General features: G+C 48.9%; 5 protein-coding genes and 2 pseudogenes across 5 annotated transcripts in view; 4 read left to right on the top strand and 3 right to left on the bottom strand.

The window, feature by feature from the left end:
• Nucleotides 1-22,832: 22,832 nt before the first annotated feature.
• On the bottom strand, nucleotides 22,833-56,094 carry TGM2 (transglutaminase 2). Its single transcript, XM_044263050.1, has 13 exons — nucleotides 55,988-56,094; nucleotides 52,840-53,019; nucleotides 48,026-48,268; nucleotides 44,345-44,463; nucleotides 41,547-41,675; nucleotides 40,298-40,475; nucleotides 36,185-36,320; nucleotides 35,402-35,505; nucleotides 33,115-33,357; nucleotides 31,276-31,548; nucleotides 26,661-26,821; nucleotides 25,463-25,599; nucleotides 22,833-24,662 (listed from the first exon to the last, which is right to left on the bottom strand). Exons 1-13 carry the CDS (start codon nucleotides 55,995-55,997, stop codon nucleotides 24,512-24,514), a joined length of 2,064 nt encoding a protein of 687 aa, XP_044118985.1. The 5' UTR covers nucleotides 55,998-56,094; the 3' UTR covers nucleotides 22,833-24,511.
• A 41,082-nt stretch (nucleotides 56,095-97,176) lies between these two features.
• Nucleotides 97,177-135,032, bottom strand: KIAA1755 (KIAA1755 ortholog). Its single transcript, XM_044262319.1, is given in 15 exon segments — nucleotides 97,177-97,941; nucleotides 97,943-98,184; nucleotides 102,133-102,354; nucleotides 102,984-103,106; nucleotides 104,548-104,686; nucleotides 106,702-106,850; nucleotides 107,787-107,885; nucleotides 109,622-109,738; nucleotides 111,034-111,120; nucleotides 111,959-112,052; nucleotides 114,057-114,180; nucleotides 118,014-118,202; nucleotides 118,797-120,141; nucleotides 124,055-124,252; nucleotides 134,974-135,032. Coding segments are annotated over 15 exon segments (3,582 nt in total). The 5' UTR covers nucleotides 134,977-135,032; the 3' UTR covers nucleotides 97,177-97,490.
• A 26,787-nt stretch (nucleotides 135,033-161,819) lies between these two features.
• Nucleotides 161,820-187,465, top strand: BPI (bactericidal permeability increasing protein). The gene is made up of 15 exons (XM_044262318.1): nucleotides 161,820-162,028; nucleotides 164,594-164,708; nucleotides 165,947-166,075; nucleotides 167,458-167,619; nucleotides 168,887-168,950; nucleotides 171,079-171,142; nucleotides 172,467-172,558; nucleotides 175,288-175,464; nucleotides 176,505-176,564; nucleotides 177,966-178,133; nucleotides 179,184-179,251; nucleotides 181,677-181,719; nucleotides 184,613-184,676; nucleotides 185,729-185,805; nucleotides 187,247-187,465. The coding sequence occupies exons 1-15, from the start codon at nucleotides 161,899-161,901 to the stop codon at nucleotides 187,283-187,285; spliced, it is 1,452 nt and encodes a 483-aa protein (XP_044118253.1). The 5' UTR covers nucleotides 161,820-161,898; the 3' UTR covers nucleotides 187,286-187,465.
• Nucleotides 187,466-197,215: 9,750 nt separating this feature from the next.
• Nucleotides 197,216-220,448, top strand: LOC122915569 (lipopolysaccharide-binding protein-like). The gene is made up of 15 exons (XM_044262317.1): nucleotides 197,216-197,339; nucleotides 199,056-199,170; nucleotides 200,371-200,499; nucleotides 203,689-203,844; nucleotides 204,447-204,510; nucleotides 207,848-207,911; nucleotides 210,091-210,182; nucleotides 210,692-210,868; nucleotides 212,183-212,242; nucleotides 213,488-213,655; nucleotides 215,106-215,173; nucleotides 215,678-215,720; nucleotides 217,497-217,560; nucleotides 218,389-218,465; nucleotides 220,077-220,448. Exons 1-15 carry the CDS (start codon nucleotides 197,216-197,218, stop codon nucleotides 220,119-220,121), a joined length of 1,446 nt encoding a protein of 481 aa, XP_044118252.1. The 3' UTR covers nucleotides 220,122-220,448.
• Nucleotides 220,449-244,096: 23,648 nt separating this feature from the next.
• Nucleotides 244,097-245,120, top strand: LOC122915568 (annotated as a pseudogene).
• A 19,548-nt stretch (nucleotides 245,121-264,668) lies between these two features.
• LOC122915360 lies at nucleotides 264,669-265,179 on the bottom strand (annotated as a pseudogene).
• Nucleotides 265,180-270,601: 5,422 nt separating this feature from the next.
• The window catches only part of LOC122915567 (lipopolysaccharide-binding protein-like), a 22,408-nt gene continuing 7,902 nt past the window's right edge, over nucleotides 270,602-285,107 (top strand). The window contains exons 1-10 of the mRNA XM_044262316.1: nucleotides 270,602-270,770; nucleotides 271,458-271,572; nucleotides 272,857-272,985; nucleotides 273,538-273,693; nucleotides 277,848-277,911; nucleotides 280,355-280,418; nucleotides 281,553-281,644; nucleotides 282,361-282,537; nucleotides 284,622-284,681; nucleotides 285,037-285,107. The exon at nucleotides 285,037-285,107 is cut by the window's right edge and continues 100 nt beyond it. Coding sequence (XP_044118251.1) covers nucleotides 270,647-270,770; nucleotides 271,458-271,572; nucleotides 272,857-272,985; nucleotides 273,538-273,693; nucleotides 277,848-277,911; nucleotides 280,355-280,418; nucleotides 281,553-281,644; nucleotides 282,361-282,537; nucleotides 284,622-284,681; nucleotides 285,037-285,107 — 1,052 coding nt within the window. The 5' untranslated portion in view covers nucleotides 270,602-270,646. The remainder of the gene's footprint in view (nucleotides 270,771-271,457; nucleotides 271,573-272,856; nucleotides 272,986-273,537; nucleotides 273,694-277,847; nucleotides 277,912-280,354; nucleotides 280,419-281,552; nucleotides 281,645-282,360; nucleotides 282,538-284,621; nucleotides 284,682-285,036) is intronic.

The following is a 285,107-nucleotide window of genomic DNA, read 5'->3' as shown; positions in this document are numbered from 1 at the left end:
TCTCAGATCCTAACCAAGAGCGACAGTCCTCGCTCAGGTGTAGTGCTGAGAAGGAGAAAGCTGAGGGCTGGGGGTGTGCCTATAGAGAGAAAGAAATGTTAAGGAATGGGTACATGCATTGTGGGGCTTGGTAAGTCCCAAATCTGTAGGGCAGGCCAGCAACTGGAGACCCAAGAAAGATTGGCATATGAGTCCAAAGGCTGTCTGCACTTGATCTTAGCCAAAAGGCCGAAAAGGCTGTCTGCTGGCAGCACTTCTTGCTCAAGGGGAATGTCTGTCTGTTTTATTTATTAAGTCATGCAACTGATTGGATGAGGCCCACCCGTATAGAGGATCCTCCGATCCTTCCATTTAAGTGTTAATCTCATCCTAAACGCACCTTCATGAAAATACCCAGGATAATGCTTGACCAAAGAGCTGGGCTTTGTGGCCTAGCCCAGTTAATACATAAAATTAACCATCACCCTTGCCGACACTTTATTTTCCATTTTAAAAATTATACCTATGTATCTGTCCTGGGGCTCCACAAGAAAGTAACAGAAACCAGGTGGCTTAAAACAACAAATTTATTGTCCAACAGTTGTGAGATGTTTGCAGGCCCGTGCTCCTTCCAAATCCTCTGGGAGAGGCTCCTTCCTTGCCTCTTCCAGCTTCTGGTAGCTCCAGGCATTCCTTGGCTTGTGGCAACATAACTCTTATCCCTGCTTCTGTCTTCACATGGCCATATTCCCCCTATGTCTTTGTCCAAATTTACCTCTTTTTAGGGCCCACCCTGATGACCTCAACTTGATTAAACCTAAAAGCCTTTATTTTTAAATGAGGTCACAGTCACAGATCCTGGGACTTAGGCTTTCAACCTATCTTTTTAAGGAGGGAACATAATTCAACCCATAATAGTAGCCATCCTGGTGGGTATGAAGTGATTTGCATTTTCCATTGGCTAATGGCAGTGAGCGTCTTTTCTGTGCTTGTTGTCTTCTTTGGAGAAGTGTCTATTCACGTCCTTTGCCCATTTTTTTTTTTTTTTAAGATTTTACTTACTTATTTGACAGCACAAGCAGGCAGAGTGGCAAGCAGAGGGAGAAGGAGAAGCAGTCTTCCAGCTGAGCCTAATCCTAACCCTAACCCTAACCCTAAACCTAACCCTAACCCTAACCCTAACCCTCATGTGGGACTTGATCCCAGGACCCAGGGATCATAACCTGAGCCAAAGGCAGATGCCTAACCAACCGAGCCACCCAGATACCCCCCAGCTCAACCTTTCATAAAGTCCTGACAGAGCCCGGCTTCCTGGTAGAGTTGTAAAACTCAAGAATACTCAGGAATTCCAAACACAATGTTGTTAAAGTTCTCTAGCGACCTTTAATGAAGTCACCGTCTATTCGTTAAATGATATTTTGGAGTTCAACCCCAAATGAAAACAACTAGGGTAGAGATTTTCATTCCACCTATGAAGAGTAAGTGCTATGGGAATTGCCCTCATGGTAACTACTGGAAAACCATTCAAATATGTAAAACAAATGTTTTCAGACATCAGCTATCAGGAAGCACAGAACTGTGAGTTCCCGAGACAAGGGAAACAGATAAGCAGAGGTGATTGCCCCCATCTTATGGAGGGTGTTCCCAGTCTGCTGAGAGCCAGAGGCCCCCTGTATCACTGAGATGAGGAGGCACACATCAGAGTTCAGGAAGGTTGCGGTGCCTAGAATCTGGGGGGAGGACTAACAGGAGTTAGCTGTACAGACACTGTGCTCCGAAAATCTGCAGAGGGTTTCCTGGACCCCTTGGGGAGTTCTGAGCAGGATGTGTGGGATGAAAGTTGGTGTGACCAAGGGAAGAACAAACAGAAAGCAATGGCCCAGCTAGTTCCTGCCACTCACAGGGGTCTGGGAATAGTTGAAGTTTCTGCAAGCCAGAGCAGAGAGGCCTCATCATAACCCAGAGCACTGGCCAGAATCTGCAGAAAGGTCATGCCTTTGTAGTTGGACTAAATTAGTACTAGAGTAAAAGCTGCTTTCAGCCAGTCATAAATAAAGCTTGGTAGTGAGCTTCAAGCTGGTCTGTAACTGAACGGCTTGGCAAAAACGAAGTCCAGCTCTGTTTAAAGAAATACAACAAAACCTAGCACGCCACAGTGTAAAATTCACTCTTTGGCATCCAAAAAAAAAAAAGAAAAAAAAAAATCAGCACACATGCAAAGAAGCAGAAGAAATATGACCGGAGTCCGAAGAGAAATAAACCAATAGATCCAGAATGGCACAGATGATGGAATTGGTTGACAAAGAGCTGAAACAGCTGTTGTTAACATGATAAATGCTCAAGGATATAAAGGAGAATATGAACATAATGAGGAAAGACAGAGGACATATATATATATATATATATATATTTTTTTTTTTTTAATTTATTTGACAGAGAGAGATCACAAGTAGGCAGAGAGGCAGGCAGAGAGAGAGAGGAGGAAGCAGGCTCCCCGCCGAGCAGAGAGCCTGATGCGGGACTCGATCCCAGGAACTCGAGATCATGACCTGAGCCGAAGGCAGCGGCCCAACCCACTGAGCCACCCAGGTGCCCCTCATATATATATATTTTTTATTTTAAAGATTTTATTTACTTTTTTGAGAGAGAGAGCATGAGAGGGGAGAGGTCAGAGGGAGAAGTGGACTCCCCTGCCGAGCTGAGAGCCTGATGTGGGTGGGACTCGATCCCCGGACTCCGGGAGCATGACCTGAGCCAAAGACAGTCGCTTAACCAACTGAGCCACCCAGGCACCCGACATAGATTTTTAAAATCCAAATCAAATTTCCAGAGATGAAAAATACAGTATCTGAAATTCAACTGACCAAAGTGGCAATAACCTCAGATGGGACACTGCAGAAGAAAAATGTGGAGTTGAAGAGTGAAATTAAAGAAATTAAGAAATTAATTAAGAAATTTAAAAAGTGGGGTGCCTGGGTGGCTCATGGGTTAAGTCACTGCCTTTGCCTCAGGTCGTGATCTCAGGGTCCTGGGATCAAGTCCCACCGATCCAGGGTCCATGGTCCAGGGTCCATGTGGGGCTCTCTGCTCAGCAGGGAGCCTGCTTCCCCACCTCTCTCTGCCTGCCTCTCTGCCTACTCGTGATCTCTCTCTGTGTGTCAAATAAATAAGATTTAAAAAAAAAAGAAATTTAAAAAGTGAAATTAAAGGCACAGGAATGGAAATTATTCAGAATGAAGCACAGAGAGAAAACACCAGAAAAAGAAAGAAACAGAGCTGCCTGTGGGACAACACTGACTGCCCAAGATACGTACCAGAAGGAAAGGAAAGAGGGAAAGAGGAAAGAACTAATGGCCATTCCCCAACTATGATGAAAATTGTAAAGCCGTTGTTCTATGGAGCTCAGCACCTCGAGAAAAACAACCCTGAACGAGCTGCACAGGCTAACACACATCATAGTCAAGGTGCCGGGCCAGTGATTAAAAAAAAAAAGAAGAAGAAGAAAGACAGACACACAGAGTAACAAAGATCAGAGTGACAGTGACTCCTCAGCCCGCAAGCCATAAGAGAACTCCCACGCCATCCCACAGGTGTTGGGGGGTGGGGGGGCCTGCTATCGACCTAGCAAATACGTCCCTCAAAATAATAAACAATAAATAAATAAACAAAAATAAAAGCTAGATAAAAAACGTTTTCAGTGCAACAAAAGGTGAAAGAATTAATCACCGCGAGACCTGGGCAACGTCAGACAGAAGACAAATGATAACCGATGGAAATCCAGGTCCCCAGAAAGGAGGGAAGAACCCTGAAAACCGCCTGGGGAAGTAGATCATGTTTTCTTTTTGTTTAAATATCTCCAAAAGAGAATTTTTGAAACAGAGATAAGAATGTATTTGGGGTTCATAACGTACAACAAAGCAAAACATCTGATGATAGTGACCATCAGTCCCCCCCCTCCCCAGCCTGCGGTTCTCACCCCAGAGCCAACACAGGGACAGTCTGTAGGGCAGGCAGAGGGCTCTCTTGTGCAGCAGGCAGGGGACCCTCCTCCCTCCCAGGGTGCACTGCCCAGCACTGGCGATGAGGGCTCTTCATGCCACGTCGGGACTGGTGTAACGTACACGCGATAGAGTGTGATGACTTCTGGGTTGCTGGGTTATGAATTCATGAAGTCTCCATCTAGTTCCTGAAATGTGCTCGTTCAGAATATCAGCTGCCTGCGTTAGGTACTCCTCCTCCTGTCCCTGGCCCAGGGGCTCGTTGGGGAGATCTATGTGGACTCAAAGCCAGGTTAGAACGCATTTCACTTCCCTCGACAGGTTCTTTGTACTATTGTTACCCTGGCGGATTCTTTTTACTTTTTTATAAATTTTTAATTTTTTTAAAGATTTTATCTATTTATTTGACAGACAGAAATCACAAGTAGGCAGGGAGGCAGGCAGAGAGAGAGAGATGAAGGGAAACAGGCTCCCTGCTGAGCAGAGAGCCCGATGCAGGGCTTGATCCCAGGACCCTGAGATCAGGACCCAAGCTGAAGGCAGAGGCTTAACCCACTGAGCCACCCAGGTGCCCCGACCCTGGCAGATTCCACTTGGGTTAAACCTGATGAGTCCATCCAGCATCCAGCATCGGCTGGAGCCAAGAGCCCCGAATTCCAAACCCGGTTAAAGCCCCAACTGCATCACTGCAGAGCGGAATGACCTGAGACAAGTCACTTCGCATCTCGGGATGAGTCTGACTGATCAGGAAGACAGTATTTCCGGTTCTCCCCGGAGGCCTTCACCCCAAAGCTCAACATGACAGCCTCAAGGAAGGAAGGCAGCACGGGGTGGCAGCGAGCCCTAGCTCCAGGCTCCGGCGGCCTGAGTTCGAGGCCCAGGCTCCAGTCTCCCCCCACCTCACTGGCACCCTGAGCAAAGACTCCACTTCCCTATGTCTTGATCTCTTGATGTCATCATCTGTATCGTATAGACGATAACAGACTCCATCTCAGATGTTTAGGGCGGTTTAATGAATCAATATTGCTGAAGTCAGCTGAGCGACATGAGTATGTGCTAAATAAACAAAAGCTGTGTGCTGATATGAAACCATCTGGACAAACTCTGGGCGGGCGAGCCTGGGATATGGCACAGCTGGACTTGGCCTTTCTTCTCCCCAGAGGTCCTGGGGCGAGAACTGCACCCTCTTAAAGCCAAAGCTGTTGTGAAAAGATGCTAAGGGTTGGCAGGCAGGGTTGGGGGGCGGCCCTGGTAACTGCAGGAGGGCGGGCAGAGCCCCAGCTCCCAGGGAGGAGTCGGTGACCTGGGACAATTTAGCTTGCAGATGGGGGAGGGCAAGTGTGGTGGTCCTTGACGGCTGTGGATGGATACAGGCTTATAAATGGTTCTTACTCTGGGGATAAAACTGGCGACAAGAGAAGGATGTTTCAGTGGAGAGAACTTCTGACCCATCATCAGGAAGACCGGTGGCCCCGCCAAGGCTGGCTGACCCTGCCTGTCTGGGGTCCTGTCAGGCCCTTCTCAGCGAAAGGTTAGAGAGTGGTTAGAGATGATCCGTGCATGGCCCCTCCCCGAGCGAGTCGTCCCGGACTCTAGTATTTCTGTTGGCTTTGAGATTTGACGGCTGATAAGTGGTGCTATTCTAAAGGTCCAACATCTGAAGCTTGCCAAGAACTCTCCAAAGAGCGTCTGCCCAGATTCGCCGGGCTGCCTCCTGATGAAGTGTTCGGGGTGCTGACATTGCTGTAGGAAGCCCCCCTCTGCCTCCGTGGATTGTGAAACATGGGGGTGGTGGTTTCAGCCCCTGGCGAGGTCATGGAAAGGCACTTTGTCTGAGAGCTGTCGTTGCTCAAGAACCCAAGGATGGACCTTCAAACCCTCTTTTGATATTGCCGGTGGCTGCCCTTGAAACGTCAAAAGAGACATCCAGACCTGGCCCCGCATTTGCCCATAATCCCGTGGCATCTGGACTTCATTTCAGTGGCCTGGAAGTCTGTGAAGTCATTCCGAAGAGCCGCTTTCGTATGTGCCTTGGCCAAAACAAGCATGGAGAAGCCTGGTTAGCAGGTGCTTCAAAGTTTATTAAATCATAGCGCGACCTGTTAAACATGGATTCAAATAAGCCAAGGTTCGTTCCCACTAGGGCTCTTTGACCAGCTGTGCAACAGACCGGTAGTGACCCCTCCGTCCCTGGAGGCATCCAACAGTGACTATGTGACCACTTACTTGGGCCATGCTCACAGAAGGGGTTCTCCAAACCAGCAGCAGAAAGGCAGTAAACTTGAATGCCTTCAAGGCCGGGGAGGGCCGTGGAAGGGAAGAAATGTGGCCAGCCACGGCCAGACGTGTGTGTGAAAACCGGCTGGCCGCTGAGCCGAGCGTCAGCAGGCTGGGGTGAGGGGGGGCAGCACCACGATGGCCAGATTGTCTGATTTTTCTAAGAGAAGGTGGAAACCTGGATTTGCTTGTAAAAATCTCTCCATGTTTAAAGGTTGGCAATTAATTTGAATACCAGTGGGAGGGTTTTGTTTGTTTGTTTTCTGTTTTTTTGTTCTTTGTTTTTTTTCCAATGCCGGCGTGTTTCGTGTTTGCCATACAGGTTTGCAACATCTCTTGTTTTAGAATGTTTGTTTCAGAACGCCAGTGTGTTTTCCGCTTTGGCAAGTAGAGAGTTCTTCTCTGCTAACGAGCGGTGACAGGACTGCAGAGCCGACCACAGGCCGAGAAAGAATCCTTGTTCTAAGAGGCATCTGTAGGCGTTAGATCCAAGCCTGCAGGCGCCGCCACCTTGATCCTGCTCTGGAGATGGAAGCGAGGGCCTGACTGTGAGGAGGCCCAAGTTCTGGTCCCAGCCCTGCTGCTGTCCTGTGTGACCTTGGGAAAGTCTTGGGCCTTCTCTGGCCTCAGTTTCCCCTTCTGGAATAGACCCAGAACATCTCGGGTCCCTGATAGTTCACATGGTCTCAGGTTCCTGGGAGGAACCAGAAGGAGAATATTTAAAAGTAGGGCTTGCGGTTCATTTGGGGTGAAATGGTTATCCTCGGGCCTGGGTGTGCATCTCGGAGGAGAGGAGTTCCAAAGCTAAGAAAAGAGTTTACCGGAAAGAGGCTTTGCCAGCGCATTCCTGAGTCTTTGTGCCAAGGGCTTAGGGCTGATGGGGATGATGGGTTGGCACTCCTGAGGCACCAGTGGTGAATTTAGGTGGTGATAGAAGGCAAGGGGCGTTTCCATGACAGACGGAGAACGGCAGGTGGAGGGTGACACCAGAGGCCTGGCTTCTGTTCTCTGCTCTCACCCACTCTGACCTGAGAAGACGTCCCTGCCTCTGAGCCTCAGTTTCCTCTTCCAAAATGGTTGGCTGGCCGGTTTCTGAGCCCAATTGAGCCTTGGGGTTCTATGATTCTAGTGAATTATGTCCAAAGTTGTAGTTTTATCATTAACACAAATACTTTAATTTTTTCTTTTAATTCAACAGCTTTTTCTTAAGCATCCAGTGGTGACAGGCACAAGGGAGGGAGACAGCAAAGCCTGCCCTCGCGCTGCCTCCCATGTTGGGGGCCAGACAACGACCAGTCGGGGAAGGGGACAGTGTGCCCAGCAGAGCTCCTTGAGAAGGGCACAAGTTTTCAGAAGGAGACCAGAACCCAGTCAGGGTGGGATGGGGACAGCTTCTTCAGGGAAGTGACTCGAGCCAAGACCCAAAGGGTGCTGAGGGGCGAACATGGTGAAGGAGACAGGAAAAGCACTGCCGGGAGGGGAACAGCATGAGCAAAGCCTGTGACCAGAGGCCCTAAAAGGAGCCAGTACTGCTTGGAGCTGAGGCTCTCGAGGCTCGGAGCGAGCCAGACCCCACAGAGTCTTGTCCTCCTTCAAGAAGACTTGGATCCCGGTGCCGAGCATGTGGGAAGCCTCTGGAGGATTTCCAGCAAGGAAACACAGGGTCCGATCTGCTTTCTGAAAAGACTTCTCTGAGTACTGTTGGGAAGAGACAGGGGAGGGTGGAAGGGATGGGTGGGGACTGAGGGGAGCGGAAGAGATTCAAGGGACCAGCGAGGAGGCAGTGACGAGCAACAACAGCCTGGAGAGACATGCTGGGGACCCGCCTGGAACCATGAAAGCCGAGAGAGAAGAAGAGGTCAGGCTTGAGAGTGCTTTAGGGTTTTGAGTCCTCCAGGCTTGGTGTAAGAAGGAAGAAGGATTTGGGGGTCCAAGCAGGTGCACCTGAAGGAGAGCGGGCCTCGGACCTACGTGCACGTCCCAGCAGCAGCCCCTGACATAGGCGGCCTAGGAGACGGCTCCCACTGCCCCCTCTCCCCGCTTCTGGGTTTTCACAACTTTGTACTTTTCCCTCTTGACTGGGGATTACACTTGGTGACTTTCAGCTAAAAGACTATGTCAGAGGTAGCAGGCGAAGAGGCTGGGTTATCAAAGTACGGTGACCTCTGTTGGGCGTGCTCTCTCGGCGTCTCCATGGCTGGAGCTGGGGAGAGAGGCCCAGGCAACGAGGGTCTTGGGAGGCCTGCCAGCAGCTGCTGAAGTCAGTTTGGAATCTGATCCCCGCCGCAGTCAACGCTTGAGATGACCACCACCGAGGCCGATGGCAGCCTCACGGGGAACCTTGAGTCAGATCCACGTGTGCAGCCTCTTGTGGATTCCTGACCCACAGAAGCTGAGACTTAATAATCGGGTGTTATTTCCAGCTGCTGAATCACGGGGTCATTTGTTAGGCGGCCGTGGGTAATCCATACAGCTCTTCCTGACCCAGGCTTCGCCCTCGGCTTCCCTAGGGCTGGGAAGGGAAGGGTTAACGGCAGAGCCCGGGCGTCCAGGCCAGCAGCAAGGTTAATGCCTCCAGCATGAGGGACAGGTCATTACAGACTTATCTAGTGGCTCAGCCAACATTTGGGTCTGCAGGCAGCTGGGCCTCAGGCCTCCTGCGGAGCTCCTGTCAGAGCAGGGGCCCCTGGCGGGGACAAATTTATTAACAGCCTTGCTTTCCTGCCTCTGTCCGTGACCTGCCAGCTGTAGGTAGGGCCAATGGGAACTTAGGAGTCCAGACAGAGGTGCTGAGGGGCTCCCCCAGACCCCAGAGACTGCCAATAACCACACAGGTGCATGGAGCACCCCCCTGGGTGATGAACCCTTATATTCATTGCCTCGTTTCACCCTTTGCTGAAGGGGGAATGCCTATGAGCTCCGCCCCTTTGCAAGGGGGAGAACCCAGGTCCAAGGTCACAGAGCTGGAAAGCACAAGTCTGTCTGATTCCAAGTGTGTGCTTACCCACTGTCTCCTCGGGGTGAGGGGGTGCGGGGCTCTGTGGTGAGGAGGGATCTGGTGCCTCAGTGGCTGGGGGAGCTGCTTCAGGGAATAAGGCGGGAGGGCCAAGGAGGCAGGGCCCCATCGGACTCCCCCCAGAGCAGCTCTCCTCTCCCAGGTTGTGCCAATTAAGGGACCATGTAAAATTCCGTTTCACAAACCAGGGAGCGAGGTGTTTTCAGAATGTGTGATCTGAACGGAGAACTTGAAGTAGGAAGATAAGTCTGGTATGGCAGGGGCAAGGGGAAGAGGACAAGATGTAGCTGTTGTGGGTTTTCTCTGAAAGTGGAGCCTAGGAAGGGGGGAGTGGACAGTGATAAGATTAGAAACTGCCGAGCATATATTTCCCGGAGCTGTAAATCCTGGCTCATTTTACTGGGTTTACCAAAGGGATTAAGCTGACAGAGGGAGGAACCAAAAGAAAGAAGACAGGCTGTTTTCTAGGACTGTTTAGACAGCTGAGGCTCAGCCTGGCAGGGGACAAATCTCTCACCCTGAGCCCAGGTTCTTTCCCCAGCCCCCCTGGACACAGCCCTTCCTGTTCCTGCTTGAACCCTTCCAGTAACAGGGAGCTCACGCCCATACAGTGTACCCTGTTCGCACAGGGTCAGCTCTTAATGCTCAGAAGAGCTTCCTGCCCCCAACAACTTCATTCAGTAATTCAGTGGGTTGTTATATAAAAACATACTTTTAATGTATTTATTTTGACTCCAATAAAAATGCTCAATTTTCTTATCAATTTAAATGACATAGTTGCATATTTTGAGGTTTCTTTTATACATACTTATGTTACTTTGGAAAGATGATGGTTTTGTTTTTTCTCCAAATCTTAACTTCTTTCATTCCTTTTTCTTGCCTTACTCCATTGGCTAAGACCACCAGTAAATGTTGAGTAAATGGGTATCCTTGAGTATCCTTGACTTGTCTCTGACCTCTAAAGGGAACACTTGCAATGTTTTACCATGTTAGCTGTAGGCATATCTTCATCAAATTATGGAAATTCCCTTCTGTTCATAATGTCCTAGATTATTTTTTATTAGTTTTAAATCATGAATAAGTGTCAAGTTTTTATCAAATGGTTTTCGGCATGCAGGTTTTGTCCTTTAGTCAGTTGATGTGCTGAATTAACCTGAATTCCATTTCATTTAATGGGTTTTCTTGTTCTTTTTTTCTTTTCTTTTCTTTTCTAAGAGAGAGAGCGAGCACAAATGGGAAGGGGAGGGGCAGAGGTAGAGGAAGAGAGAATCTCACCACCCTGAGATCATGACTTGAGCTGAAATCAAGAGTCAACCACCTAACCGACTGAGCCATCCAAGTGCCCCAACTTTAACGGATTTTCTAATGTTAAACCAACCTTGTATTCCTGGGATTAGTCCATTTCAATTGTGATATTCTTTTGTGTATTGATGGATTTTTGTGGCTAACACTTTATCCATGATTTTTCATTTTTTTTTTTAAGATTTTATTTATTTATTCGACAGAGAGAGAGAGATCGCAAGTAGGCAGAGAGGCAGGCAGAGAGAGAGAGGGGGAAGCAGGCTCCCTGCTGAGCAGAGAGTCCGATGCAGGGCTCAATCCCAGGACCCTGGGATCATGACCTGAGCCAAAGGCAGAGCCACTGAGCCATGCAGGTGTCCCGATTTTTCATTTCTATTTACAAGTAAAATTGGCCTGTAATTTTCCTTTCTTGCCATATCTTTGTCCTGTTGTGGTATGCAGATTATTTTAGCCTCATAAAGTGAACTGGAGATTACTCACTCCCTTTATCTACTTTCTGGAAGAGATTGTCAAAGGCAGAAATAGTTTCTTTGAATGTCGAGTAGAACTTGTCAGTGAAGCCATCTAGAGCTGAAGTTTTCTGTATGGAAAAGGGTTTGAACAACTGATTCAATATCCTTAATTGTTAAAGGATTATGTAGGTTTTCTATTTTGTCTCAAGTCAAAATTGGTATATTTTGCCTTTCCAGGATGTTGTCCATTTCATTTACATTTCCAAACATATTGACTCAGTTGCTGAAAACATCCTCTTTTTTCCTTTAATGGTGGCAGTATCTGTAGTGATGTCTCACTTTTTACTCCTAATATTGGGGTTTTGGGGCACCATTTATGTCTTTCTCTAGACCAGTTTCATTCAGGGGTTCATCAATTTGTCTGTCTTTTCAAAGAAACAACTTTATCTTTGTTGGATTAGCTCTGTTTTAATCTTTGCTTTCTTATTTTATTTATTTCTGTTCTTGCCTTTAACATTTACTTTTTCCTACTTTTATTAGATTTCTTTCAATATTCTTTCTCCAGTATCTTGGTGTGAGTGTTTCTCAGTCTTCAGCTTCCTTTCTGACATATGCACTTAAGACTATACATTTCCCTCTACATACTGATTTACCCACACCTACAAATTTTGATATGAATTTTCTTCATTATCACTTGATATAAATATTTTCTAGCTTCCTTGATCAGTTCTTTTTTTAACCCATGGGTTATTTAGAAGTATATTTTTTAAATTTCTTAGTCTATGGAAAATTTCTAATTATCTCATTATTGATTTATAACTTCATTGTAAGAAACAGCAGTTTAGATAATATGCTCTGTGTAGTTTTGGTTCTTTGAAATTTGGTGAGACTGGCTGTATAGCTTAGGTCATGGTCAAATTTTGTAAATTGTCTTATATGTTTGAAAATAAGGTGTTGGATACAGTTATCTGTATGTATCATTTATTTAAGTCCTATGAGTAAAGATTATTCATGCTCATCCCTATCTGATTCTTATCTTTTGGGGATGGATGTAAGCATACTACACTTTTCCATACCCTTGGAGACAAGAGAGTCCATGTGACCAGTTCTAGCTAAAGAGAAGTGAATGGAAGTGATATGTTTAACCTATGGGCCAAGGCACTTAAGAACCACTGTGCTGTCTCCACATTTTTTTCTTCTTTAGAAGCACACTGAGATGACAGAGGCATGTGGTGAGAGATGTTCAGATCCCTAGGTCACTTCATGGGGGAAAACTGCCCTAAGAATTACCTGACCACCACACTTTGTGTAAGAATTAAACCTTTGTTGTATTAATTTTTTTTTCTGTCACCATTGCATAAACTGTCCCTACACTGACTTTTTGCCACCATGTCTGGCCAAATTCTGAAAGAGAGATATTGAATCTTCCATTCTGATTTGAATGTGAATATTTCTAGTAGGTCTGTCCATTTCTCTTTCGTCCATTTTGAACTATGTCATTAGGTGTTTATAAAATTAAAATAGTTTACTAGAACATTTGTCATACGGTGCCCTTCGTATCTCGCAAGACTTTCAATGACAAAGCTTCTTTTATTTTATATGACTATAGTCACGGCACAATTGCAAGCTATATTTTATTCCATCCTTTTACTTTCCACCATTTTATATCCTTATGTTTCCTAGTGGAAGAGGTAACAGGAAGAAAAGGAAATTTAGAATGAATTCCACATACTTCCATGTGTGCCAGTCACATGGCTGAGTGCTGAGTTCATAGAAGGGAACCAGACACAGTCTCTTCTCTCCGAAAGGTTACAGAATAATAGCGGGATGACATGGGTACTTAAATAATCACGTGAAATGTAATAAATGCCAGACACCAGATACATGCCTTTGTAAATCATTGCTGAGTGAATGATGTGAATTGTCACAAGAGTTCCGAGGAGAGAGAAATTACGTCTGATGGGAATGGATCCAGGCAATCTTTGGAATGGCACTGAACTGGACCTTGGAAACTAGTTATTTTTGGACATTCAGAGAAACAGAAGAAGGTAAGAAAAATTCAGGCACGGGAGCAGCATGAATAAAGGCATGGAATATCTTTTTATATTTGAACAACTTTATCGAGATATAATTTATATACCAGAAAGTTCATCCACTTAAAGTGTGGTTTGAAAGTCTATCTAAGACTTGGGCAACCATCCCCATCACCTAATTTTAGAACATTTTCATCATCTCCAAAAAGAAAGTACTCATTACCAGTCACTCCCTATCCTCTTGACCCCATCCCCTCCCTGGCCCACCCTGTGACCCTAGACAACCACTGATCTACTTTCTGTCTATTTGTCTATTCTGGACATTTCGTATAATGGGATTATCCAATATATAATCTCTTATGACTGGCTTCTTTCATGTAGGCATAAAGTTTTCCAGGTTCATCCACGTCATAGCGTGTATCAGCACCATTTTCCCTTTGGTTGCTGAATAATATTCCATTATATGAACGCCCGACATTTTATTATCCATTCATCAGTTGATGGACATTTAGGTTATTTCTACTTTTGAGCTACTGTGAATAGTGTTGCCATGAGTATCTGTGTTCAACTTTTGCATGCAGGTATGTTTTTATTTTCTGATCCCTAGGAGTGGAATGGTTGAGTCAAAGAGCAGCTATGTTTAACCTTTGGAGGAGCTGTCAAACTGTTTTCTAAGGTAGCTGCACCACCTCATTTCCAGCAGCCGCCTACGAGAGCTCCAATTTCTCTGCATCCTCTCTCATACCCGTCTTGTTGATCCCAGTCCTCTGGTGGGTGTGAGATGGGCCTCTCCGTGATTTCAGTTTGCGATTCCCAGTGGCTGATGGTTTCGAGCCTCTCTCCATGTGCTTATTGGCCGTTTGTAGATCTTCTGAGAAATGCCTATTTAAATCCTTTACCTATTCTTACATTGGGTTCTTTGACTTTTTATTGGTGAGTTATAAGAGTTCTTTATATATTCTGGCTACGAGACTCTCGTGAATTATATGATTTTAAATATTTCCCCCAACTTACGTGTTATCTTTTCACCTTCTTGCTGGTATCCTTTGAAACCCAAAAGTCTTACATATTTTTGAAGTCCAATTTATCGGTTTTCTTTTAGCACTTGTGTTTTCGGTGTTGTATCTGTATCTCTTGTTCTATTTTGTTCACCTAGGTACTGGTCTCCTGGGTGGTTCATTTTGTGGAAACCCATCGGGCTGTTAGGATTTGTGTACTTTTCTGCACCCATATGCAAGAATTCCATAAACAGGTTTTTTAAGGGGCTGATCATAATTGCAGTTTCCTTCACTGTGTCATTGTGAGGACTGGAGGAGTAAATGTAGGCATGGTGCTTGGCAGAGGCCTGGCCCCTCTTAGCGCCAAGAGATAGCAGCTGCTGTTGGCATCATTGTAAAATCTAGCTCTGCTCCTTTTTGGGTAGGTGATCTTGGCCCCAAGTCATTTCACCTCATTAAGCCTCACTGTCCTCATCCATAAAATGGGTTAGGGCCACCCACTTCACCAGGGCCAGCAGAGGCCTCAATGACACGAGCTACAGTACCGTCAAGCTTGAGGTCTGCCCCGAGAAGGCCCTCGTGAAGGCTTGGATCAATAAAACAGGAAAAAAGAAAAAAAATAGGAAAACCCAGAGTCATAACGGAAGAGAGACTAACTGTCAGGACTCGGTGGGGTTGGGAGGTGCAGGTGGTCTCAGTGGCTGCCAAGAGCTGGCTCTTGTGTGATCAGGGCTGGCCAGGCCTGGGAAGGAATGAAGGGGGAGTTGGCTTCCAGGTGGAGCCTGGCCTGGCGGTGCCAGGATACCCCGTTCTTTGTGAAATCATCGGAGCCCAGACCTCCTTCTACCCCTCAGCCCCTCACAACGGTTGTTCTTGTTCCAGTCCAGTTTCCTCTTCGCCCCAACAATCCCTCCACCCACCTCCACCTCCCCGATGCCTGCCTTGCCCTGGAAGTCCCACCAAGCAAGACTCCTCCACCCTTCCACCTGCCCTGAGCCACTCCGCATCCCCGATTACGTCTCTACCCTGGTGCTCCCGCTCCCTGCCGGGTGGCTGGAGGGAGCTTCCTGAAACACTGAGGAGGTCACTGTCACCCGCTGCTCACAGCCCTGCAGGGCCAGTGGCTGCTAGAGGATAAATTCCTTCTCTGGTCACAAAGGCGGATACAAGTTTTAAGGGCCTTGAAGCTTTTGCCATTGTGTCATTAAATATAACGTACACATAGGAAAGTTACACATATCAGCGTATAACTCGATGAATTCCCCCAAGCTGAACACATCCGTGTACGTGGACACCAAACTCAAGAATCAGACCGTTACCGGCACCCAGACACTTGCCTCCCGGGCCCCTTCTAGTTTACCCCCCACCTGCTAATGGCAACCACTTCTTATATTATAGCAGAGTTTTGCCCAGCATTGCGCTTCAGATGAATGAAATCATTCAGTGCGTACATTGTGTCTGGCATCTTTGGCTTAACACGTCTACGAGAGTCAACGAAGCTATTGCCTGTGGCCAGACATTGTCTTTTCTCATCCCTCTGCGAGGGCTCAGAGCCCCTAAGCCGCCTTTTAGATGTCTGTGCCACCGGGGCTGGGCCTTTAGGTTGTTTTCGGCTTTGGGATCTGATGACAAAAAGCCATTCTTGCACATGTCTTTTGGAGGACGTGTGGACTGATTTCTGTTGGGTAAACATCCGTCAGAAAAATTGCCACCTCACTGGGACAAATGAAATGTTTGGCTTCAGGAGACTCTGTGAATTGTTTTCCGAAGTGGTCCTACCAATTTACATCCCTCTCCCGGCCACACAGCAGAGTTCTTATTCCAGATCTTCATGGACACTTTGTGTGTGCATGTGTGTGTGTGTAATATAGACAGAAGGAGAGATTGTGTATCTGTAACTTCTTTCATTTTAGCCATTCTGGTGAGTAGACTGTATTATCACATTGTGGTCTTAATTTTGATTTGAGGGGACTATCTTTTTTTTTCTTTAAGATTTTTATTTATTGGGGTGCCTGGATGGCTTGGTGGGTTAAGACTATGCCTTCAGCTCAGGTCATGATCTCAGGGTCCTGGGATCGAGCCCCTCATCGGGCTCTCTGCTAGGCGGGGAGCCTGCTTTCTCCTCTCCCTCTGCCTGCCTCTCTGCCTACTTGTGATCTCTCTCTCTCTCTCTCTGTCAAATAAATAAATAAAAATCTTTAAAAAAAAAAAGGTTTTTATTTATTTATTTGAGAGAGAGGGAGAGTGAGAGAGGGCAGGAACAGAGCCGAGGGAGAGGGGGAAGCAGGCTCCCCGCTGAGCAGGAAGCCTGACCTGGGGTTTCATCCCAGGACCCTGGGACCATGACCTGAGCCGAAGGCAGACACCTAACTGACTGAGCCACCCAGGCGCCCCTAGGGGACTATCTTTAAGAGAAAAAAGTATAAAATAGAATTTTGAATATAATACGCAGTACAAAAGTGAATATTTACTAAGAACGTGAAAAGAAATCATAACATATTTCTGGAGAATTTCAAGCTTCAGATTCCTTTCTTGTGAGATTTTTTTTTGAAGCTGTTTCCCAGAAATGCTTACACTGAAGGGCTTCCTGATAGCGACCTGGCTTCTCTCTCTGCCTGGAGTGCTTAACAGCTACATGAGAGAGAACAGGCCCCCCGTGAGCGAAGGGCCCAGAGCTCAGGAGTCACCAGCTTCCCAGGAAAGGACTTCTGGCCCCCGACCATCTCCTCCGCTCTGCTGGCCTGACTCCTTCTCTTTTGGGTCTCAGCTTCCATGTCAGCTTCTCAGAAGGCCTTTTCTGCCCTCATTCTGTAAGGCCCCGTCCTGAGACAGATGACGACAGAGCAGCCATTGCAGACCCAGCCTGCCTGGTTAACCTCGTGATTCCATCATCTCTTAGCTGTGTGACCTTGGACACCTCTCACAGCCTCTCTGGGCTTCCATTTTCTCACATGCAGAGTGAAGTAGGCCATGCTAGCTCCCATGTGGCAGGGTGTCGTGAGGACCCTGCTAGTTAACACACTCGAAAGGGCGCGTGGCACCCATGTTTGTGAGATTGTCACAAGGGCTGCCATTATCATGAGCCTTGGTTCTCTCCTTCCGGCACATCTCCCTCACATGCATGATCAGCTTGAGTGCTGTCTGCTGTGGGGCCTGCTGTGTCCCCCAGGTTAAATGCAGCACCTGGCACACAGCAGGAGCAGAGAAGACATTGAGTGACTGACTCTCGTCAATGGAGCTCACATCCATCCGGGTATCCCCAAGCCACAGCCGTACCGTGGTCTGTCTCCCTCATTCCCCACAGGCAGCAGCCCCCTTGCTCCCCTGCAGCAGGTACGACTGAAAACACGAGCCTTGGCCGCCTACCTTGATCTCAGCTTTCTCAGACTTGGGGCCAGAGCTGGCTTCTGTGTCTCCAGGCCTTTACAGTTGACAAGGCCTCTTCCCTTCCATAACCGCATCTCTGGAGTCAGTGACAGGGCAGTGATTGGGAGCCCCAGTGCAATGGAGGTCTGGAAAGGGTGAGTGGCTCCCTCAAAGTCACACGGCATGAGAAAGGGGAGAGAGAGGACACAAGCCCAGGACTCCCGGGTGGGCTGCCTACCCTTGGTCCCAGGGCACCTGTCATCCTTCCAGTGAGAGCCACAGGATGAGCACATAGTAGGCACTTAGGCTTGTTCGGAAAGAACGGAAACAGGCTGGGCTTCAGTCATTGGCTCTTGGACCATGGTCATGGCCTTGGCCCACCTGTGCCTCCGTTTTCCCATCTGTAAGAGGGGTTCAAGTGAAGGCAGATTTGTCTCAACTGACCTAGGTGGTATTTCTCCTTGGTCCTTTTGTCTGTCTGTCTGTCTACTCCAGGATGACTTTGGAAGGAGCTGGGGTGGAATCAGGACTGACTAATGGCACAGAGAGAAGCTGGGATTTCCCTCCAAGCCTCTGGTGTCCGACTTGACCCAGAGCAGTGGCCAGCAGCCATGTTTGGAGAAATCTCTTCTCTGCCATCTTTAAAGGATATTGCTGACACGCCTGCCTTTGGTGAGGCCAGATGATCTGCAAAGATAACGGTGAACGGTTAGGGGTGGAAGCCCCTGGAGGACCCTTCAGACCCCACCCCACCACTGCCACCTCAGAGGGCAGACAACAAGCAGACATGATCTTAGACAGCTGTTGTGAACAGTGTGATAACATGTCCAAATCAATGGCACTTCACAACTCCTCTGCTCCAACTCCCTCCTCTCCCCGGTGACAGCAGGGACAACGAAGGCCCAGAGAGGGAAGACATTTACCCAACGTCGCCCAGCACATCCAGGCAGACCTCTCAAATCAGAATCAAGTCTGTGATTCTGGGTCTGAGCCTTCTTTTTTTGACCCCCTGCTCATGATTAATTTTTTTTAAAGATTTTATTTATTTATCAGAGAGGGGGGGGAGCGAGCGAGCACAGGCAGACAGAATGGCAGGCAGAGGCAGAGGGAGAAGCAGGCTCCCTGCTGAGCAAGGAGCCTGATGTGGGACTCGATCCCAGGATGCTGGGATCATGACCTGAGCCGAAGGCAGCTGCTTAACCAACTGAGCCACCCAGGCCTCCCATGATTAATTTTTTTAAATAGTTTTATTAAGATATAATGCACATATCTTGCAATTCACTTTTTTAAAGCAGATAATCCAATGGCTTTGAGCACAGAGTTGTTCATCCATCACCACAGTTAATTTGAGAACATTTCTCCACTCCAGAAAGAAACCCCGTACCCTTCAGGTGTCAACCCCCTTCCCCCTCCCCCAGGATCCCTCCATCCCCTCAGCCCCAGGCCATCACCGATCTATTTTCTGTCTCCGTATATGGTCTATTCTGCACATTTCACATACAACATGTGGTCTTTTGTGACCGGCTTCTTGCACAAGGTATAGTGTCTTCAAGTTTCCTCTGTGGTGTAGCTTGTACCAGTTCTTTGTTCCTTTTTATGGCCGAGTGATAGTCCATTGTGCGGGTGGACGGCACTTTATTCATCCAGGGATCAGCTGATGGACACTTGGGTTGATTCTCCTCTTTGGCTGTTGTGAATAATGCTGCTATAAACGCTCATGTCGTGTTTGTTGCATGGGCATGTCTTCAGCTCTCTTGGGTGTATACAAAGGAGTGGAATTACTGCTCCTAAGTTTGTGAGCCCCGACTCCTGGCTCTGCCTTTCTCAGACCTGCAGGGCGCTGACGGCAGGGAGGCTTGCTACTCCCGGTGCCCAGGGTCTAGGGACCCAGTCCTCCCTTCCACTTTGCAGAGTCTCCTGCAGGACGTGTGGGAGAGTCAGCTGGATTCTAATCCCTGCTCTCTGCCATCAACCGGCTGAGCTATGTTATGTTTCTGAACCTCAGTCTTTCCACCTGGGAAATGGGACGGCAATCCCTATGGTCCCTGCTGAGGGTGAGCTGAGATCATAAAAACACAACTTGTGTCTGATGTGCCAGCAGAGGAGACACACAAAATCCCTCGTATTTACATAGGAAGCATCTTACTGAAGCCTCACAATAGCCCTGGAAGGAACACCTCCCCGGAGAAGAAAAAGAGAGAGCTCTGGAAGCCAAGTCCCTTTTCTCTATCCCCCTTTGGACGTAACTTTAGAACTCTGGAGTACTCTATCTTTTGAACTTTCATCGCAGAAAGCCCTACAGGCAAAAAGAGCACCATTGAATGTACCTATACTGAGATCCAAGATGAAGAAAATCAAAACCCATCCCCATCCCCCCGAAACCCCTTGCACTCCAGCCCTGTCTTCCCTGCCAGGGAGAACACAGGTGAGTTCTGCCGATCATGAACTTCACATGAGTGAAGTTCCATAGTTCACAGTCTTTTGTGTTTGTCTCTTGCTTGACGTCAGGCCTGTGAGATTCATCATGCTGTCGTGTATCGTTGTAGCTCCCCTGTATTCAAGGCCACGCAAACCATCGTTGTTTTCACTGCCTCTGTTTTTAATGGGTCTCATTGGGCTTTTCTTCTTGAAACAGAATACAGGGTCTCACACTCTCCCGGGCGTGTGTGTCTGTGCATCTGTCCAGGCCTGTGCAGGAGAGAAGCGGGGAAGCCGGGACGGCGTATGTGCTGACCCAGGCCTGGCCCCAAGGTGCACGGGCTTCGAGGAGGCCGCCACCTGGCCCTCCTCCCGAGGCCCCTCCCTTTTGGACTCTGTCAATATTCTGTTATTCTAGGCTTGGCTTGGGGCCGAGGGGTGAGCTGGCAGGCATCCTAGGTAAGCAAGAGCACTGAAAGAAGAGAGGGAATTTTAGGGGTGGGAAGATGGACCTAACAGGTCCCCACTGAGGCCTGTCGGGGCTTGTGTGGAGGGCTCTGCGCATGTGTCCTGGAGCATGGTCGCCAGGACTAGCCTCTGTGCTGGGGAGGGCAGGCTGCCTGGAGGCCAGTCCCAGCTCTGTGACTATAGAATCTGTAAAATGGGGGCAACAAGTGGATAAAGTTGTCCAAGGAGGAAGGAGCTCAGTGCACGGAGAGTTTCCTGAGCCTGGAGTGAAGTTGGCTCTTAGGATTATAATGTGTAAGACTCAGGTAGTTTCTGTCCATCATTGCACTGAACCTGCGTACTGGTCATGGAAGGAGACACCAAATCATTCCCATTCAACAGATGAGAAAGCAGAGGTACAGAGAGGTTGAGAACCTGCCTGCAGCCACATTGTGAATCTTTGGCAGGCTCGGATCCTGGGTCTGTTTGGCTCCAGGCCTCTGAGCCGCCGAGGAGCCAGGCACAGTGGCCCTGCCCTGTAGGGACCCGGATTCAGCCCTGCCCTGGTTTGGGGAACCGGAGCTCAGGATCATTTTCTTTGTCTGGGCCTCTGGGAGCAGCAGGGCCTTTATCCTTCCTGGGTTCCTGGCGAGGGGGCTCCTGGGGTTGGGACAGACATAGGCGCTGGCCAGGAGAGGCCTCTGGATCTGCTCAGCATTGGGGAGGCAGTCAGGCCTGCAGGCAGAGTCAGCAGTCCTGAGTCCCTCTGGGGGCCCCCTTGTAGAGCGCGCACCCTGACTCTGCTCTTGGGGTGCTGCGCCGGTCAGGCACACAAGCAGCTACCTATGATAGACCCGGGAGCACCAGAGGTGGAAGCCATTGGCTGCGGTCCAGAGGCGGCCTCCTTGGAACAGGGTCTTAAAGGCTGATTAAGTGTTGCTTAGGTAGAGAGGACAGGAAGCTGTTCTTAGCAGAGGGAACAGCGATAAGCATCAGCTACTCGACTCCATCCCCACGCCGCACCCTTGCTTAGCCATCTGTTTTTCTTGGGGTGGCTGGAAGCCTGAAAACGATGTTTTCCAGAGCCCCTTGCCAGCTTGTTTCTGGTTAGGCTCTGCCAGTGGGGAGGAGGCAGGAGGGGAAGAGCTGCCAACCGGCCTCCAGCTCCCACCATGGCCTGGGTCCGCCGACTTGGGCAGACCTCAGCCATTCCAGCGGCCCTGCTGGTTCCAGCAAGTAGGTTGTGAGCACCGGCTCGGCTGGGGGCTCCCAGCTATTCTGGGCAGCAGCTGCTTTGTCACCTTCCGTCTCCCTTCTACTCTTCTTGCACATTGGATGCATTTGGAACCCATGTCCCTCGTCTTCTCAGCCTGAAATGGCCCATGGGTTTTTTTTCCAGCCGGTCACTATTGATAAAATGTTCAGTCCACATAGACCAGGACAAGCTACAGTTTTCAGGGGACAGAAGGCTTCAGTCCCCAGAAAATGCAATGTCATGCTTTCATTGTGGTTTATCTTCTTAAGTGCATGTCATGTGTTTCAACAAGAGTTCCCTGAGGGCAGAGGCTGTCCTCCATCACTTATTCAATCAACAAATATTTACTTGATGGCTACAGTGGGGAAAGAGGTGAATAACAAGTTCCCCTACTTTTATAATCCCAGTCTAGAAGGCTCCTATGGCTGTTGAGAACCTGAAACGCAGCTAGTCCAAATCGAGACAGGCTGTCGGTATAAAACAAAGGCCACATTTCACAGACGTAGTATGAAAAAAATGTAAAAGATCTCATTTCTTATCTTGATCACATATTGACATAATGCTTCACACATACTAGGTTAACTAAAATACGCCATCAGAACATAATTTACCCATTTCTTTTTACTCTTTTTAACACGGCCATTAGAAAAACTTAAGTTCCTATGGTTTTGCATGTGTGGCTCGCGTGCTACCTCTCTTGGACAGCCCTGGGCTTAGGGCAGCTGACCTGAAACATCAGTGTATCATTTCAGCATTTGTTGCAGTATATTTAAGAGACAGAATTCAGATAGGATGTTCTTGGGGACTTCAGACAGGATGAGAAAGGGGACAGATACAGCAACATGGAAATAAAATTCACAGTGATCAGTGTTTGAGTTGGTCCGTGTTCCAGCGGTCTGGGGGGAGCTGAGAAGAAATCTAGAAAGGCTTCACAGAAGAAGTGACTTTGGTGTTAAGCGTAGGATGAGTAGGAGTTTGCCAGATGGATAAGGAAGAGGAAGAGCACTCCAGGCTCAGGGCAATACCGAGGCAAAAGCTAAGAGGTTGACAGGTGCACAGGGCATTTGAGGGATTCAGGAATTTGACTGTGATCTAAACATGACTCATTGGAGGAAGGGGCTAGAGATGGAGCTGGACTGGGTAAAAGCTTGGATGCCAGTTAAGTCTGGACCCGGGGAGGGGGAAACTGAGGCTGTGGACTCTCAGGCAGGAGGAGGTGGCTGGTTCCAATGTGAGCACGTTCACCCACACACCCTCCTCCAAAGCGGAAAAAGGACTAGACCAGACTTTGTTTGAATGTGCAAAGCAAACGCTTTTATTTCGGTGCTCACTCTGTGGCTCGAAAATGCATCTACTGTCTGCTTGGAATCCAAAAATGTTTGCAGAATCATAGAGAACTACTGCAACCTTCGTAAGAACATACACAAGTCGGCTTGTTTGGGGATCCTTCCCAGTGCAAATCAGAAAGTTCTATGTGTGTCTGCATGGCTTTCCCCAAGTCCCCCTCGGAGATTTTGGGGGCCCTGGAGGCTGTGACCCCGCCCCAGATATAGCATTCTCCCTCATCCCTCTTCCAGCCCAGTCATGTGGACAGAGAGGGGGATAGAGTCAGAGATGACAGCCCTTAGGCTCTCGGAGCTTAGTCAAGGCTGGGGCTGGTGTTTCTGGGCCCTAGTCCTGCAGAGAGGGGGCGGCTGAGGTGCTAACCTAGTTAGTGACCAACACAGGCAGCTAAGGCTCTCGTGAAGTCTAGGCATCGCAGCGGGCAAGTTCATGGGTAGGACAGGGGCCTGTGGAGCTCTCCTCCCTAGAACTGTGGTCTGAAGGAAGGTGACTGGGCATGGACAGGGGACACAGTTGGGACTGGGGGTGGGAAGGTGGTCATGGTCAGAGTCTCGCACTCAGAAGCTGGACCCGTGGCCTCAGGCTGTGGGAGCCAGGGATGAGGACTTGCTGTCATTTGCAAGGCGGGGTCCTATAAGCATTGGAAGAGCAGAGCTGAGAGGGCCTTACTCGTGGCTGGGTCAACACCCCATCACCCAATGAAGAACCTGAGGCCCAGGGAGAGGAAGGCAGTGACCGACTGGACTTGGGGCTCAAACCCAGGCCTCTGACCCCTCTAATCTCCTCCCCACCTCATCCCAACTGCCTCCTTTCTGCTCAGGTCCCGAATGGCCTCTTTAATATTCTCAGGTCGGGGCTGGGGCCATGACCGAGGAGCTGGACTCGGAGTCAGAAGTCCTGGGTTATGTTTCTAGAGCTTTCCTACTACCCAGCCTTGCAAATATCCTGCTGTTTTAGAAAGAGCCTCCCTGCCCTCCTCCAAGCCCCAGAGTCTTCATCCAGAAAGCAGTTCCTTCCCTGCCATTTCCCACAGTGACTTAACTGGGCTGTAGTCGTGTGAGCACCAGCAAAGGCAGGGAAAGTGCCCCGCACATGGCCGGTGCCTCACAGTGGTGGCAATGGGATGCCTGGGCTAGGGCTGCTGGGATATGAGAGGACCTTGGGTCTGGCCCTTCCTGGGTCTCCACCTGCCCTGGCTCTCGTTCTCCCAAGGGCTCCTGGGGCCTGTGTATTGTCTAGGATCTGGTTAAGGGGCATACCGTCTCTCCTTTGCTGGCTTCAAGGGGCTCTGGAGTAAATCAAACAATATGGTGGGTGGTCCGTGGTTTCCAAAAGCATCTAGGTTGTAAAGGGAGGCCTGGGTCCCTCCTCCCCCACCCCAGACCCAATCAGCCAAGGGCAGTGCTCCCAATGGGGAAGCACAGAACATTCTTCACAGTTAAAGGGAGATAGGAATCCAAGTTCAGGGGCACAAGATAGGCTAGGAGTACATTCCATCCCAAAGAGCCCCCACAGGCTCTGAGGTCTGGGGCCAACAGGGGGCAAATTGGCACATTAACTTGGAACAAAAATTGGGATCAGGTTAGGGGCTCTGAGCTGGCTGAGGCGTGGCTGGGCACGTGGCCTTTAGGCGGGACCAATGATGACATTCCTGAAGCCTTTCACAGACTTCAGCTTGTCGCTGTCAAAGTTCACCACCAGCTTATGGCGGCCCACGTGGCGTGGCATCAGATCCACCCTCACCTTGACCTCCTCCCCCTCTGCCACGGCGTCTGGGCTGCGGAGAGAAAGAGCAAGAGGGTAAGGGGAGGGGCCCAGCCCCGTCCCTGCGGTGGGGTCAGGCCAGGATGACCAGGGACCCTGGTACAGAGCTGCTGTGCATGCACAACGTCATGTGACAAGAACAAAATGGGCCGCACTCACCGATCTCCAAGGGCCTGGGGCAATGTGCCCTCCCTCGTGCAGAGAGAGAGAGAGAGTGTGTGTGTGTGTGTGTGTGTGCGTGCATGCATGCACGTGCACGTGCGAGTGGACACTGTGCTTGGGGATAAGAGTGGGTATGCTCAGGGGACTACATGTGTGACAATGAACTGAGCCCCATATACACCATTTCTGTTATTCACCGGATGTAAGTTACAATAAAAAAGTTTTAAAAAGTATCTATGCTTGTACTTGTGTGTGTAGATGTGTCTCTCTGAGGATACAGCCACAGGTGCCCCTCCCACACGCTCCAGATGCTGGTACTTGTGTTTACACGAGGATTCCTGTGTCCAGAGGCAGGTGCTTAGGGACTGAAATGTGTCAACTGTTCAGGTTTGGGAAGGCAGGTGCACGCCGCGCTAGCTGCGCGGTGCGGGTGCTCACGGAGGATGCAGGGGTGGGAACCGTGCCTAAGGGGGCGGACGAAGGGTCACAGCCTTCAATTAAGGCAGGCGTGTGGGTGCGTGGGTGGGAGGCGATGGGAGGGAGCTGCCAGCCAGGGTTTGGTGCCCGCGGGCAGCCCCTCCCTCCATCCGCCCGGCTCTGTGCTCCCAGCTCCCCCCCACCCCGCCCCCTGCTGGAGGGAACGGCACTTACACGTCCACGATCTTCTGCTCATCCATCAGGCCGGCCCCCTCCATGGTGAAGGTGCAGCCTAACAGCGGCGTGGTGAGAGGGTTCCGCAGGGACGCCTCCGCCACCAGCTTGCGGTTCTGCTTGGGCTCTCCCAGGATCTGGAAGACAAGACGACAAGAGGGGCAGATGTCGGGGCACCCTGAGGGAGAGGAGCCTAGAGCCCCTTGAGGGCAGGCAGGAGCCCCGCGAAGGCGGGGGGGGGGGGGGGGGGGGCTGTGCGCGGTGGGAGGCATCTCTGTATCTGTTGCAATTTGGCCCAACTGGGCATGATTGCTCCCCACCTCTGCACCTGTTTCCTCATCTAGGAAACACGGTCGTTCACAGACCTACAGTGAGGTTCCACGTGACTAGGAGGATGCAGAAAGTGCCTCCCTTCTTTTAGGGTTTGGATGGAAAGATCACAGGCTTTCCGGTCAGGCTGATCTCTACTGCTTCCTCACTGTGTGACCTTGGGAAAGTAATGACCCCCTCCGAGCCTCAGTTTCTTCTTAGGAGAGAAATGCCTTGCTGCAGGGCTCTCATGAGGATTAACGGAGCTAACAGGGGGGTGCCTACTCCCGCCCCCTCTGCTCTTTGCCATTTATTTCTAACTGCTGCATTTGGGATTCTGGGGCTGAGGCTCACTAGGATGCCAATGATGATGGTGGTAAGAACAGTCAGCTACTGTGAGCCCTTATAAGGCACTTCCTTGGATGTACATTTCATTCTTACAACACGTCTAGGTGCTAGGTATGTTAACTCCACCTTGCAGATAATAAACTGATGCCCAGAGGGGCAGAGTGACCTGCCCAGGGCTACCCGCACACAAACTCAGGGAGTCAGACTGCAGAGTCTGTGCCCTTAACTCCTTCTCTTCTTCCTGCCTCACCAGGGCCCCAGGGCCTGGATAGAATCCAGGCAGTCAAGGGTCCATGATTCTGAGATCCCTAAACTCCACCTCCCGACCACTCTGGAATTCTAGGATTCATTCCTAGAAGTAGGAGTCCCCAATCCTTCCAGCTTTACGATGCTTTCCTTCGATGAAGTTAGGATTTGAGGAAGCCCGGGGCTTCAAAGATCTGGAGGGGGCCGGGCTGCTGGTCTGTACATGGGCGGGGCGGGGGCGGGCTGTTCTGGGAACCCGTCCCTGCCACCATCCCTCGCCCAGCCCATCCCTTACCCGGATCTTGATTTCTGGATTCTCCAGGTAGATGTCCCTCTCCGCCAGCAGGTAGCTGTTGGCAGCCGGCTCTATGAGAAGGCCCCGCACCTTGATAAGGTTCGACTCGGTCAGACACTCACAGTACTTGTCATAGAGGATTCGGAGGGGAATGCTTTTCTCTGCAAGAGGCGAAAGGGAAGAAAACTGTGATCGCTGAGTCATGGCCCCCACTTCTCCCACGGCATTGCCCCGAAGCAACGAGAGGGGAAAGACTGTGCTTAAGGTCGCATAGTGAATGAACGGCAGATCCCAGGCCTCGTCCCTGCCCCCATTTCCCCCTGGCTTGGGGGTTCCCAGGGAGGATCTTGGTCAGGGAAGTGCTGGAGCTCCAACAGGCCTGGATTCTGATCCTGCCTCTCTGCCCTTTGCCAGCTGGTGATGCTGAGCAAGTCACTCCACCTCTCAGGGCCTCAGTTTCCCCACATGAAGCTGGTGGGATTGTGCCCATTTTACAGATGAAGAAATACTTCTACCAGTAAGTGCTCAGATTGGGAGACCTGGTGTGGCTCGGCCACTGACTGACCGGCTCTGTGAGCCTGGGAAGGTCAGCTCCCCTCTCTGTTTCTCTTTTGTACCCTGGGAATCTTGCACCTGCTGGGAGGAGCTAAGACCAGGGGTCACTTCAGAGCAAAAGCCATAGTGATGAAGAGACGAGAAGGGCCAACCCCTCCCAACGCAGAGAAGCAAAGTGTGGTTTCTAGCCCCATTTTTCTGACAACACTGTGGCACAAGGGCACCAGGGGTCAGCTTGCAGGAGGCAGGAAAGAGCACAGGCCTGAGAATTAGCAGGCTGGGCCGTGGAGTGCTTGTCCACACCATCGCAGAGACCCTCGGACGAACCCCATCTGGAAGGTTCCTCGGACCTCCCCTGTCAAACGGGAGTGCTGGACGGCCAGTCTTGGGGCTCGACGGGGCTCAGCCATCCCCGGACCACGATGGGAGAAGCCTCTTTTCCCACCATCTGTCCCCTCCGTCTCCCATCAGACTCCAGCCACTCACCGGACTTTTCACAAATCTTATTTGCTCATTGTTTTGCTCTCCACCTACTCGCTTTATACTTCTTAACCTTTTCTGCCTGGGCACACTTTTCGATATTTGCACCAAACCAGTCTCATTTACTATAAATAGAAGGTAAGTGGCAAAAAGAAATACAAAGCTAAGTAAGTCTCGCTCAGTTCCAGCTTGATATTCTTGTCTGCCGAGGGCTCCGGGCTGAGATCCGCGAGGGATAAGGGTGCTGGGCCTGTAATTGCCCCCGAGATGCTCCTTGCGGGGCCCATCTATAGGACGGTGAGGGCCTGGGGGACAGCCAGCTTCTCTCTGCCGGTCAAGGTCTAAGCCCCAGCCTGCCCCGCGTCCCAGCGGCTCATCCCCAGGATGGCTCCGCCCCAACCTCTGAGCAGATGACATTGGGGAAGAAAACCCAACCTTCTGCCAATAAAGACAGCAAGGAGTGAAAATTCCCAGGTCAGGGCCTGGTGGAACCAAGTGGAAACTGGCCAGCTACACGGGAAAGGACAACACTGCCCTCCAGGAGCTTAGAGGAGGTGGCCCCAACTGTTGACTTTTCCAGAAGGCTGAAGCGAGGGTGGGGCAGGACCTCTGAGAACCGCGGTCCAAGGGCCAGGGACGACAGCCTTGGTTGAGAGAATAGAACGTGTGTGGTCAGTCTCAGTCGTTCCTTAGGTGACTAGTCCTGTTCTAGAAGGTGCCATGGGTGTGACCACAGAGGACATAGTGGCTGCAGTCCCAGTGACCCACCTGGAGGGGTGAGGGGAGGTGAGAGAGGACGGGCGGGGCAGGAAGGGGAAGGGAGAGAAGCAAGGAGGCAAGGGTGGGGATGGCTCCCTGTCCTTGGCCTGGTTTCCTGTCCATTAGCACATTCTGGAAATTCCCCAGATCTTATCATCAGAGAATAACAAGCAAGCCAGCCAAAGTCTGGGGTCTCGGGGCAGGGCGGGGGGGGGGGCGGGGATCATCTATCTGAGGCTGAGCTTGGCATTGGAGGTGCCGGATGGCATCCTAGACCAGCCCTACCTTGCAGCCCGAAGGCAGCACACAGGACCTCTGCCCTCCCCTGCCCTCTCCCTGCAGGCTGTGCCCTTCATGGGTCTCTGAGGCAGGAGGGACCGCTCTGTGGTGAACATGTCCCCGGGATGATGGGAAACACCGACAGGCTTGGCTGAGCCTCGGCAGAACAACGCTCCAAGGGCCCAGATGGTAGCCGGCCGGCAAAGGGTGACTCAAGAGGAAGTTCTTCTGGCATCGCTGGCCAGGGCTGGAGTTCACCTCATGCCACACATTCCAGGAAAGACAGTTCCTCCCTTTGAAGCGTGGTTCTGAATATGAGAAGAACCTGCTGGTACACAGTCACACGCAGGGGCTGGCGGACTCTTCAATCATGAACCAGCCTTCCTGCAAGGGAGGAACCTGAGGCCTGGAAAGGAGAGGACCAATCCCCAGGAGCCCACAACCCGTCGACAGCATCGTAGGAACTAGAACTTGGGTATCCTGGCCGTGGCACATACCCGTAGGAATGGACCCCTGCCCCTGACACCCGGGGCCTGGATGTGGAGGTGACGGCTGGGTCCTCTGCACGCCATCGAGGTTGGCAGGGGGCTCAGGAACCCCTGGGCCCAGCACCGAGACCACCATCTGGCACCCCAGGTGTTCAGGACAGATTCTCCTGGATTCTCTCCCTTCCTATGACCAGGCCCCATTTTATACTTTCCAGATATTTCCTGAGCGCACGGTCTCCTCCAGTCCTCCCAGAGGCCCATCAGGAGGGTGTGCTGTTGCCCCACTGAATGATGGGTGTGATTCGAGGATCTGAGTGCAAGGTCATGCCGCCCAAGTTTGTACATTCAGAAGTGGGGGAGGGGCAGCGGCAAAGCCATGTCTGGATGGACTCAGAACATGTGTTCTCGCAGCCCTGAGTGTTGGGGCCCTGTCCTGGTGCCACTGGCTTTGCTCCTGAGGGGCAAAGGGTGAGCATGCAGCCCCAGGAATACCCATGGGGGGCCCAAGATAACGAAACCAAGAGGGAGGCCGTCTATACCACAGACTCCAGGCCTGAAACCCAGACAGGCCTTCTGATGAACTCCAAGGCCGTGGCCCTCCCACCCAACACAGGGGCCAAGGGCAGAGGCAATAAAGGGGAGGAAACATGGGTTTGACAGGCAAGAGTAGGGAGGTCAGGGGAAGGCACACAGACTCCACAAACAAGAGCCCTCCCCGCCCTGGGCCTTCCCACCAGCTCGGTACGTGAGCATGCTGGCTTCTGGATAAGGGGCACCTACAGTGGGCACAGCCCCTCCCCACTCCCCCCTGCTGGAGAGTCCTAGGCTGCCGGGTCCTGACTGTCACGGGCCTCACAGGCGACACTGAGGTTCAGGGAGGCAGCCACTGGCCCAGGTGACCCAGCAAGTGGGACGCACCTCTCTGAGGCCCCAGGGCCGAAGAGTGTCCACACTGCCCCTCAGAGGACGACCAGAAGGCTCCATTACCAAGACCCCTTTGCCTCCTCAGGCCTGAAGGCTGCCACTGCACCAGCCAGGATCAGGTGACTGGGGGTCGGGGTAGAGGGCAAGACACCAGGCTCTGTGCTGCCTCACTGAATTACCTGAGGGGCCACAACGCCCCTCAGGGCCTCAGGCTTATTTTCAGGAAGATAATTGGGTGCAGTGACCAAGCTAGGCAGGGAAAGAGACCAAGGAGGCGGGCGTGCAGGTTTCTGACCACGAGGCTCGAGTGACAGATGCTCTTCCCCAGGGCTGCAGAGTCGGCCGTCTACTGACATCATTTTGCCCCAGAACAGGGCAGGGGATCTGCCTCACAGGGAGGCCAGGCCAGGCGCCAGAGCCAGGTCAGAGAAGAAGGTTGGGGGTGGGAGGAAACACTTCCTCCCTGCGGGCCCAGCCATTCTCCTCTCCTGTTGCCCTCAGAGCTACTATGGCCAATAGGGCAGCTTCTGGTCACATGTGACTGGTTAACTTTAAGTGGAATTAAAACTAGAATTCCACAGTTGTGCTCACTTCATTTCAAGTGCTCAATGGCCACAGGGAGCTGGCCGCCAGCGACTGGACAGCGCAGACGCAGGAGAGCTCCCGCATGCCGAAAGTTCTATGAGCAGCACTGGCCTAGAACCCCTTCTCTCTGAGGCCGAGTTCTCGCAGGGGCTGTGGGTGGAGGCAGAGGGAAGGAATGAGCTAGGAGCAAGCAGTAACACACCCCAGGAAGCGGTCATGGAAGAAAGCAGTATAGCTGCTAAGAGCATTAAGTTCAGGTCTCAGTCCTGTCCCTTCCTAACCATGTGGTCTTGGGAAAGTTGCTTAAACTCTCTGCGCTCCGTCTTCTCATCTGAAAAATGGGGCAATAAAAGAATCCGCCTCCCACTTTTGTTACAAGAATTAAATGGGTGGCTTGTTTATAAAGGCCGTGGGAAGGGTGTGACCCAGAGAAAGTGTCACAGAAACATCCGTGAGGTCAATCACATGTGTCAAGTGCTCATGACACTTAACGACTGTGCCGCTGGTTGGTGGTCAGCAACGGCTCTGGGACCACAGGGCCTTACCAGATGAGGGCTCCAGGGAAAGGTTGAGCAGGTCTTTGCTGCCACACTCGGGCCCCAGGATCCCGTTGTAGCTGACGGTGCGGGCATGGAGCATGAGGCGGCAGGTGTGGGTCTCAGCCGTGTTGTTGGTGATGTAGGCGAAGACATCAAAGTCACTGCCCATGTTCATGCTCTGGGCCACGCGGATCCGCATGGCCACCCCCGTCTCCTCTTTCTTAGTCAGCTTATTCAGGTGGTTGGCCCTTTTGAAGGCTTCTCTCTCCTCTGGGGACCCTGTGGGAATGGGGAAGAGAGCTCCAGTATGGCTGAAATAGGGACCAAGGACAACGAGGCCGAGGCAGGGCGAGCTGGCTCTTCAGAGTCCTGGGAACTCAGATCAGGTCTAGAGGAGCCCCTTGTCTACACTCCTGTGTCAGGAGGATGATAGGAGATTATATTTACTTTCCACAAGTAAACTCCTATACATCCCTCAAAACCCAGTCCCAAATGATGCCCCCTCCTCCAGGAAGCCTTCTCTGAACACTCATGCCCCAGGATGAATGAGTCTCCATGTCTTCTCAAGTTTCACCAGTGCCTGTTGCCTATCATGCTTTTTATTTAACCAAGTTGTTTTCTGTTTATGTACTTACCCTCTTAAGCTGCTCAAAGACTAAGACTGTATTTTACTCATCTCTAGTCATACCCGAAGCCTCTAACAGTGCTTGGTGGATAGTAAACTCCAGTAGGATGCAAACTTTCTCACCTCCCAGTGATTGCGCAGGGATTCCATCTACCTGAAATCTTTTCCTCTCCCTCCCTACCTGTAGCGCTCCCCCCCTCTGTGTCCCATCTACCTCTCTCCTCTGCTCCTGTTTCTTTTCCGGTGCTGCTAGGTGCATATCTACGTCTCCCATCAGACCATCAGCTCTAGACCTTTCAGAGAGCAACGGAAGCTCCTTTTCCTTCTGTTAGAGTATGGCGGCTTGTTTCCTAACCCCCAGCCAGCACAAGTAAGTCAGCGGGAGTCAGAGGAGGGGAGGAGTGATGGTTCCTTACTCACCTCTGTGAGCCACCTCCCCCCCGACCCCCAGGTTCACCAAGGATGCTTAGAAAACAGCTACTGTATTGAATTGGCTGCTGGTTGTGTTCCAAAACAATTTTAAAAATAAGCCGTGTCCCTTCTTCCCTCTCCTGATTGAACAAAGAGAGTGGCTTCATCTTTGGATCAGATTACAGCTCTCTCATTAAGTCGCTCTTACGATCTTTCTCTCCTTCCCTCTCCATCTGCCCGCTCACCTCCCCAGCTGTGTGTGAAACACAGCACAAATAAACACTACGGAGTTCCTGGAATCTCTCTTCCAGGACGCGCCCCTCTGGACTTCCAAGCCGCTCTAGTCCAAACATGTTGCAATTTTAAAAAGGGAGGCGGGGGGAGTGTGGGATTGCACGTCTTCGGTTGCAGGTACCATGATGACAAATACTGTCACGAAACGACACAGACATCATTCATTTTTCTGTTCGGAGGCAGGCAGCTCCTCCATAACGAGTATCCTCCAGTTGTATTTAAGTCCAAACAGCGAAAAAGCAAGGCTTAAAAACCCCCCATTGAACCCTTTTGTGAAATATAGAATTCTTAAGTGAATACTCTTCTACTACTGTGTCCCAGTGTGTTTTTTTCTAAGAAAAGGTGTAAAATGGAGAGTAACCTACAGGTCCTTATTGTATGCAGGCTGTCAAAGAAAACACATCCGTGTGTGTGCGCACACACACAAACACACACACACACAAACCCACTGGCTGGTAAAACAGGCTGCTTCCCTGCAAGGCATTGGCAAAGGCTCTGGGGAGCCCAGCACCTACCCTCCGGGTACTTGTAGTTATGGGTGATGTCCTCCCGCTCATCACGGCCCACCCTCTTTGTGCTGATCTTCATCCCCACGGTCAGGGCGGTGTTGGTGGACTCGTGCATGGACCCATCCTTCTGCTGGATCCAGTTCACCACGTCAGCATTGACCTCAGCAAAGACAAAAGGTGCATCGTACTTGGTGCTCAGGTCACCCTCCTTGATGGCACGAACCGGAACCGGGCCACAGCAGTACGTCCCTGGTTGGGGGTAAGAGGCGAGATGGGCTTGGGCTGAGGGGAGAGTGACACCCTCTCCCACTTTCCACATTTCAGCCACATTGTTGCTGGGAATCTCAAGACTGTCCAGCCATTTGACTCAGGGATTCTACTGGTGGGAAGGTAGCAGAGAGTAAGAATTAAAAATGCAGGCTCTAGAGCCTGCCCAGCTTCTGGGGTTCAAATCTCATCTGGCCTCATTAACTGGGGGACTTCTTATTCCTTGGTAAAGTGACTTAACTTCTCTAAGCCCTTTTTGTGTGGTGGGGATATTTACGACCCACCTAATGAGGATTTGAGTATATTAAATACTATGTAAATGAAATGTTTCTTTTTTTCTTTTTTTTTTAAGTGTCTGAAATATTAGCAGAAGGGTATCCCCAGGCATCCCGAGGAAGGGAGAGATCCATGCTGTAGAAGACAGTTGGTCTGTCCTTCCGGCTTCCTGCCCACACAGAGAGCCACAGCCGCCCCCATCAATGTACTCAGGGGGTGCATGTTGACTGAATGACCATGAGAGCTGGATGTTTCTCTCTCTGGGGTTCACAGCTGCTTCAAACTGGCCACAGAGTTAACTGTGGAGGGCTAGAGGCTGAGTAGCTCACTACCTTGTATCCATTTGATGCAACAAGCCTGGTAACATTGATTTAAAATTAAAATCAGGGGAAACTATGAGATAAAGAAATGTCAATGACACATGGAGACATGACAGGACCAAGACAAAAGGTCACATGCAGCTGGAGATTTTAACTGAGGGACCAAAGACCCCCAAAGCACTGCCGGGAGAGTTTGGAAGTCCGTGAACTTGGATGGCAAAAAATGACATCTTTGTCTGCACTGAATTTTGCTAACACTTCTTTCGATTGTGAAAGCAGACAAACCATCGTCTTAGGTGCACTTATGACTTCTCACCCCTAAGGAGCGCAGACACTGAGGCATCACTTTTTAGTTGTCGTAGACAACTGGAAATACCGCGTATATGCACCTGTAACAGTGCATCATGGAACTTATTATCTTTACCACTAGACCTTGTTCTGTAAAGCAGATATTACCATATCATAAATTTATTTTTAAAAAAAATTTTGATAACCATGCTTTGGTGTAATTGTTTTTCTTTGTTCCCCTAGGTAATATATTCTATGCATTTAAAAATATTATTCTGGGGGCGCCTGGGTGGCTCAGTGGGTTAGGCCGCTGCCTTCGGCTCAGGTCATGATCTCAGGGTCCTGGGATCGAGTCCCACATCGGGCTCTCTGCTCGGCGGGGAGCCTGCTTCCTCCTCTCTCTCTCTGCCTGCCTCGCTGCCTACTTGTGATCTCTCTCTGTCAAATAAATAAATAAAAATCTTTAAAAAATATATATATTATTCTGTTGGGAAGACAGGGTAACTGGGTGATGGGCATTAAGGAGGGAGGGCACGTGATGTCGTGAGTGCGAGGTGTTACACGTAGCTAGTGAATCACTGATTCCTACAGCAAAAACTAATGTTGGCTGATTGAAATTAAATAAACAATAATAAAATAAAATAAAGAAATAAATAGAAATACAAATATTATTCTGAGAAAGGATCCATTTGGTTTCACCCAGTTTTGCCTTGGTGTTCTCTCTCTCTCGTTCTCCCTCTCTGTCTTTTTCTCTCTGTCTCTGCCTCTCTGTCTTTCACACACACACACCTACCAACAAATATATAATGGGAAATTACTGGAAGCTGTGTGTGAATATGAATGATATTTCTTTTGAGGGGGAGAGGACAAAGATGTTATTTGATCTCTTTCTTTGTGCTTCTCCATATTTGCTGTTTTCCACAATGCATGTGAATACCTTTTCGAATGATAAAAGAAGCTGATCGTATGCTCTGAGTGAGGACCCCCACATGTGTGCAGACCAGTCAGTGGTCTCTGGAGTCAGCCAGACTGGGGTTAGAACCTGGCTCTGCCACTACAGGCTGAGGGACTTGGCGGTGGGGAAAGCAGTTCTCACCAAGCCTCAGTTTGCCGGCCCAGGGAAGGGGGCCACGCCCACCCACCTTCACTCTTCTCCTGGGGCGTGGGGTCGAGGGCCTGCCACCCCCCGTAGCCCGGCTGCAGGTCTGGCCTGCTCATCCATGACTCCGTCCAGCAGTGGTAGTTCCTGTTGGAGAAATGAAGAGAAGACTTACACTTCTCCTATGGGCAGTACACACCCACCTGTCCTATGCTCAGCCCAGAGCATCCCCAACACACCTGCTTGCTCTTCCTCCCTTGGGCCCTAGCCAGGTGCTCACTCCTGCCCGGAGAGTCATTGTCAGCACCTCTCCCACAGCCCTCCTCTTTCAGTGGCCCCTTGAGTCCACCGGATGGGACCTCCTCGCTTCTCGGCTGTCCCTTCTTTTCCAGCTCATGGGCTCTGCCCCATTTCAGGCTTGCCTGGGCCACACCCCAGGCCCCTGCCTACAATCTCTCCCCTTCAGATCTCCTGCTGCAGTGTCATCAGAGTCCCTCTCCCGGTTTGAAGCCTTTGGTGACAACCTGTTGGTTTTGGAGTCAAGCCCAGACCCTCTCACCTGGCATTCCAGACTCCTGAAAAACCAACACCCTGACACATTTTCATGCATTATTGACTTCGTGTGTTGACTTTCCCTCCTTTGCTCATGCTGGGGCCCCTACCTGGAAGGCCCTCCCTGGCCCCGTTCCCCCTTGTCTGAATACTGTTCAACTTTTAATCCCAATTCAGATGTGACCTCCTCTGAGAAGTCTTCCTAAGTTTCCCTTCCAGGGAACCCTCCCCCCACCGCATTGGGGTTTACCCTTGACTCTGGGCTCCAGCTCACCAGATCATCTCACTTTTGTCCCTCTGCATCTCTCCAAACTCGTTGTAGACATACTCGATGAGCAGGTTGCTGTTCTGGTCATGGGCCGAGTTAAAGTTGGTCACCACTCGGGTGGGGATGCCAAGGCACCGCAGCACTGGGGGTGGGGGAGGGGACAGGATGGAAAGCGGGATTCAGGGAGAGGTGAGAGCTGAGGATCTGGAGCCATCTGCCCTGCTCTGAGCACCCATGCTCCCATCTGTACCCCGGCAACACTGTACCCATTATCCAGGTGTTGAGGGCGGGCACCTTCCCCTTACCTGGATGATAGTGCCCACCTCACTGGTCACCCCAGGTCCACTCTGCCTCCTCACTTCACTGCTAACAGAAGGAAACCCCAAAATGCAAATCTGACATCAACAATCCTCTGCTAAACCTTCAATGTCTCCCCATGGCCCTGAAGGTCAAGGCCAGACCTCTCAAAGCTTGGCCCCTGACCACCTCCTGGGCACTTTTCCCCAGCCACGCTCGCTGTTCCTCCAGCACTCTACACTCCTGGCAGCCACAGGACATTGGCCTATGCTATTCCCTCAGCCTGGAAGGCCACCCACCAGGTTTAGATGGCTCCATCGTTTGCATTCATAGCAAGACTGGGGATTCATCATCATTCGCAGGGGACAGGCACAGGAGGGATCCTTTCATTTGTCCTCTGAAGGCAGTGAGTGATCTGTCTTATTTCATGTGCCCAGAGCCCAGCAAAGGCCTGGCACGGACAATTTTGTCAAATGGATGAAGGGGTGAATGAAGAAGAGAGAGGAGGAGGAAGAAGGGGAAAAGGGAAGAAGGGAAGGACTGGTAGAGATTCAGGGCAAGGAGCACACAGTGGAGCAGGGAGAAGAGGGAACGAGGGTCAAGGGGCCTTCCCTGCAATGCTGGCTGCTTTGGGCTGTGTGAGCCGGGGCCAGTCCCTCCACCTCTCTGGGCCTTGTTTCCTCCTCTACCACACAAGGTCATGGTACACACGCAGGGCTGGCACTGTGCCCACAGTGATGGGTGTGTGGGGTCAAGGAGGCAGGACAGCAGGTGGCACCTACAGACCTCCAAGGCCAGAGGGAAACCCAGGGCATAATTCATGCCTGAATGGAGGGGTGCTCCAGACAGGCAGTGTTTTTGGTGCCTTTTCACTCCCTCATTTTTCAATGAGCTTTTTTGTGAAAGTAACATGTTCTTGGGGTGGGATAAAGGAAATAAGTATCTTTTCTTAAAAAGTGAGAAAAGGGGGCACCTGGGTGGCTCAGTGGGTTAAGCCTCTGCCTTTGGCCCAGGTCATGATCCCAGGGTCCTGGGATCGAGCCCCGCTTCGGGCTCTCTGCTCAGCAGGGAGCCTGCTTCCCTTCCTCTCTCTCTGCCTGCCTCTCTGCCTACTTGTGATCTCTCTCTGTCAAATAAATAAATAAAATCTTTAAAAAAAAAAAAAGTGAGAAAAGCCCTATTGAATATAACCTGTGGGACTTTGGCCTTTTAGTTTTTATTGAGATTGAGTCTTGGAGATGGTGGGCACAGTGTGTGTGTGTGTGTGTGTGTGACCTTTGCCCTATTGCCCTGGGCCCTCTGTCAAGCAGGGTAAGAGGTCCCAGGCAGGCCCTAGATTCTGGCCCGGATCAGGGCCTCTGGGAAGGGGGGAGGAAGGGCAGCTCTTGCCTGGTTGTCCGCCCTGAGGCACCGGCAGGAGACTCCAGCACCAGCAAACCAACCCCAGGCCTTGCCCCAGGACAGGCCTCAGGACACAGACCAGGCAGGAGGAGGCCTGTCCCCGCCACCTGAGGAGCAAGGCATCACCTCTGTCCTAGAGCTGGTGTCCCAAGAGGCCTCCTCATCCCAGGCTCAGGCCAGAAGTCTGCCCCAGAGCTGGGGATGCCTGAGTTCAAGCTTGGCCTCGCTGCTCCCCAGCTGTGTGACCTCGGGCAACCACTTCCTGTCTCTGAGATTCCATTTCCTCTTCTAAGAGGGGCTAATAATAGCCACTTTCGGGGATGTGGCGGTGATTCAGAGAGGTAGTGGGTGTGGGCAGTCTCGTCTGCCCCGTGCCCAGGGTAGAAGGGCAGGGTGCCACGGGTGCCCGTCACTGCAAATGTCACGGCAAATGCCCAACCAGTCACCGCCCATCCAGTCAAATGACTCTCAGACATTTTGAAATGCTCCAGGATCCGGCTGAGGAATCCCAGCTTCCCCCGGAAGTCCACAAACTCAAGTCTAAGCTGAACCAGACCCTGGGTGAAGTGACATCTCCCTGGGAATTATTTCTGTCACTGCTCTGTCCACTTCATAGCTGAGGAGAAAGGCTTGGAGACCCCAGTTCTCTTGCCCAAGTCCACCCAGGGGCTGGCGAAAGCGCTGGGATTCAAAACAGGCAGCAGGAGGATATCAGAGTCCCTGGGCTAGTCCAGCAGGACGCTCCCTGCAGAAGCCCCTGGGGGGCTGCTCCTCGGGGCCATTTCTCCCTGACTCCATCCAGCACCAGGCCTGAGAGAAGGCTGCAGGGAGCCAGACTCAGCCCTGGCCTTGGGAAAAGAGGGGTCTCGAGCAAGACCTCTGGAGGTCACATCCCCGGGGGAGGGAGGCGCCTGCAGGTAAGCTCAGGGACCCAGGCCACAGATGGTAGTCTGGGTCTCCAGAAAATCTGTGGGGTTCTCAGGAGGCATTTAAGACCCCTCAGAGGAAGAGGTCTGGGACAAGGGAATTTGCCCAAGAAAAGGGAACGCTCAAGTCCCAGAAGCAGGCAGGCATGGCTGGTTCGGCCATGGGGAAGGGGGAGCAGAGACAGCCCTGTGGGGAGCCCAGGCAGCACGGCCCCTACCCAGACTGCTGGGGTGGACGACAGCTCCGGAACCCCCCAAGGCCCTTCCCTGGGCCTGGATCCTGGTCCCGGAGTCAGAGAAGCTGCGATTCAGGACCAACCTCTTAGATTTCCCGAGCCTAATAAATGATAATAGCAGGGGCTCCTGGGTGGCTCAGTGGGCTAAAGCCTCTGCCTTCGGCTTGGGTCCTGGGATCAAGCCCCACATTGGGCTCTCTGTTTAGCGGGGAGTCTGTTTCCCCCTCTCTCTCTGCCTGCCTCTCTGCCTACTTATGATCTTTGTCTGTCAAAAAAATAAATAAAATCTTTAAAAAAAATCAAATAAATGATAATAGCAGTGATAGTCTCTTAATAAGAATAATCTAGCAGCAGGAGGTAAGTATTCGCTGTTATGCACCTGAAATCATTTCCAGCCCTTCATACGTCACAACCGCCCCAAGGTAAAGGCACTGTTGTTAGGTCTGGATCCCATGTAACAGAGCTGAGCCTCAGAGAGGCTCAGTGATGACCTGAGACACGGTGGTAAGGAGCAGAGATGGGACTGGGAATCGGTCCTTGACTCTGGAGTCTGTGTTTTTAACTGGTACAGGATATTGACTCATTCTCATATGTGCCATCCCAGCCCAGAACAATTTTTGCCATTTTCTGGGCTCGAATTTTTAAGATTTTTTAAAAAGATTTATTTTCCATTTTGGTTTTATATTGCTTTCTCTTGCCTCATCTGTATTTCAGAAAGTGTTTTCCCTTTCTTGACATTGATATGACTGTTACTATTAAATTAGTAAGAGCTAATATTTACTGAGAGCTGCACTGGGCTCAATTCTGAGCTGAGCAGTTTTCTACCAACCCACCCCGGGAGGGAGGTCCTCTTGCCTCCATTTTACAGACGAGGAAACTGAGGTTCAGAAGGAAATCATCTGCTCAAGGTCACAGAGCAGGTGAATGTTACCGGGGATTTTAAATTCAGGGGTGCCTGGCCCCAAAGCCCATCTTCTCAATCCTGAGCCCAGGCTGCCTCCCACATGACATCCCTTGATCCTAATAACCACCTGCAGGGTAGTTGTTGGAAACAGGACCAGAGAGGGGTAGCTGCCGACTCCAGGCCTCATAGTACGTTGGTGGTATTGGAGGCAGAGGCAGGACCAGAACTGGGGTCTCCTGATTCCCACTTGAGTGCTCTGTCTGCACTCCCCCAGGACTCAGGAGGCTGTGAGCAGATTCCAGCATCCCCCCTCACCCCGCCCCCACCAACCACCCCTGCCCAGCATGCCACTCACCTGTGCAGGCCACAGCCGCGAACACCCAGCACTGGCCATATTTGACACGCTGGCAGCCCGAGGTCTTCCAGCGCCGTAGGATGTCCACACTGCCGATCCAGAACATGGGGCTGACACCATCTTTGTAATCGTTGTCCCAGCGTCCCAGCAGCACACCCTGGTCATCATTGCAGTTGACCTACAACCAGCAGGGCATCAGAGGGACTGAGCCTGGGGAGCAGGTGCTGTGAGTTCAGTACGTGGTGAAAGGCAGGGAAAGGAATTTAGGAGAGGGAACAGCCCATGCAAAGATACCAAGGTGTGACGGGCTGGTATGTGGGAGATGGTTGGGGCTGGAGCCCGGCATGTGGGAGAGAGAAGGAGAAGAAGGGAGGAGGTGGCGAGGGGTCAAGGTCATGAAGGTGATACTGGTGGTGTGATTTTGGCCATGGGGTGGCAGGAGGGTGACAAGATGTGATCTGAGTTTTACGAAGACCCCCTCCAGCCCCTGCCTGGATTGTGTCCTTTCCCTCACCCTCCCATTGCCTTGAGAATAAAATCGAACCTCCTGACTGTGGCCCATGAGGCCTGCATGGTCTCACCTCTGCCCACCTCCTGTACCCCTACTCCTTCCTGCTCCCTCCACTCCGGCCCACCAGCCTCCTTTCTGCTCCTCGAACCTGACAAAGTCATTCCCGCCTCAGGGCCTTTGTACATACTGTGCCCTCTCCCTGGAATACTCTTTTTCCACTTACCATATCAGCTTAGGGATCATCAATTACAAAGGTTCCCGCCCCCACCCCCAGCCTCTCCCTGAGGCTGGATTCTGCAATCAGACACTCTCACATCTCTGGCTTCCTTCAGTGCCTGCATCATCATTTCTGATTATGACACATTCCCGCAGTGTTTCTATAAATGTCTGTTTCTTCTTACCCACGAGAATATAAGCTCTATGAAGTTAGAAACCATACATGCCTTACACCTACCTGTTTCTCCAGTGCCTAGGACACAGGTGGCATCTAATAAATATTTGCTGAATGAATGAATGAATAGATGAATTGCTTTTAGGGACCACAGGACATTACCCTTATTTGTATAAATCTTTTCTTTCCAAATACAGGGTCTCTCAGCTGAGACTTCCCCATCTCCTGGGTCCCCCCCAACCAAGCCCAGTGTGGAGTGTGGCCTCCATCATCACGGGAAGGTGGAAGGCCCTACTGGGATCCACGATGGGCCACGACCCTGGGGTGGGGCGTAGCCCCTCACTCACCATGGCACTGACCACCCGGCCCATGTAGACAGGACTGCTCCGGCGGGAGCAGTCACGGCCGGCATCCTTCAGGAACTTGGGGTTCGTGTCCAGGAGTGCCAAGCAAATGTCCAGGATCCCATCTTCAAACTGTGTTGGGAAAAACAAGAGAAAGATGCAGGAAATGAGAAGCCACCTCCTCCAGGAAGCCTGCCTTGCAGCCCTGCAGCTATAGGTCCGCTCTGTTTCGTTGGGGGTTTTTTTGTTTGTTTTTTGTTTTTTTAAGATTTTATTTATTTATTTGACAGACAGAAATGACAAGTAGGCAGAGAGGCAGGCACAGAGAGAGGGGGAGGCAGGCTCCCTGCCGAGCAGAAAGCCCTATGTGGGGGTTGATCCCAGGACCCTGGGATCATGACCCTAGATGAAGGCAGAGGCTTTAACCCGCTGAGCCACCCAAGTGCCCCTAGGTCCTCTCTGTTTCATGTTATACATTAGGGAAGTCTGGGCTGGGTCTGCCCTGTCTTTGTGAGGCCAGATCTTCCTGGCCCAGGATGGGGTGGGGGAGGGGGAACAACAATGACTGAGTTTGTGAGAAAGAGGAATGGATATGCCTGCATTCAGGGCCTAGCTGGGGGTGGGGGAGTCCTGGGAACGTGGATTAGAACCCACAGTGTCCCTGGGGCTTCCCTCTCCTCAGAGTCACCTCAGGCCCTGCCACTGCCCCTTTCCCATCTCCGCTGTGCCAAATATCTCATTTCCCCTAAGGCCTGACTCACCCTGCAGAGCTGATGAGAATCCTCTCTACCCCCCAACCCCTTCCACCCCAATACACTATTCTGATTGGAACAGAGGTAAATTATCTCCTCTGTTTCCACTGCACCTAGAATAAAATCTAGTCTTTTCCCTGTGACCTGCAAGAAAGGCCCTTCACGATCTGTGTTCCACCCCATCTCTGACCTCATTATCACTACTCATTGCCCCATGGCCTTTGCACTTACTGTTTCCTTTGCTTGGAATGCTCTTCCTGCCACTCTCTGTGTGGCTCACGCCTTCTTATCCTTGCAACTCAAATGTTATCATTATCAAAAGTAGGGCCCTCCCTCCTTGTCCCATTACACTGGACTATGTCTCTGATCACTTTGACCAGTAACAGTGACCTGTTACTCACCTCTGCCATCTTGTCCCAAACCAGGCTTCAATGGCTTTGAGCCATTTTGTGGCTCTCTATTGCCATATGCCTGACATTCACAACCTGGACATTGGTGACTTCCCCCACTTCATCTCTTGGGACTCCTTCAGACATAAAGTGCTCCCTGAGCTACAGAATTCTTCTTAAGCACAGCATAAACTCCCACCTCTGAGCTTTCACTCAGACAGATCCTTCTGCCTTGTATACCATGTTTCCACCTCCTCCATTGCCCAGCTCAGATCTTGCCTAGACAGGAATCGCCCTGATTCCCATCCACAGTTATTCACTTCCTTCCTCTCGGTCTTATCACTCTGGATTGTGACGGCTTCCTGAAGATTTGCAAGGGCTGCGTTCAATGGCTTAACACAAGCCTGGACACAGAACAGGAACTCGGGGAACGAAAGGAAGGATTTGGTTTTGTTCTGTTTCTCAGAGGGGAATACAGATCGCTGGGAAATAAGAGCCAATTGACTTTATGATGTATTTTTTGTACCCCCCCCCACACCACCATTTCATGTACATCCCAGAGTGGGCGATAGGTTCTTGGGCAGATATTCTTGCAATTAGTATCCCCAGTACTCAGGAGGGGAAATTGAGGTCAGAGCCCCATACCACACAGGGAAGACTTCCCTGTGGTCCCAGGACAGGCAGGACTCTGGGGGCCTGTATATGGAAATCCTACCCCAGGGGCCGTTGGGAAAAAGTCTCATGGTGAACCTTGACCCAAAAGGCCAATGCTCCCAACACACCAGCAGCAGGAAGAAGTGTGATGACTCTTGATTTATGAGTTTTCTCAGCACTGTCTCAAGAACTGTCATGGGAGGCTGGATGGCAGAGGAAATAAGAGCCCTACTTTGAACGACCAGCCTGGGCTGACTTGCTGGGGGATGAGGAACCACATGGAACAGAGATGTGCCATCTGGCAGAGTTCAGCCAAGCCCAGCCTAGGCAGCCTCGCCCCAGCTGACCCATAGATTTGTAAGTAATAATAGACAGGTGTTGTTTTAAGCCTGTACATTTTGGGCTTGTTTGTTATTCAGCAGTAGCTAACCGATACAGGTAGTGGTTCGCAGACTACCACCACTGATTAGCAGCATCAGCACTGCCTGGGAACTTGTCAAAATGCAAATTCTCAGCCCACACCCAGACCTACTAAGCCAGAAACTAGGGGCGGGACTCCCTGATCTGCATTTTAACACACGTTTTTGGTGATTATAGATACATTCAAGTTTGAAAGCCACTGATCTAGGTAATAGCATAAAACCTCCTCTCAGCACACATAATAGCATTTCTATCATTTTGGTATATGGCCTGGAATATTCTCTTTCTCCCTCCTGGAGCACCTGCCAGTCCCACAATTCCCAAAGGCTCTCCCGATTCTTGTTCCACTTTGAATCTGGGGCTGCTGTTCTCACAATGGGTAGGGTAACCCTTTGCTTTAGGAAGTCAGGTTTGACCTGGACCCCTCCCCTGATCCTCCAGCCACTCCAGGGCCCTTGAATCCCTGACAGCATGGGGAGGGCAGCTCAGAGACCAGCACACACATTTGCAGCTTTGACCTCCTCGGACCCAGGGCCCCATACCCAGGGGGCCTGCAGCAGTTGGGAAGGGCAGGATGTGGCCCTACCTGACCAAAGTTCCAAGGAATGCTTTTGATGCACTTGACCGAGCCCTGGTAGATGAAGCCTTGTTGGGTGAGCACATACTCCTCCCGCTCCTCCTCTGAGTCCAGGTATACAGCATCCGCTGGGGGCAGGAAGGAGGGGACCTCAGCTCTGGGTCTGGCAGGTTGCAGGGTCCCCAAAGACACGGCAGCCAGGGGGCCAAGACCCAGGGCCAGGTCAGAGTCTCGGAGGTCCTTCTATCTTTGAATCAGAAAAGCTAATCATTCATTAATAATCCCATACCCATGAGATGAGGTGTTTTTGGCTCGTGTTACCAGTGGCTGCCATTTCTCCAACACTTACCCATGACAAGCATATGACGTATATTACATTTAATTCCGCAAGAGTGTGATGAGAAAGGGAACTTGAAAGACCATTTTACAGGTAGGAAAACTGATGCCCACCCAAGAGATAGAGGAGCACAGGGATCAGGAATCTCCTAGTTGATCCTCACTTGTTGTATGACCTTGGGGAGATCACTTCTCCTTCTTCGTCCCCCTCTCTGTCTTCCCTGAGTGTGACATGGGATGCAGACCTGCAAAGGGGCTTTGCAAGCTAAAGTGTGAGAAGTGTGAGAAGTGTGAGAAGGAGCTTGATTCAAGGTAGAGAGAAAGCCTACTAGGGTCACTGGGGCTCAGGGGAAGTGGGGTCCTGCCCAGTGGTGGGGGAGGTGATCAGGGAGGGCACTCTAGAGGCGGTGGCTCGTGATTGCTACCTTGAGAAATGACTAAGATTTAGACACTCGGAGTCTGGCGGAAAGACTTGCTAAGCAGAGGATCAGAGACAGGACAAGGACAACTGCTGGGATGGCACTTAGCTCCCCATGGCTGGCAACCACAGAAAAGAGGATTGGGACCAGCGGGGTCAGATGGCAGAGGGTCAAAGGTCAAGCTGGCCTTTACCATCCCCCACTTCACAGGTGAAGAAACTGAGGCTGGGACGAGAAAATTCAGAGCCACTTGGTGATTTTGGTGGGCCCTAGGCATTTTTACTTCAGTGGGCCCCTTCTTCTGTAAAAAAAAAAAAATAATAACAGTAATAATAGTAATAATAAATTTTATGACTGCACTGGTATGATGACAAATATATTAATATTACATATTAAAACATATTCTCTGACCTAAACTTTCTTTTTTTTCTTCTGATTCTAAAAGAAATTAAAATATTTTTATGGGTCCCTAAAAATACAGTGGCACTGGCCTGGAACACAGCTGCTCAGGGCCCTTGGGCTTCCAGACTCCGTCAGGCCCATCTGCGGGCCCCCTCTTATGGCACAGAGCTAAGTAAATGTGGAAGTGGCCGAGCATCTTTCGCCTTCTAGACCCTGCACTGTAGCTCCCCGCCCACCCCCCATACCACAGATAAAAATCAGCCTTCCAGCAAATGAGCTATAGTCAGCTGATGGTGCAGGAGAAAGAACGAAAGAGAAAGAAAAACCCATGCTGTTTTGTCATTGGGGTGAGAGTGTTGTCCCCACCCTGACCCAGGTGGCAGAGACTGTGCCCTCCCCCCAGCTCTGCTGGTCAAGGTGGCGGCCTTGGGGACAAGAGGGCCCGCACATACTTCAGGCTTGCTCCCTCCTGTCCTCTGGTCCTCACTGAGCTAGGGGTGGAAGGCTCTGGTTTCAGGGGCAGGTCCCAGAGGGACAGCAGCGTTCCCACCCAGCAGCTCCACCCCCTCCAAACCCAACTTCCTGCCTCTGCATCTCCAGCTCCTCCGCCCCCCTCCAGGTTCCCACCCTGGGATGTGGGTCACTTTAGTTACCATGCTGTTTGGCTGACAGCCACCCCAACCCACAGGGCAGGGATGGAGCAGGGCTGGAGGAAAGGCCAGAGGAAGGGGACATTCCCAGAACCTCATTCCCTGTTCCCTGAGCTCTGAAACCCTGCCTGTGTTGGTGAGCAGCAGGGGACACTGGCCTTTTCCTCCTCCCTGGGCCAGGTGGCCTACTAGCCGTAAGCTCTGTAGATTGACAAAATCCAAACAAGTCTACAATGGGGTCCGGCATGGCCGCTTCTGTCCTGAGAAACCATTCCATGTGGCCCCAGGTCGTGTGATCAAGGGTAGATCTTTGTAGATACCCTTCCTGTAACGATGCCCTGGGGACGACCTCATTTCCCCAGGGTAGAGGGCCAGATCAACCAAAGATCCACATTGGCTAGATACAGGGCACTCTGAGCTCTTAAAAAGAAAAAGCAGGGGGCGCCTGGTTGGCTTGGTTAAGCGTCTACTTTGGGCTCAGGTCATGATCCCAGGGTCCTGAGATGGAGCCCCGCATTGCGCTCCCTGCTCATCGGGGAGTCTGTTTCTCCCTCTGGCTCCCCCTCTGCCACACCGCCACCGCCCCCTGCTTGTGTTCTCTCCCTCTCTCTCAAATAAATAAATAAATAAAATCCTTAAAAAAAAGAAAAAGAAAAAGCAGATGTGTATGCACACCGATGTGGAGAGATCGTCAGGATGTGTGGTGGAGTGGAAACATTAAATAAGTCATAGGCTGATGTGTACTGTGGGATCCTTTTGTGTTTAAGAGGGACGCAGAAACCCATTAAGGCAGCAATGTCTCCAGGCATATACACCGGAATCTAAGGAGATGAGTCCCCCAAGACAGCTAATAATTCCACTCCCCAAGGAGAGTCAAAGTGGGAGCTGTTTCCCTACAGTGCTTAAAGCTTATAGGAAGAGGACATCCTCATATCTTACTGCGATAAGTAAAAATACAAGCCAAAATATATAAAAGAGAAAATAAAAAATCCTCTCAACTATGTTATAAAATGCCCCAAAATGGAGAAGAAAAATATAAAGCAGTGTCCCAGGAAGGAGTTGGTTGTCTGGAGCTGGAGAGGCCAGAACTTGTGGCTGGGTGCCAGCTCTGAGGAAGGACACCCCATTCCTAGGCTGGGGCCCATCCACAAGGCTTGTCTCTCTGCTTCACTAGGCAGGAGCGAGGAGACTGACGGCACTTTTAGTCCGAGAGGGAAACTGAGGCCGGGGCTGCCACCCCCTTCCTCCTCTAGCCAGCCTGCTAGTTTTGTCCAGCATTGTCCACTCACTGAGGAGCTTCCAGAAGCCACTAGACCTCTCTGAGCCCTGCGGGGTCACTGACAGTCTCCCAGTCGGGATTGTTGAGATGAAGCCTCGAGGAGGCTCATAGGTCACCTAACTGCTCCTGCCCACCGTTTCCAACCACCCTCCGCCTCCGCCTCTGTCTCCCTCAGTTTCCCCTCCCCAAGTCGGTCTGGTGAAATTTCAAACAGAGCCCCAGGAACCAGAACCGGGCGTGGGAGCCGCGGCCCCGGGCATCCCCTGGGCAGCCCATTCTTGACTGGGACTGTGAACCCCAGACACCTGCACGCCCAGGTCACGGGGTTCAGGGAACACATGCGCCTCAGATGCGGGGTGAGGTCGTTTTGGCAACTGTGTGGCCTCGGGGAAGGCATTTTGTTTCCAAGTGCCTGTCTCTTCCTGTATGACATGAGGCGGGTAACAGGACACCGCAAGGTCCCTGTGAAGCCGGAGCACGGCGCCGCCCAGAGGCCTTCCCTCCATCTTCGGCCCCATCCCCACTCGCCACCGTGCGTCGCGCCCATGGGTGGTCCAGCCCTGCCAGCTCCCCGCGTCCCCCCTCCACCGAAAGCACGGCTCACCTGGGCACCAGGTGTTGAAGAGCAGAGTGAAGTGGCCCAGCACGAAGCTGGAGCCCTGGTAGCCGGTGGAGGCCTCCAGGGTGAGGCGGTAGAGGCCGACAGGGGCGTTCGCCGGGGTGCTGAGCTGCAGCGAGAGGACGCCGTCCTGCTGGTCCATCACCACGGCGGTCCAGGCGCCCTCCTCCATGGCACTGGACAGCGGGAAGCGGGCCTTGGTCCCGGCCTCCTCGCTGGGGGCTGGGCCTGATGGGGAAAAGGCCGTGGCCGTGAGCCAGACGTGGGCAGGGAGGGAGCCGGCCCGGCGGAGGGGCCGGGCGCAGGCCAGAGGGTGTCCCGTGGGCCGGGGTTGGAGGCCTGGTTCCGCTGCTGACCGCTGGTGACTGTTGAGGAAACCTTGGCAAGAGGTCATCTCCCTGCGACTCGGTTTCCTCCTCTACAAAGTGAGGATCGGACCCCAGCCTGGCGGAGTGCTTTTGCGAGAATTTGGAAAAAGTCACAGGCACCAGACGGATTTCTCCTGGGAGAGGGGACAGCTCCACCCGGGGGCAGGGTCTCAGTCAGGCTGCCTGGGCGGCTGTGACTGTGCACAAGACCCTCCCCCTCTCTGGCTCCATGTGTCCACCCGTAGCACAAACAGGAATGCTCCGGGACCATCCCCTTTCCCACTTGAATGCTTTCTGGGCTAGGAAGCAGCTTTCCCTTTCAGAAGAAGCAGCTCAGACTCTGAGCAGGATAGGACTTCGGTCCTCCGAGGTCCCCGCGGAAGCCCATCTGAGAGACTCCTTGCTGTGGGGTGTTGGACCGTGCAGACTTTAGGTGTTTGTCTCCCCCTGGCTCCCTCCAACTTTTGACCTCTGTGTCTCCATAGGCAGCTCCAAGCAGGGGTCATCACCATCCCCTTCCCACCCCACAGGCTTGACACTTCCTGCTTCCCCTGAGACCCCCTGTACAGGTAAGAAAACTGAGGCTCAGAGAAAGGAGGGTCTCCCAATAGGACCAGGGGTCTGGGGCAAAGTTAGCATCTGAGCCCAGGTCTCTAGGCTCTGGGCTGTCCTCCACGGCACCCCTCATTCCCTTGCTTCCTCATAGGGGTCTGGAAGGCTCCATGAGAGAGGGAGCCGGCCTCAAGCTTGGCTGGCTGCTTTTTCTGGTGAGGAGAAGGCCCTGCCTCTGCAGGCAGGTCTGAGTCATGGGAGGGCGAGGAGGGGCTGGTCATCCTTTCTGGACTTGGGTGGCTCAGAGGAGAAACAGAACCTTCTCTGCCTAGTTGGGCGGCTGCCCAGGAAAGTTTATTTTTATTCTTCCATCTCTCTCCGTGTAGCCCGGCCCACCTGCTGCGGACAATATGGGGGCCTGTTCCCTGAGGGGTTCCCTCCCTACACTCTGCCCCTCCTCTCAACCCTCCAGCCCCACCCACGCCCAGGCCCAAATATAACCATGAGCTAACAGGCATGACACAGACCTCCGGGGCCCTGTCTGGGTGCCAGGAGTTGGCTGTAAGCCCTTTAAATGCTTCTGAGCAGTTAGGGCTCACTGGGTCCCCGGGAGGCAGCCAGGGTCTGGTTCTCCTGCTCAGGCTCTGAGCACTGTGTGACCCGGACTAAGTCAGCAGGCCTCTCTGATCTGCAATTTTCTTCATCAAAGAAGAAAACAGGCTCAGACCACATGCCTGGGAAGGTCTGATTCTAGGTCTCAAACTGGCTCTGTGACCTTGGACAAGCTACTTAGCTTCTCTGTGCCTCGATTTGCTCATCTGTAAAATAGGGTCAGTTACAGGCAGTTACAAATACCTCCTTATAAGGTCACTGTAAAGCTTAAAAAGGTGGAGGTACATTGCACGGTGTCTGGCACAAAGTAAGTGCTCAGTAAACGATTATTTTTTGTTACCATCACTCCCATGTCCTAACGCAGTTCAGAGGACTGTCAGAGACTTCGTAAGAAGGATTCCAAACAGTGACTAAAACAGTAATTACACAGGATACGCAAGCGTTCCTCCGTGTCACCAAAAAGGACCATTAAAAGTCAGAATCTGCAAACCAAACCACAGATTTGGGGGACTGGAGTGAAATGTAGAGATTGCTTTGTTCAGTTGAATCACTTTACAGAGAGGGAAACTGAGTCTGAAAGGGACCAAGTCAGGGGGACCACATGGCCTAGTCTGCCTGGGACAGTCCCTGTTTACAGATGTGGCCCCAGCTTAATTCTTAATGGTGTTCCTTCATTCTCAGAAATGTCCCTGTTTGGAGAATCAATGATCTGGTCACCATGGTAACAGCCCGGGCTGGGTCCCATGGCCACTGTCATTATTGACGTACCACCCTCAAGGACAGGTCAGGAAACACATTCCCCCTTCTCTCCATCCTGGGGCAAACACACACACACACACACACACACACCCCTTTCTTCCAAGGAGCCCTGGGCAGCCTCACTGCTCACATAAGCCATCTCAGAAAATGCACTGGCTGCCGCTCCACGTGGTACTGTTTGTGGGCCCAGAGATGTTTCAGGGACCCCTCTGGGCCTAAATGACCTGGAGATGCAGGAGTCCTGGGGACTCTCCTAGACCACGGTTGGTGTGGGGTTGGGGGAGTGGATGAGGGAAACCTTCTGGAGGAAAGCCCTCTATCAGCCTCATGAAGGTTCTTGATGCTGACCAGTCTCGGTGTTTGTCTCTTGTGGTCTGTTCCCCATAACAGAGCCTGCCAGGTCTCCAACCTTCTGGGCAAAATACACAGCATCTCGGTCTCTACAGGGTCAGGCCACACACTCTGCTCACTGAGGGACCTTTGCCAGCGCTCTCCCCTCTCTGGGCCTCAGTTTCCCTAAAGAGGTAGTACAGGCTGATAACAAGCTAGAATGTTCTGGCACCAGAGCAGGGTGGCCAGGCCAGGCCGGGGGCTGGGTGCTAATCCAAGCCAGGCTTTGAGGTGAAAGGCCCGGCTTCCTGGTATTGTCCCTCAGGCTTCCCCACTCCATGAGAGTTCTTGGTAACTCAGACACGGAAGCTGTGTTGCCTCCAGAGAGGGAAGGTCTTCCCAGACTGCCCGCCGGGGCTCTGGAGGTGATCAGGGCAGATTGGCTTGGGTCTGAGGTAAGCCGGTGGAGACTGGAGAACAGAGATGAATTGCTAGGGTGGAAGAGCAACTGGTCACCCAACCCTTAATTTAGGGCCGAACTACGGAGCTGCAGGCTGCCTAGATGCAGGGAGAAGAAGAAAGGGAATGCCTTGAGAGTGAAAGAAGGGAAAGAAGGTGAAAGTCACAGGTAGCTCCCACTGGCAACTCCTCGACCATTCCATTTCACAGAGGAAAAAACTGAGGCCTGGCTGGCTGGCCCTCATGGTAAGTAGGTCAATGTGCCTGCTGTCAGCTTGCAGCAAGGAAAACTTCAACACTGGGGGTGGGGTTTGAATCCTGTTTTGTCCCTAACTCACTACGCAATCTGGGCAGATAACTCAACCTTTCTGAGCCTCAGTATTTTCATCTGTAAAATGGGGTCTCCTTATGCTTCCAAGATGGGAGGATTTAGGATGAGCATGCATACAGCAGGTGCTCTATAGGTGCTGGGATTCTCATCATCCCAAGCCTGACTCTTCTCAGGGTATCCTGTTATGCACCACAGTGTTCCACTTTATAGAGAGGGAAACTGAGGCTGAAAAGATCAGAGGCTCCTGGAGGCTCCTCAGGTCAGTTAAAATGGGCCCTGAAGCTGCTGGCTGTCTGTGAGGGGGGCCAGCCCTGGAGAGTGGGTGTATCCCTGCCAGAAGGGGAGGGAGAGGGAGGAAAGGCATGGGGTGGATATCCGTGGCCAGTCTGCAGGCTCAGCGATAAGCCTTATCAAAGGGCTGCCAGGTAAATACAGGCCCGAGCCTGTTTGTTGCTCTCTCTGCCCTTGCAGGTCTCAGAAAGAACTGGCCTTTCTCACCCTCCAGCCCAGTCCCATCCAGGCGGCCCCTAGCTGACCTCAAGGGAGTGGTTCCCATCCAAAGCCCAATCCAGAGATTCGGTATTCAAGGCTCCCTTTCCAGGAATGGCAAACCAAGAAGACTGGGCATTGGGCATGGGGGATAGGGCGGCTGGGGCCTCACGGTCCCTTCACCCATCGCTGGAACCACCCGCACCCCACCCCAGCCCCGGAGCAAGTGCAGCGACTGCTGCTAACATCTACAAGGCAATCTCCCATGTCAGGCCCTTCTGCCCTAACAACCCTCCACCGTGAGTACTTTGCACAGGATAAAACGTAAGCACAGAGAGGCTAAGCAACTTGTCCAAGGTCACACAGCGGTGGGCACTTTAGTCTGTACCAGAATCCAGGTCTGTCAGCCCCCAAGCCTGAGGCAGCCTACAGAGGCCTGGAGAAGAAACTATGGGAACACAAAATTGTCCTCTTAAGAGAGACGGAGCCTGCTAGGTTCTCTCTACCACCGAAATGTACCCAATGTGGGCCAGAGCCAGAGGCCTGGTCGGGTTATGTGGATTTGGGGAAGTAGCTGTTGATAAGAGTTGAAAGCTGTTTTGATGTGGGGAAGAGCGGGCGGACCTTGATAGACCATTGTGGTCGGAAGCTGAGCCCCACTCCTTGGTGATAATGGGTTTTCAGAACCCGGGTGTCCAGCCCACTTGTTTATGAGGCTGGGTGGCCTGGGGCATTACCCCCTCCACGCTCTGGGCCTCAATTACCTCATCTGTAAAATGGAGCTAGCGGCTGCTAGGAACTCCTCAGCGGGCAAAGAGGAATGGAGCCCCATGCCCCTTTGTCAGGGGGCCATGAAATCACAAAACAGGTCAGAGCAAAGGGATGGTGGAGGGACTCACCGGTCACCGCACTGAAGGTGAGGCTGTCCACGCTGGCCTCATAACTTCGGCCCTCGAAGTGCAGGGTCAGCCAGAAGGGCTGGCCCCGCCGTACCACCAGCCTCTCCCTGCACAGGTCGGCTGTGTGGTGGTCACGGCCATTGACCTCCAGCTCCAGGTCACAATTCTTCAGAACCAGATCTATAGAGACAGTGGGAGGGGTGTGAACCGTGGTGGCCTCCCTCAGCTGGCTGTGACCCTGGGGCTCCCTGGACATGGGGACCCCCAGGGTCATCTGGGAGTCAGCCCTCTCTAAATAATGCCTACCTGTCCAACCCCCTCCCAATCCCCCACCCCGCCCTGCCACCCTGGGGCTAACCGGGCCATATGTCCCCAACTCTCAATCACAAGGTCATTCCCACTGTAGCATGTGGGGGAGATCTCTGCCACCTTCCAGCAGTGTGACTTCAGGCAAGTCCCCTTTCCGGGTGTCACTTCCTCATCTGTCCCTAGAACCACTGCGACCCGCTCAGCCTGGTGCCTTGCCCATCACCTACTTTCTTCAACGCAAGCTGTTCTGTCCTTATGAAAGGGTCCTTTTGTTAAAAATAAGGTGGGGAGCAGTATTTGGCGTAAGTTATTTACACAGGCTTGGCCTTTTAGTTTCAATTTTCAATTTATAAGAAATATGGAGGACTGAGGAACATGTTCAACAGAGAACCAGGATGCAATTGATAGAAACACACACTCTGGGCAACCACAGGTGGAGTTTCCTTAACAAATAAATTGCAAGGAAAAAAAAATCATTGAGGGGAGAAACTGTAAGTTAAGAGAAACTTAAGAGACATTTCGGCCTACTTGGATCCTTATTTTTAAAAAATTCTTCTAAACTTCTCTCTACTTTGATGTACGTTCAGTATTCTCCATAATAAAAACTTTTTTTTTTTTTTTTTTTTTAAATACAGGGGGGTTGGAGTCTTTTGGACCTCCATTTTGGTCCTGTTGTGTTATCCTGGGCAGGTCTCTCTCCCTCTCTGGACCTCCTCTGAAGTCTCAGAAGTCTCCTGTGAGGACTAGGAGAGAATGCTGGGCACCCCTTCCCCAAGGCCTGGACCAGGGCAGAAGTCTGTTATGTGAAAGCTCTATTTATAGTTTTGGAGGGAGCTGAAGACCTGGGCGGAGGCAGGGGTGGTAGGTGGGTGGAGGTCTGAGGGAAGTGCAAACCTCATAAATCTTGGCAAGCTCAAGGTCACGATTAGGAAGACCGTAGCATGGGGAGAGTAGGCAAGGTAGACTCTCAGCATTGTGGGGTCTTTGGAGAGCAAATGGGTACTTCCATGGACACATTGACTCAGGTCCCCTGACTTTTGCCGTGGAAGATCCCATAGTGCCTGGTGACTGCTGAGGGAGGACCCAGACATGGCTTATCTCTACTTAAAGCTCATAGCCTCTCCACCCACACGGGTACTATCACCAGCTCCCCGGTGCACAGGGAAATATTCTGTGGTCCCAGGTCCAACAGCAAGCACCAGTGTAGGGATTTGAATCCAGGGCTGTGGAGTATGAAGCCTGCGCTGGAAACCACCTCACTCAGAGCTCAGGGTTTGCTCATCATCCCCCCACTCCTTCCTTCCTCTGCCTCCCACTCCTGTGTTGTTCTGAGCATGGGAGGAAGCCTGAGGAAGCTGAACCCCTCTGCAGTCACAGCGGGAGAGACCTCGGAGCCACCAGAAAGAGCTTCCTGCTGGCCTTCTGAGGTAAGGAAACATTGTTTTTGGAAACTTCTATTCCAGAAAGCTTAAGTGGTTAAGAGCCCCCACCCCACCCCGCCCCAAACATCGTGAGATGGTCAGTTTCTGGGTTGGGGCAGGTGGGGTGCCTTCTTGGGCTATTGTCTGAAGAAGGATTGCCAGAAATCATGACCAGCTCCAAAGGTGCAGAAACACTGAGTTCTAGGATCCTAGGATTTCTGCACTGAGAAAGGAGCTGCAGTCTTCCAGGCCAGTGGGACCCCTCCAGGAAGTGGCCACCGTGGTACTAGGGCAGGTGACTCATACAATCAGCACCTCCAGGGTCCCCTTAGCCCCACGGAGCCTCTCTTGGGGACAGGGATGGGAAAATGCATTGTAGACAAGCAGCCACCTAGGTCACCCATGACAGCCAGCCTTGAGCTGGTTTTCAAGCCCCTGTGTTGGGGAGCCAGATCCCAGATAGGGACTAAGGTGGCCTGAGGTCACACTGCGAGTCAGGCAGGTCCACGGGTTTTTCCCTCTCTTCCCTTTTCCACGTGCCCCGCCTCCCTCTTCACATTCCCTCTCCCCACACCTCCGTCCAGGGGCTGCAGTGTGCCAAGGTCATTTCAAGTGGACTTGACCCAAGAGTTAACCGGGACAGGGGTACAGCGCATTTGGGCACTGACATCCCCCACTGCAGAAACCCTTTCCCTGGGACAGAAGTGCTGCCACCGTGGACGTGTGTGCGCGTGTGTAGTGGGAGGAGCGGGTAAGAAATTAATCAGATCCCTTCTCTACTCCTCTTGGCCCTCATGGAGGTACCAAGACCTGCAGAGCTGTCCATTTTACAGGAGGGGAAACTAAGGGTCCACAAGTGGCCCAAGACCAGAGTTGTAGAATCTGAGGGCTGGAGGGATCTTAAAGAACCCGTCTGCTAGCAGGCCAGTCTCTCGAAGGGTGCTGGAACCTCTTCTCTGGCCTCGGACGCAAGCAGTCTCCCAGGCACCACTAGGGAGAACGGGCACGCCTCTCCAGCTGGCAGGGACTAACCAAAACTAAGCGTTCTGAGGCCAGGCCAGACCCTTCCACACAGCCTCATGGGACCCATCCCCACTATCTGACTGAGGACAAGTGACAATGGTCCACTAGCCCAGTACATTACACTTTACAACACATCTTCACGTTCCGTTACCTCATCTGATCCAGGGAGGCAGGGGTTAATGATCATGCCCTCGGGATGGGGAAAGTAAAAGTCCCAAGCTGGGCCAGGACTGGGAGCCAGGCACTCCTCACCCAGCCCAGCCTTCCTGCTGCTCCCAAACTGGGGGGCTTAGGGACTGAGCAGCCCCTGGCCAGGTGTTTCCCAGGCAGGACCCCTGAGACCAGGGAGGGATGGCCAGGGGCAGGGTGGTGGCAGCGCTGAGCCTGATACTCACCCTCGGCCATGGTCAGGTGGTGGCAGCGGCTCCTCCTCCGACTGGTGGCTGGACCCTCCAAGTGCGACCACTGAAGGCAAGCACTGCCGCAGCTGAGAGAGCTGTGAACTTATAGCCCGCTTTGGGCGGCAGGGGGCGGGGCCGTGCTGGAAGGCGGGGACCTGGTGGGGCCACCTTTGCCCAGTCTGGGACCGCTCTCCACTCAGTTAGGGTGCCCCCAGGGGCAGGAGCCCGAGGGAGGGAAGGAACAGCCGCTGGGCAAGGGCGCCCCCTGCGGGAGCGGACAGACATCAAGGCTGGGACAGCAACGGACGGGGCTACACAAGGAGACCAGGACCCACAGACACACCTGGACACCTAATCAGATTTTGGGTAACAGAGACGTGGAGGCGCAGAAATAGACACACAGGCAGGTACAGACACAGAGCTTCACCAGGACACAGCTTACCTGGACCCACAGACACGGAACCACAGTCAGGAACCACACACACACACACACACACACACTCACACTCAGATACAGATGAAGCGGACACAGACACAATCAGAGACATTGGGATGTGGGCACTCAGTGACACAGATACTCCAACAGATACAGCAGATGAACCTGGACACAGAGAACCAGTGACATGGATACAAAATCAGATTAAAATCACCAACACACACAAACACACAAAATCACCAACACACGCCAGGACATTGATACAGCCAGACACACATGGACAGGTCCTCAGCCCAAGCCACCCACAGACCAGCAGGTGTCCAGATGTAGCCAGCTCCCGCATGCACATAGACCGACCTCACACACAAACACACACACACACACACACACACACACACACGTCGTCAGGTGTGGACACAAAAGCAGGTTGGAGTGCCCATAGACACACAGACACATGCAGACACGGGCTCATGTGCAGACACGGCAACATGCCCACAAACAGATACACCCCCACCTCTTCCCGTAGCCCAGCTCTGATAATTTGCCTCTCCCATCCAACCCTCTGTCCCCCTCATCATCCATCCATCCGTCCATCCATCCATCCATCCATCCCTCCCTCCCTTCTCCCCCTTTCCCTCCACTGAGCTTCCTTGCAGATCCCCTGTGTGCCAGAAGAGACCAAAGCCTGACCTTCTAGGGATTCAACCTCTGACCCCGGGAATCCAGCACCCTAGCTGTGCCCATCCTGGTCTCTCTGGTTCCCCAGAGCGTCTGACACATCTTACATGAGGCCTGAGCGGAGAGGGTCCCTGGAGAGACCGGGGCCTGTAGGTGTCCCCCAGTTTTTTTCTGGAATGAGTTCTGTATCTGTTGATGGATCTGGGCTACCACACTGGTCTTCGTTCCCATTCCTGTGTAACACAATGCGAGGAATAAACCCATGTTGCTTCCATGGATGCTTGTTCCTGGGCCCAATGGGCCCTGCCTGGGGTCTTGGTGAACAAACTCATAACCGTGCTGACCTGTAAAATATAAGTAACACTGGGAGCGAAACTTGTAATTGCCCCCCATTTTACAGATGTTGTAAAAACAGTTTCCTGCAGCTGGCAAGAGCTCAGAGGAAGAAGCAGGGCAAGTGGACATTAGTCAAGAAACTCGGTTTTGAGTTCCCACTCTGACCGTGACCAGCTGTGTGACCACAGGCGGGTATTTTGGCTCTCCGGGCCTCAGTTTCCCTTCTGCAAAATGGGGGCAAGAGTTCCTCCCTTACAGGCCTGGAGTGAGAGTCTACCAGAATGACTGAGGTGGACCACCAAGGATATAATGAGCACTTGACAACTAGGGTCCCTGAGTTTTGGAACAAAGATGCCAGTGTCCCCCAACCTGGGCCCGAAGGGCAGGAAGCCTGGGGACAGTCAGGTTCTGCAGAAAGAGATCCTTAGGCTATTATGGTTCTACAAGGGTCGGCGCTGCCCTGGTTGAAAGGGTGGATTTTGCTTTCGTCCGTTCTTTTCCACTTGGAAATGCTAGCTTCTTCTTTACCTGCTGCTTATTTCCCTTGTAATCTCTGGGAACTAACTCCCTAGGGCACAGGAACCCACATGAGTCTTATCAGAATACCCACCAGGTTGTTCCAGACCCCAGAACTGTCCCCAGCCCACACAGCGATCTCTGCTTCCTTCCTCTCCCCTTTCCAGAGAACTGTGGTCACCTGAGTGATGCAGTCACTTGAGCAATGGAGGGTCAGTCGGGGTCAGGACTGGCTTCCAGGAAATGGCAGGCGGGGGGCCAGGGCCCAGGCTGGGCCTAAAGACATGCCCCACCCCCACCCTACTCTGGGTTTCAGTTTTCCTATCCGTTCAGAGGGGCTGGGAAACTCTGCCTTACTTTACGTTACTGGACATGTAAGGATTCAAAATTCCATTTTATTAAAGGAAAAACAGGGGCCCAGAGAGGGTGATAATCCACTCCAGGTCCTCAAAGAGTGGAGGCTGGTCCTTCGTCATCCCATGCAGGAGAAGTGCTGTGCGACGGTTGGATGGGGAGCATCTGAGGTCACTCTTGGCTGTGTGACTCTGGGAAATTACTAGACTTCTCTGAGTCTCAGTTTCCTCCTCTACAAAATGGGTATAATAAGGACCCCCACCCCCGCCACCTCTGGGGATTAGAGATGTTGTCTGTTCAGTACCAGGCACAGTAGTAAGTGCTCAAAAAACATTACCCAAAACTACTTAATGATGATGCCATCGAGAATCAGGACTCCCCTCCCCCCAGACAGGGACAGTCTGATGTATAAGTAAAGCAGGTTGCAGACCACGTAGAACATTTGGGGTAGGGGCGCTCAGAAGAAATCCCTGCATCCCAGGTGAGTCTTATACCTGGGGTCACTGACTGATGCCTAACCCCCACCATTAGAGAGATCATCCTTTGCCTCCATATGGATCTCCAAGGCTCGAGGTAGAGACAAAGGTGAAGTTTTAGAACTTTTGAATAACCCCTTACCAGCCAGATGTGACATTTAAACCTCACAGTATAGCTTTTGTCATTATTATTGTTCAATAAGGAAACTGGGACTCAGAACAGTGAAGTGACTTGCTCAGAGTCACACAGTCAGGAAACGGAGGCTTGGAACCCGGGCTTGATTCAAAAGCCCGTGTTGGCTCTCCCATGGTTCAGAGCACAGTCCTGTCCCATCCCGGCCCCCAGGGGTCGGGGGTCTCAGGGGACTGGGTTATGTTCAGTCCTACAGCTCTTGGCAAGTGAGGCCTCCAAAGGCAGTAGTCCATGCTCTTGAGCCATGGTGTCTGGTGTAGGTTCAATAAATGTTTGTGGCACAAGAGAGAGACGGATGAGTCAGAGAGAGCTGAAGGAAGAATGGAAAAAAGGAAGGAAAGGAAGAAAAGAATAAGGTTTGGAGAGGTTGGGTAAACCGCCTGAGGTCACACAGCACAGCTGGGCTCCAGGACATGGCTGGGCTCTGCCAGTCCCCAAAGGCAAGGGACCTCCAGGCCAGAGATGGCCCTGGATGGCTGAGCTAGGGGGAGGGGTGAGAGCAGGGCAGCAGTGGGTGGGACCATAATAGGGCATTTGAAGGCCTCAGTTTTTCTACCAGCTGGTGACTAATGACAGATGAGCAGTGTCTAGCATGAGGGAGCCCAGGGAGGGCAGGGCCAGACTCCCCTGAGGTGGGATGGGGTGAGGTAAGGGTGTCAGGACAGGGGACTTTTAGAAAATGTCAAGGCACAGGCATGACCTTTCAATGGGTGTCCTGTCTGGGGCTAGGATCTTGGTGTCCGGGGGGTGGGGAGCAGAGAGCAGAGTGCTTGATTGGGAAGGGCCCTCCCAATGTGTCCATTTTAGAGATGGAAAAACTGATATGGCCATCTGTCGGCTGCTCTGCCTTCACAATGCCCCCTAGCTCCGGAACTGTGGGCACTTTAGTTCCCTTTGGTGGGGCTTCGGTTTCTGTTTCTTTGAAAGCACGAATCACCTCCCAGACCTCATGGGGCTGCTGTGATGATGAGGGGAGCCATGGAGCCAAAGAGAGTCTTCTGGGAGCTGTGTGCATGGGCCTGTCCCGCTGAAATACCTCAGGGGCAAGGCAAGCTCTCCACCTGCCATTCGAGGCACTTCACATCTGGGTGGCCCAACCTACCCTCCAATCATGTCGTCCACATCTGCACTCTCCAGCCTCACACGCTACACCACTGGCCACAGAAACACTCTGAGGTAATCTGCCTCTGGGCCTTTGCTTGAGCTGCGCCCTGTGCCTGGGATGCCATCTCCTCTTCACCTCTCAAAGTTTCACCGAGGCTCTGCGCCCTTCCCAAAGGCCACCTCCTCCTGGAGCTCACCCACAGTGGGACTTCCTTTCCCTGACATGCAGGGTATTGTCACAGAACCAGTGTGTGTATCCATCTCCCTCCACCCACCTGCTCAATCAGTGTTTGTTGAGTGAGTAAGTGACCCGCAGTAGTGGGGGCGGAGGGAAGAGACTTGTTCAAGCCTGGGCTAACCCCAGAGCCTTGATTCGCAGGAAGCGGGGTGCCCGTTGCCTGTGGCAGGACCAGGAGCCAAGGTGTGGTGCTGGGGCCTCTCTCTACTCTTGTTATATTCCTCAGAAATGAGACATTTGCACCCACCTTACCTCTCCTACAATCCCAGGAATAGAAAGACCTCCTGCTAGGCTCAGGGAGGGCCACCAACTTTCCCCGGGGCCACACAGCCAGTTACAGAAAGGTTGGAATAGAGCCTCCAAACACTATACCAAGTAAATTCTGGCCTGCACCTCTGTTCCTCATTTTGAAAAGGTAGAAAGCTGCTTTTATGTGACTTGCAGTGGGGTACCACATTGTCCCAGGGAGCAGGGTGGGACAAGAGGCATGCGGGATGGGACAAGCGTGAACCGGCATGGCAGGGGCTGACCCAGCTCCCACGGCCCCTGGTTTAAGCATCTGAGCCTCAAGTTTCTCTCTCCTACAAAAAGAGACTCCAAAACCCCAGCCGACTGGGCTACAAGGAGGAGATCCCAAGAGGAAGTGAAAGCCCCTCCCAAAAGGAAAGTTGGTTCTATTATTGTTGTCCCCACTAAGTGGTTTCAGTTGTGATCTTTCCAGACAACCTCAGGGAGCGGAGAGTTGTAGGACTTTGGGAGAGTGGAGTGCTGACCATTTCAGGCAGCAAGATTTGCTTTACTCACGGAGAAAACCCGCTTCAGAGCAGGCTCACAACCCATTATCCCTTACTTGGCATCCGGTCTTAACAAAGAGATAACATTCTGGTCTGATGTAACCATCCCCAAGCTTAGAAGTTGAGAAATTGGGATCGGAGAGAAAAAGAAAAGCACTAGACGAGGTGTTGAGACAGACAGACAGACAGACAGAGAGGAACCCCAAATGCTGCACAAACAGCCAGCCCCAGCACAGGACCTCCAACTGTGGCCTTGCCTGGGGCCGTTGGCCTTGGGTATATAGTCCAGCTCACTCTGTCCAGCCACACAGGGCACTGGTCAGCGCTCAGGACAGCAACCCAGGGACATCCTGTGAGTAAAAGTCCCTTTGTGAGCTGCGTCTTGAGCCCACAAGGCACTTTCCACTCCTTTCTTGCTTCTCACAGGAGCAATGTAGTTTGGCTAAGAGGACACAGGTTTGGGAGCTCAAAAGACCCAGGTTCATCCCCACCTCTGCCGGTTACTTTCCCATGCAATGGCAGGGGGGGTGGGGGTGTAAATCATGGCACCTCATCTGTAAAGCAGGGACGATCACGGTAGTGACCCTTCTTGGGCTTTCTGTGAGGATTAACACCATGCCTGGTAGCGAACAAGCAGTCAGAAGGGGCGGTTGATTATTTGATGATAAAACGGCCCGATGTCCTGACACATGCTACAACATGGATGAATTTCAAAGCCATTACGCTCAGTGAGAGAAACCAGTCCCAGGAGACAACACATCATACGATTTCATGTACCTGACACACCCAGAAGACGTAAATCCATAGACACAGACAGTGGACTCATGGTTGTCAGGAGCTGAAGGGAGTGGGAGTCGAGGAGTCATTGCTAATGAGTCTGGGGTTTCTTTGGGGTGGAGGGCAGTGAAGAAAACGTTTTCAAATCAGATTTGGTGATGGTTGTACAAGTCTGCGAATTTACCGGAACCCACTGTGTTGTGTACTTGAAATGGATGAATCTTCTTGGGTATGAATTGTATCTCAGGGGTTTCTGGGGCACCTGGGTGGCTCAGTGGGTTAAGCCTCTGCCTTCAGCTCAGGTCATGGTCTCAGGGTCCTGGGATCGAGCCTTGCATCAGGCTCTCTGCTCAGTGGGGAGCCTGCTTCCCTCTCTCTCTCTGCCTGCCTCTCTGCCTACTTGTGATCTCTCTCTCTCTGTCAAATAAATAAATAAAATCTTTAAAAAAAGAAATAAGGGTTGCTTTAAAAATGAACAAAACATCAAGGAAAATCTTTGAGATCTTTGACAAATAGTACCCCATTCTCCAATCAAGAACTTAACGGAAGCACTTCTGAATGTTGCCCAAGGGAAATGGACAGGGAGGGTCTTTACAGTATTATTTGTTATGGCAAAAACTGGCCACTACCTGAGTGCCCAGCAAGGAGGGGATGACAATAGTTGAAAAAAGGAAGAGGTAGTCCTCCGCACACAGCCAGGGTTGATCAACTCCAAGTCATAACGTTGAGCAAAGAAAGGAAATGGTAGGATATTATGTGCCCTCACATAATGACTTCCACGTGACTGTTCACTTTCTATGTGAACAAATAAGGAAATATATGTAAAGTATGTCAATGTAAGTACACAGAAGGGTTGAAAAAAATGCACTCCAAATTGTTGACCCTGGTGGGAAAGCTTTGAGGGCCATGATTGGAAGGGTGGGCAGCAGTGATTAAAAGTGGTTTTAATCACTTTCTCAAATTCCAGAAAATTGCTAAGTGGAGAAATGTTTTTACATATCCCTGTGGTTCTTAAAGACTGATTTTTCAGAAGAAAAGAATAACCCATTTTACACTTAGAATCAAGGCTTTATAAAAATGGAAATACTCTAAAACAAAGAAATTCTGGCAAAGTTAGTAGAAAAAATATAGTATTATCAGAGATAATACAGAAAATAAGTGTGCCCCTCCAAAAATAAAAATCCACAACCAACCCATAAAATACCTTTGTCAATATCGGCACAAACTTAACAAATAAAGCCCTCAAACACAGGACATGAATAAGGACGAAATTCATGATGAGAGTTCCCACATCTGAAACTCAGAATTTTGAGGACTATATATTGCTTTTCCGTTTATTCCCTACCATGCTTGTGGAACACCACAGTACCCCCCCGCCCCCTGATACATACTCCACACACTCCAAGAAAGTGCTCCAAAAATCTTTTTCTTAGTTGAAAGGGGAATCAGAGAGGTGAAGAGACTTGCCCAAAGTCACACAGCTTGGGAGGAGCAGAATGGGTTCTCTGAAGTCCAAGATTATAAGCAATATTGCTAGAATTTCAGGCAAGGCGAGTTAAGCCTTGGGGTGAGTGCCTGCTTAGTTCCCATGGGGGGCAGGGGATGAGGCACCGGATTCTGCACCTTTCCCCGGCATCTCTGCCCCACCCCCACCCCCTGAGGCTGAGTCATGGGCTGTGTCTGTCTGACACACCCAGTTCAGTCAATAAGAATCAAACACACTTTCTTTCATGAAAATAAATGGCCCTCTAGGGCAGTGGCTGAGCTTCTCTGACTAAATCGAACACTTGTTTGGCTGAACTGACCACTTGTTTCTCCCTCCTGTTTGATGAGCCACTTGACTGCTGTCTGCCCCAGCAGAACGCTTGGAGGGCTGAGGCAACACTCAGTGTGACCCAGTTAGTCTGAAGCCAGACCTTTCCAGCCTAATGGGGGGCCTGCAGTCACCATGTCTCAATGGCACAGGAGGTGGGAAGTTTGACCTCATTCCTGAAAGGGCAGACCTCAGCGTCCAGAATAATGAACTCCAAAGCACAGAGGTCTCTGCAAGTTCATGGACCCCTTTTTGTACTCCTCGTCCACCAGTTTGCTTCTGGGTAATTGCCCTTTTCTATTGGCTTAGGGGACTGTCAATCAGTAGCCCTGCCCAACTGGAGTACAGGGCTGGCCTGAGACCCAAACTTAGCCAATCAGAGCCTCTCCTGAGACTTCATCTCTTCTTTTGGGTAAATATCTGTGCGCAGTCCCCATGCCCTTCCAACTGAATTTTTGGATATTAAGCTTCACTGAGTCTGTGTCTGTTCATGCAACCAAAGGACTGAATGGGTGCACCTACATTTCTTTCCTATAATTCTCCCCACAACACTTCAGGGTTTAGGGGTTATTGTCCTCATTTGACCGAGGAGACGGGCTAAGAGAGCCTAAATACCAAGCCCTGGACCACACAGGAGGGACTTGAATCCAAATCAGAGTCATGAAGAGAGCCACAGCTGTCTTTCTAAACCCCTAGTTATGGGAGTGGGAGGAGAACAGCTCCCTCATGCCGGTTCTAACCAATGTTCGCTGATGGGCAGTTGATAGAACCAAGGTTTCACTCCTTTCCTCCAGCCTCAGTTTGCCCATTTGAGAAATGACAAGGTTGGACCAAATAGTGAATTCCAGATACCCCTAGAGTCTGTGCTTCCCACACGCTGAGACTGTAAGAGCAGAGTCATCAAAGCCCTGGTCTTCGGATGAACTATTCCAGAGAAATAGAGCTGGTGGGGGAGCATAACCTCGCACTCACCTCATGGCAGCCCCCACAGAGGGCTTCCTGAGCCCGCGCCCAGCTGGTTGACCCCCAGAGGAGCAATTTGCACCCTCTGCTTTTCTGGCTTCAGATAAAAATACCCCTGTCACTTTGGATTAGCGTCACCTCTTTCCCAGAGAATCTTCTCACGGATGCAGCCCCCTTGCTTTGTCAATATTTTCAGAATGTTCAGATTTCTAAACAAGACCTGACAGGTTGTGGTCCTTTTTTTGAAGGCTCAAATGAGATTAACCCTGTCCTTTCCTGATGGCTGTTGGCTGCTGTTGGCTCGCTGGGAGATGGAAAAGTGGAAAGAGGGAGGTGACTGGTGTCCCATCCCAGGTCAGGGCAAATCCTGCATGAGGACCCACCTTCACACCACCCTCCCTGGGAGCTCGGGGCAGGATCCAGGCTTACTCCAGCTGCAGGACATGAAGCAGGTGTCTTCCACTTCTGCACCTATTTTCTCACCCCCCAAAATAGGCATAAAGGGAACACCCACTTCCCAGACTCAGGAATAATGAGTTAGGGCCTGAGATAGCATGGGGCCCAGGAAAAACTGTAAAATGTTGGCTAGTTTTGTGATTCCTATGATTCCAAAGGGCTTGGAGGACCTAGCTTCCATGTGCTCCGTTGGGCATGTGCAAGGGGACGTTGGCATCACCAAGACCCAATGCTGCTAGCTCTGCGTGGAGGACATGGGTGCATCTTAGTGCTTTTTGTTGGTTTCCATCCCCAGCTGGCTGCCCAAGGATGCTACATTGTCATTCTCTCCAGTGCTTCTCTGTGAGCCTGATGAATGGCTGCATCCCCCATTTTCCAGATGAGAAGGGTGAGGGTCAGAGAGAGCAAGGGGTTGCCTGCAGTTGTGGGTGGGACTTTGGGAGCCAGGATGGGCCCTGGGTCTGCAGGTTGGGTTTGCATTCCATCTGTCCCTTTCTTGCAGGTCCTGGTCCTGTGTTATGACACATTCTGCCCGCTGAATGCAAAGGGCACCTCCACTCCCCACCCCACTCAATGGCCATCAGTAACTCTAGGAAAAGTGCATTTTTCTAGACCAGCAGCTCCAAGGAAGCCACTGGAATTGGATTGCTGGCATTGAGATAGGCCACCCATTGGGGTATCCTGAAAGGCAGTGGCCAGAAGGACATTGGCTTTCATTAACCTTCCCTCCCAGATCCACTGGGAGCTGAGATGCTCTTCCCTGATGTGGTTATCTGAGCATGGTTTTGCGTCTGAGTAGTAGGCTGTAGTAAGCTCAGAGGAAATTCAATAATGACGGGGTAAAGATTTGGCCAACACTTTAGATGCTGTGTTATCTTAGAGATTTCTTAACTTTTCTGTGTCCCCATTTCCTCATTACCTAACTAGCACTTAAGTGAGCTGATGGCAACATTGAGGTTTCTGAGTTATCACAGCTTATGAGAAGAGATAGGCCATGCCCTCAGAAACCAGCAGGTTCAGCCTTGCAATCTGATGGCTAGGGATGCTGAGGCCCACACTGTCCAGAAACCCATAAAGAGTTAGAGACTGCAGATAGGGTTTTTTGTTTTTGGGGTTTTTTGCTTGTTTGTTTTAAGGATGACTTTACTTACTAGATACTATATTTATTGGACATTTTGAGTACCTCCTATGGGTGAGCCATGAATAAGACACAGTTCCTGTTGTCAAGGAATTGTCAGGTCAGTGGAGGAAATAGATTCTAACTCACTCACCATATAAACAGCAATTCTTATAACCTATGGGACAGAACTGGGTTGAGGTGGAGGAAGGCTTGGGGCTGAGGGGACTCAAATGGGAAAGTGATTCTTTCTATGTGGCAGATCAGGGTAGGCTTCACGGAGGAGGTGACAGTTAATTTGGGTTTTGCAGTGTGAGCAAGGGTTTGTCAGGCAAATAGGGCAAAGAAAAACATGTCATGCAAAGGGACCTATCTGGGCATTCAGGGACAAAGTCACAAAGATGAGGGAGACTTTGTGGAACCTGTGGGAAGGTGGAGTCAACCAGCATGGCTTGTACCTTGGGGGGATGTGGAAGGAATGTCAAGGCTGGAGAGTTTAGTAGAGGCCAGACCACAGAGGACCTTGTATGCCAGGCTCAGGTCAAGTCATAAGGATCCATGAGAAAAACTTTTAAGCAGGAGGGTGATGCAGTTAGGGCTGAGTTTGGGGGAAGATCATGGTGTAATTTTTAACCATGGAAGTTTAAAGCTTGAATTTAGTGATAATTATTGTGATCCCTGAGCCTGATTTTAAGGCTGAACAAATTCAGGGGGCAAGGGTGGAAGTGATGCCCATAGCTAGCTAGGGTCAGAAACATTTTCTCCCTCCTGGTCTCTCTAGGTGGGTGGAGTCTGAGACTGGGATATCTTTGCAGGTCCTTCGAGGTAATCTCTCCTCAAGAGGACGAGTTCCCATCCTTCTGTGACATCCCTTTTTCTGTTTCTCCCCTTCAGTCCGGCCCCGGAGTCTCTGAAAGTTGTGACTGGGAAGGGAGTCCTCTTCCTACAGGTTCCTTTTCTGGTTGTGGGACCCTGACCATATCCCTTCCCCTCTGGAGCTTCAGTGTTCTCGTCTGATTAATGGGTGTGATACATGAAGTGATGACAGTGTTATCAAGCATCCTAGGGTTTCCCCCAACCCTCACTAAAGTCCCAGCCATTACCAGGTTTCCTGGCCACTGGGAGAAAGGGTGTGGCAGAAGCTGATGGAGAAACAGAGGCAGATAATCTGCTCACTTGCCCAGATGTGGCTGTGGGTGTCACAGAGCTAATTGAGACTCTCACTTTTCTCATTGTGGTCCCTATGCTCCTCTTAATGTTACCTAAGATCTCAACAGCTGTGTACATGAAGGTGGTACAGACTGTCCACTGAGGAACTCCTGTTAATATCAAGGATTATCCCTGAAGAAGGACAGACACCCCTTTCTGGTCCCCACAGGGCCTTTGTCTGGCTAAGTCCAGCAGATAGCAGTGACATCAGGCCTCCTTGTTGACAGACCAAAGCAGCAATGGCCCAGGTCCTGACAGGTGCACAGGAGGACCAGGACTGAGTCACTGATCTTGCTGCTAAAGACCCCTGAGCATGACCTCACCCAGGTACAGGCTCCACAAACATTCAGGAATGGCACTCGGGAAGAGTCCCATGACTTTGGCACTTGGCCAGTTTCAGCTGGTAGAAGCACCAACATGTTAGAATTATCTTAGGAGCTCGACTCTTCCCTTAGGTTCCTTGAGAAAGAACCAGAAATCCCTCAGGCAGCAAACAAAGGGGCACTCACTTGGTCACCGAGCATGACTTGAGGCCCACTCTGGGCCCAGTTCTGTGCTAAGCCCTGAGGGAGCCAGAGAAATGAGAAATGAGAAAGGCATGTTTTCTTTCTGCGGCTTTAACCAAACATCTGTGGTTTTCTCCTAAGGGATGTAGAAGCGTGTCCACTGTTCAAAATTTATAAACTACAGAGGAGCCAAAAGAACAAAGTAAAAGCCACATCAAATATCGTAGGGGCACCTGGGTGACTCAGTCTGTTAAGCATCTGACTCTTGATTTCAGCTCAGGTTGTGATCTCCCAGTAATGAGATCGAGCCCCATGTTGGGTTCTACACTCAAGACAGAGCCTGTTTGAGATTTTCTCTCTCACTTTCCCTCTGCCCCTCCCCCCTCTCCCAAATAATACATAAATAAATAAGTCTTTTAAAAAAATATTACCACCAGAGAGAACAATTGTTAGCATTTTGTTGTATTTCTTTCAGTGGTCCTAAATCATACTTCAATCTATGTGTATTTGTAAGTTTGGGCATATATAAATACATTTCCACTTACATATACTTAGTGACTAACAATAGAATCTCTTTCAGTCACCCAACACATGTTTACTGAGCACCTGCTCTGTCCCAACCAGGTCCGACAGCACACGGGACACCCAAGTGCACAGGACCGGAGTGGTTCCTGCTCTTGTGAAAACCGCCTATAAGGACTATCTCGTCACCCGTTATGGTTCAGTGTGTGTCTAACACTTTTCAAGTCACAGGTATATTTCTAGAGTGTATTTATTGGTTATTTAGAATGTGACCCAGTGGGGCTCCTGGGTAGATCAGTCTGTTAAGTGGCTGCCTTTGGCTCGGGTCATGATCCCAGGGTCCTGGGATAGAGTCCCATATCAGGCTCCCTGCTTAGCAGAGAGCCTGCCTCTCCCTCTCCCTCTGCCTGCTGCTCTGCCTACTTGTGCTCTCTCTCTGTCAAATAAATTAAAAAAAAAAAAAAAAAGAAAGAAGGAAAGTGACCCAATAGATGAAGCCTAATTTCTCAAACCCTTTTTATGGCACATTTAGCTTGTTCCCCATTTTTCAGTCTGTCGATGGTGGTCATCCCGGCAGCCATGGGTTATGGTTGGTTGGCTCATTCCACATCCATTTCAACCTTTTTCCCTGTACTGCAGGGGCCAGAAGGGTGAAGACCTCATTTCTTTTCTTTTTTTTTTTAATTTTATTTATTTATTTGACAGAGAGAGATGACAAGCAGGCAGAGAGGCAGGCAGAGAGAGAGGAGGAAGCAGGCTCCCTGCTGAGCAGAGAGCCCGATGCCAGGCTCTATCCCAGGACCCTGAGATCATGACCTGAGCCGAAGGCAGCGGTTTAACCCACTGAGCCATCCAGGTGCCCCTGAAGACCACATTTCTTAGACTCCCTTGCAGCTCAGGTTTGGAGAACAGTGAGGTTACACCCATTAAATGCCCCCATGTGAGTTATAGAGGACATCCGTGAGACACAGGTGTTTTCTTCTTGCTTTGGTTCTTCCTGCTGGTTGAAAGTCATCAGAATTTCTGCAGCCATGGTCTCAGTGTCCAGTCACCAGCTTATGGGTGGCCAGGGGGTGGGGGTGGGAACATCATCACCACCTGGTCCCTACGTTAAAATGAATGTGACAAGTTCCTGAAGACAGCAGTCCCAAGCTTCGGGCTTGTGGCGGAGGCAACAGCTCCTACGGGTGGGCAGGCAGACGGGGATGTTCTGAGTCATTCCCGGAGGCCCACCCCACTCTCCAGATCTTTCCATAATTTTGCAAGAACCTAACTTCCTGAATTAAATGCCTTTCTGTTTAAAGTAGTAAAAATGTAAAAAAAAAAAATAATAATAATAAATAAAGGGTAAATGTAATTTCTGCTTCCCGCAACTGGATTCCGAGTGATATGAACTACCTCTTTGAGCCTGTTGACAATTACTACCTCGGGGTAAATTTCTAACCATGGAATCAAGGATTCACCCTTCGTTTTTTTAAAAATAATTTTATTGAGATACGATTAATGGGTCCTAAAATTCATCCATTTAAAGCACACAATTTAATAGCTTTTAATGTATTCAAAGTTCTTGATCCTCACCACAGTCTACTTTCAGGACATTTTCTTTACCCTAAAAAGAAATTCCATACCCATTCACATCACTCTCCTTACTGTTCCCCCAATGGACGCAACTACTCCTCTACTTTCTGTCTACCTGTTCGGGAAATGTCATATAAATGGAATCCTACAGTATGTGGTCTTTTGTGACAGATTGCTCTCACCTGGCATCATGCTCTTGAGGCTAGTCTAGTGGTAGCACACACCAGAATTTCACTTCTGTTCCATGCCAGACAATATTCCCTTACAGGGATTCCCCACATTTTATTCATCCACTCACCAGTTGATAGATATCTGGGCTGTTCCTCCTTTTATGCTCTTGTGAATAGTGCAGCTGTAGATATTTGTGTAGATGTAGGTTTTCTTTTCCCTTGGGTATATACCTAGAAGTGGATTTGCTGAATTATATGGTAACTCTATCTTAAACCTTTTGAGAAATTGTCAGACTGTTTTCCCAAAGTTGTTCTGCCATTTTACATGCCCACAAGCCATGGTCAGTCTTCCATTTTCTCCGCATGCTCCCCAACACTTCATACTGTCTCTTTCTAAAAATTACAGCCATTCTAGTGGGTGTGAGGTGGTATCTTATGGTTTTGACTTATGTTTCCTTAATAAAGAATGATGCTAAACATCTTTTTGTGTGCTTGTTAGCCACTTATAAATCTTCTTTGATGAATATCTATTCAGATCCTCACCCCATTTTTATTTTATTTTATTATTTTTTAAAGATTTTATTTATTTATTTGACAGAGAGAGATCACAAGTAGGCAGAGAGGCGGGCAGAGAGAGAGGAGGAAGCAGGCTCCCTGCTGAGCAGAGAGCCCGATGCCAGGCTCTATCCCAGGACCCTGAGATCATGACCTGAGCCGAAGGCAGCGGTTTAACCCACTGAACCACCCAGGTGCCCAGATCCTTACCCCATTTTTAAATTGAGTTGTCCCACTTTTACAGTGTGTATGAATTGTCAGCATTCTCTATATACTCTGGATACAAATCCTTTATGGGATATGTGATTTGCAAATATTTTCTCCCATTCTTGGGTGTCTTTTCACTTTCTTCGTCATGCTGTTTATAGCACAAAAGTTTTTAACTGTGATGAAATCTAATATGTCTTTTTTTTTTTTTTTTTTTTTGGTCTGCCGTTTGTGCTTTTGGTGTCATATCTAAGAAGGCTTTGCCTAAGTCAAGTTTATGAAGATTTACTCCTATGTTTTCCTTTAAGAGTTTTATAGTTTTAGTTCTTACATTTAGGTCTAAGATCCATTTTTAGTTGATCTTTGTGTATGAGGCATATCTATCCATTCAGCTGTCCTTGTTGCTGAAAGACTTCTTTTCCCCATTGAATGGTCTTGGGATCCTTGTTGAAAATCAGCTGACCAGAAACACAAGGGTTTGTGTTTAGAGATCAGTTCTGATCTCTTGATCTATCTTATCCTTAATGCCAGCACACACTGGCTTGATGACGAGTTTTGTATTTAGTTTTGAAATTGAGAAATGTCAGTCTTCCAACTTAAGTCTTCTTTTTCAAGATTGTTTTCACTATTTGAAGTCCCTTGTAACTCCATATGAATTTTAAGATCATCTTGTCAATTTCTGAAAAAAAAAAAGCCAACTGGAATTTGATAGAGATTGCCTTGAATCTGTAGATCAATTTGGAGAGAATTACCTTCTTAATAATATCAAGTCTTTTGATCCATAAACATGGAATGTCTCTCCACTTATTTAAATCTTTTATTTCTTTCAACGGTGTTCTGTAATTTTCAGTATATATCTTGCACATCTTTTGTTATAATTTACTCCTTCAAATTTTATTCTTTTTGATTCTATTATACATTGAAAGTTTTTCTTAATTTCATTTCAGATTATTCATTGTTATCATATAAAAGTTCAACTGATTTTTGTTTCGTGAATTTGTATTCTACAACCTTGCTGAACTTGCTCATTAGTTCTAGTACCTTCTTACTTGGTTCCTTAGGATTTTTGGTATATAAGATGATATCATGGACAAATAGAGATAGTTTTATTTTTTTCCAACCTGATGCCTTTTATTTTATTTTCTTAACTGATTGTCTGGCTTGAATCCCCAGCACATTGTTGAATAAAAATGGCAAGAGTGGACATCACTGTCTGTCTTGTTCCTGACCTTAGGGAAAAAACATCTAGCTTTTTGCCGGTGAGTATGATGTTAGCTATGGGTTTTTCATAGATGCCCTTTATCAGGTTCAGATCACCCATTTTTTGAAGGTCTTTTTTGTTATATGAATCATGCCCTTTTGACATGCCAATCATTCTCTTTGGCCACTACCTTTTCCACATCATTCCAGTGATGACCTCGGTGACTGTGAACGTGTAGCCTCCAGAAATTACCAAAACTCTCCAAGTGATGACTGATCAGCAGAGAGAGAAAAAAGAGAGAGAGAGAGAGAGAGAAAGAATCACCTCCTTTGATCAAGTTATAATACTTCTACTCACACAATTTAATGTAGAAGTGTCTCTTTAGTGACTGTAATCACAAGGTTAATTCCTTGATGAGCTTCAACTAAATAAGTGGTTCTCAGCCCTGTCAATCCAAAGGCTCCTCTTTTAATAACTTTATTCAGGTAAAGCACTGGTATGTTACAGTGCCACAGTACTCAGATATTTGGCCAAACATTATTCTAAGAGTTTCTGTGAGCATATTTTAAAGATGAGATTAAACTTTAAATCGGTAGACTTTAAGTAAAGCAAATTACCCTCATAATGTAGGTGGGCCTCACTTAATCAGTAGAAGGCCTTGACAGAAAATGACTGACCTCCTTGTCCCACCCCCACCCCCATCCCTCAAAATGGGGGAAAGGAGAATTCTACCAACAGACTGCCTAACACTCAAACCGCAATATTGACTCTTCCTTGAGCATGAAGCCTGCTGTTCTACCCTGCAGATTTTTGGCCTTCCCAGTGTCCACAGTTGTGTCAGCCGAATACTTAAAAACAAGCAAAAATAAAAACAAAAACAAACCAAAAAAAAAAAAAAAACCCATGATACCATGCCTAGATACAGATATCTCTTTCTATGAATATACACACACACGCACAGAGAAAGTGCTCAGAAGTATACAGCTTGACGGATTTTCACAAAATGAACACAGCGGATCAAGAAAGAGGATGTGACCATCACCCAGAAGTTCCCTTGTGCTTTCTTCCAATCTCAGACCCCCCAAATGTTAACTGCTATCCCGTCTAATAGATAGATTCATTGTGCTGGTTTGAGAACGTTATATAAATGACATAACTCAATACATACTCTTTGGTGTCTGGCTTCTTTCACGCACCTGCACTGATCACCTGAGATTCATCTGCATTGCCGTGTGTGGTGGCAAATCATCCATTCTTCTCACGGTGGAGTAGTACTCGCCTCTGTTTAGGTATCCATTCAGCTTTGATGGATATTCCATTGTTCGCGGTTTGGGATTCTTATAAATGGTGCTGTGACCAACATTCCTGCACGTGTCTTTTGGTGAACGTATAATCACATTCTAGTTGGGTAGAAACCCCAAAGTGGAATTGCCCAAGTCCCCTTTTTATAGCGATTTTATGCTTTCTTTCATTTTAATTTTCTAAAATGAAATTGATGGATGATAATCTCCTAACACACTTATATGTCAACACTATGCCCAGTCTGTAATATAAAGGAGGTAGAAAAGGGAAGTATTTTATACTAAAATCATGTGTATTTCAATGTGTTCTTGGACACAACCACCGCACCAGACGTAATAACACAGTCTACTCATAATGAATAACTTTGGGATTCCAGAGATGTAGGCAGACCAGACACCATCACACACAAGCAGTGCGGGAAAATGACAGGGCAGGAGGCGCAGGTGGAAATTAAACTAAAAACTGTTGTTAGGGCAAGGAGCAACAGTCCCGACTTATTTGTGTATAAGAGAGCGCGAGAAAAAGAACCCTAACTGAAGTAAGGAGAATGTGCCAAGACACACTGCAGGCTGTCAAATGGAGAGATAAAGAAGGTGAGCCTCAGTGCGCGGTGACAAGTAATTCCCGTTTTATGATACAGGACAGGGTAGTGGTGGGGTCCCACAGAGAACCCAACTTTCTCAGACCTGCTCCTTGGGGCGCCTGGGTGGCTCAGTGGGTTAAGCGTCTGCCTTTGGCTCAGGTCATGATCTCAGGGTCCTGAGATGGAGCCCCACATCGGGGCCTCTCCCTCTGCCTCTGCCCCTCCCCCCCAATCCTCCCTGCTCATGCTCTCTTTCTCTCACTGTCAAATAAATAAAATCTGGAAGGAAGGGAGGAAGAAAGGAAGGAGGAAGGAAGGAAGAAGGAAAGAGGGGAAGGAAGGAAGGAGGGAAGGCAGGCAGAAAGGAGAGAGAAACCCATTCCTCAATAGGGGTACATTCTGTCTTTAGATCTTTAAAAAAAAATGCACTTTGCAATCACATCGCTCATTAGGCAGAGGTGATGAATGCATGGATCACAAAAAGGAGCTTTCCATCCGACGTTGTCAAGAAACCTCGGAGTGCATCCAAGTAATATTGAAAAACAACAGGCTTTTGATCTCAACATGTAGCTTTGATCACATGGATTCGAGACAACCATCCTTAAAAAAATTCAGTGAGATTTCTTGCCTCTCTAACTTACTAATATTTGGCTCTAAGCCCATTAAGAAGGAGTTGCACATCTCTCTTAAATACTCACAGTTGGCCTCACTGTTCTTGCAGTTTCTGCATTCATGTTCTCGAACCCCTTTCCTCGAAATATGGAGCTGGTGACGGTCTCATGCATTGACTACGGATTCAATGATTGTGTTACTGTCCTTACTCTCTGTATGCTTCCCTGTCAGTAACAACCTTCTTCTAAGTTACTGAGCTTTCCACATCACTTCTTGTACGAACCTTCCAGTGGGCTGCACGAAAGCCTGACCTAATTTCATTTGTTGTGTTTTTATCTGATAGTTATATGTAAGGTAGGAAGGATGTCGGGCAATTTTCAACTGGGGGAGACTGCTCGGTGTGACGTGGGATGGTCCTTGTCCCCTGAATGTCATTAGAGCCCCCCAGTTGCAGAAACAGACAAAAATGACCCCAGGAAATCAAATGCTCGCTGAGAACCACTGATTTAGGCTGGCTTCACCTCCATCCTGAACTCTTCATTCCAGACTCCATTGTTGGGGTTTGGGTCCAAGTGCAGGGGTAGACATTCACTCTTATTATATTCTGTGTGGTTTTTTTTTTAAAAGATTTTGTTTATTTATTTGAGTGCATGAGCACGGAGAGGGGCAGAGAGAGAGAGAGAAGCAGACTCCCCAGCTGAGCAGGGAGCCGGACATAGGGCCTGATTCTAGGACCCTGAGATCATGACCTGAGCCGAAAGCAGACACTTAACCAACTGAGCCACCCAGGGGCCCCTATATTTTGTGTCCTTATAATCAGCCTATTGGTCTTGCAGGTCAAAGTCCTTGGACATCCTGGTTCAGACACCCACTGTCTTATTGCCTACCCAAACCACACTGTAATGGGCCATCCTTGCATTTTAACATGATTGATGGACATGTTGAACAGAATGGGGTTGGGATCAAACCCAGCGCCATTTCACCCTAGGTGTTTCCTTGAATCAGCTGTGAGCCTATATTTGGCATCTTCTGGCTTATAACTATTTTTTTCAACCTCATAGAACCTCATAGAACCTCAGCCCACCTTTCATCAACTTGTTGTTAGAGTGTTTAAATGTTAGACCCCCATGGGGTAGAAAGAGCACAATTAAAAACAGAGAAGTGACTTGCCCAAGGTCACTTGGCAAATAAGAGTAAAAGCCAGGGTCCAGCAGACTGCCCCGGGGCTGACCCACTTCGGGCCCTAGAGGATTTAAATTCCTCTGATGGCTACTCAGCAGCCCAGAGTGGATCATGCCATGTTGTGATCTGGCCTAAAAAGGGGTGGAATCCAGGGGCCTGTCCCAGCCAAGCACCCAGTATCTACAAGCCTGTTTCAACATCTGGCAGTAACCCCTCTGGATAACGGGCAGGGAGCCAGTGCTTTGTGGAGCGGGTGGGGTGAGCAGCCCTTTGGATTAGAGACACCAGCAGCTGCGTGCTCAGGCGTCTGGGACAGAGTGGTGGACAGAGCCCAGAAATGGGTGATCTGTGCTCCAAAATCCAGCACGCAATCTTCATCCTCCAGGCCTCTGTTTCCCTCCCTATAACAGAGAAGCCATCCTTCCTCCCTTGCTTACCTCCCAGGAGTATTGGAAGGAGCCAATAAAGAGAACTAGACTGTTTAGGTCTTCTAGAACATTCCAAAGACATTACTTTTTACTCTATGTGAGATGGGAGCCATGGAAGGAGTTTGAGCAGAGGAGACAAGCCCTCCGATTCAGGTTCTAATAGGACGTTAACTGGATGCTGTGCAGGGACTAGACCGCACTGAGCAGATGTTTGAAGCCTGAGGTTGAGTGAGGGGTTCCGGCGATCATCCAGGCAAAAGACGGTGGTGGCTGTAGGGGAGGTGGTGCTGGGGCCAGCAAGACCTGCTCGCAGATTGCATGTGATTGTGAGAGACAGACATCGAAGATGATTCCAAGGAAGGAGGGTGTTGCCAATGTCTGGGAGAGATGGCTGGTTTGGTGGGCGAGAACCGGAACTCAGTCTGGGCCATGTGAGGTTCGAGTGGCCTCAAACAGCCAAGTGGGAACGTTGATCATCATTAAATAAATAAACTCTCTTGCCTTTTGCCAAGGAGCACATGACTTCAACAACATGCCCTTGACTTTCTGATGGCAGCTTGGCCAAAAATCAGTGTATGTTTCCAGAGAACCCACCCCCCCCCACACACCCCACCATTATTTGTTCTCTCTCTGGCTCCATAGTACACTTGCCTCATCTCCCACCTGCTTCTCCTTGTACCTCACTTTCAGTCCGGCCACATGATAGCTGCTTTCTCCCTGAGATGCTCTGGCCAGACCCAAAAACGCCAATATGAGCTCTATACCAGGGGTGGCCAGTATTGCAACTCAGGTCACCCCAAACATGGCGTCCAGAATGCGTGAACTTCCGCTCCATTGTTTTTGTGTGATGTGAGAGCCCACAGTTTATTTAAGTGGGTAATTGCACACGCGGAAGGGCTCTGGAACCAATCCCTGCCACTGAAAGGTGACAAACTGTTAGTGAGTGTCTCCGTCCACGAGCCTGTTTTCCCCTCTGTAAAATGGGCATCAGGTCCTTGCCTGAGCCAAAGGGAAAGGATAATCAGAGTGAGATTCAGAGCCCTGTCTTCCTGCCAGTGGCTCAGAGTTTGGTGTGCTAGATCCAGCCATCGGTTGTGCTAGAAAAACCCCTTGAGACCAGATGGTTCTGGCCTCCAAGAAACCAAGGGGCTGCAAATGGCAGTGCCTTTTGTGTGTGTCACACAGCAAGGCAGGTGTGCACTGAAGCTGGGACCCAGGCTCTCCTGACCCCAGCCCCAGGCACTGCGCTCACCCCCTTATCTACCTCGACCACGTGTACACACACTCTGGAGGGTCTCTGAACATAAAGCAGTCCACCTTCCCGAAGAAAAATGCCTTCTACCCACTTCATGTTCTACTCCTCCTTCCTCACTCGCTGGACACTCTTGCCGTCTGTCCCGCTGTCCATCTGCTTGGTATTACTCAGGCCTCCAAGGACTAGACTTTCAGAGAAGGGTCTGGACATCTGGTGTCCCACAGGTCCACGGAGCTGAGTACAAACTTATTACAGAGCATTGGCTGCGTGCCATGCGCTGCTACACGCCAATAATCGCTTAGCCAATCCTCCTAGCAACCCCAAGAAGTAAACAGATACCGTTACTGGTACCGTTTTACAGATGGGTAAACTGAGGCCCAGAAAAGTTGAAAGATAGAACTGGGATTTAATAAAAAAGCACTCATCAGCCTCTTCACCACCACACTGTACTACCCAAAGATCTCACCCTGATCAATTCCTACGGTCGCCGCTAACTTCGGCTCATCCCTCCCTGCTCATTCAGGAGAGCCAGACCTCTGAAGGTGGTCTCCAGGGAAGACATGCCCGGCTGAAAAATCAGGGAAGGCCAAAGTGGGGCCAGGTCAGAGTCAAGGCTGTAGACGGGGACCAGGCCAGGCTCACCCTCTAGAGTCTCCTACCCCCAGCGGAGGCTAGGCTGGGCCAAGGGCTGGGCCGAGCCCTACAGGCCAAGGAAGGGCTTCCCCTAGGGAAGGCCAGGCCCTGCAAAACAAGCCTCCTCCCTCTGCTAGCTCAGCCTGCCCGGCCCTGCTGGGGGCCTCAGTGGCAAAGCTGCCCTCCCCAGAGCTGAGGCTGGGCTTGTCAGGGTGAGGCCCCCCAGCCTGCCCCCAAGCTCCAGCCTTCTCCCCTGAGAAGACACCCCCTTCTGTCCCTGAATAGATGTTTTGGCCCTTTCATTCCCCACCCACCCCCCCAAACCAGGAGCAAGACACAGGGAGAGGAAGCTCAGAATGCCAGCAGGGACTTTGAACTCTTCACGTCACAGCTGGGGAAACTGAGGCAGTGAGCAGGGAAATGATTTACTCAGAGCTAGTGAGGTGGTAGGCCGAACCCAGACAGTGTGATGCTGCAGGGGCTTAGGAGAAGGTGGGACAGGCTGGGAGGGTGCAGGGTGCGCAGAAGGGGGGGTGTCAGCTGCTTCCCCAGCCCCTGCCGATTGCTCCTTTGGTGCCAGAGCCCACAATTTCCTGCTAAAGAGAGGGCTAAGGCAGGGCCCCTCAAGACTGAGACCATTTCCTTGAAAAAGGAAAATAAACAAAAAAATGAAACCAAGGGGCACCTGGGTGGCTCATTCATTAAGCATCTGCCTTTGGCTCAGGTCATGATCCCGGGGTCCTAGGATGGAGCCCCGCATTGGGCTCCCGGCTCAGTGGGAAGCCTGCTTCTACCTTTCCCTCTGACCCTTCCCCTGCTTGTGTCCCCTCTCTTGCTGTGTCTCTCTCTGTCAAATAAATAAATAAAATCTTAAGAAAAGAAAAGAAAAGGAACCAAACATCAGATGAGCCCACGATAAGTTATAGACACCCCTGCACTCTGGACATGGCTTGGTGTTCTCACCTGTTCACAAAATTTGACCACCTACTATAGTCCAGGCCCTGTGCTGGGTGTTTGGGATTCACTTAGAAGCATACCCGTCCAATGCTCCTGGACACAGATAAGTCAAGACACAGTTACTAAAAATGTGAAAATATGGCCAGCTCTGGGCTGGGCCCAGAGGCCCAGAGGAGATGTGGGTGCCCAGAAAAGGTGCTAAACCCAACCTGGGGAGGAACATGATCAGGGAAGGCTTCCAAGAGGAGGTGATGCTAGAGCTGTGCATGGAAGTATGTGTAGGAGTTAGCCAGGCAGGCCAATGAGAACAGGAGGGACAAAGCCCTGGGAGAGTATGCACGAGTGTGCAGTTTCCATAGGAAGCGGCTAGGAGGCCAGTCCTCATGAAGCAAGAGTGAGGAAAGATGAGGCAAGGGCCAACCTAAGAAGATCTTCCACTGGCAACCTCAGCCCTGATGTCCATGTTTCTGAGTTCCCCCAGAATCTTCTCTGACCCAGACTAGGGTCAGGAGATGCTGCAGGGATGTTGGGGACTGGGCCGAGGACACTCAGCAAAGATGGGGAAACTGAAGGCCAGGCAGTTTCTCTGGAACTTTCTAGAATAGACCCCCAACCTCCTGGCACGTGCATAGTTTAGGGGAGGCTCTTTTCTGAACCTGAATTTCCCATTTGGGGCTTCAACAGGCAGTAGGATGTTGATGTTTAGAGTTAGAATAGGTTGGAGTCAGTGAGAAACACTTACCCCTCATGGAGCTCCCAGTGCTGCGGGGGACTGAGCAGACACCCCTGTCCCCCTGGCTGGCACCTGTGGCTGCCTTGTCATCTGCAAAATGCTTCTGCAGTGTCCCACCTCCACAGAAGTGCACATGCTGTGTACATCCATTCAACTGGGAGCCAGCAAGACCCAAGAACCACACACCACAGGGACGGGGTGGTCATGGGAACAGCCCTGCATGGTCCCTGTCTTCCTGGAGCTTTGAACCTGGTTGGGGACACAGGTGCAAAATCACCAGGAGGTCGCTGCAAAGAGATGTGGGTTCTTAAGGGAAAGGATGTGATTCTCTGAGAATAAAGAAACTTGACCTAAACCAAGGGTATCAGGGAGGGCTTCCCTGAGGAGGTGACGTCTGAGCTGAGACCTGGAGGAGGGAGTGGGACCACAAAGGCAGCAGGAGCAGCTGCCTGATGCTTCCCTGACCCGGGCCTTTCAGCCCGGGATGTCCTGGGTGAGGCGGGTCCTCTTCGGGACACCTGAGCAAGCAGATCCTCCGGGCTGGCCCCTGGTTTCCTCACAGGTGCAATGGTGTGAATGAGGCTCCGACTTCAGCTGACTGTTGGCTTAAAACATCCACCAAGAAGGGGAAACAGCAGGTCTTCAGGCCTCTCCGTGACCTCTGTCCCTGTGATCGGGCACTGCCTCCTTGCATCCTCCACAGTCAGATAATGACTGACCTGGGCTTATCAGCCCGACCTCCGGTTGCCTCCACATACAATGTCACATATGGGTTGCGAAACAACTGCCTAGTTCCCCAGAAGACTGTCTGTTCCAACTCCCAAGGCCCAGATGGCTGCTCTGGCCAGCCTGGAAAATGTCAGCCCCCGGGGGAATCTGATCTGCGGTCAGTGTTCTGAGGGCACTTCCAGAAATGGCTCCATTTCTGAAAAAAAAAAAAAAAAAAAAAAGACCGTCTTTGGTGGTAGCAAACCTGCATCCTGAGCTCAGAACTGACAGCGCCTCGGAGTCTGTTCTTGGGCAATCTCTAATGGTACAGAGATCACAGCTTATCCCTCCCGGGCCTTCAAGCCTTCAGTGGGAGCTCCTTAATTTGACAAATATTTACTGAGTTTCTACTATGTGCCAGCTACTGTTCTAGGCACAAAGAAAGACAGTAGTAAACATTAAAAAAGCAAACAACAACAACAATTCACAAAAATCAAAACCCAAATTCCTGCCCTTGTAGTGCTTACATTCGACTAAGGGTGTTCACTTCACAGAGGACACATAGACAAATGTACTACAATGCTGGTGGTGACAAGGGCTTTGCAGAAAAATACAGAAGGATAGAAGCTAGTACACAAGACAGGAAGACGGAGAAAGTATTATTCTCTTTAGAAGTGATGTTTGAGTAAAGATCTGAAGGAAGTATGAGAGGGAACGACATGGATATCTGGAGAAAAGGTACGCCAAGCAGAAGAAAAGCAAGTGCAAAGGTCCTGAGGCAACAATGTGTGTAACGTGTGGAGAATGGCAAAAGACCAGTGTGGCTGGAGTCCAGTGATAGGGAGAGTGTGTTGAACATGCAGGAGTGCATTTTGTCAGTGTATATGTGTGTGTTTGGGAGAGAAACAGAGAGAAAGGAGAGAGAGAGAAACTTAGAGACTGTTTCCTTTCTTTCTTTTACCTCCCCCGCCCCATCTTGGCATCATCAAGATTAAGAGGGGAAAAACACAGATGATTAAATGATTTAAATGTGCAAGTGAAATAACACCTCAGTGAGCACATTATGCAAATCTATGCAATTAACATCACAAATGAGGTGAAGCCACCAAGGCCAGGGAACTAATTTCTCTGGGGGCTCTGGCTCCCTTCTTGCCGCTCCCTGTCTGCCAGAAACTTCTCTGGGAGAAGTGAAGAGGAGCGAGGGGATGCCTTGGGCCCTGGGCGTGTGCACCGTGGGACTTCACCTGCATTAGATTCCCCAGGCACCCCACACCTGTCAGAAGCGGGGACAGTTACTGCCCTATTTCTAGGAAGAGGAAATTGAGGCATAGAGAGAAGGAGATTAGGTCCCAGGCCCAGGATACCGTGTGACCCTGAACCAGTCCCTGGTGCCTCTGAATCTGCTTCTTCACCTGAGCAATGAGCAGATGTCCTAGGGGAGGGGGCAGCCCTATGCAAAGCACCTTGTTCAGCCCTACCTCCGCACTACAAACCACTCAGCAGTGGGTCCGTGGCATAAAACGACCATTTCCTGAGGCTCCTGGGTTCTGTGGGTCAGGAGTTCAGATCTAGCCCCATTAGGGACAGTTTGTCCTGATCTGTGACGTCAGCTGGGAATACTTTAATGCTGACTAAATGGCTGGAATCTGGAATTACCCAGAAGCAATCTGCACTTGCGGATCTAGCCATCAAGCGTAGCTGTCAGTGGGGGCTCAGGGAGGCTCTGGCCAGAACCATCTATGTGGCCCTTCCCGGTGGCCTCTCTGTGTGGACTAGCTGCGGTTTCCTCACGGCATGGTGGCTGGCTTCCAAGAGAGCAAAGTGGAGGTTCATTTTTATGACTTCGCTTTGGAAGCCACGGAGCACCCCTTTGGCCATGCTCGGCGGGTCAAAAGAGTCACAAAGGGGAGAGAATATAGACAACCTCCTAGCCCCCCACTCCAGGAAGGAAAGTCAGAGGGATAGCTCCATGGGTGATGTCATGGTCATCTTTGGGAAACACAGTCTGCCACATACACGTGATGTGGCATCTGGGCCCGGGATCTCTTTCTCTGCTTCCAGGCAGCCCCAGCCCTGTCACCGGAAGCCCATTCTCCTCTGACCCCTCCCTCGGACCCAGCTAAGACTTCTCCGGTCAAACTCAAGTCCATGCTCCATCCTGGATCTCCTTCCAGAGCTGATCCTTGGGTCCTTCCTGCAGAGGGAAAAGTGGTTAAGCTTTTTTCTTACAAACAATGAAGGAAACAAAAGCAAACCCCCCCACCCACCCACACCCACCCACCCACACATCTGCCCTATGACCCTGGCATTTGCAGGAGGTTTGGCCAAACAGATAGGGAAATGTTGAGACAAAACCAGCTGGGAAATGCCTTCACCAGCCAGAGGACACAATTCTGTGTTAAGGGCTGGAGTGGGGAGCGGGGCTCCTGGCCTGGCCTGGAGATCAGAGACTCTCAGACAGCGAGTGGTCAAAATAGGGCCTCTGAATAGGGCCCAGAGCAAGGCAAGGTCACGTGGTTCTGAGCTGCCTTCAGAGGGGGAAAGGATCATGGAAATCTGGGTCCCTGAGATTCTGGGGAAAGACATGAGAGTCAGGCCAGCCCCCCAGTTAGATAAACAACAGCTCCCTGGAATCAGATCCAGTAGATTCCCACCTTCTACGTCTTCTGGGGTCTGATCCTCCCAGCACTGGGAGAAGCATCCGGGGCTCAGAGAAGGGGATCAGCAACAGAGCTGAGACTTGAACCCGGGCTCTGTGTCCTTCCACTGAGGTGGCCCAGCCGAGGCCTCTTAGGGCTCAGAATCTCTTATAAATGGATGCGATTATTAATAATAACGTGAACTCCCATTCATGGAACTCCCTGGCGGAGCGCTACATGCCCCTCATTACCCAATCCATGACAGTGCCGGAGGGTTAGGGGTTCTTCCTGACACTCCCGTCTTCTAGAGGAGGCAATGTGACTGACACAGGAAAGAGATGGTTGAGACGGGTGAGCCCCTGAGCCCAGCCCCCACGCCCTCAGAGAGAGGGAAGTGGCCCGCTCTGACCGTGCTGGGCACTCGGGCGTAATCCCGGCCCTTGCTCAGACACTTTGGCACTTCCTGCCCCAGGGTCATTGGCAACTAGAACCGCCAACACCCCCCAGCTAGATGAGGCTATGTTAACAGGAGTTCCTGGGGGAGGAGGTGGTGTGGAACCAGGGGGCCCCTCCAGGCATCCCACTCCCGGCCATCCTATCTTGACCTCTTGGCAATTCGAGCCAGGATAATTGTCCCCATTTTAACAGATAGGCAAACTGAGGTCCAGAGAGAAAATCAAGGCACCCTTCTTCTGGATAGTTGAGGGTGGCAGGGGAGGGAGCAGAAGCTGCAGCTGGGACTTTGCGACATCCTGCCCACGTGGCTCCTTACCCAGGGTGAGTAGGATGCCTAGGAATGATGGAAGAACAGAGGAGCCCCCGCTCCTTCCCTGCAGACTTCAACCGATCAGATAGTCCCCATGACTCATCTCCACATCCCCACAGCCCCGGAGGCTGCTCTGGCTTCAGCCTTCCTACCACAGCCCTGTTCCTGGGCAGTGAGGAGGCCACCAGGCCTGCCCCTCCCCTCCCCCACTCCTGGGATAGCATTGTCCTCCAATGAAAGGCACCAGATGGGTGGGGCGACCATGTAATTTACTGTCCAAACCAGAACACTTTGGGGAGCTATTAATAATTATGTGGGGACAGGAGGCATTAACCTAGACTGTCTAAGACTTAATTAAAGTATTAAGTCTGACACAGAAGCACCGGCCACTAAGTGGGGCGATAGAGTTCATAGGAAGATATTTTTGAGAACACCTCAAGTCTTACAGCGTGCCTGGGGGTGGGGAGTTCAAATCTCCGTGCAGAGGTTTAGAGCACACCCTCTGAAATGAGACTGTCTGGGTTCACATCCTGGTTCGACTTTTTGAGGGCTGTGTGAGCTCAGGCCTTTTACCTAACCTCTCTGACCCTGGGTTTTCTCATCCGTAAGATCAACCCACCCCCAAAGGACTGTTGTGAAAATGAACTCAGATAACATGCAGGTAAATCATCCACAACAATTTTGACATAGATTACATGCTCAGAAAGTAAGAGGCCATTGTTGTATTGTATGAATTTTATTGTTATTAACTAATGAGGCCAGGAACTGAAAGGAGTGGATCTCAAGGTCTCAGATAGGGCCCTGCCCTATGCACAGTCCTGTGGGAATGAAGGCTTGAAGGGCAGACCCAGGGCTCTGGAATTCGGAGATGTAGGAGGGCCTTTCTGACTTCGATGTGGGCATCACGGTGGGCTTCCTGGAGGAGGTGGCCCCTGGGCAGTGTCGCAGTCCAGATTTTTTGGAAGATTAAGGCCATAGGTCCTGTTTCTAAAGAGCTTCTGATGTCCGTTTGTCTCCATAGGAGCACCCAAAAAGAAAGTTCATGAAGTTCTGCTTTTTCTCTTCACGACAACTTCCATGCCGTATTAGAGATGTCAAGTATCAGAGTCTTTTCCCTCAAAAGTTCCTTTTGGGGTCCTTGGGCTCGGAGAAGGGGAAGCCTAATGTTTTGTCCCGGTTGCAAGGAACACAAGGCCCTAGAGCCAACTGGAATGGAGCTCAAGAGAAAGAGTCGGGGCTCGCACAGTGGGGTGAAAGCGGGAAGCAGGTGAGTGGGCAGCCTGGCCTCAGAGGAGGTTTGGTGGCTGGACGGGGGCCCAGGGCCCTCGCCGCCTCTGGGCCTCTCAGAGCTGGCTCTGGGCCCCTCAGTTGTAGTCACCCCCACCGAGGACTACTTTCCTGCTTTCCAGGGACACGTGACTCAGCGGCCTGCTGCCCTTGAAGTTATACAACACACTCGATTCAGAACCTGCCCAGCATCTCGGATTCCCAAATTCAAATCCTGGGGAAAGGCTCACTGGTGAGCTTGGGTCACATGTCTACTCCTCATCCAACTGGCTTCAGCAGCCCAGGCCCCAGGATTAGCAGGTTGGACTTCTGCTCTCAGAAGAGGAAGAAGGCTTTTGCAGGAGGGGGACACAGCCTGGGTGGAAGGCGTAGAGCTGGGGCAGCAGAGGCTTTGTGTGGAGGACACGGAGGGGCCGAGTTTGCATCAGCCTGGCTGTGGCTGGTTGAGGGGTGGCTGCTTCAGCCGCATTCCTGTGTCTGGGCTCAGTGGCCCTGACGTGGCCCAGAAAGGGAAGTCACCAGTGAATCAGCAACAGAACCAGAGCTCAAAGCTGGTTCCTCCCAGCCCAGGCTTGAGTGTCTGGGGTGTGTGCGTTGGAGGGTGGGGGCGGAATGTGGGTAGAGGAGCAGGGAGAATGAAATCAAGAAATAACAGGCTTCACAGGAACGATAATGACATTTTAACTTGAAAATTGCAAGGAGACAGGGCTGCGGAGGCGTATGCAAATTTCCATGCAGATGAGATGCAAATGAGCCTGCCTGCTCTTGCCTGGCGCACCTGGATGTGGCTTGGTGACAAATCCTAACGGGCACCGCATGGCTGTGTGATTGATTATCAAGGCCAGCTGGGATGACAACTGCATTCCCTCCTTGCCCCCCACCTCCCCTGGAGCTGGGGGAGAGACGAGACTGTTTCTAGAGCGCCCTCTGACAGCGGACCCCGAGGTGTGGCCCTACCTGGTTCCGGGACTGCAAATGTGGGGTAGGGGTATTACTTTTATTCGCGACAGCCTCCGTGGCAGACATCGTTAATCAACCGTTGAATTCTTCTTACTGAGTCAGCGGTGTGCTCTAGGCAGTCCCTACTAATTGATCAAAGTTGGCATTCATTCATTCATTCATTCATTCATCTAACAAATCTTGTTGAGTTCCTTCCCTGCGCCGAGGATATGTTGAACAGAGACTTTCAGTTCCTGCTATCCTGAAACTCAGTTTAGAAAGGGATATGAGCATTAATAAAATATTACAAAACGGCAATTGAGATAGTGCCGTGATAGAGAAGTGCCTGGTTTTAAGACTTGTCCTCAGTGGCCAGGAAAGGCCCACCCTATGGCTGATATCTGAAGCATAAGAAGGACTTAACCAATTGAAAAAGAAGGAGAAGAACATTCCAGGCCCTGACACAAGGAAGAACTTCTAAGCAGACATTTTCAACACTATACCTCCATTCCCATTCCCTATGATCGCTTTTTGTTTCTTTGCATCCTTTCTGTGGCTTAAAAAAAAATAAAAAAGAAAGCTTTATTGAGGTATAATTCACATACCATACAATTCACCCAAAGTGTACAATCCAATAGTTCTTTATTGTACTCACAGATATACATAGTAGATTTCGGAACATCTTCATGACCTCTGAAAGGAACCCTTTCCTCCTCAAGGATTCATACCCTCCCACCCCACATGTTCAGCCCTAAGCAACCACTAAATTACTTTCTGTCTCTACTGATTTGCCTGTTCTGGACATTTCATATAAATGGAGTCATGTAACATATAATTTCTCCTGACTGCCTTCTCCTCCTTAACCTGAAGCTTCATCCCCATGTAGCATGGATCAGTTCTTTTCCTTTAGAAATTTTTTTATTGTGATAAAAGGTATATAACATAAAATTTGCCATTTTAACTATTTTCAAGTGTACAATTCAGTGGCATTAATTCCATTCACAAGGTGCAGTCATCACCACTATCTCCGTTTGCATCCCCCCGAACAGAAACTCCATACGCATTAAAAAATAACTCCTGATTCCCTCCTCCTCCCAGACTCTGGGAAATTTTTTTTTTTTTTCCAAAGTAGACTCCATGCCCAGCACGGAGCCCAACGTGGGGCTTGAACTCAGGACCCTGAGATCAAGACCTGAGCTGTTATCCAGAGTCAGATGTTCAACCAGCTGAGCCACCCATGTGCCCCAGGCCCCATAACTTCTAACATACCTTATGTTTCTATGAATTTGCTTATGCTAGATATTTCGTAGAACAGAATCATACAATATTGGTCCTGTTTGTCTTGCTTATTTCACTTAACATACTGTTCTCAAGGATCATCCATGTTTTAGCAGACATCAGAGCTTCATTCCTTTTATGGATGGATAATTTTCCGTCTTATGGACATACTATGTTTCTCCATTGATCTGTTGGTGGACACTTTGGTTGTTTCCACTTTTTAGCTCCTGTGAATGATGCTGCCGTGGGCATTGGTATACAAGTACCTGGCTGGGTCCCTATTTTCATTTCTTTGGGGTGTACACCGAGGAGTGGAATTGCTGGGTCATTTTATGTTGAGCCTTTAGAGGAATGCTCAAACTTTTCCACAGTAGCTGCATCATTTTACATTCCCGTCAGCAACACAAGGGCATCAATTTCACTATGCCTTTACCAACATTTGTGATTTTCTGCTTTTTGGATGAGAGTCGTCCTAATAGGTATGAGATGATATTTTACTGATTTTGATTTGCATTTCCCTAATGACTAATTATGTTGAGCATCTTTTCACATGCTCGCTGGCCATTTGTATATCTTTGGAGACATGTCTGTTTAATTTCTTTACCCATTTTATTTATTTTTTTTTTAAAGTTTTTATTTGTTTATTTGACAGAGAGAGATCACAAGCGGGCAGAGAGGCAGGCAGAGAGAGAGGAGGAAGCAGGCTCCCTGCTGAGCAGAGAGCCTGATGCGGGGCTCGATCCCAGGACCCCGAGATCATGACCTGAGCCAAAGGCAGCGGATTAACCCACTGAGCCACCCAGGCGCCCCTCTTTACCCATTTTAAAATTGGGTTGTGTATCTTTTGTTGTTCTTGTAGTTCTTCATAGATTTTATTATATATATATATATAAACATATATTTTATATATATATATAAATCTCTATAAATCTCTCTCCCTCTCCCTCTGCCCTCCCACCCCTGGCTCTTGCATATACACACTCTCTCTCTTAAAAAATATATATATATATATGTATATTTTATATATATAAATATATTTATATTTACATATATTTATATAATTTATATTTAAATAAAAATATATTTATATTTATATATTTATAAATATATATTTATATTTATTACATATCTTGCATACACACTCTCTCTAAAAATATATTTTTATATATATATATATATATTTTTTTTTTTTTTTTAGAGAGAGAGTGTGTGTATGCAAGAGCCAGGGGTGGGAGGGCAGAGGGAGAGGGAGAGAGACTCTTAGGCAGGTTCCATGCCCAACACAAAGTCCGACATGAGGCTTGAACTCATGACCCTGAGATCATGACCTGAGCGAAAATCAAGAGTTGATCGCTTAACCAACTGAGCTGTCCAAGCGCCCCTGTAGTCCTTCACATATGTTAGATATTAAACCCTTAATATATATTTGATTTGCAAATATTTTCTCCCATTCTGTCAGTTGGCTTTTTTCACTTTCCTAATAATGTCCTTTGATGTACAAAAGTTTTCATCCAGATAAAGTCAAACTTACCAATTTTTACTTTGGTTGCTCATATTTGGGTATCATATCTAAAAATCCACGGTGAAATCCAAGCTCATGAGGATTTACTCCTAAGTTTTCTTTTAAGAGTTTAATAGTTTTGGCTCTTACTTCTGGGTCGTTGATCCACTTCCAGTTCATTTTTATATGGTGTGAAGTAGAGGTCCAGCTTCCTTCTCTGACACGCAGAAATCTAGCTGTCCCAGTACTGCTTGCTGAATGGACTTGGCACCCTTGTTGAAAACCAGTTGCCCGTAGATACACGGACTTATTTCTGGACTCTCAATTTTATTCCATCTGTCTGGATGTCTGTCTTAATGGCAATGCCATATTGTTTTGATTACTGTAGGTTTATAGTAAGTTTTGAAATTGGGAACTGTGGGTTCTCCATCTTTGTCCTTTTTTTTTTTTTTTTCAAGTTGTTTTGGCTATTTGGGGCTGCTTGGAATTCAACCTGAATTTGAGGATCAGTTTTTCCATTTTTGCAAAAAAGGCTGTTGGAATTTTGATACAGATTACATTGAATCTGTAGATTGCTTTGGGTAGCGTTGACATTTTTTTTTAAAAGATTTTATTTATTTATTCGACAGAGAGAGATCACAAGTAGGTAGAGAGGCAGGCAGAGAGAGAGAGAGGGAAGCAGGCTCCCCGCTGAGCAGAGGGCCCGACATGGGACTTGATCCCAGGACCCTGAGATCATGACCCGAGCTGAAGGCAGCGGCTTAACCCACTGAGCCACCCAGGCACCCCAGCATTGACATTTTAACAATGTTAAATCTTCCTGTCTATGTACCTGAAATGTCTTTCCATGTTTTTTGGTCTTCTTTAATTTTTTCAGCAATGTTTTAAAGTTTGCAGTGTATAAGTCTTTCACTTCCTTGGTTAAATTTATCCTTAGCTTTTATCCTTTTAGATGCTATTGTAAATGGAATTGATTTCTTTTTTTTTTTTTTAAGATCTATTTATTTATTTGAGAGAGAGGGAGAGTCGGGGTGGGGAGGAAGGAGGGAGAGAGATAATTCTGAAGCAGACTTCCCACTGAGCGCAGAGTCTGATGCAGGGCTCAATCCCAGGACCTGATCATGACCTGAGCCAAAATCAAGAGCTGGATGCTTAACCAGGTAAGTCACCCAGGTACCCTGTAAATGGAATTGATTTCTTAATTTTCTGTTCAGATTATCCATTGCTGATATATAAAAACACAACTGATTTTTGTGTGTTGATCTTACATCCTGCAAATGTTAGCTCTAGTAGTTTTCTTGTGGGTTAGTTGGAATTTTCTGTATTCAGGGTTATGTCATCTGTGAATAGAGACCATTTTACTTTCTTTCCAATTTGGATCCCTTTTATTTCTTTTTCTTGTCTAATTGCTCTGGCTAGAACCTCCAGTACAATGTTGAATAGCACTGGTGAAAGCAGGCATCCTTGTCTTTTTCCTGATCTTAGGGGGAAAGCTTTCACTTTTGTACCATTGCGTTTAATGTTGTGGGTTTTTCATAAATGCCATTTAGCAAGTTGAGTAATTTCCTCTCTCTGCCTGGTTTTATGACTATCTTTTATCATGAAAAGGTGTTTGATTTTGTCAAATGCCTTTCTGCATCAGAATGGTTATGTGGGTTTTTAACTTTCATTCTATTAATATGATATATTTCATTGATTTATTTTCTTATGCTTAACTACCCTTGCATTCCTGAAGTGAATCTCAATTGGTCATGCTGTATAATCTTTTTTAATATATTGTTTGGTTTGCTAGTATTTTGTTGAGGATTTTTTATGTATATTCATAAGGTATATTGGTCTGTAATTTTCTTTTCTTGGGATGTCTTTTTTTTTTTTTTAAAGATTTATTTGTTTATTTGACAGAGAAAGAGACAGCAAGAGCGGGAACACAAGCGGGGGTAGTGAGAGAGGAAGAAGCAGGCTTCCTGCCAAGGAGGGAGTCCGCCCGATGCGGGGCTCCATCCCAGGGCTCTGGGATCATGACCTGAGCCTAAGGCAGATGCTTAATGACTGAACCACCCAGGTGCCCCACTTGGGATGTCTTTATCTGGTTCTGGTATTAGAACAGTGTTGGCTTCATAGGATAAGTTAGGAAGTGACTGCATTCATTTTTTTACGGCTAACTAATGTCCCATTGTTTGAATATACCACATTTTGTTTATCCATTCATTTGTTGATCAATATTTGGGTTGCTTCTACCTTTTGGTTATTATTATTATTATTATTATTATTTTTATTTTTATTTTTTAAAGATTTTATTTATTTATTTGACAGAGAGAGATTACAAGTAGACAGAGAGGCAGGCAGAGAGAGAGAGAGGAGGAAGCAGGCTCCCTGCAGAGCAGAGAGCCCGATGCGGGACTCGATCCCAGGACCCTGAGATCATGACCTGAGCCGAAGGCAGCGGCTTAACCCACTGAGCCACCCAGGCGCCCCTACCTTTTGGTTATTATTAATAATTAATTCTAAATATTCATGTACTAATTTTTGCATGGACCCAGGTTTTCATTTCTCTTGGCTATATTCCTCACAATGGAATTGCTGGGTCATATGGTATCTTCATGTTTAACCATTTGAGGACCTGGCAAACTGTTTTCTAAAGTAGCTGTGCCATTTTACGTTCCCACCAGCAGTGTATGAGGCTTCTCATTTCTCTACATCCTCGCCAACACTTGCTTTATTTGACTTTTTGATTCCATCCCTCCTAGTGGACGTGAGGTTGTCCCTCACTATTGTTTGGATTTGCGCTTTCCTGATGGCTAATAACGTTGAGCATCTTTCCGTCTGTTTATTGGCATTTTTGTGTATCTTCTTTGGAGAAATGCTTATTCAGATCTTTTGCCCATTTAAAAATTATTTTATTATTATTATTATTATTATTATTATTACTATTTAGTTGTGAGTGCTTCCTACGTATTCTTTATACTCAATATTATCCTCATGGGACTGCACCTGCAAAGACTTCCAAAGACTGCCCTCAGGCTCCTGGGCCCTGCTTTGAGCAGCACCCTTTTGCAGAGAGCCCCATAGGCCTTGGCAGTATAAAATGCCCTGCGGGGTCCCCGTGTCACCAGGCAGAGGCAGACACTTGGTCTACAACAGCACCTTGGCCTCCTTCCCTCTCTGATGGCCTTTCAACAACTCACCTGCACCTGACCCTCATCTCCAGGTCTGCTTTTAAGGGAACTTGACCTTAGAAAGAGTTTGGAATGGTGGAGGAACTAAAAGGAACTAAAAGTTCAGTGTTGCCAGAACTCAGAGAGAATGCGGAGATTGGGGGGTATGGTGAGGCTACAGCCATAGGCAGAGGCCTGACCACACAGAGCTTTGTGCATCACTGCGAGGGGTGGGTCTTTATCTGGAGAGCCACAGGGGGTCACTGGGTGGCGTGAACCATGGCTGGACCTTATCTGACATTTTGTTAAGGTGCCTCTAGGTTCTGTGTGAAAGACACATGAAAGGGGCCCGAGTGGCTGCAGGGGGACCGTGGAGGAGACACAGGACAGCTGTCCAGGGGATCCAGGGGAGAGAGGGTGGAAGCTGGGATGAAGATAGGGAGTGTGGAGGGAGAGGGAAATGAAGGTTAGAGAGAGATGGGCAGGTGGATTTCCAGGCTATGGGGAAGTTCAAGGACAACTGGCAGGTTTCCAGCCTGAGCACCTGGAGAGGTGTTCAGTGCACAGAGAGGGCGGTGGAATTGGGAGGGCAGAGCGGGAGTTCCACACGTGAGACGACACTAGTTTACCATCAGCTGCTGGTCCCATCCCATTTCACAGATGGAGCAAGTGAGGCCTGAGGAGTGCAGGGGTTCACCCGGGTTCCCCCATCACGCTCCAAACAGAAGGGGATGGGACTTTGGGAGTCCTGTTGCCTACCCAGGGCACTTATTTCCAGAGGCCCCACTGGCTCCAGCCTCAGAAAGCCAGTTTTTTAGGTGGGAGTTTTTTAGGGTGGGGTTTTGAGGCTGATGGATTTATTCCAGGCTGGAGGCCAGCTCACAGTCCCCAGAGGACAGAATGTCCCTGTTTTATGAGGGCAGCCTGTGCCCTGACTCCGACCAGCCACTCTGTCTGGGCCTGGCAGGCTAACTTGAGGGCAGGAGGGTGGGGAGCGCCCACATCAGAGTGGCCGACAAGTTGGAGGCTTATCTGCGCTCCCAAGTTTGCCATCAATCAGACCAGGGTCCAGATCCTGAGCTTCCCCCTCTTTGTCCTATGACCCCTTTCCTTGTCATCTGACCTTGGTCAGGGCCCCTCCTCTCACCCATCTTTATTCAGTCATCTCATTTGTAACATGGGGACATTCCAAAGTATGACTTTTGTGCCCTCAGGATTGTAAGAGAACGGATGAATAAAAAAGTACCTTGTAAACTGTAAAGTGCCTTAACTTCTATTTCGGCTCAGTCTTACCTCTGCACCAAGCCACCGCCCAGTGGGTTTCTAAGGCTTTGCTCCCTGACCAGACAGTCACCTCTCTGGAGAGGGAAAGAGGTCTGGTATGGAGTTCGGGGATGCAGAGATCTTATCACTCTGGCCCGGGAGCCTTGATAAACCCATTGGGCAGGTGGAAAAACTGAGAGGTGGCCCTCTGCTCAGAGTCCTTAGGCTGTTAAGCTTAGCTTCAAAGGCAGGGCTCTCTGATTCTAAAGATGAGAAAATTCCTTATTCATTTAGTGACCTGATTGGACAGATAAGCCAGAGGGGAAGCAACCTGCCCAGGGTCATGTGGGTAGTCAGCAGCAGCGGGTAAATCCCGCTGGAGGTCCCTGCCTCCCGGGCCTTGCCCCTTCCACCACCCCGTGCCCACCGTGGGCATGCTTGCCCACCCCTCAAGCATGAGAAAGGAGCTCCCATCATGGTGAGCTAGACGCAGTCATGTCACTGGCAGACTTTCCACCAGCACGGAGGGACCCTGCACCTCCACTCCCCAGAGCAGCCGCTGAGGGGCTGAGGCTTCGCTGACACATAGCTCTGTGGTCACTCGTGGGACGTTTCTTAGGGGAGACCACACGCCGCACCCCCACCATGGGCAGGTTAGGGCAGAAGTCAGTTAATCAGAAAACTAATTAAGAAGTCCACACAATTCAAAGAGCAGAACGTTCTTTTGGAATCTCTTGGTGGCCTCTGGAGAAATTTCTTCCTTGATCGGCTGGATAGTGAAAGCATGGGCCAGCCGGGTTGGTGCCAGAGTACAATGCTGGTGCTAGATACCAATCCTCCAGCACTTAGTATGCTCCAGGCACCTTTCCCAGGGCTTTCCACATCAGAACTCACTTAGCACTGACAGCGAGGCTTTGAGATCTGATTATCCTCATTGTATGGGGAAGGAAACCAAGGCACAGAAAGGTAGCATCACTTGGCCAAGGATGCACAGGTCTTGAGGCACAGAGCCCGGGCGGAAATTTGGTCTGTCCAGCTCCTGAGCCATGCGACTGACCACTTTGCCACACTGGCTCGCGGGCTGCGGGAGACCGGAGGTGCCTCACCCAGAGGACCAAGACCAGCCCAGCAGAGGGGGCTGGGGTACATAGCAGCAGCCAGGCTCAGCACGAATTCTGAGGGGACAAAGCGTGTGGCCGGTGCAGAAGCAGCAATCAGCCCAAACCGTCCCAAGATGAGTCCAAAATGTCAGCGTGGCCCCAAGTCCTGACTCTGCCACTTGCCGTGTGGCACTTCAGATGTCTGTTTCCTCCTCATTAAGATAGACTGAACTTGGTATTGGCCTCACAGGACTGTTGTGAAGGATCCAGGGAGCCCTGGAAAGCGTCTACTGTGCTTAGTCCCGAGGTAGGCACAAAGAAATTGCAGACGCAATGTTAGCTATTAATATTATTATTTATTATTTGTATATGTCATTATTCATCATTAGATTTCATTTCTGCATCCCCTGTCCCCACCATGCACTGCTGGATGTAGATGGGGTGTTGGGGTTTGGCTCTTTTTAGAGATAGAGGGATGCACAAGATGGCTTTGGGGAGCCCTCCCTTGCAAGGATTCTGGAACCATCCATCCTCCTCCCCATCCCCCCTCTTCCCTTGCAGCGTCTGTATTCTCCTCTCTCCAAAGTTAGTTTCCATACTTGCACCCCAGGTGCCCTGGCTCCCTGCCTGTGGTCCCCACTGGTTGGATGCCGTTGCTATAGCAACAGCATTTTAAGAGCCTTCAGTCCCCCTCTGAGGAGACAGGCATGGATGGAGGTGGGCTCAGCAACTGCCTCCTGCATCCTCTGGCCAGTGTGGATGGAAGGCAGGAGAGTAGAACGCAAGAATGAGAGCTGGCCTGGGCTGGGGGGCCAGGACAGCTCGGACCCCAGCTCCAAGTGTTGCCCCACCATACCCCACCTCGCCTTGTCACAGGAGAAACACCTGAGCTCTTGATTACAAAGGCAGATTCTAGCCCTGCCTTGGCTCCCAGGCCCTGATTTTAATTATCTGGGTGGGACCCCCTAGGAAGCTGCCTTTGATCAGCTCTGCTCAAGGCTCTGAGGCAGACAGGCCACAGAGCACATGTGAAAAAAATCTGGAGTCCTAGAAGATTGCTGAAGCCATCTTGGGCATTGAGGTTTGTGTTACTTTCTTTGCTGAGCCGTCTCCAAAGAAACACTCGCCTGTCCCCCTAGGCATGCTCTAGTCCCGCCTCCCTCTCTTTCCAGAGCTGAGCTGAGTACCCACCCTCTGCCTAGAGTCAGGAAAATTCCAGGGCCAGGCCCTCAGAGGCCACCTTGTTAATGCATTCTAGATGGAGATGGGGGGTTCACCCTTTCCCAGCAAAATGACCTTCAGCGGAGGTGCTAGCCAGGGTTACTCAGGGTGATGTGAAAGCCTGGTGGTCTTCTAGATACTCAAGAAGAGGGGTGCCTGGGGTGGCTCCGTGGGTTAAGCCCTGCTTTTGGCTCAGGTCATGATCTCAGAGTCCTGGGATCAAGCCCCGCACCGGGCTCTCTGTTCAGCAGGGAGCCTGCTTCTCTCTCTCTCTCTGCCTTCCTCTCTGCCTACTTGTGACCTCTCTCTCTCTCTCTCTTCTCTCTGTGTCAAATAAATAAATAGAATCTTTAGATACTCGAGAAACAACAGGCAGGGCTAGGTAGAGAGAGATAGGTAAGGAGCTACATGATTAGGCTCACAGAAATTCCAGAAATGCTGAGGCCTAACAAAACCAGAAATAAGGGAACAAAGCAGACAACCCTGCCCTAGGCGTCAGAGGTGGGGAATCTTTTTATGACAGTTACATTGTGACCAGCAAAGAATAACTTGACCCCAAAGAAGAAGTAAGCTATTCAAGATGTTATCACTGGTCCTTACTCAAACCAAGACAGCACAAGAATGTTAAGGCCACAGGCCCCCTGATCAGTCCTAAATAAAAGAGTGTCAATGGGGACCCACATCAGCCTCCCTGTCAGGACCCCTCTCATCTCCCGAGATTCCTTTGTCTGTGTTCTTGTTTAGTACTCACTCTCCTTTGTCCCCAAAATTCATTCTTCAACTCCGTGGGACAAGAACTTCACTCCCCTGCTTCACCGTGAGATCAGAGGGGCCTGTCCCCTTGCTGGATGGAGATGTGGTCTCCCCGCTCTCGCCCACCCCAACCACCAGCACGAGGCTAAGACACTGGGCACCAGAATCGTTGCCTAAAGCAGGGGGGTGGGGTGGGGACCTGGGCTGGGGGGAGTGGAATTCACAGAGTCTGAAATGGGTGTGGGGGGAGAGAAGACAGAACAGCAGAGGGGGAGAGGGTTTTCTCTGGAGCACCCAGGGAGAGGACAAGACCCCATGGGGTTCCTGGAGGGTGGGAGGATGGCCTTGTTGGTGGGAGGAGCCCTTGAGAGCGAGAGCAGGTGAGAGAGAGAGAGAGAGAGAGCGAGCTTTCCCTGCCCTTCCTCCTTCTGGGATTCACTTTGCCCCAGGCTGGCCCAGAGCAGAAACCGTCATCCAGCACTGATTCACTTGACCACACACCCTTTATTCCTCCCACACTCACCTCCCTTCTCCTCCACACTGGTTCCTGAAATCACAGCCAAATAAACAGGCACCGGGATCCCCGTCCCGGATCAGAAGCGGAGCCCGAATCCCCCCACTTCTGGCAACTGGGTCCCGTGGGCCCCCAGGGGAAGCTTCTGCACCCCTGCACTCCCGGTGGGTGTCTGGCTTGCCTGAGACTAAGACCTCTGGAAGGGTCTGTACCAACAGCTCTTTCCACCATGGGTCCCGGGGGTTGTGGAGTCGGTCCTAGGCTCCTCCGTGTCCTGCCTTGCCCTCTGTTCTCACTATTCTGATGGTGAGTCACGTCTTCCTAGAAGTTTCTGGGTCAGGGAACAGGTTCAGCTTCTTGCCCTCTCCCAGCATGGGTCAAACACACAGTGAGTGCTCACGAGCCCCAGCCGGGGCTCCAAAGCTCCCTCCTGCTGCTGGGCCCCTCCCCAGCCACCATGGGGCCAGGTGCCATTGGTGGAGGTCCTAGCTAGAGGGACGCAGGGGGACTCGTCTGGGGTGAGTCCTCCAGAGACGTCTGTGAGTCTGTCCCCTCCGAGGAGAAGCTGCCCCCAGTAGGGTGGGGGGTCTTGCTCTGCCTGAGGAGTCGCTGCCGGGAGAATAGGGGGTCAAAGAAGGGTTCAGGGGCTGGAAACCAAAAGGACTCCTGGGGGCCTTTGCCTTCTTCAGCCTCTACGGCCCGACCAGCTTCCTGGGGCAGAAAGCCCACCTGCCCATTTCTGTTCTGTCCCTCGCTGGGGGCCCGAGGCCAGCAGGGATTTGGTAAATGGTCCAGGCCTGGTAAGTCTGAAGGGGGCAGGCCCCACCTTCCTCTGGAAGCAACATCTCCATTCGGACCCTGGCCCTTGGGAGCTGCCCTTCTGACTTCTGGGGGTGCTGAGCGGGCCTTGGGCCCCTCTGGGCATGGGCAGTGGGCCATTCAGAAGGGTCTGGATCTCCTCGTGCCTCACCCGGGCCTCCTCCCACAGGTCCTGGCCCAGGCCCTCCTGGCTTAGGGAGGCCACCTGCAGCCCCATGGCCGTGAGCTTCTCTGTGGGGAACTCCGAGGCCAGGCGCTGCCGGTAGCGGTCGAGGCGGCGCTGGTCTCCGGGGCTGGCCCTCTGGGCCTTGCCCAGCCTGAGCTGCCTCATCAGGTCCTGGCAGTCTGTGTGAAACCAGGTCATCTGGGGGCAACAAGAGAGGAAGTTGGGGTTCAGTCTAGGAGCAGGACATAGGATAGGGAGGCCCATCTCCAAGCAGAGAGGAAGTACGGTTGGGATGAAGTCATAAGAAGCACCCAGTCAATGCCCTGGTTTCCTGTGTGTGGCCCTGAATGTCTTTGCTGCCAGCGAAGACAACGGGTCCCCTCTCTTCCCTGAGGTAAACACAGCTGCCGTCAGCTAACGGGCCTCAGTCCCCTTTGGAGCCTCAGGCATGGTCTCCTCCCCTCGGGGGCCCACAAAGACTCACCCCTTGCTGGGGCTCTGCCTTTCCTTCTCAAGAAGGGGAGGTGGTACTAGCGGATCATTTGGGTTCTTGGATTGTGGAAACACTGTCTTCACATGTTCTGAGTGGCACGGAGGGAGGCATCTCATGGGTATTTATTGAGCACCGACTGTTTACCAAGCTCTGTGTAACTCTTGTATGATTGCACTGAATAGTACCAGCAGCCCATTTCACAGAGGGGGAAACCAAGGCTCAGACACATGAAATCACTTGCCCCAGGTCACACGGCAAATCAGGAGGGAGCTGGGACTTGAACTCAGATGCGTCCAGCTTTCCACAGATTTATCTCTCAAGCCCGTCCTTGCACGAGGGAAACTGGTCCAGCGAGGGCAGTGCCCATACACTCACCAGCGAGACCACCAGCTGACCCAGGCCCAGGGTGGGGGTGTCCATTCAGCTGGGCCTCTGCCTCATTTTGGGATTCTACTGTCCCTACTTCATCCACAAAATGTCTGCAGGCTGCAAAGGAGCCAACACGTTCCCAGCAGCTCGTGAAAAACATAATCTTTCTCTCCATTAATTTAGAAGCCGACAGCGAGCTGTTAGCTGTGGGGATTGGAGAACCGTTTTCTCCAAGGAAACCATCTTTCCGCGGATTAAGGGAACTTGTCTTTAGATAAATGGCTTCATATTCGCGGCAGCACACGGAGCTCATGGCTGGGAAAGGGCTCCATAACTCTCTGTTAGCGGCACAATTGTTTTATTATTATTTAGTGCCAAAGCTGCCGGACGCAGGTTCTCAGCCTGGGGCTGAGCCCAGCCCAGGGCTGTCTTGTCTGTCTGTCCGCCTGGCTGGGATTCCATCTTCCAGGCTGGGCTGGGCAGGGATGGGCAGCACCTTAGCCATCATCTTACCAACCCTTTGGGTGTGTGGATTAGGATTCAGGCCCAGAGAGGAGCACGGGCCTGCTCAGGTCAAACAGCGAGGTGGCCATGGTGGGATTCCAAGTCAGGCTCCCACCTCCTGTAGGATTTCCAGGCCTGGGGGGGGGCGGGGGGAGCTTTATCTTCCCACACGCCCCCCTCCCTCCTAGTCTTCCTTCCTCCGCCTCACTCTTCACTCCTCACTCTCCCTCTGGCCACTTGACCCCTATGGGGACCTGCCCCGCCCCAGGCACCTGGGAAGGATGAGGGCACAGGCCCGGGGCTCACCTCCCCGGGGGGTGATGAAGCCACAGGATCATTCCAGATCACAGTGAGCACCTTGAAGTGAGACAAACAGGGTGACCAGAGAGAGGGGCGGGGGAGGGGGGCAGACAGCCCGGCGGGAGGCAGGGGGACATGTGAGCTGAGCGCTGAAGACAAGAAACCAGCAGGTCTTGAGGCAGAGCGAGTGAGAAGGCACAGAGTCACCCTGAGTCGGCTCTCCGGGGCTGATCTGGGCTGAAATTAGTAAGCAAGTGAGAGAAGCTGCCAGATGCCCTCAACCCATGAGGCATTACCACCGCTCCTACTGCGACTAATGATGATCCTATTGGTGCCGATAATAATAACACCAAATTAGAATACAGCCCCGGGGGCGGGGGAGGGGAGGGTTACTTACATTTCATTTCCTCCTCTCACTACCCAGCGAGGCTGGCCCCAGAGCCCGGGGACCTGGGTTGGAGTCTCAGCTCTGCCACTTCCCCCTGTGTGACCCTGGAGGAGTTGTTTGACTTCTCTGTGTTTCCTCATGCATAAAATGGGCATAATCATATCACCTGCCTCCAAAGGTGGGTGTGACAATAAGATGACAAGTGAATGATGAGCAAGGCCACCACGTAACAGGAACTACAGAAGCATTGGTTACGATCACTGTTACGATAGTTATTCCTGACAAGGAGCTGAGACCCAGAGCAGTAGAGACCTCATTGAGGTCACACGGCCTGTGCGGGCAGAAGCTGTCCCTGACTCTGAGCCTCAGATGCGGCCACTACTTGGCTCTCTCCTGTCAGCTGGGAGGAAGTCCCTTTGGTGCCACTGACCACATCCACATCCAGCGGCCCCACAGAGACAGAGAGTGACCTGTCCTCCCTTTGCCCCAGGCAGGACTTGACCAGAGTCCCTCTTGCCGCCCTCCAAAGCATCCCGTGTTTTCTGTCTCCTGTGTACTGGGCCAGCCTGACGACTGGACCTTCCCACACTCTGTGTGAGGGGGTGAGTCTGAGGGCACTGGGCCTGGGCCAGAACTGTGGGTTCTTGGCCCATCTGGGGTAGCCCGGGCTGTTCCCTTGTCCTCCTAAGCCTAGTTCTCCACCAAGAAAATGAGAGATTTGACTAAATGGATTTGGGAGAGGTGGGCGTGGGGGTCTTAAGTCAAATCCTGCTTGGTCACTGGCCCACTGGGGAAACATGAGCGAGGCACTTCCGTCTTTGGGCCTCGGTTTACTCATCCGCAGAATGGAAACAATGTTGGCACCCCTCCCTCATAAAGATATGGTGAGATTAGGGGCACCTAGCTGGCTCAGTCAGTAGACCATGGGACCTGATCTCGGGGTGGGAGTTCGAACCCCACATTAAGCATAGAACCTACTTTAAATAAATTAAATTAAAAAAGAACAAATAGAGATGATGAGATCAAGTCAAGCAAGGTTTGTGAAGCACTTGTCGGAGTGGCTGGCATGGAGTCCACAGTCACTAATGTGGGCTCATCTCATAATAATCATATCACCATCATCATCATCATCACGCCTGATGGAACAGGGGAATCTATTACCAGCTGCCCTCGCATCTTTGGAGAAGAACAGAGAGCATCATGAATCCATCTGTGTTTAAATTCCAAATCTTATTTTCTGCAGCTGTGTGGCCTTACACAAAGCCCTGTCCCTCTTGGGGCCTCAGTTTGCTCATCTGTAGAATGGGACCACTCAACCTTGCTGCACTGGATTACGAAGTGATGATGGACGCAAAGCAAAGGAGTTCTTCTTGCCTGCTACCCCAGCACTGCCACACTCCCACCCCTCAGAGGAGCTCTACCCTCTCCTCCCCACTACTAGCCGAACTCTGGGTTCTTGGCAAGGACTGAGACCTCTGTTCTGAGGGGGCTCAGAGAAGCCTTTCGGGCCCACCTCTTCCAACCGCCTCCCCTTCCCCAGCTCCCACCATCTGTGCAGGGCAAGGTGAGGCATGGGAAAGGCACTCGAATGGTGCCATGAGCTTGCTGTGTGACGTTGGCTAAATGACAGCCCTTCTCTGATCCTGTTTTCCCAGCTCCGCAACAGGGGGGTGGGGCAAGATCAACGTTCTTGACCTGGTCTGACGACCTGCAGTCGTCCTAGTGAGCTACCCATGGAGACGAAGTCTATGGCTTTGATTGGATTCTGGAAAACACCTGGCACCCTTCCCCTCATCCCAATGTTGAAGAAGCAGGTGATTCTGAGTGTCCTCCGAGAGCTGACATTCGGGTCGCTGGGAGGCTGCCGGGTGTAGTGGGACAAGCTGAGGTCAGAGATCGGCCAGGACTGATTTAGGGGGGTCCTAAATCCCACCTGGCTTCTCTTCTAGAAAATGCAGGTCATGCTCTCCTCCCACCCTACAGGGTTACAGAAGGAAGAGCCCAGGGCTGTACAGGGGCTGGTTGCTGTCCCCACCCCAGCTCACGGCTGCAGAGGGCGGGGAGGGGTCCTGGCAGGCGGCCACAGGCTCACCTTCTTGCAGAAGAGGTGCAGGTGGAGCAGCGTCTCCAGGTCCGTGCGCTGCCGCTCAGCCGCCATGTAGAAGTGGGTCAGCTTCGCCTGGAAGGCCCGCTGGGTGGAAGCGAAGGCTGCCAGCTCCGGGAACTCTGCTCCTCCCGCCGCGCGGCTTCCTCTGGCTGTGGCTCCCAGCTCAGCCGCCTGCTTGGACAGCTCCAGGCCACGGCGGTACTGGGCCTGAGCGGGGAGAGGAGGGGGTCCACTCAGTTCCCATCCTAGCCGAGGCCTCCTCCGGAGGTCAGGAACCTCCACTGTCCGGCCGCTGGGTAGTGACACTTGCCAGACCTCTGTTGCCTCATCTGTAAAATGGGGCCAGGCCTCTGCCTCAGCAGCCCACTTGCCTCACTGGGACTCTGCTTAGAGTCATCTCCTTCGGAAAAACCCAGGGTCTGGGTTTGGGGCTCCTGCTGCACATCCCCACATGTCTCCCCCAGTCCTTGCTGGCCTAGGAACTCCCTGAGAACTGAAAGGGGCTGAACTAGGGTCCAGTACATCAAGGATACAAATTCCTTGCCCTGACTTCCAAGTCTGACTGAATAGGTCTCCGGTAGGACCCTGGAATTCTGCATTTGATGAAATCTTCCAGGGATTCTGAGAGAGGTTTTTTTGGTCTAGTGATGATCCTGGAAGGCTTCCTGGAGGAGATAGCATCTAAGCTGAACCCTCTGTGATCTCAGCTGGTCTTCTCACTATCTCTGGAAGTTTCATTGCGCTCTCCAACCTCCACACCTTTGCCCCAGCCATGCCCTCCTCCTCCACTGCCCTCTCCATGTGCCTTGGTCCTGCTCCCAGTCTTAGGAACGCACTGCAGCCTGGAGAAAGAAGTCCTCAAACTCCACGTGCGCCTTCTCCACGGTCTCCAAGCTTCTGTCTTTGGGGGTCAGCGCTTGCAGGCACCGGCTCCCCTCCTGCTCCATCCAGTTGCTGACCTAGGGCAGGGGAGGGAAGTTTGGAATGGTGGGGGGACCTGGGGGATGTCTCTTAGCCGGTTCCCCAACTCCCTTGGAGATGGGGATCTTCTTGTCCTCAGTTATTCAGTGGCTGGACCCGTGCCCACTGGCCTAGACTGACACCATCCCAGGTCAGGAGCAATAGCTTGGGGAGGCTGGGTGCATTGTCACGTTCTTCAGCTACCTGAAGGGAAAGAGAGCCTGGGTGGCTCAGTCAGTTAAGCGTTTACCCCTGGCTCAGGTCATGATCACATAGTCCCAGGATCGAGTCCTGCCTTGGGCATCCTGTTAGGCGGAAAGTCTGTTTCTCCTTCTTCCTCTGCCTGTCCCCCTGCTCCTTCTCTTTTGCTAACTCTCTCTATTGCTCAAATAAATTAAGTTAAATTAATTACATAAATTAAATTAAATCAAAACAAATATCTGAAGGGGAGAGTACTCCCCAAAGGGGACCCCAGAGGGTATCTGGCCTGGCCAGCATCATGCACACTTGTTTGAACCAAGTCACAGGGTAGCAAATTTCACTTCGTCTAACCACTTGCTGGCACCAATCATAGAAGAGGCAGCCTTGAGAGTAGTGAGCTCCCCACCCTCAGGGGTATACAAACAGTGCCAGAGGAAAAGCTGCCTTCTGTAGAGTAAGGTGCATGGGTTCTATGAAGTAAGGTGCTATGCACTCAGTGTATCGACTGGGCAAGTCACTTCCCCTTTCTGGGCCTCAACTTATTCAGGGGCAAAATGGGGCAGACAAGAGGAATCAGCAAGGGACAGCGGCTCTCCAACCCCTGAGCAAATGTCCCCTTCTGATTCTGGGATGCCTTCAAGAGTATGTATTCACTCATTTTATCCTCAAAAAGCCCAGCACAGCAGGCACTTACATTATTCCCCACTAAACAGATGGGGAAACTGAGGCAGCGAACAGTGCAATAACCTGCCTAGGGTCATCATCAGTGGCTGGAGCCAGGATTAGTGCCCACGCTGTCTGCATGCTCCACAGCTCCAGCCTGGAGGGGTGCACTGGCTTGAGACCCCGACAGTCAGAGCAGCGATGCCAGGGCAGGCTCTGGGATCCCCAGGTGTGTGACCACAGGCAGATGATGTCATGTCTCCCAGCCTCTGCATCCTCATTGATGAGTGGGAGGAATCCCGCCATCCTCCCACATCCCTGGCAAGGGATGGGTTGGAAAATCCTGGTAGGTGCAGAGGCTCTGGCTCAGGGCTTGGCGGGGTAGGGCTTTGGGGCGGGGGGTTCTGCCTTCACACGTCCGGCACCTAGAGAATGCCATGTCACGGCCACGTAACCGGAGGCCCACCTGGCATTGAAGAATGGCCAGCCTTGTGTCCTTACGCCAGAGCAGAGTGCCTGCTGGGGCAGGACCTGGGGCAGGGTTTTCTCTGCAGGGAAGCCAGCCTCCCCTTTCACCTGGAGGATGGCAGCTTCCAGACGGCCCAGGCGGATCCGGAGCTCCAGCCTCCCCAGGAGATGGTTAGATGCACTGACTAGGACATGCAGCCGCTCATCCACGAGGCCGTACAAGGCGACAGCTTCAGCCAGATGACTCCTGGGAGGCGGAAGAGGGGGAAAAGGGGCCCCAGATGTTCCTCCCCACCAGTACCCGCCTGCAACCTCCCACCAATTCCATGGTTCTGGCCTGGGGATTCCAGCTGCTGAGTTGCTGTGTGACCTTTGATAGGGCCCTATACCTCTCTGGACCTCAGACTTGGCCTTCCAAGGGACTGGGAAGACCAGAGGACACAGCAGGAAAGCAAATGACCCCCTCCCCTTCCCTGGGAGGATATGAAGTGAGCTGGACAGATCTGGGTTCAAATCTTCACACCCACCCCAAGCCGCGGAATCAGACTCTTGAGTGCAGTGTGGACATCAGTGCTTTCTAAAGCTTCTTGGACAGTTCTGGGGGCAGCGAAGGTGAGAAACAGCCCTCACACACTCAAACCTCTTAACACAGTGCCCAGCACACAGTGTGCATTAGCGCTTATTACTTCTATTGTAAAGATGGTGAGTGGGAGTAACACACTCTTGTAGCCCAGCCTCCATTTTACAGATGGGAAAACTGCGGTCCAGAGAGAGGAACAGACTCTCATGCATGGCATTCTGTATTGAAACCTGGTGTGCAGCTTTTTAAATATTGACAAAGCCAGTAAGACATAAGTGAAGGGACGCAGACGGGAGTGAGGTGTGGTAACACTGCGGTGAGGGGAGGAACACCCCTCAAATCCTACCCCACCCTCTTCTGCCCTATGGGGTCTTAACTTGAGAAGGAAAAAGGAAAAAAATGCTTTGGAAGGAAAGCCTGCTATCCTTGCTCTGGGCCTCCTCAACGGACGGCAGCTTCCCACAGATCGCTGCCCTTCCAGGAAGAGATGAGGGCCCAGAGTCGGTGGTGCTCCCGCTGGAAAATACCAGCCTGCCTGGAGGGACAGAGAGAGGAAGGGGCGGGCGTGAGGGCGGACCGGGAGCTGCAGGGTCCTCCCCACAGAACAAGTAGGCTCAGCGGCTCATGTGGGACCACAGCGCCCCCTGGTGGAACTTCTGGGGGTCAACAGTCTGGAGAGGCCCACGGAGGACGGAGGAGCCAGGGAACCAGCCAGGGAGGCGGGGTCATGCTGGGAAGGACAGTGCCAGCCCCACCAGGCCGTGTGAAGGGCAGGGAGATGGCTCCAGCCCAGCACCGGGCCCCACATCAGCGTGAATCTGTCTGTGGCTGCAGTTCAAGGTGACAGGTTCAGGCTGCCTGAGTTGAAGTCCGGACCCCGGTACAGGTCAGCTGTGTGATCCTGGGAAAGTCACTCAACCTCCCTCTGGGCTTCAGGCCCCTCCTTTGTAAAAGGAGGGTAATGCTAGATTCCTCCTAGTGGGAATTAAACAAGTTAATATTTGCAAAGTCCTTAGGACAGGGCTGTGCTCATACTAAGTACTATTCAGGTGTTGGTTAAATAAACAAATGATTCTTGGAAGCTTGTGTAAACTTTGTAATTGTGTTTGTTCTAATGGAGATAAAATAGCTCCAATTACTGACGGATTTAATTACTGACTTGCACCCCCCACCCCGAAATGTAAGCAAACCAGTACTTTCCAGGAATATGTGTCTGTTGTTCTGTGGCTCTGAGACCACTGATGCCACCTAAGGTTTCCTGAGCGGGGCTGAGGAGCCCACCAGGGAAGGCGGGCGGTGCTGTTAGAGCATTTCCCTGAGCCTCGGCCTCCCATCAGCCAAATGAGGATGGTACGGCCCTCACGAGGTTCTTCTGGGGAATAAACAAGATGGACCCTTGAAGGGACGCAGCCTAGTGTCTTAGAAAGTCAGAGAAAGCGCTCGAGGGTGACCAGAAATGAGCAGGGGCTGTCCTTGGACACCTACCTGGGCTGAGGAGCGCCGGGGCTGAAGGAGAGGCAGCAAAGAAGGGACGGGGACCTTACCAAAGCCTCAGCCCAGGATATGAGCCCTGCAAATGCCCCCATCCTAGATGTTCTTAGGGCCCGCTTGGTGGGTCCCCAGCTCCAAGCCCCCAGGGCCAGGGAACAAAGGTGGGTGAGGAAAACCCTGGCCGTTCATACCTGACATCGGGGTTGGAATCCAGCCTACCAGCTTCCTGCTGCAGCTTGGCCAGAGTGGCTCCCCCTTCCCGCTGGAGGCCCAGCAGGCCTGGGTCCCTCAGCACGGCCTCCATCAGCTCCTTGGACTTGCTCAGACACGTGGAGGCCTCCTGTCAGTGTAGGGAGGTGGCCTGAGGCTCAGTCCCCACTCTCACTCTACAGCCTTCCAGGGCTCCCCACACCCAGATCGTGCCTGAGTCCCCCAGTTTGGTATTCAAGGTTCTGCAGAAAGTCCATCCTTTCTATCTCTAAAACATCTCCTCCAGCCATGCTTCCTCCCATCACCATGGCAACCTCACTGGTCCAACCTCCTCATCTCTGTGGGACACTCAGCCCAGCCTCTTCACTGGTCTCCCTGCAGCTCGCTGGCTCCCTCTGTTCTCCATATGGCAGCTGGAAGGATCTCAGAGGACCAAGGCGTTCATCCTGCTGCTCAGAACTCTCCGAGGCTTCTCTGGCAGCTTAGAGTCCCAGCCCAGCCCAACTCCTTGATCCAGCCTCCGTGGGGTTAGAAGATCCTCCTGTTGTTCTCTTCCTCTCCTACCCTGCTCCCACCGCTCTGTTCTACATTGGCCTCCATGCTCTTCTAGAACATACCAGAACAATCCTCCCTCAGCACCTTGGCACATATTTGCCCTCCACCTGGCACAGTCCCCCTCCTGTTCCCATCGCCGGCCCCTTGTCATTCTCAGGAGTCTGCTTAAACACCATCTCTTTACGGAGGTCCCCCCTCTTTCCCTATGGTTCTCGATCTTTCTTGGCATTTGGCACACTTTGTAGCTACATATCCATTTCTTTGTTTGCTTTTAAAAGGACTGCCTCTAGCACTGCATCCACGACACCCTCCAAAGGCAGGGACTAGTCGTTTTGCCCCAGGCTGGGGTCCCCAGGGCGTGATACACAGCGAGTGGCCTATAAATATTAGTCCAATGAATGAATGAAAAAGGGGGATGGTTATGCCCAGCATGCTGTCCCCTTCACTGAACCCCTTGGTCCACGGAATCTGGGGTACAGAGGGGCTTCCCCACCCCATGAACCTGGCTCACCTGCACCCCTCCAGGGGGCTCGCTCTTCTCAATCTGGTTGATGGAAGCCTTTAGCAAGGAGGCGGCCCGGTGGAGGTCAGCAAGGAAAGGGTCCAACTTCTGCATGATGGAAGACCAGAGCCGGGGTGTCAGCCTGGGCCCCTGAGGAGGGCGCCTGCCCACGCCAGGGGGACCCAGGGCGGGCATCAAGCAATGGTTCTCAAACTTGAGCTGCATCAGAATCACCTGGAGGGATGGTCAAAATCCAGACTGCTGAGCCCCACTCCTGAGTTCTTTATTGAATTCTTTTGGGAGGGGCCTGAGAAGGTACATCCCTAGTAAGTTCCCAGGTGGTGCTGATACCGCTGGTCCAGGGACCACACTTTGAGAACCACTTGGGCTGGGAAGGAGAGAGGGAGAGGAAAGAAGACCCAAGGTATCCTCTGGGGGAAGGGGCAGGAGCAGATGTGGGAGGGCGGAGATAGGGGACATCCTCTGCTGGGTCCCCCTTCAGCCCAGCTCCACCACTGACAGGCTGTGAGACCTTGGGCAAGTTGCCTAACCTCTCTGTGCCTCTACTTCCTCCTCTATGAAATGGGTTCGCAGTCGTCCTTACCTTACAGGCTTGCAGGAGGATGAAATGGGTTCATGTGGGTGAGGCACTTAGTGTCTTAGCCATCATCATCATTAGTTTTATATTCTGGGCCTATGGGCTAGATTTCATGAATATAGAGTTCAAAGACCACTGGATTCATCAGAGGGGAATTGGGGGCCGGTGGGATGAATAGGAAAGGAGATCGTTCAATATATACACCCTTCAGCAGCATTTTTGAATTTTGAACCCACTCTGCCTTTTCAAAAATGGGCACGGGTTCAACAGGAGAGAACCCAGGCTCCAAACAAGTAAACAAACCACTGCACGCGACGGTCAGTGGGGACCAGCGGTTCTCACCGGGGGGTGGGGGGTGATTTTTGTCCCCCAGGGGACATCAGGCAATGCTTGGAGATGTTTTCGGTTGTTGAAATTTGCAAGGTGCCCCTGTCAGAGTGGGTAGTGGCCAGGGACAGTATAAATCATGCCACAATGCACAAGAGAGCTCCTCCCAAAAGAGAATTATCCAGTCCCAAACGTGAACAGTGCCGAGGATGAGCAGTAGGGAAAGTCGAGGGCGACATTTATGGGCACTGGTTTCCGTGCGATTTAAGCCTGGAATCTTCTGTGTGCTGTTGTGCTAGTCCCTCCCCATCATCACACACACAAACACTGCCCTGGGTGTCCTCGTGTGTTAAACTGCACATGAAATGCCCCCTCCGGGGTTGTGCTGAGGAGAGGCTGAGATCATGAGGGGAAGGAGCCCAGTGCGGGCTGTTTCCTGATCTTCCTCTCTCAGAAGGGAACATGTCTGCCTCCCCCGCCGGCCCCTGAGCTCTCTGAGTTGTGCAAGGCCCAGAACAAATGTATGCTGATGTCTTTTCAGTTAACAACAGACACAGCTGGTGTATGCACACCAGCCACTCTTCCAAGCTCTTCGCCTGCATTAACTCAATTAATCTTCACAACAGCCCCCTTGGAAACAACTATCTTTACCGCCCCTCCCCAATTTTGGACTAAAAGAAAAGGACTCAGAGAAGGTAGGTAACTTACTTAAGGTCACACAGCAGAGTGGGGAATGAAACCCAGGCACTTTGGGCCCAGAGCCTCAGCTCTTAATCACCACCCTCTGAACCCTCATCATAAATGTTTGTTGAATGTCTGGTTTGGAACCTGACAGAGTCGCTGGATCCCTGAAGCAAGAGTGTGAAGGGAGGAAGAGGAGGAGACTGGGTTGGGGGGTAGAGGCTGTGAGGGCAGGCACCTGGAAGAATTGCACCCACTCGCTGTGGCAGTAGGGGAGGGAGCCCTCCAGGGCTGGGGGCAGCTGGCTGGGGTCCACGTGGTGGCCGAGAGCCTTCAGTGAGGTCACCACCTCTACCTGCAGATCAAAGAAGTCAGTCAGGAGTACTGGAGGATTCCAGGTGGGGACATATGTTTGAGAAGGGCCTGCCAGATCCCCATCCCACTACTGCTCCACCCGCTGCAGGGAAGGCTGGCCCTGTCTTTAAGAGTTGGATCCTTTAAGACCAAGGATCTTCTCTGGAAAGTCTGACAAATCAACATTAAGAATGAGACCCTGGCTAAGAAATGGCACATCAAAGCACTTAACATACCCTACCTCTTAGCCTGGGCCCAGGCAGACATCACTAATCAATCACAGCACTGGCTCCCTCTAAGCCAGGCTCTTTCCCAGCATAGCTCTCCAGGCCATCACACAAATTGATTGATGCTGACCCTTTTCTTGTAACTTCTTTGGAATCCTTGTACTGTCCTCTGACAACCCACCAAGGTGCTGTCTCCTTCTTGGGGCTGATGAAAAAGTTCACCAAATCTGAATGTCCTCTAAGACATGGAGGAGGGACTAAGTGGCTGCTTCTCCTGGGCGCTAAAGATGAATGATTATGCCAGGCCCAGCTCCAGATACCTAAGCTTGGGATCAGGTGGATTCAGTTTTTTGGGACCCGTCTGTTCTCCTTGGTACTCAAAGTGTGGTCCACGGACCAGAGGCCTCAGCACCACCTATGGGCTCCTAGAGATGCGGAATCCCACGCCCCATCCAGAACTCCTTCATTGGAACTTGCACTTTGACAAGGTCCCTCAAGGGATTCGCTGGTCCATAAAAGCATGAAATGCACGTCCTGGCTCACAGTGTGTCTCTTTACCGATGAGGAGAAAGAGGAAGGAGGCTTTTAAAATCATTTTCGGAAACAAGGCAGAGGGCAGGGTGCCCACACCATGATTGTAATACATGCACTGGTTAAAGAAAGTGGCAGGCCTCTTTCTTGCAAAGCCCTAAATGATCTGAACCCGAGATGCTGAGAGACCCAAAGGAGGGGGGAGGCAGGAAGATCGGGGCCGCAATATGCCTCTAGCTTGCTGCGTGGCCTTGGGCCTCAGTTTCCCCATCTGAAAAAAAGGGAAGGAGGGGTCGAGGAGATGAAGCTTTTTTAAATAGTCTTCATGCCATTGCAGGTCCGTCATGAGCCAGGAGCTGCTGGCATTGCCAGAGAGGGAGAACTGTATGGTTTGGAAGCACCTCCCAGAGAGGCTGGGGCTTGGAGTTGTAGCACCCGGCCTTGTACTTGCTGACCTCTACTAGGCTGACCTTGAACTTGTTAACCTTCCCTAGCTGCTGAATTCTGCACCCCAGCTCAGGTCAGCTCCCCCACTCACCTGGATGTCAGGCAGCATCCCCGGCTGGAGAGCAGCCTCCTCGTCCCCCAGGTAGAGCACAGCACCCATGGAGGCTGGGGCCAGAGCCTGTCAGAGAGAATGACTTCAGGGGGGCTCTGCCTAGACCTTCACTGAGTCCCCTGCTAAGATTCAGGCAAACAGGGTGGGTGGGGCGTGGTGGGGGATGTGTAGGTGGGATGTTTGGAGGGTGAGTCATTGCGAGTCAACAGAACAGCAGGTCCAGGCTGCGTTACAAACTTCCTAGATGATCCATCCCCACTGGGCCTCAGTTTCCCCATTATAAAGTGAGGAGGAGAAGGAAGAAGAGGAGATCAGACCATAAGGTAAGCATATGCCAACCTTCCGCTTCCTCTGTTGCCTAACCCATTGATTTAGGAACCTCTTCCTCCGGCATTCTACGCTCATGAGGTTCAGGGGACCCAAGTCTAAGCCGATCAGTGTGCCGCATTCCCCTGTCCATGGAGATTGGTTGGGGGATGGCCACCTGAGCTAAGGAGACAGAAGGAAACTTGCTGGGACCGCTGGGAAGAGAATCTCTCACTCTGTCCTACTGGATTTAAATGAAAGACCATGGGAAGTGAAAGCTGTTGGGAACCAGATAGCCACCAAGGCAGGGAGCCTGGCTGAGAACAGCGCCCTCCCAGGAGAATCTTGGAGACAATATTTGAGCCCCTGAATCAAGCCATACTTGAAGTTGGATCTAATTTCCGGATTGTCAAGTCAAATGAACCAATGAACTCTCTCTCTCTTCAGGCCTCTTTGGGCTGGGATTTCTGTACTGTAATTAAGAGTGTCTGCCTGGTGTTCCTGGTTCCAGCTCTCAGTCCCCTGGGCTCCATGAGCACCACAAGTCCCCTGGAGCTCCCAACACTTGCTAGGCTGAGGCTGTCCACTGCCCACTCACCTGGGTGGCCTGCAGGGCACTGACCAGACCAGGATGCGGGGGCTGTTTCCTGGCATCAATCACAACAGCCAGCCCCTTGGTTTTATCTTCAGGCCTGTGGGTGGTAAACAGAGTTGGCAATCTTGCTGGATGGACCAGGCTTTCTAGGGGGAAGGACCTATGGGGGCGAGGGGACTGGCTTCCAGGAGCCTTGATTTATTGGTGAACTCTTCCTCCTACAAGACCAACTAACTGCCAACGCCCACCCCACTCCAGGAAGCCCTCCATGATCTCTCTCCAGGTGCAGTCCATTGCTTCCTCTTCGGTGTCCCACAGTACCTCACACAGCCCTCTCTCACACCCTATAAGCCACTGTTCCCACTGCAGCGGACGAGTCGTCCAGCATTGAACCCATCGTTTCCCTGTGGGCAGAGCTCTCGTTTTCTTCAGGAATCCCACGTTTTGTTCGGGAATCCCATGCCCTCCATATAACAGGTCCCCCAGGGGCTGGTTTCTGATTGGTTGAGGCCAGCAACCATGGGGGAACTTCTGGGAAAGAAAGGCTCTCCTTTACCAGTTTCCTCCTAAGAGCTAGAAAATGGAGACCAAGAAAGTTAAATTTCCTTATCAGTTAAGACATTTTGAACTGGGATTTGTTGCTCGCAGCCCGAACACCCTCAGTGGTTCCCGGTGTACTTTTCGGTGATGATCTTAGGATTTCCCAAACTGGCCCAGTTGTCAGGACTTGTCAAAGTAATCGGTTCGTCACCCCCGCCCCTGCCCCATCCCCCCAGCAGATCCAGGATGGGGCCGGGAGGCTGTGCAGTTCCAAGTGCCCTTGGCCGTCCTCATGATCAGGCAGGTTGGGAAAATAACCCCCAGGACCTCCAAGCCTGAAGTCCAGCCAGTTCACAGAAAAAATGGAGGCAGCCAGTGTGGTGGTGGACTTGTGGTACAGTGTCTGGAACCTGGACAAGATGTTCCATCTTGCTGAGAGTCCATTTTCCCGTCTGTAATGGGGATCATAGTGCTGACCCCGTGGGGCCGGCTGTGGTGAGGACTGATGCATTCATTGGAGTGAGGCACTCAGTGACTGTGCAGGGTAAGAGGAACATAAATGTCTGCTTTTGTCATGATCCTAGAAGGGGAAACTGAGGCACAGAGCGGTGACATGGCAGACGGTGAGAAGAGGCCCCGCACCTTGCCTGCCTCCTGCTGTTCATGCTGGGAGAGCTGTTTGCTTCCACACAGGCCTGGCCACCAACCTGGGGGGCAGGCCCTGATGTGAGGAGCGTCTGAGTCTCTAGCGTGGCCTAGTGTGAAGCTGGGGCCAGGACTCCACAGTTTACATTGGTCCCCAGAGTCCACTTGGTCATCCCTTTTTTTCAAGTGACACTCAGAGAGGGGAGGTTACTGCCCCAAGGTCACACAGCAAGTTGGTGGGATTCCAGGACTCTGTCTATCATACTGACCACTTCTCAGCACGAAAAAAGTGGGTCCCATCTCCCCCTCAGGCCACCACCTTGGAGAAGAGGAAGAAAAATCTTAATGGCCAGCAAGTGGCAATGATAGCTCCCACGGGTAGAGGGTATGGAGAAGGTTCCAAAGGGTTCTTCCAGTGCCTCCATCCCCTACCCCTAGCCACACAGCCTCTAGGTTGGGTTGGGGTCTCTAGCACAGTCCTGAACAAACACCACCTCTGAGACCCTCCTGGCTGGGGGCTGGAAGGCTGAGGAAAAGATGGAGGCTTTCCCCAGCCAGACCAACCTGAAGTCATGCAGGTGCGGAAGTAGACGTCTTAGAAATCAGCCTGGATCACCCACTAATCGTCACCGATCTACATCACCCCCCTTCTCTTCACCACACTGATGCTCCTAAGAGTTGCTCGTCCATGCTCTGCTCCTCACACGCCATCCACCTCCCGCAATCTGGGAACCCCCTGATGGCAGGGACTAAGTCTGTCCTGCTCCCCCCTCCCCCCAGCATCTGGCTTGGGACTGGCTCTGGGAACAGACGACTAGGTGGAAGGGCATGGTGTCTGCCTATTCAGTGCCCAGCCCGGGACTCTGGGCCAAGAAGTCAAAAGGGGACAGAGTGGCCAGCTGGCCCAGCCCCTTACCTGGGGACAGTGCACAGGTAGGAAAGCAGCTTGGTGACTTCTGAGGTTGTGCACCACAGTGCCTCCCAGGCCCCCTCAGTGGTTGACACCAGAAGCAGGGGCCTCCCTGCCCTGTCCCGACCACCTGGAGAAGGAAGGACACAGGTGAGCAGTGAGAACCCCAGGTCTCTCCACCTCGGATGTCCTTTCTCTCCTCCCTCGGCCACTCTGAACTCTGAGTCAGCTTTCAAGACCCAGCTCAATAGCCACATCCTCAGAAAGCTGTCTTTGACTCCGCCCTCCATTCTGGACTCCCTCATTCTGGACTCCCTCATTCTGGACTCCCTTCTGCACAGGGCACTCTGGGACGCACAGCTCAGGGACTCGACTTTGGAGGCACGTGGATGGGTTCAAGTATCAGCCTGGCACTGACTCACTGTGTGTCCTTGGGCTAGTCGCTGTGCCTCTGAGCCTGTTTCCTCATCTGTTAAAAGGGGAGAATAGAATGTGGAGCTTACTAGGTCATTTCGAGGGCTAAATGAGATCGTCCTGAGCAACACACGGAGCCACGGGTTCAGTGACAACCATTGTTACACGGAACATCACCTCTGTCCTCATCTCTGCTCCCGGCCCAGGGCTGCCAGCTCACACTTCATTCTTGCAGTCTTTTACCCATGGGTTCTGTAGACTGTTTCCCATTCCAGGAATCAGGGCTGCCTGGCCCACTGTCCCCATAGGGGCTGAGAGTCCAAGACCCAGGGAGTCAGCGCAGCCTAGCTGCACGGTGGTGAGGGGAGAGCACAGAGGAAGGAAAGAGGCTCAGGCCTCTGGAAACTGGGCCTGCCTCACACCCTGGGCCCAGAGCCCTGCCCTCCAGAGTCACCTCACTCAGAACCAACTTGTAACAGCCACCGTCCACTCCACATGGGCACGACCTTCTACAGTATGTAAGCGTGCAAGACCCTTTATGGCTCAGGAAGTCTTAGAGACAAGCTTAACAGCCTTCATAAGTGCTGTCTCACACACGGGTGCAGACCTTCTAGAACAGTCTTTCCTTCATGCACATTTGCAAATTTGACATTTCTTAAAAGATGTCCGATCGTGTGTGTCTAAGTTTAGATCCTCTCGAGATCATGGGTTGGATTTTTCTTTTCCCCGTGATACTCATTTATAAATTTCAAAAGGAAAAGCATTTCACTGGGGACAACATGGGAAATTTGAATATGAACTGGGGGTTGAGTAGTATTAGGAAATTATATTAAGTTTTGTTAGATGGGCTAATGGTATTGCAGTTCTTAGGGAAAATATCTTCAGAGCTGAGAGAGGCATGCTGAAGTATTCAGGGACAAGATATGAAGATCTTTCACTTACGCCAAAATGTTAAGACTTATTAAATCTGAATAATGGGTAAGTGGGTGTTCATTACACTACAGTCTCTGCTTTTTTTTTTTTTGGTATGTTAGTATTTTTTATAAGAGAAAGTAAAAAAAAATGTGCAATGATTAAATATGAGAAAATGGTATAACCTACAAAGTCAGAGATATCTGTCCATGTTCCTCTGAAATCTTCTCGCAGCCACTGGGGCCGTCAGGTCAGGCAATGCTGCATCATCGTCCCCAGGCCCATTTTCTTGATAAGGAAACTGGAGCCTGGCAAGGGGAAGTGGCTTCCCAGTCTCGCACAGAACCAGGTCCCTCACCTCCTTGAATCATGCTTGCTCTGGCCCTTGACCACCAGGAGAGATGAGCTCCTGTCTCTGTAGATCCATGACTGGAGCTCAGTAGAGGCTCTGTGGGGTGCTGCTCCTCTACTCTAAACAGGTCATGGCTCCCCATGGCCTCTAGGAAAAAGTGCAAGTTTCTCCACTTGCCCCTTAAGTCTCCCCAGGGGCTGTACACTCTTCCAGGCTCATTTCATTCATTTTGTGTTATCAGCTGTATTGTGTTCTTCCTATAGCCTCCCACTTCCATATGTTGAAATCCTAATCCCCGGGAACTCAGAATGTAACTGTATTTAGAGACAGGGTATTTAAAGACATGATTGAGTTAACATGAGTTCATTGGGGTGGCCCCTAATCCAATATGACTTGTGTCCCTATGAAAAGAGGAAATGTGGACACAGACACACAGAGAGAAGACCACGTGAAGATCAGATCATCATCTACAACTAATAGACTGTGTCACCCCTTGCCACCTATGGCCCAGCCAGAAAGAGTCATCGGTCATTGCCTAAGTTAGGCGGATCCTTTCTCACCTCCCACCTCTGTCCATGCTGTTTCTTCTGCCAGGGATTCTCTCCCCTCCCACTTCTGTCTGGTGAAGCTCTCCTTATCTTTCCAAGCCCAGTTCAGATGCCACCTCCTCCAGGAAGACCTCCTCTCTGCCCTCTGTAGAAGCCCTTCTCCCACTGCAGCCTCCTGCAGCAAATGTAGGCCTTTATTCAATACTACAAAACTGAGGGCTCCACTCATTGTATCCCAGCACTCAGCACAAAATGGTACAGGTCTATGAAGTAAAATAGATTTTCAAGACAGTAGGTCACAAAAAGCCCTGAGGTCTTTCTTGCTTCTGGACATTTGCACATTCTGTTCCCTCTGTCCGGAACACTGTTCCCACCCCTTCACCTGGATAAAACCTAGTCATGATCTAGGACTGAGCTTTATATTGCTTCCTCCTTCTTCCCTGACCTCTCCTCTCGCCCAAGCCTGGGCCAGGGCACTCATCGGTCCTCCCAAGCACCCCGTACTCCTCCACAGTGCAATTTGTTTACACTGGATTGTAATAACCTATTGAATTTTCTCTACCCTGAGAATATAGACTTTTTGAGAGCAGAGCACACATCAGTCTTGTTCCCCGATGAATCCTCAGTGCTAAGCCCAGGGCCTGGCTGTACACAGCAGGTATTAAAGAAATGTTTGTTGCAAAGATGAATAAATATTCAACAGAAGGGATAACATCTTCTCTACTGGATGCTGGTAAAACCCCACTTGGATCCCTTTGTCAGGCTTGATACCCATCCCCCAGCGGCTGTTGACTGCTGACTGTATTGGCTCACAGATGTCCCGTTCTCTAGAGAATTGCCCTCAACTGAACTGGATCACAGGCTCACCCTGCATCCCAGGCCCCGCCTGGGTTGATGACCAACAGATCCAAGCACACAACAGACCAGCCCCCTACACCTTAAAATGGAACCAGCTCTGCGGTATAATTCATGTCCCAGACCTTCACGGGGTCAGGCCCCATTGTCACTCAGCTCCTCCCCTGCCCTGTCCTGCTCTCCTCACTCCCCTTCTCCTGAGAACCACCTTCAACAAATCACTTCTCCAAGGATCCCTGTCTTAGACCCTGTTTCTAGGGAACAGACCTAAGACACTCATGCTGGCTGCCTCACTAAAAAGTAGGATGGATGGATGGATGGATAGTTGGATGGATGGATGGATGGATGGATAGATGGTTTAATGGATGGATGGATGGATGGATGGATGGATAGATGGATGGATAGTTGGAGGGATGGATGGATGGATGGATGGATGGATGGATGGATAGATGGATGGATGGATGGATGGATGGATGGATGGATGGATGGATAGATGGATGGATGGATGGATGGATGGTTTAATACATGGATGGATGGATGGATGGATGGATGGATGGATGGATGGATAGATGGATGGATAGTTGGATGGATGGATGAATGGATGGATGGATGGATGGATGGATAGTTGGATGGATGGATGGATGAATGGATGGATGGATGGATATCTAGAAATTGCTTTCATATAATCCAGTTCCTTCACTGGAAATATGATGAGCCTGAGTCCCAGGGGCACTTGGTCCAGAACACAAGCCTCCAGGACCTTCCCTGTCTCCTCCACACCCACCAACACCAGGATGCTCAGAGACTCCCCACCCCAACACACCCTCACCCTACCCTACCACCCTCCTCTCCACCTCCAGCTGCCCTATGATCCCCGAGGACCTGGAAGACATGCTATTCTTGACTGGAACAGCTCCACACTCAGAGCCCCCATCCTGGGTTCAGGCCCTGGGGTCTCCTCATCCACAGCGGGGACTCTTCCAGGAGGACCTTCTGGAAAGCCAGCCTTTTCCCTGGTGAGTGGGCCTGAGTCAGCAGCTGGGCCAGATGCTTTGGTCTGAGTTGTCCCAACTGGGGAAGAGCAACAAAGAAAACGGTATTAAGGAGAATCTGGGTTTCCCTGGAGGAAATGTCTTCTGTGGCATTTTCTGACTGACAATAACAGCTTATGGCTACTGGTCTCCTACCATGTGGCAAGTATTATGCTAGGCCCTTTTTTTTTTAAAGTCTATTTATTTATTTGGTAATCTGCACACCCAACGTGGGGCTCAAACTCACAACCCTGAGATTAAGAGTCACACGCTCTTCCGATTGAGCCAGCCAGACATCCCTAAGCTGCTTACTTTTAATGTGTCTTTGAACTTCAGAAGAACTGTGTGAGGTAGGGGACACCCACACTGCACCAAGAAGGAGTCCTTGACCAAGCCCAGCCAGCCGCTGCGGGACCGAGCTGACTGTGGACTCAGGACGGCTCAGAATAGCTATTCCAGATCCCTGAGACTTTAAGTCTCTTGACATGCTCCCCGTGCACTAAAACCCTGAGGCTGAACCAGTTCAGTGGTGTGTGTGTGGGGGGGTCTCTGTCCCTGGCATCCTGAGCCTCCTTGTCACCTGGTCATGTCCAGAGAATAGTCCCCTGTCCAGCCGAGTGAGTGGGCACCTTACCTTTCCCCAAGCCCTTGGCTCGGTTGGGTTTGGGAGAGTAGAGCGAACACAAGACTTTCCAGGGCCCGTCGTGCTGGAGTGAGGCTTTCTCTGGTGGCCCCGGGGCTTGCCTTTGCCCTTTCAAGAAGGAGAATCTAAGCCCAGGAGTGGGGGACCTGGAGGAGGAGGTGTTCTGACTGGGGCCAGGTCCAGGTTTGGAAAGTCTCCCATGGCTCAGTTTGGCCCTCTCTTCCATCTTGGTTTCAGGGACTGGAGTAGCAGGAGGGGAAGCTGGGCACAGATGCAGGGAGGACTCTTGTTTTGGGTCAGGCCTGGGCTGGACCATATTTTCTGGGTTTCCCAGATGTCCCTGCACCTTGGAGGAAGCCAGGTCTTCTGAACCACCTGCCTCGAGGCCAGAGGCCCAGGGTAATGGCTTCTCAAGGACATTGAGGTAGGGCTCCCGGGGCTGCTGTTCTGAGTCATGGGTGTGTGAGTCAACCTTATGGTTGACCTTTCTCCTCAAGTCCAAAATGCAGGGCTCCTCTTCTGAGCTTGCTGCCTTCTCACAAGCCCATTTTTTCAAGGAAGGTCCCCCACTGGTGCCTGAGAGAGGTGACGTTCTTTGAGAAAAAGGGATTTCCTTAGTTCTGGATAATTCCTCCAATGCCCCCAAAGGACACCCATGGGATGTCTCCACTTCCCTACTAGGAGACCCTCCTTTGCTCTCCAGAAGGACCACATAATCTCCCTCCAAGTCCTGGCTGGCCACATGGTCCATCCTGAAGGCCACCTCCCCAGGCCTGGCTGGCTCCACTTTGATGAGTCCTGGGTACTTGTTTTCATAAGTCCTGCCCTTGCCCTTGGCCAAGCTCTGGGCATGCAGCTCCTGGCAGCCTGGGGACTTGGGCTGGGGCAGTTCTGGAGGGCAGCTCAAATCGAGGGCCTCTAACTGAAGGGACCCCCAGGCCAGGGAAAGGACATTCACTGCTTGGGGTCTGTCATCCACAAACTCCGGGCTGGTTATCTTGGTCCAGGGCACAGAGACAATTCCATCTTCTGAAGCAACCAGGCAGTTGTGAAGGGGGCTTCCCTCAAAGTCACTGTTGATTGTCTCCAGCCCCATCTGGGTGAAAAGTATAGGGTAGGATGACACGGGAACAGGCTTTGTGTCCACCGTGCGGAGGTCCAAGGAGAGGCATTTGATCATGATGCAGACGGACTGCTCCTCCTGGGGCTCGACTTGGAGGTAGAAGTCCCCTTGGCGTAGCAAGAGAGGGTTGAGGGGGGCCAGGTGTACCACGACCTCACCCCCCAGGCACAGAGGCCAGCCCTCATGCAGGAAGAGGCAATGTGAGTACGGGGCCTGCGGACAGAAGGGTGATGTCAGAGAATCCTACCCCGGAAGGACCTGCCCATGGGACTGATGGAATCTGGGGCAGGTCAGGGATGGGAGCAGGGAGGCAAGAGAGGTGCCTACAACACAACTCTTAGGGCCCCATCTCAGAGTCTCGAAAGTCACACATCCCCTAGAGCAAATGCCTCTCTTGCCCCATCCTAGTCCTAACCCTGACCTTAAAAATGCTCGCTAGCCTTCTGGCCCAAGGGAGAAAAGCTCTGAGTGGCAGGTGCTACTTTGCAGGTGCCTTTCCCATGAGGATCGTTCTGCTTGGGTCACGATCCCTTCTCCCCATCCACCCCAGACTTCTCTCAATCCAAATCAACTCTGAGCCCTTCATTCGAGAGCTAGGGAGACACGGGGTCCAAGGTGTGAATCGCTGATTTGTGCAATCGCTTCAAGCCTCAGTTTTCCTATCCGCAAACAGGAATGACCATATGTATCATACAACTGGGTTGGTATGAGGATTAAGTGAGATCTATATCCTTGTAAATAAAACCCCCACAGCACAATGCCTGGCGTACACTAAGTGGGCGTTCAATAAATGTTAATTTCCTCTCCCTTTGACATTTGCCCTTTGAAAAATTGTGGGGATTTTCCATTAGAAAATGAGTCAGTTACGGCACTTATGCCATTCTCTAATTTTTCAGGCAGAGAGATTACAGAGTGAAGTCGAAACAATCCTGGGTGAAAAGCCAGGAAACATGACCCCACCACTACCTTGTTGGATGATCTTGAAACAAACAAACGAGCAAACAAACAAAATCATTCCACTATCCTGGACTTGAATGTTTATTATTTATTGGTTTATGATTTAATTATTTATTTATTTTTCTTCACTGAGTAATGACATGGCAGGTAAGGAAAAACTTTAATTTTTTTTTTTTTTTTTTTTAAAAACAAGAGGCACCAGCAATTCTCTGTATAGGTGGGACACAGCAAGGCATCCCGGAGCCGGTTGGACCCGACCTCTCTTGAAGATTTTTTATTTATTTATTTGACAAAGAGAGAGAGAGAGATCACAAGTAGGCAGAGAGGCAGGCAGAGAGAGGGAAGCAGCCTCCCCCCTGAGTGGACAGCCTAATTCGGGGCTCAATCTCAGGACCCTGAGATCATGACCTGAGCCAAAGGCAGAGGCTTAACCCACTGAGCCACCCAGGCACCCCAGACCTGATCTCTCTTGATGGAGCCCCTCCACCGGGCTGTTCAGGACCCGCTCCCACAGCGACACAATGTGGCAACAACAGAAGCAACACCCCCACCCGCCACGGGACTGACATGTATCTCTCTCTCTCTCTCTCTCTACCTGGCTTTTGGAAAAGAGCCCTGTGGCTTGAGTAAAACCTAGATAATCTTCTATAATTTGGATGTGTATGTGGGGGAGCTCCAGAGAATGACACTGAGGTTCCCCTTAATGAAGCAGGTGCTTCCCAGGTTGATTAACTGGGGCAAGAACTGACTGCCCTTATACCCCAGGTGGGTAAACCAGTCCCCGTCAGGGACGCTGTAGATTTGGCTGTCGCAGGAAACCTTCCTATCCACAAATCCCTCCAGTCTGCGAGTTCCTCCACGACTTTCACTGAGCGTTCTGCTGTTTACAACCTGCTTTCCCTCGCCTTCCCATTAGACGAGGCCGAACTGCCCAGCAGCATTGTGCAAACAGCAACGCACCACAAAGACAATGGTTATGATCAATGTATTTGAATCTCACAGTCAGTCGGTGGGGCAGGGAGTTCAGGCACCTTTATCCCCGCTTTACAGATGAGGACAACTGAGGCTCAAGGGGGTGAAAGAACTAGCTCATGGCCTCATAGCTGAGAGCAGCATAAACAGGACTCGTGCCTCGGCTTTCACATTTGGAGGCATCTGTGTCCCCACTGAAGTCCCCACTGGACTTCATCTGAGGGTGCTGGCTGCCTTCAGGTGCTGGCCTTTATCAAGGCCAACTTTGGGGCTGGCACATTCCTATTTTCAGGGGAGAAAGAAAAAAGTGGGAAAGTAACAGCCAATGGCTACCAAGTACCTGCTGAATATCAGGCTCTGTGCCAGGCTGTGTGTTTCCTCTCTGGGACGTGGGTACCCTCTTATCCACATTCCTGCTTTCCCATGAAGGAAACTGAAGCTCAGAGGGTGATCGCCCAGCTCCGCAGTGATGGAGCCTGGCTTTGAACCTGGGGCACCTGACTCTTGCCCCCATACTATTAATCCCACCCTGGGCTCGGAGGTGACATGAATTCACCTATAATTATAATTAAAATCTCCTATGATTAAAAATAGGGAAATTGGGGTGCCTGGGTGCCTCAGTGGGTTAAAGCCTCTGCCTTTGCTCAGGGCATGATCCCAGAGTCCTGGGATCAAGCCCCGCACCGGACTCCCTGCTCAGCAGGGAGCCTGCTTCCACCCGCCCCTGCCTGCCTCTCTGCCTACTTATGATCTCTATCTGTCAAATAAATAAAATCTTTTTTAAAAAATAGGGAAATTAAAACATTGTGACCCTTGTTCCTGGAAGACATGGGGAAGGAGGCCATGCAAATACAGATTTAAGGGCCGAAAAAGGGAAGAGGGGAGTCATAGAGCTTGTCGTGGGGAAGGAGTTGGAAGGGGCAGGTTATGCACAAAATAGTGTCAGGGTGGGTAAACGGGAGCTGGCAGCAGGTGCTTGGTGAGAATCTTCCTTCTGCAATAACAATGACTGTGTATGCCAGTTTCTGCCTTCCAGAAGCCACACCGAGCAAGAGAAATGAAGGATCGCAGTCTCCTTCCAGTTCCAGCCATCTCTAGTTCTGGCTCCCAAACCTGAGCTTTTAGCTGCCATATCCAATTTCTTGCTACCTCTGAAATGATGCGCATGGTCCTCACTCTTATTTTTTGCTCCTGATGCATTAGGTCTCCGAGGCACATGAGCCAGCGGGAGCTTCAAACCTCTTAGTGATGCTTGAGGCTGGGACAGCGGGGGCACAGTTGGCAACCCCGTGAAGGGTGTAGACAAGTCCCTGCCACAGGCATCTGAGGGCTTGGTCTCCAAAGGCCTGTCCCCACCCTTAAAACAGTCACCACCTCTGACCAGAGGTGTAGGCGTATGATGCAAGCCCGGCCAACCCCGCTATCCCATTGCTCTGGCTGCAGCAACTGGTCCACGGATGGACATCCAATCCAAGCCTGGCCAATCAGGATCTTTTCTGGCATCTTTTCTATCTGCAGTTGAGGGGGAAGAGTTCTTTTTCCTCTCCAAGAGTTTCTCCTCTCCAGGACGGGAGTTGATCCCAGTCTTGGGGGGGACATCTAGCCTGTAAGATTGATGTTGGCAAACAAGAAGAAGCAGAGACAAGAGCCAGAAAGGGATTTGATTGGTGTATCAACTCGGGGCTGAGGCCAGATCACCTTGAGTAAAGATCTATCATTTGCAGCCAAGGAGACCTACCTAAAACACCTTTCTTTCCACTTTGACTTAGAGAGGCCTTCCTGAGATCTGGGTTCAAAGAGGTCTCTTGGGACAAAAGTGAGTCCTGAGGCCTCTAGGGCTCCAGGAAATACCTGGAACATTCTCTGCTATTTCCACTGAAGCTGACCCACTTCAGCCAAGGCAGCTTGGAGATGCCCACAATGCCAGCCGAAGGGTCATCCCACCTTTTATCCAGGATTTGCTCCCCGCTAGTGAAAGGACAAACGTGACTGACTCCTAGATAATCAGAGAGCAAAGAGCCAAGCGAGCTTCCTGCTCCACTGGGGGAAACCAGGGGGAGGGTGGAGAACCATCCCACATCCTCAATTCTTGCTCTGAGACAAGACACGCACCAGCCCACTTCCTTCCCTGCTCACCTCCAGCCCTCTGATTCTGGGAGAGCTTGTTCCCTGGCCCCACCCTCCCTCCCAAACTTACACAGGCTGCTTCTCGCACTTGCTCACACAGGCGCTTGGCAGGAATAAGGAAATCCAGAAGGAAGGTCAGCCCATCCCCTTGGAAGTCAGAATCCAGCAGACGGAACACCTGCCCCAGGATGGTGGGCGCCGTGGCCTCAAAAGGGGGATAGAGGCCTGCCAGGGCATGCTGGATGGCTGCGTCCAGAGATGGGGGGTCCTGTGGGGGATAGGAGGAGAATACGAAAAGTAATGATAGCAGTAATAATTAGGGTAGTGGCCACTTCTCATGATCTTCCAGGCTCCATATGACTAAGACTGCAGCCAACTCACTGACCTCCTCTGCTACCCTTACCCCTCATTCATCCTCTCCAGCCATATTGGCCTTCCTTCCTGTTCCTCAGGGCCTTTGCACTGGCAGCTCCCTCTGTCTAGAATACTCTCCCTCAAGACATCCTCATTCCCTCCTCTCCTGCGGTCCTTGCTCAATGCCATCCACAGGCCCAAGGTAGAGGGGAGGAATGGTGGGGGGCATTCTAGGTCAGGGCCAGAGGGAACAGGGAGGTCAGCAACCTCCAATCCTACCATCAGGCAGACCTGCACACCTGCAGGTTGAAGATGAGCCATCAGTGAAGACCAACCTGCAGGCAACATGTAGGTGCATCAAAACGCAGGTGCATGAACAGTAATAAGTAATTGCTGGGGTTTTTTTTCCACACCAAGTTTTGGGGTGGTTTGTTACACAGTAATACCTGATTGATACAAATTGATATAATTGACACATGAGCTCACAGATTCAGACTCACATGATGAGCTGCCTTCTGGGTGCTTCCCCTAGGTGTCCAGCAGGCACAGATCATCAACGCATCAAACCCAACTCAGTATGTCCCTAAACCCACCCCTCCCCCATGTCCCTACGTCAGTGATGGCCCCACAGTCCAGTCAGACTCCCAGGCCAGACATCTGCGCATCCTCCTGCCCTTCCTCTTGCCTCCTCCGTTCACACACAACCCTCAGGCTCTTCTCACCTCCAGCAGCTCACCCGCCAACTCGGCTCTGCTCCCCCGTCCCTATCCTGACCCAGGCCTCTGTCTCTTCCACGGAATCTCTTCCTCATTGCCATCCAACCTTCAGACTGCCTCACTTCCAGCCATTCTGGACCAGGAACCCGCAGTGGTCTTTCCAAACATGAACCTGACCTTGGAAGTGTCCGCACTGCCTTCAGGAAAGCATCAGCCTCCAGGCATTCAGGTTCCCTGTGATCTTGGCGTTGGCCTCGCCCCACAGACCGTCTGTCTCTCTCATGCTTCGGCCACAGCACTGCGTGCATTCTCTTGCTTATCTCCAAGCCTCTGCACACTCTGTCCCTTCCTCCTGGCATGCCTTCCACTTCCACTCCCCTTTACCTGGCTGAGTCCCTCCCATTCTTCAAGAGTCAGGTCACCTCCCATCTCTCCCATGGGATTCTCCCAGACTTCCCTCCCCCACACCCCCTGGGCCAGGCGTCCCCTTTCCTGGGCTTCTGTGGCACCCCTATCATAGCGGTTCCCATGCTGATTGCCATCTCCCTCCAAGACTCTGGGCTCCCTGAGGACGGGGCTGGTAAGCAGAATAGTGGCCCCAAAGATGCCTGTGTCCTAAGCTCCGTTACCTGTCAGTCTGTTTCCCCATAAGGCAAAGATGGAATAAGCATGACAAATCAGCCCTCCTTAAGATAGGGAGAATATATCCTGGATTAGCCAGTGGGTCCCATCCAATCCCATGGGGTCTCCAAAGGGCGAGAAGGTGCAGAAGAAGTGAGAGTTGGGGAAAAATGTGACATGGGAAGAAGGATCTGAGAGACGCCATGTTGCTAACTGTGAAAATGAAGGAAGAGCCCAGGAACAGAGCTGCTCCTAGCTGCTGGAAAAGGCAAGCAGGTTCTCCTCTAGATTCTCCTGAAAAGAGTACAGCCTGCCAACACCTTGATTTGAGCCCAATGAGACCCATGTTGGACTTCCGATCTATAGGATCCATAGAACTGTATGCTGCTTTAAGCTACAAAGTCTGGGACCATTTGTTTTAACAGTGCCTGAAACTGTCACAGCGATGGGAGCATTGATGACTCCTCTTCCAAGGGTCCCCATTCCTGGCACAGGGCCTGGGCAAAAATAGGTACTCAGTAAATGCCGTGGAAGGACAAACAAAATGTCCCTCTCTGAACCACAGGTTTTTCCATCTGTAAAACCATTTGGATAAGACCAGAGGTTTCCAATCTGGTATAGTAATAGAACCCATGGGTTATGATTTTCAACTCTTAAAATGCCTGATGGAAGCCATTCTGGTTGGCCCAGACTGCTCACAAGCTCCGGGGCCATCTGTCACTGAGAGATGTAAAGCAAGATGAGAATAAACTAGAATCCAGCATAAAGACAGCTTATTTGGGGCAGAAAAATCATTTTTACAAATGAGGTCCCTTCAGACAAGGAAATAAAATCCGGGATTGGAGGAGGAGGAATATGGCACTTCTCCATCCCAGCAAGAGGCCAGGGCCAGGAGGCTATAACACAGGGGCCGCTAGCCCATGGTCATTGGGCCAATGTCAGGGTCGCCACTCTGCCCCCGCACCCACACAGCACTGAGCACAGGGTAGGGTCTTCATCACTATTTGTGGGAGGAATGAATATATGTCTACACCCCCCCATTCTGAAGGAAGGAGGGTCTTGCCACTGACACAGCATCAATGCAGTGGGGGTGACCTATCACAGGTTCTTGACATCAAAAGTGAACATGGCCAGAAGGGCTATTTTCCCATTGAGGTACCAGACAATGTCGGGGTTGGGGGGAGGGGCGTCTTGAAGTTGGCAGAACAGAAAAAGCCTCATCTGGCTTGACCAGTTCTTCTAATGCTCTTCCCCTCCAACGCAAGGTCAAACCCCTAGAGTTACCCCTCACCCATGCAATCCTGAGGAGAGCAATGGGAATGGGGACCCTGAGTTAGAGGACTCCAGCTGACATCTGTGAATCTGTGGACACACTAAGAAGCCAGCACTCCTCCCTTGCCCCATGCCCTCCGCACTCCACCCAGCCTCTTCTAGGGCACTCGCTTTCCTAGGTTCCACGCCACTGTGCTACCTTAAGCAGGTGCCTTCCCTCTCTGGGCCTTTCCTTGTGTGCACATTGAGCTGGGCTAGGTTTCATTTTGTTTCATTTTGGTTTTGGAAATTTAATCATTCGCTCACATCTTCATGAATTTTAGCATATCCAAGTACCATTTTACTATTACTGCTGACCGCTTTTTTTTTCCCCCCAAGTCACTCACCAAAAATACTTACATAATTGTATTTCAAACAAAGACTTTATGCCCCTATACGGGTTAGGAGAAGGCAGCCAAACTGCCCAAGTTCAAATCCTCCTCTTACCACTTTCTGTTTAGGTGACTTGGCAAGTTGCTTAGCTTAACTCTGTCTGCCTCAGTTTCCTTACTAGGGAAAGTGGGGGCTCATAATTGTATGTGCCTTAAATGGTTGAGCGAGACCAAATGACATAAGACACGGAAGGTCTCTGCACAGGACTAGCTCTTAGTAGGTGCTCAATCAGCAAGACCAATCACTGCTATATGTTTGTGGCCATTACTATAGTTATCATTATGTCATTGCTTTATGGGGAAAATTGGTATCAGCTGGCATAAATGGAATGGAACTTCAAAAATAAATTGTTGATGCATTGGGTGGTTTTGTATTATTTTATTCATATAAATATATTTATATCTATCATATATATTTATTATTATAGCCCGAGGGTAGACCTTACATTAGTATATATTACCATAAATAATGTAATATTTAACTATATAATAAATACACACTTATTATATAAAATATATTTCATTTTCACTATTCTAGTTCTATAAAAATAAACTATTTTTTAAAAGAAAAAGGAAGCAATAAGAACAAATACATTTTCTAAATTAGGTTCTAGGACATCTGGTCACTTCCTCAAGGCTCATAGAGTTTCTCTTTCATTCTTTCAAAGCAAGCTTGCCACGTATTAGAAAGGTAGTGAGGATATCTTATTGTGAGAGGTGGGTTTTCTCTGGGGGTCCTGAGAATATCAGAGGGAAACTCAAAGGGCCTGAGTCTCCCAGCACATGACTCCTGTTATTTAGCTCCACTCTGTGACAGCCTGTGTCCCAACTGTGGTCTGCATGTCAACCTCGGGGCAACAGTGAGATCAACCATCTCCTCCTCCTCCTCCTCCTCCTCCTCCTCCAGAGCCTAGCCTATCTTGCTCAGATGATTCTTCTGCAAATGCAGGGAGATGATGGATGCAGGGGTCCTGAGAAAAGAAAAAGGTGTTGTTGCCTTTTTTTTTAATCTTTTTTTTTCTTTATTCCTCCTGTCAGATGAAGCTAGAGTCCCAGCCTCTGGGTGAAGCCATGTCCCCCTCCTGACCTCTTCCTGAACCCACTGCTGTCACCCGAAGAATAACAACAACTTCCAGGCACCTGCTGTGCACGGGGCCTTGCGCTTACTCACATTCTCTTGCTTAGCCACACAAAGGTCCTGGGGCAGAGAAGGAACGTCCTGCTCTGCCGATAAAGAAGAGGAAGCGGATCTTGTCCAAGATCACGGAGACGAGGAGGAAGACAGAGCCACGATCCAGCCCTGTCTTGGCCAGTCAGGCCCGCCCTCTTCCCCTGCCCCCTGGTGCCTTGCCCACCATGGGGCCAGCAGCAGCCACCAGCCTTCAGGGTGGCCTTCCCAGCCGCCTGTCCTGCAGTGTTTCAAGCTGTTTACTTCTCGCAGACTAAAGCTCACAGATGGGATGCCTTTGGCTTTCACAAATGGGCTCACTGGCTGCACACTCTAACGATTTAAGGGGCGGCCAGTAAAAAAACAAGAATGTTCCAAGTTAATGGGACTCCAAGCTCTTGGCCAGAGCATTACCTGCTATGGGCCTGAACCCCAGGGGTTCATAAGCTGTCCAAATATGGGCGTAAGCACACAGTGTGGAGCCCGTAGGAAGGAAAGCTGGCCCCTCTCCACTCAAAACCAATCAGGCAGCCCAGCCTGGGCCCTCAGGAACCCAAATACTGCTGGCCAGACACGGGCCCCTCAAAATGATTTCCGTGAAACTTAATCGATGTGTTTCCATTCTTCCCCAGTGAGCGCAGCCAGGCTGGGCCTTTAACTGTTCCTCGCCAGGAAGCAGGAGAAGTTGGAAAGGGAGAAGCCAGAGCCGGTCTGCAGCCCTCCAGCCCCTCCCCAGCAGCAGAGAAGGAGCCCCCAAGGGGGCCCACAGACCCCCCTGCGGGGCTGGTGCCTGAAGGACGCTCAGGGGCCTTCTGGATAGACCCAAGGAATCCGCTATGGGGCTGGCAGAAAAGTGTCTGTCCCCAGCCATTCCCTCTGGGCATGGGAGGGTGGGAAGAGGTTCCTACACTTCTGTGTCAACACTTTGCACTGAGCCTCCATTATTTTTTTTACTAACACACAAGTCTGATGTTGTTTTTACCTACGTGCCTTTCCCCGTGAGCACTGGCCAGATCAACATACAAGATTTCCACCACCCCGGAAAGAGGCTCCCTGCCAGGCAACTCCCTCACCCCGGGAAGGAACGACTCTTCTGATTACTGGAAGTTTCTAAAAGAAAAAATTCCCAGACAGTGTGATCTCCATGCTGTAAAAAGGTGCGTAAGCCAAGAGGCCTTGGAATAAAGTGTTAACAGCTGTCACCCCCCAGCGCCGTGGGGGGCAGGGGCCTCGTAAGTCACCCTTTTTCATTTTCTTCATAGTTTGCTGGATTTTCCGACCATTCTGTAACCAGCCTGTGTAGCTTTTATAAACAAGAGGGGAAAATAAAAGTGTGATTGTGTGTGTGTTTTAAGGCCTGTTCCCTTTCTAAATGGTCTCACCAGATGTGGTTAGCTGGGCTTTCTGAGTTGTGCCGAACTCTTCTTAAAGGCCCAGGTTTGTCCATTGGCTCCACCAGACAAAGCTCTGAGCATCACTGAGCATCATTCCCTGGCTTGGGAAGAGAGAGGGCTGCGAAGAACTGAGGTAGGCAGGGCCCCAGGGCTGCTGTCATCCCCTGCTCTCCTCCATGGCATGCCTAGGGAAGGTGAGATTTCACCCTTGACTCACAGGGTGACTATGGCCTCAATTTCCCCATCTGTAAAATAGGTGCATTGGGTTATCTATCTATCTCTTAAGGGTGCTTCCAACAGGGTCACTCTAGAATTCAAGGTATAGTCAGGTGCAGGAAGGTTTGGAGCTGGGACACCGTTTCTAAATGGAATCAGTTAATCCCCAATTGATGGGAAAGTTTAAAAAGATCTGGTCTCATCCATCTCTCTACTCAGCCCAGGAAGAATCCAAACCACCAGCCACAGGCACAAATGCCCACAAGGGAATGAAAGGTGACATGGAAGACAGAAGTAGCCAAGTGCGAGAAAATAACCCCTCTGGCCCCTTGGTGAGTGTCCCCTGATAATCAGCCTCAGTGTCGGGGAAGGAATAGGGAGTAGTGGGGACTGGGGCACACGTCCCATCTCATTGGCTCCAACCCAGTGTTGCCTTCACCCAGCATTGCTGGGTCTGCTGACATTTTAGTAACGTTTCCCAGTGTTCTACAGGTTAGCGCCACCAAACACATCTGTGAGCCAGATAGAGCCCAGTGGATATCAGCTTGTGGCCGCCAGGTTCAGCTACCTGGGACCTTCCTCTTGAACTTCTCCAGGCTGGAGATTCTAAAATCAGTATTCTGTGGCCCTGGGTGCCAGGAAGATGTTGCTCGTGTCCAACTAAAACTTCTCCTGCTTTAAATCCTTTTTATTTGTGTGTGGGTGGAGGCATGAGTGAGAATTGACTCCTTACTTAAAAAAAGAAATAAAAGTAGAAGAAGAACCTTTTAGAAACTGGGAAAACAGCCCAGATGCAGTGAACTGAAAAACCATTGGGTGTTAGAAGATCCACATTCGAGACCTGCTCTGTCATGGCTCATTGGTGTAACCTTGAGCAAGTCACTTCACCTGTCCAGGGCTAAGTTTTGTGTTTGTTCTTTTCTCTCCCTATCCCTTTTGCCTTGCCCTGGGGCTCACCATACGCACCCAAAATACATAATGATAATAATAACAATGATAACTAGAGCTTCTTACTGAGCAAGATTCTGTATCAGGCTTTATCCTAAGCACTTTTCATTATTTTATTAACATTATTTTATTTCATCTTCCCAACAATTCTATGGGATTGGTATTTTTTATTCCCATTTTATGGGTTAAGACACTGAACCCAAGGCTTTACCCTCAGTAAATGGTAGAGCTGAGTAGAGGTTTTCTCCCCCTTCCCCAGGCTGGGCTCTCCTTTAGCCATTACAATGGCCTTTTTTTTTTTTTTAAAGACTTTATTTATTTATTTGACAGAGAGAAAGACAGTGAGAGAGGGAACACAAGTGGGAGAGGGAGAAGCAGTCTCCCCACTGAGCAGGGAGCCCCATGTGGGGCTTTATCCCAGGACCTGGGATCACAACCTGAGCTGAAGGCAGACGCTTAATGATTGAGCCACCCAGATGTCCCTACGATAGCCTTTTAGCACACAGATGTGATTGTGACCCTTCACTGCTCAACAACCTTGAGTGGCTCCCCACTGCCTTACCAACTCAGCCCACCACTAGTGGCCATCAGTCCACAGCAGCGTACTTTTCTGCTTCTTCCAACACACTTGATGCTCTAGCCCAGGGCTTCCCAATCACCCACGTGCCATACGCAGAGTTTTTCTTGCTGTTTATACATCTTAATTTATTTTGCTTTATATCGATTAGTATTTACTTCACATTCATCTTCTTGTCAATTCATTACCAACTTAAATCCATTGATTTTTATTTATCATCCTGTGTTTGTGCTGCCTAAACCACTTCTGCCCACTCACGAAGACGAACAACTGTAAATAAAAATGTTCATCTAGGGGCACCTGGGTGGCTCAGTGGGTTAAAGCCTCTGCCTTCTGCTTGGGTCATGATCTCAGGGTCCTGGGATTGAGCCCTGCAACGGGCTCTCTGCTCAGCAGGGAGACTGCTTCTCCCTCTCCCACTCCTCCTTTCCCTCTGCCTGCCTCTCTGCCTACTTGTGATCTCTGTCTGTCAAATAAATAAAACCTAAAAAAAAAAGTTCATCTAAAGTCTCCCCACCCTGGACCCATAGCGGGTGCCCCACTTGGAGAAGCACTGCTTGAGCTCACACTGTGCCCCTTTCTGGGCTGGGTGAGCTCCTTCCCACCCTTCAGAGTTCTGCTCAACCCGCATCTCTTTGCTTTTCATGACACATATGCTTCCAGGCAAAGAGAGGGACTCCCACTGCCTGTCACCCAGCCTGGGAAGTCTCAGCAACTTGGCACTGGAAGCCCCCAGGACAGGAACCAGAGTTTACTCTTTTCGCACTCAGGTCCTTACACAGGGCTGGGCACATAGCAGGTGCCTTGGAGAAGCAGGTACTTTGGCAGTGTTGAATAAATTAGATTCAACTAGCTTTTCTCAAAGTGTGGGAGAGGCTGGCAGGGGACCCGTGAGATGAGTTGGGGAGGCCATGAACTTGATGTGAAATCACAAAAAGTTATCCCATCTCTTGTTTAGTCCTCCTGAGAACACCAAAAAGAAAGTCTCAGTTCAGTGCCAGGATATCTTAAAACACCTCTCAGACACACAGTGATCATTCCTTCTAATGAAAAGAAAGCAGTCCTCCCGCTTGGAGTCATCCAGAGCCAACCTCATTGAGCCAGAATTTACCAACACAAATTTGCCCTCATTGTAGACATTTTTACAGTTATTTTGTGTTTATGATCGCAGATACTGATTTTTCATGGTCATGATATAAAATGTCTTAAATATACCTTTAAGTGTATAAAGTAAGCTGATTAAAAGAAAAATATTAAGCAAATAGTAATTTTGATTTTGTTCTTTCTTCATAATATCTTATCCAGCAAGTGAATGTGCACAGATTATTATGATAGAACTAAACGTTCAGGAATATGAAACCAAATAAGCCCAAATCGCCTTTGTCATAGGACACTCTGGCACTGGGCTGTGCCAGGGCACTAGGTAGCCTTTAATCAAATCATCCCAGGCAAAGAACAACTGTGGTAGGGCCGTGAAGGAAAGATACATAGCATACTAGAGTGGGAGTCAGGGAAATTGGGAAAGGCTTTCCTGAGGATGTGATACTTGGGTGGACATTGATAGGATGGATAGGAATTCTTCAGGTGAAGGGGTGCCACCCCAGCAGGAACAGCATATGCAAAGGCCCTGTGGCAGGAAGGAACATGAAAGATAAGAGACTCTGAAACAAGGTCAGAGTGGCTGAAGTACTGAGGTGAGGTCAGAGAGGTGGACAGGTAACAAAAGTGGGAGAAAAGTCTGTTCATCATGCATATTTAAGAATGAGTTGCTCAGCCTTTTCAGGGAACCACCCAGGGCCTGCCTCTTAATCTGAGGGGCTGGCGTTCAGCAAGGAGTTTCTGGATTCTAAAAGTAATCCCTGAGTTCAGTCTAAAACCAGGGAAGGTTTAGCAAACACTGCTTGATGCAGGTGTGGTTCTGGGGTGGCCTGGACAGCTGAACGCACATTCAGAATTCAGGCTGTCCTATCTTCCACTTCCTGGTTGGGTGACCTGGGCAGCCACAGAAGCTCCTAGATCCTCAGGTCCCCATCTGCCCCGTAAAGATCCCAGCAGGTCTATTTTTAGGGCTGATGTTTGTGACATGAGCTCCTGAGTATAAATCCCTGGGCACAGTGCCTTGCCCATAGGGAAAGGTGAAGAACCATGAGCTTATGACGATCTCTGTCAAACAGCTTGGGCAGCAAGGTGTGTCGTACACCTGTCCTGCTGGTGTGTGAATCTAGCAGCCTGGTTTTGCCATATGTCTGTGGCATGGATGCAGATGGACGTCCTTATTTTGGCAGTGGGGACAGCCGGTGGGTAAGCCGTGTGTGTGTCAGAGGGCATGTGTGTTCAGCCGTGGGAGGCAATGGGAACATACATTGCTATGCTCTGTGTGTGTGTACCCGTCTTAATAGAATTCTTGTGCACTGAGTGAAAATCCACACACATTCAACATGGCCCATCAGTCATGGGGTTAAAGCCTTGGCCTGTCTTCAGGACTTTTCCAAACCCCAGTGCTCCCGTGAACCCGCCTGGGGCTCCTGGGCCTATTGGGAGCTGGGCTGCAATTCCCTGAAAACAGACTTTTCTTTTATTCCCTGTTCCCAGATATTGGCACACGTGCACGCGCGGACACACACACACACACACACACACACACACACACACTCCTCCCAGAGCATCTCAACGTTAGGGAGGAGCCAGCCAAGGAAGCCACAGTATCGAGGTATTGCCCTCCTTCCTCTCCTTCTGCTAGCTCTACCTCCCCACCCTGTTCCCATGAGACTGCCTCACATCAGGACTAGCGTTTTGGCCCTGAGTCTAAAGTGAAAAAACCACCCCACGTTTTGGTAAGCAACTCCGTCCTCTCCACTGGGCACTGGGCGGGAGGGGGGCTTGAACCCCCATCTCTGTTTGCACCTTGTGTGAGGACAGTGGCCATACCTGACCCTCAGCCCCAAGTCGAAAGCACAACACCACTCCTTGTTTTTATCTAAGGCCCAAGGGCTAGGGTTTCAGCTCTGATCTGTGCCAGGGATGGGGCGACATCTAAGTTCACAAGTCATCCAATCTTAGCCATCCACAACGCTCCTGGAGAGACAGGGCCCAGAGAGGAGAGAGGACATGACCAGAGGGGGGCTCCCGACACCTCCACCCCCATTCCCCCACTCCCGCTCCTGGTGGGGAGCAGTTAACACAGACCCATAACGAGGCACTGAGGGTCATAGCATGAAAGGTTGGGGTCCGCCTTGGACACCCGCACCAAAAGGGCACAGAGCGCGGTGGTCCAGGCCTTGACAGGCGTTACCATGGTGACGGGCTGCTCCTCTCCGGGGCGCGGGATCAGTCGGTCGGTCCGCAGGTCGGTCTGTGGGGCGCGGCCCCCTCCTAGCTCTGGAGCGAGTGGAGCGGGCTGGCCGGGGAGGGGAGGCCGGGGACACAGGGAGAGGGCCCGACGGAGCCGGCCAGACGGGACTGGAGGCAGCGCGAGTAGAGCGGGAGCCGCCGGCCGCCTCAGGGGCGGGTCAAGCTCTGCTCCCAGCGCGGGACGGGGCGGCGCGACAGCGGCCCCTTTGTGGCGGCGCCCGGCCCGCGCCCCGCCTGCCGCGCGGGAGGACGAGCAGCCGCCCCCCTTCCCGGGGCTGCGCCGCCGCTGCCGAGAGCTGCTGGGTCGCCCGCCGCCTTTCTGCTCGCTCCCCTCCGTCCAGCCGCCCCCGGTGCACCGACGGCGGTGCCAGTACTCCACGGCGGTGCCAGGACTCCGCGCCCGCGCTGCACCCACCGCTGGGCGCGCACCGCTTAGGCTTCAGCCCTGGGTTCAAGTCTCCACCTTGTCCGCTCGTCAGTTGTGGGAATAGGCAAGTCACAAAGTGTCTTAAGCCTCAGTTTCCTCATCTGTAAAATGGGGATGACGCTACCGATGGGGCTGATGGTGATCGTGCCTGCTTCTTAGACGTGGTGGCAAAAATTGGCATCTGTCCCAACATCCTGCCCCTGTGAAGCCCACACTGCCCCCACATCAGGATGGCCCAGTTCAAGACTTAAACGTGATGGTAACTTCTCGAGTTCTTGTCTTGTTTCTTGCAGATAATGACTAGCTTTGTGGCCTTGGTCAAGCCATCGTTCCTCACCTTTGGCGGGAGACCAGAAACTAGATGATTTCTGGCTGGGTGACTCTGGGGTTCCTCTATTTATTGAACAAACATTGTGCCAGGAACTGAGACAGAAGTCAGAGCCTCTGCCCTCAGGTAATATATAACCTAGTGGGGAAGATAGGCAAGATATCTTCCCCACGTGGGGAAGATAAACAGAAACAAATAATGGTTGAGTGTGCTAGCTGCTAAGGCAAGAGACAAATGTGGACCTTGAGAACTGTAGGGGGACCAACTTGGAGCTGGTGGTCTAGGAAGGGACAGAGAAGCCTAGATCTAAAAAAGGGGAAGGAATTAGATGAAGGGTGGGGGAGGGAAGATGGTGGAAGAAACAGAGTTCCAGGCAACAGCATGTGCAAAGGCCCTGAGTTACCATTAAGCTGAAAGAAACCTGGAATCAGCGAAGAACTGAAAAAGGAAAAGTATAGTACTGAGAGTTCAAGGTCAAAGCCCAAGCCTTATTTTTAGCCCATCTCCCACCCCACATAGGTTAATCAGTCTTTTAACAGTGAGAACGTGAGCTAAGAACCCCATCCTGCTGTGTAGCTTTTAACAAGTCCCTTCATGTCCCTGGTCCTACATTTGCTCATTGTTAATTTGGGACTAATAATCCCGAATAGCTTCACTATGCCCCACAGCCCAGAGGACCCCTCCATGGCATGTATTAAGCAAGCAAATAAATGTCTCCCACCTGCAGGGGCAGTCTCTTTTGGCATCACTACTCCAGACATGAATTTAAGAGAGAACAGACTCGTTGATGTCAAGTGTAGAGTTCCACTGGGAATTGGCGGTGGGGGTTGGGGGGTGGTTTCCCAGCTTGGAGCCTGCAGAGTCCCAGTTTTGCAGTGAAACAGAACTGACATGACACCAAGCGTTCTGGGGTTGCAGGCAACAGAGACTGACTCTGAGTTAGTTTCGCAGAGAAATAATGGATTAGCAGAGTATCGGCAGCTCACAGAATCAATGAGAAGACTGGGATCCCACCCTCTGGAAAGCACAGGAACCAAATGAGATGCTCCAGGGGTCTCCTTGTGGGAATGAATGGCAAACCCTTGAAGACTGATCGAAAGACATCAAAACACCCCAAACTAGAACTTTCTACATGCAGGTAGTAATTGTTATGTAACTGTTAAATGGGGTAGATTCTATGATAGTCCTTATTTTATAGATTTAAAAAAAAAGAGGTACAGAGAGGTCAGGTAGCTTGCCCAATGGGGAATAGGTACTGATCGTGGAGCCTGAAATTGCACGAGGTTATCCATTTCCAGAAATTATGTTATTAACCACCTTCCTGTGCTACCTGAGTGAATCCCAAGCTATGTGTCACTCTTTTCTAGAATCAAAGACTTAAATGAGAGATTCTTTTTTTTAAAATTTTATTTATTTATTTGACAGAGATCCCAAGTAGGCAGAGGGTGGGGGATACAGGCTCCCTGCCGAGCAGAGAGACTGATGCGGGGTGCAATCCCAGGACCCTGAGATCATGACCTGAGCTGAAGGCAGAGGCTTAACCCACTGAGCCACCCAGGTGCCCCTTAAATGAAAGACTCTAATTCGGTCATGTGGCAAGGTAGCATAACAATGAATATATTGGGACTAGTTCGTCATGTAAAGGGCAATTAGGTCACACAAGAAGGGTAGGAAAGGATCTGAAATAGCTTATAAATAACGGTGCTCATCACAGCCCATACCTTGGGCCTCTCAACATCCCTTGTATGTTTATTCCAGTGCACACTCTTCCAAAAATACTCTTTACCAACATAGTACTACTCCACGTACAGCCAAAAATGTACACACACATACCTACACCCTTGTATGTTTTGACTCCATGCTGTGTGTGACCTCAAAGAAGTTCACCTTTCTGAACCTCAAATCCATCCTTCTAAGACAACATATGACTTCCTTCCTCATGGGACTGTGGTGGGGATTAAATAAGTCAATGAATGTAAAATGCTTTAACTCTGTCTGGTACACAGCAGAATTAATAGATGACGCATAAAATGGTGCTGTTTATGTAAGGGACCAATGGTTGTGAAATCAGCCTCCAACTACACAGGCTTAACTATTGGATTCGATTTGGTTCATCTCTCAGGGACTTTCCAGAGAGAGGATTTTCCAAGGACTGTCCGATGTATTTCCTCTCTCTTTGGCAAATGATTAACTGAATGAATCATGTTCCACACCAGATTTGGGGAAGCCCATCACTGCTCTGACATAGGGTGGAATGGAGAAAGTGGGGAAGTGTGGTAGAAGTGGGTCTCTGCCACCGACCTGCTGGGTGGCCTTACACAGATCCCTCTTCTTTGGGGACCACAGTTTTCTCAGCAGAATCTGAAGGCTCTAATCCTCTCCTCATGAGACTTTTGTGAGAATCCAATGAGGTGGTGATTGAAAGAGCCTAACTCAGTGCCTGGCATATAGGAGGTCCCCACCAAATGGCAGTTGTCCCTGTGACTCTGAGACTCCCAGAGCCAGGTGTCTGGCTGTCAGACTATCTCTCCCCAGAGACAGTCTCGCTTGGGGGAAGAGCATTGCCTAATTCAAACAGAATGTCATGGGATTCCAAATTGATTCATTCAGTATTTATTCGTTCCTTCTCTAAGGGTAGCAAATTCTTGGCTCACCTATGCATGTTCACCTCTTTCCTACCCACGGTAGGCATCAGGAATCCATCATGAACCTTTTTGCAGAACTTAGAAGCAGCCTTAGAATCTTCAACACAGAGCCCAGGCAGCCACTACCCATCAACAGGGCTGGAGTTAAGACAACGCTTAGCTTATCTGCTATTGGCGGTCCCTAATGTATAAGGAAGATTAGCATTGAAAAGGCACCAGCTCTGGAGGCGGAAGGCTTGGCTTTGAACCTTGCCTTATAATTTCCTATGGGCTGTTCCAGGAATGAGTAGGTACCGAGGCACTCAGCCATGGACTGTGCCACTTAGATTTCCCTTCAAGAGGGATCCCATAGCAGTTCAGTGAGCTGTGGATTCCTCCAGGATACAGCTTTTGCCCATCTCCCCTTCACCCTCATGGGCATCGCCCCCGGTAAGTTTCTTGCACTTCTAACTCTGTCTTTGACATCTGCTGTAGAGGATTCCACTAACACCACACTGAGCTGCCTAAGTCTGGGTTGGAAGGGACTGTGCTCCCCTCTGGGATGCTGAGAGTAAGGGGAAGCATGGAGATTACTGACAGGGTTGGGGGAGAAGGCCCAGAACAGGGAGGCTGAAGATCACAGTAACATAACCTATGGCCTGCCCTAGATGAAATTGACCTTACTTATCAAGGACAGACGTTCAACTCAACAATCCAAAGACCACAACATTTTTTCCCTGCATCTATATACTAATCCTAGGGAAGAGACCTTGGTTGGCCTTGCTTGGATCCCAAGTCTATTCCTTAGCCAGTCACTGTGGTCAAGGAAATGAGGATATTCCGACTGGTCGGAATAGACTCTACGCCCACTGCTGGGTGGGAGCCTATGATGGCAGCTCTACCAGAACTGCATGGAGTGGGGGACAAGTTCTTCCAAGAAACCAGAAGGAGAGGAATGGAAACATAGCCCAAGCCAACAAAAGCTTTGGGGATCATTGCCCAGTCCATAAACAGTGGGAAGACAAAAAATGGAAACAACTTGGTGTTGTCCCTCAAGGACCTTCTCTTCTTGCAGGTGAAAATGTGATGTTTAGGTGAGTTTCCTGAGACCAGATCTTGGGACAGGAGTGGAAGAGAGATGGGGATACATGGATACCTCACACACTGTCCCACTCTCTCCTAGGATGCCCACAGTCTGGTGCACAGGGACAGAGATGGAAACAACCTATGAAAACAAAAGCCCCTGAGACTTAAAACTTACCTTGTTCGTCTGTCCTGATTGACAGCACAGAGATCCACCCACAGAGGGCTGACTCACACAGTGTGACACTCCCCAGCCAGGACACCAACCTGTCCTGTTTGGACTGTTCCTAAAATTGCTTCCTGGTGGAGGAGCCTATGATATATAGTCAGGGCTCTGAGTTCAAGTTCCTGCCTGCCCACTAACTCCCCAGAGGTTTATGGAGGTTTACTAAATTCTCCAAATCTCAGTTTTTTCAGTTATACAATGGAACCAATAATCTTTGCTTTGCTTCCTTCCCCTGCCTGTTGTGAGACAATAGCCACAAGCACTGGTCATGTCCTGCAAGAGACACAGATGCATTTATTGATCACCTACTATATCCCAGGGACAGTGTGCTGAGTCCTGGGAGTAGCGGGGTGAACATGACAGATAGGACCCACCCTTGTGTAACTCACAGTATAGTAGGAGATCAGATCTTAATAATGAAGCATGATACAAATCGTGGTATGGTGATTCAAGAGAGGAAAAGCACATATCAAAAGAATCCAGTAGATTCTAAAGGTCTGGGAGGGCTCCCCTGAAGGCTTAAGCTGAAATCTGAAGAGAGAGAAAGAATGAACTAATGAAAGAAGTCAGGGGAAAGCACAGTCAGGAGGAACAGCATATGCAAAAGCCCTGTGGCAGGAGAAGAATTGGAGGCAGAAAAGAGGCACAGTGAGAGGGACAGGGACACAAGAAGAGGTGGAGGAGGTTTTTGCCTTAGAGCCCTGAAAAGCCATGGGAGGAAACTAAGAAGAGAGTAATGTGATCTGACTTATTTTTCCCCAAAATTCCTCTAGCTTCTGGATGAGCCGACAGTAGAAAGTAGAGGTCAAGGGAGTACAAGAGGGGGCAAGGACCCCCATCAGCTAGAGGCCTGTCACAAAGGGTTGGCGAAGGTTCAAGCTCCAAGGACAGTGGAAACTAAGAACCAATGCCCCATGGCAGAGGCCACTGAGGGCCATCCCACTCCCTCCAGCCCATCCCTTAGCCCCCACCTGGGGTTTCTCTTTTCTTCCCAGTCCAGCCCTTTCTTGTTATTGTAGGATAGACTCCATCAGTGACTCATCCAGGACTTGGGTTTCTCATTCCAGCCACCTCCCCCACCCAATCTACTTGGAACTCCTCTGGGCCTGTGGAGCTCACCCCTCACCATCTGGAAAGGCAGCCAAGAGCCCCTCCAGCTCAGAGGGGAGTCTAAGAAGGGAGGAGCTGGGACTCTTCCTGCTCAGGCACCATCCATGCTTCCCTGCCTCTGTGATTTTGCTCATCTTCTTCCTCCTGCCAGGGGACCCCCTGTCTGCAAGACCTATTCATTCTCCCAGGACCACCTCCTCCAGGAATCCCTGCCCCATGCACCAAGGCAATTGTTCCCCTTTTGCTTCACACCTGTCTTTTCATTCACGCCTCAGGAGCTCACCTCTTCATGAGGGAGGCAAGGGAGTGCAAAGTTGGGGCTGGGACACACAGATAAGGTAGCAGCCTACAGGAGCAAGCCAGCAGCACCCCCAAGAGGAGGAGTCAGAGGAGGTTTCCTGGAGGGAGAAACATTTTCACCTGGGTTGTGAAGAAGGAATAGAAGTTCACTATGGGAAGAAAGAAGAGAAGGCATTCCAGGCCAAAGAAACAGTGTGTGCAGGGAGTGATTGCAGATCATTTATGGGATATGTGAAAGGGGCCTTGTGCATTTTTAATTTTTTTTCAAAAATTTTATTTTTTTATTTGACAGAGAGAGAGAGCACAAGCAGGGGGCACAGCAGGCAGAGGAGAGGTAGAGCAGGTTTCCTGCTGCGCAGGGAGCCCCAATGTGGGGCTGGATCCCAGATCTCTGAGATCATTCATGACCTGAGCTGAAGGCAGATGCTTAATCTACTGAGCCTCCCAGGTGCCCCCCACCCCCACACACATACCGTGCATTTTTTAATGAATGAACATTTGAGGAGTGCATTGAGAAATTCACTATAGCTGCATCAGTTTGCAAACTGGGGATGTATGTGCCAAACCTGGCAAACACAGGCTTTAAAAAACAAAACTGAATTCGTTGTCAACATCTAACAACAAGGAGGCTTCACATAAATTTCTGGGCAGTAGCGTCTCCCTTCGTCCACTTCAAGCATGTGGTACCCAGCTCACCGGAAACTCCGCCTGGATCACTTCGCTCATTTGCACTTCCCGGGTCACTTCCGCACCCTGTGGACATTCAAGTTCGCATCCCTGATCCAGATGATAAGCTTCTGGAGGCTCTGAACTACGTGAGGTGCTAAGCGGGCCAGGTGCACAGCAGGTGCTCAATAAATACTGGCCGGGTGGACGGGTAGTGTGATTCTAACACACGACCACAATATCTTAGGACTCCTGCCTTTCCAAGGTGGAGCCCCTCCCGTGTGGGCTGGATGGAGACCCTCACGTTTAAAGAATCAACTGTGGAGGAAGTGACAGGATAGGACTGTTGTGACAAGGTCATAAAAGACATGTGACTTCCACCTTGTTGTCGCTTGGATTGCTCACTGTGGTGGAACCCAGCTGCCATGTTGTTAGGACGCTCAAGTGACTCTACGGAAACATCCATGTGACAAGGAACAGAAGCCACCTGCCAGAAGTTAGCACCAACTTGCTGGCCATGTGAGCAAGCCACGTTGAAAGTGGACACTCCAATCCAGCCCAGACTTTGGATGGCTATAGCCCCAGCTGACGGCTTGATGGCTGCCTCGTGAGAGACCCAGAGCTGAACCCCCCCAACTAAGCTTCTTCTAGACACCTAATCCACAGAGAGTGTGCAACAATGAATGTTTATTGTTGTTTCAGATGCTGGGTGCTGAGGTAATATGTTACATAGCAATAGATAAATTAACACAAATGGGTGGTTGGATGGATGGAAGGATGGATGGACTGATGGATGGGATGGATAGAGGGAATGGGTGGCTAAAGGGTGTGTTATGTAGGAAAAGAGATTCTATTGGGAAAGTAAGGGGAGGGATTCAAATCCCAACTGAGTTTTGTCATCCTGGAAAGCCAAAAGAAGTCTGTAATCCAGGAGTGCCACGGTTCTATCTAAGTTTTAGTGGTTTACTCAGGCAGACATGTAGGGGAGAATGGATAATGAGCCTTCAGGCTGAGAGGTAAGCAAGAGGCCGTGTCAGTTATCCTGGAGAGACAGACTGCCTTGTGTCTCCAAATACAGATTCCTCCAACAACAGTCCCATTCCAATCTTTGTACCCCATGGTCCGGCCTCTGTCAGTCCTCAGTCCTGAATGGCCCTCTGGGCTGTGGAGGAGGTCAGGACTTGAGCATTTCTCAGAGACCAAGTCATCCTCCTCACTCAGAGTCTTCTTTGTGTTGAGGAAGCGGTTGCTCCCTTGACCAATGGGGGCTCAGAGTAGGGTCGTGACCTTCAGGAATCAGAGAGGGGGACCAAGGAGTCAATTTGCTGTGTAGACCCCACTGCCCCCTAGGCATGATAGAAAGCCACAGCTACCAATCACCCATGAGTTAGGTCAAACCCAAGATCCAGTCCATTGAGATTGTTTGAAATGGCCCAGCACGTGTCCCAGGGAATGTATTTGCAAATGAGTCTGACACATATGAGAAGCTTTAATGCAAGTCAAACTACATTGAAATGCCATTTCTCATCTATTAAATTGGCAAAAGTTCAAAAGCTTGACAACACGTGTTAGTGAGGCTTTGAGCAAATAGGCACTCCCCCACATTTATTGGTAGGAATGCCAATTGGTATAAGCCTTAAACAAGGGAATTTGATGGTATCTAGCAGAGTGACACAGACTGTAGCCTCCAACCCCAGGATTTTTACTTCTAGAATTTATTCCAAGAATATAATTCCACAAATACAAAAACAAAAAACAAAAAAACCCAACGACTTATGCATAAACTTATTCACTGAGGTATTAATTGTAATAGCAAAATGTTGGAATATCCATGTCCATTTATGGGAAACTGAGTGAATGAACTATGGTACCAAATAAGGGAATGTTATGCAGCTGTAAAAGCAGGCAGGAAGAGCTCTATGAACCTATCTATAGGGAGTGACTTGCAGCATATGTTGTTAAGCAAAAACACAAAATAAAAGCAAAATGTAAAGAACTGTATATGGTATACTACTTTCCACATAAGAAAAACTCTTTGAAAACCATTTATTTACGTGTGTACTTACTTATTTAACTATGCAAAATTTTATCCAGGAGGGATAAATTGAAAACTTACTGAAAATAGTCACTCATAAGGAGTTGGTTGCAATGCACTGGAGAAGAAAGAGATGGTAGCAAGATTTCTCTGGATAGATTAATATAAAATTTTGACTTTTTAACTACATAAACACTGTATATTTTTGAAAATAAAATTAAATAAAAATATGAAAACCTAAACCCTAAACTTAAAAACAAAGAGAACAAATGAACTTAACTGTACTTCAAGTAAATAGTATAATCACACACAAAAAATAATTCAAGTGACTTTGGCCATAGCATTCTGACTCCTGATCCCTTAGTGAGACATACCTTATGGATAAAGAGAAGCAAAGAAATCCTGAACTTTAATTAGTAGTATTTGACAGAGGCATTGGTATTATAATTTTGAAGCTACTATCTGTGTTGCATGATTGAAGAAACGAACAAATATATTGATGATTTGGGAACCCAGGTCTTCACTATGGGAATAGGAAGTTAAAAATATGGAATGGGGAAAAGATCTGTGGCTCTGAGTTTTAACTGGAGACATCAATAGGAGCGCATGTTTTTAAAAAACATGCACGCAGGGGCATCTGGGTGACTCAGTGGGTTAAGACTCTGCCTTCTGCTCAGGTCATGATCTCAGGGTCCTGGGATCGAGCCCCGCATCCGGCTCTCTGCTTGGCGGGGAGCCTTCTTCTCCCCCTCTCTCTCTGCCTACCTCTCTGCCTACTTGTGATCTCTCTCTCTCCATCAAATAAATAAATAAAATCTTAAAAAAAGAAAAAAAAAAAACATGCACACACACACACTCCCTAGCTCTGTCCACTTCCAGAACCAGGTAGCTACAATACCCTTATAGCAATTAGTGCCCCCAGTGGCCAGATCTTGGTTCCTAAACCCCGATCTCCACTAGGTAAAACCCACGTCCTTAGATAAGAGACTAATTTCAAGGACAGGGCAGAGAAAGTGCAAGGTGAACCTGAACTATCTCGTGTCAGAAAGCAAGGAAGCACTCAAAAATGATGAGGCCAAATGAAAGGATCCTACTTAAAGGGGCGTCCACTAACCAAAGTTCAGACAAGTTGATCATCAAGGAAGAATGATGTGGTTTCTCACTATTGGAGTGAGAAGCAGGAAGTAGAATGATCTCTATAGTAATAGGTTAGAGCCAGAGATGGTATGAACTAATGCTTAGCTTAGTAAACATATCGATGAAGATTGGTAGATTGATAGATACATACAGAAACATTTAAAGATATGTGTGTACGCAGGAGTCAGTATATACGTATATATATTGCCTTGCTCCATCAGCTGAAGGAGGTTACAAGAAATCATACCCCAGTAACAATGAGCACACCTAACACCCACATCTTGGCTTCTAAATCCATTCTCCAATAAAAGAAATCAGAGGATAGAAGTAGTTGACTCTAGGACCAGGGTAGGAAATACACAAGATAAGCCTGGTAAGAGTAAGGAAGTGCCAAACAACAAACCGACAAAACCCACGATGATGGAAGTATGTCAAAGAGACAGAGGAACCCACTGAAAGAGCTTCTAATGACCAAAGCTGCAAAAATTTGAGGAAGAAAAAAATGGAATTATTATATTGATATAAATACTAGTGAATAAATAAGTGGGAGAGAACAGACAAATCTCCCATGAAGAATTCCAAATAATTTGCACAGATACTTCTCTTTTGAAAAGATGCGACATAACACCTCAGTCCTAAAACGAACTTCATTTCAAAGAGCACAGTATGGAAAGGAGGGAAAATTAATTTTACAGTATATCAACCTAACAAACACTACCTCAGCCTGGTGATCAAGGTCAACATCAAGACTGGTGATATCGATAGTAGATACTCTGGATATGCTTTGCAAGGACAGGGTAATTAAGTGGCAGACTGTCTTAAACATCCTCCATTCTGACCCTATCTGCCTTGCAAAAATGCCCAGAGAGGGCAACAGTTTTCTCTGACACCACACAGCATGTCCATGGCAGAGTCAGGATTAGAACCCATCATCCTGACCCCTAGCCCAGGGATCTGCCCCAACTCTGAGTGCTGGGAATGGCAGGGACTGGACAGGACTCTTTATAACATCATCACAGCAGCCACAGGAAGACAAGGGAGGTTCAGAGGGTTAGTAGAATGTCCCCACATCATCTTGGAGTGAAAGAGCCACCAAAAAATAGGAAGCAGGGTTCCCCAAGCCACCCTGCCCCCAAGACCACAGTGTAGCCTGATTTAGCCCCATCCCTGGGAGTCCCAGCACTGGTGTTTCCTTCCCCAAAACACTTGTTCCCTCTCCCTCCTTTCTCACGGTGACGGCCCCTTCCCTCTGTGGCTCCACTTCAGGATCTGGGGCCACCCAAATAGACCCTGGACCTCTACCTAGGGTGGTGCGGTCTGGATAGGGTGAAAAAAGTGAACAGATGGTGCTGTGGGGGCGGCAACAGGGAGGGGGTAGGGTCGTGCAGAGAACTTGGCCATGAAAGAGTTCAATTGTCTTGTGCAGCTGTGCTTGCCTTTTTACTCCTTTCAGTCTACAGCCCTAATCGGAGAGGGGCAGCCGCCTTCTCTGTGCCTGTCCTACCTTCACCCCCAGCTCTCCAGGGGCCATCAAGCACCACTTTCCCCTTCTGGTTTCTTGTCAAAGCAGTATCTCAGGTCTGCAAACAAGAAGGGGTCTTGGAAGCCATGGTTTCTCATTGCTGCCACATCAGAATGGCCTGTGGGATGCTCTTCTTACAGATATTTCCTCTTCACCAGGATCAGAATCCCCAGGGCTGGGACAAGAAATTGTATTTTTAATAAACACAGCTGGTTGGTGAAACACGTGGTTACACAAATGAGAGAAACTGGGGACTTCCTGTCTGGAGAGGGACACGGACATGCTCAGGGTCACAGAGCGAGTTTTATGGCTAGACCCAAGCTGACTCACTCATTCATTCGTTTATTCATTCATTCATTCATTCATAAAAACATTCATTCAGCACTGACTATCCCAGCCTATCTGCTAAGGATTTACCAGAGAGAGAGTTTTCTCCCAAGGTGTTCACAACAAGTAAGCAAGCAAAGAAACAACAAATGTGTCCTTCAAAAACATGACGATAGGTACTGCAATTGACTTGTCCAAGGTACTGCAGGAGCCCACCTGGAAAGGGTACTTACCCTAGGCAAAGGGACACAGTGATGAGGGAAGGCCACCTGGAGGAGGTGAACCTTTAAGGTCCTGGAAATATTTATGCCAAGAAGGAAGGGTCTCCAGGCAGGTGGGTCAGCATGAGCAAAGTCTTGGAGGCAAGCAGCAACATACCTTATGTGGGCAGCCCATAGCAGTTCAATGTTACGGAAGCCTAAAAGATAAAGCAAGAAGCTCATTCACTGATTACATCTGTTGAGTGCTTACTACATGCCAGACCCTATTTAGGCACGGGGTTTGGGCATACTGAACAAAACAGACAAAATGTTCACCCTCATGGACCTTCCATTTCAGTGGGAAAAAGAGAGAAAAAGACAAACCAATAAGCAAATAAAGCTTATAAATGTTTTTGAAGTGACAATGTGCTGAGAAGAAATATAAATCAGGGCAAGGGGCTGGGGGTTCATATTCTGTAAAGGGTAGCCAGAGAAGGCCCCTTGGAGAAAATAGCCATTAGTAGAGACTTAAAGAAAGTAAGGCAGTGAGTCACAAATAACTGAGTGAAGCAAATTCTAGGAAAAAGAAACGGCAAGTGCAGAGGTCCTGAGGCAGGAGAGGGATGAGGCTGGAGAAAGGTTGGCAGGAGGAACTTACGTGACACACTGAGACTTTTCTTTTTCCTTCTTTTCATAAAGTATAGGAACCCAGGAAAAGTTTTAAGTGGAGAAGTGAGCACAGCCAAATTTCGATTTTAAAATTCCTTCTAATGGCCGATAATGATTAGTGGGGAACAGAAGTAGATGGCAGCAGGAAGAACAGTGAGGAGATCGCTACAGTGGTCCAGGTGGCAGGAAATGGTGGTCTGGGCTGCCATGGGAGGGTATGGGATGGGTGAAAAGAAGACAGGAAATACTAAATGAATTATCCAGGAGGCAAAATCCACAGGGCTGGCATGGTTGCTCTCACTGGGGGAGAGGAGGCCCAGGATGGCAACAGGTTCCTGGTGGAATGCCACCTTTTATATGAAGCAAGACTGGGAGAAGACACATTTGGTTTGCAACTCTGAGCCTGAGACTCCTGGGGATGTTCCTGTCCAAAGGATGACAAACTTGGGCTCTAGAGAGATCTGAGCTGGGGAGCTAGCAGTGTAAAGAGTGGGTGGAGAGAGCTTTGACACACTGGTCATTTGAGTTGACTCATGATTATTAGTGTGGAAGGAAGGGCCCAGGATGGAATCCCAGGAAACCCCAGTGTTTAAGGGATAGAACAAAAGCCCACCAAGGAGCCAGAGAAGGATTCATCTAGGCTCCCAGGAGAGCAAGAAGCAAGTTGGAGTAAGCCACGGATGCTTTGAGGGGAGAGAGACAGGCAGTGGTAAGTCTGCTCAGAGACCCATTCAATCAAGGGCTAAAGTATGTACATGGGAACTTAGCCAAGTACTAAACCAACTGACAGCAATCTCAGCACACGGACGTGAAGCTATCTTCAAGGTCAAGCTTCTTATACATTGCTGGGTAACAAACGACTCCACCAACTCAGCAACTATGGCAACAAGAGACATTGATTTTCAGGGTGTTTGCTGGGGCTGCAGTCACCTGAAGGCTCGACTGGGGCTTACAGATCCACTTCCAAGGCTGCTTGCTTAAGCGTCTGATGAATGGTGCTGGCTGTTGGAAAAGGCATCAGTTCCCCATCCTGTGGACCCTTCCCCAGGGCTGCCTGAGTGGCCTTCCAACATGGCAGCTGGCCTCACCCAGAGTCAGTGACTCTGAGAGTGTGGAAGCCACAATGTCTTATGGCCTAACTTGTGAAGTCACACACAGTTATTTCCTCCATATCTGAGCATAGTCCTATTCTGTGTGGGAAGGGACTCTACATGGAGGCGGGAGTCACTGGGGATCACCTTGGAGGCCGGCTTCTACAAGGTGAAGACAGTAAGAATGTAAGTGCCTGGTGGTATGTTTGGTTTGTGAAAGTCTTTAAAAGGTCATCCACCCACCCGAACACAGAGTACCTCTTTCACTGAACATCTCTGAGAAGACATGCTTTTCACTGTTCATCTCTTTGTAGCTTACATGTTTCTCCTCATCTAGGAAATATATTTGAAACAAATAATTATCTGGTGGCCGAAAGGAGTGCCCAGTGAGTTTGGGAAAAGTTCTTTCATTCCTTCAAACAACAAATATTTTCATTGAGTTCTTACTGTGTGCCAAGCATTGTTCTTGGCACTGGAAACAGTGACGTGAGCAGAGCAAAGTTTCTGTGGTCATCATCTATGAGTCTGTAGGGCCACCATAACAAAGTACTAGAGACTGGAAAGCTTACACAGACAATTTATTTTCTCACAGTTCTGGAAGCTAAGAATCTGAAATCAAGATGTCAGGCTGGTTGGTTCCTTCTGAGGAAGGAGAGGGAATGGTCTGTTCTAGACCCTTTTCTTTGACTTGTGATTGGCCATCTTCATGTTCACATGGCATTCTCCTGTGTGTAGGTGTTCAAATTTCCCCATTTTATGAGGACACCAATCATACTGGATTAGGACCTACTGTAATGACCTCATTTTAACAGCTTTACCTCTATAAAGACCATATCTCAAAATAAGGACACATTCTGTGATACTGGACCTTAGGACCATCACATATGAATTTGGCAGCTGGGATGCAGTGGACGGGCACACAGGGACAGTTCAACAGGTAACCCTGGCCTTATAATCTAGTGAGGGAGACAGACAAGAAGCAAGCAAATACATAATACCTCCAGGGGTTACAGAAAGAGAAAAAGCAGGGCACAGGGATGAGTAGGCCAAAGGAAAGGTGTTGCTCATATCTGTGGGGTAGGAGGTTCCAGGATCTGAGTGGAGAGGGTTGCCTGAGGGCAGGAAGTAGGAGTCTGACCCTTGGAGACAAATGGGGCTTTTGAGGAGGTTTGGCTGAAGAGGAGAGGAAGGGCAATAGCTGGAGGGAGGTGTGGGATCAAAGAGAAGGTTCGTCTGATTTTCTGTTGGAGAATTTTGTGAGTTGAGAAGACCAAAAATTTCAGAAAGGGGGAGGACCAGGCCTCTTCTGGGAGCTGAAAGAAAGGGGGAGGAGAGAGGGAAGAGGCAGGTGTGTATGCCTGAGCATTGAGAGGGGGAAAGGAGGAGGAGGCCACTTGCTGAGTGGGAAGGTACAGGGGATAGGAGTGGGTGAGGAGCAAGCAGCCTTAGGGTTTAGCTAAGAGGGACACAGGAAGCTCAAGGGTGGGGGCCTGCCCCTTGGTTCCTCCCAAACACCACCAATCTGTGCAGCCTTTGGCCTTCCCGTTTCCTCCCCAACTCCCCCAGGACCCTGTGATGACAGGCTCTGGGACTCTCCCTCCCCACCCGATGTCCACTCTGATCAATGGTTGTTGTGTTCTCCCTGGCTCTCCTCCATGTGTCCCCAGTCACAGAGATCACGGGGCACATGGTCAAGGCAGTCACCATCTGGCCAAAGGGAAACTCTGCCTCCACATCCCTGAAGATATTTGAGATTCTTAAGAAGCTGTGTTTTGTCTTTTCACATCCACTGGCCCCTGCCCCACCTTTTGAAAACCCTCCAGTGACCCCATTGCTCACAGAACAGAATCCAAACTCTGCAGATAGCCTCCAAGGCTCTGCATGGTTTGGCTTCTGTAGTCCTTTAAAAACATTTTTTTAAAAAAATTTTGAAATAATTGTAGGTTTGCAAAAGAGTTGCAAAGACAACATAAAGAATTCCGGTATATGCTTCGCCTCGGTTCCCCTATTGATAGTGTCTTAAACAATCGTCACACATTCATCAAAACTAAGAAGTTAATGTTAGTATGATGATGTGTTGCTTTTATGGTAAATAAAAGTGATTATGGATTTTTTTGTTCATTTTTATTGTGGAATGTACCACAGATACAAAGGCATATATGTGCAGTTCAAAGAATAATGATAAATGTTTCATCTTTTATGGAATTTCTGTTCATGTTTTTTTTTGCTCATTTTCTATTCTGTTATTTATTAGTCTCTTTGATTCATAGGTGTTTTTATATATTCCGGATGCTACTCTGGTTAGTTGTGTGTGTTGCAAATACCTTACTGCAGATTGTGACTGGTCTTTTCATTTTTTTTTTAAAGATTTATTTATTTATTTGAGAGAGAGAGTGCACATGTACACATGAGTGGGGGAGGGGGAGAAGCAGAGAAACTTTCCAGCAGACTCCCAGCTGTACTGGGAGCCCAACACGGGGCTCAATCCCAAGATTCATGAGATCATGACCTGAGCTCAAATCAAGAGTCAGATGCTTAACTGACTGAGCTACCCAGGTCTCCCTGGGTTTTTCATTCTTATTGGGGTTTTTGATGAATGGAAGTTTTCAATTTTAATACAGTCAAGCTTACCAAATATTTCCTTTAGGGTTTAAATTTTTTGTATAATATTTTTATAAGCTTTTGTTTAGGCTCTTTCTGTAAGGAGGTTGTCCCATATTTTATTCTAAAGTTGTAGGTTTTACGATTTACATTTAAATCCTTAATCCATCTGGTATCAATTTTTAGTGTATGATGTGAGGTAGGGAATCATCTCCATTTTCTTTCATATGAATGGCCAATTATTCCAGCCTTGTTTATTAGATAGACCATCTTTCCCCCCCTGGATTGGCCATGCAGGTTGTGCTGAATATAAGCTTTCCATATATGCATAAGAAAAAATGTTAAGGGGTGCCTGGGTAGCTCAGTTGTTAAAGCAACTGTCTTTCGCTCAGTTCATGACCCTGGAGTCCCAGGATCAAGTCACATCAGGATCCCTGCTCAGTGGGGAGTCTGCTTCTCCTTCTGACCCTCCCCCTTCTCATGCTCTCTCTCTTTCAAGTAAATCAACAAAATCTAAAAAAAAAAAAAAAAAAAAAGAAGGAAAAGAAAAAGAAAAAAATGTTAAGGAAAAAGTAAAATGAAACACGTTGACAAGTCCACATCTAAGAATTTATCCTAAAGAAATAACTCTAAATGTGAAAAAATACTTGGTTCTAGGATGTTGTCTATAAGAACCAAAACTTGAAAACAATCTACTTGTATATACAACAACAGGGGATAGTTTGAATACATTTTTGTATATCCATACAATGGATCATTGTGTTGTAATCCAAAAAGATATGGTAGATTTTAACGCAATAACATGGAAATGCTGGGAAAAAAAAAAACAGACTGTAGAGTCACATATGTAGTATAATTCTCTCCCTATGATTTAGCGGGTGTTCATATATACATTACAAAGAAGGAAAGATTTATAGTAAGCTGTTAGTTTTTATTATTTGAGTCGCTACAACAATATCAAAAAACACAAATAAAATGCAATTCTTTTTTTTACATAGTCCAAAAAAAATGTTGTATAGGCTTAGGCTTATACCATAGGATCCAACGATTCTGCCCCAAGGAGTTTCCACAAGAGGAATAAGAGCATAAGTTTATGCAAAAGCCTGTACATGAATGTTTATAGCGGCTATAGTCATAACCACTGACAGCTGGAAGCAAGCCAGATTCCTTCCACTGGTAAACAGATAAACACTCTGTGGTACGTCCATACAGTGGATTGTTACTCACCAATAAAAAAAAACACTGCTGATGGTTGCAGCTCCTGATTAACCTCAGGGTACAGTGTCAAGTGAGAGAAGGCAGACACAAAGCTTGCATGCATGCTCTGTGATCGTTTTCACAGGACTTCCCGGAAAAGGCAAATTTATAGGAAAAGTAAACATTAGTGGTGGCCAGGCGGTAGGGCCTTGAGAGGGGCCGACTCCGAACAGATAACCGGGAACTTGCTTGGGATAAACTGTTCTAGAGATTGATTATGGTGGTGATTACATGACCATGAGTCTCTGAAAACTCAGACATAAACACTAGAAAGGTTGATTTTTACTGTATGCAAATTATACCTCAATCACAAAATGCAAACTGTAAGAGGCATGGCGTATAACAGCCTTATAAATTAAAATAAACCAGCAATGTGAGAGCTAAAGAAAAATGCATTGTGTGAGACATTTAATGAGATAGAATAGCATTCATCCTATTGTCAGATGAATGCCCATGTTGTGCAACTATAAAATGAGCCTGTGCCTCTGTGTGTGTGTTGTGTGTGTGTGTGTGTGTTGTGTAGACACCTGTACATATTGGTAGAAAGATGAACTACCAGATAAGCAACACAAATGGCATCCAGGAGTCTCTCTGAGTGGAGGGGTTCCAGCTCATCTGTATTTTCTGCTCCTGTGTTTGCTAATTTTCTCACGATGACCATGCTTTGTCCTGGCTCCTTGGAACTGCTGGAGTCCAGTGCTGCCTTGGAGAAGCTGGGAAGAGGCAACCCGTTCACAGCTGGGGAAAACAGCAGCCCCCGGATGAATCCTGAGTCTTGTCCTGTTTATGTTTATTCTTCCTCCCTGGGCAGACAAGGCAGGAGATGGGATGAAGGGGCAGAAATTCAGACGCAGAGCCCCGCTCAGGGTAGTCTGCCCCTCGGAGACAGCTTGCCCTTCCTCCATTGCCTGAGCTCTTATAGAGGTGTTAAGGTCCAGAGGGTGGACTCTGGTGCCTGCCACATCAGCTCCCTTTCATCACATACCGACTGCGTGTCCCTGAGCCAGTTACTCAACCTCTCTGTGCCTCCATGTCTCCCTCTGTAACATGGGGATAAAGATGGCGTCTACTTCACCAGGATGTTGTGTGTGTCTCTGTGCACGCATGCGTGTACAAGGAGCTTAAAACATACCTGGCACCTTAATTTAAGTGCTCGGTAATGTTTAGAAAGATTGTTGTGAAAATCCAGCTGATAGAGGTGTGAGCCTACTGGTCCCATCAGAAGGCACGTGGTGGTCACAGAGTCACACATGCCACGACTGATTTTACAACGTCTCAAATTCTTCACTGTGATTTAGAGCATCCTGAAGGACATATGCACAGTCTACAAAACACGGTCTAACCTCTGTCTTCAGTCAGCCACTTCCCTCGCCACCATCACAACCATCTCTCTTGGGGTTCCTCCCCAAACTCTCTTTGTTCAGCCAACAAGCATTTACTGAGCACCTACTATGCACCAGGAGCCATACTTGGGATAAGTCAAGGACCAAAATAGCTAAGAATCCCCATTGTTCACATGTAGATTACAGATCTGTCCCCCAGAGCTAGCCCTAGAACCTTGGTCTTTCTCCACTCACTTCTTCCTCATTCTACCATCCAGAATCCAAAGAAACCCCGCAGACCCCTCAGATGGCAGGGGATGGAAGAAGCTGAGTTGGCAAAGCCAGGCTCGAGCAGACAGGGCCTGAGGAGACACTGAGCATTCCCAGTCAGCAATGACTGTGTCCCATGACGAGCACAGAGCGCCACCCTGGCCCAGCGCACAGTAGGACCCCTGCAAGGGTGACCCCCCATACGGTAGTCATCTCATCCCCAGTGGGATTGGTAGCAAGTTCCAGGCAGAAGCCCTATGTTGTTCACTCTGTGGGGAATGTACAGCCCACAGTAAGGTGCACAATAGATCCTTGATGGCCGGCTGGGCTCTCAGGAGCCTCCTGGACTCATCTCTTTCGGAGGCCATGGATGGTCCAGCTCAGAATCCACTGATGTGCTGGGCGGGGTGGGGGGTGGGGGTTTGCCGTGGTCAGGGCTTTCTCTGGGCCTTTACACAGCATTGCAAAGCCCTGTCAGCCCCCACCTGGCTACCTCCCAGTCATTCGGCCCTCAGGCTACCTGTGGGAGCTTCCTGGGGCAGGAAGTGGGCACTGTAGGAGGAGGCCAGGGTTTGGACTTTTCAGCTCTACCCATTCGTAGCTCTGAGGACTGCAGACCCTCCTGGCCCTCCACGTCTCAGCTGTGAAAATGAATGTTAACCCCTTCCTTGGTGGAGAGAATGAAGTGATATCTGGTACACAGAAACATTTTGTAAATGCTTGTCTGTCTTTTCTCTCATTAAAGAGGCTTCTACTTTCAGACTCCAGACACCCGGGAGCAGAACCCCTGGATGCCGTCTTGGGAGGTACTTACTGCCATGGCCCCCTCAGTTCCTTCCAGCCACATGGTACGCTCATGCCCACCACACAGACATGGGCATTGCACTAATCCGCTTCCTAACTGTAAGCAACAGAAAGCCACCTGTGGCTAACGAAAGTAGAAAAGGAATCTATGGAAACAATAAAAGTGTGACTTATGGAATCAGGGGAAATTCTCCAGGCCTCTACTGTGAAGGCGGAGTGAACTTTATTAAAATTAATTGAGAGGCAGGACACCCGGGTAGCTCAGTCGGTTAAGTGTCTGCCTTCCGCTCAGGTCATCATCCCGGGGTCCTAGAATTGAGTCCTGCATCAAGCTCCTTGCTCAGCAGGAACCTGCTTCTCCTTCTGCCCGCTGTTCCCCCTGCTTGTGCTCTCTCTGTCTCTGACAAATAAATAAATAAAATCTTTTAAAAAAATTAATTGAGAGGCACAGTAGCATTGTTTCTGTTTGCATACAGTTAGTGCTCTATAGATGTTACCTGATAACAAAAGCGCATCTCTGTTCAAAATGCTTAATGATTCCAACAGTCTCCAAGGGAGTCCTGGCCCCAGGGCCGTGGGGGTGGGGAGAGGCTCTGAATTCTTTCCAAGGGTCTGCAAATCCAGGTTGCCTTGAAACATTGTCTGCCCCCCCACAACACGTCCCCAAGCGGGGGGGGGGGGGGGGGGGGGAGGAGGGGGGATTCACCTGCACCTGCCTCTCTGCTCTCTGGTCCTTCCCCCACCCCTAGGAATTTGGAATTGCTGCTCTGATTGGTTGGATCTAGGACATGGAGAAGCCCTTGTTTCCTGCCCCTGAGCCACACACAAAGCTTACCTTTTTCTGTTCTTAAAATCATACTAGATGACTAGTAGGTATACCAGACTCTCTCTCTCCAGCCAAGCCAGTCAGCCTTGGGATTTCTCCCCCAGGCAGCACGGAGGCCAGCGGGAAGCTGGAAGGAGATCGGCTGGACACAGTGAGGAGAGGTCCAGCCCACCGCCTTCTGTGCTCCTGCCCAGCTCAGCCACTGGCCACTGGCCCAGCTGACAGTGAATCGATCCTTTGTTTCTGAGCATGACAGTCTCTGGTTTCAGCTCCCAGATGTAGTGAAGGCCAGGGGCCAGGGAACAGACACGGCAAGTCTGGGGCATTCAGAGGTCCCTTAGCCAAAAGATCAAATATCATCAAACATGCCTGCCTGGCTCCTTATTTCAAATGCCTGCAAATTGGAGGCTAGAAAAATGCCAATTCACTTAAAAGGGTTGCTGAATTCCCGGCAGTTCTCCCCAACCTACCAGCTGCAAATCTAACTACCGTCATGGGAGGACCTTCATACTTGAAAAACTAGGGCGGTCCCTGGTCTCCAAGAACAAGACCACAGTATGACCCCAGGGCCCTCCCCAGCACTTTCCCCTTGCAGTCCACTCTGCAGCCCCGGCGGGATTTTCAGGCGGGATTTTCATCCTCGATGCTTTTGCCAGAGCTGTTCCCTCCACCTGGTCTGCCCAACCCCAACCCTCCCCCACGCCTATCCATGGCAGGTGCCTGCGCAGGGACATGCTTCTCCAGGGGTCCTGGCATTCCTTAGACACCCCCTCACACATCCTAGCAGGATGCCCCCCTCCCCTCATTCTGAAGCCCTTGACATCCCTTTGCCATTTCTCAGTCCTTTGCCATTTCTCAGTTGCGTGGCTTTGGGAGAGCTGGTCAACTGCTCTGAGCCTCAATTTCTCATCTGTGAAATGGAGCCAATGAGACCTACCTTTATAGGTGAGAAATAAGAGAGAATGTTAGCCAAGGGCTTGGCTTTGTCTCTGGCGTGATTTAAGCCCTCCGAAGACGGAACCAGCACTTATGGACGAGGAGCCCGGAGTCCAGAGAGGCACAGCCACACAGAAGCAAAGCTAAAGCCAGGCCCTGTTCCCCACTGGCCCCCTTGAGTCCCAGGCTGTATGTGTCCCCAGCCCTGTGTTCTGACCATCCCTAGGCAGGGCCAGGCAGGGAGCCTGGCAATAGCTCTCTCGGGGACCATCCCCGGCCCCTGGGGCTGGCTGAGCACACATACAGATTTCCTAACGAGGCTGATGGGAATTGACTTTGGCTGTTGAAGGCCCTTGGCCATTTGGCAACAGTGTGTTGCTTGACTTCCTGTGATCCTCCCTCAGGCTGGAGGAGGCCCAGCCTGCTACAGCCGATGTTGCAACAGAGAGAAAGAAGTGAGAGCGACACTCTCTCCCGTTCCCCCTTGGGAGAGCAATTTTGCTTTCTATTTTGCATTCCCAGACTTCAGCTCTTTGCAGGAACTATCCCTTGTGCAAAACCAATGGCTTCGGTGTCAGAAGTGAGCCCTCTGTAGCCCCACACCCAGGTGGGCCTCCACCCCAGGGCCAAGGTCACCTCCTTCTGGAAGCCTTGCAGGATCGTCAGCTCAGGCTGCACTTGTCCTTCTTAGGCTTCAAACTCTGACCGTCTGGAATCTATGTTCCGGATTCTGATCCTCCTTTCATTTTCACCATTAAATACAGCTTGTGATCAGCTCTGGGACTGCAGAAATTACAGGAACTGCAAAACTACCATGAGGAAGATCTGCCTGCACCTCCCAGAGCAGGGTACAAAAGGGTTCTTTAATGAGACTGAGACTCAGGAGACAGACACGTTTTTAGTGTGATGCCGTCCCAAGGGGTTATCTACACGGTGCAGTGACTGATTGCCTTTTAGATACTGAACCTTGAGCTCAGATCTGCATGAAGGGCCTGTGCTTGAGGATCCAGTGGAGACAAACAAGGAAACTGAGGTTCGTCCAGGTTAGGCTAACAACGCAAACTCAGAGCCAGCCGGTGGTGAGCTGGGAGTCGGGCCCAGCTCTGTAAGATTCCCAGCCCACACTCTGGATTGCTTTGCTGGGTGGAAAGTGGTCTCTGCTCACAGCACCACAAGAGACAGGTTCTTGGAGGTGATGTGAGCCACGGATTCCTCTCTCTCACATGTATCCAGCCCAAACTCAAAGCTCAGAGGACCAAGAGCTCAGTTTGTGGGGCTGCTGGTGTGTTTTCCTGAGGGGTCTGAGACTCTCCAGCCAGCTAGTGATGAAGGCTGAATTAAGACTAGGTACTGAGCAACTTCTCTGTGCAAATAGATTCACACCTTATCTCATTTAATCCCCAGAACATACCACATGATGGACACTGTTTCCCCATCTTTAAATAAGGATGAATTTCAGAAGGGTCAAAGGGCTTGATCGGAGTCACACAGAGAATATGTAGCCTGGCTAGATCGATGGACCCAGATCTGCCAGCTCCAAACCCAATGCACTTTCCTCTGGGAAATGTCAGCATCCTAAGGACCACAGAGTAGAAGGAGAGACAAAACCAGCCCCTGAATTCACCAACTTTTGATCCACTCACCTTGGAATTCCCAAAGAGGTAACTACATTTTCCTTAGGCTTTCAGCCATGTTGAGCTAGGGTAGCAGGAGAGAGTGTGAGGGGATGATAGAAATACTCTAACCCTTAATGAAGTCCTGGTCACCTATAGTTATACATGTATGAAAATTCATAGAACTAGGAGAAACTACGGGAAGTAAATATGGCATAATGTTAAGATTTTATAAACCTGGGTGGTCTATTCTTATTTACATGTTTGAAATATTTCACAACAATAATAAAAAGAGCAAAAGAAAAAAAAAAGGAAAAGGAAGAAGAGCAGAGGAGGTGGCATTGGAGGAATCTTGCTTAGTTGTGATGGCTGGAGCTGCTGCAGCCATCTTACAGCCATGAAAGAAGCCAGTGTGAGAATAAATCTGAGACTAGGTTCACAGAGTGGAGAGATGGAGAAATGGTAAATGTCTGCTAGCTGCTGAGTCAGCCAGAACCTAAAACCTGCCCTCTCTCTCCTTGGAATTCTCTGAGATAACGTGCTTATTGTTGAAGCCAATGTAAACTGGGGATTTCTGTTACTTGGGTTGAAAACATCGTCACTAATACAGAATAGAGAGTCAGATATGAAGCAGTGGGGCCCCTCCATGGCCAGTCGCAGCACTGAAAAGGAGGCTGGAGGGTCGCTGATGGCCTCATCTGGATTTGACTGGCCATGAGCCAACAGAGGGAAGCCTGGGGTGGTGGCTTATTCAGAAACTTGCCCGTTGGTTTTAAGATTTCATTTTTGTGGCCATGTAAGTCATAGTCACATGAGTTTTGTGTAATGTTCCTTTCCTGTCCAACACCCTCACAATTGTAACCCTTGCCTGGGCCCAGGGGACTCAGGAATTTGGGACAGTTGGAACTGCAAGTGTTCAAAACTATGTAAGATAATTTTTTCAAAAATCTAATTTTGGGGGGCACCTGGGTGGCTCATTCTGTTAAGCATCTGTCTTCAGCTCAGGTCATGATCCCGGGGTCCTGGGTTCAAGCCCCTGTTTCGGACTCCCTGCTGAGAGAGCCTGCTTCTCCCTCTGCCCCTCCCCCTGCTCATGTTTCTCTCTCTCTCAAATAAATAAATAAATAAATCTTTTTTAAAAAATCGAATTTTTCAAAAAATCATCAATCTATGTGTTTTGGCTACTGCTTAGAGCTATCTTCCTTGTGCAGACACAGACATCTGACTGTGGAGGCCCAGGAAATAAGAGCTAGGGTGAGGTCCTAGGGTGACAAGTCCTCCTAGAAACTGCCCCAAGTAAGGGGAAGAAGTCTTGTCTCCATGAAAGGCGATGTGACCTTGATAGGAACATAATGGCTCAGTTTTCTCAACTCCAAAATGGAGAGTAATCACCCCTCCCTCTCATCCATCCCTCGAGGGTTGTTTTTAGGCCTGGAGATAATACATGTAAAGCATCTGGCACCCAGTAGATGTTCTGTACGTGGCCACTGTTTTCATTCTTAAGCAAGCCAGAAGGATTCTTGTTGTGGATGGGGGCAGGCAGGGAGAGGGCCTTTTAGAACCGGGCAAGGAGAGGGAAGAAAAACAAAACAAAAACAACAACAACAAAAAAAACTCAGGTCTTACATCCTCCCTGCTCAGCGGGCTCCATTAGACTTTCATAAAATTAGAGCCGGGGAGAGAGAGCGCCAGGGGGTTGATGGGGACCCAGCGGGAGAGAAGCTGGCCTCCCCCTCCGCAGCCCCGCCCATTCTCTCATCACCATGGAGACCGAGCTGGCTGCCCGGCGGGGTTCCCGCCCACCCAAGGCCTAAGGCGGCTGGCAAAGGGAGGGCCAGGGGCCGATCCCACAGACACCGGACTGGAAAGCTGGAGTCGGGGTGGGGAGTGTCGACATCCCCCCGCTCCAACCCTCGCCCGGAGGAGCCGAAGGACTCAGGCCGAAGTGGGACGCTCCTGGCGGTCTGCGTTTGCGTCGCAGCTCTGGGAGCAGCTAGCTGCGTGACTGCAGGAAGAACATTTCCCCTCCCCAAGCCTCAGGTTCCACATCTGTCAGAGGAAGGGGTAGAAAGGGAGTAAAAGCAAAAGCTTGGTGAAGAAAACTGTGGGATGAGGAAGCAATGATATATGGTGCGTGAGGAAGGATATTTAGTGCTGGGGACAGCATTCACTACACACTGGTTATTGGAAAAGGAGAACTTGACAAAACTGACCAGTAGGATCCCATTTCTCTTCGTTAAAAAAAACACACTCTATCTATGCTCACCAAAAGGATCCTCTAAAAAAACACAAAACACCTCTGCTTGTCTCTAGAATTGGGGATCGCGTGCAATGTTCTTGTGGTTCTTCCTCACAACTTGGTGAATGTTGAATTTTGGTGAATGAGGAACATGCATTACTTTTAAAGTCAGAGAGACGTTAATAGCTACCATTTCTGGAGCAGGCCTTTGCTAAGTGCTTTATGTGGCTTAAAGCCCTTTCTGTCTTCACAGAAATCCAAGGAGGTAGGGTACTCTAATTATCCCCACTTTACAGAAGAGGAAATTGAGTTTCAGAGAGGTTAAGGGGCTTGACCTAGGTCAAACCACCAGAGGGTTGCAGAGCTGAGATTTCAAACCACAGTTAAGATACTGGACTCCAAAATTCAAGCACTTAATTATTACCCCTACTGTCTCTTAGGACAAAAAATGCTAAAGGGTCTGTTTTTAAAAATATTTTACTGTAGAAAATATCAAGGATCTCAAAAGTGGAAAGAAAAATGTAACTTCCAGTTATAAAATGAAAAAGTCCTGGGGATCTAATGTACAGCATGATAAGTAGAGTTAAGAATATTATATTGTATTCTTGGGATTTGCTATGTGAGTAGATTAAGAGGACACTGAATGACAGCTGTGGGAGGTGACGGACGTGTTAATTAGCTTGGTTGTGGCAATCATCACGTTGTATACTGTAAATGTATACCATTTTATGTGTCCATTATACCTCAGTAGTGTGGGGGTAAAAAGAAAAATATAATGAATCCTGATGTATGCATGACCCTTAGGCGGAGGGATTTAGGTGAGGGCTCAGAGAGGGGCACGGGGATGCTTAGCGAGTGGAAGGATGCCCAGAACCAGAATTCTCATTCTATTATACACACACATATCACACACACATACACACACCACACAAACCACACAAACTCCCCCACACCACCATTATCACCGCCATACACACACATCCCACACATGGCCCCCCCATATACACTACACACACACACACACACACACACCACCACCACCACCACCCCCACCTCCCAGGCTCCTCTTCTGGCAGCCTCTGGGGCTGTGGCCCCAACCATGGCAGGCAGCAGTCCTCCCCCTTCCCACCCCCAAAGAGTTTCCTTCCTCCTTTCTACATCCAACTGGCTTGCGTTTCCCCAGCCAGCTCCTTTATAGATCCCTGGCTCCCCTCCAAGGCCTCCAGGCTTTGGCAGCTGCGGAGGACGAAGACATGGCCAGAGAGCCTGACAGCGCGCTGAGGTGGGCAGGCTTGCTGGTGTTGACCACCCTGAGCACAGCTGTGATCGCGACCACCAACCCTGGCGTCGTGGCCAGGATCACCCAGAAAGGCCTGGACTACGGTAATCAGATGCCTTCCTTTCCTCCTCTTCTGCCCCTAAGGAGCACTTACTGAGCACCTGCTGTGTGCAGCCCTTTAAATCCAGTGGGTGGACTGCTCACTGCTCCTCAACCTTCTTAGCACCCCCCACCCCCCAACGTAGATGAAGAAACTGAGACCAGGGGAGTTGTCCAGGATCACAGAGCTGCAAAGTGGCAGTACTGGGGTTGGAATGCTGGTCTGGAGGACTCCAAGTCCAGTGCTCAGGCCCCCAAGGGTTCTCGCAGTCCCTTCCCTCTCTCCACCCAGCTGCCAACACAGGCTTCTAGGCCCTTCTCTTCCCTTCAGATCTGGTTCTCCATCCTGTCATTTGCCTTGAGATCTCTGGCTCGGTCTCCAGCGTGGGCAGAGCCCAGGCAGAACCTGTGAGGAGGCTGAGTGATGGGGAGGGGGAGAAAGAGGAGGGCCTTCCTCAAGGTCTCCCCCAGGGCAGGAGCTTGGCACAGCCATACTGTGCATGTGACCCATCTGGATCCCCCAGAGAGGTTCCCTCCAGGCTACTCTGGGCCTGGGACAGCCCCGTGCTAACCTGCTTAGATCTGTGCCAGGCACTTTACACACCCAATCTCCTTTCATCTTTATGTCGGCCCTGGATGGGACATCATGTTACTGGCAACAATTCACAGACGAGCAAACTGAAACTTGGAGGAGGGACTGGAAGTGGGTGGTCTGGAGCGGGCCTCCAGTCTTAGCTCACGTCCCCGCGTGGGGCTGCTTGATGTCGTCTCTAGTGGCGGAGAGACGGACCGTGGGCTGGTGTGGGTGAGCCAGCCACAGAGGAATCAGACCAAGGAGAAAGCAGAGCCTCGTCAGCTGGGGTCCCACTGAGGGATGCAGGATGGGGTTCTGGAGGGACCTGATGGGATGCCTCTGAATCTCAGGGGTGCAGACAGAAGGCTCCATGTGAGCTCGGAGATAAGACAATGGGTAGTCTGAAGCTTCCGGGGAGCAGAGGCCTTGGCTCAGCCTTTAAACCGGGCAGTGTTGTTTTCCGTCACGAGAGCCTCAATCATCCCCATGTGGCTGCCAGAGTGGGTTTCCTGAAACGCAGCACATTTGCTCATGTCCGTCCTCAGAAGATAGTCTGACCCTTTGGCATGGCATTTGAGACCTTTTAAGACCTGGCCCCAGCCGACCCACGTTGGTCCTTGCCATCCCACATTTTCCTTCCTCTCTCGTCCGTGACTATGTCTACACTGCCTGCTTTTGAATCCCCAGGAGAACTGTCCCAGTGCCTTGGTTCCAGGACCACAAGACCTGGATTCAAATCCTGACCCATTCCTTATCAGCTGAATGGGAAGTGTGGCCACTCCCGCAAAATCCAGCTGCCTCCTCTGTGAATTGGGGGTGGTAAGGGGACCTACCTGCTGGGATTATTCAGATTCAATCCCTTCGTACAGGTACAGAGCCCAGGACAGTGCCCAGCACACATAAATGGTGATGCCAGAAAACACAACGCCTGGGTTCCCTCTTCTTACTACTTCCTCTTTCTCAAGTAACGTGCTTGCCTTCCAGCTGGTTCTTGGATGGTGCTAACTACTTAATGACTGATGGCGGGGTTCCTGACATTGGCATTCACTCGTTCATTTATTCATTCCACAAATAGGGGGACTTCCTAATAGTAAGTGCTGATTAATGTGGTAAATGCAGGGGTCACTTTTGTAAATCAAACAGACAGAACTACAAGGCCTGGAGGTCTTGTCTCTGGTAGCGGGAGAGAGAGCACCCCCAAAGTCACTTGAGGAGATGTATAGTCCCCAACAGTAAAGAGGGCTCCTAAGGAAATGCACCATGAGAATGACGACAGGAGGATTGCTCCCATCTGCTGGCTCAGAGGAAGTTCCTGGGGGGAGCGATGGTCCAGCTGAGTAGAAACTGACCAGGTGAAGGGGGAGGGAAAGGTCTCCCAGGCCATAGGAATGGCACAAGCAAGGGTTCGAGTCCCGGCAGGGTTGCAAAAAAACAAAAAAGGAATGACGCAAGCCAAGTTCCTACAGAGAGAGGCCAAAAATCAGGGAGACGGGGTCCCTGTGAGGGCATAGAACCGAAGGTGGCTCAGAGTCAGTGTTCCAGAAAGACTGCTAGGACCCATGACTGGGTGTTTGAGGCAGTATTTTAGACCATGGATTGGCCAACGACAGCCCTCAGGCCAACTCTGGCCCACCCTGTGTTTTGGTATGGCCCTGGAACTAAGAATGGCATTTACTTTTTACATTTTTAAATGGTTGGGGAGAAAAAAACACACACAAGAATAATATGTCACAACATGTGAAAACTATATGAAATTCAAATTTCAGTGTCCATCAGTAAAGTTTCATTGGAACAGAGCCACACCCATTCATGTACCGATTGTCTCTGGTTGCTTTCCTGCGATCACAGCAGAGCCGGGTGCGTATGACAGAGACAGTAGGAGCCACAAAGGCAAAGATATTTGCCATCTGAACCTTCTCAGAAAACCCTCGCTGACCCCCAGTATGGACAGGGACAGGTGGAGCCTCTGACCATCACCCCTGTTCTCACCCCTCAGCCTGCCAGCAAGGAGTGGCCGTGCTGCAGAAGGAGCTGGAGAAGATCAAGATACCCGAGTTCTCAGGAAGCTTCAAGGTCAAGCATCTAGGGAAAGGGCATTATAGATTCTACAGGTGAGACCCATGGAGCTCAATCCTTAGTGTACAGAACTTGTAGTGTCCTGGGGTCAAGACCTAGAATCACAGAGCCCCAGATTCCTAAACTCAGAGAGGTTAGGATCTACAAAGTAGGGTTGACACCACCCCGAAGGGATATAATCCCCCGAGCTGAGTGTGGAGGAGGCCACAGAAGGTATTTACCATGACTCCCAAGGCTGGGGGAATGTGTCATGAACGCCCAAACAAGTAGGATTTTGGGAGATGGATAAGGGTTCAAGGACAGGAAGCCTACTCTAAAATGGCCCAGGCCAGAGTTTATTGACTCACATGTATGAGAAGTCTCTGGAATAGTCTGGCCTTGGGTTCAGCTTGAGAAAAGCCCAAATGTCACTGGACCTTGTCTTTGCCTTGCCACTTTCCAACATTGCTTCCCTTGGGGAGGTCTAATCCCAGATAGGGTGTCCCCTCAAAGATGCAAGATGTCCACCAGCTCTGAGAATCCTGTGGAGACAGACACTTTTCCCTCGCAACCCAAGCACAAAGCCTAAATTCCCTGTGATGGTCCCATCTTCAGTTATGCACACGACCCTAAACCAATCCCTGTGGCCAGGGGATAGCTCACACTAACTAGCTTGTGCCCGAGGTCAAAGCTCCACCCCCACGAAAGCAGAGGTGAGGTCAACTTTCTTTGGAGAGACATAGACTAGGTGTTGGGGCGGGGGTTCCCCCAAAGTAAAAAGGCAGTTCTATTACCACGAGAAGGGGGGATGGGTCCTGGGCAGAAAATGTCCTCTACAGTATTTTATACACCTATTCATTCAACAACTATTTTTGAGGACCTACTATGTGTGTGCCACAACAGGCTTTGCTAGAATAGTGAACCGAGAGAGACACATTCTAGCCTTTTACAGAACTTGCAGCCCATTGAGATTACCTGTATCATCCTCATGGATTGTCACACTTCCTGCAAGATGGAGATTATTGTGCCCATGTTATAGATGAGAAAACCGAGGCTCAGGATGATGACGTGACATGCCCAGAGTCACACAATAGTACACTGGAGAACAGGATTCTAATGCAGATTTGTCTGACTTTAAAGCCTAGCTACTCTGCCCAAGGCTGCTCCTGTAGCTTCTAGGTTCTCCTGGAATGGATGGGGTACAGGAGCCTGGGAAGGGGTGAGTCTGCACTAACCATTAACTGAGTCCTTGTGTGGGCCCCCAGGAGGCTAATGGAGTGTTTCTTCTTCACAGCATGGTTATTCGTGGATTCCAGCTTCCTAGTTCACACATAAAACTAGTGCCCGAAAAGGGCCTTGATCTCTCCATCAGTAATGCCAATATCAAGATCAGTGGAAAATGGAAGGCACGAAAGAAATTCATGTGAGTTTCCAAGCTTGGGGTTTATTGAGTGTGTGTGGGATCTCTTGGTGACATTTGGAAGGGATGAGAGCCAGGATCATGGGAATGCCCGATTTTTGCCTTACCCACCACCTCTTGTCCCCAGAGGGTTCCTGGGGGCATTTTTCACCTGTGAAGTTTTAACATAGCCTTGATTAATAGCTGAGCATTTGCCCATATCACAATGTGAGAGAGTCTCAAGAATTGGTACATGTGGCTTAGGATGGAAGGCTAAGTGGGACCTTTCATTTGCCCCTTTATCAGTTGGCTATTGTGTAATGAAGCACCCCAAACTCAGCCTCATATCATCACTACGTATCTATGTGTCTGCTGGGGTTCTGCTGATCTGGGTTGGGCTCAGCTGAGGCAGCCCTGCTCTTTGTATATCTCTTCCTCCTCGTCCTTAGACCAGTGGGCCACTCAGAGCAGATCCTTGGCGATGGCAGACACGCAAACAGGATAACTGGAAACACACAGGTTCCCTTAAGGCTTAGACTCGGAAGTGGACTATGGTCAGTTTTATTCATACGCCATTGGCCAAAGTAATTCACGTGATCAAGCCCAAAGTCAAGAGCCTGGAAATGCACACAGGTGCCCCCAAGATAGGCAAAGGGGTGAAACATTGAGGCAAATCGTCCAAACTACAATTCCAAAGCTACATACTGGGTTCACTGCATAGTGAGCCTGCCCTCTGATGGTTGTGTCTCAGAATGATCGATCACTTCAGAGACTTCCTGGTGGGGAGTGGAGGGAGGAGAAGGCACTCTGGGGAGGCGGCTAGAATCTGCCCTCCCATACAAGGACTGCCAGGTCTGTCCCTTCCCCACAGTAAGAATCCCTTGGTTCTTCACATGGGCTTTTTTGCATCTACCATTTCACTCACTGATGGCAAAATAAATAAATAACAGAACTTCATCATATTGAAAGAGGGTTGACAAAATACATTTAGGTCCACTGTCTTACCCAAACTCGTTTCATCCCTGAAGGAGGAGTTATTAACCCCATTGCATGAATAAGAGCATTAATTAAAGTCTCTGACAGCCCCACCCCCAAGCTCCCAGTGTTTTAGGGGCAAGGCTAATGTTCCGCTGTTGGCCAAGGGTCTAGGGAAGCAACTGGACCTCAGAGCAGTTAAGACACCCAAAGCCACTGGCAAGGACAGAGGCAGTGGGTAAGAACAGCGTTCTGCTGGGCAAACATGGACCCACACTTCCCTGAGTGCTGTGTGACCTTGGGCAGGCTGCCTCCCCTTTCTGAACACCATCTCAAATAGCAAAACCTACCTACCAGCCCAGGCTTGCCGTCTGAATGGCAGCGAGGAAGAAAATGCTTGCTCCAATTCTTTCGTTCGTGTTTTCCTTCAGCAAAACCAGCGGCAACTTTGACCTGAGTGTGGAGGGCATCTCCATTTCAGCTGGTCTGCAGCTGGGCTTTGACCCCTCCTCGGGCCTCCCCACTGCCACCTGTTCCAGCTGCAGCAACCAGATCAACGCTGTCCATGTGCACATCTCAGGCAGCAAGCTGGGGTATGATCTTCTGGGATGGTGGGTGGGAGGCGGGACCTCTGGAAGCACCGTCCTAATCATCTGTGTATTCCAAAACCATACCAAGTGTCCCCTCCTTGCCAGGTCTCTTGCAGGGGCCCAGATGTAGGGGAGGATGGGGTCCGCAGACAGAGCAGACCCCCTTCCTGCCTCAAGGAGTCACTTGTTCATCCAACCTTCATTCAACAGGTTTACTGAGCACATATGACACTCCCTGGCTCTGGGCTACCTACTTGACGTGCATTAAACTATACAGTCCTCACCACCAATCCGTAGGCATTTATGCATCCTCTCCACAAATGTCATCTAAGCATCTTCTGTGCACCAGGCTCATGCCCAAGAAATAGTAATGGCCAATTAAAATTCAGCAGTAGCTAACATCAGTGGCATGTGGTCACTGTGTGCCAAGCATTCCTTTAAGCTTGTGAATCGTCTCAACCAATCCACACAAAGAAGTTAGTTTATTATTACCCCTGTTTTTGGAGGAGAAAACCAAGGTGGAGAGAGAATAGGAAATATCCTGAATTTTCCAACCTAGTGAGGGTTGAAAAGGGATTCAGCTCAGAACTATCTGACTGCAGACTCTTAGTCACAGTCCCTGTTCTCTTGAAGCTTCTTGTCCAGTGGGGAATATGAACATTAATCAAATCAATGCGCTAGGCAATGGTTCACAATGAATTACAAAAGGATAGAAGAAATAAGAAAAAGAGGTACAAAGTGCTACCAACACATAGAGCAGGAGAATCTGACCTAATCTGGAAGCTGGCTGGTTCTTCCTTGATGAAATGACATTTGAATTGAAATGAAAAGAAGATGTAGGAGTTAATTAGGTGGATATTGCAGGCAGGGGGTGTTTTAAATAGGAGGAACAGCATGTGCAAAGGCCCTGTGGTGGGAGGCAGCACAGAACACAAGGGGATACAGCAAAACAGTACGGTTGGAGTGCCAAGATGGAGAGCAATAGTGAGGAAAGAGGCTGAGACCTGGATTGGGGGTGGGGCAGCTATGCACCAGTTGAGGAAATAAACTCATTAACGAGTCACTGCACCCAGAGGGCCAAGTATCTAATGGGTGTGTGTGTGTGTGTGTATGTGTGTGTGTGTGTGTGCGTGTGCAATTAAAGTCCAGGAACAAGGGTGCCTAGGCTATCTGGAAGAGGGAGGAAGGCTTTCCACCTGAGGCAGGGTCCCGAATGCAGCCCAGGGACACCTGGGAAGCCTCATGCTTGTCCTCACATGTCAATCTCCAGGTGGCTGATCCAACTCTTCCACAAAAAAATTGAGTCTTCCATCCGAAAGACCATGGAAAGCAAGGTAAGATGGGCTGAGAGAGGGTGGGGCCCTCAGTGTACGCAGCACTGGATTCTTCTGCTCTCACCTCAGAGGACCGGAAGTGGTCCTCACGGCTCTTTGAAATCATGGGTCTAACTAGAAATCAGGCATGAGGAGTCCAGCAAGAGCCAAGAAAAGGTCCCAGCATACAGCCACAACGCACCTGCCCCGCTCCCGCTGGACCACCCCCACTCTTCCTTCCACATTCCTCCCTTCAGGCGAACTACCTTCTCTTTCCTCCCCTGCCCTGGATGCCCTTCTCAAAGCCCTCTGGCCAGCTCCCCAGTCCCTGCTGCACCCCAAACCCCCTTCTGGAAGGGAATTGATGTTCCATTGAGGAAGCTGCTAGGCTAGAGTGCCAGCAAACTGTTCCCTAAGGCTGGAACTGGTACCATCCATATTCCCAATCCTGCTTTCACCCTGAATCCACCCAGACCAGATTCTTCAGCTCAGACATGGGGCCATTCCTTGGACTGGTTTTCCACGAATGAACCATTAGCTCCCAGGAATGCCCTAGTCTGTCTCATGGGCCAACTAAGCCAAAGGCAATAGGGAGCCATTGAAGATTTGAGTCAAGGGGGTGACCTGGCCAGATCTGTGTTTTAGAGGAATTTCTGTGACTGCCATGAGAATGACTGGAGGAACCAGAAGATGGGGCAAGGTGTGTCAGGGAGACTGAGGAAGCTATATGGTCATCTGGAAGGGAGTCACTGGTTCCCAGGCAAAGGCACTGACCATGGGGGTAGGGAGACATCAGTCAAACCAGATCATCTGTCTGAAGGCATTCTATCAAAGTCTTAAGACAAACAACAACAACAACAACAAAAAACAGTGCATGGTTGTCACAATGCATATTAACATAGTAGATCATAGAATGGGTTTTAGAGTCAGAATCTCTGAGTTTTAGTCCTGGCCCCAGAGCCTAACTAGCTTTGTAACTTTGAGCAAATATCAGAACCTCAGTTTCACTATCTACAAAATGGGGACACGAATACCTCCGGCACCAAGGTGCTGGAAGAATTATTGAGGGCTCACCCCCTAGCCTGGCTAACCCATGGCTCAACTGTCTTGTAATTAAGTAATAGTAAGAGGGGAAAGTTAGCATTTAACACTGGAGCTATTAAAACAGAGTATTTCTTGGTGACACCATAAGAGTGGCCCCTTAAAAGCAGCCAAGCTAAGAAGTAAGAATGTGCTGCTGTCAGAGAGCGGTGGTGATGGGGAGAAGGAACAAGAGGGTACTACAGACACTGGGTGGGCTTGGCATGATGCCTAGAACTCTACAAGGATCCTAGCACTTAACCCACACAAATTCCTTATGATGGAGGAGGGGTGTCGTGATTTTCCCCATTTTACAGATAAGTAAACTGAGGCACGGAGAGGGAAGTGAGAGTGCTGGGGCTCAAACCCAGGCCATGCCAACTCAGAGGTGAAGCTCTTAATCATAACAAGATCTTTTAGGAGAGAGTACTGGCTTGAGTGACTGGATACATGGAGGGATGGATGGATGGAGGGTTGGAGGGATAGATAAAGGAGGTGCCAAGGTGTCCATGATAGTAGCAAGGGCTGGAAATGAAGAGGTATGAGCTCGGCAGTTGGCTCCCCAGGAATGCAGAGTGAATACTAGGTATCTGAGGGATGCTCAGTGGTCTGTGGGGGAGTAGTGGGGAGGGCAGGTAGGATGGGGCACAGAGGGGCAGCAGCAGGAAGCCCGGCTCTGGGATGTGGTGTGATTTGCTGTGGTTTGGAGCCATCTGGTGGCCCTCCTGAGTGAGCAGCCTTGGAGGGCAGTAGCCTAGGTGTTCAGCCAGGCTCCAGCTCCTGGATGTGCTGCCCTCCATCCCCCACCCCTGGGCCATGTGTCAGAGGCACAGGCTCCTAGAGGATGATATTCCTGGGGCATGCAGAGTCACAAGTCTGGTGTGATAGAAACACGCTTCGGGAAACCACTGTTCCTCCTACATTTCTGGTCCTCCCTCCTACCATCCCTCCCTCCCTCCCTCCTTCAAAGAAACATTCAAGGGAAAGAAAACATGTCAGATTCCTTATTCACAAAGGACAGTCTCCACTATGGGCAACCCTGTCTGATCACTTCTTTGGTTCTCTCCAGATCTGCCAGGTGGTGACCAGTTCTGTGTCCTCCAAGCTGCAGTCCTATTTAAAGACCCTGCGAGGTGAGGTCAAGGGATACAAGGGGAAGGGGACAGGGAAATAGTACCGTGTGCTGGAGCCAGCAAGTTTCTCTGACTGGCTGAGGCCAGGGGAAGGAGTGGGTAGAACAGATTATTTGCAAATGGAAGTCGGCATCAGACGCCCAGTGGGCCCGGCCCTGGTGGCAAGTGCGAGAGCAGCCCATACCCCGTCATTCCCCTACCCGTGCAGGGGCCGAGCCACCAAATACTCCCAGCTCTGAGACTGGACACACATAGCTGGCCTGAGATCTGAGGCTGATCATTTCGCCTCTCTGGGCCTCAGTTTTCATAGTTTTAAAATGGGGGCAATTCTCTCTATCCCTAAGTACGTGGTAAACTGTGACAAGCTGCTGTCCGTGATGGGAAGACTCCCCTGACCAGCCCTTGCCATGAGACATGCACCCCGCAGAACTGTCTCCTCCTGGCTTCCCCACACCCCCGTGGAGGTTGGTGCATTCTCCCCATTTTACCACGGTGGAAACTGAGGCTCAGAAAGGAGCCGTGGCTTGCCCAAGGTCACAGAGCCAGAAAGAAGCAGATACAGGATCCAAATTCAGGTTTTCTTCCTCCTGAGCCTGGGCCCCAAACTGCTACCTGGGATCCCTCCCTGCGGAGGAGGCTCGGCGGCATGGTGTGAGCATGTTTAAGGTGCCTCCATCCCCAGACATCTCCCCAGCCCCCCCAGGGATTTGCAGTGTCCACGGTTTGGCTTCAGCAGACAGGAAAATGATGTGGGTTGGGGTCCCAGGTCCATCAGTCACCTGCTGTGCCGTCTTGGACAAGTTACCTTTCTGAGCCTCATTTCATCCTCTCTAACTCGGGAAGGGGGAGCTTAAGGAGGGACCGGTATTTACTGAATTATCATTGATGACCGCTGAGAAACACAGAAACCATTCGGACCTGAGCCAGCCTGGGCTCTGCCTGGGTTATTATCACTGCTCGTAATCGTCCCTTCCGCTTCAGATCCCCTACCACGTACAGGACATCTGTGAGGTCACTAGCATTATTTTGTTCTACAAATGACAAAAAGTGGCGTAGAGACATGAAAGGACTTGTCCAAAGTCACAGAGAGTTCAAATCAAGCCCTCTGCTCCTCAGGGCTGTTGGAAGAAGGGATGGAGACGATGTCTGTTTATGTGGAGTATGGGCTCATTTCCCTCCCTCAGGGAGGGCTCCCTGGAGGAGGAGGGAATGGAACCCTCACTGCAGTTCTTGATTCAACTTTGGGTGATGCCGACACTGTATCTCAGGCCCTAGAGATGCTGCCATGCAGAGCCAGCTCATGGTCTGTCTTCTTCCTCTCTAGTGACAACCAAAATAGACAAGGTCGCTGGGATCAATTACTCACTGGTGGCCCCTCCGACAACCACAGCTGACAACCTGGATGGGCAGCTAAAGGTGAGACTTACACAGAGGGACCCTCAGGCCTTTGTCTTGGACCTTCCCAGGGCTCCACATCATTCTCATCTCAGCTCTTTCTCCCTGCTCCAGACACACTGGCCTCCCCACTTCTCCTGAACCACCCTATGCATGCTTGCTCCCCAGGGCCTTTGCATTTGCTCCTTCTTCTGCCCAGAAGCTGTCACCCAGATATTCACATAAGCTCTCCCTTCCATCTTTCCAGTCTTTCCTCAAACATCCCTCTCCCTAGAGAGAACTTCCCAGACCACACTCACTGCAATAGTTCCCTCCTTTCCTTCCATATCCTGCTCTGTTTTTCTTAGCATTACTTATTACTAACACCCTCCTCAACACGCACATGTGCATACACACACACACACACACACACACACACACAGTCACATATCAGTATCCCTCTGTGATGAAAGAGGAGGGGCTATGGCTGTTTTGTTCCTGATTGCTGGTGTAGCACCTGGAGATGTGCTTGGTATCCACTAGCTGCTTAGTAAATATTTTGATTGGATGGATGGTTGGATGGACGGAGCTTCATTCAATGCCACTGACCCGCACTCATCATCCTCCAGCCAGACACACTGGCTTTGCACTTCCTCAACACACCAAAGTCATTCCCACCTTAGGGCCTTTGTCCTACCTCTTCCCTCCCCCTGAACTGCCTTCCCTGGCATGCCTCCCCTCCCCTGCACTCCCTTCTTACTTACACAGACTCCAGGTGGGTCTGTGCTTGGATATTTCTCCTACAGCTGCCTTCCCTGACTGCCCCAGCTGGAGTAGGTCCCACCTCTGGATTCCCTCTGGATGTTCCTCAGTCAGTCTCTCCACAACTGGTGACTGATTTGTTTGTTACTGTTTACTTTTTTGTTCTAAGACACATTTGATATAAAAAAGAAAATCTAGAAACTACAGAGGAGCAGAGAAATAAATAGGAGACTTGTTTGTTACTGTTTACTTTTTTGTTCTAAGACACATTTGATATAAAAAAGAAAATCTAGAAACTACAGAGGAGCAGAGAAATAAATAGGAAAGAAAGAAGGGAGGAAGGAGAGTGAGAGAGATTACCCAAATATTACAACTCAGAGATACACATTATTGACACACAGATTAGTTCCCTCCAACCCATCTCTACCAAGACATAGGAAATCACACACACACACGCATATGCATAAAAAAATCCCACATATATAGACATAGGGATAAGTACACACATACCTGTATTTATATGAGTTGTGTTATACATACTATCTCACAGCTTTTCAAAACACAAGTGTAACGTGAACACCTTCCCATGAATCGTCCTCCAACAGCCCTTTCACTGGCTCTTGGGTCTTTCCAGTGCACAGCTTGGGATAAGGTTCTGTCCAGTGCCACCTTCTGGGACATTTGGTCTCTGTCCATTTTTTCCACACATGTAACCAGACCTGCCATGAACATTCTTGCATCTGGATCTCTGCCCATCCTTGACTATTTCCTGGAAATGGCACTGCTAGACCGAATAGTATACTTAAAAAAAAAAAAAATCTAAGTGATACAGTGGAATAAAGGATTAAAACAATACATAATTATTCCTAGTGAATGAGAATGTCCTGTTTACTGGCCCCCCAGGGTCCTTCCCAGAGGTAAAGGCGATGAGCCACGGGGGAGTGTTAACCTCCCAAATCCACCTGGTTTTGCTAAGAATCCCTTGGCATGAATGGATACACATCAGGCTTTCACTTATTAATGCGTATCTAAAGATAGGCATTAGAGCTGGCTCCTGGCTGGCACATGGGTCCACTTACTATTTTTAAGAGTGGCACGGTATTCTGTAAGACGAGGGTCGTGGTGCTTCATTTTTAATAATGAGATGATTCAAAGGTACAGAGAACCCACTACCCAGATTTAAGAAATATTGCCTTTTTGTCCTATTTGTCTCTGATTTTTTTTTTAGATGAAATAGTCTAAACATAAATTGCTAAGGCCCCCCGGGGTCCCCTGCACCCCCCAGGGAATCCCACGAATATGATGCCGGTGTGTATCCGTCCTACCTGCGGTTTTTATACTTTTACTATGTATCTGCATGTGTCAATAATTCTTGCTTAGTATGCTTTATATGCCTTTAAATTTTACATAAGTGGTATTCTACCATATGTATCCATCTAAAATTTGCTTTTTTATAACTCAACGTTGTTTTTTTCTGGCTAAATAAGTGATCTGCTCTGGCAGCGCATTTGCCAAATTGCTCTTCAGAAACTTATTAAATATATATTCCCCAGCAGCATAGGAATACTCTTACCCCAAACTGGAGAGTGCCCTAAAAACAGTTTACCTCTCTCTTTAAAACATTGCTAATTTGACAGATGACAACAAACAAACAGAAGTTCCTTGTTCTTTTGGTGTCACTTCTATGCTCATCGGCAAGGGCGGGGCTGAGCCGGCGGAGCCACTGGGCATGTTGCCAAGTGACCTTGGGCAAGTCACCCAACTTCCCTGTGGCTCGGTGTCCTCTCTTGCAAAATGAGCGTCGTTGCACCTGCCTTGCAGGATTGGCAGGAAAAGTCCCTAGAAACAAGCTCCCAGGAGACGCATGACACTCTTGCTGGTTTCTGGTCATGGCTTCCTCCTCTCTGAGTGCGTGATTGGTCTCCGCAACCCATTTTCTCCTGGAATGAAGATGTTAACTTATCATTCCCGAAGGAAACCCAGGCTCACCATGTCTCCTCCGCCCCCAGGGGGAGTTTTTCAGTGTGGCCCACCCCAGCCCCCCTCCCTTCGCCCCGCCGGTGCTGGCCTTTCCAGCTGACCACAACCGCATGGTGTACCTGGGGCTCTCCGACTACTTCTTCAACACAGCGGGATTCGTGTACCAACAGGCAGGGGCCCTACACCTGACCGTCACGGACAACATGGTAAGGCCGGGCTGGAGTAGATGAGGGATGAGCGTGGGGCTCAGAGCGCAGCGGCCGTCTGGGCTTGAACCTGTGTTCACACGGCGGTGGGGATCATAGTCCAGCCTCTGGAGGCAGCCAGACCACAGTTGGAATATCGGCCCCCTCTTTCCTAGCCGGGTGGCCTTAGGCCAGTCATTCAACCTCTCAGAACCTGTTTCCTCGCCTGTAAAGCACCAGTACCAGTATCTCTCGCCCGAGGGTATGAGAGGGTGGAATGAGGTATGAATGTGCCAGAAGCAGTCAGCACGTGCTGAACAGGCAGGAAGTCCTCCACGAGGGGTAAATGTTACAGCCAACACTGCCTAAGTACGTGCCAGAATCCGGTCTCAGTCTCACATCACCGTCATCAACATCATCGGTATCTCTGTCGATATGTTCATGGCTGAGTCCTGCTCTGGGCCTCAGTTTACCTGTCTGTAATATGGGGACATGACCATCCTGTCCAGAGTCCAGGTACAGCCTGGTAACCAACCACGTGGGGTTCCTCCCCCACTGCTCCTGGAAGAGGGGCCGGGCTCCCCTTCTCTGTAGGGGCACCAAAGGGATGCTAAGCGCCGACATGTCCCCTGGAAGTAACCAAGACCACCAGAATGGGAGCTTCTCAGGCTAGCAGAGTCAGCCACCTGCACTTGGACTTGGTAGAGACGAATGCACGAGGAGGAGGGGGACCTTGATGGTTTTATACCATTACAGCTGTGCTCCTGTGGAGGTTTTGGGCACGGGGGTCCTGGATGTGAGCTAATAGAAGCAGGACATCCTACATGATCAGTTTGAAGAGCATACTTTCAGCGCAAAAAAAAAAATAGGGAAGCTGGCAGTGCCTGATTGTATCCTGACTGTTCTGAGCTGATGGCTGCCATGTTGTGGGTCAGCGTTGTCAGGAATGAGCTGTCTGCTGTCTGCTTGTGTGTTCAGTCTCTCACCCCTCATATGGAATCTGCCCCCCAAATCTCTAACATAATCCCCCAAAGTCCTTTTCACTTCTTCCCTTGCCACAGATACCAAAGGGATCCAAATTCCGACTGACAACCACATTTTTTGGAGTCCTCATACCCCAGGTAAGAAAGACGCTGCTCCCCTTTTGTCTGCTCATGAGGCAGCCCAGGAGTGCCAGGGAGGACTGAGTTCTGCTGAGTGGCCCAAGGAGAGCCCCCCCCCACTCCAGATCCAGAGGCAACCCAGCCTGACAGTGGAAACAGCCTTAGGGCCCTTCCCCCATGCAGAGAAGGGTTCCAAGCACCCAGGCGACCAGGCGTGAGGGCAGACGTGGCGGGGGATAGGGGGTGATCCACTCAAAAAATATTTATTGAGTGCTCACCATATGGCCAGGGCTCTGTTCTTGGCATCTAGCAAAGCAGACCATATCCCTGCCCTGCCGGAGGCCCACTCAGGTGAAGAGAGACAATGATCCTCCAGAATGACCCAGAATAATCCAAAAGAAAGTGCACACCATGAGACATGAAGTCAATGAATGGATGAGGTCACTCAGCCTGCTCGGGCTGCCATAACAAAGGGCCACAGACTAGGGGGGCCCCATACCAGGAATGTATTTCTCAGGGGTCTGGAGGCTGAGAAGACCAAGGTCAAGGTACCCACAGATTTGGGTTTGGGTAAGGGCCTCTTCCTGGCTAATAGATGGTTACTTCCTTTCTGTGTCCTCACATGGCCATTCCTTTGAGCTCACATGGAGAGAGAGGGCAAGCACACTCTGCTGTCACCCTATGAAGACATAGATCTATTAGATCAGGGCCCCACCTCTATGAGTTTATTTAATCTTAATTACTTCTTCTGGGCCTCGTCTCTAGCTATAGCTGTACTGGGGAGTAAGAACGTCAGTACAAGTCTGGGAGACACATTCAACCCACAACAGCCTCTCCAGTGGTGTCACTTCCAGAAGATTCTATACAGGGGTACTGGTGTGGGGAGGCATGACTGGTCAGGGAATCAGGAGAATCCTCTGGAAGCTTTATGACCTAACAATCACATTGTTTTTCTGAGACCACGAGTTTACCTGGGGGAGGACTGGAGGCCAGAAGAAATGCGGTTGTCACCAAAGCCGTCCTCAGTTTCCCCCAGGAGGCCACCACTGCTCTGTGAAGAGGTGACACTTGAGCTGACCCCTGAAGGAAGGGAGAGAGCCAGGCTGGGAAACAGTGAGGGGACAAGCATTCTGCCAGAGGAACAGAGAGTGCAAAGGGTTTTTTAGACGGGAACAGAGTGGGTCATATATTTGAGGAACAGGAAGGAGTCCCACACGGCTGGAGCCAGAGAGCAAGAAGTAGAAGGCCGGTGAGAGGAGGCCGCAGGCCCTGAGTCCCAGACAGTGCAGTCTTTAGGATGTAGTCCAGAAGCAACAGGAATACATGGGAGGTGTTCACGCAGGGTCAGGACAAGATGGGATTTAGAAATGGTGGAATAAAACTGTCACTTCGTTTCTTATCCCCACTGGGGGACTGCAGGTGGCCAAGATGTTCCCCAACATGACCATGCAGCTCAACATCAGGGCCCCGTCCCCACCTCACCTCACCGTGCTCCCTACTGGCCTTGTCTTCACCCCTGTCCTGGAGACCCAGGCTTTTGCTGTGCTCCCGAACTCCTCCTTGGCTCCCCTCTTCGTGCTTCAACTGGTAAGCCGTTCCCGGGTGTGGGCAGATGAGGGCACTGCGTCGGGGTTGGGGGACCAGGGTGAATCCTGCCCAGATTCAGATGCTCCGCGGCCTTAGACCAGAGCCCCTTTACTAGCTGCCTCTGGCTTCCGCAGGCGTTCCTGGGTTCAGTTCTGCCCTCCATCACTGGCTTGAAATCCGTACACTCACGCCTGTGGTCACTCAAGTATGCGTTTGTGAATTTGTTCATTCATTCAATTACTCCTTAGGTTGCTCACTTGAAATGTGCTAGACCTGTTCTGGTTCATGCGTGCATTAATTTATTCCATTACGCATTTATTCATTTACTTACCCCTTTGTCTAATATTCATTTGTTTATTTGTTTGTTCACTCATTCATCGCTTACTCATTTATGCATACCTTTGTTTATTCCTTCGTTTGTGGGTGTAATCCTTCGCTGATTCAAGTTTTTGGTCCATTGCTGATTTTCACATTCTTTTTATCTGCTCACTCTGTCACTCTCCGAGTATTTGGTGGCATTGGTGGCACCCACTGCGGCCACGGAGGGGAAGGCCAGACTCTCTCCCCACCAGGGGGCGCTGACGGGCCTCGGGCTGCTCTGCCTTCTCTCAATTTAAGACCTATTTTCCCTACTTAGCCAATTTATATGGTTTCTGAGGGGTCTACCTGGGTCACACAGTGAGCCCAGAAGCTGAGGTGGGGACCTCAGCTTTCCGACTCAGTAAATATTTGATGGATGAATGAATGAATGAACGAATGGCTTGAGAATAGGGCTGGCCTAGACTCCAGCCCTGAGGTCAGTCTCTCTCAGCCCATGTGAATGGCCTGGAGATCTGAAATAGTCCCTAGGGCAGTGGGAGAAAATGGTAATTGGTGCACAGCCCAGGACTCACCAACAAGCACAAAGCAAAGGAAGAGCCCTTCCTCCCTGGGGGCCGTGTGGGCACCTCTGCCACACCTTTGTGAAGCTGACCCTCCCATCTTAGAGACCTCGCCAAGACCCTGGCCCCTGGGTCGGGGGCTTTCACTCTTTGGATTACTGCTTTGCAGAGCACAAACTTTTCCGTGGAGGTCGGCACTACGCCCGACAGGCTTATCGGGAAGCTCAGGCTGAACAGGTAAGTGAGCCCATGGAGATGGGAGGTGGCCACCCACCCCCTTGTGCATGAGCCAGTGATGGCCCTACAACACACCAAGCTCCATGTCATTGCTCTCCCGTTCATCCATCATGTTGTTTTTGTTTTTTGTTTTCCAATTTATTTATTTTCAGAAAAACAGTATTCATTATTTTTTCACCACACCCAGTGCTCCATGCAAGCCGTGCCCTCTATAATACCCACCACCTGGTACCCCAACCTCCCACCCCCCCGCCACTTCAAACCCCTCAGACTGTTTTTCAGAGTCCAGTCTCTCATGGTTCACCTCCCCTTCCAATTTACCCAAATCCCCTACTCCTCTCTAACGCCCCTTGTCCTCCATGCTATTTGTTATGCTCCATCATCCATCATGTTTAAGCCTCAGATGGTGCATGGTGGGCACCAGAGCTCTGTTGATGCTCAGAGATGAAGTGGCCTACCCAAGGTCACACACCGCAGGTGACCAGTCATCATGGTTTGCCTGCGGTCCCCCAGTGTTAGCACAGAAGGTACTGTACCCCGGGGTACCCCTCAGTCCTAAGCAGACTCATGGCTGTGCAGGCCCAATGGGTGCTTCTACCCCGCACTGACCCTCAGCAGGGCTCGGCTGCCCCGGTCGCTGGCCTGCCTTAGCACGTGGGAAACCCACCTCCATTTCTTCATGGCCCATCCGTGAGCCGTGATCAGTTGCTTGGTGCTAGGAGAGCCCCAATGGCAGTGGCTGTGGTTAGGTTTGCCGGCTCTGCGGGGGGGGCTGCCTGTGTGCCAAGCGCTGCCCCCCTCAGCCAACGCCCTATTCATCGAACTTCCGTCACCCCGGCTTCAAAAGAAGCCCGCTGATGTAACAGAAGCAAACAAACCCGATGGTTGTTCTTTGCCAAGAGCATTGTAGTGAGGGTGAAATGAGGAATTCACATGCGTCGAAGTGTGGAGAATGCCAGGAATATACGGGCTCAACAAGGAGGAGTGAGAGGGACGCGCAGAAACAAGACAGATAGCCATAAGGGAGAGAGACCGGGAAAGTCAGAGGCACATGCAGAGATTCTCAGACACAGAGAGACACATAAAAGGAGGGAGGGAAGAGACAGAGAGAAAGAGGGACAGAAAGAGAGAGCAAAAGAGAGACTGACAGATGGAGAGACAGACACAGAAAGGGGAGAGAGAGGGAAGGACACACACAGAGGAGGAGAAAGGAAGAACCTTGCAGAGTCCACACGATGACCCCAACGGTTAGACCTGCTATCTGCCTCTTAATCACGCTCACGCTGTTTAAATTGAGTCTTGACCTACATTCCTGTCCATTTCCGCCTTCTCTGCAGCACAGAGCTGTCCTTCTTAACCTTGAGACTGGCCCCTGAGGTTTACACGCTGCGTATTTCTCCTGGCATCACTCTGACAAGTGTTACTGTTTCGGGTACATGTGGATTTAATTTTCCTTGAACACCCATGAGCCCTCAAGTAGAGGAGTCAGAGAGGATACAGCTGGGTGAGGGTTGAGCAGATGCTCACACATGCCGGCCTGGGCTGTAAGAGTCCACAGGGCAGTAGTCCTGGGGTTCCCACTCTTGATGAAGAAGGGTGAGCTTTCAAGCTTTGTAGAAAATCGGAGACGAGAGCTCAGGCATCAGGAGATCTGTTGAAATTTTGCTTTTCTAATTGTTCATTGTGTGACCTTGGGCAAGTTCTCTGACATCTCTGAGTATCAGTATTCTCATCTGTAAAATGTGAATGATGGCCCTTGCCTCTGGGGGTGTTAGAGGATTTCCATGGGGTGAAGCACACAACACAGTGAGTGATAGGGTACAATAAGTAGCCATTTATTTCCGTTTTTCTTTAGATCTCTGTTAGGATGCCCTAAAGACTATAAGGAGGGGATGGTTCATTGACTCTGGTAATTGATAAGTCTAAAGGTTTCAGGCAAGGGTGGATCCAGGTGCTCAAATTATGTCTTTGGGATTCTGACTCTCTCCATTTCTTGGTTCTACTCTCCTCTAAGCTGACTTCATTTCTCATCAGGCTGTCACCAGTTGGTGACAAAAATGGCCACCAGCAGCTGCCTAGTTTTCCTGGAGAAAAGAGAACACCGCAGCACCAGTATTTTCAAAAGTCCTAGGGCCAACTCCCATTGAACCAGCATAGGTCACAGGTCCATCCTTCCAACAATAACTGTGGTAGGGGAGGGGACTCTGCCCTTTGGCCAGCCTATCCCAGAGCACAGCACTAACAATGTAGGGAATGGGTGATGCCCCGAAAGGAACTGTTAGGGGTTGTGACCAGAGGAAAGGGAATGGATACTGGGTGGGAAACCAGGCAGCATCTACCAGAGGGGGCCCCGTCTCCCCAGCAACTGGACTCTAACACAGGTCAGGCAAATGGTGTTCTCAGCTTTCTGCTCCCCTTCTCACAGGCTGCTCCTAGAACTGAAGCACTCAGACGTCGGCCCCTTCTCGGTGAGTCTGAGGCCCTCAGGGGCTCCCTGTTCCCTGATCTAAAGCTAACTGTCCTGTGGTCTGCTCAGAACTCTCCATCATTTCTGGAGGCTTCCTGTTCATTTGCATATAATTTGCATGTGAAGTAATGGCCAGAGGAGCTTTGTGGGCCCACAGACCTAAGCTAGGGTCCCTGCTCCATGCTTACTAACTGTGGCCCTTGGGCAAGTCATTTCCTCTCTCTGGACCTCACATCTTCCCCAAACTAAGCATACTCCTTTCCACCATCATGAAAAACAAAATGAGGATGGGGTAGCAAGGGATGGAAAGGGATGAAGGTTAGATCATGGAATCAAGGAAAGCCTCTCTGAGGAGGTGATATGCGGGCTGAAAGAGCCAGCAAGGGGAAGATCTGCCTGCAGGCAGAGGGACTGGCAGGAGCAAGGCCGTGTGGTGAGAACAAGTTCAACATGTTCAGGGACTGAGGGGAAGCCAGCGGGGCTGGACCAGTGCGAGCTGGGGGTGGGGGTGTAGGAGGAGATGTGGCTGGAGAGGCAGGCAAGGCTAGCTCATCCTGGGCCTTCTGGCCTAGAGTAGATCGTGGTCAAAGGGCCATGAGAAGCAGGTGAGCTTCTCCACACAGAGGGTGACATGATCTGATTTAGGCTTTTGTAGAAGGTACCCCAGGCTAGGGGAGAGGGAATGGAACTTGGGGGACCAAGAGACCATGTGTATCAGTGAGAGCCCGATGTGGAACTCGATCCCAGAGCCCTGAGATCATGACCTGAGTCGAAGGTATATTTGTCTAGGAAGAGGAGAAAGATGGCGGACGGGAGACATACTTTGGAAGTGGAGTTAGATGGAGCTTGCTGAGGGTGGTGGTATACGTGGTGAGGGTGATGCAGAGGGACTCTTCGATTTTTGGCTTGAACACCTGGGTGAGTGGCAGAGCCAGTGTGGAGGTGGGGAAGGGCAGGTGGGAGGGAGGAGAGCAAGTATTCCACTACCTGGACTCACTGACCATGACTGAGTAGACTCCCCCTGCCTCCCTCCTAAGCCCCCCCGGGACCCTGGAGTTGCCCGAGAAAATAGTAGCTCACTGCTCTTCCCCAGCCACCTCGAATGAGCTTTGTCCCTGTGACTTCCCTTAGAAGCCTCCGTGTGCTGATTCTGTCCACAGGGTCTTACCACCCATGGTCCAAATCTCCTGGGGGGCCTCTTGTTGAACCCCTGGAGAACATTTCCTTCCATCCCTGAAATGTCTCCCAAAGATCCCCACCAAGTAGGTGCCTTGTAAGCCACGAAGCCCAAAGTTGGGTCTTCCCAACATGCCCTCCAAATCGGCTGGAAAGCCAGCCAGCCCTTTTCCATCCGGTAAGACTAGAACAAACAGAAGGACCCAAACGACCTCATTGTATTTTCACGGATTTATTGGTGCCGGGGCTCTGAAGGTGGATTGACTCAGCTGGTAACTAACTTCCGCTTCTGCAGAAAACAAAAAATTAAAGTTCTCAGGTTCATAGAAAGAAGGGCACCCCATTTTAGGAGCCCAGGGATTTCTAGCCTGGGGAAGGGAACTCAATTGTTCCAGGAAAAAAAAAAAAGGACATATTTACAAGTTTTAATGTCACCAAGCAATCATCTTGAGGGTGCTACATTATTTTTGAATTTCTTTTTACTATTGTAAAAGTAAAACATCTGCATTATAGAGGAAACAGAACATACAGATTTGCAAGCCAAAGAGAATAGAAGCCATTCCTGTTTTTGCCACTTAATCACTTGGAGTATACCCTTCCTGACCTTTTTCTCTGCATACTCAATAGGACAGTAGAATTATGTGGTTTCCATAATCTGCTTTTCCTCACTCAAAAATAGAGCATGAATGTCTCTGTGTGAATAATTAAATTCCTACAATATTATTCTTTTTTATAAAGATTATTTATTTATTTATTTGACAGAGAGATCATAAGTAGGCAGAGAGGCAGGCAGAGAGAGAGGAGGAAGCAGGTTCCCTGATGAGCAGAGAGCCCGATGTGGGACTCTATCCCAGGACCCTGAGATCATGACCTGAGTCAAAGGCAGAGGCTTTAACCCACTGAGCCACCCAGGCGCCCCTACAATATTATTCTTAACGGTTGCATCGTATTTCCTAGATCCAAAGCGCCACCATGTCCCCCAGATAATTCCCCAATCGTTAGACATATAGGTTGTTGTTAATTTACTGTTTGGGTTGAATTTATGGCTCTGGTGAGCATCGTTGCATCTAAATTTTTGCCTGCACCCTACATCATTTCCTTAGGGCGAATGCCTTACAGGCATATTTGCTGGCCCACCAGGCACACACATTTTTAAAAATTTATTTAAGAGAGAGACAGAGAAAGAAAGAGAGAGAAGGGCGAGAGGCAGAGGGACAGACTCCTTTCTTAGAGCAGGACCCGATGTGGGACTCGCTGAGGGGCTCGATCCTAGGACCCTGAGATCATGACGCAAGTTGAAGTCAGATGCTTAACCAACTAAGCCCCCCAGGTGCCCCCAGGCACACATATTTTTAAGGCTTTTGCTGAGCATGGGCACATAAAATCTCAGAAAGCCTGAGCCAGTTTGTCCTGTAGCTGAAGTGTCTGAGACCATGCATTTTCTCATACAGAGTTGTTCATGTTTAAATACTCTGTTGACCTTCCTTTCCTCTGACTTGTAACCTACATCTAGAACATGCTTTACATTTGGAAACTTGAGAGCCAAAGAGATCACTTGGGTGACGTGACTGGGCTGCAGAATTTTCCTGTCATCCCCTGTGTCCCTCACTCAGCTGTTTCCCCAGCTTTGAGGTTGCCCTGCGGGGGAGGGAGGCTGGCGGAGAATGCTGGACGACACCGAGGTGCCCTGACGTGGGTCCCATCCTCCTGATTTCCAGGTCACGGAGCTGCAGGCTGTCATGAATTATCTTCTGCCCACGATTGTGATTCCCAAGGTTAATGGTAAGGAGCTTTGGAGAAATGAGTGACTTTTAGTCCTAGAGGAGGCGGATGGAGATCAGTCCTAGAGTCACCTGGTATGTGGCCCAAGTTATGGAGGCTGGAAGATGGTCATCTTAAAGGAACATCAAAGGGCACCTGACCCAGAAAAGGAATGGAGACAAGGGAACGCCCACAGGTTGAGCTTCTGTTATGTGCCCATCTGTTATTCTATCCAGTTTTTAAGACAGCCCCATGAGATGAGGACTGTCCTAGGATGAAAGGGGAGATTCGAGAAGTCAGGTGCCTAACTATTGCAGGTCACAGAGAAGGTGAGATATGAAGCTGGGACTTGGACCCGGCTCTGAAGCCAGAGCCCTCTGCCTTTCTAATGCCTCGGAGCAAAGCGGCAGGGAAGAAGGATAACCCCAGCTTGGCTCTTGGCTTCAGTTCCCCCCCACCCCCCCCGCGGATGGAAGCTTCACCTTCGAAGAGCCAGGGGCAAGAGTGCAGAGAGATCCGCAGACCGCGGGACCAGAAGAATAGTTAGAAATTATAAATCAAGACCACAAACTCCTCTTCCTACCTTGACAAATGTAGCTTCGTAATGACCTGGGGAGAATAGTGTTGAGTTTGGAATTCTCCAGAGTCCCACGTCAGAGTATGGCAGTACGGCGGGAAGCGGGCCCCTGGCTACTGCCCACCTCTGGTTTCATCCTGAACATTAAGGGTCTTCATGTGCCCACCAGTAGCTACCCCCAATCACATGCCTCGGGCTGTCTACTGCTGGCCATGGGCACCAGCACTGCCGTCACTCCCAGGAGGGGCGTTTTGGGGAAAAGGCTTGCACGGGTCCTGAATGTGGGCTTGGGGCTGATGGAGTGGAGTGGCCAGGCTCCCAGGTCCTCGGAGCGTGGTGAAGAAAGACAGTCTCCGGGACAGCCTACTCCTCAAGCCTGCAGGTACCTGCCGGCCCTACCCAGAGCCAGGCACACAGGTTCAGGGAGGCTGTCTCAGCTCTCTGGGGCTGGTCTCCGCCTTCCCTCCCCTTGTGCTGACTTCACTCTCCATTGCAGAGCGGCTGCAGGAAGGCTTCCCTCTCCCACTGCCCGCCGACGTCCAGCTCTCCAACCTGGTGCTTCAAACCCACCAGGTAGGTCCAAAGGTCCCTCGTCACCCAATGTCCCTCCACAACAGCGACCTGTTGCCAAAAATCCCCATATTGAGCACCCTCTGCCCTACCAGCACCCTAAGAAGTGGGTGGCTCTTGATGAACAGGGAAGAAAGAGTCAGGCTCGGAAAAGCCACACAGTTCTCAGGGAAGTCCAAATTGACAGCCACGTCCCTGCTTTGAACCAGTGGCTGTGAAGCATTCCCACACCCCACTCGGTAAAAGACGGAACCCCCCCACTGGTGGCCACAGATCCTCTTTTATAAGCATTTACATCTTCGACAAATGTGTGTGGCATGCCTCCCAAGGCCCAGGGAGTAAAAAGGGAGGCACTAAGTGGAGACTTATGTCCCAGAATGGATGACCTTCTCTTGCCTGTCCCCCAGCCAGACTCAAAACAGCCTCTGAGACTGGTTAGGAATGTCTTCTCCTAGCTTGGAAGGTTCCCTTTCCTGGTTTCCCCGACCCCTCTCCCTGGTCAACACAGTCCTGTTTACTGGTTTTTCCTCCCCCTTCCGCCCCCTCCTTCCCTTTCCTTCTCCCTCCGTGCAGGAGTCCTCCAGGATTCCTGCCCAGGCCTCTGTCCTCCACACTGTCAGCTTTCCCTGCTGGCTTTCATCCCTGCTGGCTTGGTGCCACCTAGAGACCCAGCCAAACTTCCAGTTTTTTCTCTGAGGCCCTTTAAGTAACTGGGCCACGAGGCTGCCAGCCACTATTGTCTTCCTTACCCTGCTCAGCAGCGCTCCTGCTAACCTTGTGGCCCTGGTAGGAAGCGGCCACATCACCCGGATTCCCTGCTCTCCCTCAGCCCCAATATCCAGTCAGCCAGCCCCCAGCCCTCAGCCCCCAATTCTTCAGACCAGGTTATTCCCCGGGGCTGAGACCGTAGACTAGCCGAGACAGCACACACACACACACACACACACACACACACAGCCCCGGGGTACCCCACATTTTACCAAGTTCGTCCTTAACCAAAAAAAATGACCCCATGGCACAATGTAATTTCTTCATTTCTGAAAGTTCTCAGTGAGGGGCAGGAAGGAGTAAAGCAAAGTGGTTTTGCAGCCTTGATGGGAACAAGGGTCCCTTGAACTGCCGTGAAGCAGGGATGACAAATGAAGGCCCAGCCTGTGGCCCGCGGCCCTCCACGTCCATCTGGGAGGGGAACAGGTGCCAGGCCGGCTGCAGTCGGCTTCACAGTGCCAGCAGCCACTGACATGAAGACCCCAGTGGCGACACCCCCGAGAGCCCCCCCTCTCACTCCTGTCTCTGTGTCCACAGACAGGGCCCACTCGGCTCCCCTTCCCAGGGTGGGGGTGGGGCAGCTGCTCCCCAAGTTTCCTTCAAAAACCTCAGCAGCCCCCTGCTCAGAGACCAGGGTGCACTCCCCACGGATGATGGCTCCCTCTTCTCTCCCTAGAATTTCCTGCTCTTTGGTGCAGATGTTCACTACGGGTGAAGTCCTCCCGGGGCTGGAAGCCGTCAGCCCCGCCAGGAGGGGCGGCCTGGTTGGCATCTACTCCTGACGTGCCTGTGAGGATACAGGCTGCCTTTCCCCAGCCCTTGAACCACAGTCCCTTGCAAATTTCTCTGAACTCAGATTCGGAAATGATCTAAATACAGAAACTCTGTTCCTTGAGAAAGTGTGGAGTGTGTACTTTCGGGGTCATGCCTTTCCCGCAAGGGCTAAGTGTGCACATAGATTTCCTCCAAGAATCGCTTTCCAGTTGTTACCACGCTATTTTTCAACATGCTTCATACCCACCCCCCAGCAAAAAAAAAAAAAAAAGCTTCTTTTTCTGTGCGGTTCTGTGGGATGGTATTATTCCTTGGGTTTTGTTCATTCTTTGTTTCATTGGCTGGACCCAGCCTGCCCTGCAGCGTGAGCTCAGCGCAGGTAAAATCACCTCTCTCCAGCCCTCTACTGACTCTCTTGAGCCCTCACACGCCCTTCTTAGCAGAAAGTCTCATGTCCCTTTCTTTCTCTCTCTCTCTCTCTTTTTTTTTTTTTTACATTTATTTATTTATTTATTTATTTATTTGCGAAAGAGAGAGCAAGGGGAGGGGCAGAAGGGGAGGAAGAGAGAAACCCAAGCCAACTCCCCACTGAGCAGGAAACCCTCTGTGGGGCTGATCTCAGGATGCTGGGATCAGACCTGAGCTGAAGCCAAGAGCCCTCAACCAACTGCACCACCCAGGCGACCCTTGTTGTCCCTTTTTGGAGACACCCCTTACTCCACACTTCCAAGAGTGTCTGGGGTTTAGTTAGTCCAAAGGGAGCAAGTCTTGCTTCAGGCCGAGAGGGTCTCCGGGTTGGGGTGGGGGGGAAATCCATCCACTAGGCTGCCATTCCTGCCACTGACACACTGTGTCGCTGTCGAGCAGTTTAGGCTGCCCAGCCTTTTGTCTTCCTGTGCGGTCCTCAAAATCGGACGCCTGTTGCTCTTGTCGCCACCACGCGGTGTCGCTGTTGAACGGCTACCCTGCGAGGCCTGTCTCCCTGACCCATGTTTGGGTTCCGCAATGTGGCTCCCTTTTTCCAAGCTCTCCTGTCCAGCCGTGGAGCCCAAAGCAGAACATTGGGCCAGGGGACAGAGACCATTAGAGGTTTTAGCCAGTCACATCCTCAGCTGCAATTAGTTCTTCCCCATGACTCTCTAGGCTGGCATGGAAGCCACACAACCAGCCCAGACTGTCCTTAGGCCCTTGGTGAGTTTCCTTGGGGGCTCTGGGCCATTTCCCATAGTGGCACACCAGCTGTGGCCATCTCGGGCCATTAGCCAGGTCTTCCTAGCATTGACTGAGCAGACCTGGAAGGCTCTTTCACTGTTGACGTTTGGTCCGAGAACAGAATGATGAGGAATTTGAAGCAGGCAGTGGGGTGTGGGGTGACATGGCCAGATTTGGTTTTAAACATGTTTTGTGACTCCTGAAGGCACTGGAGGGGTAAGAGTGGAGGGGGATGGACACAAATTAGGAGTCTGCTGTCATTCAGACTTCATCCAGCGTGCTTAGTAAAAATGGAGGAGCATTTGTAGTGAGGAGAAGCAGATAAAAGACGTTCAAAAATTTGTGTTTTTATGGAAAAATGTGTATGTGCTGCTGACATCATTGATTCTCTGTTAAATAGAAGTAGGGATTCTGGGGCATCCATCAGGCCCAGCACAACAATGATTTCATTATATCTTCACGGCACTCTCCATCCTCCAAGGTGGGGGTCACTCATACCTTTTAGATGGAATCACTCTCCCTAGACCACAGAGCAGGCCCGTAGCAGAGCTGGGATTCCCACCCTCAGAGACGCCCTCCAACCCCCCGTGGAGTCTTCCCACTCCTCCTAGATGTCAACATCTTGCCTGTTGGCAGCTTGGCCTATTTAAGGCAGGACTGCTGGGTTCAGTTGCATAGGTTGTATGCTATAAAAAGACATCAGGCAGAGAGAACAAAATCTTTTCTTTAAGTTGTTCTACCAGGAGTGCACATTTTTGTGTGTGCCCAAAGCTGATGGAGGCAAAGTAGGGACAGAAAAGCAGCCTGTGAGGCTGGAAGGAAGAGCATGAGTGGAAACACAGCGTGGGATGAAGCTGGGAGGCCTTCAGACTACTAAGGACTCTGGATTTTCCTCCAAAAAAATAAGGGAAGCCATTGGAGAGTTTCAAGGAGGAACACAACACGATCCCAGTCACAATTCTGAAAGATCCATCTGGTGGGCGAGGGGAGCCTGGCTGCTGAGTGTGGGACTCTGCCCTGCCTTTCCCCACCCTCACTTCCTTCTCCACCATCCTCTTTGCGGTCGTTGGCCCCGCCCACAATGACCTGCTACTTTCCAAACCCTCAGGAAGTCCCTGCCCTACTCTCCACAGGAAAAAAAAATGTCATTATTTCTTGGACCTAAAGACTAGAGAATAGAAGCCACTGTGCCCCATAGACAGCTTTCTGATGGGAGAAAATGGGCAGTTGTTTGAGGTATGATTTGGGGGGAATCCCCCACCATGCTCCAATGACCTGCCACGCTTCCGACAAAACCAGTCTGAGCGACTTCATCTTCCAGGCTAAGCATCGTCAGCTCCAAATGATTGCTAAAGTGTATGGGCTTTCTTTTGGGGGGTGTAGAAAAGAGCTCTAAAATTAGCTCATGGTGATGCTGACACAAATCTCAGCAAACCACTGAACCATGCACTTGAGTGGTGAACATGATGGTATGTTGAAAAATATGCCCATAAAAATTTTGTTTAAATCGCCATTCCAGTCTGCCTAAAAGCTCACCATGCAAACATCTTCCTTTCTGGGTTAGTCATGGCCTCTGGGGGTTCCTCTTGGAAAGGCTAACTTGTTAAATATGCAGGAGGTGTCCCCTCCTGGGGGAGAGAACAGGAGGCAGGTCCCGGGGAGACTAAACACTACATTCTCCATTTTGCCTCATCCCACTGTGCCAATGTCTTCTCACTTATGATTTCATTTAATCCTCACGGCCACTTCCAAAGGTCGACAGTTGGGGGGAGGAGCCCACCCAAAGTCACTGAGCTCAGAGCCTGATTTCAAAGGTCAACCCAGCCCCTCGTGGGCTGCACAGCTTTCCAAGTATTTCTTAACCTCTCTGATCTTTCTCTGAAAAGTACAGATAAAACCTTGCCCTCCTCTTTGGCATGAGGTTTTGGAGAGGAATTAGTGGTACAATGGTGGTTAAGAGCATGAGCCGTGGTCCCAGACACGATGGTTTCAGATCCCAACCCTGCAATTTACAAGCTGTGTGACCCTAGGCAATTAGCTGACCTTCCACTTTCCTACCTGCAAAGGGAGGTCACAGCAGTCCCTACCTCACTGAGTGGTAAAGAGAATCAAACATATGTGAAACCTGGGGTACAGGACATGATAAGTAGAAATCAAAGTAAGTTCTTCCTATTAATATACCCAGCACTTCCCACTGTACTGTAAGGATTGTGTCAAGCTTTCCAGTTATATTCCCAATGCCTGCCGGACAGTTGGTGTTCAATAAATAACTCTTTAAAAAAATTTTTTTAAGTTATTTATTCATTTGAGAGAGTGCTTGCGGGGCAGGGGGAGGGGCAGAGGGAGAGAATCCCGCCCCCCAAGCTGAGAGCAGAGCCTGATGTGGGAGTCAATCTCGCAACCCATGAGATCACGCCCTGATCTCAAATCAAGAGTCAGATGCTATGGACTCTGAAAAACAATCTGAGGGTTTTGAAGGGGCTGGGGGTGGGAGGTTGGGAGAGCCTGGTGGTGGGTATTATGGAGGGCATGTATTGCATGGAGCACTGGGTGTGGTACATAAGCAATGAATTCTGGTACACTGAAAAGAAATTAGATAAAAACAAACAAACAACAAAACCAAGAGTCAGATGCTTAACCTACGGAGGTACCCAGGCACTCCTTTAATTTTTTTAAGTAGACTCCGAGCCCAGCATGGACCCCAATGTGGGGCCTGAACTCACGAGTCTGAGATCAAGACCTGAGCTAATAGGCTCCGCTGACTGAGCTACTCTAAGAGAGGCAGGCAGAGAGAGGCAGGAAGCAGGCTCCCTGCTGAGCAGAGAGCCCAGATGCAGGGCTCAATCCCAGGACCCTGAGATCATGACCTGAGCCAAAGGCATCCTTAACCCACTGAGCCACCCAGGTGCTCCTAAATACTGATTTTTTTAAAATGATCTAGGATTTGAATCCACATCTGTGTGACTCAAAGCCACCCTGTCACGGTTTTCAAAGTGTGATCTGGGCCTGCCTGCTTCCACAGGCCCAATCCCAAGAAGCCAACCACCGGCTGGCCAGAAATCTGGGCTCAGTGAGGAACTCCTGGTGTGGCCAGTCCTTCCCCCTCTCCCAGTCTCAGTCTCCCCGTCTGTAAAAGCAAGGGCCCTCTGGAATTCCCGGAAAGGAATCCAATAAAGGGAGTTCTGGCAAGGGGTAAAGAATCTTTCCTTGCTGAGACGTTTTCCTTTTCACAGAAGCTCCTTAGGGTCCCCCGAAACTGATCAAGATCCAGCGAGAGGAGGCTAAGGCTGGGATTTTAGATGCTGCCAATCGCAGAAGCCAAGAGAGGGTCGAGAGAGAGATATGGGAGCGTCCTCTGTTTCCTCAGAGTTCCCCTGGGGTGAGCAACTGTGAATCCAGCCGCACGAGTAGGTGACACAGTTTTCAAACCACACTGGATCATCGCTGACAGTACTATTTCTTCTGTAAATCTGAGCGCACAGATCTGCCGGGGAAGGGGCTGGGGGAGGGGGCTGCCAGAAATGTCACACTCTCAGCTCCAGACTAGCCCACAGAGATCCAGAGAGGTGGGTCCGGAAACAGTGGTCTCTCTCGGCCAGAGCCGGTGCTCTGTTCTAGAACAGAGTTCTAGAGTCGCTGAGCCTGGAGGGAAATCTGAGCTTGTTTCAGCCCCTTGTTCTCGAAACACGGTCCAAGATTGGCACTACCTGGGAGCTTGTCAGAAATGCAGAATCTCGAGGGCGCCTCAGTCCGTAGAGCATGCAAAACTGATCTGGGGGTCGTGAGTTCGAGGCCCACCTGGCATGTAGAGATTACTTTAAAAAAACAAAAAATAGGGCGCCTGGGTAGCTCAATGGGTTAAGCCCCTGCCTTTGGCACAGGTCATGATCTCAGGGTCCTGGGATCGAGCCCCACATCAGGCTCTCTGCTCAGTGGGGAGCCTGCTTCCCCTCTCTCTTCCTGCCTCTTTGCCTACTTGCGATCTCTCTTTCTGTCAAATAAATAAATAAAATCTTCTAAAAAATAAATAAAAAATAAGGGGTACCTGGGTGGCTCAGTCATTAAGCATCTGCCTTTGGCTCAGGTCATTCCTGGAATCGAGCCCCGCATGGGACTCCCTACTCCATGGGAGCCTGCTTCTCCCTGTCCCACTCTCTGCTGTATTCCTTCTCTCACTGTGTCTCTCTCTCTGTTAAATCAATAAATAAAATTTTTAAAAAATAATAAAAAATAAAAGCAAAGAAAAAGAAATGCAGAGCCTCGGGCCCCAGAGGAACCTGATGAATCAGAATTGCTGTTGACAGGACCCCTGGTATATCTATACCACAACTTTTTATCATTCACCTGTTGATGGATAATTAGATTGTTTCCATGTCTTTGCTCCTGGAATAATGCTGCAAGAAACATGGAGTTCTCTTTGAGATCCCATTTTCATCTTTGACTATATGCCCAGAAATGGGATTGCTGGATAGTAAGGTAGTTCTATTTTTAATTTTTCACGGATCCTCCGTACTGTCTTCCACAGTTAGAAAAGGTTAGTCGCGCCAGTTTATGTTCTGACCAAGAGTGCACAAGGGTTCCCTTATCTCCACACGCAAATGTTACACACGCACACACACACACACGCACACACACGGTGAGAGAGAAGGAGGGCCTGCCATTGGCAACAATATGGACGGACCTTGAGGGCGTCACTCAAGGGGAAGTAAGTCAGACAGAGAAAGACAAATACTATGTGATACCACTTATCTGTGGAATCTAAAAAAAGCCAAGCTCATAAAAACAGGGAGCAGAACGGTTGTTACCAGGGGCTGGGGTGTGGGAATGGGGGAGATGTCATTTAAGGAGACAAACTTGGAACAAGTAGATAAGTCTTAGAGACCCAATGTACAGCAATGAGATTAAAGACAGCGGTTCTGCATCACGAACTTCAAAGTTGCTGCGAGACTGATCTTAATTGTTCCCATCACACACAAAAAATGATAATTTTACGACCCGATAGAAGGCCACCTAACTCTAGAACGCTAATCATATTGCAAATTGTAAACATATCAGATCAACACACTGTACATCTTAGATTTATATCCCCAATTACATCCCCCCAATAAGTTTACAAATAAGTAAACAAGATTCCTGAGTGATCCGAGAAATGCTGTCTTAGCCTGATGCCTTCGTCTGCATGGGCAGGCAAGGAAAGCAAGGATCAGAGGGGGCGTGATTTGTCCCGTGTCACACAGCCTTCCAGGAGCAAAGCCTAGACAAGGACCTGGGCTTCCTTGCTGCTAATCCTTCCTACTTTATGGCTTTGTGTTTTTGCCCACGCTGCTTCTTTCTCCTGGACTACCTTCTGCTCTCCCTTCTGCAAAACTTCGACGTGACCTTCAGGACGCTGCAGGATGCTACCTCTCTACAAAGCCTTCCTGGGTGGCCCCCAGAAACTCCCCAGATGGCGCAGCATGGCTTGCTGTGTATTTTTAGTACTGTCTTTCGTAGTCCACTATTCCCACAAAAGACCTGTGTAGACTTGGGCAAAGACTTCAAAGCTTTCCACAAGAGGAAGACATCTGCTGCAAACGAAAAGTTCGTTGTGCTAATTGTGTTCACCAGGCTCCAGGCAGGAAGAAGGAGTCCCACTCAGATGGTTCTTGGGATTTGAGTTAAAGGGCTATTTATAGAGGTGGGGGACAGGCTTAAGGACAATGGCAGAAGATGCTGAGGGACCCAGCAACTAGCATCCCTAGCTTCTGGCTTAAAGCAGTCAAGAAAGGAGTCTGGAGTCCAAGCCCAGGATGGGCTGGAGCCACGGGTGAGGGGTTTGGGGGAGTGACATGGCTACTATCAGACTGAGATCCAGAGCAAGGAGGAAGCTGAGAAGTGCCTTCTTCCCTCTCTCTTCCACACCAGACCTCTGACTTCCCGTCCTACTACTCTTTAGCTGAGTCCAACTACAGATGAGGAAACTGAGTCACAGAGTGCCCAAGGTCACACAGGGGGCAAGTCAGGATTCGACGCAAGCCAGGTGGTCTTGGAGTCCATGCCCTTAACCTCACACGGTTTCCTGCTTTCCTGTTTTCCTTCCTCAGCAGTGGTCTCCTATATGCCGCTCAGTATTCTAGGCACTGCGGTTTCTACATTTGGGATTTTCCAAATTCTTTCTGCCAACATTTTTGTAATCAGAACACAACGAAGACTGTTCTTATTCAAAGGGAGAGCCCTGCTGTAGAACTGGACGGAGGCAGGAGCACCGGGGCAGCTGTCATTCGAAACAGATGGACAGCCTGGTAGGAGAAAGACCCAGGGGTTCCAAGCAGAATGCTGCCCCCAGGAGCCTCTGCTGGGTCCCGGGTCACCAGCAGGGACCTGGAGCTAGGAAAGGGCACCCGTGGGGGTGGAGGCCTGGCCTGGAGCCATGAGGCACACTGGCTGGCTGGGCAGGTGTAAGGTCCAAAGTTCACTGCTTGGGAATTCCCGCCCCTGCCAACGGCCACCAGTCTGGGACATCCTCAGACTGCTGACTGGGGGTGACACCCATGTCCCCAGGGGGTCCCCACTCTCCAGACTGTCCTCCCCTAATCCGCACGGGAGTCGCTTGCTCTGTCTCCCTCTTACAGAGGCAAACTGAGTCACACAGGAAACGTGGATTTGCTGAGGGTCACACACCAGGCAGAACTTAGCCAGGTCCCCAGCTCCCAGCCCAGGAACCCTCCCCACCTCCACAGGCTGAGTCCGGGAAATAGATGCCCCTGGCTCAGGGGGAAGCCTTGCCTGCTGCCAGGCTTTGTCCTTGCTCTCAGCTAAGCCTGGAATGACTCCTCCAAAGCCTGGCTCCTACTCACCTTTGGGGGTCTCAGCTCAGCACATCCCTTCTGAGAAGACTTCCTGGACTATCATTTTGGAATGGCAGCCACAGATCTGGGTTCAAATCCCTGCAGGCTGACTGTGACCAAAAGCATTTCACCTCCCTGAGCCTCAGATCCTTTAGCTAAAATGAGACAAGACAGACCCGCGTTAGAGGGCTGAGAGGTGTGGACGACCAGCTCGGGGTCCCGCACAGAGCAGGAGCTCACAGCTCCTGGTTTCCTGCCTCTTTCTGCCCCACGTGCAGGGATCACAGGATTCCAAAGCCTCAGCCCTGCCCTCAAGATCACCCACGCTGGGACCGGGGGTGGTGTGCAAGGGACCTCAACAAACCTCAACCCCAAGAACATCAACAACAGGATACAGAGAAGCAGAAGGGTCTGGGCTGTAGGCTTTCCTGTGTTTGACAGCGGAGGGGGGGGGAGTTCTGATCTTAACCTCAATTCCAGTACCTTGTCTGACCCACTGGGGAGGAACTGTTAACTCCCACCACATTCTATCTGCTGAGGTGGTCACAGAGACCCAACCCCACGTCAAGGGGAGCATACAGAGACTCCACCTGTTGATGGAAGAGTATAAAAGAATTAGTGGACATATTTTAAAAAGGACCCCATTAGCCACAGAGTGGTTAATGCTATGATGAAGAAAATGCAGATATTCTGGGACCTCAGAGGAGGACCTCCCTCTAATCCAGGGAATTGCGGGGTAATCAGGGAAGGCTTCCTGGAGGTGGGGGCAGAACAAAGTTCACACACATAGGATCCCTAGGGGGGATCCTGTATTTAGGCACAATCTTTATTATAAATTTTGTTCCCTCAATGAAATTTTGTTATCTTTACTTACTGCGAATACAATATGTCCCCCAAGAAAATAAAAATTTTAAGTACCAACAAACAAAGAGATTTTTAAAACACTCATAATCCTGGCCATCCAAACAGAGACAATCCTTCATAACTCCTTGCTAAAAATTGTCCAGACTAGCAGGCATGGGTACAGAACCTTGCTGTATGGTGTCCTTGGGAACCACCCCCTCATGTGCATCTTTCCAGATCAAGAAATACATTGGTTTCTGCAGCCTCACTTTAAATGTACCATAATTAATTTGGCCAGCGTCCTCTCGTTGGACCCTTTAGGTTGGGTCCCACTGCTCCCCTGCCTGCTTCTTGCAGTACAGCGCTGGGCACCTTGGTGCAGTGACATATTTTCCCCCTGACATAATTATGTACTTAACATTCCAGAAGCAGAAACTCAGGGTTACCAGGCATGCAAAAGTTTAAAGATTTGCCAAGTTGCTTTCCAGAAAATGTTACCACCAGCAAGTTTGAGAAAGCCTGGTTTCCCAAGGGGGGAAGGGGGAAAGATTTCTTCATACTCAACTCTGTTTGTTTTAAAAAAGAGAAAAGAATTCGGCTGGTGCCAGACATGGCTTTGACTCCCAGCTCCCCGACTTGCCAGGTGCAGGATCTTGAGGGAGGGACATGACCTCCCCGAGCCTCCTAGTCTGTAACACCGGGCCCTGCCAGCAGTGAATGTGGGGTCTTTTTGTGGGAAGGGTGGACAGAGATTGTCACCTGGGGCCAGGCCAACCCACCCTCTGACCCGGGACAGCAGCAATGGGCTTCTAAGCATGACCCGTGACCCCAGCAATGTCGCAAGCCAGTTCCAGTCTCTGTGCCTCCCATTCCCAATGCCACGAACCAGATCCCAGGAGCCGCCCCCACTCAGGAGCCACCTCTGCCCCAACCCCCTTGCTACTTAAGGGAGTGGGGCCCTGTCTGGGCCACTGCACTGGGAATCCAGGATGAAGCCCTTGGCTGCGGCCCTGCCCTCCCTATTGTTGAGACTGCTGCTTACGTCCACCCTGGGTGCCCTGGGCACCAACCCTGGCCTGGTCGCCAGGATCACTGACAAGGGCCTACAGTATGGTAAGAAGCTGTGGCTATTGGCTGCACTTGGCTGAACTGCTGGGCGCCAGACTGCTCTGGGGACAGCGGGGGACGCCAGTGGGGCACTCTCCCTCGGGGTGGTGAGCCAGGGTCTGGCAGCCTTGGCTCCAAGTCTCACCTTGGTGCCCACCCACAGTGCTGCTTGGGCATGTTACTTGTCAGAGTGGGGGTCCGTTACCAGCCGCCAGGGAGAAGGATTTGGAGAAAGCATCAATTTGGGAGAAAACTTCCAGCACACGGCGCAGGAGAGTGGGAAGTTGAGAGAGGAGAGCAGCCAGAAGACAGGGAAGTGTGTTATGAGCCCAGCCGCTACCCACTGACTGGGGCAATTCTACCGGAAAGTTCTTGGTAGAGTTTGAAAACATGTGTCTTAAATCTAGAAGGCAGACTGGTGGTGACCCAGAGGGGGCAGGAGGGAGCCTGCTGGGGTCCTGGGACTCTGTCCCCTCCAGTTCTGGGGGTGGGTGGGTGGCTGCTTCAACACTCAAAAGTTATCTGGCAGGGGCTTTGATGTACGTTATATCTCCATTAGAAAGAATGAACAAAAGTAAGATGATTTTTTGAAAAAAGATGCTGAAACAAAGTGTCAGGATTCGCCCATCCAGAGGGTAGGGAGCTGAGGTGTTTCTATACCATCTTCCCCGGAACTGAACTAGGGCTCTCCTCACAGTCTTGAGCCTCAACTGCCTAATCTGTTCAATGGGGTAATGACATTTCCCCAGGTAGGGTTGTTGGGAGCAGAGGAAAGGAAATCAGGGAAGGCTTCTTGGAGGAGGTTCGAGGAGGTACAAAAGATGAAGAGCACTTGGCCAGGGATAAGAGGTAGCGTTCTGGCAGAAGGACTGGCACGGCCATTCTCTCAAGGGAGCAGTGCCAGCTGGAAAGAGGGGAGGCCCCTGGTCTTCTGTGTGGACATGCGCTCCCTGAAAGCAGAATCCTGAATCCTTCATGTATCCCAACAAACAGAGGGTATTAGCAAGTGTTGTTTATATTGAAATCCTAAATCAGGCAAAATTTGCCTTTGGTTCCTTTCCACTGTGTGACTGATTGTGCCATGTTCTCTTAGCCTATTGGCTAGAGTTGGACATTTTGGTCCTTTCCATATTTTTAATAACATAGACCCCACTTTGCCATTCCAGGCATCTGCTCAGTGCCTGCCGTGGGCCACGCACCAAGCTAGGAGTGCGTGTCCTCCCCCCAACCCCCTTTTTGCTCTGCAATATCTCCTTTAATCTTCATGCCAGCCCAGTAAAGAAAGTTCTGTTGCCATTGCCACGGAGAAGGCGAAGCTGAAGCCTTGCCCAAGGTCACCCAGCTAGGAAGATGTCAACACCAGGATTCTATCCCTCAGATGCTTACAGTGTCTTCGGCACAGGCTAGACGCCGAGAAGGACGGGACAAAGGAGCACCCCCACACACCCATGCATACAGCACTCCTCCCCGTGTGGGGTTGCTGACAAAGACACCGTTTCCTCACCCATAAACTGGGCACCCACATAATAGCACCACGTGAGACACAGTGATGCTCCTGTTTCTCGTGTCACTTTGTACCCAACAGTAGCTCAATAGTCTGTATCTGTCGTTAATGCTTACAAGGAAATCAGCTTTTCTCCCTAGAGCAGGTGGGAGCCACTGAAGGGTTTAGAGGGGAGGAAGGTCAGGCCAGGCGGACTTGCAGCTTTTTCCTGTCCACAGTGGCCAGGGAGGGGTCAGTGGCTCTGCAGAAGGAACTGCTCAGAATCACACTGCCTGACTTCACCGGGGACTTCAAGATCAAGCCCTTTGGCCGAGGGCACTATGAGTTCCACAGGTGAGGCTCCCTTCTGCTGGGGCCCTGAGGTGACTGGGGGTGGGGGTGGGGCTCTGGAGGGAGAAGAGAGAGATTCCCCAGGACATCCCTGGGCCAGTAATGGAAGAGTTCCTCACAACATTCAGAGCGAAGTCCTGGGAGGGAAGGAGGTCCCCCCACTTATTCATTCATCCAGCAAATATCAACGGAGACCCGAGATCAAGAACACTGGTCCCCTGACTGAGCTGTGTGACCTGAGCCTCGGTTTCCTTATCTGCAAGATGGGGATGACACTGTCATAATCCAGGCTTCTGTCTGGCTCCTGCCTCTAGTCCAGAAGAGAAGATAGACCTTAAATTTTCAATATAGTAGCCCAACTGTTAGAGCTGAGGTTTGTCCATCAGGGAAGTCAAGGAACGCTTCCAAGAGGCGGTGGCATTTGAGCTGAGTCTTCAAAGGATCATTATACATGAGCAGCTGATGCCAAAAAGGGCATAAAACACTTGCGGAGGAACAGGAGATGGAGGAGGACATTGGAGACACCGCTCAGTACCCCTCCCTGCCCACTACCTTTCATGGCTCCACTCATTCTTTCTTTTATTCACTCCCTCAGCAAATATTTATTGAGCACCTACTATGTGCTGGGCATATAAAATGGAACTTGATCACTCTTTTTCCAGCAATTGCCCCCACAATATGTGTCATCTTGGTTTGTTTCTCCAGCATTTCATGTCTTTTCTTGGGGTTGGCCTCAGCCTCCCCTGAATCCGTTCCCCCTACTTGGACCTGTTGAGGGAGAGATGGCGGCAAAAAGGAGTTACAAACCCAAAGGGGCATGTCGATGTGTCCTATTCCAGATCCCACCCAGGATCCTGAGATTCATAGGCTCTGATCCCGATGGTGTGACTTCAGACAAATGCAGCTCTTCCGAGTGGTTTTACTTCCCCCTCTGTAAAAAGGGAACAAGAACAGTGCTGTCCCCCCTAGAGGCACAGGTGACATAGAGGAGACAATGCATTTAGCATGGCCGCATGGTCAGCACAGAACACACAGCAGGTGCTCAGGAAGTTGGGGGAGACCCACAGCGGCCTGGAGCCGGCTCTCCCAGCCGAGTCCCCATGGGGTCAGAGTAGGGGCGGGGGCAGGGGCTGGAGCAAGAGCCCCGCTGCGGCTGGACCCAAGCCGGGGCTGACATTGTGCTCCCTGTGTCTCTCTCCTCAGCCTGAGCATCCACAGCTGTGAGCTGCGTGGCTCTGCTCTGAGCCCCCTGCCTGGCCAGGGCCTGAGCCTCAGCATCTCTGACTCCTTCATCAGAGTCAAGGGAGAGTGGAAGGCGCGCAAAGCCTTTGTGTAAGTAGATTCTGCTCCCCGGCTCTTGGGCCCTTGGCCTTGGCCTTTGTCCCATCCTTCTTGGGTCCAACGTGTTCCTAGCTCATTGGAAAAGCCAGGTGGTGGATGAGAAGAGCACACAGGGATCTGAGGCCTGGCTCTTGGTTGATTCTGATTCTCTTCCCTTCTCATGCTTCCCTGATGGGGTTGTGGGCGAGCTGAAGGAGAGAATTCTGTATCTTTTTAGTTTGCTTTCTCCAGCAGCAGACCAGAGGCAAGAATTCAAGTGTAAGTACTTTATCTGGGAAAAAACCTAAGGAAACATCCATGGGGGTGGAGAAGGGAGGTAGGCAGGGAAGGAAATCAGTTGGGCAGCCGACTGGGGACCTCGGGAGACCGTATAGGCAGAGCACACCTCTGAGTTTCCCCAACTCAGCCATTATGACCCTTCCTCCTGTTGCCGTTGGTCAAAGGCAGCTGGCTCCCAGGGGCATGAACTCCCTAGCATTTTGAACTGTTTTCAACCTCCAGAATCCTGGGATGGAAGGTAGATCAATCCGCTTGAGCTACCATACTAAAATATCACAGACTAGGTGGTTTCAACAACACTTCTGGAGATCCAAAGTCCTAGATCAAGGTGTCAGCAGGCCTAGTTTCTTCTGAGGTCTCGTGCCTTGACTTGAAGATGGTGGCCCTCTCGCTGTGACCGCACATGGTCGTCCCTCCGTGTGCAGGCACCCCACGTGTCTCTCCGTGTCCTCTTCTTAGAAGAGCACCAGTCAGGATTCTGGCCCACCCTAATGGTCTCAATTTTTTTTTAAAGTTTATTTAAGTAATCTCTACACCCAACATGGGGCTCGAATTCACACCCCGAGATCAAGAACACTGCTCCCCTGACTGAGCCAGCCAGGTGTCCCCCTAATGGTCTCAGTGTGATAGCATCAATTCTGCAAAGGCTCTGCCTCCAATGTAGTCACATGCTGAGGTCCTGGGGTTAAGGCCCTCACCGTACGAATCTGGGGTGAGGGGTTCACAATTCAGCCCATAACAGAAGGGTGGGCCAGCCTTTCCTGGGTGAGCTGATCTTACTTATATTTTAGACCTGCACTGTCCAATCCAGTCATTTCTAGCCACGTGTCTCCACTGAGTACTCAAAAAATGGCTGGTCCAAACTGATACCCGCTCTAAGCGTGAAACACAAGATTTGAAGGTTCGGTACGAAAAACAACAGAAGAAACCCCATTGGTGATTTTTATGTCGTTAGGTTGAAGTGACAACTTATGCTATTAAAATTAATTTTACCTCTTTCTTCTTGCCTTGTTGAATGTGGCTCCTAAAAATGTTTTCATTACCGATGGGACTCACATTCCGTTTCCATCGGACTGCACTGCTGGAGAAAGATGCTCAGGATACGGGTCACTTGTGTAGGGCACATTCATTCCATTTCCACAGAAAGAATCAAGCCAGCCACTCTGTCTGGGCTTTTTTCAGTTAAGTACCTCAAAGATCTTTTTGTACGAGCAAATGAAAATCTACCTCATTCTTTTTTTTTTTTCTTTTACCTTTTTTAACATAATATTTTTATTGAGGTGAAATTCACACACTGTAAAATTAGCCAATTTAAAGTGAAACATTCAGTGGCATTTAATACACTCACAATGATATGCAACCACCACCTCCCTCTAGCTCCAGAATGTTTCCATCCTCCTCCTCCCTCCACTGCCCTAGCCCCCGGCAACTACAGATCTATATTAGTTCTCTATGGATTTGCCGATTTGGGACATTTCATACAAATGGGATAATACAATACGTGACATTTTATGTCTGGCTTCTTACATTTAGCCTAAGATTTTTGAAGTTCTTCCACATGCATTAGAGCTTTATTCCTTTTTTAAGGATAAATAATATTTCATTGTGTAGATAGACCGTGTTCATCCTTATTCTTTTTTTTTTTTGAAAGGGGCAGGGTAGGGCAGAGAGAGAGGGAGAGAATCCCAAGCAACCAGCATGGGAGCCCAATACAGGGCTCGACCTATGACCCAGAGATCATGACAGAAGCTGAAATCAAGAGTCGGACACTTAACTGACTGAGCCACGCAGGCACCCCTACCCTCATTCTCTTTAAAGCCTGCATAGCATAGATGCCTACAACTTAACTGAACCTGTCCCTGCTAGCTGACCTTTAGATGCTTCGTCATTTTTTGCTGTGACCCGTGATGCTTCCGTGAACCGCCCCATGCATATATGTAGACAGGAAGGCCACAGAGTAGAGCCTTAGAAGTAAAATTCCGCGGCCAAAGACGCGTGTGTGAGAGGCTGGATCCCAGCCGTCGATATTCCAGAGGGGATCTCCCCACCACGGCCCCCGGGACCTCTGTTTACATGCACCTGCTCAAGAATTTCCATCCATCTGACAGGGGAAAACTGGCATTACTGTTATTTTTATTTTTAATTATATTTTTATTTTATTTTTATTTTAATATGTTTCATATGCTTCTTTCCAATTGAACTTCCTGTTAGATATCTTCAATACGCCCCGGTTTTTTTTTTTCTTTTGGGTTGTTTTGTCCTTTCCTTATTAGTTTGTATGAGCTTGTTCTTTGTGTATTAAGGAATTAGCTTTTTGGCCAGCTCACCATGCAGAGTCTTTCTTTCTTTCTTTTTTTTTTTTTACTTTGAATATGACTTTTTTTTAAAGATTTTATTCAGCCATTTGACAGACAGAGATCACAAGTAGGCAGAGAGGCAGGCAGAGAGAGAGGAGGAAGCAGGCTCCCCACCAAGCAGAGAACCTGATGTGGGGCTCGATCCCAAGACCCTGAGATCATGACCTGAGCTGAAGACAGAGGCTTTAACCCACTGAGCCACCCAGGTGCCCCTGGTTTTGTTTTGTTTTTTTGTCTGTTTACTGAAATTTTAATTTTCTATGCTGGCAAGATTATCAACCATTTCTTTTAAACCTCCTTAGACTTGGATCCTATGTAGAAAGGCTTTTGCTCCCCCATTCCCATCAATAACTAGACCCAGGCTCTCTTCCTGACCATCTATGTTTTTAATTGTAATAAATCTTTACTTTGTAATAATTTTCCTAATTAAATTTCTGCTCCAGCTCCTCTTATTTTGGGGTAAGAACGGAGCTTCATGTTTTACTCCTACATGGTGGCTGATCTTAGTCTAGGAATGGTTGATTGCTTCTCTTATTTCCTCCAGGAAACTACATGGCTCCTTTGATGTGCAGGTCAAGGGCATTACCATTTCGGTCAGTCTTGTCTTGGGCAGGGAGCCCTCTGGGAGGCCCACCATCACTGCCTCCGGCTGCAGCAGCCACATTCAAGACGTGGAGGTGGACATATCAGGAGATTTGGGGTAAGTCACCACGGGGACACTGCCCAGCTTGACCCCTGCATGCAGCCTGAGTCCCATCCAGCCCAAGGCCTGGCCTCTGATAAACACAGATGCCCAGGTATAATGCAGGGACACATCACAGGCACTTGGAGGTCGTTCTTTGGGGGACCCTGCTGCGATTAACAGATACAGGTTCGAGCCAGGAATACTGGTGGGGACCACCATCAGGTGAATTAAATCTATTAAAGGAACACAAGGGCGTTTGGCCAAAGGAACATGTACGGACAATGTACGAGTCTGTGGGTACATATCTTTGAGTCTCAGTTTGCTTGATTAGAAGTATGTGGATTCTCAAGCCTCTCCCCTAAATCCACTGAATCTGATTGGGGCAACAGGGGGCTGGGATGCCAGATACGCAGAGTCAGTGAATGTGTTGGGGGCTGGGACTCTGCATTTTCATCCTGTCCAGAATTTGGAGACACAGCAGGGTCCCAGAATGGTGGGGAGGAGGGATCCCTTAGGGACCGGCCTGGTCAGAGGCCAGGGCCAAGCATTCTCAGCTGCCTCACTGTCCCTGCATTTAGTGGCACAGAACTCACCGCCCACTGTGCTCCTCTCTCCAGGTGGCTGTTGAATCTCTTCCACAACCAGATTGAGTCCAAATTCCGCAGAGAACTGGAGAGCAAGGTAGGGATGTCCAAGCTGCTGGCATCTGCTGTGTCACTCAAGGGCCAGGTGGGAGCCCTCACTGGGCTCTGGCCCAGGATGGCCAGGCAGACTGGCCCAGACATATTTAGGCTCAAAGCCCAGAGAGGACAAATCATTTGTCCAAGGTCATGGAGCATGGCCAAGCTGGGGCAAAATGTAGGTCCCTGGACTCCAAGTGTGTTTAGTGAGGCAGAGAATGGTTCAATGTTCAGGAAACGGTAAAACAGCAGGGGTGAACAGAGACTCCTGCCTCTCCCTCTCCTTGACCTTGCTCACTGTCTCCCTGCCCTCCCTCCCGCACTGCCCTGTGCTCCATAAGGCCAAAAAGGAAATCAGCTCTTAGGTGCCAGCAGAGACCAAGCAGGACACTTGGGAAATGTGAGAACCAGATTGGAACTCTGGTTCCTACCTGGGCATGCTCACAAGCATCTGCCCTGGAGGGTAAGGCAGCACAGAGCATCATTTTTTGCCATTAAAAAAATTACGTGAAATCTCCAAATTTTGAAATCTCTGACTACAACTAAGAGGTTTCATGTTAACAAATACTCACTTCACCCAAAAATCCCATTTCTGAGGTATTGTGGACCTGGAGCTGTGTCTATAGCAATGACTGCTATAGAAAGTCATGAAGTCATGAAGAAAGTCATGAAGGCGGAAAGAGGAACACAGACACAGACACACAGACTCTCTCTCTTCACTGGGGCCCACGGACTGGTCTTGTTTTGAGTGCCCCTAGTGGTTGAAGTGAGAATAGCAGACAGACCCCACAGATGGCGGGCCAGGGGGCAGAGTGCATTCTGTCCTTGTCTTGTTCTGGGGTCCTGGGGTCTAGGTGAGCTTAGGAAATATGACAGCCTCCTTCTTGAGCATCTCATTTCTGTGTTGCCATTCTTTTCTCAGTAGGCCATAATATTCTTCATTGGTGTGGATTTCTACTGCCTTGCTGATGACGGTGCAAATAAGGATTAGCAATAATATTATATAATAATAGTAATATATCACAACTAATTTTGATATATACAATTAATTTTGCTTTGATTAATTAATGTAATTAATGTGATGCAGAATATATCACTGTATAACTATTCTTATTTGTAACAATGGCGGCTATTTATTGAGCCTGTGGTCTGGCCAGGAGTAGTGTGCTAAGTATTCAACCACTGAATATGCCATCCAGCTTAACCACAACCTTTGAAGAAAGTGCCGTTTTCTGTATTTGACCGAGAAGGCTCTAAGCAGTGGAACCTTGCCCAGTGGTCACCTTGCTGGTGAGGAGCTGGATCAGCATTTGAACTTCCTAGAAGGCGGAGCAGCTTGTACCAAAGGCTTTCTAGGGGCTGGGTGTCTTGGGAAAGATGGAGACCTCCCTGGATCCCTGACCCTTATGGGTCCTCAGAAATTTCCTTCTTCTAGGAAAACAAAGAGCCTGGTACAGACCCTTTCACATTCCCCACTGATGGTATCTGACCAGCAAGGCTAAGAAGAACCACTTTGTGCCTGCTTGCTCTTTGAGCCATATAGACTCACTCTCTTAGTCTCCTCACCCCCCCCCACCCCAAACATCCCTGGGAAGCACTTGGCCTTGTCCCTGTATCCTGTAGATGAGGACGCAAAAGCAGGGAGAGATTCTGCAAAGGTCACACAGCCAGTAGGGGACTGGACAGGATTTGAACCCAGGTTTGTTCAACTTCCCTATGACATCCTTAACCTGCCTCTCTAGGCAGGTCCGCTCAGGGTTGGGGGCTCTTTGGGAAGATCTGGTAGGCCTTTGAAGGAAAAGCAAGGAGGGACTAGTCTCCTTGAGGGCTTGAGTGAGGCTAGCAGTTTCCTGGTTCCCATGAAATCAACCGTGACTGTCGTTCACCATACTGAGCCAGCAGCAAAGGGAGACTAAGATTTCACCTCTTGCCTGCCCAGTCCCCAGCATAGAGTTTCCCACACCTCCATGTTTGATTTGTGTGAGCTCACCCTTTTGCCTGCCCTTAAAATGCCAGCGCCCATATCTGTGGAGCCTTCCTTCCCCCATATGCCTCTCCCTCCTTATATATATGGATGCCTCCACACAGGGGGTGTGACCCATTAATCAAAACAACTGTGAACTGTGGGGACTCGCGCCCACACACGAACAAAGAAACTATTTACATGTAAATCCAAATGTTTTAAGATACAGTAAATATAAATCCATTTGTCATCTTTTGACATAGAAACTGCTCTTTGAAAATAGTCTCCTGGTTGACATTGGACTTTGTCTTTCGCGCACGAAACATTGATCTGCTACAAATTCCAGCTCAGCTTTCTTTTACTACAATGAGAATTCAAAGACATTTACAAAGCAATCCCCGGTGCAGAATCCTTCTAGATTTTCGTGATTTTTTTTCCTCCTAAGCCTTTTCTTGTGCACACTGGGAAATTTCTCTAAGCAGCTCACCTCTCCCAAGTACTTAGGTTTTCTCAGTCGTATTTCACTGGTTTATACAAGAAATATTCTGAGCGATTACAAGAGCATGTATAGCCAGCAGCTTTGGGAACACATATTTCCTCTTCTTGAGAAACATGCCATGCAAGTTGTCCCCAAGAAGGGTGTGTGCCTACCATGTGGTGGCCTCCGGAACACAGGAAACGTGAAATACGGATGGGTCCCAGCCAGCCTGTGAATGGATGGCATTTCAGAAGTACCTACTAAGTACACACCTATGGTCTGGCTATTTCTACTGGCCATCTAGTTCCTCTATTCAAGTCTAAATTCTGGGGGAGGCGCAGTACCTCCCAACGAAAGTATCTTTCAAGGTGAATTTCAGGCAGTGCCTCCGGCCAAAGTGCCCGACCCGGCTGGGTAGCAGACTAACTCAGATATCCAGCGTCGGGACCAACTTGGAGATGTCTGGATGGACCCTATTGAGGTCCACGTGAGGACCTGCATGTTTTTGATCATTTCTATTCCCTGGCACATGGCACATGTGAGCACTGAAACATTTTTTTTTAAGAATTTATTTATTTATTTGACAGAGAGAGATCACAAGTAGGCAGAGAGGCAGGCAGAGAGAGAGAGGAGGAAGCAGGCTCCCCGCTGAGCAGAGAGCCCGATGCGGGACTCGATCCCAGGACCCTGGGATCACGACCAGAGCCGAAGGCAGTGGCTCAACCCACTGAGCCACCCAGGCGCCCCAGCACTGATACATTCTTGTAGAATCGATCAATGGACTAATATATGAAAGACAGTGACTAGAGCAATTAGCACAGTGGCAGACCAAAGCCAGCGGCGGGGGTGGGGGTGGGGGGAGGACCCACTCAGGCTTTCTCCTTCCGTGTTTTTCAGGTTTGCGAAATGCTCCAGAATTCGGTGACCTCGGACCTGCAGCCTTATCTCCAAACTCTGCCAGGTAGGCTACTCCACCCATGTGGGGGACACTCAATTAATTTATATTTATACTTATAAGCAGATAAGCATGCCTTATAAAACATTAAATGGGACAGCAGTGTAGAAAGTCATAATTGAAGTATCCTTTTCTCCCCAGATTTTCTTCCAAGAGGTAATAATCTCTGTTTGGGGTTTCAGCTCTCAGATATTTTCTTTCCTATACAAAAACATAAATACAAAGTGTGTAAACCTGGCGATTCACAGACCTGTACCCCTGGGGATAAAAATACATTACATGTTTATAAAAAAATTAAAAATTAGAAAAAATATAAATATACATAATGATACAAACATACATTCATTATATATTCCTTTTGTTCATGAATACACATGCATATGCCAATTATGAGTATGTATCAGTCTACACATTCTTTTCTTGTCTTTTGTGATTTGTGTACCTTGGACATCTTTCTGTATTAAGGCACATAAATTTATCTCATTTTTCTAAAAAAACTTTTGGGGGCACCTGGGGGTGCTCAGTGGGTTCAGCCTCTGCCTTCAGCTCAGGTCATGATCTCAGGGTCCTGAAATTGAGCCCCGCGTTGGACCCCCGGCTCAGCGAGGGGTCTGCTTCTCCCCTTCCCTCTTCCTCTGCCATTCTCCCTGCTCATTCTCTCTCTCTCAAATAAGCAAGTAAATCTTTTTTTTTAAAAAAAGAAACTTTTTGTGGGGGTTTATAGAGAGAGAAAAGTGTTCAAGTTGTAAGTGAACAGTTTAAAAAATTTTGCCAAACTGAGCACAGGCACGTTCCCGCTCCCAGAGCAAGAAACGAACATGATGGGGCTTTTGGAACTCCTTCACGTGAGCCCCTGCCACGGGTCCCCACTGAAGGAAAACCGCTATCCCGACTTCTTCCAACAAAGATTAGTTTTGTACGCTGTAGGCAAATGGCACCACGCCGTATTTCAGGTCTTCTATGAAGAGCAGATAGTGGGGTGCCTGGGTGGCTCAGTGGGTTAGGCCACTGCCTTCGACTCGGGTCATGATCTCAGAGTCCTGGGATCGAGCCCCACATCAGGCTCTCTGCTCAGCAGGGAGCCTGCTTCCCCCGCCTCTCTGCCTACTTGTGATCTCTCTCTCTCTCTGTCAAATAAATAAATAAAATCTTAAAAAAAAAAAAAAAGAGCAGATCGTTTTCTTGGCTCTACTTTAAAAGATGAAGTTGGTTCATACTGCTGCATGGAGAGCGAGAGTTCATTCATTGTCCTGGCTGGACGCCGCTCCACAGTGTGGGTGTCCCTCCCTTTATTTATCCATTCTGCGGTTGAAGCCCATTTGGGGAGTTTCACTTTGGGACCATTATGGTTGATACTTCTATGAATGGTCTAGTACATACGGACACATGTCCTTGGGGGTATACCTGGGAGAATGACAGCAGGCTCACGTGACAGTTACGGGTTCTGCATGACCAGATCCTTCCAGTCTCCCGAGGTGGTTGCAACAGACTTCGTTTTAGTAGCTGTGTAGTTCCATCATATGTGTAATCCATCATACGGATGTGTCTGAGGTATTCTGTGATGCCCTGGCCCCCGGACCCCCCCACTCGCTCGTTGGCAGCTGTCTTTCAGGGGAGGCCCAGGCAGGCACAGACAGCCTAGTGCGTGGGACATAGGACTCTCGTTCCCCTAGGGCTTTGAAGGGGAGTTTCTGGGCCTTCTGGACATGGCCTGACCTTCCTGGTTATTTGGCGTGTGTTGATTAAGAGGCAAGTTTCCCCGAAGATCAAGGCTTCGGTTGGAAACTGGGGAATAATTCCCTTGATTGGAGAATTCTCCCCATTCTGTGGCTTCTTTGGCATGAGGATGTGGAGGGCTGCCAGACCTGGGCTCCTCCTGCCCTCAGATGTGTGTGCATGCGTGTGTGCATATGTGTGTGTGTGTGTGAGAGAGAGAGAGAGAGAGAGAGAGGGAGACCCTAGAAACCACTCAGGTCCCAGGCTGAGCCTCTTCATGGCTAACCCACCAGTGGAACAACAGAAACATGTCCTCTCTTTCTTGGAGCAACATCTTTTTGCTCCAGGGCTGGGCTGAGTAGAAGGTCTTGGCAGAGGGACAGGGGCCCCTGAAGAAAGTCACAAGAGTGTGGATCAGTCAGAGCCCCCATCACCTGGCTTCTAATTCTTCCCCTCTCCTGGCTCACAGTCACAACAGAGATCGACAGTTTTGCTGGCATTGATTACAGTTTAATGGAAGCCCCTCGGGCAACAGCCCAAATGCTGGACGTGATGTTCAAGGTGAGAGTCCTAGAGCAGGGGCGTGGGTGGGTGCGGCCCCAGCAGAGCATACCCTCAAGGCCAGCCCTTACTTGGGGTCTCCTGTCTCTCTGGCTTCACATCTGTCCTCATCTCCCCAAGGGCTTTGGCTGTGTTGAGGGCAGGGCAATATGGAGTGGTGGGGAGTGCTTCAAGAACCAGGACTCCAACAGGAGTCTTACAAGTCTTCAGCCTTGAAACCCTCCCTCTTCTCTTCCTTCATCTTGACCATCACGTAGGCGAGGTCAATCAGAACTGGGCAAGGTGGTGCAAAGGGTATTAATGGCTTAAAATGCCAAATCTGGAGAGCTTTTCATTTACAGATTCTGGACACACTACACTTTGATGTGTTGCGTTTTAATGGTAGAGTTTCAGGCAGTGACTTTCCAACACCCCCTACTCAGGCTGTATAAGCAACTGCCGCCTAGCTCAAATGTCCAGCACTGGGGCAGACTTTGAAAAGTTCAAATGCATCCTATTTCTCTCTCCAGGGTGAAATTTTTAGCCGTGATCACTATTCTCCAGTCACCTTCCTTGCTCCTGTCATGAGTCTTCCTGAGCAACAGGACCGAATGGTCTACTTTGCCGTCTCAGATTATGTCTTCAACACAGCCAGCTTGGTTTATCATGAGTCTGGATACCTGAACTTCTCCATCACAGATGACATGGTGAGGATAATGACAGAAAAACATGCACAAATGACAGGGTGGCCTATCCTTTCTTCTTTCCTTTCCACCCCGTTTATATCAATGATATAGGAAATTATTGAGAAGAACGATTCAGACAAGGAAATATATAAATTAGCACAATTTCCCTTTTCACTTCAGCTACCAGGAAGCTCGAGTCAAATATCCTTTCTCCATTAGAACTGTGAAAGACTGTGACTTCTTTGTCTGGGTTTTACTTTTGCCCCCGTCTAGACCTATTGTTCTAATTCATATTTTCCCTCATGCTTAGTTTGTAGAGGCTTTAAAAAAACTTAAAAATTTAGTAAATGAAGCAGGTTAATGGATACACTAATTTAGTGCATAAAGTTATACTGAATAGGAAATGAAACCAAGTTAAAAGTGAAACACTACCATGAAAACGTTGTGCCCGTAGTTGAATTTTTTTTTAATAAAATATCTATTTGGAAACTACCTTGTAACCAAAAGGAAAAAGGTCCATGATTTAGTGATTTGTGGTGAAAGGAAGCAGTCTTTCTACAACGTACCTCTAAAACAAGAGTCTCAGACGGGATTTTGTATAAGGAATATTAAATTTTTAAGTGGATTGCATCTTTAATAATTCTCCAGTTTCTTTAATATTCCTGGGTTTCAGAAAATTATTTCTTGTCGCTTTTTGTAAAGCTGAGGCCTCGAGAATGTCAGGATGATGACAGCAACAGCGCAGCCCCATTATGTGGTCCAGCTGACTCTGACAATAGATGGGGTGCCACCCAGTGGGTGGGGGGGAGTGGCTTGCGATCTTTTGGGTAATTTCTCACCTTTGCACCTTTCTCACCTTTTATTTCTATTTTCATGTCTGAGCAAGGTGCCCCTCCAATGGTGCAGTCCTTTCTTTTAGCAGACTGGGCCATAATGACTGTGTTTTAATAATAGCTGTGCACTGGGTCCCATGTAGGTGTTGTGTGCACACCGTCCCATTCAGCCCTCTTGATGGCCTGATAGGCTCAGAGAGGTGAAGGGACTGGCCTGTGATCACACAGCAACAAAGCCAGGAACCATACCTAGGTCCTTATGACTGCAAATCTCACTCTCATGGACCCTCTGTGCGTGTCCCGCATGTCACCTGTGTCCTAGGAGAGCAGCTGAGGCCCTGGCAACTGGTGCTTGTGGTGAGTGCAGACATCTCACTGTTGTTATGGTAACCCAGGTAGTCAAGAGCCGCAGTCTTGAGCATCCTCCTCCCAACTCTCCATCTTTCTCAGACCTTCAGCTCTCCGGTGGGAGCGCCTAAAACTTCATGTCTCTTTGCTGCAGGTTCCCCAGAGCTCTAACATCCGGCTGACCACCAAGTCCTTCCGCCCCTTCGTCCCCAGGGTAAGCCTTCTCTCAGACCTCAGCAGGTGCAAGCCAACCCCACTAGCCTCCAGGGGTTTCCCTTTAAAACCACGGAGGTTCTCTCAGCTTAACCAAGAGTCAGAAGGCTGGCAGTGAGTCCCCCAGGGAGGGCAAGGTCTTCCTGCTGCTGGCTTTGGGGCCCCTTCTCTCCAAAGCCCAACAACAGAGGGCTGAGCCTCGTGTCTCTGGGAACATGAGTCGCCCAGTCTTTCACCAATGATATCTGAAAAATCCCAGCGAGTGCCAACATGTCCCGCCAAATGCACCCTAATTAATAACATCAGACAATTACAGAAGACACACTAGGGACCAGGCACGGTTCTTGGTGCTTTAAAAATTATGTTTTGAAAGGATAATAAATTCTCATGGTTCAACATCCAAGAGACATAAAAGGCTCTAGAGTGGAAAATTTCCCATCCACTCCTGGCCCCTAACCACCCAGTTCCCATCCAAAGCCTGCCTCCTTCTGGGGATAGTCTATGTGTATGCCAACAACTGCTGTGAATCCTTTCCATTTTTGTAACACAAATGGAGGCATATCATACACACCCTTTTGTCTTACTTTTTTGCCTTACTGTCCCGGGAGCTCACTCTGCAGAAGTAGAAAAGAAGATTCCTCACTCGTGTTCTCATGAACACCCAACCTGCCATCGTACGGACTCGTCATTGTTGGCTCAGCCAGTCTCCCAGGAAGGACCCGTGGTTGTTTCTAGCAGTTGCTATAGCAACCCTGTCATCACGGGGCTAAGTTCATCATTTAATCCCACAGAAATCCATCGGTCCTCTCCCACACCTTCCCAGTTCCCCCACCCCAGATGTGTCTCGGACAGGCAGTCATGTTGAACATCCAAGGCTTGACAATACCCATCCTGTTCTTGACTCAACAATTCCATTTCTAGGAATGTACCCCCTCCTCCCAAAATAGCCAAGGGTACTCACAGGAGTGGTCATTATAAGGGCAAAACCTTGGAGACCACTTGATGCCCAGTGTGGTTAGATCTGTTACAGTGCCCATGCCCGATGGAACCCAAAGCAGCCGTGAAAACTCCAGATGTCTGACAAGACAAGATCTCCAGGTGCACCATTAAGAGAAAAGCGAACAGAGCGTTTGTGAAAATAAAATCAATCGAAAAGCATTCTCAGCTTTCTCTGACTCTCTCGGGATTCCCCTGGCAAACCTGCATGTTTCCTTCTCTTGACATAATATTCTCATTCTGCCCCCAGTTAGCCAGACTGTACCCCAACATGAACTTGGAGCTCCAGGGAGCAATGGCCTCTGCCCCATTCCTGAACTTCAGTCCTGGGAATCTGTCCTCGACCCCCCTGATGGAGATCGAAGGCTTTGTCCTCCTGCCCAGCTCCGTCAAGGAGCCTGTCTTCCGGCTTGGTGTGGTAAGGCTAAAGCCTTTGCAAATGCTGTTCCCTTTTTCTGCATGCTCTTCCCCCTTCCTTCAGATCTCAACTTCAGTATCAATTCCTCAGAGAGGACTTTTTTGATTGACTCTTACCACCTTAGGCTCCCTGCCATCTTATTTTTTTCTTAAAGCACGCTATGGTTTTCCTGCATAGCATTTATTATAAAGATGCTTACGTAACAGTTTGCAGGTTTATTTGCTTAATGTTTGTATCTCCAAAACACTGAGACAGGGATATTATTGGGAGGAAGGCATAAGGGTCTTGGACTTGTTTGCTCTGCAGCTATATCTGACCCCTGAAGACTACATTTCCCAGGCTCCCTTGGACTTCGACTTCTAATAAAGTTAGCCAATGGGAAACACTGTCAAGAGGGCGGGAGGAAGGAAAAAGCTTGAATATTTCTTCCTCTGTCTTTGTCCTGGACAGAGGCTCACGCAGTGATTCTATCACTTCCATGGTGGTTCCCTTAACCCCAATGCCTCCTCTGTTCTTTCAGTCCTGGGTGGAAGCAGCTTCCTTCCTCTGCTGGTCTCTAAGTCATCCCCTTAGCTCTCTTTGGCTTCTCAGCAATTCCATCACCTGTGTAAGCACCTCCCTATATCAAAGGCCCTCTGGGTTAAATATTGAGAGGGTTCTCTCCTTTCTCAATGGGCTCTGTCTAACAGTGAAGGGATTCTGAGTCCTTTTGGGTGCCTGCTCACTGAATGGAGAACTTTGTTCTCTTGTGTCAGGTTGGAAACTCAACAAGACAAATTTCTAGAAGGGTAATTGCTCCTAGATGCTATATCTGCAATTTGATATTGTTGTTATTGTTGTCAATTTTGTTATTATTAATATATTATAAATTTTAAAATATTATTAATATTATTTTATTATTATCACCACTAGGATAGACTCTTAGCTGTGAGGTAGCTAGAAATGATCCCTTTAGAGATCTCCAGGGATAGGCACTCGTACACCTCTTGGTAGCTTGTCTGTTCAAAGTTCAGTCACTATCACAGTCACCAACTTCAAGTAAAAAATGTTCAAGTCCAAGTTCAAACATGTATTGAATACTTATGATGAACGTTTTGGGAGTCTACAGTTAGGGAACAAGTTCCTGCTTTAATTCACCAAGTTGTTTGTTTAAAGGAAACCGTTGGTCCTAATAGTTATCCTTCCTATATGTGACAGACTTTCTCATTTAGTTGTTTTTTAAAAATATTTTGTATTGATTTTTATTTATTTATTTGACAGAGATCACAAGTAGGCAGAGAGAGAGGGGGAAGTGGGCTCCCTGCTAAGCAGATAGCCCATTGCAGGGCTTGATCCCAGGACCCTAGGATTATGACCTGAGCTGAAGGCAGAGGCTTTAACCCACTGAGCCACCCAGGTGTCCCGACTGCCTTTCTCTTTTAAACCTGTTTTCTTCTACTGGAATTTCCAGGCTACTAATGTATCTGCCATGTTGACCTTCAACATCAGCAGGATCACTGGGTTCCTGAAACCGGGAAAGTAAGTCAGCCTCCTGCCCCCGTGGAGGTACTCAACTGGGCTCCTTCCATCTGGACATTGTAGCTGATTCTCTGTAGCTGGGGGTAGGGATGGGAGCAGATCTTCTTCTCAATGTTAGGGGTCTATCACTGGAGAAGGAAACTTAAATTTTACCTCGGTTAGCTCAATTCTTTTCCCCCACTGGTCGTGCCTCCAAAACGTTCTTTCTGCCTAATTCCCATTACTTCCAAATTTCTAAAGACTTTACTAATACTGCTTTGTCTTATTTTTGACATTAGCCATATTGACTTTCTGATGTACACGATCCACGTCCCCTCTGTGAGTCTTCCCAGTAAGGTTGCATCGCTGATTTGGTTCTTAGTCATCTTTCTCAGTCCCATCCCTACACCATCCTTGGTTCTGTGTCTTCTTAAACCAGAGCCTCCTTTCTAGGGACCCCCACATTGCTTAGGTGTCCCATGGGTATCATACCTGCATCTCTGACTTTTGCCTGATTTGTTATAGGATACAAGTGGAACTGAAAGAATCTAAAGTTGGAGTGTTCAATGTAAGTAATCATTGTTTTTATTTATGAAGTGATTAAGGCGTTAAATAATTTAGTGTGTTTCCTAAGCAATGCTATGGCACCTATAGAAGAAAATAGAAAAGTGAGAAGAGCTACTGTCTGCCGTAACAAGTGTAGTTCTTGAGGGCATGAAACAAGAGCCAAGAAAGAGTTACATTGCAATGGAAGATAAGTTATAATTAAATCTTCTGTTGGACAGAATTATTTTAACTACAAAATACAAAGCCAACTAAAAGTGCCTTAAGCTAACAGGAGGAATTTATAGGGCCATAAAACTAAAAAACAAATTAAAAATGAGGTTTCAGGCATAACTGGATCTAGGTGCTCAAATTAGTGCATCAAGAATCTCCATCTCTCCTCTTTGCTTTCATCCATGTTGACTTCATTCTCTGATTTTTTTCCACTGCTAGAAAACATCAGCATTTTGTAGTTTAATTTTCTAAAAATTTAGGTGTTAACTCTCATTAGGTGAATCTGAGTCATGTGACCATTCTTTAGCCAATTGCTGTGGCTAAAAATTAGACAAGGCCAGTTGACCGAACATAGGTTTCATCTACCCTCTGGGAGCCAGGATGTGTGGTCCCAAGCCACATGGACTGAGATTGGAAAGGAGAGTTCTCCAGGGGGAAATTGGGACTCTGTTATTAAAAGAAGAGGAATTAATTGCTGGCCTGGCTGAACCAAGAAGTGATTTCCACCAGGAGAAACAAGTGGCAAAATGGATGGCCCCTATTTGAAATAAGAAAGACAGTGGGAAAATCAGTGTGGGCTGATATGATCAGGGAGAAACTTCTGACAAGAAGGAAGACGGGGTGATGACAGCTCCTCCTCACAGGCCAAGGAGGAGATGGATAACCTTAACCTCCAATAATTGTCTTCCTTTTTACCATCCTGCCCACACCGACCCCTCTGGCCAGCCTCCCCCTGCCCTGCGCTGCCCAGACCCTTCCTTACCGACTTATGAAGTAGAAACAACCACATAAACTGTGGAGAGAGACGCTGCCCACAGGGATCCAGAAGGATGACCTCTTCCAGGGAATGAAGGAGGAAGTGACTAATGACACACTAATATCACATCTGTACATGGCATGTTTAAGTGTCCTATGAGGTAAAACATACATATGTAAAGATTCACAAGAAGTCATTTTATTGGGTGTTCAGAGCATGGAATGCCGAAAGCAGGAACTATAGAATAAGATAAATCTGGACTCCAATTCTGCCCCTGCTTCCCCATTTCTAAATGTCGCTTTCATTCTGTGGGCCTCGGTTTTCTGGTCTGTGGAATGGAGGCAGTAATATCAACTTCAAAGGGTTATTGTGAAAACTGAGTCCGGTGTATACGTAATGTTCTGAGCCCTATACCATCTACATGGTGAGTGTTATAAAGTTGTATTTCATAATTTTTGTTTTGAAATTTTTAAAAGAAATTATTACATAAGTAAATTGGGAAAACATTATGTGGAAAAAAATTAAACTGTGAAAAAAAAAAATAAAGACAAAGCTAAGTCAAACCTTGCCGTTCTTCCTAGAGAGAAAACAGGTGCATAATCTTCCAAGGGTTTCTATCCTTTTGTACACAAATAAATGTGTTTCTTAAAATAGTTTTATAATATAAAACAGTAGCATGATGTAGGCATCTATCTGAAATTCGCTTTTTTCAGTCTTATTCGCCACGTCGCCACATGCAGACATGGGGATTTTTATTGGTGGGCAAAATGGCACATGTGGTCACGGTGTATCTCTCCTGTTCTCCACCAGGTGGAGCTGCTGGAGGCGCTACTCAACTACTACATTCTCAACACCCTGTACCCCAAGGTCAATGGTAAGAATCATGAGGGATTTTTCCATGTCAAGGAGGACAGTGCTCTTTGAGGGAAAAGGAGCTGAGCTTGGAGATATCAAACACGGCTTTCCTGCAGGCTGAGTGACCTTGGGTTAGTCAGTTGCCCTCTTCAAGCTTCAGTAGCCAAGGAGATGGGAGTTTTGAAGGTGGAATCCTCTCCCTCCAGGGCTCTAGTGAGGGTTAGGAACTGAGGGGGCTTTTTGGGGCAGAGGAAACCTCCTCCTAAGAGAGAAGGAGGGACTCACAGAAGTGTGCCCCCCTATGCCCTGAAATGGCAGGTTAAAGACTAAGGGCGAAGCTAAAGCAGCTGGCACAGGGCAGCCCACCTCTGAATTCACATTTCCCAGTCAATGGCCAACTCCCTAGTCAGAAAATAAAGCATCAAACTCTAAACACCATTTTCACGAAGCCCTGCTTCATTTGGCCACAACAGAAAGCAGGATGAGCGTGAGGGCAGAGAGCAGGTGCCTACTAGCTTCTTACCATGAGTATCTGCCTCCCCATACCTCCCACTCCTCCCATATAGCACCAGGGCTGGGAGCTCAAGCTCCTGGAGCAGCCTGCCGGGGTTGAAATCCCAGTTCTGGCTGTGTGACCTAGGACAAGTTAGTTGGCCACTCTGTGCCTCAATTTCCTTATCGGTAAAATGGAAATAATAATCTTATCTACCTCATAATCTTCGGTGATCTTTAAATGGGAGTATACTGTACACAGAGTTGGACGAGGGAAACTTCTTTTTTTCTATGACTTTACTTATAATTATTATTTATTTACAAATCTCTCTCTGTGCTATGTCTCAACCTCCAGAGAAGTTGGCAGAAGGCTTCCCCCTTCCGCTGCTCAAGGATATTCAGCTCTATGACCCTGTTCTCGAGATCCACAAGGTCAGTGGGTTCCGATGGGCTTCTGAGGAATTGGGGAGGGAGGCGACCGGTTTGTTTTCCAGGTTCAGAGGCCGTAGCTTAGTGGGTGGGACTCAATCCAGCGCTGCTGCTCAGAAAGGGGAGGAAGGTTCCAGGCACGCTAGATACCATGCAGCCACCCACGTGTCCTTCAGATGTGGCACCCCTCCTCGGGCAGCCGGCATTGGACACAGCCTGTGCCGCACTGCCTTCCACGTCCCCTGTGGGTGACCTGAGGGAACCTCAACACCAGCTCAGTTTGAAAATACTGTCGTGGCAACAGCACAGGCTCTGAGAGCCATTTGGAAGTTTTGAACATTTCTTCTAAATTCTTTTTTTTTAAGATTGTATTTATTTATTCGTCAGAGAGAGGGCGAGAACAAGCAGGATCATGACCTGAGCTGAAAGCAGACACTTACAGTTAACAGAACCATTAACAGAACCGACAGTTCAAGCCATCAGAGACATCATTTACTGAACCATTTCCATACCAAGGAATACTTCTGAGTCTTTGATCTCCACGCCACAGTTCTGATCAAGCATTTTCTGGTGTGTCTGTGCCCATGGTTCAGGTTATCTTTCTGGAATAGAGTCTGTAAGGAGGGATGACTGGGTCAGGAGCCCTGGGAGCAGTAAAGGAGATGCTGTGTTGTGTCTGGGACATCGTCAATCTCCAGCAAGGAACAGCCGCTGAAAACAAGGAAGGGCAGGAGGACCTGGGTGGCTCAGTCTGTTAAGCATCTGCCTTCAGCTCAGGTCATGATCCCAGGGTCCTGAGATCGAGTCCCGCATCGGTCTCCCTGCCTCAGCAGGTTAATCTGCTTCTCCCTCTCCACTACCCCTCCCCACATTGTGTTCCCTCTCTCTCAAATAAATAAGTAAAATCTTAAAAAGAAATAAAAAAATAAACAGACAGGGAAGGGCAGCAGCGGGTCAGGGACATGGACACACTGACCCACTACTCTATTTGAAAGACTTATATCCAATGTCCTTTTGGACCCAAGGATGCTCAACATCCTACTGCTGAGAGTTTACAAGGAGTCAGGCGGCTGGTTAATTGAAGTGAGGACCGACAATTCACGCAGCTGGCCTCAGCTGGGCACGTGAGAAATCATCAGATTTATTATAGACTCTCATGTTCAGTAGACTTTTGAGGTCATTTGTTTGATCCCCAAAGGCAAGGGCTGGATCACTGTGGAAGAGAATTGGACTTTGGCTCGGGTTCAGAGTTCCCGCCCCTTCAGGTGATGGAAACTTCCAAGGCGGTAGGAGTGTAAACCTCAGTGGTGCACAATTTTGTGTTATTCGCGAGGGAGAGAAAATTTAGGTGACACAAAGGACATTTATATGGGGCCTGCCTGGAAGCAGCAGCTTGGGAAATGACAGATAAATCACCACCTCAGAGAAGGTGACTGGAAAAAGCTGTGCTTTATGGAGACCTTAGGGATGGAGGCACGTTTGAGATGTATGGCCTGACTTGGTTTCTGGCAGAGCTCACGCTTCCCCAGATGTGGGCCTCCCTTTATACTGGAGATGAGTCTTTTTTTGGCATAAGGAATGCTCTCCCATGCCATCCTGTCTTGTCTCTCCTAGGATTTCCTGTTCCTGGGCACCAACCTCCAATACAAGAGAGCGTGAGGGCGAGGACCCAGCTGGGGTTTGGAGCCCACAGCTGGACTGGCAAATTGCATTTCCAGATGTGCAGCATTTTCCCGGGGAGATGAAGACTTCTCTGTTCCCAGCTCTGGGGGAGAGGTCCACCGGGGTGCCCTGGGCCTCTTCAGCGGGTGCACCCACACCCTTTCTGCCCCTGGGCTTCCCAGCCCCCACCACTCCCAGGAGAGACCATCTCCCTGGGCTGGCCTGTACCCTCCTTAAGAGCAGGCATCATCTTTTTTAGTCACCATCTGATCTCTGTACCTGGCACTGAGTAGATCTTCAATAAATATTTATTGAATGGTTCAATGAAGGAACCACTTGGTACTCTAGCTAAACCTCCCTACCACCCGGCCTCTTTTGTCTGCGGGCTCTTTGGAGGGTCAGCCCCATCCGTGGTCTCACAGAGGCCCACCCAGCCCTGGATCTGGCTCTGAGGCCCCCTCTGGAAGGTGCCTGACCGTCTCAGTGCATGGGCAGCTCATGGGCTCACTTCGATGTGTGCTCCCTCCCTCTCTCCCTGCCTGCTGCAGACAAGGGAACCAGTGGGTCTCCCAGAGCAGAAACGCAAGCTCCTGCTGCTTTGCCCCCATTGAAACGGGTGTAAATTAGGAGGAAATGGATCCCTCTAGGTTTTTGGTCCGACCCAGATAAAGAGTTCATCCAACTGTTGTTGATGAGCCCCAAGCCCAGAGGAAGAGGCCATGATTTCTAATTACTGAACAACCAGCCTTTGATCAGACTTACTAAAGAGTCATTTCCAAGTTATGCAGTTGGGCCCCCGGGGACTGGGAATCAGAAGGCTCGTTTGATATTTTTTTTATTGTGTTAATGAGCAGCTGGATGGAGCTGCCGGCTAACAGATAATTCACAGGGAACAGACCCATTTACCCTGTGTGTGTGACAGAGATACGTTCCAAGATGGGACAATGTGCTGTCACCCAGCTGTCGGCAGGGTAGGCAGGCCAAGGCTTCTTGTCCTCCTCCTCTTTCTTTTGGTTCACTTGTCCACCTCCGTCATCCATCCCTATGGTAGACAGGTGACAGACTTGGGCTTTGTCATTGACAAGCCAGGTGGCCTTGGGCAGGTCCCTTCCCCCCACTCAGGGTTCTCATCTATAAAATAAGGATGATAATGACAGTAGCCACTTCTGAAGCCTGTTGTCATGGTGATATTAGGTAATCCACCCAAAAGGACTTATTTAGCCATACTGGGAATTTGATACTGATTGGCCAGACGTGCTTCTCGAGCATCTTCTGTTTGTAGACTCAGCATGGGGGAAGTAGAGGCAGCACGGACCCAGTTCCAGTCCCCACTTTTAAGAGTGTTGCCTCAGGATTGGTGGAAAGAGCCAGCCTGGACTCCAGTGCACTTGCTTTGGGCCCCTGGGCAACTCCTGTGTCCTCACCTGTCAGCTGTGTCTGGGAATTCCATCTTGCAGGGTGACTGGGGATTCCATGTTCCTATCAAGCCCTTGGGGTTGCCCAGGCCATACTAGGTGCTGGTCAACGCCTGATGCGATTATCACCTGCCTAACTTTGGGCTCCTCAGAAGCACCCCTGGGTACAAGGAGGTGAGTACAAGTAGTTTATTTGGAGGAAGAGCCCAGGAAGTTCCAGTGGAGGAGAGAAAATGGGATGGGTGGAAGAAAGCAGCTTTTAAAGGGTATATGATCAAACCAAAGGTGATTTCAGCTTAGTTCTGCTGGGGAAACTCTGGGAGCCAGCCCAGGTTGCTTCTCAGAGTATACACCCAAGGGCCACGGAAGCTGGAATCTTTATAAACCATCTCCCACCACTCACTGTTTGGTGGGGAGGGCTTCTGGTGGACCTGAGTTCTCTGGTTCTCCTAGTCTTCTCAGAGAGGGCTCTAGCAGCAACAGAAAGCTCTTGGGCAAAGAAATACAAGCGCCAGCAAGCAGAAATCAGGTTGGTGAGCACGGCTGCGGGAAGCTGGGTGGGGCTCTGACACGGCCTGCACATGGTCCGCCAGTGGAGTAGGAGCTCACCAGCTCAAAATCCTGAATGTGCTCGAAAGAAAGAAAACTTGTTTGCCACAATGCCTGGGAAAGTTGTTCTCCTGTGTTCTCCCTTTTTAAGAAACTTGGGCTAGTTTGCAAGCACATTCCAGGGAGATAGCTCTAAGAAAAGACTCAGGGAAGCCCAGGCTAGTCCTTGATGAGTATGCGGCAATCATTCTACTATGAGACAGGGAAAGAACACTGATTAGTAGAAGAACAAAACGTTTGTTATTCACAAAGCAAGGAAAGGTCGTTCTAACCCAGTGACAATAAACACATTCATTTTGTAACAGAATGTCATCATGTCTTGCTGGGCTAGGTCCAGGGCACCCACAGCTGGCCCGTAACAGGTTCTAAAACCTTGAAGTCTGACTGTGGGCATTTGACGATCCTGGAGAGCTCAGACCTGTCCAGAAGGACTGGCGTTGGGACAAGACATTCGGCTATTAATGATCAGAAGTCTAAGCCGTCAAAGAACTGTCGTGAGACCACAGTCTCACTGCACTAAGGACCTCATCCTTCCGCCAAACTAAGATGCTGCCCTGGACACCCTCCTTTTTTTTTTTTTTTTTTTTTAGATTTTATTTATTTATTTGACAGACAGAGATCACAAGTAGGCAGAGGCAGGCAGAGAGAGAGAGAGAGGAGGAAGCAGGCTCCCTGCTGAGCAGAGAGCCTGGTGTGGGGCTCGATCCCAGGACCCTGAGATCATGACCTGAGCCGAAGGCAGAGGCTTTATCCCACTGAGCCACCCAGGCGTCCCTGGAAACCCTCCTCTTGACTGCAAGCTGTAGTTCCCCTCTCCTCTTCCCTGACTTCCCCACACACACACCGCCACTTACAGCTACACAGAATTCCACGCTTGTGTATGTACAAGACAACTTCCTCTTTTTTTTTTTTAAGATTTTCATTTATTTATTTGAGAGAGAGATTGAGGGGTGGAGAGGGGCAGAGGGAAAGAGAGAGAGAAAATCAGAGAGAGAGAGGCAGCCTCCCCACTGAGCAGCCAAGCAGGGGACCCGAGATGCGGGCCTCAATCCCAGGTCCCGGAGATCATGACCAGAGCCCAAGGCAGAAGCTTTAACCGACTGAGCCACCCAGGCGCCCCCAACTTCCTCTTTCTTTCTTTCTTTTTTTTTTTTTTTTTTTTACGATTTTATTTATTTATTTGACAGGCAGAGAGGGAGAGGCAGGCAGAGAGAGAGGAAGGGAAGCTGGCTCCCTGCTGAGCAGAGAGCCCGATTCAGGGCTCGATCACAGGACCATGACCTGAGCTGAAGGCACAGACTCTAACCCACTGAGCCACCCAGGCACCCCAACTTCCTCTTATAGAAGCATAGGATTTCCTGGTGGGGAGATGCCACAATGTATCCAACCAATTCTTTACTGATGGGCTCTTCCGTTGTTTCCAGTAATTTGTTTTTATAAAGAAGGAGTCCACCTCCTCATTTTAACCAAAGTCTGGCATTTGCACCCAAACCTTACACATGCTTTCTGAGGCCTGACAACAGGCAACCAGAAAGGCTTTAGCTGACAGGCCTCCTGGCGGAAGCCTGGCCTCCCCTCCCAGACCTGGGGAGCAGCCAATGCCGGTTGTATCTGGGGTAGCTTCCAGCCCTTCCTGCTCTTTGCATATTTGCATAGTTGCATTCCTGGCCCAGGCATCTTCCACCCTAAGTCTCTCCCGGTGAAGCCATGAGCAGCGGTCTTCTTTAGGTGCCTCTGCTGAGGGTCCTTCCCAGGGAGAGAAGGGGGTCGCCTTGCACACCCTCCTCCCCAACCATGACTCAGTTCTCAGCACTTTCCCTCCCAGCCCATCCCCCTACCACTCCCCGCTGGCCCAGGGTCCATAAAACTGCCAGAGGCTTTTACTGGGGGCTTCCTCAACTGTGAGATGGTCCCCACGTCTACACGGATCCATTGGATCCACCAGCATGCCGTTTCAAAGGGGGAAGGGCAGAGGAGGCTCTCGGTGCTATCCGGCTGGAGCCTCTTGCCTACACTATCAGAGTGACTGAAGCCTTCCCGCTTGCTTTCGTTTTGGCTTGTTGTTGCTGTGATCAGCATCTCCAATACCTGGCAGCTCAGCTCCCTCTCCAGCTCGGCAGAGCTCTGGACGGCACATAGTGCTGGTGGATAGCTTTATCCATACATCACTTTTAGTCCATCCTGCATGTATATGTACAGGTACAGCTGGAAAATCAATACCCTGAAATGGAATGCAACAATTGAAGGAGACGCTTCCATCATTTAGCCCATGGGTATGTGCTCAGGGTCCCTCCTCTTACACTCTCTCCCCCTCCCCCCTGAGCTGGGACCTGAGCACTGGTGGAATCAGGCAGTGGAGTGGGGGGCTTCTACAGTAAACATTTCAGTCTTGCTTGAAGAGCAGTCTGATCTCTGTCCTCAGCCCAAGAGCTAATCTCTAAGCCCTTGGGAAGTCTTGCCGGAGCAGAGTTTCTTTGTCTACCTGGGGGCACTGGACCAAGCCAGGGGAGCAGTGTGATCTGTGGTGGGTGCTTTGGGTTATGTGGCATCAGCTGGACCCCTGAAGGGGTGGCAGAAGGCAGTCACCCACACAGGTGGTCAGTAGTGCCAACGGATGAAGCCCTGGTAAAGACTGGACACCAAGGCTTGGGTGAGTGTCCTGATAGGCAACACCTTGGGTACCTTGTTACGCGCTGATGCAGGGGGTAGAAGGGTGGGGGAGGGAGTAAGCCAGTCCCAGTATCCACAAGGAGAAGGTAACTGAAGCTCTGTGTTTGGAACTTTCCTGGGCTCTGCCCTATGAACCTCTTCCCTTGGCTTACTTTAAATGGCATCATTTACCTTTAACAAATTGTCACCATGAGATGAATAGGTTTCTGTGCGTCCTAGAAGTCCTTTAGCGAGTTACAGAATGTATGCGTGGTCTCCGGGACCTTCCAACTTGCTGTGGGTGTCCGAAGGGAGGGTGATCTTAGGGGCTGCACTACCTCTCACTTCTCAAGGGGTTTTCTGTTCTCTGGCTCCGTGGGCCACCAGCCACACTGCTGGCCTCAGACTCTAGGTATGTTCTGGGGACCAGAAGTGGGCAGCCCCCACTTCAGCTGCCAGCTGACTCATCTTCAGCTCTGCTCTTGTGGGCGCTGCAAACCTCAGTATCCACTCCGGTCAGTGTAGGCAGGAAAGGGGTTTCAGCCCCCACTGCCTGGAAGACCGTCACTGGTTGCAATGACTCTGACATCTACGTCTTCAGTCCAGATCTATCCTGAAACTCTGACCTGTCCCCTAACTGCAGGCTGGGACATACCCCTCAGGCTGACTGGGTTTGGGGGGTACACGGGGCCTGTGTGACAAAGGCATCTGTAAAGGCATCTTGAGGGCTTCCCTGGGGTCTATTGCAGACATCCCACAGCCCAGCACATGCCCCTGGGTCTGCTTCTGGCAGCTTGCCAGGCCACGCTGGTAGTAAAACACAGCAGAACAGACAACTGCTTTATGGGCCAGAAGAAACCGATTTCCCACCCGGGACCACTAAAGAATCCAGGGCTCACATCTCCACTTCCCTTAGGGTAGGCTTTCTTCCCGCCTTAAGAGATCTCCTGGGGCCCTTAGTGCAGACCTATCAGCAAAAATCCCAGGGACGGGAAGGCTGTTTTTAAAAGGATGCTCTTGCTGGGGCGCCTGGATAGCTCAGTCAGTTAAGTGTCCGACTCTTGGTTTCAGCTAAGCTAAGATCCAGCCTTGTATCAGGCTCCTGCACTCAGCATGGAGCCTGCTTGAGATCCTGTCCCTCTCTCCCCCCGCTCTACTCCCCCGCTGCTCCCCCTCCTCAAGTGTGCATGCTCTCTCTCTCTCTCTCTCTCTCTCAAATAAATAAAATCTTTACAAGGATGCTCTTGTCATTCCATCCTATCTTGGGGTGTTGGGGTGCTGGGCTAGGCCCAGAGCCATCACCTGAGTCCCCAGACCCAATCAAGCCCAGCTTTCTTCCATCCCCACCCCTCCACTGCTAACAAGCCATCTAGGCCCATCATTCAGTCATGAGCTGTGCTCCATGAACTGCCCCTGCCCCTGCGTAAAATCATTTTAAGTTAATACAAAATGGTTCAAATGAAAAACACAAATAAAAATCTGTGTTGGCAAGAACGTGGAATGTTGGCACGAACACATGTCCACTGCTGGTGGGAGTGTAAGTTGGTACAACCACGGGAAAGATGTCCCAGAGTGGACCGTGCACATGCCCAGGACCCCACAATTCCAGTCCTCCGTAGATGCCCAGTGGAAATGCCTTCACACGGCCAACAAATGATACATACCTACCAGGATAAAGCACCTTTCCTAATAACCCCTAACTGAAAATAACCCAAATGTCCGTCAATCACAGTTGGGTAAATTATGGAATATTTAACCATGGAATATTATACAGCAGTGGACACAAATGAACTTCAGCTACAGGCAATAATGTAGATGAATCCTGCCAAGAGAGGGCTTAGTTAAAGAAACCTGACATGAAAGGGTCCAAGCCGTGTAATTCCACCGACACAGAGTTCAAAAACAAAATTAATTCATATGGAAGTGAAAGTCAGGAAGAGTGTGTGCCATGTCAGAGAGGATGGGTAACTGGAAGAGGACACAAAGGTCTCCTGGGCTCTGGAATTTGTTCCCTGTGCTGGCTGGGTGAGTTCACTTTGTGAGCATACACTTACTGTTTCTATGCTTTTTCTGCATGTATGTTTTGCTTCCAAGAAGAATACATAAGATGGTTCCATCTGTATTTACGAGACTTCTTACAGTGCCTTTGATTACTTGGGCTCCTAATGCACAAAATCCCATTTCTCCAGGTCTATTCATCTAACACACAGAGATGGACACCTTGCATAGGTTGCTTTTTATGGCATTATTTGTAATAGCAAAACAAGAACAAAAGCTGAAAACAGCCCAGGTGACCTTTGATTAGGACTGGTAAACCAATTATGATGCATCCACGCAAAGGAAAGCATTAAGAAGAATGACTTTGTGTGCAAGCATGAAAAATATCAAGGCAAGTGAAAAGGGTGAACTATAGGACAGAAAGTACAGTATTATCTTCTTTTATCTAAAATGATAGGGACACATACACGCATACTTAGCTGTATGGAGGAAACTTCTTGGAGTTTACCCAAAATCCTGGAAACAGAGGGTACCTCTGGAGAGTGGGAAGAAAGGGTTTATAAAGTTGTAAGGTCTTGATTTCCCCTCTTGTGCCATTTGTATTGTTTGGATTTTTTACACAAGTAATTATTATTTATATTTTGTCAAAATATAAATTTAAATGTGTCAATCAAAGTAACAGAATATATGCTTTAAAACTCAAATGTACAAAAGGGCCTCTATAAGAAGCAATGGTCACAGAGGGAACAACTTTTAATTCCTTAAATGTTTGGTTTTAGTTCTGGATACCTCCAAATATCAAGTAATGTTTCCATTTTCCCTTTTTAAAATTTACCAATTTTAAACAAAATTACCAACTTCATGAGGGTTAAGCTCATGAAACTGTCCCACTTACCATCCCTCTCTCAAGCTAGTTATATAACTTAATATTTCTTGTTCCTCTGTTGTAAAGTGCATAATTTTAGATACTATATTCTCAACTTATTTTTTTTTGCTCCATCAACTAGTTTCAGTGGTGTCTCTTGACTTCTCTTTACTCACTGTGTGACCTTGAATCTCCTTGAGTCCAAGTTCCCTCCCTTGAAAAAAGGAAGGTGTGGGAGAGTCTGACCAGATGGCTATCCACAAAACATTAATCTTTCCTCCTGGACACACATCTGTGTCTCCCAGCTTCCCTTTTAAGTATGTGTGACCATTTGGCAAATGGACTGGGGGCAGAAGTAATGTGTGCCATTCTGGGCAGAGCCCATAAAGCACCACCAGTATGATTCTCTCTATCTCTGTCTCCCTCTCTCTCTTCCCGCCCCGCCCCCCGCCACCCCAACTTTCCCTGTAGCTGAAGCTGGATGTTGACACCCAAGGAGACTTGAGATAAATGTGTTGAGGCAGAGCCTCCAGCAGCCTGAGTCTCTGAATGATTGTATAGAGCAAAGAAGCAGAGCCAATCCCGACCATCCTTTGGACTTCAGAAGAGCAGAAATGAACTTCTGCCCTATTTAGCATGAGCTTTGGGGATTTATCTATCACAGAGGCTAGAGTTGGTTTAAATTGTTGCAGAAGGTAACAATAGCAACCCATGAAACTCTTGACAGAGTTAAATGAGTTACGTACAAAGTTAACTGCTGAGTCTGCAGTCAGGGTTCAATAAACAGGAGCAATTATTAGGGCTAACACACGCCTTAGGCTTCAAGTTGTCTTCTGATTCCCCATCCAGAGCTTTCTGTGATTGTCCTGCTCAGTCATTCTTTGATATAGTGATGTTTATTTTAATTGTTTCTAAAATTTGTTTTATTGTGATAAAACACACACACACACACACGTACACACACACACACACACAAAACATGAATTCTACCTTCCTAACAAATCTTTAAGTGCATAGTACAGTATTGTTAACTGTATATACATTGCTGTACAGCAGAACCTTAGAACTGTTTCATCTTGCATGACTGGAAAGAGCTGCAATTCCTCATTTTCCCCTCCCCACCAGCCCTTGGAAACCAAGACTCCACTTTCTGCTTCTATGAGTTTGACTACTTTAGATAATAAGTGGAATTATGCAATATTTGTCCTTCTAGGACTGTCTTAGTTCACCTAGTATAATGTCCTCAGAGGTGATCCATGTCGTAGCATATAGTAGGATTTTCTTCTTTTCAGAGCTCAGTAATATTCCATTGATTGTAAACACCGTATTTTCTTCATCTATTCATCCATCAATGGACATTTTGTTTGTTCCCACCGCTTGGCTATTGTGAATAATGTTGCAGTGAACATGGGAGTGTAAATATCTCTTTGAGGTACTATTTTCAATTCCTTTGGATAAATCTCCAGAGAGGAGATTGCTCGATCATATGAGAATTCTATTTTTAATCTTTCCAAAAAATTCTATGTTTTCCATTGTGGCTGGACCATTAAGCATACCCACCAAGAGAGCACCAGGATTCCAAGTTTTCTGCATCCTCACCAACATTTGTTATTTTATGGTTTGTTGGTTTGTTTTATACTAGTCATCCTAACAAGTGTGGGGTGATATTTCATGTGGTTTCCATTTACATTTCTCTGATGGTTAATAATATGGAGCATCTTTTCATATATTAGTTGGCCATTTGTATGCCTATTCAAATTTTGCCCATTTTTAGTAGGGTTATCTGTTTTATTTTGTTTTGCTATTGAGTTGTAGGATTTCCTTACATATATTGGATATTAACTCCTTATCAGATACATAGTTTGCAAATATTTTCTTTCATTCTATAGACTGTCTTTCACTCTGTTGATTGTTTCCTTTGATATGCAAAAGTTTTATAGTTTAACATAATCATATTTGTCTATTTTTTTTTTTGTCCCCTGTGCTTCCTGTGCCATATCAAAGAAATTGCTGCTGAGATTAACGTTACAAAGCTTTTCCTCTGTGTTTTCTTCTAGGAGTTTTATAGTTCCAGATCTTACATTTGGGTCCTTAATCCATTTTCAATTTATTTTTGTGTCTGGTATAAGATAAAGAGTCCAATTTTATTCTGTTGTATCTGGATACCCAGTTTTTTCAGTACTGTTTGTTAAAGACTATAATTTCCCCATTATGTAGTTATGGCACCCTTCTGGAAGATCATTTGACCATACATGCATGAGTTTACTTCTGAGCTCTATATCCTCTTCCACTGGTGTAGATGTCTGTCTTTATGCCAGTACAGTATTGTTTTGATCACCATGGCTTTGTAATATGCTTCAAATTAAGAACGTATAAAGTGCTTTGAATTCAGCTTTGTTCTGCTTTCCCCAGATTTTTTGGCTATTTGGGATCCTTGTGGTTCTATGTGCATTCTAGGGTTGTTGTTGTTGTTGTTTCCTATTTCTGCAAAAAAAAAAAAAAAAAAAGCCATTAAGATTTTGGTAGGGATTGCATTGGATCTGTAGATCTTTTGGGGTAGTATGGACATTTTAATAATATTAAGTCTTTCCATCCGTGAACTCGGGCTGTCTTTCCATTTATCTGTGTCCTCTTCAATTTCTTTCTGCAATGTTTTATAGTTTTCATTGTACAAGGTCTTCTACTTCCTTGGTTAAGTTTATTCCTAATTAGTTTATTCCTTATGATGCTATTGTAAATGGGTTTGTTTTTCTTAATTTCTTTCTTGGAGTTTTCGTTTTTAACATAGAAATGTGATGGAATTTTGTACGTTGACTTTGCATTCTGTAGCTTTGCTTATTTTGTTTATTAGTTCTAACAGGTTTTTTTGTTTGGAACATTTGGGTTCATATAACTTCATGTCATCTTTGAACAGAGGTCATTTTACTTCTTCCTTTCTGAGTTGGATGTCTTTAATTTTTTTTTTTCCTTGTCTAATTGCTCTAGGTAGGACTTCAAGTACTATGTTTAATAGAAGTGGTGATAGTTGGCAACTTTGCCTTGTCCCTAATCTTAGAGGAAAAGATTTCAGTCTTTCACTATTGAGTACAATTAGCTGTGGAATTTTCACAATGTGCTTTATTATGTTGAGGTAGTTTCCTTCTTTTCCTCATTTGTTGTTGTTGTTTTTTATCATGAAAAAGTGTTGAACTTGGTGCTTTTTCTGCCATCTATTAGGATGATCATACAATTTTTATTCTTCATTCTGTTAATATGTTGTATGATTTATATGTGTTGAAATATCCTTACATTCCATGGATAAATCTCACTTGGTTATGGGGTATGATCACCTTAATGTGAGATTGAATTTTCTTTGCTAATATTTTGTTGAGGATTTTCACATCTATAATTATCAGAGATGTTGCCCTATAGTTTTCTTTTCTTGTACTGTTTTTGCCTGGCTTTGGTATCAGGGTAACATCGGGCTTATAAAATGCATTTGGAAATGTTCCCTCCTCTTCAGTATTTTAGAAGAGTTTGAGAAGGATCAGCATAAATTCTTTAAGTGTTTGGTAGAATTCTCAGTGAAGCCATCTGGTACTGGGCTTTTCTTTGCTGGGAGACCTTAGATCACTGATTTAATTTCTTTTCTAGTTATAGGTCTGCTCAGACTTTCTGTTTCTTAATAATTCAGTCTTGATTGGTTGTATATTTCTAGGAACATAACCATTTCTTCTAGCTTACCCAATTTACTGACATATAATTGTTTATGGTACTCTTATTATCCTTTTTATTTCTGTGTCATCTGTTGTAATGCCTTCTCTTTGATTTCTGATTTTGAGTCTTCTCTTTTTTTTCTTAGTCTGACTACAGGTTTATCAATCTTGTAGGTCTCTGTTAAAAAAAAAAAAAAAACACAAAAAAAACTCTAAGTTTCATTGGTTTTCCCTGTTCAGTTAACCCTTCCTCTCTCCGGCAAGAAAATATGCACCTATCTAGATCATAAGCAAGCAAATAATATCTCCTGGTTCAGAATTCTAAAAGCTTCTTATGAGCTCTACAGTTCATTTAACAACTGATCTTGTGGTATTGTAGATTACTATTTAAATATTTTGTTGTCTGACTTTTCCTGAGTTTTATGTCTAACCTCCTTAAGTAAATTAGAATTTCCTTGAAGGCAGGAAAGAGATATTGTATGTCTTTGTGTCACCCATGTCTTATTGCAATACTGAGTTGAGCACTTAATAAGTACCTGGTGATTTGATTTGAAGTCTCTTAGCTCTTAACCTAATACTCCAATCTTTTCCCCAGTTACAGGCTGCCCTAGGCCCTTATCACATAGCTCCTCCAATTTATAGTCAGTTGTTAATCATCTCCATATCTTTACCTCTGCCTGTGCTGCACATGCTCAGGAGTCCCTGCATTTCACTTTCAAGTTTCTCCTGTTCAAATCACAGAGCTCCCCAAAGGGTGTCTCCCCCCATTCTCACTCTTTCTGATGGTTCTAAGCTGTCTATTGGGGCTCCAGAGGGTACTCGGGAGGGAGATGAGTCATGAAATGTTAAGTCAGGAGGATAGAAACCCAAGGCAGCAAAAAACAGGAGAAGACCCAGAGGGCCTGCCTTTTGGAGGCCAGTCGAGGACTGCAGGGATGGAAGACCTGGTAGACTGAAATGACCTTTGCCATTGTTAATGGCATTTTCCATTTTAGGAGACGTTACTCATGGTTAAGGTCGTGTAGAGGGAGTAGAGAGTGGGTGGCTCCAAAAAGCTTTCTATATAGAAAACTATAGGGCAACATCTCTGATGATTATAGATGTGAAAATCCTCAACAAAATATTAGCAAAGAAAATTCAATCTCACATTAGAGTGATCATACCCTACTCGTGGTTAAGGTCATGTAGAGGGAGTAAAGAGTGGGGTGGCTCCAATAACAAAAGTCCCTTTTAGTGCTAATATTCCATGATGTGAAGTAACTTACTGCTATGAGCTGAATTCTGTCCTCCAAAAAAAGATGTGCTGAATTTTAGCCCCAGTACCTCCAAATTTGCCCCCATGACCTTACTTGGAAATAGGGTCTTGATGGAAGTCATCAAATTAAAATAGGGTCATGAGGAGGGGCCCTAATCCAATATGACTGGTGCCCTTATTTAAAGGGGAAATTTGGACACAGACACAGACACACAGAGGCAAGATGTGAAGACAGCCATCTGATGACAGAGACAGAGCTGGAACTGACGTAGTTACAAAAGCTGAAGAATTCTGGAGGCTCACAGAAGCTAGGAAGAGGTAAGGAAGGTTCTCCCCAAAGTCTCGGAGGCAGCAGCCCTGTGGACACCTTGATTTCAGACTTCTGGCCTCCATCACTGAAAGGCAATAAATATTTGTTGTCTGAGCCACCCAGTTTGTGGTCCTTTTTACAATAGCCCTCAAAAACTGATACGCTCACCTCCTCCGTGCTTTCTTTCCCTTATCCATAAACTGGGCGCCTAATGTCAACCTCCCAAGGGTGGGGGGGTTTCAGCTGCGATAAGGATACCAATGGTGTTTAAAATGATCATGCTAAAGTGACTGCACCGAAATAACCCCAGGTGTTCTAAGCATCCTTTTGAGAGGAATATCTTCCAAAGTGTTCCTTGGAAGTTGTACTCCCAGGTGCCCATGTCCTCCTCAGGGCAATGTCCCAGGCTGCTCAGCTCCCCCAAGACCACCCCTGACTGTCTTTGTGAGTCTCAGATGTGCTGAGGCAGAGAATCAGGTGGTGCTGGCTCTTTTCGTGTTTAATTATTTGGAAAAACTCTTTTTGTTTCCATTAGAACATTCAATTTCCCCAATCTACATGCCAACGGAGGAAGAGAAAAAATTTACTCTCCACAAATATTTACTAAGTCTGCACTATATGCCAGGTGTTGTTATGGCTCTTGGCCTATATCAGTAAACAAAACAGACCCCCAAATCCCCACCTCCGTAAAGCTTATGTTCTAGTGGGGAGAGAGAGGCCATAAACAAAAACATAATATGTTAATTATACAGTTAATTAAGAGATGATAACAGTTATGGGAGGAAACAGAACAGGGTTGTAATCCAATCTTTATTTTGTTGCTCAAATAGTCCCTGCTTTAAGCTATTAGGAATAATTCAGGTTGCCTTCTATATCTTTTTACTATGGCCCCAACATTTTCCACACACCTCCTTTCTCTCTAGCACCATAATATGTTCCAGGTTCATGTTTTACTTTCTCTAGCCAAGCTCTGGAATTAATCATTTCTCCAAGGAACTTTCTCTTTTTTAATTTTTTTTTCTGAAATGTGAATTTCTTTTCTTTCCTTTTTTTTTTTTTTTTTTTTAAGATCCACTTACTCATTTGAGAGAGGGAGAGAGCATGGGCCCAAGCACATGGGGAGGGGCACAGGGAGAGAAAGAGAAAATCCTAAGCAGACTCCCCACTGAGCCCCCAGTGTGAGGGGCTCAGTCCCATCACCTTGGAATCAAGAGTCGGTTGCTCAACTGACTGAGCCACTAGGTGCTCCTCTTTAATTTTTTTTAAATAGGAAAATGGTATATAGAGGCCACAATCTGGATACTAAATATCTCGATGTGCCTGTTGCCAGTGGGATGTCACTGCCTTCTGAGACGTCGGAGCGGGGAACGGGGAAATACACATGCATGGAGGAACACATTCATACATGCATCCATTTATTTCTGTTTATCCATCCGTAAATATATTAAAACCCTTGGGTTCATCCTTATATTTCGTTTTTTTTTTTTTTTTCATCCTTATATTTCGAATTCTGGTCCAACACCACCCAGGGTTCATTCTATCTCTTTACTTTTTCTGACAGTGAGAAACCTGTCTCTCATTGTCCACAAAGTATCTGCTTTTTTGTACAATACCAGTAAACATATATTTTCTAAATAGAGTATCCAGCCTAAATACTGTTTTCCAACATTACTTTAGTTAGTTCTTTTACTCCCCATAGCGTTCAGTGGGATTATCTTATTCACTTGTAACCCAGATTGGTTTGTTGTTCTTTGTATGCCATTTTGGGTTTCTCCCACATATCCTGGTTTGTTTGGGTTATTTATTTGTTTACTGGGTATATGAGACATTACTGTGGCTCTCTTAGTCAGGGCTATACCAAAGGGTGTACTCACTAGGACTTGGTATTGTCAGAATTTTTAATTTTAATCATCCTAACAGGTGTGTAATGATACACCATTGTGGCTTTAACTTGCATTTTCCTAACACCTATTAACACCTTTTTGTGTGCTTATTTTCCATCTCTACATCTTACCTGGTGAAATGTGCATTCAAGTCTTTCACATATTTTCTAATTTGATTGTTATCTTAATGTTGAGTCCAGAGAGTTCTTTCTACATTCTGGATACAAGTCTTTTGCGGGCTATGTGATTTGTCCATATTTTCTCCCAGATTGTGGCTTGTCTTTTCACTTTCTTAACAGGGTCTTTCACACATCAAAAGTTTTTACTTTTGATGAAGTCCCACTTATCAATTATTTTTCTTTTATGGCTTGTGCTTTGGTCTAATGTCGAAGATCTCGAGTTCACTAAGCCCTATGTCATGAAGATTTTCTCCTATATTTTCATCTAAAGGTTTTATAGTTTTGCATTTTATGCTTAGAGTTATGATTCATTTTGAGTTAATTTTTGCCTGCAACATACAGTTTAGGTCAAGGTTCATTATTTTTGCCTTTCTAAGTCCAACCGTGCCAACACTATTTGTTGAAAGGACTATCCTTCCTCCATTGTGTTGCTTTTGCTCCTTTGTCAAGAATCTGTTGATCAAACTTATATGGATCTATTTTTGAATTCTATTCCATTCCCTTGATTTATGTGTTTATCCCTACACAAACACCACTTTGTTGATTACTGTAGCTACATAACAACTAGTAAAGTCAGGTTGTCTGATTCCTGTAACTTCACTCTTCAAGTGTTTTTTAACTCATCTGGTCCATTTACCTCGGCATTCATTTTGGAATCAGCTGGTCTGCACCTACAAAAACTCCTACTGGAAATTTGATACAAATTATGTTAAACCTATGAAAAAATCTGGGAAGAAATATCGTTTTGGATATGTTGAGTCATCCAATCCATGAGCACAATCTGTCTCTCCCGTTATTGAGGTATTTGACTTCATAACATTTCATAGTTTCCATCATATAAATTTTGCCTGTTTTGTTAGATTTGTACCTAAATATTGCAAGTTTTAGAGCTATTAGCAATGGTATTGTGTTTCTAATTTCAGTTTCTGATTGTTGATTGGCAATACATAGAAATATGATTGAAGCAACTGATTTCTGGGGTGCCTGGGTGGCTCAGTCATTAAGTGTCTGTCTTCAACTCAGGTCATTAACCCAGGGTCCTGGGCAACGGGCTCTCTACTCAGCTCTCTTCTCAGCACGGAGCCTGCTTCTCCCTCTCCCATTCGCCCTACTTGTGTTCCCTCTCTCACCATCTCTCTCTGTCAAATAAATAAATAAAAATCTTTAAAAAAGAAAAAAAAAGAACTGATTTCTGTGTGTCAACCTCCCACCATCTGGCAATTGGTTGTTATTCTTTAATTATATTACTGGATTCTACCTCTTAATCTTTCATAGAGATGTTCTGCTTCAGTATTCCTCGATACAATTAGTCTGTGAATTTCTTTTGGCTGCTGTGTCCTAGCTCAGGTTGCTAGAACAAAATACCATAACCTGGGTGACTTACAGAACAGAAATTTATGTCTCACAGTTCTCGGTTTTAAATTTTGACCTGGAGGCTGAGAAGTCCCAAATCAAGGTGTTGACCAATTCAGCTCCTAATAAGGGTCCAGATCTCAGCTTACAGATGGCCATTATCTTGTCTCAATATGGCCGAGAGAAAGGGAGATCTCTCTTGTGTAAGAGGGCTACATCCTCAGAACCCCATCCACACCTAACCACCCCCACAAAGGCCCAACATCCCAATACCACCACACTGGGGGTTAGGGTTTCAACATATGACTTTGGGGAGAGGACACAGTTCAATCCACAGCAATACTGGTACCCTTCAGAAGACTAACTGGGCAGTGCACCTTATTCCTTTATGCTCTAGGAGACTTCGAAGAGCTTTGGAATGACCTGTTGCTTGTAGATTTGAGACAAACTATGAAGTTCACTTGGACGGCTTCCTCAGCTACTTCCAACTTAGCTGTTTTGTTTCTTCTTTAATCAATTTTGGTAACTTGTATCTTTTAACTTATTTTGGCTTGAAATCATCCTAATTTTCAAGGGGATTAACATTGCCTTGTGTTAAATGCAACAGTTAAAGAGAATAAAGAAGATCTATATATGCTGACATGGAAAAACCTATAAGACATAAGGGGGAGGGACACAAGTCTCAGAAAAATGGAAAATCCATTTTCCTTAAATAAGCTTTCCTTTTGGAACTAAAGTCTCATTTTTATATGTGAAATGGATGTAAAATGGTCTGAGAAGACACCCAGTACCATGTGGTTGTAGCATTTTTATATTATCCTTAGATCCAAGCAAGAGATGACTCTGCCTTGGGCTTGCACTTCCAAGGGACCCACTCAAGCCACCTCCAGATGCTCCTCACACAACAGTCCAGGGGACTTACCCTTCTAGAGCCTGAGCCTTCCTTCTAGGTCAGGCTCCCAGGAATAGGGTCCCTCCCAGGGTATGTGGGAGCCTCACCCAGGTACCTCCACCTGAGGATAATGTGACCCCTGGAACATCCAAGCAGTAGCCAAGGCACAGTGTTTGAGGTAGGAGAGGAGCTTGGAGGTCCAGGTTGGAGTCCCCATGCACACAGGTGTACCCAAGGTCCTCGTGGGACAGACTGGGACAGTCAAGTGTGGGAAGAGAAGGGTGCTCCTCCCACCACATTCTGGCAAAGAACTCTGGAGAGTTCAGAAATTCTAAATCCGAACCCAGTTTTCCAGTCAACACGCAGGTGCCTTTGTCTAGAGGTAGGAGGATAGGACGTTCTTACTGAAGTGTTTGTTAGCTGCGGGATTTACAGAAAAAAATTTAGACATTTGGCATGTGAGTGTCAGTCTCACCTTTGTCCTGGGCACCCCCGAATATCATGGGAGGGCCTAATGAGTCAAGACACTTTCAGGGAAAGAGGTAGGACTTGAGGGGAAGAAGGTGGAAATTATTTGACAGGCTGAACTGTGTCCCCACTCAGATTCCTGTGTAAGTCCTAATGGCCAGTACCTCAGAATGGGACTGCGTTTGGACACAGGCCACCTCATTGGCCTTTAATGAGGTGATCAAGTTAGAACGAGACTGTTAGGGTAGGTCCTCATCCAAACTGGCTGGTGTCCTTACCAGAAGAAGGCGTTCGGCCTTCCGCTTCCAGGGACACTCGTGCAGCAGGAGGGCCGTGTGAAGAGACAACAAGAGGACACAGGACAGAGGCTCAGAGCAAACCAACCCTGCAGCATCTTGATCTCAGATTTCCAGCCTCCAGAACCGTAGGAAAATACGTCTCTGTTGCATAAGCCCCCCAACTCCATGGTATGTCATTAGGCAGCCCCAGCAAATTAACTTAGAGGGCTTTAAATTTTTACCCTATTTTTTCTTATTATTTGACTCCTGTTTCGAAAGCACATCTATCCACGCATTATTTATGTAATTAAAAATACATATTAAAATCTTCTCCTATCACGCTAGTCTGTCATTGCCCATTCCTAATCGTGCCTTCTCTGTCTGTGTTTGGCCCCTGTGATGAAGCAGGCTGGCGGCTCGTCTGTTTTCCTGTGTGGGGCTCTTTCCCACAATGAATCAGCCTCTCAATTTATCAATTCTCCCTTTTGTTGTGTTTTCGGATTCATTAATTTCTGCTTGTCTTCCTTCTGTCCTTCATCCCCTGGATTGATTTTGCTGCTCATTTTACGTCTTCCCAGGATGAATGCTTGATTCCCTCCTCCTTGTTCTTCTTTTTCTTTTTCAGAAATATAAACATTTTGAACTACATTTTCTGTTCAATATGGTTTTAGCTGTATCCCACTGTTTTTGACACACAAGGTTTTCATTCCCTCCCTCCCCTCCCCCCAATCTGGTTCAACTTGCCATTTCGACTTCCTTTTGTTCCCAAATGGAGTTTGAAATTTTTGAGGAGGGGGTTTTAGATTTTCCACATGGTGGGGGTTTTGGTTTCATTTCTGCTCTTGTTTTAATTTCCTGTTTTATTACTTGGTGGCCAACGAGGTCTCTGCAATTTCTGTCTTGGGGAAAGGGGTTGGCATTTCCTTTATAGCCATGGTCAATTTTTATAAAAGCTTTTTATAAAATTTTTTATAAAACTCTCATGGGTGTTTCAACGGAAGGTATATTCTCTGTCTGCAGGATACACAAGGCAGCATCGTCACTTATGTCAGCCCAATGAGTCGTTCGATTCAGTTTCTCTGCATCCCTTTGTGACCTGTGACACATGGCAAAGACTTGGGCCACCTTTATCCAGTGAGATTTAATTTATTTATCTCTGCTCAGCTGGCGTTGTGCGAGGGTAATGTCAGAGTATTGTTCCCACCTGTCGTCTCTCCATCTTGCCTTCAGGTTGTCGGTCTGGGTGAGGAGCCCAGAGAACATAAGGGTGTAAGGTTCCTGGGTCCTTCCTACACCTCAGATTCCCACCACCCGGGGCTTGAAGACAGACTCCAGCTGTGACCTTCCTTAACTCAATCCACCTCTGCTCTCTGTCCTCATCTTTCCAAGGAAAGACGCTGGCCAGAACTTTCCAGATCCTCTTGCCTAGCTTTTGGGAAACCGGACCTATGTAATATCTGGGAGATAGGCAGGGAATCTCAAAGTTTCCCTTAAATGGGTTGCAGATATCGTTGTATCCGGAAGACACTCTCCAATGTGCTCAAATCAGTTAAATTCACGATCCACAGTATGTTTTTCTGTGCCTCACTCCAGCATTTGTCTCTGCTGCTGCTGCTGAAAGAGAGGGTCACCGGGGGCTTTCCCGCAGCCCTCCCCCTCCTCACACCCATCCGAGCCGATTGCTTCTGTCTGTTGCCACATTTTACGAAAGCCAGTAGCTGGGTCCTCGCGAAACTGAGAGACTAGGTGTTGAAGTGTCTGATTCAAAATAAAAGCTATTAACTTTGTGCATCCCTGGGGATACCTCAAAGGTCACTCTGAAGCTGGAATTCAGTGGGAAGCCCGTGTGCTTGCTGATGAGGACGGACGAGGCATCTTAAGATGCCGTTGAGAGAGAACACAGTGGCTCCAAATCCTGTCTCCTGGACAGGGAGATGATCTGCCTGGTGTCTCACGTGGGCAACTCGACTTGGTCTTTAGGTAAGCAGCAAACTAGGCTTTCACGGTTTGATAATATTCTTCTTATTCTCCTGGGCAACATCCGGGAGTCTGTTGAGTGGTATAGAAACACTGTATTCTCAAACTTTCTTTGCTTTTCCCATAAAGTCTTACCTTTCTCTTTCTCCTTTCCTTTCTATTCTTTTTATTCCTCTCTTGACCCTGAAACAAATCTGTAAGTACCAGTATTTCTGTCCAGGAAGCATTTGTAAGACTCTTTCCCCTTTCCTTTGAATAAGACCTTACTAGTTCTTTCTTTAGCCATCATTCTTAACCTCCTCAGTCTTTTAAGAAACAGAGAAATCTTCTCCTTACTTTAACTGGCAATTAGTACATAAGAAGTTCTTAGTGTGTAGTGGCCAGGTTTCACCAGGTTGTACTATGAAACAAACAACCCCAAATCCGAGTGGCTTATCACCACAATGGTTCATCTCTCATTTATATTACCCATCAGCCGCAGTTCTGCTCCAAGTGCTCTTTATTCTGGACCCAGTTTATAGGAAAAGAAAATCAAAGTATAAAAGGGACAAGCCAGACAGACCTAATCCCTTTTAAAGGTTCCCCCCACCCACCCACCCCCTGCTACCCCCAGGACCCACACCCTTCCTGATTTGGGGGTGCTCACTCTGCAGCCTCATCCCACATGAACAGCTCCTCCAGTCCCCGGGTCCTCTGGCAGGTGGCAGCCCTGCCAGCAGCGCCCCCCAGCTTTGACTCCCCCAGCAATGGGGGACCCATTGCCTGTGCAGAGACGCCTCCAAGCTCTAGTTCATTTTGAATGAACTAGATAGGATAAGCAGAAGTGGCTGCTCCTTATCCTATCCTATCCTCTTTGCTTCTTCCTAGCCACTCCCCCATTACTGCAATCCTCTGTTATAGTTAATAATTCTTTATATTAAACTCTCCCTGTTCAAATTACCATGGGGTTTTTCTCTTCCTGTCTGAATCCAGACTTACACACCCAGCCAGCATTATTAGCTCACAGCTCATTGGCCTAGACTAATTGCCCAGAGCTCTGGACAGGTGACCACTTCTGCTAGTAAGGAAGAAGGGGAGATGTGGTCTTGTATAAGCAACCAGCAGTGTCTGCCTCAATAGCAAAATATATCGATAAGGATTCTTCCTAGAGCCCCAGACTTCTCTGTTTTCTAGGCCACTTCTCTTGACCACACCCATGGGTGAAAACTCCCCCCTGCCCACATCTCCAGGCTCATTTCACACCATCCTCTCAGATACGGTGGATCCCATCTCCTGAAAATCCCCTCAATGGAATCTATTAAAAAAGAATGGACTAGGTAGAAGTATGATTTCACTATGATGGGTATCACACAGACCAAACCTCCCACAGTGTCCCCCCAATCTTTGAAAGATGCTCAGCTCTTCCAGCCCCTCGGAATCTGCTAGACAGAGCAGTCCCTTTGAGCCCCTTTCACAGGGGGCTGACCCAGGGTCTGTCTCCGGCAGCTCCAGGCTCAGTCACACTGGTCCCCACAGGGACCTACTCTTGCTTCTCGTCAGCTTTTCAGAAGCGGGGTCTCTCGCTCAGAAGTGGGTCATCTCTGGCTGAGGAAACTCCAAGTGACTTCTGGCCACTTTGAGGTCTTGAGGCATCAAGAGCAGTCCCTCTGAAGGGACGAGATGGGAGAGCAGGAGGCAGGCAGCTTAAGGAACCAAGCTCTCCTGATGGATGTTACCTTGTACTCACAGGAAACCCGGCACCCTGAGATCTTTCCAGAAACCCAGAAGCTGCATTCTAAGTGCGGACTGCACTGCCATCTGCTGGCCATGTCTTGGAGTGGCAGGCGTGAGGGAACGTACGTCATTGGTTAACCAGGCAGGTTTCTGGCCCAGGGGCCCAGGGGTCCTGCCGCATCCGTATGTTTATCAAGTCCCTCAGGAGATCCTCTGCAGGCAGTCCAGTGCTCCCCACCTCTTCCTCTGAGACTACCCCATTTTTAGGTTGTGAACAAAAATGTTCAAAGTGACGTGATGAACTGAGATGTGCTCCTGCCCCAAAACACCTGAACTAAATCTAATTACGAGGACACATCAGGCAAAGAGAGTGGTAGTGGAGCCTAAATACAGGGCTTTCTGCAACCACCATTCTATGCACCCACAACCGCAGTAACACTGTGTGTCAACCACACTTTGCTAAAAATTAATTAATTAAATAAAACAAGAGCACCCCACCTTTTTACGGAGCCCTCCGGAGATGCCAGGCATGTCCTAATTACTTTGGGGGGCTTTCCCCAGTTATCCTCACAGCAATCCCATGGGAGAGAGTCTATTGTTCCCCCTCAATTTTCAGATGGGGAAATCTTCACTCCAGGCAGCTATGTGTCAAGGTCATATAGCTAAGTGATAAAACTGGGATCCAGAGTCCTAAAAAGCCAACGGGCAGCAGGTAGGATCCACAACCCAAGATGACGACAGCCACCTCACTGTTGAAAGGACCGAGACCCACTCCTGCGGCTGCCACGTTGAACTCAAGCCAAACCTGCCTGGGCCTGGGCTCTGCCTCTGCTCTCCTCCTTGCTCCTTCTCACTGCCTCCAGTATCCCTCCCCTACTTCCTCTTCTGGGCTGAGCCACCTCCTCCCCCCAGGGTCCCTTCCATGACCCTTCCTGGATAGGCTTTCTCTCTCCCCTACTGTCCTACCATCCTATGGCATTCCTCTCTCCAAGACTCTCCCACTTTCCATCTCCCACTATAATTCCTCGCAGGTGCAGAAGAATAAAATTATTGCTAGCTCCAACTGTAGACTCAGGCTTGGAGTCAAAGTCCAGCTCTGCCATTGACTGGTTGTGTGATCTTGGGCAAGTCGCTTCACCTCTCTGAGCATCTTATAAGACAGGGCTATTAAAAGCCAACTCATGATGAAGAGAAAGGGAGCCAAGCTCTACAAAAGCCTTTCCTATAACATCTGGCAAGCTGTGAGTGCTCAGTAAATATTGGCTCATATTCCTATGTCCTTTCTCCATAATGACTGTTTTAAATTTTTCAGATAAATTAGTTATAAGCAGGTGTCAAAATTTTATTTCCATCTTGCCACAGAGCCAAGTCACAGTTCCCTTTTGTTAAGGACATTTTTGCAGGAAAAGAGAATGGTTGGATAATCACTATTAAACTGAATACAAGACAAAGAATGTCTAATAATCAGTTGAATGTGTGGGTAGTTGATTTCCCCAAAGGGGTTTTAATCTTGTTAAAGTTTATCAGAAAATTGCTTAAGCGTTTATCAAGAATGCTAATTTCCTCCCACAAGGAGGCCATGCACTGCATCAAGCGAGAGAGTTCTACAAGCAGGCCGTGATTGGGGTCCTCTTCTTAATCACGCCCATAATCATCAAGGCTGGCATTTCTTGAGGCCTCACTACGCACCCAGCTTGGAGCTGTGTCCCAGGCCTCGCAGATCCTGGTGGGAGATCCTGGGTGCATTTTATCATTGCCCCTTGTTCCCACAAAGCATGATCCCACTTAATTCAGGGTCAGGATGTGTGGGCAGCTGCCAGTCACTGATGGAATGGGTGAGTGGGAGGAGTGGCCATCCTGCCCCAGGCTTTTGTGCAATGAGGGACACATCCCCTCCACCAAGTTGGAAATAAATGGGGTTCTGAACGTAGAAACTATCCACTGTACCCCCAATTTAATGGGGTGTTAAGTGGGTGCTATTCAGGAAACTGTGGTGTGGTTAAGCCTTCTGGTCCAATATCTTCCACCAGGGCCTTTACCAGCTAAGTGACAAGGTGCTTTATTCTGGCCTCAGAGCCCAGCAGAGCAACTAAGGGCTCATTACCAAGCATGGATGCCTTTTCTCTGACAGACAATAAAGAGTTGGATCCACGTTGCTCGTTAGCTTCTTTGGGGATTTGTTGGACATCTTGCTACTATATGAACAAACAGATGGGCTCTGCTCTTGGCTGCGAGGATGTTTTCGAAGGAGCAGATCTGATTGTCCATTGTGAAGAGCAAACACCATATCCAAATGGGGCGTGCTGTGTCCAGGGTAGTTAGGGATGAGGTCAGTGGTCCTCAAAGCGTGATCCCCTGACCAGCAGCATCAGCATCACCTGGGAACTTGTCAGAGATGAGAATTCTTGCCCTTTTTGCTCCCTGAGCATCACCATGGCGGTCGGCAAGAACAAGTGCCTTAAGAAAGGCGGCAAAAAGGGAGGCAAGAAGAAAGTGGTTGATCCACTTTCTAAGAAAGACTGGTATGATGTGAAAGCACCAGCTATGTTCAATATAAGAAATATTGGAAAAACATTAGTCACAAGAACTCAAGGAGCCAAAATTGCATCTGATGGCTTCAAGGTTGTGTTTTTGATGGGAGCCTTGATGATCTGAAGAATGATGAAGCTGAGTTTAGAAAATTCAAACGAATTATCGAGGTTGTTCAGGGCAAACACTGCCTGACTAATTTCCATGGCATGGATCTTACCTGTGGCAAAATGTGCTCCATGGCCAAAAAACAGCAGACCATGATTGAAGCTCATGTTTATGTCAAGACTACTGACGGTTATTTGCTTCATCTGTTTTCTGTTGGTTTTACTAAAAAATGCAATAATCCTTTTCAGAAGACCTCTTAGGCTCAGCACAAACAGGTCCACCAAATTCAGAAAAAAGATGATGGAGATCATGACCCAAGAGCCACTGACAAATGACTTGAAGGAAGTGGTCAATAAATTGATTCCAGACAACATCAGAAAAGGTATAGAAAAAGTTTGTCAGCCCATTTGTCCACTCCATGATAGTCTTTGTTAGAAAATAAAAATGCTGGGGCGCCTGGGTGGCTCAGTGGGTTAAGCCGCTGCCTTCGGCTCGGGTCATGATCTCAGGGTCCTGGGATCGAGTCCCGCATCAGGCTCTCTGCTCAGCAGGGAGCCTGCTTCCTCCTCTCTCTCTCTCTGCCTGCCTCTCTGCCTACTTGTGATCTCTCTCTGTCAAATAAATAAATAAAATCTTTAAAAAGAAAAAAAAAAGAAAAAAGTAAAAATGCTGAAGAAGCCCAAGTTTGAATTGGGAAAGCTCATGGGGCTTTGTGGTAGAGGTGGGAGTTCTGGAAAAGCTCCTGGGGATGAGACCAGTGCTAAAGTTGAGCAAGCTGATGGATATGAGCCACTAGTCCAAGAATCTGTTTAAAATTCAGACATTTGATGGTGACAAATAAAAAAATCTTATTTGTGGTGTTTAATTTCTGATGATTCTTTTTAAATAATGTAGGGTTGGTGCATCAGATATTCTGAGCTGTTGGTGATGTGAACTTTTCTGAACTGTTGTATGGATTTTATCCATTCCTCTGCATTACTAAATACCTGCCAAAAGGTAATGATCCATTTTAAGCTGTGGTCATCTGGATGGAAGTATTATAGAGGGTTAATAAAAGGGGGAATTCTTGGTTCCCACCCCAAACCTACTGAGTCAAAAACTCTGGGGTGGGGCCCAGAAATCTGTGTTTTAACGAGTGTCTAGGTAGTGTGGGTGCTTTCTGCAGCTGGAGTGGAGTCAGGCTATCTCTCTCCTCTGCTTTTCCTCTTCCCACCATCCTCTCTTCCTTCCTATCTTCTCCCATCTGACCCTCCTCTAAACCAACACCTTCTCAGAAGCCCCTGGGGTTCCATTTAAGCATCCCAGCTGGGTTGTAAGACTTCATGGACCACAAGGAAGATAGGAGATTATGACCAAGCTCCAGAAAATGGACATGTCCTCCTGGCTGAACGTTGGCAAGGAGGCCAGCGCAGATAAACTAGAAAATGTTGTGACGGCCATCGGAGGCCCATGACTCCATGTGCTTCTGAAGCAGAAATAAGACCAGGGCAGTTTGGAGTCTGTGTTGTCCTGGAAACAGCCTTAGCTTCATAAGGATGTTTGGAGTAAAATGGCTTAGGCAAAGAACAGCAACCAGAAGAAACTAAGACCTAGCCACTGGCGACAAAGAGAAGCCAGAAGCGATAGAGTTATTCAGAGAAATATACAAGAACAACAACAAAAAACACAAGTAGGACAAATCTATTGAAACATATATCAGCACTTTCTAAAGACTCAGATGGATTTCTGCAGAGCTGGGGCCCGATATTCAGTGGATGTTCGAGGAGACAGTGACTCCTGAAGGCTGGAGAACTAGAGACACTCATGTACAAAAAGATGCTACAGTTGATTCTTTCAACAAACATTTGCCAAGAGCAGCTGGGTGGATCAGTCAGTTAAGCATCTGCCTTCAGCTCAGGTCACGATCCCAGGGTCCAGGGATGGAGCCCTGCATTGGGCTCCCTGCTCAGTGGGGAGCCTGCTTCTCCCTCTCCTTCTGCGCCCCACCCCCTACTCATTTTCTCTCTCTCAAATAAATAAATAAAATATTTATAAATAAAAACATTTTATAAATAAATAAATTGGTTAGATAGATAAATAAATAACTAAATAAAGACATTTGTCAGGTGCCAACAGGTAAGCACGGTGCATGCTGGATTTTAAGCAGAGAACAAAGCTGGTACCTCCCTCTGGTACTGGGGTCCTTTCTGGCAGGCTCTGCAACCAGCTTCTTGGCTGCTTGTGTAGCTGGGTCTGCTCAGAACCCTCAAGATCCCAAGGCATCTCAGGGAAACTAAATTATACATAAGACCCCCCAGCTCTGGACTAAATTGTGTCCCTTCAAAATTCATATGTTGAACCCAAAGAACAAATAATCCAATCAAGAAATGGGCAGAGGACATGAACAGATATTTCTGCAAAGAAGACATCCAGATGGCCAACAGACACATGAAAAAGTGTACCACATCACTCAGCATCAGGAAAATATAAATCCAAACCACAATGAGATACCACCTCACACCAGGCAGAATGGCTAAAATTAACAAGTCAGGAAATGACAGATGCTGGCAAGGATGCAGAGAAAGGGGAACCCTCCTACACTGTTGGTGGAAATGCAAGCTGGTGTAACCACTCTGGAAAACATCATGGAGATTCCTCAAAAAGTTGAAAATAGAGCTACTCTATAACCCAGCAATTGCACTACTGGGTATTTACCCTAAAGATACAAATGTAGTGATCAGAAGGGGCACATGCACCCAAATGTTTATAGCAGCAATGTCCACAATAGCCAAACTATGGAAAGAACCTAGAAGTCCATCAATAGATGAATGGATAAAGAAGATGTGGTAAATATATATACAAGGAAATACTATGCAGCCATCAAAAGAAATGAAATCTTCCCATTTGTGACAACTTGGGTAGAACTAGAGGGTATTAGGCTTAGCGAAATAAGTCAATCAGAGAAAGACAATTATCACATGATCTCCCTGATATGAGGAAGTTGAGAGGCAACATGGGGAGAGTTTGGGGGGTAGGAAAGGAATAAATGAAACAAGATGGGATCAAGATGGGAGACAAACCATAAGAGATTCTTAATCTTACAAAACAAACTGAGGGTTGCCGGGGAGAGGGAGGTAGGAAGAGGGTGGTTGGGTTATGGACATTGGGGAAGGTAGGTGCTATGGTGCTATGGTGAGTGCTGTGAAGGTGAGACCTGTGCCCCTGGGGCTAATAACACACTATATGATAATTTAAAAATTACAATTAAAAAAAATTCATATGTTGAAACCTGACCCCCAAGGTGAATGTATTTGGAGTAAGGAAGTAATTACGGTAAAATGAGGTCATCAGGGTGGAGCCCTGATCCAGTAGGATTAGTGTCCTTACACGAAAAGACACCAGTGAGCTCTCTCTCTCCACCGTGTGAGGACACAGGGAGAAGTTGGCCATGTGCAAACCAGAAAGAAAGCCCCCACCAGAAACCAGATTGGCTTGCACTTTGACTAGGACTTCCCAGCTTCCAGAACTGTGAGAAAATAAATTCTGTTGTGTAAGCCACCCAGCCTCTGGTATTTTGTGATGACGGCCCAGCTGACTTAGACCCCCTCCTCTGCCCAGCCACACCAAGCTGTCCCGTTGGCCCATGTGTACTATAGGTTAGCACCAGGAACTGTCCCAGAAGACTGCTAAATTGCAAGCAGAGTCAACGATTCTCTCCTTGTCTTCCGTGTTCTCACTAATCCACCTTCCCCCTCCAAACCTAAGCCCAGAGAAGGGAAACTGGGACACCCACCTTAGCCTTTCATCTCCTGCTTCGCTGTTCTTCTCCTTCCTCAACCTCCAGAAGTCAAGAAGGTGACAGGCTTGTCTTTTGTGGCTCCTAATTACATCTTTCTTCCTGATGCCAGCTAAGCCTTAATGGTTTACAGAGGTACCTACTCCACATCCCTGAAAAATTCAACTGGGACAGATTCTCCAAGTTTTCTTACTCATAAAGGAATTTGGAGAACTTGTCTTGCAAGGCTGTTGTCCTGTTGTATAATCCCATTTTTGAATGGCAAGAGCTGGTACTGTGGTCTCTCTTGGCATTCTTTCTGGAACTGAATTGAATCTCTGCCTGGCCCAAAAGATATCTAGGATGTAACGGAGAAAAGGTTATGGCTAGGAAAGACAAAAGAGAAAAGCACATCAAAATAAAAAGAAGATTACCCCATTTTAAGAATATATATGTATACATTTTTAACAAAAACATGACATCATGTTCTATATACTTCTGTGCTCCTAGCTTGATTCATCTAAAAGTATGTGCTTGCCTTTCATATTGGCACATAGAGATCTCTCTCATTCTGTCTCTACCTCCATGATCCTGGCCACAGACCTGCCTCCCCTAGGCCACTGCCTCAGTCTCCTACCTGGCCACCCTGCTCTCACTCTTGTCTGACCATGGTCTGCTCTCCAAACAGGAATGAAGTTCTCTTAAAAAAAAAAAAAAAGACGATGAGACAAAGCTCCCCCTAAGAACAACTGGAAAAGGGAAATAAAATATTTTTTAAAAAACTATTTTTGAAGACTTCCAAGAGCTTTGGAGTCCAAAAGCACTAGAGGGGTTGAGTGGTGTTGATGGGGAGAACCGTGTGCCTCCCCCTTTTCTTGCTGGGACCACTGTCAGCCTCACATGGACTGGAGGCTGCAGGTCTGGGTTTGACTCCTGGTAGGAGCCCAAACATGTTACATTCGACCTGTGGCTCATGTTATATTTCTTTTCTTTTTTTTTTTTAAAGATTTTATTTATTTGAGAGAAAAAGAGAGAGAGAGAACACAAGCAGGGGGAGCAGAAGGCAAAGAGAGAAGCAGACTCCCCACTGAGCAGGGAACCCGAGGCAGGACTTAATCCTGGGACTCCAGGATCATGACCTGAACCAAAGGCAGGTGCTTAACCAATTGAGCCCCCCAGAGACCCCTATGTACTTTGTTTTATAATAGCTTTATCGAGGTGTAATTCACATACCGTAAAATTTGCCCCTTTCACGTGTATAATTCAGTGTTTTTCAGTATTTAGTACAGACATCACTATTATCTAATTCCAGAATGCATTCATCATCCCCAAAAGAAATACACTAACTGTGAATAAACTAAAACAACCTTTTGAGCCTTTTATTGAGTTCAGACCTCTTCCATGTGGGCGCTCCTGGAACTATTAAAAATTGAGGCAATTCTAAATAGGTTTACAAGTTTGATTTACAAAATGTCTAAAAATTTGACTTACATTTAACATAGAAACACTAAAAATAACCATGCTTAGGTAAATATGGGATCTGTTTTTTAAACATTACTTCGCAGTGCACCAGAGGCAATACTGGTCTGGTAAGGAGAAGCAAATTCGTCTTTGTTGATTAGTTTCCTGAGAGTTCAAATCAAGGGACCCCTGGAGAAAAGAGGCCCAATCAAATATGGCCTTTTTCCCACAGCTGCCTTACACCTAGCCTGCTAAAGTTGCTTTGGGATTATGAACTACTTTGTTAAGTGGTATAAATGCAGACCAAAAAAATACACCAATAAGGAATGACTTTTATTTAAAATTATGGAAACACCTAATTTTTTAATTTGGGAGATGATGTGATGAGTCTTGCCCACCCCTCCTTAGAGCAAGGCCAATTTTCTCAATCCCACATACCCAGAGGCCCCTTTCCCACAAGCTTCACATGTTCCTTCACTGAGAAGATAGAGAAATGAAGGAATTGGAGCATGTCTTGGGTAATGGACTGTGGTAACAAGTCTCCAAACAGAGCCAACCTCTCTCCCTGGGACAGAGTCAGACCTTGTAGGGTTTAGGTTTTGTCCTAAGAGATATGGGGTCATCAAAGTATCTTTAACAAGGAAGTGATGTAATCAGATTCTTTTTTTTTTTTTTTTAAAGGATTGCTCTGGCCGAGATGTGGCAAACAGACTATAATGAAGCAAGAATGGAATCAGGGAGACTAGGTAAGAAGTTCTTTGCTATGGTCCTGGAAGAGACATAGGGGTAACCTGGACGAGCCATGTAATGACAAAGTGTGGTCCCATTCTGGACACTAGCACTGTCAGGACTTGCTAATAAATTGCAGTTGGGTCTGATGGGAAGGAGATCCTTAAGTATGTGGCTTAATTACTGAGCAGACATGTGAAGGAGCTCTTTGAGATGCCTACCAGACACCCACACGGAGATACTGAGTAGAAATTTGGTGCTGTGATTCTGGAACCTAGGAGACAGGTAGAAGTTGGCAATAGAACATGAGCCTTAGACATATAGAAGCTATTTAAAGCCAAGCGACTAGATGAGGCTATCCAGGAACCAGAAAAGAGAGGAAGGCCCAGGCCGGAGCCCAGAACACTCCAACACTTAGAAGTTGGGAAGAGGAACAGTTATAAGCAAAGGGCCTTCTGAAGAAATGGTAAGAGAGGTAGGAGAGAGTGCAGAAGAAGTTATGTCCCAGAAGCCAGGCAGGCAAATGTTTCAAGGAAGAAAGGATCCATGGTGGAATGCTACTGAGAGATTGGTTCAGATGGAGGATGAGAACTGACCACGGGCACAGAATGAAGAAGGGAACTTCAGGGAGAATGGGGTCAGTGCAATGGTAGGGCTGAAACCCAACTGCTATGAGTTTAGAGAAGAAAGACATTGTGAGTCCAGGCAACTAACTCAGTAAAGGACTTTACTTCAAGCCCCTAATTTCCTCTTGGCCCTTACGGATGCACACTCGCCCTTCCATTGGGCTCTGTGCCCAGGGGGCCGTTCTGTGAGGACCACACCAACGGGCCCCTTACCCTCTGGCTTCCAAGGGGGGTCTGGCAGGGTCTGGGAGAGAGGAAGATGACCGGGGTGTCCTCCACAAGAGGCCTCTCTACAACTCTCTTCTTCATCCTCCCTTCTCTGGCTGTTCCTGAGCTATAACAGCTCAGCGGTCCCTAACTCCACGTTCCTGTACTGTCCCTTGTGGCTCCTCTATACCTTGCCCTTCCCTTGGAAAACAGTCCCTTCATAAACAAACCCTTGTCAAATTGTCCTAACATAAATGTGTCCTCCATTTCCTGTTGAGACACTGACATATTTAAGCTATAAGCCAAGAATTGAGCAGATATCTGGAAAACTTAAAAAAAAAAAACTTTGTTATCATGAAAAATTTCAGAAAAATTTAGAGAGAATATTAAAATAAACTCTCAGGAACACATTACTCAGCTTGAGCAACTAATTTGTGGCCCCTGTGATTTTCTCAAATTCCTGCCCACTCCCCACCGCTGCCACTGGATTATTTTTTTTAAGATTTTATTTATTTTATTTGAGAGAGAGGGAGAGCAGTGGGGAGGGGCAGAAGGAGAGAAAGAATCTCAAGACGACTCTGCTGAATACAGAGCCCAATCCCACAACCCTGAGACCATGACCTGAGCTGAAACCAAGAGTTGGACACTCAAGTGACTGTGCCACCTGGGTTATTATTTTTTCAAGGTTTTATTTAGAGAGAGAGCCCATGTGTGTGCACGAGCAGGGGGGAGAGGCAAGGGAAAGGGAGAAAGAGAATTCCAAATAGACCCCACACTAAGTACAGAGCCCAACACGGGGCTCAATTTCACTTCTCTGGGATCCTAAACTGAGCCAAAATCAAGAGTCAGATGCTTAAGTGGGTTATCGTAAAGCAGATCCTGGACATCGTGGACATTCATCCATAAGTCAGTCAATGTGGGCCTCTAACAAAGTAAGCAATGTTTACATAACCACAATACCATTATCACACCTTGAAAGTTAATAGTAAATTGGGGCACCTGGGTGGCTTAGTCGGTTAAGCATCTGACTCTTGATTTCAGCTCAGGTCATGATCTCAAGGTCATGAGATCAGGGCTCCACATTGAACATAGATGCTGCTTAAGAGTCTCTCACCCTCTGCCTCTGCCTCTCCCCCACCACTACCTTGCTAGCACATGCATGCTCTCACTGTCTCTTTCTAAAAAAAAAAAAAAAGTTAATACTAAATCACTAATATCATCAAATACCACATTTCCTAATTGTCTCATAAATGTTTCCTACTCAGTTGGTGTGTACCAGGATCCACACATCCAGGATCCAGAATCTTCCAGGGCTCCTAAGCTTCTAAGAGCCCCCTACATCTGCTCTTTCCCTTTCTCATCTTTTGGTTGAAGAAAACAGATCATTTGTCCTTAGAATTTCCCATTTTTCATTTCTCTAACTGCATTTCTATGGGGTCATTGAACACGTATCCCTTCCCCTGCACTTTCTGTAAATTATTAGTGAGATTTAGAGGCTGGTCTAATTCAGAGTTGAGTTTGTAGCAAAAAAGAAAATACCCCTAGGCATCTCTGTGTACATCTATTATATCTGGATTTACACCTTTTGGGGAGCAATGAGCACATCTACTATCCAGATCCCCATTTCTAAATACCATTCTCCACTGAAAGGAGCCAGGCTCCTTGGAGAAAGGGCTGATACCAAGGCTGGGGCAGGAGGAGTTTATTTATTTATTTTTTAATATTTTATTTATTTATTTGACAGACAGAGATCACAAGTAGGCAGAGAGGCAGGCAGAGAGAGAGGAGGAAGCAGGCTCCCCGCTGAGCAGAGAGCCCGATGCAGAGTTCGATCTCAGGACACTGGGATCATGACCTGAGCTGAAAGCAGAGGCTTTAACCCACTGAGCCACCCAGGCGCCCCAAGAAGGAGGAGTTTAAATGAAAGTGAATTATCTTCTTGCACCATAAAGTAAGGATGTGTTCAAACAATGATAGAGACTCATTGGAAGGACATACAAGCCAGCTTCAATGGCCTTCCATTGGACACATCTGAAATAATTTGAGCATCAAAATAATTAACAATGTTAATGAATTATAACCCACTGAATATTCATGAATATAAATAGATAAGTAAGCAAATAGGAAGAAACTGCTCTCTCCTATAGTAGAATGTCAATGAATATGTAACTTCATATTTTGGAAGCTTTTTATTTTGAAATAACTTAAAAGTCACACAAAACCTGTGGAAAATAGAACAAAAATCTCATATCTACATTTCACCAAGATTCCCCAGTTGTCAACAATCCCCTATATGTAGATATTTGTAAGTGACACTAAAGACAAAGGGCTGATATCCAGGATCTATAAAGAACTCCTCAAACCCAACACACACAAAAGACATAATCATGTCAAAAAATGGGCAGAAGACATGAACAGACACTTTTCTAAAGAAGACATACAAATGGCTAACAGACACATGAAAAGGTGTTCATCATCTTTAGTCATCAGGGAAACTCAAATCAAAATCACATTGACATACCACCCTACACAAGTTAGAAACCAAAACAGAAAGTTATATTCTTTTGCAGTTGAATTGTAACATGCAAATTTCCACCCCATTTCCCACACGTGTCTCCTCGTGCACATGTGTTGGCAGAGATGTAAGAGAATATCCTTACAATAATTTCTTGGCAGTGAAACAAATGGGTCAAAGTAACTTAAACAATATGAGCACATTGTCCTTTATATTAGCTTCCTAGAGCTGTTATGACAAATGACCACAAACTTTGTGACTTATGAGGACAGAAATTGATTCTCTCCCAGTTCTGGAAGCCAGAAGTCTGAAGTCAAGGTGTCAGCAGGGCTTGGATCCCTCCAAAGTCTCTGGGGGGGAGGGGATCCTAACTTGCCTTTTCCAGCTTCTGTTGGCTCCTGGCACTCCTTGGCTTGTGACAGCATCTGTCCAGTCTCTGTCCCTGTCTCCATGTGGCCTTCTCCCTGTGTGTCTCTCTGCGTGTCTTCTCTAATTCTCACACGGATATTCCCATTGGATTTAAATCCCAACCTAGTCCAGTATGATGTCTTCTCTACCCTTACCTTAATACATCTGCAAAGATCTTATTTCCTTTTTTTAAATTGTGTTATGCTAGTCACCATACAGTACGTCATTCATTTTTGATGTGGTGTTCCATGATTCATTGTTTGCGTATAACACTCAGTGCTCCATGCAATCTGTGTCCTCCTTAATACCCATGACAAGGATCACCAATCTCCCCAACCCTCCACTCTAAAACTCTCAGTTTGTTTCCCAAAGTCCATTGTTTCTTATGGTTCATCTCCCACTCCGTTTTCTCTGCCTTCATTTTCCCCTTTCTTCTTCTAATGTCCTCCATGCTATTCCTTATGTCCTACAAATAAAGTGAAATCATATGATAATTGAGTTTCTCTGCTTGACTTATTTCACTCAGCATAAAGTGTTGATGCAAAAGTTGGGTATTCATCCTTCCTGATAGCTGAGTAATATTCCACTGTGTATGTGGACCACATCTTCTTTATCCATTTGTCTGTTGAAGGGCATCTTTGCTCTTTCCATAGTTTGGTGACTGTGCCCATTGCTGCTATGAACATTGGGGTGCACGTGCCCCTCTTTTTACTACATCTGTGTCTTTGGGGTAAATACTCAGCAGTGCAAATGCTGGATCAGAGAGTAGCTCTATTTTTAATTTTTTGAGTAACCTCCATAATGTTTTCCAAAGGGACTGCACCAATTTGCATTCCCACCAATGGTGTAAGAGGGTTCCCCTTTCTCCACAACTACACCAATATCTGTTGTTTCTTGCCTTGTTAATATTTGCCATTCTAACTGGTGTAAGGTGGTATCGCAATGGGTTTTGATTTTAATTTTCCTGATGATTAAAGATGATGAACATTTTTCCATGTGTGTGTTAGTCATTTGTATGTCTTCTTTAGAGAAGTTCTGCTCATGTCTTCTGCCCATTTCTTGACTTGATTATCTGTTTTTGGGTGTTGACTTTGAGATATTCTTTATAGATCTTGGGTATCAGCCCTTTGTCTGTAGCGTCATTTGTAAATATCTTCTCCCATTCTGTGGGTTGCCTCTTTGTTTTGCTGACTGTTTCCTTTGCTGTGCAGAAGCTTTTTATCTTGATGAAGTCCCAAAAACTCATTTTTGCTTTTGTTTCCCTTGCCTTTGGAGATGTGTCTTGAAAGAAGTTGCTGTGACCAGTGTCGAAGAGGTTACTGCCTATGTTCTCCTCTAGGATTTTGGTGGATTCCTGTCTCATGTTGAGGTCTTTCATCCATTTAGAGTTTATCTTTGTGTATGATGTGAGATAATGGTCCAGTTTAATTCCTCTGTATATAGCAGTCCAATTTTCCCAGCACCATTTATTGAAGAGACTGTCTATTTTCCACTGGATATTTTTTCCTGCTTTGTTGAAGATCAATTGACCATAGAGTTGAGAGTCCATATCTGGGTTCTCTATTCTGTTCCATTGGTCTATGTGTCCGTTTTTGTGCCAGTACCATACTGTGTTGGTAATCGTGGCTTTGTAATTTAACTTGAAATCAGGCAACGTGATGCTACCAGATTTGTTTTTCTTTTTCAACATTTCCTTGGCAGTTCGGGGCCTTTTCTGGTTTTATACAAATTTTAGGATTGTTTGTTCCAGCATTTTGAAAAACACCATTAGTATTTTGATTGGGATGGCATTGAAATTATAGATTGGTCTGGGCAGCATGGACATTTTAACAATATTTATTCTTCGAATCCATGACTATGGAATGTTTTTCCATCTTTTTGTGTCTTCTTCCATCTCTTTCATGAGTGTTGTGTATTTCCTAGAGTATAGATCCTTTACCTCTTTGTTTAGGTTTAATCCAAGTTTTCTTATGGTTTTTGGTGCTATTGTAAATGGAATTGATTCTCTAATTTCTCTTTCCACAGTTTCACTGTTAGTATAAGAAAGCAACTGATTTCTGTGCAATGATTTTGTATCCTGCCACATTACTGAATTGCAATATGAGTTCTAATAATTTGGGGATGGAGATTTTTGGAATTTCCACATACAGTATCATATCATCTGTGAAGAGAGACAGTTTGACTTCTTCTTTGCCAGTTTGAATACATTTTATTTCTTTTTACTGTCTGATAGCGGTTGCTAGGACTCCTAGTATCATGTTGAACAATAATGTGAGAGTGGACATCTTTGTCATGTTTCTGATCTCAATAGAAAGGCTCTCAGCTTTTCTCCATTGAGGATGATAATCGCTGTGGGTTTTTCATAGATGAATTTCATGTAGTTGAGGAGTGTTCCCTCTATCTCTATACTCTGTGGAGTTTTAATCAGGAAGGGATGCTGTATTTTGTCAAATGCTTTTTCTGCATCAGTTGAGAGAACCATGTAGTTCTTGTCTCTTCTCTTACTTATGTGTTCTATCACATTGATTTGTGAAAGTTGAACCACTCTTGCATCCTAGGGATAAATCCCACCTGGCCATGATAGATATCCTTTTTTTTTTTTAAAGATTTTATTTATTTATTTGACAGAGAGAGATCACAAGTAGGCAGAGAGGCAGGCAGAGAGAGAGGAGGAAGCAAGCTCCCTGCTGAGCAGAGAGCCCGATGCGGGACTCGATCCCAGGACCCTGAGATCATGACCTGAGCCAAAGGCATCCTTAACCCACTGAGCCACCCAGGCGCCCCGATAGATATACTTTTAATGTATTCTTGGATCCCATTAGCTAGGATCTTGTTGAGAACTTTGGCATCCATATTCATCAGGGATATTGGTCTGAAATTTTCCTTTTTGACAGGGTCTTTGCATGGTTTTGGGAGTAAGGTAATACTGGACTCATAGAAAGAGCTTGGAAGTTTTCCTTCTGTTTCTCTTTTTTTGAAACAGCTTCAGGAAAATAGGTATTATTTCTTCTTTGAATGTTTGGTAGAATTCCCCAGGGAATCCATCACGTCCTGGGCTCTTGTTTTCTGGGAGAGTTTTGGTCACTGCCTCAATCTCATTACTGGTTATGGGTCTATTCAAATTGTCAATTTCTTCCTGTTTCAGTCTTGGTGGTTTATAGGTTTCCAGGAATGCATCCATTTCTTTCAGGTTGCTTAATTTATTGTCATATAGCTGTTGATAATAATTTCTGATAATTGTATTTATTTCCTTGGTGTTAGTCATGATCTCTCACCTTTCACTCATAGTTTTATTAACTTGGGTTGTTTCTCTTTTCTTTTGGATAAGTCTGGCCAGTGGTTTATCAATCCTATTAATTCTTTCAAAGAACCAGCTTCTAGTTTCTTTAATGTGTTCTACTGTGTTTCTGGTTTCTAATTCATTGATCTCTGCTCTAATCTTATTTTCCTTCCCTTCTCATGTGTGGGTTAGTTTTAATTTGTTGTTGATTCTCCTGGTCTTTAAGGTGTAAAGATAGTTTGTGTATTCAGGATTTTTTTTTTTTTTTTTTTTAGTGAGGCTTGGATGGTTATGTATTTCCCCCTCAGGACCATCTTTGCTGTATCCCAAAGGTTTTGGATCAATGTGTCTTCATTCTCATTGATTTCCATGAATTGACCAAGTTCTTTGATTTCCTGGTTGACCCAAACATTCTTGAGCAGGATGGTCTTTAGCTTTCAGGTGTTTGAACTTGTTCCAAACTTTTTCTTGTGCTTTAGTTCCAGTTTCAAAGCATTTTGGTCTGAGAATATGCAGTGAATAATCTCAATCTTTTGGTGTCAGTTGAGACCTGAATTGTGACCCTGTATGTAGTCTATTCTGGAGAAAGTTCCATGCACACTTGAGAAGAATGAGTATTCTGTTGTTTTAGGGTGAAATGTTCTGTATATACCTATGAGGTCCATCTGATCCAGTGCGTCATTCAAAGCTCTTCTTTCTCTGTTGATTTTCCATTTAGCTGATCTGTCTGTTGCTGAGAATGGAATGTTAAGGTCTCCTATAATTAAGGTATTATTATCAATGTGTCTTTTTATTTTGGTTAACAATTGGCTTATGCAGTTAGCTGCTCCCATGTTGGAGGCATGGATATTGATAGTCGTTACATCTTCTTGTTGGATAGACCCTTGGAGAATGTTATAGCATCCTTCTGTATCTCTGACTACAGTCTTTAGCTTAAAATCTAATTTATCTGATATGAGAACTGTTACCCCAGCTTTCTTTTGCGGTACCTTGGCATGAAAGATGGTCCTCCATCCATTCACTTTCAGTCTGGATGTATCTATAGGTATAAATGAGTCTTTTGTAGACAGCATATGGATGGGTTCTGTCTTTCTATCCAATCTGCAACCCTGTGCTGTTTTATGGAAGGTTTTAGGCTGTTCACATTGAGAGTGATTATTGACAGATAAGATTTTATTGTGATCATGTTGCCTGTGAAGTCCTTGTTTCTATGGATTATCTTTGTATATCTCTATTCTGTATCACTCTTGGGGTCTTTCTACTTTTATATAACCTCCCCCTTAATATTTCTTGCAGGGCTGACTTAGTGGTCACGTATTCTTTCAGTCTCTGTAGGTCCTGGAAGTTTCTTATCTCTCCATCTATTCTGAGTGTCAGCCTTGCTGGATAAAGAATTCTTGGATGTTGGGGCGCCTGGGTGGCTCAGTGGGTTAAGCCGCTGCCTTTGGCTCAGGTCATGATCTCAGGGTCCTGAGATCGAGTCCCGCATCGGGCTCTCTGCTCAGCAGGGAGCCTGCTTCCCTCTCTCTCTCTCTATGCCTGCCTCTCCATCTACTTGTGATTTCTCTCTGTCAAATAAATAAATACAATCTTTAAAAAAAAAAAGAATTCTTGGATGCATATTCTTCTCATTTAATATACTGAATATGTCTTGCCAGTCCTTTCTGGCTTGCCAGGTCTCTGTGGACAGGTCTGATGCTATTCTGATGTTCCTCCCTCTGTACTTAAGGAATCTCTTCCCCCTAACTGACCTTAAAAAGGTTTCCTTGGTCCTAAGATTTCCAAGTTTTACTATTATAAGCCTATGAGTTGATCTGCCCTCATTGATCTTGGGTGGGAGGGTGTTCCCTCTGCCTCTAAGACATGATTGCTTGTTTCATTCAACAGATTGGGGAAGTTCTTGGCTATGATTTGGTCAAATATATCTTCTAGTCCTCTCTCTCTCCACCCTCTCAAGGATCCCAATAATTCTGACATTGGAACATTTCATGGTGTCATTTATTTCTCTGACCATCCCCAGCTCCAATGAACCAGATAAATTCATAAGAAGTTCCTGGAAAAGCAGGTGCCTGACTTGCAATTCCTGTTCCAGCTCTCTTGTCCTGCAGCTGCCTCTCATCCACTGTGTTTCTACATCTCCCTGGTTGACTTCCAGTACTGCTGGAAGGAAGAGTAAACACCCCTCTCAAATATCCCTTCTTTGGTCAGCAAGGCAGTGAGAGGGAAAAGCCCCAACCATTCCACCAAGGAGGACCTGTGCCATGCCATGTAAACACATCCAAGCAATTATTTCCTCACAACCATGATAGTTTGCAGGGGAAACCAACCAAGGGAGATCCCATGCCACCACCCTTCTTTGCATTTCTTAAGTTCCAAAGTCTCTTTCTCTGGGGTTCAACACTTGCACCTCCTTCATCTGCCACAACCCTGGGAGGTCACTATATTTGTCCAGTTTTTATAAAAGGAAAACAAACATTTGTAGAGGGGATAAGCTTTCTCTGGATCCCACACTGAAGTGGTAACAAAACAGGTATCTCTGCACATCAGAGGACTCTCTCCACTACTAGCATTTCTTGTTCCCAGCCTCCCAGCCTCCCTAAACGAAACTAACACACTCACTTTAGAAGGAAATAATGAGGATTAAATAAAATGAAGTTTGTCAAGCACTTTGTGCCATGGCTACACATAGTAATGATAGACATCCTTAATTAAATTTTTAATTCCAGTTTCCTTTTTCTAACCATGTAATTATTTGTTTCATATTCATCTTCTCTGCTAGACTCTATACTCCAAAAGGGTAAGGACTACAACTGCCCCCATTAATACAATCAGAAAGGAAGAAAGAAAGGCAGGCAATATTCTACAGAAGAACATAACAGAATCTAAAGCTTTCATACCATTCACAATGCCTAGAGTACATCCTAAATTATTCAATGTGCAAAAAGCAGAAAAACATGACCATCCTCAAAAAAAAAAAAAAAAAAAAAAAAAGACAACCAAAAGAGACCAACACCTAGAGGATCCAAGTGTTGGAATTAGCAGACAAGGGTTTTGTTTTTTTTAAAGACCTCCTCTAACCATGCTTAAGGACACAAGGAAAATATGCTCATGATGCACAAACAAATAGGACATCTCAGCAGAAATACTGAAACTTTAAAAAAGAACCAAATGAAAATCCAAGAGCTGAAAACTTACAATGTCTCAAATTTTAAAGTTCACAAGCTGGATTTAAGAGTAGATTGAGGGGGCGCCTGGGTGGTTCAGTGGGTTAAAGCCGCTGCCTTCGGCTCAGGTCATGATCCCGTGGTCCTGGGATCGAGTCCCGCATCGGGCTCTCTGCTCAGCAGGGAGCCTGCTTCCTCCTCTCTCTCTCTCTCTCTCTCTCTGCCTGCTGCTCTGCCTACTTGTGATCTCTGTCAAATAAATAAATAAAAATATAAAAAAAAAAGTAGATTGAAGGGTGCCTGGGTGGCTCAGTGGTTTAAGCCTCTGCCTTCAGCTCAGGTCATGATCTCAGGGTCCTGGGATCGAGCCCCACATCGGGCTCTGCTCAGCGGGGAGCCTGCTTCCCCCTCTCTCTCTGCCTGCCTCTCTGACTACTTGTGATCTCTCTCTGTCTATCAAATTTAAAAAAAAATCTTTAATAAAAAAAAGAGTAGATTGAAAGTGGTTAAAAAAAAAAGTAAGCAACCTCAAGAGAAAATTTTCAGTCTAAACAACAGAGAGAGAGAAAAGTTTGAAAAAACAATGAATTGAGCCTCAGGAACTGATGGAACAATATCAAAAGACCCGACATAGATGGAATTGTAGGTCTAGAAAGAGAAAAGAGAATGAATAAGGCCAAAAAAATTTTAAATTTTTAATTAAAATTGTAAAAATTTTAACAATGGCCGTAATTCAAAAGTGTCTTAAGTTAGTGAAAGGTATAAAATTGCAGGTTCGAGAAGTTCAACTAAACCCAAGTAAGATAAATATGAAGAAAACCACACTTATGTACGTCATAATACAACTGCTAAAAACCAAAGATTAGGGAAAAGTTTTGAGAGAAGTCAGAGAAAAATGTCACAATAAGGGAACAGTGATTTGAAGGATCCATGATTCACAGACACCATGACAGATCCATGACTCACGGACTCCATGACTCCATTGACAGCTGTGGAGACCGTGAAAGTGTAACTTCTTTAGAGTGTTGAAAAGAACAACTATTCTATATCCAGCGAAAATATCCTTCAAGAGTGGAAGGTGCAACCAATTAAGGAATGAAGAGGTCACTGAGGCAGAGGTAGAGCATGATGATGGTGGCACGGGGGTAGGGCCCATGAAGGTAGAGTTGCCCAGGGAAGCCTCACTGAGAGGGGGACACCATAAGCGGGAACCTGAGAGCTGAATAGCAGCCAGCCTTGGGACAAGTCTCACTCCCCATCACACCTTTACTCTAGCGTGTACCTGGTAGGGGCACCAAGCATTTGTATGGGATGAAAAAAGAGAAGAATATATGGGTGAGAATATATGGATGGTTGTTATGTGAAAGGCATCAGACTTTGTCTTGACAGTTCTAGAGTTCTAGTCAACTAAGGTCCTGGGGCCCACAGGTGGAATTTGCAGAGAAGCAGGAAAGGGTTCTCAGAATTGTGGTAATAGAAAAGAGTTTGACGGCTGAAAGTTCCCAAGGTGGAGAACTGCTGATGAGGGGAGTGGCAGAGACTCTAGTGCAAGCTAGGAGGGGCAGATGGTGGTGTAAAATCTCACCCGCCCAAATGGAGAGGAGGAGGTACCCCAACTCAATTTGTGAGAGGGCAGGTTTTGCCTGGAAAGTGATGGAAGCTGAGTTCTATGTTTCTTACTCTTCAGCGTGCATCATAATTACCTCAGGGCTGCCCTGAGCGTTTGCTTTAGTGTGGGGCTTGCATTTTAAGGTCTTCTTGGGGTGATTTGTACCAACAGTGACTAAAGGACTCCACTGAGAAACTCGGGCTGGCCACAATATTTGGTCTCCACCCTTTAGACCCTTGGCAACCAGAGAGGGAGAAGATGAAGTAACTGGACCTCCCAAGCTGCAACAGGAAATCCAGCAGAGCTATTCCCCAAAATGCATGCAACAATCAAAAATCACATTATTGAGGGCTCTCTGACCACAGAGAGAAAAATGTTTATGCTTCATAAAAAAGCAAACAAACAAAAAGAAAAAAAAAACCTAGATAATTGCCATTATATTTTACTATTATCTACATTAACATCATATGTAAGGAAACAGAGAAAGGATATTGGAAAGGTCTATCTGAAAATGTTGAAATGGCTCACCTTTGATGAAAAGGAAACAAATCTTTTATTCCCTTTGTGCTTGCCTCTACTACCATATTTTGGGCAACACATATATATACTCATTTGAGTCTTCCCCCTGTTGGTTAGGCAAAACAAATTCAAGATATGCAAGGCTTCTGGAATTTCCAGTGTCCCTCATCTGCATTATAAATGCACTTCAGTCATGTGAGTTTTGTAACTTATCAAGGGAACAGATTTCATTTAGGATGCTTTTTGGCTGCAAGTTAGAGAACATGGTAATGAATTATTGTCTCATGTAATAGCAAATACCACAGTCAGCAGTTTCGGGTTTGGCCATCTGGACTTGGCCCATTCGGTGGCTCTGTGTTTAACCAAAAGGATAGCTTCTTTCTGTTTTGGCTTTGCCCTCATCAACGTGTCGGTTTACCCTGGGCTGGCTCCTCTCACTACCCCAAGGTGGCTGCCACAGGTCCAGGTATCACATACCTACATGACAACCTCCAGCAGCAGAGGACTATGACTCCTCATGCAGCTTATGTCAGTGAGGAAACCTTCATCAGGGGACTTCAACACCTCTCCATGGCCAGGAGGGGATCACATGCATTTTCTAAGCTGGTCACTGGCAAAGGAATGGTATGACTGACTTAGACAAGACAGAATCTACTAGAATGACATGGAGGAGGACTGGACAGGAACAAAACCCAAGGTTTGCTCGAAGGAAGATGGCTTCGAGTCAGGCAACCATCGGCTTTCCTACATAATGCTTCTTCATTTGGTCCACGTGAGTGTGCAAGATGAAAAGTCAAGGTCTAATTCAGCCTCTCAACTCATTCATTCATTCGTCCATTATTTACCGAGTGCCTCTTATAGATCAGAGAGTGTGTTAGGAGGAAGGTATACAGCTGTAAATAAGATAAGGAAGACCCTCTCCAGGATGCCTGGGTGGCTCAGTGGGTTAAACCCTCTGCTTTCAGTTTAGGTCATGATCTCAGGGTCCTGGGATCAAGTCCTGCATCAGGCTCTCTGCTCAGCAGGGAGCCTGCTTCCCCCTCTCTCTGCCTACTTGCGATTTCTGTCTGTCAAATAAACAAATAAATAAATATATTTTTAAAAAATTAAAAAAGATAAGAAGACCCTCTTTCCACACAGTGCATATATTTTAGCGTGTGGTTTTTGACTTTTAGAGGGGAAGAAAAGTGATTTTTTAAAAAGGTGGTCCATGTGGGCGGGAAATAGGCCAGAGATAAGCCACAAATGAGAAGTGGGTTGTGGTTCCTGGCTCTGGTTTCAGAGGCGAAGCCAACAGCCAGTCCCCAAATGAAAGACAGTTGTGAATGAGTTTAACTTGGTTAGAGGGAACATAGTAACAATCTAGCAAAACTTGCAAAGACCCCAGCAGCCAAAGTATGTGCTTGTAAGAGAATTCCCACAGACGTAGTCACACGGCCCACAAATCCCTTTGCACAATGATACAATCGGTAGTATAGTTTGTCACAGCAAGAACAGAACTAATCTAAATGTCCATCAAGAGATGACCTGTCACACAAACCATGAATCCACATAATGGAATACTCTGCAGTCATTCAGACAGGGCAGATCTGCACCCTGAGCGTGCTGATGTGAAACCAACTCCAAGGTCAAGTTTTTGTTATTGTTGTTTTAACATTCATAGGCAACTCTTGAATGAGTCTCATTTGCAGACAGTGAGGTGAAGTTGGCCAGCTGCCCTTTATGTGATTTTTTGCAGTTCAGTCCTTCAAAGAATGGATAGTGAAATCAAATCATTTCTCCTTCTGATATTTCTCCTTCTTATTTTTCTTTGTTGTAATGTTATACATAAATGTATGCATATATGGACATTATCAAAGAGAAGGGATATCCTGTGAAGGAAGAAATTAGACAATAAATTTTTTAAAAAGACTATGGAAATTAAAAATCTGAATTTGGGGGAGGGTGGCAGGCAACACATTCTTTTCACAGAGCTGAGACACAGCAGACAACTGTCTTCAAAATCGGGAATGGAAAAAACCAGACACTTAGCTGCAGAAGAAAGCCCAGGGTCTTGGCTTTATAGCTTTTGATGTCTTTGGAATTGGGCTTGGGCATCAAGTGCCTTTTCCAGAAGAGGCCAGAGAAGATCAGTCCCATTTGGTTTTTAAGGCCTTAGTCAGCCCAGAGGCCACAGATGCTGGAGGGACAGACACATCGTGGTGGGAGTACACCAAGTTCTTCCCCATCCAGTCCTAAGTCTAGCCCCCCGACCCCGCCAAAGTGAACATAACCAGATTTGCTTGTTTGGGGTCTGCTCATTGATCCCATAGGTTCCTGGATCTCCACCCAGTTTAACTGTTAAAACACCACTCCCAGACAAGACCTCACAGTCTTTGAATGTGTAAGGTTTTTCCACGAGGTCTTCAACAAACTCTCCTAAGGAGTCCAGGGTCTTCTCTGCCAGCCTTTTATGGGTGGTCTCATCCAGAGAGCCAGGGTCCCCCGAAGTTCCCGCTGTCCACACAGTCATCAAACAGACACCTGCTTTTTGACATTCACAATGTGATGGAGGCCATGGAGGCTCAAACCAGCAGGCCTGGGTATGCAGGTTGCTGCAGTCCCCATGTGCAGGCTACCGTGGCCGTAAGGCGGGCGTCCTCCATCACCCTGGGAGGTGACCCGTGGGGCAGGAGTGGGTCAGCTGCGGGGCGCCGAGTGACCACATGCTGTTCACAGTCTGCGGCCACTGAGCCCTCCCTCCAAGTTCAAAGACATGCGGATGTAGAGGACTCATGTTACCATGTGTGCTTCTGTTGTCACAAAGGACTTCTGCAAAGATGAGAAAGACACTGCCTCTGGGACACAAACCTGGAGGCCTGGGGACAGTAGTGAAAGGAAGAGCTGTTATCACCCTTTTATACCATTTGTACCGTTTTTATCATGAACAGATATTGTCTATAAGGATATTGTGTAAACAGTGGTGCCTGGGTGGCTCAGCTTGGCCCGGGTCATGAGATCGAGCCCCACTGGGGCTCTGAGCTCAGCACCAAGTCTGCTTAGGGTTCTCTCTCTCTCCCTCCCTCCCTCCCCTTTTGTCCCTCCCCCTGCTCACACCCTGTGCACACACACTCTCTCTCTCTAATAAATAAATAAATAACTTTTTAAAAATGTTTTGTAATCAGTAAGCTAGAGCTTCAGCTCAGTTCTGGAAGAAGGTGAGGGGTGGGATTGAGTCTGGATAACGGACTAATAACAGACACAATGTCCCTGATGCAGGTCAAGGTCTGTGCAGGCCTGCGGTGCACCCAACAGAGAGTTCAAGTGGTCCCTCCATGGGGAAGAAGAAAAATGCCAAGGCTGGGCCATCCCTGGGTATTCACAGGGTGGCATGCACTCCTTATCTTTGGAAGAAGAGGGATTTCAGTGGTGGCCAGTGAGGAGACCAGTACCAGGACGAGGTGGCAGAGGGCACACTAAGTCAGATGGGTACAGGATGCCTGGGAGGTTCTGATGAAGATGTAGTGCCCGTGAAATTGTGTCAAAGGCACGCCGTCAGCACAGAGCTTGTGTGGGGCTTAAACCCTGGAGTTCTGATGCATGAACTTCCAATTCACTGGACATGACCTCAAGTTTTGGCCAAAGGAGAAGTGAAAGCCACAATTAAGAGGTTTTCTCTACTGCTGGTTTTGCATCTCTGGCAAGATGAGATGTCTAAGGAGGTCAGCTTGGGGGATGGTCCCCAATGCATTCGACCTCTCTGCCTAGGCTCAGCAGGTCCCAGACACCCTAGTGTATTCCCAAATGTTATTTAATCTCCACAGAAATCCTGCAAGCTTGGTAACATTATGCCCATTTGGGGGATGGGACAGAGGCTTATGGAGGGACAGTCATGTAAGTCCTTGATGCAATTTCCAGCATCCCCAAGACTTGAACTGCTATCCTCACTCCTTACAGCGGATGGGACACTGTTATAAGGTGGATTACCCCCCGCAAATTCATATGTTGAAATTGTAGCCCCCAATACCTCAGAATGTGATTGCAAAATAGGGTCATTGCAGAGGTAATTGATTAAGATAGGTCATTAAGGTGGGCTTCTAATCCAACAGGACTGGTGTCTTTATTGAAAGAGAGAAATTTGGAGACAGCCACATGCCCACGGAGAACTCCATGGACAAGGAAGGCAGAAGCTACAAAATGCCAACGGTTGGCAGAGAGCCCCAGAAGCGAGGGGAGAGGACTGGAGTGAATCTCCCTTGCAGCCCTGAGAAGACTCGAAGATTCCTCGATCTCAGATGTCGAAGCCCTGGAACTGTGAGAAAATAAATTTCTGTTATTGAATCCTGCCAGTTTGCTCACCCTGTCACATAGGCTCAGGAAACTGACATGGGCAGTCTGAGTCTGTTCTGTCTCCCAGACTACCCTGAAGTCCAAGCCCATGGGCCCCCTTCATGTAGATCTCCATCCTCAGGCTGCTGATGGAGCTCTGGGCAGAACCCAGACCTGAGCTGGCCAGGCTCCTGATTAAACTCTTTCCAGGAGGATGTCAACAAAGACCCTCTACTATCCCTCCCTTCTCCAGACCATCTGACAGGAGAGAGGAAAAGATTCTTGACTGTCCCCCTAAACAAAACTGAGACAAAGGGGCCTCCAGAAGAATGGGGATGTCCTAGAGACGTAGGCACTGTGACAAGCAAAGAAAAGGCAATGACCACTTCCCTGATGTCTCATCTTCCAAAGGGAAGTGAAACTAGACTCAACTCTGGCCACAGGCCTAGGATCAAGGACATATTGGGGGCCGCAAGTAGAGGACAGTCCTCCCAAAGGTCGGTTCTTGCCTGGAACAGCTGCTTGGAATTGAGCACCTCAGTAACAGGGCCCCCGGTGGCCTCAGTTTACCCACCCTGAGCTGATGGATATCAAGTTTGGTCGATACTGAGAAGCCTCAGCATGGGCCACTCACCACCCCTGAGATACACAGAGAGGACTTCCAGAGCCCCCCGGTAACCCCTCCCTCCTTCCTTATAGGTCAGAGTAGGGGAGAAGGAGGGAGGGTTGCATGAAGAGACAACCAGCTCCCCCCACACACACACATGTGCTCACATGCATGCCGTGTAAGCACACAGGCACAGATACACACATGCGCACGGATACACTCACGTGCAAACATGCTCACATATCATTGCACATGTGGACCTACATGCACATGCACGGGCACATACATGCTTGTCTGCTCCAAGCCGTGAGAGCCTCCAGATGCCTGCACAGGGCAGAGAGAAAACATTGAGTGGTGGAATAGGAGATTCAGGTTTACAGGCACAGGACCAAGTCGTAAATTAAACTGAACATGATGGAAATGTTTGAATCAGGACCAAGAGGTCATGAAAGGAGCCACCATCCAGGGGAAAAGGAAAATGTAACACAACATAAAGATGATCAATGATGGGAAAATGAAAACTCTTCCTTGTTCATACTTCAACCAGGCTATCCAGGCCCTTCAAGAGGAGATTCTGTCCACGTTTAAGCCTGGTCTTCGGCCACGCTCTCGTTCATTCCCGCCTCTCACCCTACAGTTCCTTGTGCTTTCCAGGATGTGCAGTGCTGCCTCAGGCTTCCGTGTCTTGGCTCATTCTGTTCCCTCTGTCCAGGATACCTTTCCTCTCTGTGACTACTTACCAAACTCCTACACATACTTCGAAACCCAGACCAAGTGCCTCTCCTGTCTTGATTGCTCCCTCTCTGGGCTCCCACAGGCCCTAGGATGTAAGGTGTCAAGTCACCTTCAATGTCTTACCCCAGTAGAGTTTCATGTTGTTTTGTTGCAGAGGCGATAGGAGCCAATGGGATGCAGAAAAGGGTTGAGAGCCAGACCCCTCGCTGTCCGTCTTGTTATACGGATTGGCTGCTGAGCCATGTGGATGTATTTCCTATGTGAAGAAAATTAAAGATACGATGCAATACAATAAAAGGATTGGTCCGGTGGCTGTGTGCACTGTTCTACAATAAACAGGAGTGAAGTCCTGACACATGAAACACCAGGGATTCCTCTCAAAGACGTAATGCTGCGTGAAAGAAGGCAGTCAGCACAGCTGGGATGCAGACTGCTCGGTTCCATTTGCACAAAGCTCTGGAACAGGCAAAATGAATGGACGGTCTCAAAAAGCAGGTCCGTGGTTTTCAGGGGTAGGAGGTGGGACCAGAGATTGTAAGACCCGCGGATCCCCTTACCCAAGAATTCAACACTGCCACAGGATGCAAACAGCAAGAGGTTCTTTATTGTAGCGCAGGCGCCTGCGGGTGGTCAGCAGCTCCTGCTAGCTGAGCACACCAGGCTGAGGTGGTGCAGGATTTTTATAGACAGAACAAACAAGTTTTGGATGGGGCAGAGCTGATTGGCTGACAACTTGAACATTTGAAAAAGGCATACTTGGTGTTTGCGGATTGGTTTTGGAGGACCCGCGAGCGAAGAAAAAGGCGGGAAGGGGGAGTGAGTAGGGGGAGTTGGACCTTATTACTCAGCAGAGAAGCATCCTGCCTGCCTCCTGCCTATGCCTCGGCTATTAGCAGAAGGTATCTTGTTCAAACAGGAGACCAGTATCACCCCCTAAAAGCCAAGCGGTTACAGAAAGGCAAAAGAGCAGTTAATTAGTTAACTGGGGGAAGGGTCTTTCATTCCCCCCTTTTTCTTTATCATGGATTAATCCTATATCCATTCGCTCTGGTCCTGTCTGAGAGAGGACAAAGGGGGTAATGTTAGTCTCTAAGGAATTTTTGGAAGCAAGGTCTGCAGGACCTTGAGGGGCCAGCTATTGTTGGGAGAAAGGTTATTTATTACTAGTAATAAAAATCTTCTTGTGAGACCTTTTCGATGTGTATCAATGGGCCATATGCTTGGGAATGATTCTCGACACTATCTTGGAGATCTAGAGACAAAGCTTCACATTTCTCCTATCAAGTGTCCTTGTTAGTGAGATTTGGGTTTAGAAGAAATTTAACTTTATTTACTTTTCTTTTTACCTCCGCCTCCTTTGGTTTCTTATGGAGGGGAGGGTGGCATTAGGGCTTGAGGAACTGAGTTATGTGTCCTTGGAAATTGGGCTATTGATAAGGTAACTTCTTTGTTGTAAATCTCAAGGACATTTGCAAACAAAGGGAGACTCCTGCCTTACAAGACTGTGATCTCTGCAATATAAACATTTGTTCTTCTTTCAGGGCAGTCAGGGGTGCCTGTGAAATGTCATACATATTACCAAGGGGAGTGGGTGGAGAGGGGGTGCAAGGCGCCAGCCCCTGCTCCGTTCTCAGCCAGCCTCCTACTCCCTCATCAAGATTGGCTGGGAAGAGGCACGAGGGAGATCCTTGGGGTGATGCAAGTGTTTTTATCTTGATGACGATGTGGGTACACGGATATACACATGTGTCAAAACTCATTGAACTGTACACCTAAAATGTCTGCATTTATTGCATATACATTATACCTTAATAAAGTTGATTTAAAACAATGTAAGCAAGAGGAAAAAAAGAAATGAGAAGCCGTCGGGAGCCTAGAGCTGCAGAATCCATTTGTTGTATGTGTGGTGGCTTGGCTGGTGATGGTCTCCCGTGGTTATCAGTGGGGACCGCCGGGCCCCGGGGGAGCCAGAGCGCTTGGCAGGAAGCTGGTGGAAGGTCCGGTTGGAGAAATCAGAGCCAGGCTGTGAGCCTCCGCTGCCACGCTGGATGTTTACATTTCAATCAGTAGATAATGAATGGGGAGTGACTGGAATTGTGCCGCTAGACAGAGGTGTTGCAGGGAGGGTCCTCGGGCAGCACCGGGCAGCAGAGCTTGGAAGAGGAAGAGGCTGGAGGCGGTGGCCCTACTTTGGCCAGAAATAAACCTCAAACAATTTCACAAGCAAACTTCTCCCCATCTTGACTTGCTGAAAATTGGGCTGCCGCAAAGCCTTGAACATTCCCCGCCCTCTCTCCCAACAGGCTCAGTTCCTCATCTGGCTGCTGGCCTTATAAGCACTTCGGCCCGCTGTCACCTTCGGGAAGGGAGGCTCCTACAGAGAGACACTGACCAACCCCTGCCTGGGTCCTTGCTGAGGACAGGATGATGGCCAGATCGTACTTTGTGGTAGTGGCGCTACTGTTGCTGGCAGAGGTCTCTGGATTCGAAGAAGGGGCATCTAATCCTGGGTTTGTGGCCAGAATCACCAGGAAAGGCCTGGAATATGGTAAGGGTGGGAGAGGGTCAGCCATTTCTCTGGTGCCCACTGTTGCCCACCAGAGTGGCGTGGACAAGGGTACTCTGGACAAGGGTCCACAAGCTGGGGTTCTTCCCCCACCTGGCTCAGAAACCTTGGATAGGTCTCCCTCTGGGCTTCAGTTTCCAGGTCTTGAGTATCACAAGTGAAGGATGAGACTAGACCCGCATTTCCCCAAGGGGGGCGGATCAGTGGACCACCCCAGAATTTCTGGGACCTATGTTAAAATACAGATTCCAAATATCCATCTCTGGGGCAACTGAAGCTAGGCCTGGGAATCTGCATTGTGAACCTATGGCCCCGGGCAACTGAAAAACCTGAAGGTTTGACCACGCATCAGTAAGTCCTCAAAAGCCCCACTGTATTACATCATTGCTTCCACGATATTGTTGAGTAGATAAATAACATTTACCTGGCACTTTGAGTTCACAATCTAATTTAATTCTCACACTCCGGTGGGCATCATCACTATGACCATTCTACAGATGGGGGGAAGTGAGGCTCAAGGAATTTAAGAGACTTCCTTGGGAGCACAGGGAGAAGAAATGGCAAGTCCTACATTCTGTCCCAGCCCGTGTGATTTCAGAGCCCGGCCACTCAACTGTGGGGCTTGGCTGCCTCCCATGGAAGGAGCTGACTCCCACTACTTCCCCTCAGCCCGCCGATTCGGAGTAGCCATCCTGAAGAAGGAGCTGTCTACGATCAAATTGCCTGATTTCTCCGGAAGCTTCAAAGTTGGCTGGATCAAAAGCGTGGCCTATGACTTTTACAGGTGAGGTCTCCATTTTCCACCGTAGAGGTAGGTGAGGAGGTAAAATGGGGGCCTAGGTTCTTGGGAGAGGGAGATAAACACAGAATCATCACTTGGACTAAAGGCAAAACGATCATGACCAGCTCTTGTGGGGCTTCTGGAAGGTGCTTTATGTTTCTTGAATCATCAGGATGGGAGGGAGAGCCTTGAAAAACATTCACAGACCCTGAGGTCAGTCCTGCAGAAACTAGCCCTAGATTTTTTTCTCTGCCAGAGACCGCTGGCTGCTCTCCTGATTGCCTAGATGAGAGACCTCCTTGAGATACGCTATCCATTCCTCTGAAGCCTTTGGAGCTGTAATGGGTCTGTAATGAAGGACTTTAAGTTGTTGTGGAAAATGTGTGCATTTTATTTGCATACTGCTTCTTGAAGATGGCATCCACAACTAACCCTAGTGAGGAATAAAACAGGTGGCCTCCGGGTCCAGGTGAACCAGCCCCCGTTCCTCGTCTCCCTCCCCATAAGGCTTAACTGACCTTGACCTCCCTGTAGCTGTTACACAGTCAATCTTAGAGTCTTCACACTTTACTCTTTCTTTAGCCGTTCCTTGCTTGCATGGATTTTTCTTCCCCAGGCCCCTAAGTGTCCATAATAGGTTCTTGGGGATCATTTATTCATCCCTGATAGAAAAGGCTGCCTCTTGGAATCCTCCCCAAGTCTCCCAGGATAATTTCCTGAAGGCAGTGAGCAAAAAAGAGGTACTTTAAATTTGCATGTGCACACACACACACACACACACACACACAATACTGAGGCCACGCCACTTAGAGGTCAAGGGCCTTTCCCACAGCCCTAGAGCACCCCTCGCATCTGGTTTTCACAATAGGCCACTATGGTTGGTTAACATGTCTAGATCTGCCACCAGCTGTGAGCTCTTCAAGGGCAGGATCTCAGTGGATGTTTGTTGAGTGAATTCATGAGTGTTGCTGCAATAAGAGCCACAAACTCAAACGGCCACAGGGAGGGTGTGACATAGAGGAGTGTACGAGGCAGGGGGACTATCCCCATCACAGACCAGCCAAAAAAGCAGAATCCACACGAGGAACTTCAGTGGAGGGACTCTAATACAGGGAATTCTCTAGAAAGGTGTTAGAACAACCAAAAAGTCCAAGAGGGAACAGTGAAGCAGCCCAGAAATTAGCAACAACAGAAAGTCACTAACAACTCCAGAGCCGGAGAGCCTCACACGGAGGACTGGTATGCGCCTGGCTTTCCTGGGTTTGATATTTTGCCTTCCTTCCCCAGACTGAAGATCCATCACTTTGAGCTCAGGAACTCGGATCTGAGGCTACGCCCAAGGCAGGGGGTCAGAGCTTCCCTGTCCAATAACTACGTGTTTATCAGTGGGAACTGGAAGGTGAAAAAGGCTTTCGTGTGAGTAGTGCTCAGGTCAGAATGTGTCTCAGACAACCAGTCTACAAAGAAACAAATCTGACCCTCTCCAAGACTCCAACCCCATCTGTAAAATTTGGATTAGTAATATCCCACTTCTGGGGCACCTGGGTGGCTCAGTGGGGTAAGCCTCTGCCTTTGACTCAGGTCATGATCCTGGGGTCCTAGGATTGAGCCCCACAATGGGCTCTCTGCTCAGCAGGGAGCCTGCTTCCCCCTCTCATTCTGCCTTGCCTCTGCCTACTTGTGATCTCTGTCTGTCAAATAAATAAATAAAATCTTTAAATAATAATTATAATAATAACAATAGCCTACCTCACTGATAAACCTGTGGATTAAGTAAAATAACAGACGGAATGCACTTAGCAGTTTGCCTTTCCGGCACACAGCAGGCGCTTAATAAATGCTGGCTGCAAAGTAAAGGCTCAGTTAGGGTACACAGCTAGGTAGTAAGGACCTGGGGACTGGTCTTTTGCCTCCTCTTCCTGGAGGTGACTGATCATACACCATTTGCTTCCTGTAACTCCCGACCAGCACCCTAGATGGGACTTTCGATGTGAGTGTGGATGACATTTCCATCTCAGTTTCCCTGAACTTGGGCAAGGACCCGTCCGGACGGCCCACTGCCTCCGTGGCCCGCTGCCGCAACTCCATCGGCCACATGAGTGTTGACATTTCCGGACAACTAAGGTAAGTGAGTCCATGCCCTTGCTGGCGGTTGTCCGAGACGCCTCGGCATCCCTCCACCCAGGGACGCTCCTGATGGGGCATAGAGAACGATTTCAGGCGCGTCAGGATCAGAGGCAGGCAAACTAAGAGCCAGTCTGCCCCATGTTTTCGCAAAAAAAGTCATCAGAGCACAGCCACGCTCATCTGCTCACATCCGGTCTGTGGCTGCTTTAGGGTTACAACAGCAGAGTAGCTGCAACAGAGACCATGTGGCCTGCGGTGCCCAAAATATTGACTGTCCGGCCCTTTAAGAAAAAGTCTGCTGGGGCACCTGGGTGGCTCAGTCTGCTGAGCATCAGGCTCTGGTTTTCCCCTCAGGCCCTGATCTCAGGGCTGTGGGACTGAGCCCCATAGGGAGCCCCATGTCGGGCTCAGCGCAGAGTCTGTGGGAGAGGCTCTCTCTCTCTCCCTCGGCCCCTTCCCCCTACTCACATTCTCTCTAAATAAATAAAGTCTGAAGGAAAGAAAGGGAGAGAAAGAAGGGAAGGAAGGAGGGAAGGAAGGAGGGAGGAAGGGAGGAGGAGGAGGAAGGGAGGCAGGGACGGAGGGGGAGAGAAAGAAAGAGAGAGAGAAGGAAGGAGAGAGAAAGAGGGAGGAGGGAGGGAGGGAGGAAAGAAAGGAGGGAGGGAGACAGTCTGCTGACACCTGAGCAAGTGGCCTTGAATGGCAATCCAGCATTCTGAAGTGACTTGCTGGGAGGAGATGCTCAGTGAATAGCGAAGGAATGAGGCCAGTCCCCAGAGTGACTGCCTTCCCCCTCCGTCTGGGTTGGCACTGCCTCCCTCAGATCCTGGCAGGACCCAGAGGCAGCTCAAAAGGCCTCACTGACAAGGATCTGATGACAAGAATCCTCCCAGGAGTGTGGGCGGGGTTAAGGGGTGTGTTCAGCAAGGGACGTTAAACAGCCTGGAGGGACAGTAGGGAGCTATTACCGCCCCTAGGGCTGAAGGTGAGAGGGGACAGAAGACTGTCACCAGAGCCCAGAAAGAGCCAGAATCTTGGAGAAGGGGCATGGGGCAGGTGTGTAGTGCACAGCAGGGGCACACGTGGGCATAAGGGCCCCAGCTCCTCCCTCTGCTTGATGCCTGTGCCCCCTATTAGCCAGACAGCAAAAGGGCTTGAGAGAGGAATCTACACATGTCAGCCCCCCAGGACACAGAGAGGAGACAGAGGGCGCTGGCGACTGGCGGTGGGGGCTGGTAAGTGGCAAACAGGACGAATGGCCAATTGCCTCTTTGCTGGACATGTATTGGCTGGGTGACCATGTTTTGTGGGGGACAAATGTCAGCAGAAAAGTGGGGTCCTCTAACCCTCTCAGTTTTAGGGGAATTTATATTTTAGAGAACCCAGGGACTTCGCTGTGCATTCACTCAATGGACAGATGTTTTCTGCACAAATATTAAAGCCTTTGAACTCAAGGCTGCCATTTGGAAAAGGAAACTTTGAGTGGAGACTGAATAGCTTGAAACCACTGTGTTGTTTGAACTGGGTGGGCGTAATACCCCATTTCTCAGGAGCAAAGTTGTGAAATTCTGTGTGGTTTACATGCACACACACACACACACAGTGGGGGTGGACACAGCGGGGGCCAGAAAAAACATTTTTGTTCATTTGTTAGGGTGGTGATAGCTGCATAGTTGGGTGCTATTGATAGGGACACAGAACCATGAGCACCCAGGCTTTGACCAAAATGGGGAGCTGCTAAATTTCCTCAGTCATTCAGTTAACAAATATTTATCGATGCCCTATTATTCGTCAGATCCTGAGCTAAATGTTAGGAATATAAGATGATGCAAAAGAGACAGGATCTCCACCCTGGTGCAATGTATAGTCTATTGGGGGAAGGAGACATAAAATATTTTAGCATACATTGAATATTGTGATAACGTGTTTAAAAGGAGAGAGTCCAGATGCTATGAATGTAGAGGGCTTAGCTAACATCTGGAGCAGAGGCAGTTTCTTCAAGGAAAGGATATCTGAAATGAGCCTTGAATTTTATTATATGTGCTGCCGAAGCGAGTACGAGCCTTGAATTTTAGCCAAAGAGGAGAGGAGAACTTCTCTGGTGAAGAAAGAAGCATGTGCAAAGATCCTGAGGCATGAAAAGCCTGAGCTTCCCAGGAAGCAAGCAGGGATCAGTGTACCTGAAGGGGTGGTGATTGATTAGAAGAAGAGAAGAGAATAAGCAGTAGCCAAACTCAAGTCTCTCTATCCTGAAGTAAGGCAGTGGGAAGCCACTGGAGGATTTTAAGAAAGGCAGGGATATAATCAGTTTGGCCCTTTTGAAAGGTCACTTCCTGGGGCACCTGGATGGCTCAGTTGGTTAAGCGACTGCCTTCAGCTCAGGTCCTGATCCCAGAGTTCACGGCAGTACCTGTGGCAGATTTAAGAGATTGGACCGAATTTGGGTGACAGGACGAGGAAGGGAGCCAGGATGACTTTAGGTAGCCTGTGATCCTTGGAAATTTTCTTACTGCTTCAGTCTGTCCTACTTCAACCTCATGTTGGAGGGGTAGCCAGAGATGTTGGAGAGGACAGACTTTTCTAGAAGTAACACCCTCACCCACAGCTATCAGGGACCCCAGCCAGCTTCTCTACACCTGGGGTCATTCAGACCCACAGAGGGTCCAACGTTCAGCCGGTCTATGTCCTGGGCTGGCTCAGGGGACAGAATCCTGGAAAGGTCAAGATGCTTTCTGCAGAACCCCCAGAAAATACTTGTATCCCATTTTACTGCATGAATTGATAGTATACATACAGTTACAATACACACCACCCAATCAGCAAGTATGCAATGGTAAGGGAAAATTTTTGGGAGAAGAACATTTTATCAGACATAATTCCACTAACTTAGTTCACTTATGTCCCACAATCTCTTACCTTCACCCCAGCTGAGAACACGGCGTGCAATGTCTGTTCTGGGCCATGATTCTCACCAGCACAATCTGTGGTGGGGAAGGGTCTCTCGGGGCAACTTTACCTGAAGCGGTTTAGACTCAAATCACGTGCTCCATGAACGTATTCACCAGTGTCCCCTCAGCAGCTAACTCAGGGCTGAGCTGGTAGGAGGAGCTCTGTCAAGGTTTGTTGAATGAATGAGTGAGTGACTACTTGCTAAACTGCCAGGTAAGTGGTTCTGTGGATTTTTTAGGGTATCAAGAATAGACCTGAATGCCCCCCTTCTTTCTCTTTTATTAAGGTACAAATGACATAGTACTTTCAGGTATACGACACAATGATGCGATCCTTGTCGATACTGTGAAATGATCCACCACAAGAAGTCTCGTTAACATCTGTCACCATGCATAGTTACAAAATTTTTTTATTACGATGGAAACTTTTTAAGATCTACTCTTAGCAACTTTCAAATATGCAACCCAGTATTATGAACTCTGGTCCCCCCGTTTGTGTATCACATCTGCAGGACCTAGTTATATATAACTGGAAATTTTTTTATTATAATTTATTTATACATGGAAGTTTGTACCTTTTGACCTCCTTCACCCATTTCAGCCTCTGCTCCTGAAGACACCAGTGTGTTCTCTGTATCTGTGAGCTTGGCCGTTGTTGGGTTTTTTTGGATTCCGTGTATAAGTGAGATCGTGTGGTATCTGTCTTTCTCTGACTTATTTCATTTAATGTAATAGCCCTAAGGTCCATCCATGTTGTTGCAAATGGTAAGATATCCTTTTTTATGGCTAGCTAATATTCGTGTGTGTGTGTGCACGTACACCACATTTTCTTCATCCTTTCATCCATCAATGAACACTTACGTTGTTTCCATATCTTGGCTATAATAAATAAGATTGCAATGAACAAGGGGGTGCAAATATCTTTTCAAATTAGCGTTTTGTTTTCTTCAGATAAATAACCAGAAGTAGAACTGGTGGATCATACGGTAGTTTTATCTTTAACTTCTTAAGGACCCTCCACACTGTTTTCCATACTGGTTGCACCAACTGACATTCCCACTAACAGTATACGATAGTTCCCCATCTAGTTGGGTCCCTTCTTGGGATAACATGGGGGAAGTTCAGATCCGTGGGTAGCCCTTCCTTTGGGAGTCCTAGTTAATCATAAAGTGGATCCTGACCCTCTTTCCTCTTTTTTCCAAGCTGGATCCTGAACCTCTTCCACGAAAGAATTGAAAACAATTTCAAAAATATCTTGGAACAAAAGGTAAAAAAAAAAAAAAAGGATGAGTAGATTTGTGGTTAACACAAGGATCACCAGCAGGTACATATTTGGTATTTGGAAACAGCCTTGTCTCGTAAGTGCACCATCATTTGAATTTGCTTAGCAAAACTTTCTTCATTCGTGGTGCCAAGGCAAACTTCAAGGCTTTCTCAAGTTTGTATGACCACAGATGCTAACCTGGTATTTGGAACTGGCAGAGGGTTGGGTATCTAGTTGTAGAGGCTGTTACAGAGATAGGGAGAAGTGACCTTACATCCTTCCTTCACACCATACACAAAAATCAAGTCCAGGTGGTCTAAGGATTTAAATGCCAAAACAAATCTAAAACTTTTTAGGAGAAAATCTAGGATATCTTCTCACTTTGAGGAGAGGAAAATATTTCTTAAATAAGACTCACCCCCCCCAAAAAAAAGCACCATATAGAGAACAATAGTGGGGCTGACTTCAGTACCTCTCACCTCTGGAAAAAGCCGTGGAGGCAGAGTGCCTCTTCCATTTATCTGGTGTGTATCTTTGGGCACAGACCCCCTAAAGCCTCATTCTACTCATTTAAAAATGCGGACAAGGACCCCTACCCTGAAGGGGGCTGGTAAGGATTTGATTCGATAACCACCTAGCACGCCTGGCACACAGGCTGTGCTCAGAGCACTCAACAGTATTGCAGAGTCATTTCTCAACCACATTCCACCTTCTGGAATCTTTGCTCCTGAGTGTATGGGTTCTGCGGTCAGACCCTTGGGTTTGAATCCCAGCTCGGCCCCTTTGCTGCTCTGATGCCATGGTTAACAGGCTTACCCTCTCTGAACCTTGGGATTCTTGTCTGTGGGACAGGAGTAATGACAGCATCTACCCTGCAGGGCTGTTGGGAGGGCTATGTGATGTCATACACACAGGCATGGACAAGTGTTCGTGCAGAGGAAGGGCAGAGTAAATCACGCGAGGTTAGCTTCATTGTCATTTATGCCCCAGGAGCCCTGGGCAGCAGGCTGAGGCCAGAGGCAAGCTGAGCTCTCTGCCCTACAAATATAGGGAACATGGTCCAGAAAACGCTGGATACCATGTATCCAGGGGGGATAAGGTAGGTGCCAGAGAGGCTGAGCCCGAGGAGTGGTTAGTTTCAGGGAATGGGGGCACTAACTTGGGCCCCCACGGGACTGAGAGCATGAAGAGAGCTATGAAGAGAGAGAAGACCGCTGACCAGGGGACTTGGGGTAGATGAAATCAGGCCCCCAAAGGACTGGCCGCCTGGGTGACCCTTCCCTTACCCTGTGCCCTAGGAGAGCCCAGGTCAGGCCCACCTGACACAGGCTGGCTTGGTGTTTGCACAAAATATTGGTACCCCTAGTGGGGAAGCTTCCCCCACACAAAGCATTGATTTTAAGTGATGTGGAGCTTCAGGGCTGTGCCATGCAGAATGATGGAATGAACGACCCTTCCCCTTTGCAGTCCTTTTTCTTTCTTTTTTACACTAAAGGGAAATTCTCAGTTTGGGGCCAATGTATCCTGAACACTTTTAACAAAAAAATGGGCATTTTCCAACGAGCCAACCCGATCTACCCTGGCTTCCAGAACGTTTTCCCAGCCCCTTGTATTCTTTTTTCCCCAGTTCTGTTGTGTTTATGCCAAGCGATGCCAGTCTTCCATTGACAAGTGATATAAAACTCCTATAATTTTTACTAAATGAACATAATTTTTAAAAGGCCACTTGATGTAAAGTAGACAGTGAGTGAGTAGGTGGGAAAGGCAAAGCCATAGAGATGGTGTAGGAATAGCTGAAGTTAGGAAATCAGAAGGAGGGGGACTTCTGGAATCTCCCAAGCCCAAACTCCTGAGGAATTGGAATTCTCCGAAAACTGTTCTTTTGGCTTTGCTTTGGGGGCCCTCTGGTGGCTCCAGTGAGTACTGCATGCAGACCAGGCACCGCGCCTATTGGGATCTCTAATTCCCAGATATCCAGGAGTCTGGACAGAAAGAGAAGGGTTTGAATATTGAGGTGGTGAAGACCCAAGATCTGCTCCTACACCTGGACGCTCTCCTGCTTTGCTCCTCGGCTCTCTAAATGCGTTTATGTGCTATACTTCTTGCCACTTAGCTGCCAAGGCATTGAACTGAGGACCATGACAATAGCAGACCCCAGAGCAATGCCAACTTGGGCACTACTCACTTTTAATGTGGGTTCCAGAAAAGTCCAGGCACTTAAGCCTGGCCCATGTATGTGGCCAGTCCAATGGGACAGTGACCAAGTGCTGTGTGTTGACAGAAATAGCGATCTCTTCTTCCTTTCCACATGCTCCTCCACCCCTCACACAACCTGCCTACAAGGTAGGGAGAAAAGCCAGGTCTCCGGGAGGGTGGTGGGGGAGGGGCAGCGCCCAGGAGAGAGGGAGAAGGGAACTCACCTGACTTTCTCCCCCACTGTCGGCAGATCTGCGAAATGGTCAGGAAGTCAACCACCTCCCACCTGGAGCCCTATCTCCGGACTCTACCAGGTTTGGAGGTCCCCTCTCTCCTCTGGGTGCCATCAGATGCCGTGACACCTGCTACCCCCAGACCCATCATCACCACCATCTCCCATGAGCCCCAGGAGAACTTTCCCCATTGAGTGCCTCTCCATCCTACGAAGCTGGATACGGGGTTACCATCTCTCTTGGGGGTCTGTTCTGGAGGTAGGGGAGTAAGGCAACTGAGCATCGTGACTCGGAAGCATGCTGGGAGCACGAGTTGGGCAGAGGATGACAAGTACAGGGGAGAGGCATGTGTTCGATTTGTGCTGGCCACTTTAACAAAACAGGGATGCTCTGAGATCCCTGTGTAGGGGCGGGGATCCCCCCCAGTCCTGTCCCCCTGGCTGCCACAGGGACCTTTTACAATCACACATCAGGTCGGGTCTCCCCCTGTTCTTGGAACCCATGGAACACTCCTCTGACTCTTAGGACACTAAGAGTGACAGGACCTTGCATGGCCTGGCAATGTGACTGGCTACACAGTCCCTATATGCCTCCAATATTGCCAATTCCTCTAATACACTCTCAGTGTCTCTACTATGCTCCTACTGAACAAGATCTTTACACATGTCATTCCCTCTGCCAGGAAGGTCCTTACCCCACCTCCACCCACCTTCACCCAGTCAACACCCACTCCTCCTTCAGATCACAGTCCAAGAAACACTTCCTCTGACTCCCTGTCCAAATCAGGTTGCCACCCACCCCCCTCAGCATTTTACCCTCTGTTATATGACTGATGTCATCCTATGGACTCAGGCTACCTGACAGAGTTGTAATTTTACCTTTATTTACTCAAGTATTTAATTGTCTTTCCCATTCCTCCCCGCAACCCTGGACTGCCAAAGGACAGAGACTCTGACTCTCTCACTCAGCTGTCTCATCAGCCCCTTGCATTGTGCCTGGCATATAGCAGGTGTTCAATAAATACTGAATGAATGAGTGAATGAATACAGCACTCTCTTTGTGACAGAAGGTACCATGGATCAGCCCCAGCCCCATTCCCATTCTCCAAAGGCAACAGTCCATGTGCAAGGAGAGCCTTGTAATTGTGCAGTGCAAAACTCACACAACTGTGTTTGACTACCTTATTCATAACACTGTCTCTTTCCTGTTCCACAGTTACCCTTATGATTGACCAGATTGCTGGCATTGACTACAGTTTAGTAGGTGCTCCCCAAGTGAATTCTCAAGTCCTAGACACACCCTTCAAGGTAAATTGCCATGGAGAAAGGACCATAGAGCTAACCACTGACAGAAAATCAGCACTACCTCCCAGAGTTGGCTCCTTCTCTCCTTCTCTAGTCCATCTGCCCATAAGTTCCCATCCCTGGCCAGTGCCCACAGCAGCAGTATGAAACTAGTGTGCCCCCTCTTTATTCCAGTCTCTTCCACAGTTCTCTGGGGGCTGAGCCAGGTCCAGCAGTGCCATCTTCCTCCAATTTTATTTAATGACCACTTATATGCATCTTAATGTGCCAGAAACTGAGTATTTGTACAAATGCTCCTTTATATGTCATGCCACCTCTATGAAATAGAAGCCATTAGCATCACCCACATTCTACAGATAAAGAGTTTGAGGCACAAGCTAGGGACCCGCCCAAAGTCCCAGAGCTAGTAAGTGACAGTTAACTTCTAGAATCCATACTTCTCACCACCAGGCCACATCCTAAGCCCAGGAGAACACAAGGTGTACCTCCCCAATAGGAAGCTGTTATGTAGAAGGGGGATTTCAGGCAGCCGTCAGGGTCTAAATGTTGTGGGGCCAGAAGGAACATTTCAGGACCCCAGGTCCACATTCTGGAGAGGAACCACTACCGGGACCACCACGCAGGGCACAGGAGGCTTCCCCGGGCTTCCCCTGGACACCTTTTCCTATCACCCTCCCTGGTAGAAACCTTGGGTGGGCAATGTGTCCTTCTGTCTCCAGGGTGAATTCTTTGGCCGAAACTGGCGCTCCCCAGCCCTCTTCGATGCTCCGTCCATCAGGCTGCCAGAGAAACATGACCACATGGTCTATTTTGCCGGTTCTGAATATGTCTTCAATACAGCCAGCTGGGTTTACCACCAGGCTGGACGCATGAACTTCACCATCCAAAACCGTCATGTGAGTAGGGGAAGGAGAAGGCTGGTGGGTGGCGGAGGAGGGGGGGATCCCAGGAGAGAGCATCAGACCGAACTGAAGACCAAGCTTGGGGGTTTCCAGGAACCAGGGAAAGAATGCATAATCTGAAGCCTGCCAAATATGGGTTCAAATCCAGGCTATGCATGTGGATCCCAACAGTGTCTAGTCCCCAGAGATCATGTTCTGATCATGTAGCTTCTGATGCATGATACACAGTAGCTATTGTTGGGAATATTTCAACAAAAATACAACAGACTGGGAAGTGACACATCAGGTCCTCCAAGCAGTAGAAGCCAAGGCAGTACTAGACTTGGAAGAGTGGAAGAGATGGATTAGGGGAGCGCCCACGAACGATAAAGGAGAGAGGAAGGAGAAGTATGAGGGGAGAGCGCTACCCTACCCCCTGCCCCGCCTCCCCAGCTGCACTGGTCCTGCAACCATGGAGAGGGGAAGACAGGTACCCTGGCCAGAAGTGCTGCCCTAAGAAGTCTCAGCTCAGCTGTGGGAGAGCACAGAGCAGAGCCTGCTTCTCAGAGGAATGCCAGAGCAGCCAGAAATTGGGCGAGCCCAGCTCTAGGCTAACATCCCTTGTGGGATCATTCCAGCCTGACCGCAGACAAGTAGGAAGGCTTGACCTGGTGGGTGCTCCCACACTAGACGTGGCGTCAGGCCAGTGCTCCTCAGTCTCTGGAGGGAGCTCTGGGCAAGGACTCAAGCCTCCTCCCCATCCCCTCCCCGGGCAGGGGCTGGCAGTGCTCTTAGGCTTATCTGCATTCCAAGCCTAGACACCCCATTCCGCGGTCTCCTTACGGGTGGAGGGAGTGGGGGACCCTCAGGTGAGTCTGCTTCAGGTTCTTCTGCTGAGACCCCCTTGCTGGGGCCTGAAGGACAGCTTTCCCCAATCTGACTCAGTCTCGGTGTTTTCTACTGGCCCTGCTCCCCCTGGATCCATAAAACAGCAGGATCCTTTTCTTTGGGGCTCCTCTGGCAATAAGGTGACCCCCTCCTCCCTTCTGCTGATGCATCTGCCCTCACAGGTGCCGGGCCACAGGCCCAGTACCAGAGTGGGGGCCAGTACCCTTTCCCGTTAAGCCGCTTGCGCACACTATCACACGAAGTGCATGAGCGCTGGTTACTTTCAGTTTGGCTCATTGTCTTGATCCTGCCTGTGACCTGACAAAACTCCCCAGTGCAGGGGCGCCTGGGTGGCTCAGTGGGTTAAAGCCTCTGCCTTCTGCTCAGGTCATGATCTCAGGGTCTTAGGATCGAGCCCCACATGGGCTTTCTGCTCAGCAAGAGCCTGCTTCTCCCTCTCTCTCTCTCTCTCTCTGTCTGCCTCTGCCTACTTGTGATCTCTGTCTGTCAAATAAATAAATAAAATCTTTAAAAAAAAAAAAAAAAACCTCCCCAGTGCAACACCCAGCTGTGCTCAGTCAGGGGCTGGGGGCTGTCTGGGAGAGCGTGGCCCCAGCATGAATGGCTGTCAGCCAACTGTCCTTCTCACTGGGAAGCCCGTGAAGGGAGACCTGAGCCGTGCATGCCCACAGCCAAGCGCTACAGGAGCAGCCCAGGTCAAGAGGGAGTCTTGACGGAGGAGAGATCAAGGAAGGTGAGCTGTGCGCAGGTGCAGGCAGGGCTCGCCAAGCCGGAAGATCCACAAGTCAGAGGGTTGGGTAGAGAACAGCACCAGGGGGCAGCCATAGCTGGAAGTAGCTTCAATCTAGGTTGTGGAGGTTATGCGCTCTCACCGGCCCTTGAGGGAGCCCCTGAGAAATAATAAGTAACAAAAACAGACAGTAACTAAGAATTTCCTGAGATCCCAGGCACTGCGCTCGGTGCTTTACCCAGGCACGGTCTCACTCACTCCTTGCCCATTCTGTGTGGTTCGTGCTGTGATTATTATCCTCATTTTATAGAAGCAGAACCTAACAAAGCTTGCCAACAACCAGCCAGCTAAAAAATGGCGGGAGTAGTATTTGAACCCAAGCTGTCTGACCTCAAAGTCCGCATCTCTAACCGTTACCATGTCCTGCATCTCAAGGAGCCTCCCGCTTCTCCTACTGCAGATTCCCCCGGACTCTCCGATCCGCCTGCACACCAGCTCGTTCCAGGCCATTGCTCCTCGGGTAAGACCTCTGAACCTTCATCACATAGAACTTGACCTAGACCTTGGGCGCCTGGGTGGCTCAGTGGGTTAAGCCGCTGCCTTCGGCTCAGGTCATGATCTCAGGGTCCTGGGATCGAGTCCCGCATCGGGCTCTCTGCTCAGCAGGGAGCCTGCTTCCTCCTCTCTCTCTCTGCCTGCCTCTCTGCCTACTTGTGATCTCTCTCTGTCAAATAAATAAATAAAATCTTTAAAAAAAAAAAAAAAAAAAAAGAACTTGACCTAGACCAGATGTGGACACTGTAGTCACACATCAGTGAAGCTGTGCAGAGACTGTTCTCAGGTCCTCCCCCTGAGCCTCTGTCCTCTTTCTCTAGCTGTCCAGGATGTACCCCAATATGGAGCTAGAGCTTGAGACAACACCTGAATCCGCTCCATTCCTGACATT

Source organism: Neovison vison, chromosome 8 (assembly GCF_020171115.1).
Source record: "Neovison vison isolate M4711 chromosome 8, ASM_NN_V1, whole genome shotgun sequence".
Taxonomy (NCBI): domain Eukaryota; kingdom Metazoa; phylum Chordata; class Mammalia; order Carnivora; family Mustelidae; genus Neogale; species Neogale vison.
Note: the sequence above shows the minus strand (reverse complement) of the source record. Positions and strands in the feature narration are given on the sequence as shown.

Bases quoted from the DNA above. Each gene is read 5' to 3' on its own strand.
- BPI (XM_044262318.1), top strand. From the start codon at position 161,899: ATGGCCAGAGAGCCTGACAGCGCGCTGAGGTGGGCAGGCTTGCTGGTG. The intron at 171,143-172,466 runs GTGAGGTCAAGG...CTTCCTCTCTAG, and splicing joins CTATTTAAAGACCCTGCGAG to TGACAACCAAAATAGACAAG. The intron at 184,677-185,728 runs GTAAGGAGCTTT...TCTCCATTGCAG, and splicing joins TGTGATTCCCAAGGTTAATG to AGCGGCTGCAGGAAGGCTTC.
- TGM2 (XM_044263050.1), bottom strand. The intron at 41,676-44,344 runs GTAGGGCCACAT...TTCCCAACACAG, and splicing joins TTCCTTGGAACTTTGGTCAG to TTTGAAGATGGGATCCTGGA. The intron at 36,321-40,297 runs GTGAGTGGCATG...CCCCACCCCCAG, and splicing joins CGCGGCTGTGGCCTGCACAG to TGCTGCGGTGCCTTGGCATC.
- LOC122915569 (XM_044262317.1), top strand. From the start codon at position 197,216: ATGAAGCCCTTGGCTGCGGCCCTGCCCTCCCTATTGTTGAGACTGCTG. The intron at 197,340-199,055 runs GTAAGAAGCTGT...TCCTGTCCACAG, and splicing joins TGACAAGGGCCTACAGTATG to TGGCCAGGGAGGGGTCAGTG. The intron at 203,845-204,446 runs GTAAGTCACCAC...TCCTCTCTCCAG, and splicing joins GACATATCAGGAGATTTGGG to GTGGCTGTTGAATCTCTTCC.